General features: G+C 38.6%; 3 protein-coding genes and 1 pseudogene across 3 annotated transcripts; 2 read left to right on the top strand and 2 right to left on the bottom strand.

The window, feature by feature from the left end:
- The first annotated feature begins 8,030 nt into the window (after positions 1-8,030).
- LOC140232310 (uncharacterized) lies at positions 8,031-33,351 on the top strand. The gene is made up of 8 exons (XM_072312440.1): positions 8,031-8,061; positions 10,943-12,160; positions 13,242-13,676; positions 17,414-17,487; positions 18,598-19,618; positions 19,992-20,197; positions 30,757-30,838; positions 32,093-33,351. Exons 1-8 carry the CDS (start codon positions 8,031-8,033, stop codon positions 33,349-33,351), a joined length of 4,326 nt encoding a protein of 1,441 aa, XP_072168541.1.
- Positions 33,352-48,143: 14,792 nt separating this feature from the next.
- Positions 48,144-49,677, bottom strand: LOC140232164 (uncharacterized; annotated as a pseudogene).
- An 18,372-nt stretch (positions 49,678-68,049) lies between these two features.
- Positions 68,050-86,283, bottom strand: LOC140232163 (cilia- and flagella-associated protein 337-like). The gene is made up of 21 exons (XM_072312305.1): positions 85,969-86,283; positions 81,848-81,994; positions 80,411-80,473; positions 79,535-79,766; positions 78,891-78,937; positions 78,169-78,306; positions 77,648-77,836; positions 76,904-77,095; positions 76,380-76,499; positions 76,013-76,150; positions 75,583-75,747; positions 75,096-75,248; positions 74,448-74,632; positions 73,602-73,775; positions 73,242-73,384; positions 72,682-72,833; positions 71,829-72,046; positions 71,356-71,414; positions 70,338-71,191; positions 69,861-70,007; positions 68,050-68,286 (listed from the first exon to the last, which is right to left on the bottom strand). Exons 1-21 carry the CDS (start codon positions 86,281-86,283, stop codon positions 68,050-68,052), a joined length of 4,068 nt encoding a protein of 1,355 aa, XP_072168406.1.
- Positions 86,284-109,924: 23,641 nt separating this feature from the next.
- On the top strand, positions 109,925-257,717 carry LOC140232062 (NADPH:adrenodoxin oxidoreductase, mitochondrial-like). Its single transcript, XM_072312214.1, has 11 exons — positions 109,925-110,011; positions 114,396-114,566; positions 116,557-116,652; positions 117,469-117,591; positions 122,009-122,122; positions 124,784-124,885; positions 125,787-125,979; positions 166,440-166,645; positions 183,009-183,180; positions 183,992-184,162; positions 255,945-257,717. The coding sequence occupies exons 2-11, from the start codon at positions 114,402-114,404 to the stop codon at positions 256,085-256,087; spliced, it is 1,485 nt and encodes a 494-aa protein (XP_072168315.1). The 5' UTR covers positions 109,925-110,011; positions 114,396-114,401; the 3' UTR covers positions 256,088-257,717.
- Positions 257,718-258,021: the final 304 nt, after the last annotated feature.

Raw genomic sequence — 258,021 nt, 5'->3', positions numbered from 1 at the left:
TATTTCCAGTTCCTTACCTATGCTGTTGTGAAGTGTTTCATGTGCAATGCAAATCTGATGAGTGCCACTAGCAAAACAAGCAAGCAAACAAACAAATAAACAGAAAATATATTGTTTTTAGGCTATATTCTTCTAAAAAGAAAACTTCAAAATGGATGCCACTAATATTCCTCTGTACAATATGAACGGCAAAATGCGCATGGCAATAAACATTTTTTTTTTTTTTTTTTTTTTAGTTTTCTATCACGCAGCTACACTTGTTATCAATTTGGGTGCTGATTATAAATCAGAAAGTTGTTACTAACATAACAAAAAGCTGTTTTAGTTGTGATGCAAACATCCAAATTTGCTACATTGTACCTCAATCTGGTTTTTCCCCTTATAGGAATTGGGGAAAAACCCACCAAAACTTAAATTGACGCCAACATCAAGATCTTTTATCAGAAATTATTAGATATGAACATTTGATACTTATTTGCCTTGAGATGTTCAACATCATAATATTCACTGTGTTTATTGAATTAAAAGGCTAAATCTTAGATGATGACACAAATGAAATTTCGAAATAACTGTTCTGTTCTACATTATCTAAAAGCGATATTACACAAACTTTTCAACCCCCTTATCCGACAAAGAACATGAGGCAGGGGAAAGTGGAACAAAGGGACCACCTCACTTCCTTTCATCAAATCTCTGAAATAAAAGAAAAAGCCTCACATTTTGCCATGTTAACCCAGAATATGATTTGCTTGAAAACACAGATGACAAATGACCTTCTGTCTTATCTGTATATCGTAGATACGATTTACCACTGGTTCTGTGCTTGCATGATTTTCCCTACTTGCTCAAGGCCGGTTAAAATGTAACATTTTTGGAGGATTACAAAGAGTTTGGTAAAGTATTGCTAGTGGTACCACTATATATTTTTTTATATTTTATCATAGTAAACAGAAAGTCCATCACACCACAGTAGTCCTATTTTGAAATATCCAAGAATGATTTTGTATTTTCTCTAGGAGTGCAATCACTTAAGATTGTAATGGAATTGATGCATATGATGCTGCCATTGTAAAAGGGACTCATTTTCTGTCTGGAGATGAGTACTTTGCTCACACCTTTCCTTCAATAATGAGTTTTGAAATCATGGAATATTCACCAATGTTAATATAACGCAGAAGATTCATGATGAATATACGTGTAATGGGTCCATTTCAGTCAAGGGGCTTGTTTTACACATGCTTGCCCCCACCTCTGTTGCTGCCCAACCCTCGGTTCCGCGACCCCTGCAATCCTGCAATTGCTTTACAAGGGGAAACGTTTTGTCTGACAAGTTCGTCTGACAAATTTGCTCTCAGCCAATCAGATACATGGATTTTAGTAGCTTAAAACAGCTTATTAAAAAAAAAAACTGACAAAACGCTTCATGGCATGCCCCCCGAACAACCTGCCATCAATGCGTTTGAAATCCCACAAACCAACCTATAGATTTCTCTCCTTCGCTTCAAAGCTTTGACCCCAAAACAGGGTGGTGCAGATGCTGAGCTGATGTCATTCTCTGATACCACCCAAGTTACCTACAACACTGTCTCTTGCCTGGCAACAAAGCCAAAGGGCTTCACAGGGTGGTGAAGCAAGTCTTTGATGTCTTCATTCTGTTTTTATGGCAAAAAAAAAAAAAAAAAATCACCCTCTGACCCCTGAGGAAGAACTGAACATAACCAGATGTGGTTGCAATTAAGGCAATTTCAGGACTGATATAAGTATCTTTATATAGCCTGAAAATCTTGCAAATTTGGGGCTGATGTCACCTGCTGCCAAATATCCAATTAAAGAGATCTTTAAAGACAATAAAAATGAAGAAAATCAAGTTTGCTCGATAATATCAAGGCGTTACTCCTAAATTATATCATAACAAAGCGATGGAGGTTATTATCCATTTAAAACTTCCCTCAGGACTCCCCCTCCCCCAACTTCTAACTGAAAAAAAAGCTACATTGTGAAGGGCTGTTAGTTTTGTCATTAATGTTTTTGTCCGCAATCATGTATTTCTACAGTACTGTATATCATTTTTCTGTACCTTATTGATAATGGTTTTAGGGGAATGCATAGAAGCTTTGCTTTTTTAATACTTGATAAATGATATGCATCTAGGCTTCTTAATATGTTTTGTTAGTATTACACTTTTATAATTGTATTCAAGCTGCTTGTAGAGTATGATGGTACATTATTGAATTTTTGCGTGGTGTTTGGTGCACTTAATATATATTCTTTGTTGAAACAAAATAAAAGATTTGAAATTGTGTTAAGCATCGCAAGGTTTATGATTGTTAAAGGGATAGTACAGTATTGGTGGAGATGAGAATTGGGCTTTTGACTTTTTGCGAGATACCAAGAAAACACTTATGATGTAGTATAGAGCATACCATTTTAAGAGGAATTCAAAGTTTATTTGATGAAAATCGGGTTTGGAATGACTGAAACATCAAAAAACAAACTAAAACAAAGCGATCGTAATAAAGTGTGGGTCCCACACTTTATCAGAATCGCTCTTTTTTGGATATCTCAGCCATTCCAAAACGAATTTTCATCAAATAAATGTTGAATTCCTTATAGAATTCCATGCTCTTTCATATTTCAAAAGAAGTTTCTCATTATCTTCATCAAAAAAATTGTTAGAAACCCGAAATTAGGTCTCAACCAAAACTATACGATCCCTTTAAATGCTCGAAACTCCATCCGTATAATTCCTAGTGAAAATCCTAATTTATGTGGTATATTGGGACTTTTGCATCACAAAAGAAAAAATTTCTGTTAAGAACATCCTTCAGATAATGATCAGCACTAAATCTTAACAAACTATGTAGCTGCATGTCAGAAAAAAACAGCAAATTAGTTTTCTATTTCCACGTATATTTTTGCTATTCATATTGTACAGGAGAATAAGAGTGGCGACCATTTTGAATTTTTGCATGTAGAAGAATAAAAATGCATGTCGGCCCCCTATACTGTAAGTGGCACCCATCATATTAGTATTGCACATGCAACAATTTATAACAGCATAGGTACGGAACTGGAAATACAGTAAATTTGGTATATATTTCCATGCATACTTTTTGCCATTCATATTGTACATGAGCATAGGAATGGCGGCCATTTTGAATTGAAAATGATCTTTAAATACCAAATGAAACTATATGAAATGAAAATCTTCTTGCAAATGCACATGGAGTAACTCTAGGAACAGAAATGTACAAAGTTTGGTGGAATAATTGGTCACAGAATGCACATGATTGTGATTATCACGCCCAAATTAGCATATTTGGCGGCCATTTTGGATTTTTGCATTTTGCCGAAAATGCTCAAGTTTACGCGAGTGGCATCAATCGGATTTGGAATCAGCACCCTCGAATTGACAAGAAACCATCAAAAAACATTGTATATATCAAAAAACAAGGTTAGGTGCCTTCTAGTCTGGACTATTATTGTTGACTGTTGTGGTGAGATGTTTGATATACTGAAGTAAACGTGACGTTATTCATTCTTCGATAGGATGGATTTACTTGATCGATTTCGAGAGGGCTAGAGTGGCCTGGGAAGAGCCAGGTCCAGGTATTGTAATTCACCCTAATTTTCACCGCTAGCGGTTTGTATTAGTTTGCATTAATTAGTAATTTGCGTTAGTTTGCATTAATTAGGGCCTAGTAGTTTGCATTGAGTTTGCATTAGTTTGCGTCAGTTTGCATCAGTTTGCATTAGTTAACATCAGTTTGCATTAGTTTGCATTAGTTTGCATTAGTTTTCGTCAATTAGTAGGACCGTATCTATGGTTGTGGGAAAATTATTTGCTTTAGAATGGTCTCATATTCAAGTATTAATGCCCCGTCACTGTACAGGCATGCTAGCCTGGAACCATTAAACTGCATTCACATTACTTGAATATGAGACCATTCTGAAGCAAATTATTTTCACAGAACAATAGACATTTTAAATCAATCTCACAAGAATTGGAACAATCATCCCCCAGCATTCCCACTGATTCCCACTGATCAGTTACTAGCCATCTATCCCCTTTAAAGGACAAGCCCACCTTCATATACATAAGGATTGCATTGAGAGAATGCAGCAATAGAACACATTAGTGAAAGCTTGACACTTGAGGAAAATCGGACAATCTATTCAAAAGTTATGAATTTTTTAAGTATCTGCCCAATCACTGGTGGATGAGAAGACTACTACAGCGTATGATGTCACATGCGTATAACACAACGATAATAATAAGGAAAATAAAAAGAGAATTTCACAAAACTTTACTTTTTGAATAAAGTGCACATTCCTTCGACTTGTTACTGACGTATGTTAAGGTTAGTATTATTCCCCCTGCCTTCTGAAAGAGAGAAGTTGAGTGTTCTTTTGTTATGCAAGAAAAACGGAAATATGTTGAATTTCCTTTATTCTTTCTTTATATCGTTGTACACATGTGACATCACAAGCTATAGTAGTCTTTTCATCCAGCCATGACTGAGCAGAAACTTCAAAACTTCATAACTTTTGAACGGATTGTCGGATTTTCCCCAAACTTTCGCTGATGTGTTCTACTAATACAGTAGACCTCGCCTAAGTCGACATCGCATAAGTCGACAACTCGCTTAAGTCGACACAATAAAAAAGTCCCGATTTTTGCCTTTGTTATTCCTTGAAAATTTCCTCGTCTTAGTCGACATTTATAAGTCGACAACTCGCGTAAGTCGACCTGATTTTTCAGTGCCAACTGAGCTGAAATACGTGTTAATTCCCTCGTCTAAGTCGACATAATATAATGTTTCGCTCAAAATCTTATCGCCATTCTCTGAAAAAGAATTGTTTTCCCGCTCCGATTCGCTGCAGTTCTACTCGGTAATTCGCTAGTGTACGGAGCGGTAGCGTTCGCGCCATGCGTCTATTGTCTTGTATGCCAGAATAGAAAGGGCATACACTCATTTACACTAGAGTATTACATGTAATACCCAAGGCAGCTCACTTTACCCCTTTTCTCCCTCTCGTTTTTCCCAAAACGCAAAAATTTTGTACACTTAACTATATCCCGGTAGGTATTCATTATCCGACCATGAAATGTTTTTGTAAATCCGAATATTCTGACGTTAATTATTCCGAAGCGGTATTAAAACCTGGGCCCTTTCTAGAAAATTTATTACAATGCAACTAATAATGCAACTTAAAAAAAAAAAAAAATCAAATGCAGGTGTATCAAATCACACGCAACTTTTGCATTTAAACGCAAGTGCGTTGCTGAAAAGACTTGCGTCTGATAGTCAAATGAAACTAGAAAATAATTGTACGAACCTGAAACTCAATTGCGTTTAAACGCAACTCTAAAAATCAAATGCAAGTCCATCGAATCACACGCAACGATGTATTTAAAAGCAAGAGCGTTGCAGTTTTGTACGAAACTAGAAATTGCGTTTAAAAACATCTCTATACATCTACGGAAGTGCGTTATTGTTGAAGAGACTTGCATTACTTTTTTTATTTCGTAAGCAAAATTAGAAATTAAACGCAATTCTGAAAATCCAATGCAAGTCCATCAAATCACACGGAAAGCTGAAAGACGTGCGTTTGATAATCATACGAAACTAGAAAATTGTAGGGAACTTTTTTAAACTCAATTGCGTTTAAATGCAACTCTTAAAAAAACAAATGCAAGTCCATCAAATCACACGTAACGCTGTATTTAAACGCAAGAGCAGTGCAGAGAAGACTTGCGGTTTTTGTACGGAACTATAAGAAACTGCGTTTAAACGCATCTCTAAACATCTACGGAGTTGTGTTATTGTTTAAAAGACTTGCATTATTTTTTTATTTCGTAAGCAAAATAAGAAATCAAACGCAACTCTGAAAATCAAATCACACGGAACGCTGAAAAGACTTGCGTTTGATAATCATACGAAACTAGAAAATTGTAGGAAATTTAAACTCAACTGCGTTTAAACGCAACTCTAAAAATCAAATGCAAGTCCATCAAATCACACATAACCCTGTATTCAAACGCAAGAGCGTTGCAGAAAAGACTTCCGGTTTTTGTACGAAACTATAAGAAACTGCGTTTAAACGCATCTCTAAACATCTGCGGAAGTGTGTTATTGTTTAAAAGACGCATTATTTTTCATTTCGTAAGCAAAATTAAAAATTAAACGCAATTCTGAAAATCAAATGCAAGTCCATCAAATCACACGGAACGCTGAAAAGACTTTCATAATCATACGAAACTAGAAAATTGTATGAAATTTAAACTCAATTGCGTTTAAACGCAACTCTAAAAATCAAATGCAAGTCCGTCAAATCACAAGCAACGCTGTATTCAAAAAGCAAGAGCGTTGCAGAAAAGACTTGCAGGTTTTGTCCGAAACCAGAAACTGCGTTCAAACGCATAAAAATTTACGGAAGTGCGTTATGGTTGAAAAGGCTCGCATTATTTTTTATTTCGTAACGGAACTTTCGCCGTGACCGAACTTAGTCTGCACTTCAGGGGAACGACATTGCAACATTCACACGTTTCAAACTGCCGAAACGCATGCTGCTTCACAAAATGTCAATGAAAAAATGACATCGAATTATTGTTAAAGTTCGCTATGCCGAAGGTTTAAATCTCAGTCCAAAGTTAAATTAGTCCGACAAAGGAAAGAGGTTTGTTTTTACGGAGGTTATAGTAGTCCGAAAGATGTCGTTTTCAAACAAACTTTTCTTCTTCTTTTTATTTCAGACGGGCCCGCGCCGTACAGAGCGGTATGTTGCGAATCGGAGCGCGAGAACAATTCATTTTCAGAGTATGGCAATACAAATTTAAACAGAACAAATATGGCGACACATATTTCAACTCAGTCGGCACTGAAAAATTATCTCGACAGAATCATGCGAAATCACACGCATATCTTCGTAGCAACGCACTTGAATTTAAATCGCAAAGTTTAATGCAATTTGGGGGAATTTGCGTTTAATATTTCAAATCAAGTTTAAAACGTAAAGTGTCTAGAAACGGGCCCAGGTTTCCCATCCCGCTCTCTCAAAATCTCTTTAGAGATTTGGGAATTTTGCGTTGTCGTTACTAACCCGCGCGAGATTTATGCATGAACTAAAACATTATTGTCGCTGATGTCAGTAGGCATGTTTTGGCGGCAAAAGGAGTACGATTTGGGTAGCGATCCTCATCGTGATCCAAATCTTACTCTGTACAGGGGAAATTAGTTTTCATTTATAAGTCGACAAAATGTCGACTTACGCGTAAGTCGACATTCGCGTAAGTCGACGTGTTTTGCTCAGTCCCGATTATGTCGACTTACGCGAGGTTGACTGTATTGCTGCATTGAAGCCACATGTCTATGAACATGATGAAGGTGAACTTGTCCTTTAAGTAGAAGAATCGTATTCGCCAAGGTGGAATGTTTCATCCTCGTCAACATCCGATGGTCCGAATACTGGCTTCCAGACACTCTGTCTGTACTTATTCTTATATATGGTTGAAGCTCAGTCATTTAATTATCCATCATCCCCAGCCGATGAAAGTTTTTAGTATCTGTCTGTACTGTTTTGCTTTACAGAATATTGACCCTCTCTAACGTCGAATATAGGAGCACAGGGGCGGATCCAGGAATTCTGTAAAGGGGGGGGGGGCGCAACTAATATTTCTGGTGCCACTTCCGGGTTTCATTTCTTCTTTTTTTTTTTTTTTCCTTTTTTTAACGAAAAATAAAGGGGGCGTGCGCCGGTTGCGACCCCCCCCCCCCCTCTCTCTCTCTCTCTCTGGATCCGCCACTGGAGCAGGTTCAGGTGAAATTTTCGAAGGCGCACTGAACTGAAGGTGCGATTTCGTCGTCGCATCCCTATTTATATTATAAGGGCGCATTTTTAGGGATAGACTCATTTTAGACTTCGGGCAAAAGAGTCTGGACACCAGACTATGTTCGAGGATTCTCGTCGTCCGAGAAGCGCGAGAAAAATGATTCAGTAATCACTCCTCAACTAGTCAATTCACATCTATGAAATCACAGTGTATGGAAATGGACATTGGTAAGTTTAAATACTGGTTGTCATAAAAACTATGAGGTGAATTGAGGGTAATCTTTGTAAAATTGAGTCGTGTTTGGAAAATAGCGAAGCTAGCCTTTGTCTTCCCCTATTGTAGTCCCACCGGTAGACATGCGCGTGGGATCAATTATTTAACCGACGTCGCGACGTCGGATGGCTCTGTCTTCTAGGTCTAGCTGCTGCTGAGACCATTATCACACGGCATGTTGCACTATTGGTGTCTAGTCTAATTGTCTTGTAAAGATGATTAGCTCTAGACCCATTCTATAGCTACATATTGGCATTAGTTGCATGCCATTATATCAGAATAGGCAAAATCGTGAAATAAGCCCCACCGCAGTGCGCGTGCACCCGTGCGTTAGCAAGCAAGGTTAGGTTAGGGTTAGGGTTTAGGGTTAGGTAGGGTTGTATTTATGGTTAAATTGGCCATTAAATTAGTCAAGGGACATTAGGGAGTCCTTCCGAGAATAAAAAGTAGAAGACCAAAGAAAAAACGGGAGAAAGGGAGGACGAAAGATGCCATGCTCTGGAAATCGGCCCCACCGCCGTATGCATTCACGAGTATGCCTCAGAATACAGCAAATTAAATGACGAAAATGTGGTTTACCAAGTTTGAAAAAAAAAAAAAAATGTAACGCAGTTAGATCGATCTATAGAATCTATATAAGTTTATAACTATATAAAAGGGGCTAGCCCGGGATAGGGCTAGAGTTCTACTTATGCCAATCGAAAATAGAGAATTTTTTTTTTTTAATTCATCATTAAAAATGAGACGATATTTTTGAGAGTAGGCCTAGGCCTAGCTTATTTAGGTACTGTACAAGTGGGTATTTTCGCTATATTCTGTCACAGAATTGAATAGAAATTTATAGAAACATGGAATGCAAAAAAATATTCACTTTTTTCACGCTAGATCTAGTTTCTGGTTGAGCGAAATGCACAAAAATTGCAACACTGAGAAAATTTCCACATTTACAGTAGATCTACTTATGATATGGTCTTGTCTAGAGTCTAGTCTATAATTTATGGACACTAATATTTTTCGTTGTCCTGAACTCTGTCCTCAGTGGGTGAAAAACTTGAGCAAAAGTAGCATAATTTGTTATTCATGAAGTCCTAAGGTTAAGAAGTCAAGGTTAACCCGTTGAGGACGGTTTGATTTTGCTACAACACGCATTTCCCATAGACTCTCGCCCGAGTATACTCGGGACTCATCCTCAACGGGTTAAGACCAATTCTATAACACTTGGCACTGACAGCATAATGCAACAAAATCAGCAAGATTAGCATCAAAATTTCCCAGGAAGCATGGTTTCAGAACCACCTGAAGTACTATGCAGGTGTGTGAAAAGGGGGGAGGGGTAGTGAAGTCCCCTTGCCCCTACATTTTACTCATGATTAAATTAAAAAAAAAAAATAGGAAAAGATTGAAAAAGATCCTCATTGCCCCCCCCCCCTTTTTTTTTGTTGTTGTTCAGCCAGAGCCCTTATTGTTTGTTGGCATACACATTGACACAAAACTTTTCTATTGCACAGTGAGAGTGTTGTGTGAGAAATTGACTGATGTGAATATAGGATAACCATAAACGTCTGTTTCATAATGACTCAAAATTACTAACCATGATTTTGTAATTGCATGCAGCAATCAAGTTGAAAACCAATGTCATATTGAAAAAAGAAGAGAGAGAGAGAGAGAGGAAAAAATGCAAGTCTTGTTTGTAATGTTGCCCAATTACATACTGCAGTTCTGATCTGTTCATAATTTAGATACTTATGTTCCTGTCACACTCATCTGCTGGGGAATTATCTTTAGGCTGTGTTTTCTTGAGCTGTGCCTACAGGTGACAAATATAATCTATAGTTTTCTCTTGAATATAATGACCATTCATATGGGGAAAGCTATGCATGCATGCAAACATTATAAGCAATCTGTTCACAAAAAGTCGGATAAAGTCAGTAAACAATAGTTTCCTAATCCTACTTTTACATTTATGTGACCGTGCACCACAAAATGAACAAAAAGCCGCACACAGTGATTTTGTGTGAGGACTGAAAATAGGTGAAATGGGTCAACCTAACCAATCTTGAGTTTTTCGTATTTTCTTAAACAGCAAGTCTCTTTCTATATTATATTCATGCTTGGGATCATAAAACAATAAACAGGAACTTGTGTTTTCAGCAGTTTTTCTCGAGCACTTTTTGGTGGAGTAGTGTGATTAGTTGTTTCTCGTAGAACCCTATTCCCATTTCTCAAAAACCGAGTCCATACACTTCACTTTCAACTCCCATAACTTTGGGGAGAATGATGCTACTGCATTGAAAGTTTATATAAACCATGGACAGAATGTGCTAAGGACGCATGCTCAATTTTAGCTTGATAGTCCCGTCATTGTTGCTCCGGTGGTCAACATCATGTTTTTTGTTTAATTCATCCCTCAGCTGGTATAGCTTGGTACAGATTGAGCGCTTGAATACCCCGGTACACCCTGGTCAGCCTGTACTTCAGAGGCTGTTTTCTCAGTTCACACTTTCCAGAGTGTGTCCTTTCTTTCCAATATTTAGATAGGTTAGGATAGTCCATTTGAATTGAGATAAACATCATTTTAAAGCTTAGAGTCTGCTCTTTCAGAGTCTACTCTTAACTAAAAATCCATGTCTGGCAACTTTTTGTGTGTTTTGTGATGCCAGGGTCACATATGTGTGAAATCATCAAGAAATTGAAGCTTTCTAATAAATTATTTGCCTGAATTCTCCTATGACATAAAAAATGGAAAAAAAACCAAAACAAAACAGTGTCATATATATCCCTGTAAGAGCCAAACACATCCCATGGATAAAATTTGTCTTTCTTAAATGTCAACAGCTGGTAACCTCTTCCTATGCAGTATGTGCGGAGCTCAATTCCCGTCTGCCCTCCTACTCTCCCAGCACAGTACCACTCATCAGGGCTATGAATTTACACCATTCTGCATGGGCACTGTGCTGCATACTGGACAGAGCTTGCTTTCCCAGGTGCCTGTCCACCATCTTGTAGAGCATAATGTGGTAGATCGACACCCATTCAGCAAAAAACAGTCTGCCATTGAAGCAACATTTACGCAGCTTGAAACAGTGGCTCCTACAGCGAGACTAGGGTCCTCACCACTTCAGCGTCTATGCAGATATTCTCCAATGCAGGGCAATGATGATACCTTTGCATCCATGCAGAAAGACTCGTACTACAAGTTGAACCCATTCACTGTTAATCGAGAAACTTCATTGCAGCCCCAGTGCATAGGAACTAATCTCAACCATCCAATATCAGAAAGCAACCAGGGAGATTTAGGAGATGAAAAGCAAGAAGTCATCAACGTTGCAACATCTCAAGTGATGAGGAGAAACACTTGTGCATCATCTGGCACCATGAGGGGTGAAGAAAGCATCAATGATGTGGTACCTCAGAGCAATAACACAGTTTCCTGTATGACACAGTGTGACTGGCAGTCGGGCTGTGAGTGTGAGGAGCACAACTTAGCTGACACACACCAACAAGTACAAGGACTGATGGCTAATATAGTTACTGGTACACAAACATTCTCACATGGTACCCAGCTTACCAGTGATACCAAAGAAGTATCGCAACAGATCATACACAAAGGTCACAAACAGTCAGCACAACACATCTATGCTGGAACTACAATACCCAAAGCAATGAAACCAGCTCAGTCTGCAGCAAGTCTAGTTCCCTTGCCTCAACAGAGAGTTACAACAACACCAGCAATACCACTAAGTGCGCATCAAGGGGAAAGCACTCCACAAGTGTCCCATGTCACAGGACAGTGTGCTAAAGGTGCAAAGCAAGCAAGACAAGGATCTTTTGCATGTGAGAAATGTGGGAAGACATTTACACTTAAATCTAATCTTAGGCAACACGAGATATACTCTCATACAGATTCTAGACCATTTGCTTGTACCATGTGCAACAAAGCATTCAAGCTGAAGGGACATTTGAAAGATCATGAGCGAAGTGCTCACACAGAGAGCAGGCCTTTCACCTGTCAACACTGCAAAAAATCCTTCAAGCAGAAAAGTCATCTTACAGGTAAAAACTTATGTTGCATTTATGATATGCCTACTATCAAGCATTGAACAATGTTAAATAGTATGTCACTTGCAAGTAATTTCTTATAAGATGCTTTAATACAATAGCTTTTACTGCATTGTCAGTTTGCCACTGTCATAATACAGTATATTGTCCACTTGTTTAAATGGAGAATACTATGTACATTGTACATTTATAGATCTTTATCTCTTTCTCTTTGCGAAATCAGAATGTCCAACTTATTTCCACTCTTGCTATATGATATTCACTGGAATATTGGTACTGCAGTACTATTTCAATTAAAGGAAGAATTCATTTGAAAATATAAAGAGACCTATGTATATTTGGGGTTGCATTCTTAAATGACAGGTGAACCATTAACATATCAGACTTCTGGTAGTGCTTGAAAAATATTGTTGGTACTTTTAATGAGTAATGATATGCATTGTTTCAAGTGTCATCCTTTTATTTCCAGCATGATATACTTTACACCAATATCAGTACTATAATACAAATAATGATTTTGGTTTGGATAATGGTTTCTTTATCTGCAGGGTTGTCTTTCCAGTGATTTTTGTAAACTCAAACACAATTCATTTTCATTCATTTATTTATTTTTTCATTTCCAACAGAAACAAATATATTACAGAAGTTAGATACATAGATTTCATCATAATACAAAATAAAGGATAAGTTTACAAAATATTGTAAGTATTTGAAAATGTTGGAAATTGGGAGGAATGCTAAAAAGCAGTGCTTGTAGGGTGCATTCCCCCCACACACAATAAGACACATAAAAAACAAGAAAGAAAGAAATGGAGCACAAAAAATCTCCATTTTTTTAATGGCATGAAAACACAATAGTATGGTTGATATTGTGATGCCATGGGGTTTTGAACATAAAGACAGAATAGAGGATTACTTAGGATGTATCGTATCATACTAGCTTGTGCAGGTGTCAATGAGGATTTGAAGTTTTTTATCGGTATGTGTCAGGTAGAGTCATCACAAACTGTGTGTAACAATATTGTGAAGTAACTGTAAAGTGCATGATATACTCTCTTGCTCTGTTCTGAAAAAGGACACATGGCAATTCACCTAGGAGACAAGCCACATCGATGTGAAACCTGTGGGCGTCAATTCCGTCAAAAGCAGCACATGCAGCGGCATGCCCTCACCCATACCTCCCAGAGGCTCTTCCCCTGCCTTTCGTGTACATCTGCCTTCAACACTATGAGTGATCTCAAGCGCCATACTCGGATACATACTGGTGAGAAGCCATACCAGTGCCCTCTCTGTGGGCGGGGCTTTGCACGAAAACAGGCAGCAAAGACACACCTCCAAATCCACATGAAGCCTTTTACCTGTCAGAGATGTAGCAAGAGCTTTGTGGACATGCAGTCACTGGCTACACATGAGAAACAGCATGCCAAGGTGTTGTCACATGACTGCAGAGAGTGTGGGTCCTCGTTCCCTTCCCTTGTAGCACTGAAGGAGCACCTGCAGGCGCATGAAGGTAAGAACCTAAAGGCCCGGTCCCACTGCACTTACGGATGCCAATAGGATGCAAAACGTTTAAAAAATCTTGCCATCCGTTGGAAAACGCTACGCATCCGCTGTGTAGTCATCGCATACGTGTTTCATACGCTCTATCCATCGAGCATCCGTCCACTGTGATTTCATCCGCGCAAGAAGTTTTAAGCTGCTTAAAACTTTTAGAACGGATGAACTTTCCGCCGTGTACGATGTAAATCCGCGACATATGAGCAACAAACGTATGTCCGTTATCATCCCTTTAAATGTCCACTGTATCCTCTCTACATCCTCTGGGCATCCTCGCAGCTCACATCCGCTGCAGCTCAAAACGGAAAGAGGGAGGAAAGATATGGTACATGGAACGTCTATACATCGTTAATAGCACGGAAATAGAAAGGATGTAAGCGTATGCATTTGTATATAAAGTATTCAGAACGGACAAAGCGTTTGTTTCTGTTAGGCGTACGTGATGCATCCGCTTCATCCGCTCTGCATCCGCTCTTTTTGCTATGCGTCCGTTTCGCAATTATTTCCGGTAACCCCTTCGTAGCTGTCATCCACTTCCGTCCGCTTTCATCCGCCAGGCTTCCGATGAACATCCGTTTCACATCACCGTTACATACTACCCACGTCCGTTCTTTTTCCGTTCTGTTTTCGCCAATTTTGTCAATTTCTGGAGCGAATGAAAGCGGATGGAGCCATCTAGTCAAGGCGCTAATTCCTGTAAGAGGCTTAATTAAGGAGTTCGTTCAACCCACCCCGCAGAAAAGGTTTGACCAGACAAGGTGGTAGATGGGACCTCTATGAACATCCCCAGGTAGTATATGGTTCCAAATTGTGGTGTCAGTAGAATTTTACTGGCCACTTTTCATCATGATTTGTTGAAACAAACGTAAAAGAGTCTGCGCACGCCAAGACTATTACACTCACCACTAGCACTGCTACAGGCGCCAGTGCCAGTGCTGCGTGTAGTAGTCTTAGCGCGCATATACTTTTTCTTCGAAAAACAAGGGTTTTGCCTGCAAACTAACTTCTCAAGCCAAGCTGGGTTCAGTGTAGTGTAGTTTCTAGCCGTTTTTATTTCGTCTTTATTTCAAGAGTTCAAGCAAGCCGAGTAAGAGCGCATACCCGGTGATTGTGACAACCGAATCGCAATCACTGGGTGTGTGCTCTCACTCCACTTAGCGCAATATATACAGCGGGCTTCTGCATAATACACAAGCTGCAACTCAGAGAAATAAAGACGAAAAAACGGCTAGAAATTAAGACTAGGGTCGGTAAACGCTTGTCGCTATTTGGGGCACTGAAAACGACAAACTCACACAGTTTTTGCATTTATTTCATGAAGAATTCATCAAAACTGCATAAAACTATATATGTATATGTTGCTAGAGATGTCATCAATACAGTGGGATTCATTGTAAGTTATAATATTGTGCATGGTTACCATGGTAACCGGATGCCTAAAGGTGACTGGTAACCCCCAAAATGCCTCCTATTGCTGCAAACGTTTTTTTTTTTTTAAATCTTATAGCTGCAATGAAAAAAAAATCACAATTTTTTATTGATTTTAGTTTAAAAAGTTTTCCCTGTTGCCATGGCAACCAGTATTATCCAATCAGAATTTAGTTGTCAATAACTCGAAAACTAAAGCCCATAATTTCAAAAAGCTCAATAAGCATGTCCTTCCTTCTGCATAAAGTGTACGACATCAGGTATATGTGAAGAATATTTTGAAGCATTCTCAAGTTACAGCAAAATTTGTAAGCAAAGGCATAATAAACGGCCATTGAAAGAAAGATATCATTTTCGAATAGTAAATTGCATGAAAAAGTTGCATCCGTCGTACTTTCAACACAAATTTGACTTCAAAGCATAGGCAAATGTATATAGTTTTTAATAATGTATGGACACAAATTTCCCTTAAAAATAAGATGAATACAGAAAGCAAAGCCAATATTCTATAGTAGCTCTTTCGAGTATTTACAGAGCGATGGTTATTCAAAACAATCCCGGAAAAGAGCAGAGGAAAGCAATTGATTGTTTATGTTCTTAAAGGGAGTTTATTCAAGAATACCGATAAATTCCTTTCTAAAGAAGGAATATACACGTGCGCTGGATTATCCATCAAAGAATTAAGCGTACTTTTGTGTTCGTTAACTATTGTAAAAAAATATATATGTATATATATATATAGAATAAAATTAAATATCATGATATGTAAATTTTATTCAAAACGTGCAGTAATGAATTAATGCTAAGGAGAGAATGAGGGAAAAATCTTGGGCGTCTTTTCCCTTTTTATCCAGAATAATTTTACAGTGTAGAGCTGATCTACAATGAGTGATGTGCACGAAAGGCAAAAGAAACAAACCTGTCTAAATTCCAGATATTTTTGGAAGTTACCAATCACCTGTAGGCATCCGGTTACCATGGTAACCATGCACAATATTATACCTTACACTGTATCCCATTGTATTGCTGACATCTCTAGCAACATGCACATGTATACATGTAGTTTTAAGGCGTTTCGATGAATCCTTCGTGAAATAAATGCAAAAACTGTGATAATTTTGTCATTTTCAGTGCCCCAATAGACAAGCGTTACCGACCCTAGTCTTAATTTCTAGCTGTTTTTATTTCGCCTTTATTTCTCTGAGTTACAGCTTGTGTATTGTGCAGAGGCCCGCTGTATTGCGCTAAGCCGAGTGAGGGTGCATGCTCAATGATTGCCACAAAAAACGGTTTGGGCATCACAATCGCTGGGTATGCACTCTCACTTGGCTTGCTTCAACTCGGAGAAATAAAGACGAAATAAAAACGCCTGGAAACTACACTACACCGACCCCAGCTTAGCGTGAAAAGTTAGTTTGCAGGCAAAAACCGATGTTTGTCGCTGAAAGAGTCTTTGTACGCTAAGACTATAACACGCACCACTGGCATTGGCGCCTGTAGCAGTGCTAGTGGTACGTGTAGTAGTCTTAGTGTGCGCAGACGCTTCCTCAAAGAATATGGTCATGTCGCAACTAAAATGGCCTGTAAGATTTCATTGATACCACAATTTGATATCACATACTACCTAGGGGTGTTCCAGAGGGTCCAACCGACCACCCCATGCAGTCAAACCTTTTCTGCGGGGTGGGTTGAACAAAGTCATTTTTTCTGGGTCGCTGCGCCTGGACTAATCCCCGAAATTTTGCTCGTCCGCTGTGTCCTTTCTGCATACGTTTTGTGTCCATCGGCCAGTGGGACCAGGCCTTTTACTAGAGGCATGCCTCAGTGAGTGAGGCGTTAAATCATACACTTATTGTCTAGTGTGATGAGAGAAACAAACAATGCTATCTTAAATGTTTTTTTTTTCAGTCATGAGCCATATTTTCATCTGAAAATGTGGTTTTGTTTTCAAAATTGAATAACAAGGATTAACTCACAACATAAGAAATTGCAGTATTGCAAGGACCCGATAATGGCAGCTGGTATGGGGTTCTAGTAGCAAAGTTGTTGGCCAAGGACAAAAAATGTTGTCCGTGCAAATCAGTGGGAAAGCTGTGAATGATTGCAATACCTCCTCAACTATGTAACCTGTCTTTGCAAACAGTGATACTGTGCATACTTCTGCTCCCTTTAAAGAAGTTAATTAAAATGATTAAGAGCCATTTCACCTCATTCTTGCTAATGTTGATGCTTGCAAGTGTATGAATTGTTTTATCTTCACAGAAAGCAGTCAGATTATGACAAAACCAGAACATCTGCCTTACAGTAAAAACCTTTCAAATCAATCTGGCAAAGAGGTAAGTTCATGAGATCAATTGTAGTTTTTTAACCTCCTGTTCAGTCCTATGGATGACGAAAGCAAACTGTTGATGCATGGATTATATTCTTAGTCACTAAGTATGATCTAGTTTATGACGTATGCATTTCCTCATTTGCTCAAATGCTGAACAGGTACATATCATAAGTGATTCATTAGTACTACAGTTTGATAGTTGATGTACACTACTACATATTGCTTGCAAAGAATTTTGATTTCACTGCAAATGTATTGCTTAACTACAGGCAGTTTACAACATTATTTTTCCCTCATTGATTTTATTACAATTGAATTCACATATGAAGAGTTTGTTTGCAAAAAACGATAAGTCCATATTTGCCAAATGGAGATATTTGCGATTAAAGGTCAAGAAAAATAAAGAGAATAATAAGAAATTATTTGCTTCCTTTGACCATAACTTCAAAAATGTACCTTTGTATGTAGTGACCAATATATCATTTAAAAGGTATTATTTTGTACTTTATGACAGATACCATACTTCAAAATCTTCAAAAATGGACTTATCGGTTTTTGCAAACAAACTCTTCATATTATTGCAGCCTTTGGTTGGACAAAAACCATCTATTCAGTAGGTTAAGTAGTTATGATAGTGCAACATGCAATACGGAGCAGAATATGTTTTAAGGTAAATAGCTTTGATACCATAATCAATTTAGCCATTGATGTACCACAGACAAAAAAAAAAAGACAACCTTTTGTACATTTAGGAAAAATACATTGTACATTGCATTACAATTGTACTTAACCTCAGACAGAGAAGGAAAAAAAAGAAAAAGAGGGCTGTGGAAGAAGAAAGTAGAAATTAAGCCATGTGCTCATGTGCTGTGTAAATAAGAAAGAAAGGGAGTACTTGTTGATGTGATGCTGGTAGAATTGTGAGCAGCCAGTGAAGATGATATAGATTTAAGTGAGTCTCTTTAAAAACAAGTAGTAGTCTGCAAGAATGTGTGGAGGATGAACTTGCGATACTTGGGTGAGTACGAGACCCATGGGTCTCTTGTCTATTAATTATGTACACTATAATATCCAATTTTGGTTTTATTTTATTATGATTTGTATTTTCTAATAGAAAATTGAAGGAAGATTTTCTGCAGTGACACAAACAAGATGGAAGAAAGTGCAGTTTGAAAATCAAAAGAGTACCCGTAAGCCACACAACTCCAGGAGAGTAGAAACAAAGAGTAATGAAAAACTGTCATGCAGCATCTGCAAGAAGATGTTTGTGAAACATAGGCTTTTGCAACGGCATATGCATAAGTGTCATGGTCTAGAGCCACCCAAGAGCAAGAGACTTGAATGTGACCAGTGTCACAGATCCTTCAGGTGGACATCTCTCCTACAACAGCACATGATCAGGGCTCATAATGAGAAGTCTTATCAGTGCAAAGCATGTCACAAATTCTTCATGGAGCAGTACTCATTTACAAAGCACCAAGAACTATGCAGCAAAGGTGATGTCGGGTGTGACCAGTGCTGTAATGTCTTCCCAAGTAATCAAGCTCTACAGAGACACCAGATGACAGCTCATGGGCTTAGGTCATTCACATGCAATGTGTGCTCACAAACATTTGTTAGGAAGGCAGCACTGAAGCGCCATGAGCTGAAGCACACCAGTGAGCGCCCTTTTCCCTGCGTGGTATGCTCCAAAGCTTTCAAGGAGAGGCGCCAACTCCGCCAGCATGAGCTGATCCACCGTGATGAGCGCCCCTACCACTGCTCCCAGTGTGGACTCTCCTTCCTCCGCAAGTCCTACTTGATTCGACATGAAGCAACCCATAGTGGACTGAAGAGATTCCCCTGCCCTCATTGCCCTTCGGCATTCTTCATGAGGCATGACCTCAAGCGTCATCTAAGGATCCACTGCAATGAGAAACCCTTTTCCTGCAACATCTGCAAGAAGACTTTTAGGAGAAAATCAGCTGTAGCAATCCATGAGAGGCAGGTTCATGGCAAGCAGTTTGTATGTAGCTTCTGCCCCAGGAAATTTCACACCAGGAAGGAGCTAGATGCACATAGTCTGTCACATTGTGGTGTCTCTGGAAGACTACCAGCACTACTGACTGCCCGTAGCATTACAGGAGCTGTTTCAGGTACTGCAGATTAAGATATTTCCCTGTCACCCTATTGTCTACCCTTTTTGACAATAGAGTGGGTTATGCCTTATTTTATTTGTTTTGTTTATGTTTTGGATATAATGCATATAAAATGCATACTGTAAGTAGCATGATATACAAGGTGAACATGAATAGGGTCTATATCTAGAAAAGTGTCTCAGACAAAGCTAAAAAGCTAAAAAGCCAAAACAAAACAAAACAAAACAAAAACCAGTCACAGTGATTATGTCACTGAAATAAATTCATTGACATTGAAAAACTGGTATGAAGAGTTATACAGAAATGTTAACCAGTGGAGTATATAGATGTATGCAAGTTACAGATTTTCTGTTCTTTGCCTCCTTCAAAGATGATGCCACTGCTGCTGAAGAAAGAGGCCTCCCTGTTGCAGTTCCATGTGGATCATCAGAATGTATGTCAACTCGCTCAGTCATGGATCCAGATCCTGATGGAGATACCAGTGGTGGTGGTGAAGGAGATACAGGCATTGGTGGCAGAGCAGCTTCGGTTTCACATTCAGGGGAGAGTGGTAGCATTTCTCCTTCCATTATTATGGTACGTGCTATTTGAATGTTACACCATGCATGCTAGCAATAAAGTACAGGCACTCCCATTATAACAAACATGGTTATAACGAACTTCTGGTTACAATGAATAAAACTCCAGGTCGCAAAATTATTGGCTCTATGATTTTTGTTGTTTATTTGTTTGGTTATAACAAAATTTCGATGTATGTAACGAAAGAAAACTGCCGATCCTGAGGACTTTGTTATAATGGGAGTCCACTGTATTGTATTGGTACATTGGTTTAATTTGAACCTGTTGGAGACTAGCTCCGAGTATTCTTGGGCTGGGGTAAATGGGATATGCATGTTATGGGAAAGTCAGTCTGTCTTTAACAGGTTGATGTTGTCATATACGTGTAGATATTTACCTTTACACCCTGTCTTTCAATCAACAAGACATTGTAGTTAGATTTGCTTCTGCCAATGCTAACACATTCAATCTCAAGGGTTAGAGCATGCATAAACCCTGCATAAATGTGACCCTGCATCACAAAACAAACAAAAAGTCGCTAGGTATGGATTTTTAGTCAAGTGCAGATTCTTAAAGAGCAGACTCTAAGCTTTAACCCTTAAAAGACTGGGGGGGGGGGGGCTTTTTGGGCCCCCCCCCCCGACATTTTTCGTGATAAATCTGGAACGTAAACATCTCACGCCGCAACGTTCTATGACTTTTTTCTTTCGCAACTTTTGAGACCAAAGTCACGATGCCCGGGTACGTGGTTCTGAAGTTGTGCAATATTTTGTAAGTGCATGTCAGACCCGAAATTGCTCAAAAACGTGATTTCATGTACAAATCCAATGCAAATTCTGTTTCTGACTAAAATTCATAAATGTATCATTATTTTTACTTTTACTGATCAAAATCAATTTATTTCATGTTGTTTATGATTAAAATAGTGTCGCTGATGATTTTCATCGAAAAAACAATAAAAAACAAAAAGTCAAGTTCAAGTTCAATCATAGTTTATTTCCAATCAAAGAAAATCAAAACGTAATGCAAAGTATACATATCATAAAATGATATTGTCTACACTTTTACAAAAGGTTCATGTAATATACGAAATAAATTATATACATCAACATATGTACAATAATCAGAAGGAACGATGCGTATACATGTATACTTCGCGAGCTTTCAGAAAATAACTTCAATTTTGGAAAATAGCGATCCACAAAAAAGCTAAGCTTGTAGGACGTGGATCCCTAGATAATTGATGAGTAAGCAGTATATTATTCAAGTTTGTTTTATTATTTTCTTACAGCATTTATATTAAATATAGATTACTTAAGTCGTTTGTAAAAATATAGCTATACGCTGGCTTCGACAATAATAGGAAATAAGTATCAATGCTAATGCCCAGACGGTGTTCATTGAACTGGTGTACCGGGAAAATATAAGAAGGACGACACACTCGTACAGACATTCAGTTACCCACACACATATACCACGCGAGACAGTACCGAGAAGAGAGAAGACGGTGACTATACAAGTCTATGAGGAACAAAGACAGGAAGGAAGAGGAAAGAAGAATAAAGAGAGAAGAGAGGTCTGCATACAGAACACGCCAAGTGCTGCGACATCAGGACAGGTGAAACCTCAAGCATAAGTCGAAAACAATGAAATACATAAATTTTAAAAACAATAAAATACATAAGAAAAAAATTTGATACCGCTGTTTTTTTTTATGTACATTCAATAAGAATCCTACACAGAGTACCTAAACCAAAAATCAGCAGTTTTGGACCTTTAATTTTACATATTTACAGCCATTTTTTTAAATTCATGCATAAATTAGCATAATTAATTCATTAAAAATAAATTTGAATACTTGTGAAATAATTACCTATTCAGTTTTGTAGATTACCTTGTTGGTGACGTGCGTGCAAATTTTCCTTGCTATCACGCGGTCAACAGCCAAGATCTTAGGGGGGCCCAATGAACCCCCCCCAGTCCTACGAGGCATCAAAATAGCCCAATCTTTTTAGGGTTAAAATGATGTATAACACAATGCAAATGGACTCCCCTAACCTATCTAAATACTAGAAAGAAAAAGGCTCTGAAGTACAGGGTCTATTCAAGTGCTTAATCTCTACCAAGCCGTGCTAGCTGTGCAATGAAAGGGACAAAACACAGGAAGTAAACCACCTGAGCAACATTAATGAAGGGATTATCAGATTAAGCTGAAATTAGGCATGTTCTATTATCACATTTTGTCCAGGATTAATGCCAACTTTCAAGCAGTGGAGTTATTCTTTCAAAAGTTATTGGACTTGAAATTGAAGAGTGTGTAAAGTATTTCAAGAAATGAAAAGGGGACTCTAAGACATACCTGTGTATTCTATTCTCCCCCCAAAAATGGGTTGTAGAAAAACTGCTGAAAACACACTTTCCCTTTCATGTTATGATCCCATACTTAATAATAATGTAAAGAAGGAAAGCTCTTTCAGAAAATAGGAAAAACTCACGATTGACTTGGTTGACCCATTTCACCCTTTTTTTTTAGTCCTCGCGTAAAATCAAAGGGTGCGACTTTTTGTTCATTTTGTGATGCACAGTCACCAATGGAAGTCACATTAGGTGAGCTTTGGCCAAAGTAGTGTTACACTTAGAGATCTAAATATTGATTTTTTTTTTTTAAGAAAAAAAAAATGTCTTATACAGCACTTGGGCTGACAATTACTTTAATTTTGAAACAGAGAACAATCCTGATTTTACCCCATGCTTATTTGTATCCATAACACAAATCAGATGAGTGAAAGGTACAGAGTCCAATATCAACTAGACTTGGAATTTGTCAAGACTGACAAATTAGGTGATCCGATTTTTTTTAATCAATGATTCGAGTCCTGATCGCAATAGGCATGACCATATAGGTTTCATCTGTGTTTAGAGACATTGGCCGTGTGATATTTGGATTCTCATTTAGAAAAGAGAGTCAGGTCTGCCATCTTTGGTACCAAATTCGGTATACACTATAACGAAGATACAGAATGAAGTATATTTGACCATTGACCCAACTTTGCACAGCCAAGATGGCATCTGAGCAAAAAGTGGTTATTTTGTGAAATGGTTCTTGTAACAAGGTCTTTGCGTGTGCAAAATATGGGAAAGATAGGACATGTATTCACCAAGATACAGGTTGAAACATTATGACCTTTGACCCTAATTTACATACCCAAGATGGTGTCTGATCAAGTAGTTGTTATTTTATGAAATAATGTACGTGACATAAACTAAACATGTGCAAAATATTGGGCTGATAGAGCTTGTTTTTCTTGAGTTATTGCAAAGAAAGTTGCAGAAAGAAAGGAATATGAAAATACATGGAAGATAAGCTTTAATTTCAACCAAGTTTTTGGGCATGATGCCGACTCCGTATGAAAAAACGAAGGGCACAGTAACGATAGCCCAAAGTCTCAGCTACAACATACTAAAATATGGGAGAAATTCACCGAAGCATAAGTGAGCTAGTGCTCGATAAAGATAGTCATGTCAGTTTTCATTTCCAGAAAAACTGCACTCTCATAGAGATAACACGTAAACTGGTCAAATTTAACAATGTTACTTTTAATCCCTTTTTACGAGGTGATGCCGTCATCCAATCAAATTGTTGTTATTATATATCTGAAAGACCATTGAATAAGCTACAACATATTGAAATTTGGACGAAAATCAACTAAAGAATAAGTGAGATATGTTTGAATGAACTTGAAATTTGATGACGTCATTTTGAAAATTTACTTTTTTTACTTTATTAAGAAATTTGATATATTCTTATCATTTTTCCAGCATTGCCAACCCATGAAATGACATGTAAAACTCATCAGCTTTCAGAATATGTAAAGAAAATGGGGGGTCACCGTCCATCCTGACGAGTAAAATCGGATTTAAAATTGGCAGTTTTTTGGCATTGTTGCACTGTATATCGCCATTGACGCGCGCGCGGAATTTCAACTTTGACGGGCCCGTGTGACGTCATATTGAGTTGGATTGGCTTAAAACTTGGTAGAAATATTCCTTGACATTTCAGACATCCGATCCGTGTGAAAAAAAGGGAAATTTCTATTGCATATGAGCTGTGCGTGCGTATATGTGCGCGCGCGTACGCGTCCGTCCAATTTTTTCAATTTTTCAAAAAATGCTCCAAATGGTCTGAAACGTGTGCAAGAAAAATTTGAGCTCGATTTGAGCATACAAATATTTCAACGCGCGCGTACGCGCACGTTTTAAGAGAAAATATGAATTTTGAGAATATGAGTAGAATGCGCATAACTTGAAATATATGTGACGTAAATTTCATTGAAAAATTCTATTCCATTATTGAGATATGAATGTGAATGTGTTTTCATATGATGACGTCATAGTGACGTCACGGTCGACTAATCACTATGATTTTATTAGATCTGTCGTCCTTGGGACATGATACATGTACGGTATAAGTTTGACATTGATAGGAAGAGGACTTTCTGAGCTAACGTCTACACAACATTTGAGGAGAAAGAACTTTTTGTGACAACGGGAAGTTTAACACTAGACTCGGAATTTGTCAACACTGACAAATTAGGTGATCCGATCTTTTCTGAAATCAGTGATTTGAGTCCTGATCCAAATATTCAGGACCATACAGGTTTCATTTGTGTTGACGGGACATTGGCCGTGTGATGTTTGGATTCTCATTTAGAAAAGGGAGTGAGACCTGCCATCTTTGGTACCGAATTCCGTATACACTAACGGATATACAGAATGAAGTATATTTGACCTTTGACCTCACTTTGCACACCCAAGATGGCGTCTAAGCAAAAAGTGATTATTTTATGAAATGATTCTTGTAACATGGTTTTTGCGTGTGCAAAATATGGGAAAGATAGGACATGTATTCACCAAGATACAGGATGAAACATTTATGACCTTTGACCCTAATTTACATACCCAAGATGGTGTCCGATCAAGTAGTTGTTATTTTATGAAATAATGTACGTGACATGTACTAAACATGTGCAAAATATGGGTTTGGTAGCCATTGTTGTTGTTCATCTATTGCACAAAAAGTAGTAGAAAGAAAGAAAAATAAAGAAAAAATTTTTTTATTTTATAGAAATTTGAAGGAGAAGCATAAATCAGAAAAAGATAAAGTAAGGAAAGGGAGATAAAGATTAACTAAAGAAAAAGAAGAAAAAAAGTGTTTAAAAAATTTAAAAAAATATTGGCAGGGGGTGGGCCTCGAACCAGGGACCTTAGGATTACGAGTCGGATGCGCTACGCAATGACCTATTTCATTCTCCATAGGCCCTGTGTATTAAGCAAAATGACGCTGCATCGAAGCATCGTGCCACTTTCAACCAAGTTTTTCGACGTGATGCCGACGTCATATGAAAAAATGGAGGGCACAAACACGATAGCCCAAAGTCTCAGCTACAACATACTAAAATCTGGGAGAAATTCACCGAAGCATAAGTGAGCTAGTGCTCGAAAAAGAGAGTCATGTCAATTTTCACTGCCAGAAAAACTGCTCTCCCATAGAGATAACACGTAAACTGGTCAAATTTGACAATATTACATTCAATCCATTTTTACGAGGTGATGCCGTCATCCAATCAAAATGTTGTTATTATATTAATGAAAGATCATTTAAAACGCTACAACATACTGAAATCTGGGTGTAAATTGGCAAAGGATAAGTGAGATACGCTCAAGTGAACTTGAAATTTGATGACGTCATTTTGAAAATTTACTTTTTTTATTTTATTAAGAAATTTGATATCTTTTAATCATTTTGCCAGCATCGCCAACCCATGAAATAACATGTCCAACTCATCAGCTTTCAGAATATGTAAAGAAAATGGGGGGTTACCGTCCATCCTGACGAGTAAAATCGGATTTAAAATTAGCGTTTTTTTGGCATCGTTGCAGTGTATATCGCCATTGACGCGCGCGCGGAATTTTAACTTTGACGGGCCCGTATGACGTCATATTGAGTTGGATTGACTTGAAACTTGGTAGAAATATTCCTTGACATTTTAGGCATCCGATAAGTGTAAAAGAACGGGAAATTTCCGTTGCATATGAGCTGTGTGCGCGAATATGTGCGCGCGCGTACGCGTCCGTCCAATTTTTTCAATTTTTCAAAAAATGCTCCAAATGGTCTGAAACGTGTGCAAAAAAAATTTGAGCTCGATTTGAGCATACAAATATTTCAACGCGCGCGTACGCGCACGTTTTAAGAGAAAATATGAATTTTGAGAATATGAGTAAAATGCGCATAATTTGAAATGTATGTGACGTAAATTTCATTGAAGAATTCTATTCTATTAATGAGATATGATTGAAAATGTGTTTTCATATAATGACGTCATAGTGACGTCACGGTCGACTGATCACTATGATTTTACTTGATCTGTCGTCTTTGGGACATCATACATATATGGTATAAGTTTGACATTGAAAGGTAATGCACTTTCTGAGCTAACCGCTGCACAAATTTTGCCCAGAAATAAAGAAGAATAAAAATATGAAGAACAAAGAATCAGTACAGATACAGAAGGTGATCCGAGAGGATACTCGGATCACCTAAGAATCCGTACAGATACAATAGGTGATCCGAGAGGATACTCGGATCACCTAATGAAGCTAAGCTTTGATTACTTAAGCCGAGTTTTTCGACGTGCTTTTGACGTCGTATGAAAAAACGGAGGACACATTACGATAGCGCAAAGTCTCAGCTACAACATATTAAAATCTGGGAGAAATTCATCCAAGGGTGAGTGGGCTAGTGCTCGATAAAGACAATCATGTCAATTTCCACATCTAGAAAAATTCCCTCCCATAGAGATAACACGTCATAATGACGATAAAGAAAGAAGTACATATGACCTTTGACCCTACTTTGCAAAGACAAGATGTCATCTGAGCAAAAAGTGGTTATTTTGTGATATGATCCTTGTCACATGGTCTTTACGTGTGCAAAATATGGGAAAGATAGGAGATGTATTCACCAAGATACAGGATGAAACATGTATGACCTTTGACCCTACTTTACATAACCAAGATGGCATCTGATCAAGTAGTTGTTATTTTATGAAATAATGAACGTGACATGAACTAAGCATGTACAAAATATGGTGTTGATAGGGTATGTTTTTCTTGAGTTATTGCAAAGAAAGTTGCAGAAAGAAAGAAATATTTCAATACAACGAATACAAGCTTTAATTTCAACCACGTTTATTGACGTGATCCCGACATCGTATGAAAAAACAAAATGCACATTGACGATAGCCCAAAGTCTCAGCTACAACATATTAAAATCTGGGAGAAATTCACCGAAGCATAAGTGAGCTAGTGCTCGAAAAAGACAGTCATGTCAATTTTCATTTCCAGAAAAACTGCACTCCCATAGAGATAACACGTAAACTGGTCAAATTCGACAAGGTTACTTTCAATTCATTTTTATGAGGTCATGCTGTCATTCAATCAAAATTGTGTTATTACATAACTGATAGAGTATTAAATAAGCTACAGCATACTGAAATCTGGGTGAAAATTGACTAAGGATAAGTGAGATACGCTCGAGTAAACTTGAAATTTGATGACGTCATTTTGAAAATTTACTTTTTTAACTTTATTAAGAAATTTGATATATTTTAATCATTTTTCCAGCATTGCCAACCCATGAAATGACATGTACAACTCATCAGCTTTCAGAATATGTAAAGAAAATTGGGGGTCACCGTCCATCCTGACGAGTAAAATCGGATTTAAAATTGGCGGTTTTTTGGCATTGTTGTACTGTATATCGCCATTGACGCGCGCGCGGAATTTCAACTTTGACGGGCCCGTATGACGTCATTTTGAGTCGGATTGACTTGAAACTTGGTAGAAATATTCCTTGACATTTCAGACATCCGATCAAAGTGAAAAAACGTGAAATTGTTATTGCATATGAGCTGTGCGTGCGTATATGCGCGCGCGCGTACGCGTCCGTCCGATTTTTTCAATTTTTCAAAAAATGCTCTAAATGGTCTGAAACGTGTGCAAAAAATTTTTGAGCTCGATTGGAGCATACAAATATTTCAACGCGCGCGTACGCGCACGTTTTAAGGGTATGGATGAATTTTGAAAACATGAGTAGATTAAACTTAATTTGAACTATATGTGACGTAAATTTCATTGAAAAATTCCATTCCATTAATGAGATATGAATGAGAATGTGTTTTCATATAATGACGTCATAGTGACGTCACGGTCGACTGATCACTATGATTTTATTAGATCTGTCGTCTTTGGGACATGATACATATATGGTATAAGTTTGACATTGATAGGCATTGCACTTTCTGAGCTAACCTCTGCACAACTTTTGTCCAGAAATAAAGAAAGAAAGAAAGAAAGAAAGAAAGAATCCGTACAGATACAATAGGTGATCCGAGAGGATACTCGGATCACCTAATAACATCAAAGTAGTAATCCAATTTCTTTCATTTGAAAAATACAAGTGTTTTACCATGTGAGTCAAACTACTGCAGTGCACTCCCATTATAACGAAAACGGTTATGATGAAATTTCTTTACAATGAAGTACCTAGATAAACATTCAGGTACCAAAATTATCATCATTAAAGTCTATGGCACAGAATTCGCTTACAACCAGCACAGTTATAACAAAGTTCTTATAACAAAGCCATTTTTAAATACCATTGATGAATTTAAAAAAGTGCTCTATTATAAAACAATGCAAATGGTGTAGTAGAACAAACATTTAGAGATCGTCTCTGGATGGCTGAATGCTTTAGACTTCAAAAGGTTGAAACAGAAATCATCCATTTTGAACTCTGATTGGTTCATAATGAAGTGAAACAAGGAGCGACAAAAAAATACATGTGTAATCCTAGGGTGATGTTCGTTATTCTGATGGTTCATTGATCTGGAATTGAAATAAGGTTTGTTTTCCAAAGGTTTGTTATTCCGAAACACACAAATTGCATTTAAGATGTTCTGCAATCCAAAAATGAAATAGGGTTCCATATTACAAATGTTTGTGGCATTATTCTGACAGGCTTGTTACTCTGAAGGTTCGTCAATCAGATATTGAAATAAGGTTTTATAGTCTGAAAATGAAATATCATTTTTTAATCTCAAAGTGGAAAAAAAGAGAGAAAAAAGGTGAGGACCAAAAACCCTTTGCAATTACAAACCTTAGTTAGTTTTTGGATTTACAAACCTCTAGAATAATAACCTCATTTCATTTCCAGAATTACGAACCTTCAGAATAACAAAACTTTATTTCATTTTAAGAAATATGAAGCTTTGGAATAACAAACATTTTTTTTCATTGGCAGATTAGCGAACCTGCGGAATAATGGTCCTTCATATTTGGATCAACAGTCCTCCAGAATAACAGAACATATTTCATTTTCGAAATTACAAACTCGGTATATGAATCTTGGGAATAGCAAACCTGCAAAAATGAGCAATTGGAATCATAAACCTTCAGAATAACGAACCTTTGGAATAACAAACTGTAACTGAATCTTATGCCATCACTTTTCATACATGCATTTCCGAACAAAGCGTTTAAAGTACAAACAAGTTTTTTAATTACTTGTATGCTCTCTGTCAAATGAAAGAAATAAATTACATTCATTTCTGGTCGGTTTCCTTCTGTTTGCGTTTGTTACATACTCAAAGAGCTGCATCACTTCAGTGATCCCTCGCATTTATCCCCAAGTTGAATTATCCTTCGGGTTTATGCCAGGTTTAAGTGTGTGCGTGTGTGTTACACACAAACACTGCTATAGCTTCTGACCATCTGAGCATTGAGAATTTAGGGTTCCTGGAACAAACACTGAACTAGGGCTTTCTATAGCTCAGTCGTTAGAGCACCGGGCTAGCATCCTGAGGTCTCAGTTTTGAATCCTGATGGAATCCCATTTTCTTTGCTCATTTTTCCACTAATAAATGAAAAAAGAATTAACAAAATTTTAATGAAATTGATGAGATAGCACCGCATTTAACATTGCGTCTTAGGGTATGATGAGTAGGCCCTAATCAATTTGTACAGTCACTGTTGTATATCATTCTTCTGTGTTGTTGGGTTCTAACAAAAGTTAAATGTAACAAAAGAAAACTTCCGGTCCAGAGGATTTCGTCATAATGGGAGAGCACTGTGTTTTTTTTTTCTGACATTTGAAAAATGTAGAGCAGAATGTATTGTATTATTATCAATGTAAATCATTATTTATTTACTCAAACATCTCCACTTTATGTAATGAGAAATTATTACAGATGCGTTAGATTCCATTTCATATCATTCATTATCATCACTTTGTGTTGTGAAAGTAGTTGTACTGAGGGCATTTCATAAAGTGTTTTGTGACATATTTTTCCTGACAAACTGTTATAAACTATGAAAATCCTTGCATCTCATTGGCTGAGAGCAAGTTTGTCAGAAAAAAAAAAAAATCCAACCAAAATGCTTCATGACATGCTTTGTGGTTTAAATTGCCTGCCTGGCAATTTTCATTTTCTTTCTTCTACTACACTCGATGTACACAGGATGATGATGTTGCAGGCATTTATTCCAAGATTCACACTCAAACTTCCGACAGATGGAAGATGGAAGAAAACAGAAAAACAGGTAAAAGACTTGTGAAAAGCAGTGCTATCATTTTATTTTTCATAACTCGTGGTATATGTTCTTCACACCAAAACTATGAGCAAGACTAGAAAAGCACTTTGAGAGCGCAGACCTCTGCCAAGCAGCTACTTTCCAATGATGATCTCTCAAAGAGATTTTTCTCCTCTCCATCACTGGGGAAAAGCTCTTTGGGCTCTTCCATAGAGATCAGTGATTTCCACCCATAGGTATACATTCTAAAAATTCGCCCGATTTCCCAATATAGAAGCCTTTGTTACGTCATAAACCCTCAGCTGCGCGGCGCGCCTTGCCCTAGCAGAAACTAGCTTGAACTCCCAAGTTCATTTACCCTACCTGTCAAAATATCAAAAGTCCTTCATGAATTCCAAAAAAAATTCTCGGATCACTACCAAAATTTAATCATTTGTTACTTGTGTCATTCTCAACCTTTCCTGTAAGTTTCATCCAAATCTGTTATTACTTTTTGAGTTATTTTGCACACAGACAAACAAACAAACGGTAATGAAAACATAACCTCCTCCCTTGGCGGAGGTAATAACACTGATTTTCAATGAAGTTTAAAATCTAAAGTTATTGAATATGAAATGCTGAAGCTGCAACAGGCAACAATGAAACACTTCCCCATCCAAAAGAGCGTGAATGATTAGCACAAGTTAATGTTACACTCTTCATCAGTGTCTAGGGTGTGACAGGAGATGTCAAGAGGGATAAAATTCATTTCTAAATCGTAAGTATACATCTGATCAGTCTCGTCAGGAAGAGGAGGTGACAACATCTGATTCAGAAACAGAATTGTTAATCCTCATAACACTGTTTGCCACCCCCTGGCTGCTGAAGTAGAATGATTGCCAACCAGTGTGAATGATATTAATTTGATAAAATGCATATAAAATCACAAATCCCCACAGAAGGCATATTTTGCAAAGCTAAATTCTGCATTTTATCAACGAAATTTGAAAATAGATAGCATTCAGTTTTTGCAGTTAACAATAACCAAGACATTAGAAATGCAGTTATGTGCTTACAAGTTCATATTTCAAAAACCCTTTAAAAAGTTGGACATTATTTATATTTGAATCAATAAATTTTACTGTCTGGCTGTGTCAACATTTGACATGTATTGGACAGTCCTTTGACAATCAAATAAAGTAATACTTACACAGACTTCAACCATTTCTGTGATAGTAGAATTATCCATTGCTTCTTCTGTCTCTCATTATCCCCCACTCATAGAAGGAGATGTGGCCAAGGAAACTCCAATAGATGTGACTTTCTACCTGTGCAGCCACTGTGGGCATTTGTTTCCCAGCGCCCTAATGCTAGCTAAACATACCAAGGCACTCCATCAGCCATCTCTCCACATTGATTATGTTGCTGATAGGAACAGAGGGAAGTATGACGAGCACTGTGCAAAAGGTGGGGTTAATTTAGAGACGGAGGCAGGGGAAAGTGTCATTCCAGGGAATAGAGATGGAGAGCCAGTTCATACAATGATGTGTGTGAAATGTGGAGAAGAGTACACTGGAAATTCTGATGCACACCTATGTGTCGATAGCATTGTTTTGCCAAGAGGTAAAATGGAAGAGAGTGATGAAGAAAGTGAATCAAAAGATACAAAGAATCACCTTGTGTGGGATTCTTCAAACATTGCAGAATTTGATGAGACCCTGTACTATTGCTTGTACTGCAAGAAAGGTTTCAAGAGAATGGGTAACCTGAATGTACACAAGAGATTGCATACTGGTGAGAAGCCTTTTGTCTGCAGGACTTGTAATAAAGCATTTTCCATCAAAAGTAACTTGAAGCAACATGAGTTAAGCGCTCACACAGATGCTCGCCCCTATGTGTGCCCGACCTGCCCAGCAAGGTTTAAACAACGCAGTCACCTTAAATCCCATCAAGAGATACACTCTGACATCAAGAAGTATGAATGCAAGATATGCGGGCAGAAGTTTAGGCAGAGTTCACACTTACAGCGGCATCAATTGATCCATGCTGGAATTAAGCTCTTCAAGTGTGAACAGTGCCAGTCAGCATTCAACCTTTTGAGTGACTTGCAGCGTCATGCTCGTATACACACAGGAGAAAAGCCATTCTCATGTTCATATTGCAACAAGGCCTTTAGGCGAAAGTTTCAGTTGAAGGTGCATGAGCGCCACCATACCAACAGTGCCTCAGGGAAGTGTAAACGCTACAGCAAGACTTTAGAGACCAATCTTTCCCAGCACATCAATAATTGCCACACCCAGGGAGTTTGTAGGCAGACTCGCAGTAAGAATGATGCCCTCAAAGAACATACAAATGTTCACACTGCTCCAAGTATTAACAGTAGTCACCACCACACTATATTACCAGAATACAAGAGGGCTCTGAGAAAACATAGGAGCAGACAGACAAGTTTGAAAGATCCAAGTCACAGCAAAGCCCTTCGAAGTGCAAAGAAACAGACTTGTAGGAAGGGTGATAACAAGGTTATTAAAGCAGCTAAATAGGGTATCATTTTTAATGCACTATTTGTTGTCTTAGTTTGAAAAGAAAAATTGATTGTGCCATCTTATATAGATGAAGAAAATGTATTATGAAGAGATCGTTCCCATTAGGACTGATTGGATTGATAATGGGCTGAATGACATTGTAGATATCAGTCTGTCTCTCCCTCTTCCTGTCCATTTTTTCTTAGTTGTGCAATAATACCAAATGACCAAGAAAGGTTTTATTGTTACTGGGTTTAATATCAGGTGGTATACTTTCCAGTTATCTAATACCACTGCAGCTAAACTAAATTGGTCTACCATCAATTTTGTATAGTGCCCGTTTTGTCTAATCCTCACTTGGTCTGATGCACATTTTGGCTATTTGTCCTTTTGTCTAATGACTGGATGATCTAATTGCCATTTCATCTACCTGTGTTTTATTTCCCCCCATTCCATCTACTGTAAAAGTGGAAATTTTCGCGGTGTTGAAATTTTCGCGCATTTCGCGCAACCAGAAACTAGCGCGAAAATAAAAACACACGAATATTTTTGCTTGCCATACGTTCCTGTGCGTGATGTCTTGATTCCGCGGAATTAAAAACACGCGAAACTCTTCTGTCCCGGCCTAGCGCGAAAAATTAGTCCCGCGAAAATATCCACTTTTACAGTATTACAATTTGGTCAATCGTCAATTTGTCCAAATTCTATTTAGTTTATTTTTCATGTGGTCTATGCAGACCTCCCAACCATTCTGAATTTGGAGGAAAGAATCTTATTTTTTTACCATTCCCAACTCTTGTTTCAATAGGAGTTTCCTATTTTTCTTGTTAATTTTACTACACACTTGTATGAAGACTGCTCTTTCTTTCCTACTTGTAAGCCAACTCATCCCTATTTTCAGTCAGTAAAGTTGGAGGTCTGGTACTCCATAGACATTATTGTTCATGGCTTGTTGGCTTGTTGTCTAATTCTTACATGGTCTGCTCCCCGATCGGTTTACACATGTATTTCACTCAGCCTAATAGACAATAGATCTATTCTCATTTTGTCCTATTATGTCAATTAGTAAAATTGCCAGTTGGCCCACATGCCTATTTGTCTAATAAACATTTAGTCTAATTTGCAATAGGGCTACTCTCATTTTGTCTACAAGATGCAAATACATAGTTTATATCACAGACTTGCTTTTGTGGTATACAATTTTTTATCTGCCAAATAAATTCTAATTTCATCAATAAGTCTGTTCCTGTGCCATTGTATAGCTTCTGTATTCACCCAGTATTCACTGCCAGAGATTTGGAATATTTTAGAATACAAATGTATCATGATAACGTACCTGGTTTGTGCAAAGTTTTTAGCACCATTAATTGAAAAAAAAAAGGTATTTGTTACCTGGGGCCCGTTGCATAAAACTTACTGTTGAATTTCAATGGTAACTACCGTCAAAATTAGGCGTCACAGCCAATCAGCATCAAGGATTATAAAATTTACCGCTAATTTGAAGACTTACCGCTAGAAAGGAGCAGTTAGTCCAGCGGTAAGGGTTTTATGCAACAGGGAGGACATGAAAGTTTAATGTTGAAGTGACCTGCTATGAGTACATATCACATAGGGAACAATACACTCAGAGTGTAATTTTCCTTCCCCCTTAAATTACAACCTCCATCAGCAAAGAGTCTGATAACTTGCAGTGACATCAAAATGTAACCAATTTTTAGATAGCCAAAAAGTAAGCAAAAGTCAGAATTCCTCTGCCATATATATAAAAATGAGTTCACATAACCAAATAACCCAAATAATGTACTGAATTAAACCAGTGCTTAAACATCGAGCAAACCATTAACTCAGCAAAAAACAACTAACAAACACATTATCACATATTACATGCACTTATAATCTATTCTAAACAACATTCTACATAAGCAACCATGAAATGGTACTAATCCACTTACAGGGTGCAGTCGGCCCTTTTTAGCTGAGCCAAAGGCTCAAGTGAGCTATTGCGTTGTTCTTCGTCCGTTGTGCGTCGTGCGTAAACTTTTTACATTTTCATCTTCTTCTTGAAAACTCCATGACCGATGTTCACCAAACTTGGCATGTAGCAACCCTAGGGGGTTAGAATCTCAATTTGTTAAAATGGGCACCATGCCCCAAACCCCCAAAATTAAGGAATCTTTAAAAATCTTCTTCTCTAGAACCAGAAGTGATAGAGCTATTGCAAGTTAATACTATGAGTTAGTGCATTAATGACTGTAGTTCCAGGTTTGTTCATGGCAGATCCAGGGGTGCCCCCCTTGGGGCAGGGAGGGGGGGAATGGGGTGGGGAGGTCCAAATGGGGCCTAAATTGTACATTTTCATCTTCTTCTTGAAAACCTCGCAAGGGATTTTGACCAAACTTGGCAGGTACAATGTTGTAGCATCCCTAGGGGGTTAGGATATCAATTTTCTAAAATGGGCACCATGCCCCACCCAGGCCCCCCCCCCCCAAATTAACGTATCTGTAAAAATCTTCTTCTTTAGAACCAGAAATGATAGAGCTAAGTTAATACTATGAGTTAGTACATTGATGACTGTAGTTTCAAGTTTGTTCATGGTGGAATCAGGGGTGCCCCCCTTTGGACCTAGGGGAGGGGGGTGTGGAGGGGTCCTGATGGGGCCTAAATTGTACATTTTCATCTTCTTGAAAACCCCATGACCTATTTTCACCAAACTTGGCAGGTAGCATCCCTAGGGGCATAGGATCTCAATTTGTTCAAATGCGTACCGTGTCCCACCTGGAGGGTCCCAAGGGACCCAAACCTCCCAAAATTAAGGAATCTTTAAAAATCTTCTCTAGAATCAGAAGTGATAGAGCTAAGTTAGCACTATGAGTTAGTACATCAATTACTGTAGTTTCAAGTTTGTTCTTAGCAGATCCAGGGATGCCCCCCGTGCGGGCAGGGGGAGGGATGGGGAGGTCCAAATTGGGGCCTAAATTGTACATTTTCATCTTCTTCTTGAAAACCTCATGATGGATGTTCACCAAACTTTGCAGGTAGCATCCCTCGGGGGTTACATTCTCAATTTGTTAAAATGGGCACCATGCTCCACCCAGGGAGGCTCCAGAGGGGCCCCAATCCCCCCAAATTAAGGAATCTTTAAAAAAAAGTGCTCTTCTTTAGAACCAGAAGTGATAAAGCTAAAGTGGGGGGGGGGGTCCAAATTTGGGCCCTAATTGTACATATTCATCTTCTACTTGAGAATGCTTGGTCAAATTTTGGTAGAGCTGTGTGAAATTTAGATTAGTGACTGTGTGAAAGGTGAACCTGCGATGCTCGGCTGAGCGCTAGACCCGCGGGTCTCTTGTTGTTGCTGTTGTTATGAAGAGCATGAAAATACAGGAAATCAACAAAACACTTGAGCAAACCTAGACTTTTCTCGCATGATGTACAACCCACTTCTGCACTGGATTTCTCGTGATGTGGTAGAAACTAGAGTTAGATTCTCTTTGAGATACATGTGGACATCCTTCTAAACTCTCCTCTCCGAGCTTAGAGAACATAACATATAACAGCTATACTCTATCGTCAATTGATGCCGATCATTGCGACAAAAAAAAAAAAAAAAATAAAAAGTTTATGGTAGAGCATACCCCTGGAATTTTTCATATACTGCAAATGTGCTCCTTCTATACAACTGCCAAGGACTTCACAACACCCAAATTTGTATACGGAAGAACACCAAAACAAACATACTCGTCACATATCCACCCTTAAAACAAACCAAATAATAAAGTCACATGACAATCACCTTGTGCATAGCGACTTCAGTGTGTGTGAATCAACAAAACATACAAGTAAAAATTGCCATATGGAAAGATGAGGAGGGAGAGGGCATCAATTCCAACCAACCTTTTCATCAATTCCAACCAACCTTTTCCGTAATAGGAATTTCTGAAACTTGGTTGCATTATGTCTCCCCAAATATGTTTAGTATTCAAAATTATGATATGATTCGTGCAGATAGAAGGACTGGAAGAGGAGGTGGAGTAGCCTTGTATATACATAATCAACTTCGTTACAAACTCCGACCTGACTTATCCATTAATGGTGTTGAAAGTTTATTAGTCGAAATTATAAATGATAAAATTAAAAATATTATTATAGGTATTATCTATAGATCACCAAATAACGAAATAGATTTATTTCTAGACAGCATTGAAATTTTTTCAAATACAATTATTCATGAAAATAAAAGTTTGTTCTTAATGGGGGATTACAATATTGATTTACTAAGTACGACAAACCATAATTCTTCTAGATTTCATAACACATTATCATTAAGTAGTCTTTATCCTCACATTAATAAGCCTACAAGAATCTGTAACACCACGTCAACTGAGACTTTAATCGACAACATCTTTCATTATTGATAAAAACTATACTAATGGTATACTTTATTCAGATATATCTGATCATCTTCCAATATTTACCATTCACGAGCAGATTGGAAACGTTCAACCAAAACAAAAATGCTATAGAACGCGAAGAAAAGAATCTCACGAAAATATTAATTCATTAATATCTGATTTATCACGCGAACAATGGCAAGATGTGACTTCGGTCAATGACGCAAATTTATCTTACGAAATGTTTTTGCATAAATTTCTTTATTACATGTATTATAATAATCGTATTCCCTTAGTTAAAGAACAATCGCGCAAAAACAAAACAACCATGGATTACCAAAGGGCTAATGCGTTCTATACTCACCCGTAATCGCTTATATAAAATGTCCTTACGTAAACCAACACCACAGAACAAAGCAAAATACAGAACATATCGAAATACAGTAACCACATTAATCCGGGCATCTCGAAAGCGATATTATTCAGACATACTAGAATCAAATAAGGACAGTAAAACCAAACTGTGGCGAACTATCAATGACCTTATTAAGAATAAAAAGAAAGAACTCCCGACCGTTATTTCCGAAAATGACCAAGATATTAACGACCCTGAAATCATTGCAAATTGTTTTAATAAGTTCTTTACCAACATAGGCCCCAATCTCGCCTCAACAATACTTCCAAACGCTGGAAATTTTACAGAATACCTTCCAGAAAGTAATAATTCTTTATTCTTTACTCCCACGAATGAAAATGAAATACTGAATATTGTTCGATCTTTTAAGTCGAGTAGATCTTGTGGCCACGATGGATTAAGTATGCATTTACTAAAACAAATAATACATTTTTTAGTAACCCCCATAGTACATATTTGTAACTTATCATTATCTACTGGGATCTTCCCAAATTCTTTAAAGATTGCGAAAGTAATCCCTATTCACAAAAAAGATGATGCGTCCCAAATAAAGAATTATCGTCCAATTTCATTATTGCCCGTCATTTCCAAAATCCTTGAAAAGATTGCACATGAACGTTTGTATAAGTTTCTGGTTGATAACCACATTTTAAATCCTAACCAATTTGGCTTTCGCAAAGGTTTTTCTACAGACTTTGCAATCATTCAAACTTGTGACAAAATTATCGATTCTATTGCGAACAAACAGCACGTGATAGGAGTTTTTATGGACCTGAGCAAGGCCTTTGATACAATAGACCATGGAATTTTATTAAAAAAGCTACATAATTATGGCATAAGAGGAATAGTTCTTTCCTGGTTCCGAGATTATTTATCCCAACGTCAGCAATACGTAGCATTTCATTCAAGTACCTCGCTTAAGTCATATATTACTTGCGGTGTACCACAGGGATCCATTCTAGGACCTCTACTTTTTCTTATATATATCAACGATATCATAAATTCCTCAACCCTTCTCACCTATGTATTATTCGCGGACGATACCAGTGTCTTCTACTCTCACAATTGTTTAAACACACTAGTTGATATACTTGATTCTGAGCTTGCAAAAATTTTTACATGGTTTAAATGCAATAAATTATCATTAAATATAGATAAAACGTGTTTTATAAACTTCAATATTTCACATTTGCAACCGATAATGCCTAATAACATTGTTATTGATGGTATGCCCATTATTGGAAAAAAATCAACCAAGTTCTTAGGGGTAACCCTTGACTCCAACTTAAATTGGAATAACCACATTGACAATATAACCACATTAATATCCAATGCCATTGGAATACTTCGGAGATTAAAATATTTTGTAACGGAAAAAGTACTCATTATGTTATACAATGCATTAATCTTACCGTACATTAATTATTGTAATGTTGTCTGGGGAAACTGTAATAAAACCAAAGTAAATGTTATTTTTCTTTTACAGAAAAAGGCAATAAGAATATGTACCAACTCACATTATCTAGAACATACTGATCCATTATTCCTTAGACTAAAAGTTCTTAAAGTTGACGATATACACAAATTTCAAACAGCAATATTTATGTTCAAATACATGCAAAATCTACTCCCACTCTTCCACAACGCATTTTCCCTTAACAGGGATGTCCATGCTTACCCCACGCGCCATCGTAATGATTTCCATTTGAATAACCCTAAACTCCTATTAGCTCAAAAATCAATTCGGCATAACGGGCCTGATATTTGGAATTCACTCCCTCTCCACATAAAACAGTGCACATCTTTCTATTCCTTTAAGGCAAATACAGAGAAATATTTCTGGGCACAATATCATGCGGTACAGTAATCATTAAACATGTACCTCTTATACTCAACAACAAGGCAATATTTGGTCCACCCCCTTTTCCTTTTCTTTTACTTTGCTGCTCGACCCTTCGCCCATATTATAACATATCCAATCATTTTCTTAGAAGTGCTGACCATCAACAGTTTCGCGCTTCATCACCTGCACACGCACTCACAGGCACCACTCCTGTTTACCAAGTAATTGTATAAAACTGGATTTACACGCACTTTAACATGGCCCATCTGTATTAGTGTTCAAGTACTACAATAAAAAATGGTAATTTAACTCTGGCTGTCCGTCTGTTCAAGCACGGCTTATAACGGCGGCCCTCTGCATCATATGTATATATTATATATTGTACTGTGAATTAAGTCATTATTGGCCATATAAACATTTTGTATGTTATTTAACGTTTCATTTGTCTTTACATACAAAATATGACTTACCATGTAATATGTCAATAATTTTCAGAATTGTATTTGTGTAATTGAACCTGCCTTTGTTATTTTTGTTATTCTGAAAGAAAATATGAAATACAGAAAATAAAATCTTTTCAAACAAAACAAAATACAACAAAATATGTACAACTAGAAAAGCACTCTGAGAGCGCAGACCTCCACCATGCATGCAGCTCATTTCCACCACTGATCTTGTTCTTCTATAGAGATATCGGTGATTTAACACACCCATTCCCAATATAGAAGCTTTTGTTACGTCATAAACCCTCAGCTGCACAGTGCACCTCGCCCTAGCAGAAACTAGAGCACGCACTTTAGTGCGCGCATGCAAACCTCAAATACGCGCAGCCTGAACTCCCCAAGTTCATCGACCCTACCTGCCAAAATATCAAAAATCCTTCATAAATTCCCCCAAAATTCTCGGATCACTACCAAAAGTTAATCGTTTGTTACTTGTATCATTCTAAACCTTTCCTGCAAGTTTCATCCAAATCCGTGCATAACTTTTTGAGTTATTTTGCACACGGACAAACGAATGAACAAGCCAACGGTAACGAAAATATATTAACCTCCTCCCTTGGCGGGGGTAATTAGTTTCTAAGCATACAACGTACATCAAAATGGCCCAGAAAGGGTGGGGGAAAATGCATCGCTATATTGTGTGTCAATGTTAATCACAACCGTGCATGACCTAGGAAGCCAAACATGAGCCTGTCGTGAATTGCAGGTTTTCAAGTAAGATTCATCAACATCATAGCTGCATTTTACGACATTACTAACCCAGAAAACCTAAGAATGCATGCCTACGTGTTGCTGTTTGTTTCTGTTGAGGAAAACAAATACAGTACCACAAAAGGAAATTAAGAAAAAACAAATTTTACCATGATAATACATCAGAGTGTCACCTCAGCTATTACTGAATTGAGAATCCATAATTTTCAGGTGTACAATGTATTTGCTGTATGGTAGGGTACGTTTTCCGGTCCGATGCTAACTGGTCTTGCTGGTGAAGATCGCTGTCCTCGTGCAATATGACCGGTGGTAGGAGCTCCGCTGGCAGATCAGTAGTTGCAGTTGCGTCTATGCTTCCCTGGCTACCCAGTCCCCCATAGCTGGTGGTGTTGCTTGCCATATCTGCAAGTCAAGATGTACCACCACTTGAGGGCGGGATCATAGAATCATAATGCCTGTGAATGTGGTGTGCATGGCATTTGATTACCTGACTGCTGTCCTAGGCGATAACGACTTCAAAAGTAACCGACCCATTCTGTGCAACAGTGTCCCCATGCCACCATTTGGGAGATTTGAGGTGAATTTTTTTGCATAAACTTCATCTCCCACAGCAAGGGTACGCGTCTTCGAGCCAGTGCCATGAGTGAACTTTTGCTTTTCTTGACAATCATGTACGTGTGACTTGATGTCATGTCTCAGGTGATCGAGTGTGGTCATCAGATGGCAAAATTCCTGTCGTTGAGTGCAGAGTAGTGCGATATTTAAGAAGAATTCTCATGATATTCGTTCCCAGCGCTTTATTACGTCCTTGAATGTACAGTAAGTGTGGCACATTCCTCTAGGCCATTGGACGTGGGATGATATGGTACTGACTTTGAATGCACAATTCCACTGTTCTTCATGAATATGCTGAACTTGGTGCTAGCAAAAGTGGGGTCATTGTCAGAGACTACTACATCCAGCAACCCGTGTGTTGTGAAGAGTAGCCGCAACTTCACGATCGTCGATGCTGTTGTAATTGAACCAACTGGTATCACATCGAGCCATTTGGAATATGCATCGACCACGATGATAAAGTTCTTTCCCATGAACGGACCAGCATGGTCAACGTGCATGCGCAACCATGGATGATTTTGCTATTGCCATGGATAAAATGGTGTAGATGCTGGCATCAGTTTATTTTTGTGGCACCTGCCACATGGCTTAGATGCATTTTCCACGTCGTGATTCATTTTTGGCCACTTACAAATGCTCTCGCGAAACTTTCCATCCAAGATGTCCCGTGTGGAACATCTCTAACACTTGTTTCCTCCCCTGAATAGGAATGATCACCCGTTTTTCCAATAACACACACTCATCTACCAGCAATAGCTCATCGCAACGCACATGGTAGGGCTTCATATCAACATCGAATTCCCCTCGCTGTTCAGGCCAACTGCGCTCCATGCAGGTTAGCACGCAAGAAAAGGTTGGGTCACAGCACGTCCACTTCAGGAGCACTGGTTCGGCAGGCAATGGCACTGTGGACGGCACAAGTGGTAATCAACTAAGTGCATTCGCATTAGCTTGTAGTCCTTTTGGCTTGAAGCGGAGTGTGAACTCGTAGCTCACGAGAGTGAGGGCGTATTGCTGTTACCACCAAGGGCGTCTAGTGTGTCCTGGATTCGTGTTATCGGTTTGCCTGTCTGCCCCAGTCCATTGGTTTAGTTGGCGATAGTCATTGCATAGCCTTAAAGTCCCATCTTTCTTCCGCACGCAGACGATAGGGGAAGAGTAGGTGACTGAAACTTTGAGATCCATCCTCAACTGATCAAGTCCCGCAAATATTCCTTAACCTCCTTCTTCAGTGGGGGTGGGACACCCATGTAGGTCTTTTGTACAGGGGTCGGGTCATCCAAGGTCAGATGCATCTTGAGTGAAGGGATGCAACCCAGATCCTGCTCATCCCTTGCGAATGTATCGGCCTCCTCCGTCAGCATCTCCTTGGTCAACTGGGGTTGCAGTTACATCAAGTTTTCTAGGTATGAAGGTGGTACACAGAGCTCATTTTGGGGTTTTCCTTCCAGAGGGTTGGGTTCAGGGACATTGGTCAGCAATAAAACCTTTATGTGAGACTCTTGCAGGAGCTCTGCTGGAAGGATGGCCCGCATTGGGTTAATCTCCCCAAGTGAAGTCTGCCAGGTAGAACTATGTCTTAGTTTGTATCATTGGAGGCTGGGACGGTGAATGAAAGTCTTTCCAGCCTCGAATGTCCGCAGGGGAATAGCTAGTCCAGATTCTGGACGATTTTTGTCATTATGCATCCACCTAAGTGCGCCGCTCCGTAGCTTATCGCTCTATCCCCTGTAACCGCTCGATGCCCACAAACATGTATGCCCGAAAAAAACGTCCAGATTGGTTTGACAGTGCGTAGGGTCAAAAGTTCACATTAGGTATGTTGACATAATGCCCTATCTCTGGCAAGCTCATTACGTATGCATGCAAACTGAGGGATCGATCGATCTGCAGCCAGCTGTGTGCATTGCACCGTGAATACAGTGCGATCTACAACATGTGCACAGAGATGCCTGCATTTCTGCACAATCTGTTATTATCACAATGCAATGCGATACTTCAGTGAATCTGTATGCATTGTTGCACAGCTGATTTGTGCAACGTTTTTGACTGACTGAAAGTTATGTTTGGAGTCATCATTCTGTAGGACCTACTTTCACATGGAGTTTTGGACTTTGTTGTGCCCGGATTCAATGATGACTTGAATATTATTCTTGAGATTGAAAATGGCGAGCTACAAATCGCCAGCTCGCCGATGTATGATTTGTGATGTGCCACTTATAACGTCCAAACACTACATAAAACTGAACTCTGTGAAGGTCGTGAAAGGGTTCAAGAAAAGTTGGAAGATTTATTTGGCGATGTTATTGTTGGTCAAGGGGATCAATATGTTTGTGATAAATGTGTGTCCAAAGTCAATAGTCAGTCAAAGTTGACAAATCTTCAACATGACTTGATAAAATCTTACCATGCAACTCAGGCAAAGCGTTGCATGCAGGATTTTCCAACTCCAGCCTCGTCTCGTACTACTAGTAGTAGTACTGATACTGCAGACTGCAGTGCAGTAACTACACCAGTCAAAAAAAGCTAGCGTCCCACTCCCAACTGTCAATAATGAATTCAAACAGTTGTCGCTCTGGGAAGGACATTCAAATTAATTCCTCAGGTGTATAAGTGTCTTTAAAGTTGGATATTCTATGCCACCAACTACTCATAAGGAACTGAAATTAAGTTTTCTATAGTTAATAAGATATTGGGCATATTTCAGTTGATTCTCCATGCTCTTGAAACTCCTTCGTCGTACACTTTCATTTGTACATGTACAAGTACTGTAATATACATTTATATTCATGATAGTTCTTGATCATTGCTCAACAACAGTGCATTATTTCAAACAAGATATTCTAAAATTGTTTGACTCTGAATTTTGATGTCTGAGAAATATTTTGATATGTTACGTTTCAGTCTGATTACCATGTGTAGTAGACTGTCATTACACATCAAAAACACAGAATTAACACAAACTGGTTACAAGTTATGACAAAGAAATCTTCCTGGTCCCAATGTAGAATTTGTTGTTTAATTTGTTGTCTTTTACAACAATTCTTGGTAAAAAAAAAAGAAAAATGTAATAATTGCTTCGAGGTTCAAAAAAGAAAATAAATTAATTGCTTCACAGTTCAAACTGTACAAATGTTCATGTGCATAAAGTTTTATTTTTATCCGTATGGGCCAAAGAACATACTGTACTTCTCATGAATGACTTTGTATGTAAAGAAGTCTATTGATATGTCTTACTTGACTTACTTTGACTATATCATCCAAACATACATTCAGAATCACGAGACAAAAGAAACACGTTCGCACCCAAAAGTTATGATGCCAAACTTGTATAATATCGCAATGCACATGCGCAGCAGCGATACGTCACATTTCTTCCCCCCTAGATAAATCATGTTGATTGCACATACAAAATAATTATCATCAATATAAAATAATGAACACAGAGTTCATATACACGTAGTTTGAATAATGGAGTCCATTTTCATTGTGAGTCCAATAAGGGTCCAAAACGTCCAGTTCACACATTTTTGAAAATCACAGAGCTTTTCTCCAAGTTCCAGCATTATCAAAACTGCAGGTGCGAATTTATTTAACTTTAACTTTATTTTCCATAATGGTTTTTTTTTGTCCAAATTTTTTTTTTTATCCTGTCAGAAATAAATATATAATTTTGAAGGTAACCAAAAACCTTAACAAACAAATAAATTTTCTTTTTAGGTTGAATAAGTGTTTTCATTCAAATCCATAATATGCTGGTGGGCGTCGATTTCTCCTTGGATACTGCTTCCTCTGCTCTGCCTCATCGTGAACGGCGACGTTGTCTGCATTGTTGTTCCTGATGTCGTCATTCCCGACGTCGTCACCTTCCCTTCCAGCCGCAGGAAGGACATCGTCATCTGGTGCTGACTCTGGAGATGGAAATGGAGCATCAGGTCGCCCGCGAAGATGATCGACATGCCGCTTCCACTGGAGTCTTCGTTGTCTGACGACGACCTCGACGTTGTACGATACGGGCCCAGTCTTTCGGATCACTCGACCAGGAACCCATGCATTGCCCGGAGTGAAGTTTTTCGTGAGAATTGTCTCTCGGATTTCGCAGTCGCGGTGGTGCCGGGGATGCGAATCACCAACCTGACACCTGGTGACATTTTCGTCTACTTTGTTTTGATGTCAGGTCTGACTGCATCAAGGCGTGAACGGAGATGGCGTTTCATGAGGAGATGAGACGGCGCTACGCCTGTTGTAGCATGCGGGGTTGTCCGATACGCGAACAAGAAACGGGCCACACAAGTTTCGAGGCTTCCTCCTGAGAGTTTACGAAGTCCTGTTTTTACTGTTTGCACCGCCCTTTCCGCGAGTCCGTTTGTAGCGGGGTGGTACGGGGCGCTACGGATGTGCTTGATCGCATTGTTTTTCATGAACTCGGCGAATTCCAAACTCGTGAATGAGGTGCCATTGTCCGACACGAGTACACGCGATAAACCGTGTGTAGCGAATGTTTGCTGCAGGCGATTGATTGTGGCGGCTGATGTTGCTGACGTCATCACATGTGCCTCTATCCATTTCGAGTGCGCATCGACCACGATGAGGATCATTTTGCCTTCGAACGGTCCCAGGAAGTCGGATGTGCAGTCTCTCCCATGGAGTACTCAGGTACTCCCATGCGTTGACGGGTGCTTTCGGCGGAAGACGTTGATGATTTTGGCATGTAGGGCAGGACTTTACTTTTGACTCGAGGTCTTTGTCGATTTTCGGCCACCACATGAAACTCCTCGCTATTGATTTCATGCGCACAATGTCTGCATGTGAACCGTGCAGCTCCTCAACAAGCTGTGCTTGACCTTGAATGGGGAGGACGACGCGGGATCCCCACAGCACCCATCCATCTTGAACGCTCAATTCGTTTCTACGGCAGAAGTATGGCTTCATTTTTACGTCATCGACGGTTTTGGGCCATCCTGCCATGACATGATGTCGGACCCGAGCTAATACGCGATCATGATTGGTCCATGCACGGATTTTCGTTGCTGTACCCGGTGTGTATGTCAAGAGCTGGGACGATTTGAGCAATTCTTTGCTACAGTTGAAAGCTTCCTGTTGTTCTGAGTTTCAATGCCACCGCGTTCCTTTTCTCAGCAATCGATTCAATGGTTCCAGTGTTGACGCAAGATTCGGGAGGAATTTCCCGTAATAGTTCAAGATTCCGAGATACGATTTCAGTTTGCTGACATTCTGGGGAGCCTGTGCTTCCGAGATTGCGAGAAGTTTGTCTTCCGTGGGCTGTAGGCCTTTCGCACTGACCTTGTGGCCCAGATATTCGACTTCATCGGTCAGGAAAACGCATTTTTCCTTCTTCAACCGTAATCCTGCTTCGCGGAGGACATCCATCACGGTTTTCAGCATCGCGAGGTGGTTGTCGATTGTGTCACCGGTTTCAAGATGTCATCCAAGTACACCATCACGTATGGAATGCCTCATACATAATACAAGTCAACATGTACATAATGGTATCATTGTGTCCTACATGTACAGTATAGGCCTACACTGAAGACTTAACACATTCAATTTCAGTGTTTTCAACATGCATGAACTCAGTCACTATCTGTGTCACTGAGGACTGTGGGTCGCTGGTACTCATCCTCAGAAGGCTCACTGCTCACTTCATCAGTTTCACATATTGTACTAGTGGTAGAAACCTTATGTGGAACCCTTTCAAGGGTACGGTACTGCAAATAATTGCATAGATGTCATATGCCACTTTGTACCTGGGGAAACCATAACGACGGCAAAATGTACTGAAGTCCATTTCAACATTCACTTCTTTCAATATTTTACCAATCACAGACAGTGACAAACCACTAACAATGTCTGCATCACAGTAGGCCCTACATTTGTTCTGTTTCGTCTCTCAAGAAGCTGTGCCTGTTCTCTTCCAGACTTGTTTCCAATCTGTCGACCTGACCCGAGGTTTGGATATTTAGTAAAAGTTCATTTTCATTGTCAGCTTTTGTTAATGCACTGCACAATTTTTGTTCTACAGCACTTGGCTCGTCACAGTTCCCACATTGACACAATGCTGCACACACATCGCAGCAGTTGTGTGAAATGCTGTTTGGTCGGGTGTCACCAATGCTGCCTTTATTGTAGTACGTCTACATTCTTTTCTGCGTAGAAAATCTTGCATGGGAGAAGTTGTTTTTCTGCCAGCACTGTCCCCGGGGTAACACAATGTCACAGCAGTACTTTGTTTGCCATCTTGTCCGATCCTCCCACTCAGCTGGATGTAATCGTGTAGATCACTTGGGCGTCCACACAAAACCGTACTACGTGTACTACGTGTTCTGGTGGTACATATTAACATACCTGTGGCAACCTTCCGGAAGCAGTGCCATAAATGTCGCGTACACATCACTGCACATTTTTCTTGACTGACAGTATATTATCATCCTTTCACAACTTGCACCATGGATCTTCAAGTCATCTGCTAGCCACTTGAACATTGTATCTAAATCTCTTGTAGCAGACTTGATTACAACATGTTTTATATTTTGCTTGTCCGGCGACTGATTTACCCACACATAATTGCGAAGACCAAGGTTTTTGATGATACGGCTATGCACATCTCAGGTTGCAGCGCCTGTCACGCAACAGCGGGAACTGACAACTTGAGTTTCGATCGTAATTCGCCCAATTTTCCATACGCTGCTCGAAATGCTTTGGTGTCTCCAGATGCAGTCCCCCTATTTGAAAAATAAGAAAAAAAAAACAGTAAGATAAAAAAAAATTTCTACATTGCACATGTGATTTTACTAATGCCTGCAGTCTCTACAATGCATATCGCATAGCCATAAGACTGCATAATTTTAATCTATGAAGTATGAGTACATTTGCATACTGAAGCATGTTCCTATTTGAGTGTTTCTCAATGTACTTGCACATGAAGAATTAGTCTGTTGGCCACAGCCTGTGTCCCGGTCGCTCCTCTGTGTAGGTCTAGAGGAGCGTAGCGACCGAGACACAGGCTGTGACTCACAGCTAGACTAATGCAGTATGTGTAATTGCATGCGAGAAAGTTAGTTACTCAAATTCATGAAAGTTAGTTACTGTACTGTACAAAACAATTAAACCAGGGCAGTGACGGTGTTAACATATCACAGTTACACAGGATTTAACTCACAAGAGTAGAAGCTTGACATGTGTGTACCCTACCCGGCCCAGAGGCCAGACATTTTACTATATTCAGTTTTACAATCCTTCTTTTTTTTTTATTCAACTAATTCAAGGGACACTCAATGAAAGTTGTCATGACATATCATTTGTAGAAACTGGATAGGAACCCTAAGTGATTAGCTTACCACTTAGTCACGCAGTGACTTTCGTTGACAAAAATGCCACAGATTTGATCTTTCAGCAATGTGAAGATGTCTTGAGAGTCGTCTTCCAGCAAACTCTCGGGCTTGCAAAAAGTAACGAGTATCGGCCAGACGCCATGCCTTCACGGAGGGGATCATTCAAACCTGATGAAAGATCTCCAGCAATCAGGCCTAGATCCATAGCCCTGCTCATCTGGTCAGAAATTAAAGACTTCAAAGGCATGACAACAAGAGCCACAGCTTTCGGAGAGTCTGGTCCATCATGTAGTTTGCGAAGAAAATCAACGCGTAATGGTGCAGCTTGGAATACCACACTCTTGCCAAAACCAGTTGGCAGGGAGATAAACAAATCATGACCACGGATGAATGAGTGTAGGGACTTCTGCTGCTGCTCCCTGAAACTGTCAACGAATCCAAGCTTCTCAGTGGCATATTGAATGCTCTACTCAATATCACTGTCAGAAAAGCGACGCGGAGACGCTGATGTTGACATCATTGATCATGTAAACGTGATTTGGAGGAAGTATTTGAAATGCTGCACAGATTTTGGTCGGAAAACGCAAAACTCGTAATCGATACGAAAAGCACATTGCACAAGTACACGCGATCGAGAAGTAAAAGCCACATTATGACCTCGAAATTGACATGTATGAAAGGTCACGATGCTTTAAATGTGGGTATATCTGTTTTATTCGTATTATTCAGACTTTTTATTTTAGTTTCTAAGTTCTTTTTTTCTTTGCTGAAAAGTAATTTTAAAACGTTAATAGTGATATTTATAATTTAATAAATAACAGTCATGGAACGAGTATAAGGTAGTCTTAATCTTGTGCATAGTTTATGCACGTTCTAATTTCATTCTCTTCTTATGATCTCTAAGATATATTATTTGAACAATTTTTCATTGAAAGAAATATAATTCCATTAATATATTTTGAGATTAATACAAATATTGGCGTAAAATATGTTGCTAACTGCAGTGTGCCTGTTTTGCAATAAGACCACAAGATTAGGGATCGATCGACTTTTTCAATCCCACAAATTGCCTGGTGGAAATGATTGACGCGATCTCATTGACCAATCAGGATGCTCGAAATGAATATAGGTGGAGCCAACTTTCCCCAAAAATTTTGGGGAAACTCGAAGCATTGGCAAACCAGACTGGACTGTTTTGGAGGTCGAGATATGTGCGTGCGCAGTAAATGAATACACGAGCGTACGGTGGGACAAAATAACACAGGCGAGCTGTAGCGGTGTGTGCGCGCGGTAAATGATCACACAAAACAGTCCAGGCAGTGGACTAGGGAATAGCTGGCAATAAGGCCATTAGGCAGGCCTTTTGGTTCCATAGAGTCAAACAGGACAGCGATTCGGTCTACCATTCCATTAGGCCTTCTGTATTTCACCAGCCTTGTCTCTCGTGCAGCAACTTTGACATTGGTTCTGCCTGTGTACACCTGACAAATTTCTTCGTCTTCTCAGTCCTTGAGTAGGGTCACAAGTTTTTTTTTTCCACTTTTCAAAACAAATTTCATTAACTGAAAAGGTTTTAAAAAAAGTTAAAGTGAAGAACGCAAGCTAAACACGTCTGCACCCGACAAGCGCACTCTATGTAAGAGTTGTGGGTGTGACCTCGCTGTTTGCATGACAATGCTTGCCTGTCTCCAGGTTACTGACCTTTTATTACCTGTTGCCATGGTAATGCATATCTCTATCAATCAAGCTCTTGGAGGAGAGTTGCCTATGCATTCTTTGACAGAATGTTCTTCCTCAAGACACATTAACACTAGGTTGCCCTAGAGGCACTTAAATCGCTACACCTAACCAGCATATATGAGAAATGAATTGTAAACAAACTGTAAAAACAAACTTGTTACTTCATCTGCTATGTGTTCACAGACAATTTAAAAGCAGGGAATAAAATCAAAGAGGAAAACAAGTAAAAAATCAAAAGAGAAAAACATGTAAAACTCAATGCTTTTTGTACACACGGGGAGAAATCATTTCAAACAGAACCTCACATGCACAGAAAAAAAAATATTCAAATTTCATACTTCTGACATACTTTTAAAAATATGACAAATATGATTACAAAATGAGAATACTTATCTCACAAAATATACAATGTTGGAAAGAGTGAACTACATCTACACAGCAACAATGACAAAAAACCCTAAATCTGAGTTAGTTTTTGATTTTCCATTCTCTTAAAGAATATAAGACAGCTGACTTCTTTGCATGGCGGAGTAGTCGGTTAATTGGGCCTGTGCATTTGGTGTCCCGTGGCCATGTTTTAGGGTTTCAATGATGTTGTACCCAAGAATAGAGTGTTTGAGTGTTACCGGGGTGATGGAAAGGGACACCTGAATGATGGAACCAACAATGATTCCAACTCAGGAAGTTCACAGGTCTAAGACAGAGGGGCTCCTTCTCAACACTGAAACAAAGCAGTCTTTATAGAGTGTTTACATTAACTTTGGAAGGAGAGGGGTCTTATCTTGACATTGGGGTTCTTGCATAGACTAGTCAATTCATACCTGTTTTACCCCTAGTAAGTTTTGACTTGTTACATAATATGGAGACATTGAGGTTGAATGTCACTACGCATGGCTATAGTGACAATACAGCCTTACCACTAACTTGATTTGGAACATGAAGGTGTCCTCAGTCAAATTCCACTGAACACCCAAACTCCTTTGATCTGGAGTACCATTGCTCAAAGTAAGGCTCCCGATATTCTTCTGAACCTCCTCTGGATTTAACGCATCGAGCACTGCCATTAGAGTTTGATGCAATTTTGTGCAAATGGATGCCAGCTTTCTTCATCAACGTGGCCCGTGTTTGTGTCATGAGTGAAACAACTGGCGAGTCCATCATCGGCATGGAAGTTGTCATGGAGGAAATCCCTAATGTCTGGCTCAGTGCCTCTGACCAGGTCCCTCAGACCATAATTTGCTACACCTGGAGAAGGGGAATTGCCAAACACACGCTTAAGCATATGGTACTCAATGAAGAGCTTGTCAAAATCATTTTCTTTGTAGCAAAAGAATCGGAGAATATTCCTATGCTTTTCAGATGCTGAAAAACGTAAGAACATTTACTCCGTATCCCTGCAGACTGCAACAGGTACCTGCTGAGACCTCATCAGCAACCCAGCCAAGTCATTGGTTAGATCAGGACCTTTCAACAAAGCCTTATTCAAAGAGTGTCCTATGAACTTGGCTGAGGAATCAAAGACACCTTTGGTTTTGTCCTTTTTGGTGTGATACACCCCAAACAGTGGCAGGTACCAGTACTCTTCATTTGCTTCAAGAGGCAGCTAGTGCAAGCTCCACATGGATTTGAGAAGTGACCCCTTACATGAGTGCCAACATATTATGTTCCGTCTCAATTGGATCTCTGGCCATACTCATTTGGAGGATTTAAGCTCTTTCTACAGCTCCCCGATGATTGTTAGGAAGGCAATCCCTGGGCTGTTAGAAGGGTAATGGAGCTGTCCACCTACCATTTTTTCAAGCCTCCTTTTTTGCCTCGGACTAACATTGTTTGTGTAAAGTGAAGGAGGGTGTGATGTTTCTTCCTACATCCTTCAACCTCCCATGCAGGTTTGCCTCTGCATGCCTGCGCAAAATGCCACGGCCTTAGGCAGTTGTCGCGCAGTCTGCTCTTGCGAACGATTCCAATCTTCTCCTTGTGTGCCTTTTTAGCGAACTGTCGGCATTCAGAGAGCTTGTGTTTTCCATCACAACATTGGTATTTCCACTGCTGTTCTTGACCTCCTTGCCCTTGCATAGAGAATGCTGTCTTACCTCGACGTGCTGACCCGTGTGGGCTTCTTTGACTGAATGGGCGAGGGGAGTCATTCTTACCAATGTTCTTGCCATACATGGTGTTAGCTACCTCTGCAGCCTTCTCAACAAACTCAGTGAAGTGGCCAAAGTGTGGTTCCATACCAGACATGATGAGACCTTGTGCTCTTTCCGCCCACTTTGCTTGTAGATGAATGGGCAGGAGCCGTTGAACTTTCAGCAGGGTGTCACGTGCATTCAGATCGGCCATGTAGCCCATCTGCTGTAGGGTGATCTGACACCTTCTCATCTCCCTGCCAAGATCTGCCATGCCCCTTGCTCATTTGGCTTTACCTGTGGTCTTCCCAAAACCTTCCTTATCAATGCATGAGTAATGACAAGGGGCTGGCCGAACTGTTGGGCCAGAATTTGCCGTGCTTTGTTGTACCCATCACATGGATGCATCAAGATACAACATCCAATTGCTTCCGTAGCCTTGCCTATGCACTGTTGCGACAATCATCAGTTGTCTTGTTTGCAACGTTAACTTCAAATGCATTCAATGAAATTCCAATAATTAACTGAATCACCATCAAATTTGACCATTTTTGGTTTGGGCATGTTGACTGCCATAAGTAGTGCATCACACAATTGATTTGCATTTACACCCCCATTGTTACTCACTGACTGAGCATGATACATACTTGGGTTTTCATGTACACCTTTGTTTTCCTCCCAAATGAGAGCATTTGGATTTAGATTACTCGTGATTTCAACATCAGACTTGACTTCAGGCACACTGTCTTGTGCTTTAATTACCTTGTGTTTCATTTACATCTACATACATGCACACCTTGGGATCTAGTCTTACCTACATCCATTTCTTCATGTACCCAACTTGTTCTGTCTTTCTCTACACTTTTTACCACCATATGTTCCTCCAGCAATTTTGTCTCTGCCTCTGCATTAACAATTTAATTATCAATTTCAAGATTTGCTAACTGTTTGTCTAATTTCAACTGTTCCCGTTTGATTTCTTGAGCCTCAGTCAGCTGCTGTTTCTTCAGATGTGCCAGCTCCGCCTTCACCTTCGCGTCCCTCAGTCTAGCAGATGATGACGTTGATTGGCTGCTCCTTGTTGATAGCCTCGATGACTTCAGGGAGATTCCGTCATCTTCCACTTCTACGAGTTGTGGATTTTCTCGCGCTTCGTCCATCTATTCCTTTACTCTGGCGTCAAATTCCAGCTTGTTTGCCAGGTGGGACTCGAACTGTTTGTTAGCTTCAGCTGCACCGTCTTTGTCAAGTGTTGCAAAATAATCTTTGAACTTTCTTTCGTAGAGGAGGAATGTTCCTTTAATCTGGCTATGCTTTCTCTACACTTGAGCGATGCTCGAGGGATCAAGCATGAGAGTCTCAGTCTCTTTATATTTCTTAGAGAGATTGCTGGTGTATCCTTGACACGAACGGCGCAGCTCTTCAGTGGTAAACTGCTTGCTAGAATCCTGCTGGACTTCTTCCAGTTGACCTTCACGTGGAACGCTCTGAGTTTCTCCCTCAGCCGAGACATCATGTGAAGTCGCTTGCAATTTCTCCATTCTGAATTTCCTCACAGTAGTACACAAACAGTTGTAAACTTTTATTTAACCTCTGTTACATAAGCTGCTAACTCCGGGGTTAATCACTGTGCAAACTCACCAACAACAATAAATCGGTCATCGCACATAATTTTGTTGAACTTGGATTCTTGTTATTCAGCATCAAATGATGATCCGATGATCAACTTCATAGTTAACAAATGATGCTGCTACAGTATAAACTTCAATTGACAGTTACGCGATGTGATGTGACATAGCTTCACACAAACGGTTTTGGTGGTAGTGCTGACATGACTTGACACAATGATGCATTTGACGTGACGACGTAATACGATGTGACGTTTGACGGCATCCTCCCACCATTTACGTAGCAAGTGTCTCATCCCCCCTTTGGGCCTCGCCAAACTCCTTATTGGATGCCAGGAGCATTGTTTCAGATACCTGGAGGGGCTTTAGGGGTTTTTCCCTCCTGGCCTTCTGCTGGGTGCTCTAACCCCCACTATGTTCCCCAGGGTGAGGTCATATAGCAGCTTGCGCATAATTAGCTCATCTACCTCCCCTTTGTAATAAGGGGTGTCTATCGCAATGTGCACGACCGGTACGTTACGCACTATCCTGTCGAGCAACACACACCTCTGTATCTTGCCCAGCACTTGCCCTGGTGATATCAAACTTTCTCTGACAACCACTGTGCTACAGCCACTATCGCATAGTACTGAGGCTTCATGCCCCGAAACCACTCCCTTAGCTACAGGCATGTTCCCAGTGGCACTTGAGCTGGTTGCATTCACTACGGGCAGCTCCTTACTTGATGCTACAGCCATAATTTAACACGTGTGCGGCGGTTACGTGGTTCATCGTATTTGACGAGGGATGCATGTATAGACATGCAGCCCCTGACTCAGCAATCCCTGTGTTATCTGCTTCAGCTTTTGTGTCGGTTTGTTTTAGCTGTAGCCCAGCTGCTCGGTTGAATATGTCCTCATTACCTTTTGCTCAGCACTCTTTCGAGATGTCCTAGCTTTCCACAATTGTAGCATGTTGGGGAGACCCCTGCACTGACTCCATTTTTGTTTTGGGGCTGAGGGTTTTGTTTTTGTTGGGAGTTTCGCTTTGAGTCAGGCTTCAAGTTGGGATGGGCCTCATGGTACTGTTGGGCCAGTGTGACCAGACCCGCCAGCCAATTCGGCTTACCTCTCTTTAATGAAAAGTCTCATTTCCTTTGCACAGATGCTATACATCTGCTCGATGATAAACAACTCGCAAAGTCTCTCAAAGCTCTGCTCAACTCCAGCCAACTCAACCCATCTGAACAAATACCTTCTCAGTCGTTCCAAAGACTGGCTGTAGGTCTCGCCCTCTTCTGGTTCAGATCCCCGGAATTTCCCCCTGAACTCTTCTTCGGTGAGTTCATACTTATGAAGCAGTGTGCTTTTGAGTTTATCGTAGTCATGGATATCGTAACTACGCAAACGTGTTTACACTTCCAGAGCTTCCCTGTCAGAAGGGTACTAAGTGGAAGTGACCATTCCTCTCTTTCCCACACCGAGCTCTGGGCATAGCGCTCAAACCGACACAAAAAACGAATCCATGTTATCATGCTTGTCGTTAAACAGGTAATCTTTGCACTCCTACCGAACTTGATCTGTCTGCTCATGTTTTGCCTTCGGTAGCTATCTTAAATTCGATCTCTTTGAGAGTCTTTTGGTGTTCTCTTTTTTTTTTTTTGCTAAACTCTTGCCCTATCTCTTGCATCAACTTCCTTTTGCCGCTCCTCCTAAGTGAATTTCTACGATTCTCTCCTGAAAGGCCTACCTCTTTACCAATTTCAAGATATGGTTTCAAATCCATTTGGGATTTGTTGGGCCAAAAATACCAAAGTATTATAAACTCGAGCTGCAGCCAGTAGGAAAGCTTAACCAGTTTAAAATGAATTGATCTTACAATTGTAAGGGGGGTTTATAGAATGAATGTCATTTATCAGGATGGTTCATCCTCACCCCAAATACATATTTTTATCCAAATAGGTATAATTCACCAAAGCATTAATCAAACTGAGGGTGTGGGCATCAAGGCAGGGACAAGGACAATGCAGTACATATTGAATTATATTGTGGCCTCCTTGGTGTTGAGATTCATTGAATTTCAAGCCTTAGAGCAACCAGTTTGCATTTCTTGCACCATAAAAAAGATTAAAAAAAGAACAGACCTACAAATGATGGACAGATGTAAGAACGTACCGGAACTTACATAATTTTGCTCTGATACTCAGTTGTGCGAATTTAACCCTAAAAGGGCCGGGGGGGTGGGGGGGGGGGGCGGAATCCGCCCCCCCCCCTCGACGTTTCGCGCTATAATTCTGTAACGCGAGAAGGCCTCATCGCGAGGCTTCTTGACTTTCTTTGTTCAAGTCTCGCGCAACTTTTGAGATCAAATTTGCAACGTCCGCGCATACTTTTGCGAAGCCACGCCCATTTTTGTAACGGAATGTCGCTCCAAAACAGGCACAATTTTGTGATTTTGTGTACATTTCCTATGGAAAACAGTGCTCTGTCATGAAAGGCATAAAAACCTGATTATTTTTACAATTAATCACTTTCATTGATTAATTTTGTGCTAATTATGGTAGAAAAGTGGTCAGTGACAATTTCCAATGAAAAAACAAAGAAAAAACAAAAGTTGAAAAACAAGGAAATACATAAGAAATTCTGAAAACAATAAAATACATAAGAATTGAAATGAGTTTTGGAAGTTTTTGTGATGTACAATTGTTGAATATGCTAAAACAGATTTACAGATCAAAAATTAGACTCTCAATGCTTTTAATTAAGCTAAAATATCACCTTGAGCTTAATTTGCATAATTAATTAATTAGAATTAGAAATTGATTGTTTCAAAAAATCTGATAACACAATCTTGTAGATTATGACGCGGGTCTCACGCATGCAAAATTTCATCGCGATCGCACCACCGATGGCCGAGATCTCAGGGAGGGGGGGGGGGGGGGGGCGGAATCCGCCCCCCCCCCCCCCCCCCCCCGGTCTGAGCATACAACATGTTAGCTGGCATGCCACGTTGGAGCGCTCAGTTCATGAGAGTCCATAGACGATGACCGGATGACTGTCTGTGCGCAGAGTTGATTCACAGGTGGGGGTGGGGGGGGGGGGGGTAGTACGTAGGTAGCTTGATGGAAAATGGATTTCAGTGCAGTAGCCAAACAAATTTAGCATCACTGGAAAACTGGATTAAACTAACATCTCCAAATCACCATCCTCATAATCATTCAGCAGCTGGTAAGTGTATATGCTAGGATCCACTCTATGCATGTATTTTACGGTAAACACTGGAGGGAAACCTGGAACCAGTAGAATTTGTTCTTTCCTATTGTTCATCTCCAGCCCAGGTCATAACACACCCTCCTCCCATGGAAGGCTGCAGAGGAAGACCAGTGGACACATATCTTGCCCCTTGCTTCTCCCTCTCTCTCGTACATCCCATGTTATCTTCCCATTCATCCCATGATACTCCCAACAGTTGTCTACATGTATAAAACAAGACTGCCTTCGCTCAGGTCTGGCTTGGCCATAGTCACCCTCTTGACATGTCGACCCTTGGCCATGTCTGAAACATGTCATATATGATGAGCCTTTAGTATAAGACTGAATGTACACCTCTGTTACACATTACTAGCAGCCACATTTGTTTCCCCTCAGATTCAAGCCTTAAAATTTCCCTTCTTTACTACGGGCAGGAAATTTCATCTTCCTAGGTTCTCCACCAAATATGTCACGGGGCGCTGCCGCTGCACCACCTTGTAACTGCATCAAAGGCTTCTTTTTTTTGAGAGTCCTGGTTATGTCAAATCCATGTACCCCCTTGGTCGAAGTCAATCCGTCGATCCCTCTCTAGACTCTAGCCCGATTTGGTGGAAGTTTACTCCAACATAAACGCCGACTTTTGTTGGCGTTTATCTCTTTTCTTTGCAAGCTACTCTCTCCCTGGCCCCTGCCGCAACCTCCTTCGAGTTGATGAGAGATTTCCTGTGCTCAGACTTTCAAACACAATGTATGTGGCCTTTTGCCAGCACTTTCTCCTTGTTCCAAATTCATCTATAGGGTAGACCAGTCTGTTGGCTACACTGATGCAAATCGAACCCTCCAGAAGAACTGGAAAGATGTAGTGGTTTCACAAAGAATTTTGTCCTCTGGTCTGAAGAATTTGGGATTTTGCATCCCGGTTTTGTTCTCCAAAATTTACTTATTAACTGTACTTGCCTATGTAGGGCCAATTGCTGTACACTGATTTATCAAACAAGTTACCCTATTGGAGGAGTGGGTGAAATGGTTCACAAAACTTCTTACCAATTGGTCAAAGTGGTCACACCCCTATGAGTGACTTTTTCTAATTTCAGGGAATTGTTTTTGAACATGATTTCCAAAGAAGAGGATATTCCTTTAACTACCAAGTGGGCATTAGTTGACCTGTACATCCTGGGTGTGAGTACCAATTCCTTAACTTCTGCCTCTTTTGGGCTGTCCTCCCAGTGTTGAACATTTGGCAGGTTTACAACCATCGCTTTTGGTAACGGTCCACACTTGGTGTGAGTCACCCTCTCCCTCTATGTTACACTCTGTTTAACTTGTGCCCCAGATGTAATAAAGGCCTGAGGGGTGACTGCCACATTTCTTCCTGTGCAATGTAAAATCTCATGAACATATACCTTGCACATAAACATACAATTGGTATTTTGTTGTAGAAGGGCTGATGAGATTAACAGTAGAACTTTCACACAAACAATGTAACCTACCACGTCATGACATATATTACAAAAATGCTTGTCGTTACGGACAATACAGTTTGGACACGATTATTTACCTCTATGTGGATATGATGTTGAAAAATGTATAAAAAGATATTTTGAATTGGAGCATTAGGTAAAAGAAATTTTCTTCTGAAATTAAGTTGTAGATTGATAATTGTGTGCAACAGATTCAGTATTTTGAAACCCTACAGGTTCACAAAATAATGTAGCGTTACAGACATTATACTTTTAGTGTTACGAACATTACAGCTATGTCCACCTTTTAAAGTCCAAATATTCATACTTCAGCACAGTTGTTATCTAGGACAAGGCTCATGTTAGTGTTTTTTGGTTCATTCTTAACCATAAACTACTTTGATATAATTCTGAAGTATTGATGAATAATGGAGTAATGAGAGTCAAAGATTGTGTGTTTTTACCACAAAAAAAAATATATATATATTGTCCCCATTTTTTTAAAGAAAAGAATGTCTATAAAAGTACAGTACTGTACTTCAATTGTATGAAAATGTCACTCAAATAAAAGAACTTGACAAGTTCTACCATTTGATACTAAATTTGTCCCTGTAGCTCATATATATATATATTTTTTCAAATTATTGCAGATTAATGAATTTTAGGAAAGTGAAATTTTTCGTGGAATTGCCCTTTGGGTAGTCGGAGGAGGCATCTTGGGTGAGTTCTTTCCTTGAAGCAGAGGTTCCGATTTCGCTGACATGATAAACCCTTGTGTATTTGAAAAATTAGTCTTTGTATCTGGTGGCGTCATGGTGCTCTAACAAACACTAGGGCCTAGTCAGTCAGCTAATCGCACAACAGAAATAAACTTAGAAGACAGTCGAGTCGAAATGTGTGCTCTAGTCTTTGTTCAGTTCGTCATTGTGTTGTTTATGTGGTGAAAAGACTTCTGCATCCTCAAGCTTTTTTAGAAGCAATCAGATTGTAGCTCTTTTTCTATGACAGAACAACTATCCCACCATTCGTATGAATCACATCCATGCAGAGCGAACACCATGGTGACACGTATGCTATGCTACTTTTTAATACACTTGTTTGTTAGTAAGGATTTCTTGTTCCATTAACCTACAGCCCGATTTAATGAAGGGCAGCCACCCTTCAATGGATGATCGAAGGAAAATAAAAGTATTGGACCTCACCTTTACATGATAATCCCCGTCATGTAATACCTAGATTCCCACATGTTTACCTCTTACCGCTTAATGTTGGAAAGCTTGCATTCAGGGTGCCAGGGCAATTTTTAGCCTTGACCGATTTTCTCCAAACTTGGCAGGTAGCATCCCTAGGGGGATAGAATCTGAATTTGTTCAAATGGGCACCATGCCCGACCTGGGGGCCCCCAGAGGGGCCCAAACCCCCCAAAATTAAGGAATCTTACAAAATCTTCTTCTCTACAACCAAAAGTGATAGAGCTAAGTTAATACTATGAGTTAGTACATTGATGACTGTAGTTTCAAGTTTGTTCATGGCGGGAACAGGGGTGCCCCCCTTGGGACCCAGGGGAGGGGTCCTTATGGGGCCCAAATTGTACATTTTTATCTTTTTCTTGAAAATGCCATAATGAATTTTCACCAAACTTGGCAGGTAGCATCCCTAGGGGAATGAATCTCATTCCCATCAAGTGGGCACCATGCCCCACCTGGGAGCCCCAGGGGCCTAAATTTTGGCCTAAATTGTAAATTTCCCTCTTTTTCTAGAAGACCCCATGATGAAGTAAAGAATCTTTAAAGATTTTCTCTAGAACCAGAAGTGATTGAGCTGAGTTGATACAATGAGTCAGAGTCAGTATATTGATATGACTGTTGTTTCTAGTTTGTTCATGGTAGAATCAGGGGTACCCCCCCCCCCCCCTTGGGACCCAAGGGAGTGGGGTGGGATGGGTCCAAATGGTGATGTAAATTGTACATGTTCATAATTGTTGAAAACCCCCTTGATGAATATTCACCAGACTTGACAGTTTACATGCCAGGGGGTTAAGATCTAAATTTGTTCAATAGGGCACCATGCTCTCCTTGGGGCCCCTAGGGGGCCCAGTCCCCCCCCCCCCCCAACATTAAGGAATATATATTTACATTTTTTCTCTAGAACCAGAAGTGATAAAGCAAAGTTACTGTGAGTTTGTACATTTGATGAGTGTAGTTCCAAGTTTGCTCATTGCAGATCTGAATGGGCACCATGCCTTCCTTTGAGGCCCCGGGGGGCCCAAACCTCCTAGATTAAGGAATATTCAATAATATTCTTCTCTAGAATCAGAAGTGATAGTGCTTTAAGTCTTTTATTTTCCAAACTGCATAGTCCAACATTCTATAAAGTACAGTGTAATTGGCAGGTATTTTCACCAGTGTGATGGAATATGCAAATGGGCACCATGCCCCTAGCTCTCAAAGCTACCCCCACCATAAGTTGCCAATGTTCTCAGGTAAGAGTCTGAAAGAATGCATGGAAGGTGAACTTACGATACTCAGGTGAGCGCGAGACCCCCAGGTCTCTTGTTTTCCATATGTACATTGTATGTTAGGATGTGTGCAATTTATCTTGTGTTAATGCCTTATCTTTGTTGTTAAGTTAAAGTTGGTGTTATCAATTTTTATGATAATGTAAATATAGTGTGGTATTCTTGTTTGGGGGGTTGTCAATATGAATCAGTTGTTAGCTCACCTGAGCCAAAGGCTCAAGTGAGCTATTGCGATTGCCCTTCGTCCGGCGTCCGTCGTGCGTCGTGAGTCGTCCGTCGTGCGTAAACTTTTTACATTTTCATCTTCTTCTTGAAAACCCCAGGACCAATTTCCATCAAACTTGGCAGGTAGCATCCCTAGGGGGTTAGGAACTCAATATGTTAAAATGGGCACCATGCCCCACCCAGGGGGCCCCCAGGGGGGCCCAAACCCCCCAAAATTAAGAAATCTGTAAAAATCTTCTTCTCTAGAACCAGAAGTGATAGAGCTAAGTTAATACTATGAGTTAGTACATTGATGACTGTAGTTTCAAGTTTGTTCATGGCAGAATCAGGGGTGCCCCCCTTGGGACCCAGGGGAGGGGGGTGGGGAGTGGTCCTAATGGGGCCTAAATTGTACATTTTCATCTTCTTCTTGAGAACCCCATGACCCATTTTCACCAAACTTGGCAGGTAGCATCCCTAGGGGGTTAGGATCTCAATTTGTTAAAATGGGCACCATGCCCCACCCAGGGGGCCCCAGGGGGCCCGAAACCTCCCAAAATGAAGAAATCTTTAAAAATCTTCTCTAGAATCAGAAGTTATAGAGCTAAGATAATACTATGAGTGTGTACATTAATGACTGTAGTTTCAAGTTTGTTCATAGCAGATCCAGGGGTGCCCCTCTTGGGGGTGGGGGGGGGGGGGGTTGGGAAGGTCCAAATGGGGGCCTGAATTGTACATTTTCATCTTCTTCCTGAAAACCTCATGATGGATTTTCGTCAAACTTGGCAGGTAGCATCCCTAGGGGGTCAGGATCTCAATTTATCAAAATGGGCACCATGTCCCACCCAGAGGGCCCCAGGGGGCCCCAATCCCCCCATATTAAGGAATCTTAAAAAATTGGGGCCCTTTTTTTTTTATTATACATTTTCATCTTCTACTTGAGAATGCCTGGTCAAATTTTAGTAGAGCTATGAATAATTTAGATTAGTGACTGCGTGAAAGGTGAACTTGCGATACTCAGGTGAGCGCTAGACCCGCGGGTCTCTTGTTGTGTAAAGTGTCAGTTTGTTTTGTTTTTACTTTTTCTTTGTGTCTCCCTACTGTAAAGTTTGATGTAAACCAAATACGATTAGTCTTCAGACTTCTGTTTGATGTTGTTTTTTATAAAACTGAAATTGAAATTTGGAATTGAAATCTTTTTGAGTATATTTGTGAAATTTCAATTCGAGTTCTCCTGTTTCTATTTTTGAATACATGTACATGTATAGCTGATAGTGAAATTGTGTGACCATCTGAATTCCTATATCAGAGTTTTTGAATTTTGATGTTTGTGATCATACAAATTCCCCAAATTTAATAAAATGTTAAGTACAATGTAATACATTTAATTGAGCAAACTGAGTACAAAGTTGACTTTGAAAACCTACGGTATATGTCCTATATGTTTTCATGCTCTATAATCACTTTTAGGACTCTGCACCACCCCCTTCGCTCCGAGGGAAGGTGGAGTTGTCGAGCTATCTGTAAGCCATAACATTAAGTGCAATTACTTTTGTTGACCAACAAAAGAAACAAGAATAAAGGATATATGTAATCGAACATTGTCCTGGTCTGCTATGTACGAATTGTTTATGATGGTGGCTATTAGTCCTACAATGGAAAGCAGCATATGAGAATCCAGCAAAAATCCTTCTGTGTTGAATAAACGCACACCACACATCACACAGACGCTCCATAAATACCATTAGCAGTTAAAGGGAAATCAGTATTGCCCGCATGCTCCTCAACCCTATAAATCCCAATCACTTTGCCCCTATATGATTTCTTTATTTTAATGTATAACTGCATATTTGGCACATGGATAGAGCAACTCAAACTCATGATGGCACCTTCAACATTTCTCAAGGTCTCTCACTGGTTGTGCTTTTCACCACAGTATAATGAAATACATAGAAAATATGCCACAATTTGTTTTCCTACAGGATGTATTGGTTTATTGTTAGACCAGCCACTGTCATAAAAAGAAGACAATTCAAAATGGTTGAAATTTATCAAGGTCATGGCATAGGGGTATTATTCATTATACAAAGAAATGATTAATGGGACTTCTGATGTATTGTTTGGGATAGGTACATGTATAGGTATTACATTTCAAACATCCATTATGATTGTAATGGAAATCTTGTTTTTGAAGATTAATTATGACAAACACTTAATACTAAGGGCAAAACTTATGTAAAAGATTCAAAATGGTACAAAATAAAAGGAAAATGCAATTACATGTATTTCTTATGCCGTAGGCATATCTATAGGTTGATGCCTTTTTGTGACATGTGAAAAAAATGAATAACAAGACCATTTCAAGCTCATTCACAACCATAATCTCCCCAATATTTTGGTCCTTCAGCAAAATAAAGGAAAGAAATCCCCATTGAGGTTCATCCATTATTGGACTTTATAACATTGGAACACTAGAACCTGGTTGTCAATTTATGGTTGCCCAGGCAACCAGCAATATTGGACATAGCTAAACTGTATACAAAATGTTCACAATAAACTTTCAGTGCGAAAAGAAAATGGATGAAATTGAATTAAGGGTGTTAAGGATGTAAGAGTGGCAAATGAAAATGTGGTTGGGGCACAATATGCCCCCTACCCCCCCCCCCCACCCCACCACGGGCTTTATAGGGCAAGTACATATCTCCCTCTGTACACATTAAGGACACACAGGTGAGAAAAGAACAAACAAACAACAATGTTCATGGTTAACTCTCCCTTTCCTGCCCTCACCTATATCCTCGCATCTTCATCGCAAAAACAAAGCATTGACCAATATATGCTCATTTCCAGAGGACTCCTTTACTTATTTTACACCACATAAAACAGAGCCATTACCGAATAAGATGTATTTATATGAACACAAAAACTATGCAACAACATCAGTATCACATATCAGTGTGCCAGGATGTAAAACTTCCTTGGGCCAAAAGTGAAGGTGAAGAAATAAAAATGACTATAGAGCACATTTTAGAGCACATTTAATCTGTATCTCTGTACACTATATCGCTCAGGCCACTTAACTGTACTTCTTCGGTATGCATGCATGGCATGCAGGCACTTGGTGTGGATTTACGATGCACTGGACACTGTAAAAATACGAATTCACGATGTAATGCCCAAATATTTCAGGCCCCCTAAAAAAAAACAACAACAAAGAGGTTGTTCTTGTTATGGCTCTGTCTGGATGCAACTGGAATTATGATATACTGAAGTGAGGGCGCTGAGTTGGCTCAGTTGGTAGTGCGTCTGCCTCACGATCACGCGGCCCGGGTTTGAACCCGAGTCTGGACTGAGCGATGTTGTGTGTAAAAATACCGTCTTCTCTAGCAAGAGGCAAAACACTCTGTCCCTGGGATAGGACATAAAATGGAGGTCCAGTGTATGAGAGAGTAGTAACTCATGCACGTAAAAGATCCCGCTACATTCATTCATCGCAAAGAGCAGGGTGCCTAACCCAGTGAAGTGGTCTCACTCACATCCAACTGGACCCAATGGGTAGCTGAATATGGGCTATCCAGTCATCTTTGCAGATGGAAATAAACAAACAAACAAGTAAATTATTATTAAACTTTTTGAAAGTTGTGTATTTGAACCAGCTTCGATAGAATATGTTCAAAGAGTGTAAAAAAAATCTTCACTATGATGGAACTTTCCCATACACACAAGAGTCCTATTTTGTATACTGTACTTCCATACAATGGAGTGGCGGAACGCTCTATAGTCATTTCCCCAACATTGTATACTTTGTCTGTTCTGAGAAATGAGCGAGAGAGTAAGTGTGCTTACAATACATGTTAATAACTCGTACCTACCCCGCGTAATGATTAACAATGAGATGTACACCAATAAATTCATTCTATTGTATAAACAGTGATTTATAAGATTGTCATTTGTTAACACACAATCATTGCATTGACTTTTAATTTACAAGTTTATGCATTGCACTTAATTTTGACAAAAATGTTTAACACAATGTCGCATTTTGTCACAAGAGTAGTCATATATGTATAAACACATTATATATAAAAATGTATGTGAATGTATTTACATTTATGATATACATAGATACATAACATATACATATATATATATATATATATATATATATATATATATATATATATATATTGTCCGTGAATAACTAGATCTATGTACACATGACTGATTTAAATAAAAAAAAAAAATTCGTTCAACAGCTGTACTTCTGATTCGTGACATTTCTGTACTCTGTGGCCATCAGGTGTATAGCTGCAAGATGCGTGGTGAAAGTAATCCACAACAATAGTTGGTGTATGTGAACAGCAAAAATCAGTTTACTACAGTGGTTTCATTTACGAGATGTACATGACATCACACTTTCTTTTACAATTATTAAAATGCCCAGTCGTCATACTGGTACAAGAATGTCATTTCGTTCTCACACCTGACAGAAAAAAACAACAACAACAACAACGACCAGATACTGGTAAATTAAAAGAAAATATAGTAAAACCTCAAATGCAGAGTTTATATACCAATATGCACAGGTGAACATACGATGGTAAAGCGATATTTCAATGATAACTATGCATTTCAATCATTAACTATCGTCAGCATTAGAATTGTAATAACATATTTTAATGTGCACGTTGTGAAGATGAACGAGTCTGTGACAAAACATTGACACGTAACAGAAGAGAATTATGTGTACTTGATTACATGTACATTAAAGGCCGCGTCACACCGTTCCGGGCAAGCCTTGAGTTCGACTTGCGAAGAACAATTTTTACTTCCCGGAGGTCCCCGCAGATGACCCACACATAACAGTACCTGGCACGTATCTCACCCGTAGTCGCCCGGAGGTGCGCACGCAAATCCTTTTTACCCGTAACCATGTTAGGCCCTGTCACACCTTTCCGGGCAAGTTTAGCGGGCTTGTTGCATGTGGGGATTTTCCAGCATACCGGACATTTTTCTGAGGACGGACAAGGATTTCGGCGAGTTTTACATGTGTCTAAGTTGCTGCATGGACGCGTTCTACTTAAGTTCTACTTGCGTTAATTCTGTGTGACCTGCATGCCAGGCGCGTGGAGGCTGACAACTCAGTGAAGGAATTCCTCTGATGGAATGGCAGAAAACCCACAGAATGTCATTATCTTGGCCGCATACTTGGACAGCGAAGTATCTGCGTGGGAGCTGCCTGTGAGGTGCTGCTGCTAAGGGCCTCCTACTGGCGTTCTGCGTGGACCTCGATCTGCCGCAATCCCCTCGACTTAGCCGGAAAAAGTTTTGGTCATGCTCAAAACTTGGCTGCGAGTAAATCGAACTTGCGTGCGCACCTCTTGGCAATTATGGGCGAGATACGCGCTAGGTACTGTCAGGTGCGGACCAACTGCGGAGAGCTCTGGGTAGCAAATTTGTTTCCCCTCAAGTCAACCCGCAAAACTTCCCCAGATACGATATGACAAGGCCTTGGGCATGCTCAAAACTTGTTCTGAGTGACTCTCGGTGTTTTGCCTGCAGAAGTACACGCAGAACACAAGTAGGAGACCCTTACCGGCAGCACCTCGCAGGCAACTCCAATGCAGGTGCTTCGCAGTACCCGTAAGTCGCTGGTAACAGAAAACGGATCGGTTTCAAATCTCTCACTCAGGTCACACGGAACACACGCAAGTAGAAGGTCAGTAGCACACGTCCAGCAGGTAGACACGAGTACGAAACTCGCAAACATTCTTGGCCGTCCGCAGAAAATTCTCCTGCGTGCTGGAAAATCCCCGCTCTCAACAAGCCCGCGTAGCTTGCCCGGAAAGGTGTGACACGGCCTTTAGAACCATTATTATACATGTCATGTATTATGGCGTTGTATCTGTGTCTGTGTACCCCATGAAACAATAATGCCTTCATATCAACCCCCCCCCCCCCTCGCTCACAGCAAAGTGTGCTATTTTTTGCTTGAATTGAATGCAGATTCGCTTGATAGAGGGTCAAGTAACGTAGCCCGCCTCACAGACGCGGCGGTTCCGTCGGTTGCCTGAGTTGACCTTTCACTCTTGAAATCAAGCTGGAGTGACGAAAGGCTGAGATGCTGTAGATCTTGCTCGCTGCTGCACGACACTCCACGCTGCCTCATCCGCTGAGTCATAGGCAACGAGGCGGGAAACTCCACCTCTTTCGTAGACTGCAAAATTACATCAGTGATACGATTTAAAACACAAAGTGTAACAAAAGATTTAAAAATCAAAGCAGTTTCCGTGATAATATGATTTACAAAATAGTGAATGGTCACGGGTGCGATGGTACAAGATTTCGCACTGGGTGAAAGATAGAGGCGCTCTATTCAACGAGGTGAGGTGTTGTATAAAAGAAATAGTTTAATGTTCTTTACTCGTGCAATAGAACAAGATGTTGCTCTCGGCGAAAAATGAAGTTCACTATTCATCTCGACTTTTCTTTGTTGAATAGAGCGCCTCTATCTTGCGAAATATTGTACTGTACCATCGCACTCGCAAGCATTCTCAATTTGTTTATTGGTGACGTCAGCCATGCGATATCCATTTTTGCTCGCACAAAATTGCACTGCGGACAGAGACAGCGTTCGATGGTACTTTAAACTGAATGTCACATGATGGAAATCAACCAGTTGAATAGCCACATTCTTTTCAGGTGTTGCATAAAAGCTATTTGATTATATTAATAACATATTAACGAGTATTCCAACATATAAACAAACTGAAACTATATGGAATAAATGGGGTTTTAAAGGTATCTTAAATGTTCCTAAAGATGGAGCTTAACGGACGGGGAGGGTTATGGGATGACAACATTTGGGGACATGACATGAAGGTATTTTCACCGGACGATGAAGTACAATGTATTTGAGCATGGTATTTGAAGGAGTCTGGATGCATCAGTTTTCTTTCGACCTGGTCTCCATTAGCGATGGGTCATAGAGTTCAGAACTAGAAATGAGAAAGACAGTTGTGATGGAGACGCTTACACATCTAGATAAGCGTATCTTTAGCGTAGTTCTACTTCCTATAAATGGAGCCAGTGTAACATATTTTCCAGAGGAGTGATATGATCACGTTTGCCAACCTAGAACACGAACTTCTCCGCTCGGTTCTTAACTCGTTGGAAGCGCTTAATGTCAAAGACCCTGATTTCAAAATGTTATTGATATGTTTAGTCCAGACGCGTATCGAGTGTCGTTTTACGAGCGTTCGGACAGCATGCTGGCCCACATGTTTCTTTCATGCGTGGCCTAACATGAGCAATATTAGACAAATCATAATGAAAGGATATGGGTCTAGTATGTTGGTACATAATCGACAGTGACACATAGAACTTTTACTGATGTGTCTGAAGGAAAGAGCTATAGATTCAGACAGTTTCAGCCTATGTCAGAGAACGAATGCTTAACTCTTCGAGATGAAAACAAACGATGAATTAAATCTTGTACATGTAGTTTAACTTCAATATGTTTCACTGCATCCACCTTTACACCTGTTGGACACAGTTTGACAGTGCAAGAAGTGCATCATTTACTGCCACAGGATCTTTGGCATCAGCAGACACTAAACAGTAAAGAGTGGTGTCATCTGCATTTATTATGACATTAATGTTGTACTGCTCAATAATGTATGACAGAGCCGCAGTGTAGCCAGAAACAAGGACCCTAACACGGACAGTAGTTTTTGAGGGACTCCGCGTGTTACGAAACCGTAGTTTAAGTGATTAATCTGAAAGTGTTACCTGAGTGGCGAGAGCCTGAAACGGGGCACAGATCTTTCCAAACCGGGTCACTCTGGTCACATCTATGCCACCGATTCGTTGACGACGTTCATGACGGCTGTTTGTAATTCGGGCAAAACCCTCCTCAATGTGTTTTCCCAAGAGACTCTGCAGTATTTTTACCAAAGAAAAATAAAATGAAGCATATATTTCGCTTTTTTTTTTTTTTTGCTTTCCTATAGTTGTACATTAAGTACTCATTTGCTGTGTGATGTCAGCATGAAGTGCTTAAAATAAATTGACTAGATACTGCATGAAGAATGGAATAACATCAAAATGAATACCACGTTTTCATACGCGTTCGGCAATAGCTACAGTCTGAAATTGCAAGTGCAGTGTATTGCATTATAGGTCATTCTGAGTTAGGAGACATTGTTTTTTGTTTTGTTTTGTTGTTTGTTTTTTTTTAGTCGACGGTGTCGTAACTAGTATAAATACCGTGTTCGATCTTGTGAGCAGTTTCATGTCATGATGACAACGTTGACTGCTTATCTTGGCGCTAGATATACTCCGAGAGTCCTGCCTTTCAGGTACTGTGCCGTCAACTTCATTAGAAATCTGTTGGAAATTCGACCGTCGCTTTTTGATTGGACCTTGTTGATTGCTATCATCCGACTGACTCAAGAGTCTAATACCTCCACCATCTTCCTTCCGACCTTCCTTTTGTATGTCGTCGGGCAAAATATTTGTTGATTTTGATATTGGCGGGAGCGGATGTGTCTGTGGCTGGGTTTTCCGGTTGTTCATCGAGCCGTCCGAGTTTCGCATTGAAAGGCTTTTGTTGGAGACGGCGCTGTTGTCTCTCTGAGTAGCGAAAAAGCCAGACTTCAGTTCAGACGGGGAGATTGATTCAGGGAATATTATCGTTGGCATAGCTTGTCCATTGTTCGGCTTTAAGTTGAACACTTCTGTGCTGGAACTCTGTTGAGCCTCTGGAATACCTAGCTCAGCTCTCTCCGCCATTTTTCTTGCGCAATTCGCGTCTCCTGAGATGCCACTAGATTTGCCTGGCGATCCTACTTTGGAGTTTATTACGAGTGTCGAGTTCGAGTTGGCGTCGAGCATCAAAGTGTCATCTCTGCCACTGCTGCTGTGCTCAATTTTGCCGGGTCGTGACATCTTTTCATGCCCATCAACGCTGCCATCGTCATGCCTGAGGGTTGCCTTATGCAGATTTCGGATGTCGAGTTTTTCTCTCGTTGGCGCCGAGTCCTCCCCCATGGGATGCGGAGACGTGGCGTCCTCGACCGTCATCTCGACGAACACGTCATCGTCTCCCTCGTCCGACGAACCTGGGAATGTCACAGAATGAAAGACCGTTAACACTGTCCTTTATCAAGGTATAGATATTCATTCGTTATTCAACAGATTTGTACAAAGACATTGATTACAAGTGTAACTCACCAGTGGCATAGCCTACATAGCAGCAGATATTGTATATAATTCCTTTACTTACCACTTTCGTATGCTGTATTTTTCTTTGCGGAAGGAGGAATGTCGAGCGCCCAGGGAGTTCTAAGGGAAGTTAAAGACAACAAGTGCGCTCATTTGATTTAGATGTTTATGCTTATCTATACGACTTTACTTTAGGAGTAGATCATGAATCATGAACTTCTTTTCAGCTCAGTATGTGAACAAAAAAAAAGTAAGAAGGAAGGACAATGTATGCACACCACGAGCATTGTAATAATATATCATGCTTTTGGAAGTATGGCGAAATGCAAAGGTATGAAATGATTCTTAGAAGAGTAATTATAGATTTATAACATGCAGTCGAACTGCTTGTTTGGCGTCGATTTTCGTACACATTGGAAGCACCATCACTGTTTTACCATGAAGCCCTATTTTGGTCTTCCATACAATTGGGTTTACACGTTTACGTGTCTACAAAGAATTCAACAGTTGATTCATATGAAGTGCAGTGCTTACTTAGGATGTTGGTAGGTGTCTGGGTTTCTCAGATCCCAGTTCATGCGCTGACCAAAAGTGCCGACAAAATGACCTTCGGCAGTCCACAACCTAGAGGTAAGATCCGTCGATGCGGTCAAGATGAAGTTACCACAGCTATGGCTGATATAGTCGATGCTGACAATGGCAGCGTCATGTGCTTTCCAGTCATTGACTAGCGGAGGGCGGCTGTTGTCCTCCTGGTTATAATTACGAAGAATATTTGACAGTTGAAAGATATTTTCCCCCTTTTCTATCCCTCCTTTCTCTCTGTCAGTGTCTCTGTCACTGTCTCTGTGTGAATTTGCCTCGTGTAGCCTCCTGAACGAAGCTCATGTTCTAATTTATGAACGCATTTTACATTTAGTTTTAATTTTGCATCTTATCATCTGTGTATCTTGCTATGGGTATTTGATATCTATTGAACTTACTAATGCATATTATGTGTATAAAGATAGTTTTCCTCAAAGAGCATAAATCAAAAGTTGCTGCTATTTTCAGCTATTAGAAATAGAACGTTTATTGTGGCTTATGGATCTCTGATGGTGGGAGATGCTAGTTGGTTAAAACAAAGTACTATTTAGCCTAACAGAAGAAACTTATTTTATGCTGATGGGGGTATGGGAATATAAGATGTAGCACTCTGGAGTGCAAAAAAAAAAAAAAAAACAGTCTGTGCCATTCATTGTGTAATATTTCAGCGATCTAGTTATCACACCTTCATGGATGTGTTATGAATAGATTCAGATATTTAAAACTAGAAAAAAATCGTTAATGACATAAAAACCGATAACGAAAGTGAATTAAGTTGATTGAGTGTATCTACGTTGTCTACCTCGTTGGTGCCGTAAATGCAGTGATGTTCAATGTTCCAAATGTACAAGTGTCCCATGGTATCACCTGACAGAAGCAGAGAATTGTCGGTGTTGGTGCCGAGGGCGAGTACCGACTCCTCTCCCTCACGAGAATCGCTCGAGTAGAATGATCCTGAGCCAGACATGAAGGTGATAAAAACTTTATAGACCTGCCCTCCATTCTCGTCCTCGTTCATGGTTTATTGCCTCAGAATGATAAATTTGAATTGTTCTCACTTATGCGAAATTCTTATCACGCTGCCCACTATATTGAGGTAGAATTTGAAACCAATCTCCTGTTCATCTTCTGTTTTCTTCTGTTTGTCTGCCTGTCTCTTTCATAACGTGTATGATATTTAGGTGAAACCTGAACGTAAATCGGATGACGTCACGCATTAATTAAAGACTATTTAAAGTGTAACCTTCGAATACTCAAACGAACAGAGCATGCTGTCCAGTGACATGACCGTAAAACAACTTTCTCCCCGTTAATCAAATGAATTGTCATTCATTGAGTAGTTAAATACTGACGAGTTCGTACCTCTGTGACGTTTGTGCTGGCCATAGACGGCCCAAAAGTGCAGTTTACCGGCCTCGCTCGAGACCAGCACGGAACTATCCGTGATACCTCGAGAGAGACGCGACGACAGGAAGAGGAGTTTGTCCACTGGCGCCTGCGAGAATCTGTCAAAATTCAAGCATCAGTCATGATTCATTAAGTCAGGTCTTGACTTACACTATCATGATATAGACAGCGACTGTGATTTCACAAGACTGCACACTAGGTCAGTTGAAGTATCTTTGCTCACAAGTCTTCATAACTGTGTTGTCTTGATCAGTTAAAGGTCCGTGTAACAAGCGTAGTATGTCAATCGCGTTATGTCGAGAAACTTTTTCTTACCCTTGGGGACGTTTGAAGATGGACATATGTCGAGAATTTGGTCTTGAGTTGACTTTGCCCTTGTCTTCCGATATCAGATTCGTGTCACTACGACCTCGCTGAAAGCGCTTTGCAGCGCGAAGCACAGTGTTGATTTGGGACAGTTGTGTCAGGACTGACTTCAGCTTCTGTGTTCTGTAAAGGATTGAGACATGATAGTGAGTATTGAGAAGGGTGATGGAACAATGTGATACGAATAGCTAAGAACTGCCAGTATCAACCATTGCAGTCACTCTTAGCATATAATGCTTTTTAGGTTTGTAACGATTATCTTCTATCCTACGCACAGACAAGAACTCTTGCTACTCATAGTACGTATTGGCATTGATAGCCTACCTCAAATACCATCAAGTTAACTCGAGTTAACTTACGCTCTCTTATTTTCTGATACGTACTCAATTGCACCATCAATTACCTCCCGACTTTTGCCATCCCTACACTATTTTCATATGTACTCGCTGTGGTATACCGACCATGACAGAGGAAACTCATACCTCTCCTTTTTGATCCAGAATCAATGAACACAATACACACAAAATATTTAAAGAAATCCATCGCTTCACATGGAAGAAAGCGTCAATTCAGAACTGATTCTCAGAGCTAAACTATCAGAAAAAAAAAAGACAAATAATCAGCGTCAGCGTGAAGAGGACATTCATTTGAAGCCGTTGAATATCTGTAGCAATGTAAATTATGACAATTTCATGTGGTTGGCGTTTACCTTTTTGTGCATTTCAGTAAACTATAGATATGGAATAAAAAGAAAAATCTTATATATATATATATATATATATATATATAACTTACATGATTGTAGGTTGGCCCTTCCTCAGTCTGACCGAAATCTTCTGAGTCTCCAGACTCCAAACTAGAATTTCTCCGTCGAAACTCGCGGTTGCTAGGAGACTGGGCGGACTGTAGTCCACCGCAAGAATATCGTCACGATGAACCTGTCCGCCTTTCCAGTTTGTGTCGGCTCGAAGGAAATTTGTCTGTGCAACATCCAACATACGTTAAACATCATAGATGAATCGGGTGTCTTGACCAATATGAGCCCTTACATATAACAAGTCCATCCACCCTATGTCAAACAGGAATGTGCATTATCACATATCATCAGAGCTAACCTTGCCAAGGGCAGTGTATAATGAATATTGTATAAGCGAAAGAAAACAAATCATTAGTGGTGTTACTTTGGTAGATCAAAGTGGCTTCAAACGGCTTGATAAGATATTTTATGATATGATTATGTATCAATTCCTACAAAATACTAACGTAATGTATAATGATTGTTTCTGTTCTCTAGAAATGAATGATCTAGCAGTTTTCGAGAACGTTAAGTGCCGTGACTGTTACTCGACTTATCTGTAACTAAAGTCGGAAGTGTGGGTGGTTTGCTGAAGATAACGAGTAACTTTATGCTTTATTTCCCTATTTCCCCTTTTTTGTCCTTACATCACAGTCTCCATCCTTGTACTGGACTATTTTCCTGCTCCAACCGACGCTGAGAAACCCCTTCTTTTTTCCCATCGACACCAGTCCCGTGACCTCATCGTCGCCTACGCTTTCGCAGTCATGAATGTGATGTCCGTTCTGAAAGTTCCACACCTGTGAAGATAGTATCAGGAAATGTCTTCATCCAGTAAAGCAAGAAAATACCAGTCTTTTCCATTGGATGTGTTAGTCAAAGCATGATGATAAACATCTCGTAAACACTGTGATTCGAGCGTATGGATTCGTAAAAAAAAAAATAAATAAATAAACACTTTTGTCTCTGTGATGGATGGAAAATTGGCAAGTGAGATTAAGATAGAGAGTGTGGGGGGGGAGGGAGGAGACATTGATTATCATAATTTAATGCTGATTGTCACTGGAACATGTCCTTGATTCAAAAAGTGTCATTTGTATGTATTTACACTAGTTATAACATCGTATGAATTACCTTAACGATGCCATTTCTCGCGCCAGTGTAAAGCCGCCTTCCCGTCGTACTTATCGCGAGACACGTGATTTCTTCACTCCCGTGAGCTTCTGGAATCGTGAACGATTTAGCGCCAGTTTCCAGATTCCATACAGAGACTGTCGAGTCGTCTGCAGCCGTAGCTACCTTTAACAGCACATGAAATGGAAATGAAAGGGTGTTTTACAAAAGCTGAATTTATGATAACTGTATATATAGAAAGTTACAGGGCTTATGCAAAGCTTACATAAGCAGAGAGCGAAATCCCCGCACATATATATTACAATGAACAAGCAAACAAACAAATTACAACAAACACTTGTGTCGGGGACCAGAAAAGAGTTTGGTGATAATAGATATCATTCATCATCATCATAGTCTTCAGTAGTACAGATAAATAAGACAAACTAACTTGTCTGAAGAATGCGTTGTACACCGCGCTGCATAGCTGTGTTTCGTGCGTTACTGGTGTTCTCCTTTCGAGGGCAGAGTTCTTTACCAGGGTCAGGAGAGCCACGTTATCACCACAAGACGTCATCAAATGGCGTCCCTTTGAAAAAACGAGCGAATCAAGGTACAGTAATCGTGATATTGAAACTGACGATGACGATACAAATAGTAATGATTATGTTCTTACTCATGATTGAATTAGCAAAATAATTATATTTTTATTGATACATTTAAGATCTTTATGCTTCGATTTCTTCTCCTCAAAATGTGTCGAATGCAAGTTTTCACCAGGCATTCGTACAATGACAATCATTTTCTAATACTGGTACCTGATAGAGGACTACATTGACCGCACCAAACTCGGGGTTCCTCGAGTTCTGGAGGCAAGTGTAACGAATGTTGAGCGTCTGAAGGCAGGTGTACTCGTATAGATCCCAAATCTTCACCGCCTGGAGAATATATTGTGTGAAGATGTATGAGACAGAAGAATGCACGCAAGGATTGTTCATTCACCTTAAGCGAAATAAAAAAACTTCGAATATATTTATTTTCCAGCTACATAGCCAGAAATAATCGCCTGTAAAATAAAATAGATTTTGTTTCCCCTGCGAGCAAGTGGCTAATATTATGTTAGACAAGATATGAAACATGCTTCCTGTTTGTGCCGAGGTTATCGCCCCTCAATATATCCAAGCATCAACTTGAAATGGATCAAACTGATTTTGTGGACTCTGAACTACAAAGAGCTGTTAAGTTAATATCTCTTGGTCAATGTTTTATTCAAAAGATCACAGCGTGTGTTTCGTTATTCTTTTTGCCATGTGCAAGTCCGAAAATATAGTTGGAGAAGTACCCCGTCCTTGGCGTAGCTGTAAACCTGTCGGGTGAACTCGTTGATGACCACTCCTACGACCGTCATTAGGTGACCTCGAAGGAACGCAACAGGCTTGTCGGGAACATACGGGTTCCAGAGGCGTACCACGTGATCGATACCTCCAGTTGCGATCACGTTCATGCTGCGATTGTAGTCGAAACATTCGACTCCCTGAATTTGGATTATGGAGAGAAGTAGAAGTATGAATTATAATGTGAAAAATGCGACTAGGGCTTTCTTTCTGTCCACGTAATGAATTACAGAATTAAGGGTATTCATACGTATCATCTCATTTGTCTCAAAAACTGAATACAATGGAGTCAAAAGGGACCTGAGCTTTCGATCCTAGCAGAATCTTCGTCAGAGGCAAAATGACTAATTTTAGGACGAAGATTCTGCTAGGATCGAAAGCTCAGGTTCCTTTCGACTCCATTTTACTCCATTGGCTCGCCACTATTGGATAAGCAGTTTTCGGCAGCCTTTTTTCTACAAAAACTGAATGCCATATTATTTCAAGTGTCCTTAGCTTTCGACGAAAACAGCTATTTATGTCGACATCAATGCTGTCATATATTTGCATTGACTGCACTCCAGGAAACATCAAGATATGTCCGAAACCATGCCCATTTCTTAGCGTGTTTTTTTTTTTTTTTTTTTTTTTTTTTTTTTTTTTTTTAATGTGAGAAGTGTCGTAACTTATACAGGTACATACAGCACCCTCACCTTGCTAAGCTTGTACGTGTATGACTTTCGTTTTCCCTGGACGTCCATCATGATGAGAGGGGTTTTCCGACACCCACTGGACGAGAGGATGAAGTCCTTGTCGGCGAGGAAGCGGACTTTTCGTACATACTCCGTGTGCACGTTGGGGAGGACCACGTGGCGAACATACCGCTGGTGCTGACAAATATTCTGCATGCAAACAATAAAGTAACGGTGTTCTTTCTATCTTGATGCTGCGTCTTCATTGTTCCTGAATGCAATTTACTTTATACAAGTATGTAAGATCAGCAATATACAGTACAAAGACAGCGGAATTACCTATAATATGAATGCATTAAGATGTGATTTATACATACATATACCCGACTTGTTCTTTCTCAGCCTTTTTCTAGTTCATCATTCTGTTCATCCTTTCATGTCTACCTCTCCATCCTTCCTTCTCCCTCACTTTCTCTTTCTCTTTCTCTGCCTGAATTTCCTCTGTAGTGAAGACGTTATAATACTTGGTAACAAGCACTCACGTGCATCCAGACTTTCTGGACAGTGTCTTCTGGCTTAAAGGGCGTCTCGAAGATCTTCTCCTGTGGCCTAAGGAAATAGAAGAGGTTGATAGAGCCCTTGTCTGATCCCATCACGAGCAGCGACTCGCCCGAAGGATTCTGCGAGTATGGGGATAGGAAACTTCAGGAAAAGATGTGCTCCATATACATTTGAATGATAACTCAAATATAGTGATGAACCTTAATGATGATTGTCGATAAGGACTGGAAATGTGTTGTAAACAACCCGGATGAAGGTAAACAATGAGCAGGAGAGACATAGAGAATTAAGGATTGCAGATATAAGCAAGAAGCTGAAAGTGGGTATAATTTCATTTTGTTAGGCGAGAAACACATATCAGGTTTAGCAATTTCATCAAACTGTGACCATAATAGCAGTCTGGCGGCAAAAGTAAAAGCGACCAGAAATGACTGCATCACAATAACGAAACATCATAGGCGCATCATAGGCTACATCTTAGGCGCATCTAATCCCTTGTCTTGTAAGTTGCCATTCTAAAGTATATAAGATCACTGTTTTTACTTAAGTTCCTACGATTTAGATTTTCGATAAAATTTTCGGTTTGGGGTTGTCGTTATTATTTATAGCGTCGGCATTGTTGTGTGTGCTTTTTTTTTTTTTCCGCCTGAGCCTCAGATTCTAAAACCGATATTTGATAAACAACTGTCAAACGTTTACTTACATTTTTATCATACCAGTAGTCTAGACATGACGGGACGTCGCTCAGAGCTAATAGAAGTGAGAGGGATAAACACATGATTCCATACGAATTGTTTTAGATAGTATCAAATCAAAAGATCGTATTAGCATCCTAATTTCTTGAACATAAAAAAAAAACTTTCTCCAGCAAAGACTACAATATTTGATATAAAACTATAATATCAACTACTCATTATTTAGCTATGTTATGTGTCATTATGAGCAAGTCTGTAGAAAATGGATATTTCGTACACTCAATTTTCAGTTGTTCACACTATGACATTAACTTTGGACGACAATAATAGGCATAATTCACCATTAACTTGCAAGGAAAGCAACTTGGATTCGAAGCACTTCTTACACCAGTCGATTTCTCTGCTTCGACGACGATGTGACCGTTGCTTTAATGTCAAACCCATAATGTTTCATGTCGTTGTGGGAAAGAAAGGTGCTAGAGCTTGCTAAAGAGTGTTTCTCTGGAAGCATTTGGGAATGTATACAAGCTATTCCTCTGTAGCTCTCAATATTTTATGTGACGGACGAGTCGCCAACTATAATAAAAACGTACCAATTAACGTGGTTTTGTGTCAACTCATCAACCATGAGAAGATAGAGAGCCGAGCTTACCATACAAATTGAACTCTTCGATGCACGTGGTGTTGTTCACTATGTCCCAAAATCGTATTGATCGGTTGTTGGAGGCAATTGCCAGGCGATTAACGTTACCCATGAAGACGATGTCATTGTACCACGTCTTGAAACGCCGTTTGGAACCGCTGCGCGGGTCCTCGGCGCCTTCTCGGATTTCCACGCAGTTGATGATACGAAGGTTCTCATCGAACATACAGAGCGTCCCTTCCTGTGTCGAAAGAGATAATATAGAAAACAAAGTGTATAGATAATCAACCAGTAGGCTACTTAAGGCTAGACAAAGTGAAAGTGGCTCAATGGCGGCGGAGAATTATGTTGCAATAATGTTATTGCAGTATTATTTATTTCAACATCAAATTTCCCCGGGAAGTCGGACAGTCGTGAAGAGAGCATGCATTCTCTCATCCATTTATGTGCAAACAGAACTAAACAATTCCTTGCGTCCGTTTACAACAAACTTGTTTAGACAAAGGGACGAAGCAAACTGCAAGATCTTATCATTTCTAAATTCAGTAAGGACATAGCATTAATTTACTGATTTGACTCGAAAAGAAAGTCAGTACTGTAGTATAGTCGGTACTGTAGTATAGAGATTACACGTAACAATTTCATTTCGCATCTCGCTTGTACAATGTAGGCCTACATGCATTTGTATTTGTGAGTAATAATCACAGTCTCTTTATACAGTCAAGCTTTTATCATATAGAGAGTTTTAAAAAAGTGCAGCCATAAGCTGATATCGACACATTACATTCGCAAGGACATAGTCACAAACAACAACCACTTAAATCCATAATTCCGTTGAAAGGACACTCTGAATGGAACGAACGAGAATACCTATAACTGACTTACCTTGCTCAAGGTGATGAATCTGCACGGATTCTCGATAGCAATTGTGCACCAAACAATATCTTGCTGTAAGAACAGGAGTGGAGATTCAAAAGCGCGACAAAATTTGAAGGAAAGTTGCAATCAGTTCAATCGAAGTAGCTCTACGATATTCTGCTGAAATACATATGAAATATGACTTTTAATGAAGTTTCCCAGTCAGCTGTATTACAATATTTTTCAAATCCTCACAAAGAGTGATTTTTGTAGCTGTTTTCTCTTTAGAATTATATTTTTTTTTTCACATTACCGACTTAATATTATGCTCGGTAACTAACTCCTATTTTTAAGTATTTTGTTGCATTTTTATATTTTCATATATCTGTGTGATTCACGGAACAGTATGCCAAATATCGGCAGTAGAAAAACACAAGACGAAACTCCGAATTCCCAAATTTCCCAACGGGTAACCATCACAAGAGTCGTTGTATAAATGAGGAGGCAGCGGAAAACCATAAAATGTTTTGTTCTGTCAAAAGATTGCAATTAATAGGATTAGATTCCCAATTTCTATGTTTTCTTGGATAAATAGCCGTAAGTTAATTGGAAAAAAAAAATCGACCGACTGAATACAATACGTCATGAAAAAATTCTGTGTAACTTTCACATGCATCTAATGTGCTACACGAAATGATCGAAGAATATCTCTTAGTCTTAGAACTGTGGTGTCTCTTTCAATGCAAACTGGTACTCTGTCATGAACGTCCTAAATTATTGCGCGTGTGTTCAGTCTTCGGGGGACCTCGATCCAAACTTCGCACTACCGGGGCTTCCTGACCTCCGTGTACAATTCAAATGTTATTATTATATGGACATAGCAACAAGGACACAAATTATCTTACTGAAGGCAATTGTGTGTATTTTGAAACAGTTCAGTCTGAGCTGTGAAGTCCTTTTACTGAAAGGAGGTTGCTAAGACGACAAGGAAACTCAAGACATGGTAAGAGGTAATGGACAATCTATCACGTGTGACCACGGCTACCATAAACCTAAAGGATCAGACGACCATTCCACAAAAGTAGGCCTGCGTATCCTTACGGGGATCCTTACTCAGGGCACCACTATGCAACTGGAATTGGACATGATCTCATGATCTGTGATTGGTCTCTTGAGTACACATAACTGAAAAAGAGGCTGTTTAGATACTGAACGCTTGTAAAAGTAAAAAGTAATGTATTCAGATAATGATATTATTTATAATAGGATGTTGGTACATAGTGGTTCCTGAATATTCTACAGATTACGATTTGGGATGATTACCTCATTATGGTTATTATAATTTTGATCTGACAATGACAGTTGACGGATTCTTCAGAATGTTAATTTCAACTCAAGGGTAATGTTTGTCTCTTATTATCTTAATGATGATTTTACCACAAATCTATTGTATTCCATACTGACCTTATTTTGCGTAATATGTCGCAACCTAGGCTCCGTGTTGAAGACGACATATTTCCTCATTTTCATGTTGTCGTTCTCCCGGTAGTGAAGCAACATGTACGTCACAAATTCGTTCCAATCTACCATTCCATCTGCCGACGTATCAACCTTTAACACCGAGCATAGTGTTAAAACCCATTGTCATTACCGGTATCCAACCATGAGGCAGGCAATATGAGTAAAAGTTTTAAACTGACACTTATAATCAAAACACATTGCTTTCATCAAAAGTACAACAGCCTTCCTCTCCTTCCACACTGGCCGCAACATAATTAAGGGAAAGAAATTAGGGGATAATTTTCTGTTTTACTTCGAAAAAAATCGCATTAAGAACGTATTGAAATAATTGGTAATCACATAATACCATTAGGGGAGGTAATAGTCAGCGATTCAATGACTTACAATTACAAGATATTCATACATTATCCATATACATGTAGTGTAAAACAGTCGCCAAGGTTACGAAACAGCTGACGAACATAGTAAGAATGTTTACGTTCTCAATATAATTTTGTGGTGTTCCGCGGCGTAAGTACGTGTCAGTGATAGTGTGGTAATCCTGGCAGCGATAAACATTTTTAATCGTTGTTGATTACAAAATTGAAATAACATAAATAGTGGTATACATCTTTATACTAACTGTAGCCGTGATTATTATATTGCTGGAACTATCATTCCGGTAATGGTAATAGCGAGAGTACTCATAGCATCAAAAAGTAGAATGAGCAGTAGCAGTCGTGGACCTTAGTCGTATCCTAGCAGCGGAATGTTAGTGGCAATAGCTGCAGTATAGGAGCTTCAGGGATGCACGTCACGAGTTCCACACCCATGAGTCATACAGCTCACTATAGTCATACAGCCCATGTCACGATTCATACAGACCATGAATCATACAGTCCACGAGTCATACAGCCCATGAGCTCGACATTAGGCAAATAATGCCCGTGAGTCCGACACTGGATAAACAAGGCCCACGAGTCCGACACTAAGCAAACAATGCCCACGAGTTCGACACGAAGCCAAAAAGGCCCACGAGAGAGACACACTTAGCCCGTAATGTAATGTTGAAGGGACCTTTTTTGCTCAATGTCGAACTCGTGGACCTTGTTTTCCTTGTGTCGTACTCATGGATTTTTTTTTTTTTTTTTTTTTTTTTGCCTAGTGTCAGACTCGTGGGCCTTCTTTGCCTACTGTCGGGCTCAAGGGCCTTATTTGCCTGGTGTCGAGCTCATGGGTTGTATGACTCGTGGGCTGCGTGACTCATGGACCTTTTGTCAATGTCGAACTCGTGGGACGTATGACTCGTGGGTGTCGGTCTCGTGGGATGACCCCAAGCTTCAGTGGCTTGATATTGTACAACTAAAGTACAGCAGTGGCTTGGAGTTGCGGTGTTGAGAAATTCAGTAGTATTAGAAGATGTAACAATGGTATTGTTAGTACAGCTACAACGGAGTACGGCTACAACATATTGTACTACTTCTACCACCAAATGATTGCAGCACAGATGTAAGAAGTAGTTGCTGTTATGGTTGTCAACAAGGACATGTACACAGGGAATCTTAGTAGGCGCTGGAATATTCCCCATGCGCTTTCTGCGATTACTATCGCGATATCACATGCTCCATCTCAGGTGTAGATTTTCATTGTTTAGATAATCATAAGTTCGTCAGAATTCTATTTCTAAATGTATGTATATATTTGTCACAAAAAAAAAAAATCACCAAGACACACTGGATGGGATGAAGACTATGATAATGAAATCAACAGAATGTTCACTGCGTTACGTATAAAGCAGCTGAGTGGCGGATGCGTTTCAAGATGTTCTTTAGTATCGTAATTATAGCAGTTGAAAGTGGTGTTAGACATAAAGTCTAAAAGGGATCGATTGTGCATTTTTGGTTGAGATGGGGATTCAGCTTTTAACTTTTTGCGAGATAACATTAGAAGCCACTTATGAAATATTAGAGAGCATGCAATTCAAGAGGAATCAAGTGTATATTCATGAAAATCGTTTTTGAAATAGCTGAGATATAAAAATAAACAAAGTAAAACGAAACGATCCTAATAAAAGGTGGGCCCAGGTTTTATTAGGATCGCTTTGTTTTGACCATCTCAACCATTTCAAAACCGATATGATTTGAATTCCTTAGAATTGTAAGCTCTTTCATATTTCAGAATAGATCTCTCATTATTTCACATAAATAAAAGTTGGAAACCTGAAGCCTCATCTCAACCAAAACTATATCATCCCTTTAAAGTCACCGGAGACAGCACCGGATTTGTGGATGCATAACTATCGGAAAGTCGGGATCAGCTGAAATATGGAAAATAGCTCCATAGTAGATATTCTTTTTTTCATATTTGTTCCAGCCTATGTACAATGATTTCAGTGTTGCTACACAAGCCATGTAGCTACCAAACACTCTAACCAGACAAAACCAAATGACCAAGTGTGCTGCAGAGTGCACATGTGACGGCGAGTCTCCCTTCTTGATGGACTGGGTCAAATGACACTACAGACTCAAACAAAAAGTATTTTCTGTCTTCATTCGTGTAACCAGCTTCCTATAAACCTGACAAAAGGACCAATTAGGGCTTAAAATTGATGCCATTGATATAACGACGTAACCAAGGTAACGAGCGTCATGGGAATGAACGTTAATGCATGCAAAGGTTTTGCACGAGATATACTGAACATTACGTTCGTTTCATTTCAGTGGCTTGGTAATTAGGTGGGCTTTATTGAAGTTGATGGCGTGTTTCCACCGCATTTGTCATGCACAACGCATCACTGATGTGAGCGATAAACGTTGAATTGGTAGTTAGTTCTCGCTTAAAATAGCGTGTAAATCCCGGTGTATAAGTCTGTTTTCACAACTCCTCAAAGTGAATACCCAAATGCCGTCGATGTATAGTGTAATTCTATGGTGTCAGGATGCCGTTTGGAGCTGCAAAACCTTCCTCATGGTGAATATAGGCCTATTCATAAACCGATTACATGTATTATGACAGAGGGCACGGAGCAATACACAGACAGAGGAGAGGCTATCAACCACTTTGTCAATCTTAACAGTCCAATAAAAGTTCTTTCGTAATATAAAGTGTTTTTGGTGCATCCTTTGTATTCATTATTTTCACTCTACAACACTGGTATCATTGATTAATTTGTCACCTAATGATTATACGTTAAAGCAGAATACTATCAATTCTGTGACAAATATTCAAGATGTTAGCTGCTCAAGCATTTTTTTTTATTATGTTCTTTTGTAATTATATATTATATTATAAAATGAACATAATAGAGTATTATCGTCTCCCTCAAATGGAAAAACATATGGATGAAGTGGCAGCCTTACAGAACTACAAACACATGCATTTTGGTCTCCGCAGTAAGTGATTCTAAATGAAATATCAGTGCCATCGTAACTGAAATGCTAGAGAAACGGACAACAGAACTCGGTCGTTTGCATGCCAGTTTTTCAGGATTGTTTGCATGCCAGCTTTTGAGGATTGATTGCAAGGCTGACAATGGACCGCTATTTCACAGGTTCATGTAGGCCTATTGTCAATTTCGCAATCAATCCTAAAGAACTGGCATACAAACGAACCTGTTCTGTTGTCTTTTTACTTTAACATTTCAGTCTCGGCATCATGCAAAGCAAAAATGAAATAGTACTGAAGGGAGGGGGAAGTCGAATGGCAAAGAATAACGTCCACAGCGATTACAACCAACCAACATAGCAGCATAGTAACGAGAGAAGGAATAGAACGTGTGACTTAATGAATGAAAATGAAAATCTGAGCAAAGAAACATGTAAAATTTACATGGATTTAATCCATTTACAAAATCAATAATGTATATCGCTTGGTGTAAAGGAGGAATAAAAATAGATGCTACATGTTCTTCGCAGTCATACCATGATCTATAGGCGAAAATGATTATTATAAAGATTATTTGTTCGGGTGAAGTGACCATTACAGTATTACTGTGTTTAAGAGAAAAACAAGAGGTCAAGATTGTCGGAAGAGTGAATTAAGGGACAGATCATGAAAAATACAAAGACCAAACTCCCGCGTCATACCTTGGCAAAGAGCGCCTCCAGATGGGCGTCCCAATCAGAAGATTTCAGTACCCTCTGAACCATGGACTTAAACTCGCCCAGTGTCACATTGCCCGCCTCGCGCTTGATGATTCGACCTGGGGAGTATGTGCCATCGTCCGGCATCTCATCTGTTGGCTCATGCTGGGCGAACTTTGACATGAGCTCCTTTAGGTGGTCCAGGTTCAGCTGATCCTCAAACAGCGTCACACCTCTACTCTCACTGTCAAGATAATGGTGACGATGATAATGACAACGACGATAATGATATATTATTGTTATTATTATCATCATCATCATTAACAATTCTAAAAAGAATGACAATAATATACTATGGTTTTCTTTACCCATGGACGTTTCTTCAGTGTGTAACAACACTTCTCTCCCATGAGGCCCTGACATTATCATTACCCCAACATTGCTACTGTAAGTATATGTATATCACATTACATTATATTACATTTACACGCAGTCGGTGGCAAAATGGACATCGTAGGCAAAAATTTACTTCAAGAATGACAGCATTAGGCACGATTCGAATCAAAGACCTTCCGTTTACAAATCCCTATAGCCTATCCAGTATAACATAGTGCTCTCCCCATGCACGAAGCAATGAATAACAGTGAGTGATCCAACGCTTAAATTGTCTAAGACTCCAACTGTAAGCGATGCTATAAGATCTTAATGAGATCATAAAAATAATAGAGTGCGAGAGGCACACTATCCTCTATTCGCCTCGACTGTATTTTCTAGCTAGCGTCAGTTTATGTAATTCTGCCAATAACTAATGTTCACTATACATTATTTTGAGTGAGTGTGTGGCCATGGATAGAGAGAGAAGGAATAAGATGGGATGGGAAAGATGGGAATGTTCTTGCGAAAAGTTGGTTTTCTTTAAATTCATATAAGCAGAGACATATCTTTTTTAACATGAGGTTATTTTTCTTGATGCTCAGATGAATTCAATTTTCAATTCAATTCAATCCAATTTTATTTCCATTTCCATTGAATAAACAGAAAAAAATATATATACAATACATTTACAGAACAAATTTATAACAATTTCAAGGAAAACGTACAAGTGGTCACGAGTAACAACAGAATTTCGTTTCTAAGGTATATACCTAATACAAAGATTAGAATGGAAATGGAGGGTCCCACTTAAAAAGCAAAGCTTGTAGGGTATGGGACCCTCAAAAAATACGTACACAAAGTCAAAGAAACCAATGAATATACCCTAAACATTTTGGTTGTTAAGAGGCATCTTGTGCATGTATACAGAAAGTTATTGAAATGACACTGCCTTACAACTTCTATTGAGATCAAAGAAGCCCCCCCCCCCCCCCCTCCTCAATCAGGGAGAAATCCGGGGAGGAACCCCCGAGAATTTTTCGTTGTTAGTAGGTTTATAATTTTCTTCATTTTTTTTTTTTTTTATATGCTCACGCATATGAGATGTGGTTCCAACAAGACGGCTTGATCTTCAGACTATTATAAAGGCCAATGGTGTTGTGTCCCTCCTTCAATAAGGACTTGTCACAACCTCGCCAAATCCACTAAGATGACAGATTGATCTAAGGTTAATTTGAATAAGGATCGTGTACAAACATGCTATGAGGTAGTACATGCTCCTTCATGGCGATCAAGCACTTTTTCTGCACACTACTAACGGTAGAGAGATGAGAACACCTTCTCTTTGATTACACGAAGAAAAATGAGTGTATTATCTAAAAGCGTGTGGAGGATTGCATTTCATGTTAAATTGATATGGCACGGCATGATATCAGGAGTTGTATTGTTCACAGTTCTGGAGAGGATATCCTCGTCTCATCTTTCACTGTCATTGGATTCGTCCTTACCATCGCACTGTGTCAAAAGTCTTACAAACGTTTGATCATAATATAAGATTATATTTTTATAGGGAAAATGCTAAAAAAAAAGAAAAAAAAAAGATACCGTTTATAAAAGTTAGGGCCTACCGCCCCCCCCCCAGAAAATAAAGAAGAAAAAGAAATCCACAGGTAAACAAAACCATTGTTACAGCCGTTGGCAAGCGTACCAGTATAATCCAGTGCACAATGTTGTTCGAAAAAAAAAATAGATATCCGAATGAACACCATGCTTCATACGGTGCAAACAGATTCTCGATTCTATAATGGGATGACATAGTTTTGGTTGAGATAGGACTTCAGGTTTCTAGTTATTTTTCTGAGATAATGAGAAACATCTTATAGAATATGAAAGAGGATATAATTCTAAGAGGAATTCAAGACTTATTTGATGAAAATTGGTTTTGAAAGGGCTGAAATATCCAAAACAAAGCGATCCTATAAAAGGTGAGACCCAACATTCATAGAATATCTTCGTTTTACCTTTTTTTTAATATCTCAGCCATTTCAAAACCAATTTTCATCAAATAAACGTTGAATTCCTCTTAGAACTGTGTGCTCCATAACATTTCATGAAGTGGTTATTAAGTACAATGTATATCTCGCACAAAGTTAAAAGCTGAATCCTCATCTCAATCAATACTATATCACCACTTTAACATGCGCAGCTGTTTAACGAATTGGACCGGACGACAACAGGTCTATCCTTAGTAACGGCCAGACAGAGCTGAGTGCAGATCAGATTATGTCGCCATTCATGGTATGTTTGCTTGGCCTGCAACTGGAGACGACTGTAACTATCGAATACATCACTGCCACATGGGCAACAGACTCCCTACTGGGGAATGAAAAGAAAGATCATGCAACTTCTTAATGCAGCATATAGTTAGAGGCCACTGGATAATTGCATTACTAATTATGGGCACGTTACAAATTGGCTCATTAACATTTTTGGTCAAAAATCGATGACCGAGTGGTAAATATTCCTCTTCCTGATTGCTCCTGACCAGGCTGATGCCGGAAAACGGTCACGTTTTTTACTCGGAGAGAGCAACACTCGTCAGGGAAGATGATTTCATATTTCCATTACATAAAATTGATATTGGAAAGTGGTATTGATAAAGGTGTTTAGGCCACGAACAGAAAATTCGAAATGTTTAATGTATAAGTGTACGAAAGAGTCATACATTATTATTTCTTTGCCTTGGGATCTCGAAGATAAAGCTCTGATCAAGAAGTGAATTGAAGGTAAACCCTCTTTTTGGATATCGACGTTATAACTTCAGTGAGATCTTGAATAAGTCTTTACAGCTCGCAGATTATGAGCATTTGGCTATAAATTTACAATATCTAAATGTATGTACGAAGTGCATCCTGCAAAAACCTATACAGGTCACAGAAAACTGTTCCGAAGAACCACTTCTATTTTCAACAGTTGATGTCATTGCATTACATGTTCACTGTACAACCAATACAACTTTTGCAAAATGCTCGCATTTTTAACGAGGTACGAAGATTAAATGGCCAGAACTAATGTTTTTTTTCCCCTTTACAGAAGCTTAGAATACTAATTCGTTTCGGGATACATTATCCCATGAAATGAGCAGGGAAGTTGACGTCCAAGACCTCGCACATCTACCATGACCTCATAATAACTAGTATGACGTTATTACTGTTTAGAAGGTCGCAATTTATGTTCAGATTGAAGTGAAATACTCAACTAATTCCAGATGAGTCATTAGTCATCGAGCATGGGGTTCACTATTTTGATGAAAATTTCTGATTTCATTTGACTGTATACTGCCAAACTCTGCGTGTCTCACTTAGAGGTATTAAAGTTTGATTTTAGTATATCACAGTGTACAACAACCTTGCTTGTAGTAATCAATCCCTGGTTCTCTAATCATTTCCTTTCACATAGACATCTGAACTATAACCACGCAATACTCACGCTGAAATGTCACTTAAAGAACCAACACATTATATTAGACATCTTGCCAAAAAGAATGGACTCTAATAATTATAGGCCTTTTTGCTGTCTTCGTTCATGATGAGTCTACATCGCATACGGCAGCATGCAACATAGTGTGTCCCCAAAAACCAAAAAATCAACGCAGTATTCTAGAAATAACAGCAATACAGACATAAATCAGTGGAATTTGGTCAAACAAACAGTAGTTCGAATGAATATCAGGAAAATGACAATCCCATCATCTGTTCTTTTATAAGTCACTCTGTATGCAGGTCGTGCTGAAAATACATACAGCTCCAGCGGGTGAGGAGTGAAAACCAGGACCTAAATTAGGAAAGACTGCCTTCATAGAGTGTCTTGTCACCTGGAGCAATTTCATTGGCCTGCTTCAATCGTTCATCTTCATACACTGTTCCTGCCTAAAGAAGTATACGTAGTAACTTAGCGACAAACAACCCTCGCTCTCCTTTGAATAGGGTTATTGAAGAAGCGACAAGCCCTCCAAGCACAACCACCGTAGATAATTGGTACTACCGTAAGTCACAAATTGAAATAAATGGACAAAGTAATCAGTGAGTTCCACTATTTCGTTAGGGTGGGAGTACATTCGAGTAAACAATTTTGCTTGTAAGGCTTCAGTTGACTCAATAATGTCCCAGGTTTTGCATCAAAATCAGTTATAGTACAGCATGGTCTCCGCATTCAAAACATAAGCGAGAGCGGTCATAGTGAATATCTTCTCCTTCTTCTTGACTCCCCCTTCTTCTTTCATTCTTTTTCTTCATGGTAGCAATTTAAGTTTAGAGACCAGAAAGTCTCCCATCCGCGTCATGATGCGCAAAACAAAACAGTTTGATGTTAGTTGACAATAAATACACACACACACACACACACACACACTCACACCACACACACACACACAAAATAAGTGTATTTCAAATCCATGAAGCAGAATTTTATCGCAGTGTTTCGGGTTTCTTTATTTTTATATTCTTGATAAGACGAACGACACCAAAAAAGAAGAAAAAAAAAGAAGAATAAGAGATAATTTAAAGGATAGTTATCACGTTTTGTGTTTCCAACACGAGCAGACATGGTCAAAATCCGCTCCCGCTAAGCTGAATTTAGTACGTTACAAATGGGAGAGACACAAATGCAAATGACATAGTGGGTTGCACTAATGATCTTGGACAGTATGAATCTGGAAATAGTTCCACGTTACCCGCGACATGAAAATAATCGCTTCTCAAATGAAGTTCGAAAGGTCAGTTCCAAACAGCTAGTATTACCTTTAAATATCTTATCTCTTTATTCAAGAGAATTGAAATAAGAATAAGAAATGAAATGGCTTTCACTGCACGATTGCCATCAATAGCCATGATAGCAGCACCTTGGACTTATCCTTTTGATATATTCAAGGGAAACTAATGCAGATGAACATTTCGCAGTGCACTTACTTGCAATCCATTGTTTCTCGTTCTCTGCACGTCGAGATCCTTGACACCTTTCTACCTCCGACAAAGCTGTCTCGAGTCGCAGCGCCTCTTTTCCCCTGACACTGTGGCGTGACTCTCAGTCTCCCGTCAAGCGCTTTAGAAGCTATTATATCGACACCTCTCCCACACTGAATGACTGAATAATCTGACGCGTTGATTCTTCGGCAGTGTTATATTTTATAAACAAAAATAGGGTGCCATTCTAGCAGCATTTTTGTGGCGACCATAGTCGGAGATTGTATGGGATGGGAAGTCGAAAAGCAGATAACAAACGCCAGATGGTTCTCCTCATTGGCGTCTTAACATCTTCATATTTCAGTGTTTCAGAAACAAGCTTCTCTGTTGAGATTATTATGTGCGCGATGTGAACCTTACCACAGTGTTCGCTTACTCAGATAATCAAATGTTTGGATCCTCACATTATATGCGATAGTCTTCCAAATCTAAACACACACATTTTCTCCAATGTAATACGGCCTTACTCCTCTCTTCCATAGACCGGCATGCCCACGTAGCTAATGCGTGTATCCCGTCTAATCTGTTAAAAGAATATAAGAAAGCATGAGAAATATGAATCTCATATTACTTAATCTTACAAAAACAGAGCTCAAGACACGATTTTCTCAATATGATCATTGAGTATTCATGTCGCCATATCACATTTTGATAGGCGAACAATGGACTGTAGATTGATACCAAAAAATGTCACAGAGTAGTATAATAGCCCCAGTATATTTCTCTTAATTCTATAGATGTTTCCTTTCACATTTAGCGAAATTAGCCTTCATCGCTCTTTCCCCTTGTGTAAAGTAGTTGTTATCAATCAATATATCTGCCCTAAATCTTCGACATATCAAGTGGAGAACAGTCGTTGGCTGCACCAAATTGAACGCTCAATGCACTCCACGTGAAGCGAACTGTATGTATAGAACCAGCAAAGACGGTAAGTATCCAAGCGACAGCGCATATTGCATCTGATGGAGACGTGAGATCTCTTGGCGACCTTGTTCACCATCGATCTCTCGTGTCCGTGGACTCCATGGTGATAAAAAGAATGAATAAATGAAATTAAAGTAAAAATCAAAGAAATGTTAAGTCTTTGACATCCCTTGTATGGTTATTTTGAATTCACATTTTAAGCTGTTTAATGGCAACCTGGTTTTATTCCTGAAGATTAAAAAAAAAAAAGACAGAAGAGACCAACGTCGTTACAGCTATGATGGAATCGAAAGTCATGTATTCCCTTGTTGACAGGCCGACACCTAACATGATGCAAGGTGATGAAGGGAGATGACACGAGCAAAATGCAATGATAAGAAACGCACCATATTAACACTGATTTAGTGCTGTAATGTTATGAATTGTTTCAAAAGAAAGAAAGAAAGACATTACGTGGACGGAAAAGACGGAAAAAATGTTTCGGAGACAAACTAAATAAATATTTACAACACCGTGTACAATTTTCGCAGTCGTATTGCACAGCAAGCAGGCTAATCTGGTGGAAAGGAAAGAGCATGCTTCCACGAGGCATCGTTAATGGCAGGCAAAATTATCAGACGGTTTATCAAGTATCCCGTACTTTCCAATTGCAACACGATATAGTATCATTATGTTTGACTGAAATCTTGTTTTCTGAAGATCAGCATGGGTGTTACAAGAGGTTATAATTATTGTTCATTTGTTGGAATAATAATTGTTAGCTTAAGCTAACAAAGGGAGATAACTAGTTGGGGAGGAATAACGTAGTGCCCAATATCCCAAACAAACGAGAGATACAGAAGGCTGAAAGTCTCCTATATATGACTGTGACCATGGACTTACTACAAAGTAGGTCCATGCTATGACCGAAAGGGTCTTATTGATCAGGAGGGCGTTTTGAGCAGCTTTACCATGTGTTTGTATAGTTTTCACAACATACCATTTGAGATGCCACGACTTGTGCGTGGATCGCGATACAGAAGAGAGCCATATGGCATTAATGGTTCTCATAAATGAAACAAACACTATAGGGATGACTGCACTTGGGACCTACTAGCGTACTGTATGCTTTATGCTTGTTTTGATTCCCCTGCCCGCCCAATTGTACATAAGGGGCGTTAAATGAGCATCTTATGTTTGTGATGATGCTGTGTGCATGTTTGAGTGTTACGGAGGTGATAGCGCTAATAGCGACAAAATAAAAGCGACTTTTCAGCAGCATCAAAGTGTGTGTTTACGAGAGCACTGATTAGCAATTTGCAGTTGTGCATTTCGTGGATTAACACATAATTGATGGTGGTTTTAGGCCCATTTTGTGTGCATACAGATGCAACTCTGAGTTGGATAACACATCTGAGATATGACCATGATTTTTATATCACTGCAACTCTTGAGCATGACTGGAGTTCTTTGGGGGTATGAGTAAGTCGGTAATATACTGCACGACCCGTTGTTATTCTGATCTACAAACTGGCCATTCACTTAAGATTGTTTGTACAGTTTCATTCAAAGACTTGTTTCTCTGTTCCATTGTGGGTATATCCTATTACTCTTATCGCATACCATAGCGTCGTATTCCATCTAGCATTTCTAGGTGGGAAGAAGTTCAGTCAGTATAGCCTAAAATATCAGATTTGGTGGAAGTTTACTAACCTGGACAAAGACCCCTGTCAAAGTCACTAGTCTATTCAGATTTTTGTGTATCAATGACAGCTTGCACGATCGTAAAGTTTCATCACACTGACCCAACGATAACATTTGCTTTGGGTCTTATTTCAAGCTCCGACTTTCATTCAAGTACGTGCACTTTGAATGCCATTGACAGCACAGTAGCGTTGTCGTGACAACAAACAATAAAAACCCGAGTTGACTTCTACAAAGCAAAATACGATGAACTATCTACATGGAAGAGGTGTTTAGATTGTCGTGCCACTGTCGGTAACATAAAGACAATATTGTCATAATATTGCAATGTCATAATGTAATGATAATACCCATATGAGATAATGATATAATATGACATGCTAGAGGATGAATATAATGAACATCAGTACGATGATATAAACACGGTTACCATGACAAAATGGTCGGGCAGTGATGAAGTTTTATAAGTACTGTAGCTGGAAAACTAAAATAAATGCGTATCTATACATCTCAGTGATGAAAAGTTTGTCGTAGGCAATGCAACCACTTTTTATATCAAGTTTTTTTTTTTCTGTTGATAGATCATTCATTGAAAGTGATCGTAGCAACTCTCAAAATGTTTTGCATGCACTGCAGCAGTCCTGGAAATTTCCAACTATTTCTTATATGAACATAGATCACACAGTGATACTGTACCTCTGGATACACGATACAGTATACAGTTTAACATGTGTCCATATTGCGGGAAGAGACATACAATATATTTGTACAACGCACGATCATCGTAACCTTCTAATTTCAACAGAAAAAAAAAAAAAAAAAAACAGGCCACGAAGTAAATCATCATTATTGTACATGTATTATATGGGACGAACATATAGTCAAGAGATCGATTAACACACTTCTGTACAAAATTGATATTAAGTATGTTCAAGGCCAAACAATACTGCTCAGTTTGCTTGTCAGGTTTCTACACATTAACATTAAAAGTGATGTTAGGATTATGCACCACATTAATAACTTCTATGCAAGTTTCACAACCGCATATAATAGGAGTGAGGCTGCTTTAAGAAAACGACAACGTGCAGATACATGACTTTTAAAGGATGATGCACGGTACAACCAGAATAGGTCAATACAGCGAAGTGAAAACCACTCACATCATAATACTTTACAGGTAGGTGTTCCACGGTGATCAACTTACGCCCGGATGAATTTTGACTTCAATATGTTTTCGTGCTGCTATGGGTGCAGTTCGTTGATCGACTTACTACAAGGGTTCCCCTGACAAGACGTAACGACAGAATGTAAGCAAACATTATTCGGGCGTCTCAAAGCTCAGGTGACTACTAGCACGATAGAGTTTGGTGTGCAGTCTATCAACGACCCTCGGATCTTCACGTCGGTAAACAGAAATCTCCTTCTTTATGTGAGACTAATGTGCGTGCCAGCGGTATTTCAAACTCTCTCGAGAACAAAGGAGAAAATCAAATCATAGGTGTTTACGTCACGATCATCGTTAATGTGTGACATTTAAAGGCAGACAGATTATCCTCCTCGATTCACGTCTTTAACATTCAATCCACTTTCTGTAGATGTCAAGTTGGCAATATTTCTCCATGCTCTGACTTCGAACCTAGACCATGATATTTGACTATCCTCTGTTGGACCTCTTCATCCATGTGATGGAGTTCGCTAGATACTGACAGGTTAGAATCGCGCGAAGGAGAGGAGCAGGGAAAACGTGATGTTGATTGCTCCCGGCTCCCGTTGTCATGATTCCGATGTCTTGAGAGGTGCAACTCGTAAACTTAGCAATCAGTGTAATCACCTTCCTGCCATGTATGCTTGAAGCGATTGCAGAGATGAACAAAGCGAAACGGTTCAAGTGCCTCTTTGTACACAAGGCGCTTACCTGACTGGTCTCAGACCTGTATAATAGCTCGAGAGAGAGAGAGCTACAATTCCAAAGTAGTCTTCAGTGGGCAGACCCACAAGGCTCTTTATTTTTACATAAATATGATGTAAGATGTCAGCTTGATTACAGTATTTGCAGGGCTTGATATGATAATACCTACGAATAATGGTCTCGGTGGAATGGGTACTGAATAATAATCTTGGCGATGACAGGGGGAGAAACATTGGACTTCGTAGAAGTTGTCTTCTGAATTTACTACCGAGTGTTAACCCAATCTTGAATTTATGAAATCTTTGTGACTTTTTATAATCCTTTCTAGGTTCCCGTAGATGATGAATTGAAATTCTATCTCCCCATATATTTTCCCACTCAAGCACAATAGAATTGTAAATGAATTGTGCACGAGCAAAATTTGAGTATCTATATAGACCCAAAGGTTTGGCAAAACGTGTCGCGTGTCGTGTTCTAAATAGGGGCATGGTGATCAAAAGCAATCAGAGGAACAAAATAAAACGAAAAGACCAAAGCATGACAAAACAACCTGACACAAACCATTTCAAAATGACAGGATCCAGTTGTACATAAAGCAGATTCCGTTCTGCAACTATACCACGGGCACACACTGTTATCTGCACAACGAATCTTCTTCGTGGTTTGTGGAGCATGTTGCACCAATATAGAGTACCAAAAGTAGCACCGTGCTCAGCAAGACTAACTCTTTCTCGGTCTACAAATGTTCTGGCGGATTCACTGTCTCGCAAACAATACACACTTATTCATTCTCTTGCCAGCATTTGTAGGTATTCTTTTTTTTCTGTTTTGCTTGTTTTTCCTATTGTAAGCGGGGATGTCTCGGGTTATTTAGGGTTGGTTGAAAGGAATGGTAGTGATGCTCAGCAAGAATTTAGTTTGAAAAAGTCCTCAGGTAAAATGGTGAAGTGTTGTTGGGCCAAATGAGTGCAGAACGTGTTAACATTCAAAGCAGGATGACAGTCGAGATATTGTCACTTTAGCTTCTGTAGTATAAAATCCAAGTATTTTGTTAATGGAAAATGGATAAGTGGCATAATCATGCCATTTGTAAGATTTTATAATATATGAACATTAAAAACAAAATGTCATTGCATATGTCTGAACTTGAAAGTTCAAAAAGATTGATACCACACCGACAGAAATATGGAACTTGTTATCCATAACTTGTAATATATAGTGTGAAAGTTTTAAAGTTTAAAGAGTTTTAACGAAACATTGATAGATCAGTCGCTTATTTGGTAATGTCGTTGCTCATCCAGTCTTTCATTGCGAGCTAAAAATCATCACTCAGTGCTCCTTTTTATGGGTGATGTTCTTGACTCCGAAAGTTCGTTAATCTTAAAATGAATTAGGGTTCGTTATTCCGAATTCCCTGTAAATCGTAAATGTTTGTTAATCCGTAAATTAGATAGCATCCGTTATTCTGAACAATTATGGCGTTTTTCGAAAGGTTTGTTAGTCCTAAAATGAAATAACATTCGCTTTTCTGAAGGTTGGTAAATGAAATACGGTTCGTATAATTACGGCCTATCCGAAAATGACGAGAATTTAGATACTAATAAACCTTCGAAATACCGAACCTTGTTTTGTTTTCGGACCAACGAACCTTCGGAACAACAAACCGTCGGAATAACGAACTGTTACCCTTTTTATGACATAAAAAAGTGAATTGCGATATCGATCCCGTAAAAAGATGGCTCCAGAGATAACCGCTAAGTAATAGTGGTTTATTAGGAGAGTGGTGTAATTAAACCTAAAACATTTTTTTTTTGCCATGACATCATCACTTCATCTGCATAATTATGTTCTACTGTAACATGAAAACATGGGTAACTTTATTGTAGTATTCTCATCATTTTATTTCATGAGCGATTTCATGAGTCAAGAATCCTTTTTTGTATGTAATTTGCTCCGTATTGTAAAATAAATTTTCTCTTAAATATCGACTGAATTTCACTGTCTCGTTTTCTGACGTTACTGCTTCTTTTCAAACAAGCTTATATTGGGGGTAGGATTTCCCTTTAATTTTCAAATTTATTGCAGAATTTAGCCATATTACATATATCATCAACTTTATCCTAAACGTTAAAATAATTTCTTTCATTTCTCTTTACTGACTGCCGGCTGCAAAATGCTTTTGAAAATAATTATGTGAATCTTAGGTATGCCCTAGCTAGCCAACAATTAGCTTGTATTTTTAATGTTGTTCTTCATACTGTTCGTCCTACACTAAAGAAACCAGGAATGGACACTGAGTCTCTTCAGAATTTCCGCCTATGTTCAACCCGTCATATTTCTCCTAAGTCTTGGAGTGTATGGCTTTCTCCCAACTTTCAGAATATCTGCATGACAACATGCTACTTGACAGCCATCAGTCTGCATATCGGCCCAACCACAGATCTTGTTTTTTTTTTTTTTTCTTTGGGAGTCAGTGGGAGAGCCCTGCGCTGGTTTACTTCATATCTGACAAATCGTTGTCAAAGTGTGAGCATCGGTAATGCCTTGTCTCAAGCAAGCAATCTGATTTCTGGAGCCCACCCCCCCCCCCCCCCCCGGCTCGGTAGGAGGCCCCGTCCTATTCTCCTTTTATCTGCAGCTTATTGGTACCATCATCAAGAGTCATGGCATCAGCTACCACTGCTACGCCGATGACATACACCTCTATGTGTTTCCCCCAAACCATCACCGCGATGTCTTGAAACTTGCATCAAACACGTCAACGAATAGATGAGTGCATCTGGTCTGAAAGTGAATCAGCAGAAGACAGAAAGGAGAGCTGATATGAAGGACTTTGACATCCAAGCTGGCAATAACATCGTCTACCCATCCCCAAACTCGCAGTTAGGTGTTATCTTCAATGCCAATATGTCTTCTTTCAATGCCCAAGTTTCTCACACCAAGATCCATGAGATACGCAACCTTAGCTTCATCCGGATCAGATCAAAAGTGCGACAGAACAGCTTATCCTCACCCTCATTTCGTCTCTCCTTGACTTTTGTAACTCTCTCATTCTTGGTCTTTCCCAACAATAGCTTCCCAAACTTCAACGTCTCCAAAACTCTGCAGCTCGACTCGTTATACCCTCACCAAGAAATCCTGTGACATAACTCCCGTTCTTCAGTCCCTGCACTGATTACAAGTCGAAAAGCGCATCATCTTCAAACTTCCCTTGCTGGTCTACCACACAGTCCATGGATCATCGCCACTCTACCTCCAGAACTCTATTATCAACCCCCTCGTAGACTCCGTTCATCAGGTACTTCACCTCACCAGGTTCCTCGATCCTCTCACTCTTTTCGGAGACCACAGCTTTTCCCCGTGAACAATCTTCCCCCTTTTCTTCGTCAGGCTTCCTCCACCAGTTGCTCCTCAGAATATAACTGTCCATGTGGATTAATATAACTAATATAACTGTCCATTTGGATGAAGTATGGCCTATAATCATTATAATTTGATGTTGTTTCGTACTCTTTACTGGACCATTTAATGATCGGTTTTCTTATGTTTTGACATTAATTTCATTATGTATAAGTAGCATTTTGTTTGTTTTTGTATTTAATTCATTTGTTCCGATAAGTTAGATTCGTATTTAATTATCTTATGGTTGTATTGTGTTCTTTTCATGCTGGTTATGTAACAGCGCCATGAGCATCATTTTTGACGGATTCAGCACTTTATAAGAGGCCACTATTATTTTATTGCATGTATTATCATTATGTTTCCATCGACTTCTCTTATAGGCCCTTATTATGTGAACATCTACATAATTATATTCATCTTTCGTTCTAATATATGTGATAGTAACCTCATTCTAATGATTAACGATTTACGTTTATATTATATCAGTGATTCTATAGGTACGATGACTGTCAGTTGTATAAGTGATTATATAACAATGGAACATGAAATCGATAACATTTCGTAATGTCATATTCTATAGGTGATATTTTTATCGTGATTTCGGTAAACGGAACTGAGTTATGATTGACTGCATAACAGTTGACACTTGTTTCATGCTACATGCTGTAGGGCTATCTATTTGTATGCATTATAGTGCATGCTTTTATTATTTTGAACACATTAATTGCGACCTTTACTTTGTGACAGATTGGTGTTTGTGATTTTGCACATCGTTGTGAATCTTCAGAGGAAGAAAAAACACCGCAATTCTGCTTTGGCAGCGAAAACTATCATTTGTTGAAAGATGTTATTATTGATATATAGATCAATCCAATTCAAAGACTTATCTCAAATAACATATTTACAAACTTCTATTTTATCACATTGTCAGCATTTTGATTTACGCCACCTCTTGGCGCAAGCTTTACAACTTCAGATGTCAGGGAATTTCAGGTCCACACGTGTAGGCGTAGCTGACTTTCTCTTCATTTTTTTTTAATTTTTTTTTTTTTTTTTGGGGGGGGGGGTCATGACTCCAACAGGTCTTTAAGAAGGCAAATTCTTTTTATCGGAAAATTGTTTGAGGTATTTACCAAACTCTCCGTCCGATTGGGTACTATGGTGTATATGGAATGAATAAGAGCAAGCCGGACGTCAGTTGAATGTGTTGTAAATTGGAAATTAACAGCAATGATACAAGTGCATGAGAAGGTATAGGCCGATGTTTACTAGTAGACACCTTGTGTATGACCCAAACTGCTTATTGGCAATATTTTGCGCAGCATTTGCAGTCACGCTGACAAAATTTCGCTATTCGAATGTGTCCTTTCACAAGATTTCCTGCTTCGACGAATCACGTCATGAAATTGAATGAAAAAGAGAATGAGCTTAGATGAGTAAAAGATAAAACACAGCTATTCTTCCTTAATTTCCTTTAGATGATCAAGCTACCAGTAAAAATAAGCTTTTCCCCATACTAATGTCACCAAAAAGAACCTATTATTACTGGTCGGCGACTAATATTAATACGAATTATTCAAGTAGGCTGCAACGTGTACATTCGACATTGTTGTGTCACGTACAATTCCGCGTCTAAGCTGCGATAAGTCAATCCGCAAACTTCAACTCATATTGCTGTAGAAGAAGAAGAAAAGAAGAAATAGAAGAAGAAATAGAAGAAGAAGAAGGGGAAGAAAAAAGAAGAAGAAAGATTTCTCAGAGTTCGAAATAATTCAGACGGCCAGCTCCTAGCAGCATGCTGCAGGTAGCAGGGTTACCATTGAGTGTACATGATTTTGACCCGATTTTGGCCTCATGTGTGGTGTGCATGGTTCTACTCAAATTATGTTGGTTACGGGTGCATGGTTACACCTTTCAACAGTGTCGTAGACCCGTGTGGATGACCAACACACTGTCGACACAATGAAGTCTTATGTCCATTAAGTCCGCGAGATTCCGATATTTTGGGAGACAGCATCAACAAGAGAAACTAAGGGCAACAGTAAAATGATTATTTTTGTAAGTCCTGTGTAGCCCATGTAGGGTTAGGGCTTGGGTGGGTTAGGGCTTGGGTGGGTTAGGGCTAGGGCTGGGACTACAGTTGGGTGTTTGGTGTTAGGGTTAGGGTTACAGTTGGCTGCAGTTTGGTGTTTGGTGCTAGGGTTAGGGTTTGGGTGAGTTAGGGTTGGGTGATTTAGGGTTAGGGTGGGTTAGGGCTAGGGCTAGGGTTAGGGTTAGGGTGAGTTATGGCTAGGGTTATGGCTAGTGCTGGTGGTTTGGTGTTCTGTGTGTGGCGTTTGGCGTTTGGCGTTCGGCGTCCGGCGTCCGGCGTTCGGCGTTCGGCGTTCGGCGTTCGGCGTTCGGCGTTCGGCGTTCGGCGTTCGGCGTTCGGCGTTCGGCGCTCGGCGCTCGGCGTTTGGCGTACGGTGTTTGGTGTTCGGTGTTTGCCGACTAATTACTACTTGCCCCATAACAATTAGTTTAATAGTTTCCGACTACCATCTTATATCTATTTCTTCAAATTCACGTCGTGGTTGGCGCACACAACCACCTGCGTGCAGACAGCTATACAGTACGCAGACGATGTGTACACGAGTACACCTACACACACACACACACACATACACACAACACTCAAAATATAAAACAGTCGTGGAGGTCTGTGGAGCCGGGAAATGTGCAAACACCGGGAAATGTGCAAACGTCTTGCCGGCGGGCAATGCGCAAATGCCGGGAAAATGTGCAAACGTTCAATTGTCGTTAAATGTGCAAATGATTTACTTCACCGAAATTTTTGTGTAAAGATGATATATAAACTCTCTTTTCAGCTCACCTGAGCCAAAGGCTCAAGTGAGCTATTGCGATCGCCCTTCGTTCGGCGTCCGTCGTCCATCGTCCGTCGTACGTCGACCTAAACTTTTTACATTTTCATCTTCTTCTTGAAAACCCCATTACCGATTTTCACCAAACTTGGCAGGTAGCATCCCAAGGTGGATAGGATCTCAGTTTGTCGTGCGTCGTGCCTTAACTTTTTACATTTTCATCTTCTTTTTGAAATCCCCATGACTGATTTTCACCAAACTTGGCAGGTATAGCATCCCTAGGGGGATAAGATCTCAATTTGTTCATATGGGCACCATGCCCCACCTGCGGGACCCCTCCTAAATTTAAGGAATCTTTAAAAATCTTCTTCTCTAGAACCAGAAGTCATAGACCCCGTTTACACATACGACTGACGCCGGCGTGAGGCCGGCCTCACGCCGCCTCGAACGTAAGTGTAAACACATAAGTGGACTGACGGCGGCTTGAGACCGCCCCAGTTTCGGTCCACATCTGGAGGTGGTTTGAGGTCGGCTTCAAGGCGGCCTCACGCCGCCTTCACGTATGTGTAAACACAAAGCGGACTGACGCCGGTTTTCGAGAGTCGAGAATCACGTGAGCTTGTGCAATACTGTAGTGCGGATACGTCATCATTCGTGATTTTGTTGACCTCGCGCGCGTCAGAAATCTGAACTTTGAATGACCAACTTGTCGTAGAAATAATCAAATAAGTGCTTTTGTTTTGTGATTTTTTTTTTTTTTTTTTTTTGCTTCACTGGAGTCTTGCCGTACTGCGTCGATGAGTTTTCTGCTTATTCAGTCGTTCTGTATCATTTTTGTTGTTGTTGTTTTGTTGCGTTTTTGTAACTGTACTTGTAAGGTTTGTATTGTTTTACTTCGTATAGTCCCACCCAGTCAGACTCATTAAGTCTCACCACGCACACCGGCCAAACCGCCGTATAACTATGTAAACGGGGGGGGGGGGGGGGTAGTCAAGCCGACTTCAAGGCGGCGTCCAGCCGACCAATCTGCTATGTGTAAACACACTTTCGAAATTTTTTGTAGGCGACTTGACGCGTGAGGCCGACTCTGTAAAGCCGGCCCATGTGTAAATGGGGTCATAGAGCTAAGTTAATACTATAAATTACTGCATCAATGACAGTAGTTTCAAGTTTGTTCATGAAGGAATCAGGGGTGCCCCCTTGGGACCCTGGGGAGGGGGTGGGAGGGGTCCTAATAGGGGCCAACATTTCATCTTCTTCTTGAAAACCCCAAACCAATTTCCACCAAACTTGGCAGGTAGCATAACTAGGGGGATAGGATCTCAATCTGTTCAAATGGGTACCATGCCCTATCGGGGGGGGGGGGGGGGGTGGGCGGTGGCCCAAATCCCCCCAAAATTAAGGAATCTTAGAAAATCATAGAAAATCCAGAACCAGAAGCTAAGTTAATACTATGAGTTAGTACATTAATGACTGTAGTTTCAAGTTTTTTTTAATGGCGAAATCAGGGGTGCCCCCTTGTGACCCTGCATGGGGTGGGGGTGCTGGGAGGGGTCGTATAAATGGGGGTCAAAATAAGTATTGTACATTTTCATCTTCTTCTTGAAAACCCCCAAACCGATTTTCACCAAACTTTGGAGGTAGCATTCCTAATTGTTTAAATGGGCACCATGCCCTACCCGGGTTGCCCCAGTGGTCCCCCCCCCCCCCGAAAACTTGAAGAACTTAAAAAAAAAAAAAAAAAAAAACTTATTCGCTAGAGCCATGAGTGGCAAAGCTAAGTTAATACTATATGAGTTAGTACACATTGATTACTATAATTCCAAGTTTGTTCATGGCGGAATCAAGGGTGCCCCCATTGGGACCCAGGGGAGGGATAGGGAGGGGTCCTAATCGGAGCCTAAATTGTACATTTTCATCTTCTTGAAAACCCCTTGATGGATTTTCACCAAACTTGGCAGATAGCATCCCTAGGGGATAGGATCGCATTTTTTTTTTTTTTCAAATGCCACCATGCTCCCCCTGGGGCCCAATGGGCCCACGTCGAACTGTAAAAATCAGTCTTACGTAGCGCCTGTCCTTTACTGTCAGTGCTGTAAGCGCAAGGCATTGACAGACAGACCGTAAAACACATGTATAAACATATAAAAGACAAGTTTGACTACATACAGACCCCCCCCCCCCAAAAAAAAAAGGAGTCACATGTCACTATTTCTACATCTAATGCATGACACTCTCTATAACACAACATGACCAATAATGCCAGTCAAGAGCTGCTTATGAATTACTGCATACTTTCCACTCGAAAGAACGAAATGTTAGATTATTAGAAACACCAAAACTTTGAATCTTTTCATCAAAATGTTGTGATACGCCTTACATATACAACCAAGCTTAAATCTCAATTTACAAAATATGTAATGATTATACAGTTGTATTTAGGAAAAGACATTAGAGTCAAAAAGAGCGGAAGAGTGTTCGAATAAGGAAGGAAGTTATCAAATAATAATGTTTAAACTTCATCATCTTGTGGAAGTTGTCAGGCAATATCTAACGTCGACAATCATACAAAAAGTGTATAACGTTGGATGTAATGCTGTTGGGATATTATTCAGAATTATAGTTGTCATGTAAACATGAGGACATTGGTTTCACTGTAATTCTTTTACCATTTCTTATGTGGCTGGAAGCATGTTTATACCTGGTCATCTCATTCATATCTCGATCGTCTTCATTTATTCTGCAAATGACAATTGTTCGAGCTATATCATCCCATCAGGGCCCAACGACACGTTCATCTCCGTTTCTTTATTATTCAAAACATCCTGAGATATTCATAATATACATATTATGTAAGTATAGATACTACCGGTTTCTCATAACTGGAATTTTTGTTTTTGATTTGATATCAACAAAAACCTGTGACGATTTATCCATGAATATCAAATTCTAATAGGCAAAAAAAAAAAAAAAAAAAAAAAAAAAACTCTCAAACAAAACCAAACAACAGCAGCAGTAACAAGAAGAAGAACAACAACAAAATTTGAGACATATTAGGCGTTTTCACATCAGCCTGATGTTTCGAAATTTTTCTGACTTGGGAAATTAACCCGATCACGAAATAACGCGCTATTTGATTTGATTTGATTTGATTTGATTTATTGGTTCCTGCATTACATCATTGCTTATGCAGTTACATACACATATGTCATATACACTGTTGGTACCATACATATAAATGGATATACATAAACATTAAGTGCTAACAAGGTAAGTTTCTTCATTACCTTTAGAATGTACAGCAATACAGTTTCTTCGTTACCTATACAATGTACAACAGAACATATCAGTGATGCAATGAATAACGCAGAAGGGCTACAGCTTAAGCATTGCTTGATTTGCATGCAGCCCTCGTACATAATACATAACATATAGGAAAATAAGGGGAGGGATGACTTGCATAGAGATAGGATAGGAGAAAGGAGAGAGGAGAGGTCTGTCTGCTTTCACTATACACAAAGTTAGATCACCTTGATAATTTGATAATGTGAATACAAATTAGCGCGCTAATTTTATCGCTCTGATCGAGAAAATTTCTCGAGTCCAACTCGGGAAATTTCCGAAATAGCGGGATAATTTGCGAACTAGCGCGCGATTTGATAATAGGGAGCTTTAGATTTTAGACGCGCGGACGTTCAAAGGAAAAAAAACATGTTCTGAGCGTGCGCAGTAGAGCGCGTAAAGTCAATCTATTTTTAGCTTGCGTCGCCTGAGCTTTTCACTACGCGTACTGGGCTATTTTCACGTCCTCACAGTTTGCGACGTAGAGAGCTTCTTCATGCACTGATCATATGGGGGCGCGATTGTATTTTTTATACGTTGCGTCCCAGCGCAATCTAAAGCTACTTTTCCACACGACGCGGGGAGAGGAGAACGTCCAGCGCAAGCGCCGGCTCAAACGTCCGCGCGTCAAAATCTAAAGCTCCCTAATGTGAAATCGCCTTAAGAAATTAGCGCGATGCATCCCATCATTCCTAGCGTGTGTGATGGCGATCACGCGGGTATTTTTATTATTATTATTTTTTTTTTTGAAAGCGCGCGCTCTACTGGTATATACCTGACACTGTTTGGCTGGAAGCATGTTTATACCTGGTCATCTCATTCATATCTCGATCGTCTTCATTTATACTGCAAATGACAATTGTTCGAGCTATATCATCCCATCAGGGCCCAACGACACGTTCATCTCCGTTTCTTTATTATTCAAAACATCCTGAGATATTCATAATATACATATTATGTAAGTATAGATACTACCGGTTTCTCATAACTGGAATTTTTGTTTTTGATTTGATATCAACAAAAACCTGTGACGATTTCTCCATGAATATCAAATTCTAATAGGCAAAAAAAAAATAAAAATAAAAAACCACTCTCAAACAAAACCAAACAACAGCAGCAGTAACAAGAAGAAGAACAACAACAAAATTTGAGACATATTAGGCGTTTTCACATCAGCCTGATGTTTCGAAATAGCGCGCTATTTTCTGACTTGGGAAATTAACCCGATCACGAAATAGCGCGCTATTTGATAATGTGAATACAAATTTAGCGCGCTAATTTTATCGCTCTGATCGAGAAAATTTCTCGAGTCCAACTCGGGAAATTTCCGAAATAGCGGGATAATTTGCGAACTAGCGCGCGATTTGATAATGTGAAATCGCCTCAAGAAATTAGCGCGATGCATCCCATCATTCCTAGCGTGTGTGATGGCGATCACGCGGGTATTTTTTTATTATAATTATTTTTTTTTTTGAAAGCGCGCGCTCTACTGGTATATACCTGACACTGTTTGCGCATGCTCAGCTGTCGAATTAGCTCGACTTTCGGGCTAATTCTCTTCGGGATGATGTGAATAGGAAATGAAATAGCGCGCTAATTTGCGATCGCGAAAAATATCTCGAGCTTGGATTTTTATCGGGCTGATGTGAAAACGACTGTAACAGTCACTGAACAGAAGGAAACCCTCCGGACCTTGAAGGGTCAAAATAGCTTCGGCTTTATAGGGTTAAGGTGATTGTATAGGGTATATTGCTTCCCTGTTCATACGTTGTGTTTTACGTCAACAGTGCCATTTCCATGTGAATGTGCGTTATGTAACTGTTATTGTCACATTTTTTTTGGCTGAATAAATAATGCATTCATGTAATAATGATAATAATAATAATAATAATAATAATGTTAATAATAATAACAATAATAATAATAATAATAATAATAATAATGCTGATAATAATAATAATAACAACAATAATAATTTTTATAACTGCTTTAACATCTAGCAACAGTCATGCTTCCAGTACAGTTTGCATATCATTATTCTACATTGTATCACATAAATCCCACGTCTAAGCTGTGATAATATGGCACTGCACCTCCTAGCCAGCGTTGCGAGGTCCCAACAGAGCAAAATCACCAAAAGACATGTGAAAAATCACCATAAGCCATAAAAAAAAAAAATCCACCAAATTTGGAAAAGCGTAGGTAAGGCTTCAATTTCAAGACACAATAGGCGTTATCACATCAACCCGATGTTTCGGACTTGGGAAATTAACCCGATCACGAAATAGCGCGCTAATAAGCCAGTTCGGATTTCCACTTTGCGCATGAGCAGAAACAAGGTCATTCGGACCAACATGCATGTTGGTTTTTAAATTCACTCGGATAAGCATCTGTGATGTAATGATTATTCATGTAATCCTTATAAATGCCGCTTGCCAGCACATCCACCTGACAGCAAAAGTGGTATTTGGCAATATCAATAAAAAGAGATTGTCAATACATCCAATGCAAAATAATGAAATGGATGCTTTCTCAAGTGTAATTGACAGATCATTCTGCTCATCTGGTCTTCGCAAGTTTATTCTTTGTTTGAACAGGATTGATGAATCCCGTAAATTGTTACATAAAACTTATAATATGCATTATGTCAGGTGTATGAAAACGAGTGAAGTGCCCCTAACCAACTGAGAAAAAAGAAAGGTCATTCGTACCAATGTGCCCATGAGCTAACTCCGAACTGGCTTATTGATCGAGAAAATTTCTCGAGTCCAACTCGGGAAATTTCCGAAATAGCAGGATAATTAATGCGAACTAGCGCGCTATTTGATAATGTTCGGGCTGATGTGAATAGGAAATAGCGCGCTAATTTGCGATCGCGAAAAAATATCTCGAGCTTGGATTTTTATCGGGCTGATGTGAAAACGCCTAATGATGTCAATTATGAAACACTGCGCGAGTCTCGGTGCAATTTACGGCGCGCCGTATGCAAAATGTGTGTACGACGTGTGTCATGGATTATATACTAGGTGTTACAAAAAACAGTCCCACTTTTGATCCTTTATAATTCAAAAACTATATATCAGATAACACTAATATTGATATGTGCAATAGCTGAATAGTGTACAATTTTGTTGGAGGTAATTTGAAAATGAAAGCATGATTCAGTTTCTTTAAATTCAACATTAATTTTTCAGTTAGGTTTCAGATTTTGCTCTATTTTCAACCCTCTGTACAAAAATTAAACTTTGCACAGGGGGTTGTTGGTGCATACCTCTCTGGTTTGTGTGTATAGGAGTGTGTTGTTGATAACCAGACAATGGTCCTGGACAATGGCCAGGATTGGAATGCTCTATTACATATTTATGAGGAATGCTCTATTACATATTTATGAGGAATTCCACCATCACAGCTAGTCTTTATTCATTCTGAAATGCGGACGTGTATGCAAGCACATGGAAACATGTGCTCAGTTTTTTTTTATTTTTTTTTTTATGTGCATGCATTTCATCGTGTGTCATGAATTAAGACTAGCAGTGCTCAGGGCATGCCGGCAATCCATATGAATAATTAATAAAACATTCATGTGCCTTGCAGCAGAGCTCTAATCAGGTGGTAGCCATGTCTATTGTTCAGGGTCATTGTAAGTACACACTCACATACACATCATTGGTTCCTGTGTAAAGTTCAATTTTTGTACAGAGGGTTAAAATGTGCTCAAAATCTGGAATCTAATATTGAAATAAATTATTGATTTCATGGAACTAATACAGGCTTTCATATGTGTTGTTTGAAGGCTTTCATATTCAGATCACCTCCAACTAAATTATACACTATTCAGCTATTACTCTTATCAATGACAGGTTTATCTGATATATAGTTTTTGAACAATTAAGAATCATAAATGGGAAATGTTTTTTTGTAACACCTAGTATGAGTGTTTGTGTGTGGTCAGTGGTGTTGAGTGACAAAAAAGGGGCACATGTTATGTTTCTACAGGAAATAAGGGGAAAACTTTGGACAAATTTAATGCTTTTCCGTTTTCAATTGGTGTGATTATTTTCCATTGGTCTCAAAATTACCAAAAAAAACAAACAAACAAACAAACCAAAAAAAAAATCACCAAAGTTTGATTTGGTTACCAGGCTAAAATTTTGTCACCAAACAACTTCAAAAATCACCAAATTTCACCCCTTTTGGTTCCCGAAATCACCATCTGGCAACACTGCGAGTCCTATACAGCGCCTGCTTTGAAAAAAAAAAACAGCATTCGGGGATTTCCCGGGGTCTGAACTAAATTAGGCAGGAAGCTCGATCCTCGAGCGAGCAGCATATGAGCAAGCCATGCCAGCCCAGGGCCAGGGAGGTGATCCTAGGCGGTTATTGCGCCGCGGTGCTGGTAGAAAAAGCAGGGTTACGCAATAGCAATATAATTCTAAAGAGACTATACCACTGTATATTGTGCGTGTGATCAGCAGTGTGACAGTGCAGTGACCATCGAATCTTATGATTATCCTGTCACTGATTACAATAAGGTGAGACTGATCTTCCATTGCCAGCGCTTTGATGTTATATTGTGTTATGCATATGCTACGGAATTTGTACATCTTTTTCTCGAATGCTATTGAAGCTGTAGAATCGAGCTCAGCCCCCTCTGAGCTCTGCTAGCTGCCCTGTGCTGTAGTGTAGTGGAGCGCCAGCTGCTATCAGTCCCATGTATTTAGGTCTATGTCTGTGTTTATCGAATGTAGGCCTACAACAGTCCAACACGTAGAGTATACACCGACTCACTGTGTCTTTATCTTTGTTACGTTTTATATTTTTAAGTTAATAATCTACTTTTTCTGACATCTGACCGGTGAAGAAATCCCAAGGGCGGTAAAGTGCACAATTGCCATCACATTTAAACTTCTACTGTCATGACTGTTGTTCGCAAAGATCTAGATCTATCTATATAGCCAGGGTCTAGACATATCATGTGTAAAATTATAGATATAGGGCCTACATTAGTGTAACGTAATCATGCACCGCACCTGGCTTTTGAAAGTTAACTAAATTTATTTTACACAGCCCAGTCGCAGGCTACTTGAAAGTAATGAAATTCCCTCGTGCAGAGATAATAAAATCAGAATGTCAGGCCCAACTGTACTGGGCATACTCGTGAAATAAGCCCCACCACTGCGTGTCCGTACTATACTATGGCGGCTCACCTATTTATACTCGTGAATTCAGCCCCACCGTGTGGCGTTCATCGGTAGGTAAGCACGGCGGTGGGGCTTCCTTCCACAGTATAATCCATATGCCTTCGTATAAAATGGACGTTTTTAAAACGTACATACAATGTCAAAGTTGGGACTTAGCATTTACTGCAAAGCACAGGTTTTTTTTTTTTTTTTTGAAAACATTTTAAAAATGTCAGTGGACATTACAAAACATTTTTCTGCTACGTCTTCGTCCTTTATAAACGTCCACAAAATGGTTTTATTAGGTCTGCTATTTCGACTTCATCAATAATGAATGTTAAAAAAGACGTTTTTATTTGGTCCGCTACTTGTTCGTCATTGGTTTCTTTATCATGAATATTCATATAAGAAAATATAAGATATGAAAACTAGTGGGAACAGATAAAAGACATTGAAATGTACAGATTTATGCTGGGTTCAAACTTTCTGTGTTAGAAATAAACTTACTTATGTTATTCAGTTATTCACAATTTCAAATTGGGTCATAAAGAGTTATTTTCATATGTGAATAGGCCTAATTAAAGTGTGTGTGATCAAATTTTAGTAACCATGTCTTCATGCATCTCAACATTTTGGTGGTATATAAAAGAATGTGATACAGATTCATCAGTTGGGAATAGGATGTAGTATAGGTATAGGTGGTAGGACAGTAGGATCAGGTTAGGATAGGATTATACAGGATTAGGGTACAATAATACCCGATTGTGCCTGTGTAATCTCATAACTATATATTTCTTTTAAATACCTAATGAAAAATAAACAGACGTTCTTAAAAGGTTTTCTGGACGTTCGAGACGGATATGAAAGGTTTTCTAAATGTTCTGGAACGGGTTGTAAGACTTTTTAGACGTTCTTTTTTTTTTTTTTGAACATTCTAAATGGTTTTCAAAGGTTTTCTGGACGTCCACAAAACGTCCACAGAAAGTTTTGAATATTCTAAATGGTTTTACGGACGTCTATAACATCCAAAAGGTTTTCTGCAGGTCCTTAAAAATTCCGAAAGTTTTTTTATTGGTTTTTTAAACGCTTAAAAAAACGTTTTTATAATGTCCATTTGAAACGTTTTAAATACGTCGAAAACCTTCCGCAAAATGACGTTCTGAAAACGTTTTGACAAAACATCCAAAATAATGAACTTGGAACGTTTCAAGAACGTTCAGAAAACGTTCAAATGTTAGCTGGGTAACTGCTGGTAAACAAAAAATGGGTGAGAGCATTTTATTTTTGTGACACTTTGTACAAGGAGATTTCATTGTGTTATTCCCATTAAAAAAAAAAAAACACACACACACACACACAATAATAGTAAATGAATGCAAATAGCAATACATCGTTGAAAAAATCTCATAACTTATTTCTTTCTCTTTCTCTGATTATGGTAGTGTTAATGCCCTGCCACTGAAGTGGCAGTAATAGGCAATGCATGCATGTGCAGCTCAGCAGCAGTACCAGTACCATTACCAGTACAACTGCACAGTGCATTATCAGTCCTCAAACAGGCGTGAGTAATCGTGGGCTGACTGTGTGGATTGAAATGGTCTCTTTCTGAATTACTGTCCAAAATTATGATACCCCGTGACATTTTAGAAAACTCATAAAAAATGAATTGTCGTTATTGTAATATTACGTTGTGACAGAAAGGAATTGGCATTGTGGGATCGTTATCCCTGATTGGTAAATTTGGTTGCCACAATAGCAGTGTTTAACTTTTCAGCTGAAGGAAATGAGTTGGTATCACGCAATATGCTGTACCCTCCTCAGCTGGATGTGATGGGATGTGAGGTTATGGTGCGCCAAATTATTTGCACGATGGGAATAAAGATATGGCAATGAAGATGTAGAAAAATTCCAAAAGTTTCAATGATTCAGCAGGTCAATGAGGTTGCATAGTTTCTGAGATGTGTTAGAATATGTTTGTTCGGTCTCTTGGTCCTGATTTGGTTGGAAACCTTCCTTGCACTTTGACAATTTGCCGACCAGTATTATAAATGTAGGTCCCTATTTAATCTGAAAGACAGTCAAACCTGTCTATATAGCAATCACCAAGGGAGACAAAAGAAAAAAAAAATGCCATTATAGACAGCCGGCTATTATGGACATGGTCGTTGATAAGTGACCCTGCATCACAAAACCAACAAAAAGTCACCAGACATGGATTTTTAGCTAAGGACAGATTCTGAAAGAGCAGACTCTAAGCTTTACAACGATGTATAGCTCAACTGAAATGGACTCTCCTAACCTATCTAAATATTGGAAAGAAAACACACACTCTGGAAAAGTGTAAACCGAGAAAAAAAAGGCTCTGAAGTACAGGATCTATTTGTCTATTCAAGCACTTAATCTGTACCAAACCATGCTAGCTGTGGGATGCATGGGACAAAAAACAGGATGTAAACCTTTGGAGCAACAACAATGAAGGGATTATCAGATTAAATTGAAATTGAGCATGCTCTATAAACACAAAAGTTATCAGACTTGAAAGTGAAGAGTGTGCAAAGGATTATCAAGAAATGAAAAGGGACCTCGAAGACATACCTGATCTCACTACTCTACAAAAAAGGGTTGTAGAAAAACTGCTGAAAATGCACTTTCCCGTTCATTTTATGATCCCAAACTTAAGAATAATGTAGCTCTTTCAGAAAATATGAAAAACTTAATATTGACTTGGTTGACCCATTTAGCCTTTTTTTAAACCTCGCTTAAAATCAAGGGGTCCGACTTTTTGTTTGTTTTGTGGTGCACAGTCACATACAATTTGTATGGCTTTTCTGTTTGGGGAATTATTGTAAGTGGCTGTACATGGCAGGTGGCCACTAAGGCAGGTTTGACTGTAGTTGTATTTGTGTTCCCTTGTGTATGTACTGGCCAGGAGGATACTTTTGATTAAGCACTGTTACACCACTCCTGCCACCACATCACTTATGTGTGAACAACACTTGTTATGTTTTTAACAGACTTTATTCAAATTCAGTAAGGAGCTCTACATATTAATTCATGCCCCCGGCACATGTACAGGCTGTACATGTGTACATCCCTGTTTTGCTCTCCCCTATTTTAGTTCTTTGCTAGTCTGGCCTCTGTTGTACCTATGGTTATGTATTGCATTAACCCGTTGAGGACGGAGTGATTTTGCTACAACACGCATTTCCCATAGACACCTGCCCGAGTATACTCGGGACTCGTCCTCAACAGGTTAAAATATTGAATAAGTTATCTTAGTAAGAGGAGTTAATAATTTTCAAAGATGAGTAACAAAACTTCTTACCAAAATGGTTGCACCCTTTCAGGATTGTGTACTGGAGGAGTGGCTCTTCTTTTATTTCAAAGAATTGTCTCAAATCTTAATTTACAAAGAAGAGAGAATGTCCATGATTTTGTCCCCAGCAAGTGGTCATCCTTTGATAGCTACATCCTGGGTGTTATTACTCATTTCAAATTTTTGCCTTTTTGTGAGCTGTCAACCCAGTGGTATCCATTTGGCAAATTCACAACTCTCTTTCTCTCTCTCTCTCTCTCTCAGCCCAGGGTCTCCCCCCCCCCCCCACACACACACACGCACATGTCACCTTGTGTGAGTCTCACTATTTTTGTTGCACTTTTGGAAGACAGAACTTGATATGACAGAGGTAAACTAGTCACCAACCATTTATGTACGTATGTATTTTTGCACACACAGACAAAGATGTTGAGGATAACAGGGCGACTCTTCTCTGGTAAATTCGTATGCCGAGCTTGCCTCCAGAAGCAACACGTGCAAAAGCTCCTTTCCACAGATTCCAGCACTCCCAGAATGTGCATCGTTGGCAGTGGACCAGCAGGGTTCTACACAGCTCAGACTTTACTCAAGGTTTGTCTATGATCTCAATGTGATTTAAGGTACGACTAGTTCATACTTCTGGTTCATTAAGGAATATCCACACTATACCTTGCTGAGAATTTTATTTATTTATTTATTCACTTTTTTATTGTCATTGTCATTTACCAGTACAGCTAGTAGTAGTACATGTACTATGGAGTAGTAGTAGTAGCAGCAGCAGTAGTAATTGTAATATTGAAGTGCATATGAAACTATGAAGCCCCATCATTTGTACACTGATAGAAGACTATTCAGACTGCAGATTGAACATGAAATGCGATAGGACTTGACATTTTCAACATTGTTGCACACCTTTATTAGAAGTTTGAAGAACTCCTTTTCTATAACTACCATTATTGACTTTGAGTCATTTCTGTAGGCCATACAAGCTGCATACTCAAGGTCCATATTATTGTCCCCGCCGAACGAGTTCGAGCAGGGGACTATGAAACGGGCTCCGTACGTGTGTGTGTCCGTGTGTCCGTGTGTCCGTCCGTGTGTCCGTCCGTGCGTCCGTGTGTGATCAAAATGTTCAAAATGCTACTCCTTCGCCATTTCTAACCCGATTTTGATTCTGTTTGCTTTATATGATAGCACTACATGAGAGCTTTGAAACTTGTATACAGAATTTCAGTTGTGACCTTTGACCTTGACCTTTGACCTATATTGTACATTTTGCTTCAAAATGCTACTCCTTCGCCATTTCTAACCCGATTTTGATTCCGTTTGCTTTATATGATGGCACTAGGTGAGGGCTTCAAAACTTCTACGCAGAATTTTGACCTTTGACTTCTTTGACCTTTGACCTTGATTTTTGACCTATATTGTACATTGCCTACAAAATGCTACTCCTTCGCCATTTCTAACCCGATTTCGATTCCGTTTGCTTTATGTGATGGCACTAGGTGAGGGCTTCAAAACTTCTACGCAGAATTTTGACCTTTGACCTTGATTTTTGACCTATATTGTACATTTTGCTACAAAATGCTACTCCTTCGCCATTTGTAACCCGATTTCAATTCCGTTTGCTTTAAGTGATGGCACTAGGTGAGGGCTTCAAAACTTCTACACAGAATTTTGACCTTTGACTTCTTTGACCTTTGACCTTGATTTTTGACCTGTATTGTACATTTTGCTACCAAATGCTACTCCTTCGCCATTTCTAACCCGATTTCGATTCTGTTTCCTTTATGTGATGGCACTAGGTGAGGGCTTCAAAACTTCTACACAGAATTTTGACCTTTGACTTCTTTGACCTTTGACCTTGATTTTTTTACCTATATTGTACATTGGCTACAAAATGCTACTCCTTCGCCATTTCTAACCCGATTTCGATTCCGTTTGCTTTATGTGATGGCACTAGGTGAGGGCTTCAAAACTTCTACATAGAATTTTGACCTTTGACTTCTTTGACCTTTGACCTTGATCTTTTTACCTATATTGTACATTTTGCTACTAAATGCTACTTCCGGCGGGGACATATATTACGCACCGCGTGATTTCTACTTTTCCTTGTTTAATTAGAAAATATGTTTTGTTTAGATGAGTGCAGTCTTTTGGTAAGTCAGGCCAGTTTGACAGAAGTGCAATACAAGTATCTTTGCTTGCTATCTGTTGTAAGCCATTGTAACATGTTGGTGGTGCTTAACTGTAGTGTAAGAATTATTCTTTCTGTCTTTTTTTAAACTTTTTGATTAAGAGTGCATTGAATGAAGCAGTTCTAGTAATGCAGGATTTATATTTATTCTATTCTGTTTTGCTTTTCAGAAGCATACACTCTCCAGTCACAAAGTCCATAAAATGGTAATCAAAGAATATTAAGGAGCCAAAGAGTCTTTCTCCTAGTGTGATCATCACAAGTCAATGAAATATTTGTCAAGGTGTGCAACAAATCTAACCTTCATTGGTGGGATACCAAACTGGAATGTGTTTCTACCATCGTGTTCTGGCTTTTTTCCCCTCCTCTTTGTGCATTTAACAGGGCAATAAGTCATTACACATTGACATCTTTGATCGTCTTCCAGTCCCATTTGGCCTTGTTAGGTATGGGGTGGCACCAGATCATCCAGAAGTAAAGGTGAGAAATTGTTCACTTAATTACGATAGACAAAAAAAAAAGGGGGGGGGGGGAGGATGACACAAATCCTGTCAAGCTTTGTAAGATGTCAGCCTAATATGTAGTAAACAAATACACCATACCTTAGGGGCTCTAATTCAGTGACAGAAATTGCATTACATGAGTCTGTGTTTTCTTTGAGGCTATGCCCCTCAGAAAATTGTACTATTCCTACCACCTCAGAATCCATGATTTCAGCTAGAGCCTCACGAGGATGGTATATTTGCTTTGTACATACTCAAGTTCAATCAAGTTCAAGTTCAATCATAGTTTATTTCCAATCAAAGAAAATCAAAACGTAATGCAAAGTATACATATCATAAAATGATATTGTCTACACTTTTACAAAAGGTTCATGTAATATACGAAATAAATTATATACATCAACATATGTACAATAATCAGAAGGAACGATGCGTATACATGTATACTTCGCGAGCTTTCAGAAAATAACTTCAATTTTGGAAAATAGCGATCCACAAAAAAGCTAAGCTTGTAGGATGTGGATCCCTCTGCTGACATATCAACAACAAAGCCTAACAGGAATAATGTCATCCCTGTTGGTCTTGTTAGCTGGTCATCTCTTCTTTGTCTTCTTGGCTAATCATGTTTCATCTCATAATTTCATAATTATTTTGCACACTTTTAATTTTATAATTAAATTTAATTTTAATTTTATACTTAGATATGAATAAAGTAGCTGTTATATCTAGTATTATCAATGAATGGGCAGATCAAAATGGTTGTTCATTATCATAAAACTTGTACATTTTCCAGAATGTCATCAATCAATTTACTGCTCTGGCAGAAGGAGGACGCTGTTCCTTCATTGGTGGGGTGAGCATTGGATCAGACGTGCAGGTCAAGGAACTTCTTGATGCATACAGTGCAGTAGTCCTTGTGAGTATAGTCTGCTATGTGTCACTGCTAGTTAGTATGATGCTTTATTTGTAAGAGCATTACAGCAATGCAACACATCTCATTTGTTGGAAGGTAAGAATAATTCAAAGCACAGGCCACGTACAGTCTTCTGCTCTGTAGGAGCTCCTGATAGGGCCTGCGCTTAACAATACTGAACAATTAAATGAAAAGATGTGTTACTTTTGAGTCTTGATTGTAAATAAGTCTAATGTTGGGAATTTCTTGATTTCTAATGGTAGTTTATTTCACAGCTTGGGAGCTGCACAAGCAAATACGTGGTCTCCTAAATGTTATTTTTGTTTTACATGTTGGGATTTGTAAAAGAAAGGTATTTTCATAAAATTGTGCAAAATGAACCAATGCACATTACACAGGTGCTATTTAGGCACAGCCTCAACAGCCTCATGTATTTCATCATTTTTTGCCCAGTTTCTATTCGCGCATCCCCATGTCTTCAGCATTTGTATATCATCTATCTTTTATAAATAGGGATGGCAAAAAGTAATTACCATCACAAAGGCATATCCTCCTCTATAGAAAGTAGCTGGGGATTATGCAATGAGACACAAGTCAATTGTCTCCTTATCTGCACGACAGTTCCAGTTTGGCACATGCTTCAAATATTTTTGAGTGGTGGTATCAATTGTGGGTTCAAACGTAATATGACAGTTGTGACTCCATTCTCCTGAACCTCAACAAAGCATATATCATGGGAAAGCTTAGAGTGTATGGAGAATGTTAAAGGTAGGGTATACCTTTTACAGACCTCCCAAAATACAGCAAAACATTAAATATGAACCTCAGGGGACTTGTTTAGGCCACTGCTGAGAAATTTGGAAGTCAACAGTTATCTACAATTTGAATAATGCACAAAACTCAACTACTCAGTAGTTCTGTGTGTCAGCCACACTTAAGCCTTTTTGTTGCAGTCTTCTGTATTTTTTTTTTTTTTATCTATAAACACAAATCTAAAAGTATAAGAGCTGATGTAATAACATATAGAATGTGTGGCAAGAATGTATATAGAAATGTTTGTAAGTTTTGATGAACTTTCTTCACAAAATATACATGATGGACACACATGCAGTGCATGGGTCTGCAAAGGTAGCCTAGTAATGTACTGGAATTTACGGTGAGCCCCGAAAAAAATTCAATTCAAAATCTAACGGTCAATAAAAATGTTGTAAATGTTACCTTCCACTTTCAATACTTGATGGGAGTTTCTAAAATGATACTCTCTTCAACATACCACTGTATTTATACAACTCTTCATTTAAGGCATGCAAATGGGATTCCCTACCTTTAACTTCCAAGTAGCACGTATTAGATGTTCAGTTTATCCATTAGTTTTTCATGATATCAAGTCATATTTTCACTTAGATAAAAGTGTATTTCTTATGAACACAGCCAATCAGTGTCACCCTTCAAATTTCACATCAATATCAAGTATTGTATCAACTTAGCTGAGTAATTCTTATATATCATACAAAAAGTTCAATATAACAACAATAATAACAGTAAGGTCTTATTTACCCAGGGTAGCCTCTTCAGTGTTACCATTGCTCTACCAGAGGGCCCTGCTATTATCATTACCCTAGCATTGCCAGGTACCCATTTAAACACCTGAGTTGAGAGAGACATAGAGGGTAAAAACATCTTGTCCAAGGACGTAAGCACTGGGCGGGATTCAAACTCGGCTCCTCCGATCGTGAGTCGGGAGTCTTATTCACTATGCCACATACAGCACCCCCATGTTCAGGTGAGAGTGTGTTAGTTGAGATGCAGCACACTCTAAGGGTGATTGAATACAATGGTGTTGTTCTAATTAACCCGTTCCTTCTGCAATTCTCCAAGAACCTTCAATGCCCCCCAAACAAGATTAATTTTGCCCATCGACAAAGGATGGGCAGATTGGTAATCCGCCTGTGTTAAAGCAGTAGTGGTCAACTGCATGTGCCAACAAACAATGCAAAATATCAATTGGATGTGAGATATGAATAGGGTGTGTGCTGAGCAAGCAACTTCTTTTGTTATAAAATGCACTCACTATAAGGGCACCCAAATGGGGTCAGTGAAAATCAAAATCTAGTGAGGGCAGCATCAATTGCTAGTGTATGTATGTATGGATTATGGGTTGAATTTAGAAATTGGGATTGGATAGGGATTGTGGTATACTGCTGGTTTCCTTGTTCAGTTTTGTTGGCTTGGTTACCACGTGCCTAAAATTGTTATTAATGTTTGCAGAATGTTTTTTTTTGTGTGTGTGTGTGTGTGTGTGTGTGTGTCAATGGTTGCATAAAGGGGGTCTCCGGGATTTTCATCTTTATTGGAGGGTTGAGCAGCATTGGAGAAGCACACAGCATGTTATGGTTTTTGGTCGGTCGTGGGATTGGGATCGATTTCGTTTCTTGTGAGGCAGGCCCCAGATCTCCTCTCAAGTCTTATTCATTGTTCGTTTCAATTTTACTAACATTGTATTTCAAAGTGCCATTTGTGTTTTTGAATCACTTTGGGGTTTTTTGGAGGGTTTTTTTTTTCCGGGGGGGGGGGGGGGGTTGGGTTTTTTTTTTGGGGGGGGGGGGGTTGGTTTTTTTTCTTTTTTCGTTTTTTTTTTTAAATATGAATTTTGGATTGGGGGTGTTTTGTGGGTTGAGAGAATTCTAACTGGTATATTGTGGTGTTTTACTGGTTAAATTGATAAATGATTTGGAAGTATGGTGAATGTAATGAATTGTGTGTGGGGGAGGGGGTTAAAGACACATATCCTGGTTTTGGGTGTTTTTTTTTTTTTTTAATGAATAGATATTTTGAGAGGTAATAATTATGGGGACGGGTGGTTGATTTTTTTTTTCTTTTGTGATTGGATTTTTAATTGGGGAGTGAGTGAGGGGAGGGTTGGGAAAGTAAAGGGATCTGTTTTATAATTATATCACCCTTTTATTGGTGTGATCATGAGTTTGTAAATTGTGATTTGATATTGTCGGAAAATATACAAGGATTTTTACATAGTTTGTATTTTTATGCAAGAGATTTTAAACGGTATAGTTATGAATATTTTATTATGATAATCAGTGGCACATAAATCTGTAACACTGGATGCGCCTGGAAGGGATATAGGTTAGGGCGGTCCGCGGACTACAGTTATTTAGTTAACTTTGCCCAATGCCTGGCAGCCCTTCAGGTGCATCCAGTGTTTAGGTATTTTTGTGTTATTGTATTGATTGATTATTTTGAGTTTTGTAATTGATTTTGTATTGTATGTTTTCTGCCAAATAAAATAATAATAATAATAATTCATAATGAGTTTTGTTGCAAAACAAGCACACTACTATACTGTATGTTGTAAAATTTTAATCATGCAATAATACATGCAATTCTGAGGCAGAAATGGAACAGCTTTTGAGAGCAGAAACTCTAATATTTCAGTAAAAGTTATCTTTGTACTCAGTAAAATGCGAATAAACATGAATTTAGGCCTTTAATGCAGACACACTATAAATTTTGGGAATCTGGTATACCCAGTTCCTGTCTATATTAAGTTAACACTATGTTCCCAGAAGGAATGGGTTACAAAGGGTCTGGAGACAAACTTTTGTATAGGGCCCCATTTTTCTCTCTCTTCTTTTATTTTTTTCTCTCTCTCTTCTTTCGTTCTTTAAAACAACAACAACAGACAAACTTTTTTTCTCTTTATCATGTGACACACATCAAGTGAAGTTACCTGCAGTGCTTATACCTCCAAATTTATCCAACCTGATTGTTCTAAAGTTTAGGAACAGTCCATGTTGTTCCTCTTGTGTGCCAAACATGAGCCTTATTGTAGCACTCTCATTTGAAAACTATTTGCAGTTTGTTTCTAGTTCAGACTCACTTTGAAATCAAATGCTGAATGATTATGATAATTTTTGGTGAAATCGAAAATTGTATAACATCGTTATTTGCATTTGAGCCGTGAGTTATTTCAGTTTCTCAAACTGTTGAAGACTAGTCCCGAGTATACTTGGGTAGGTGTCTATGGGAAATGTGTATTTTAGCAAAATCAGTTTGTCGTCAACAGGTTAATTACATTGTAGATGTTACAGAGAGGAGAAAATTTTTTTTTAAAGCATTGGTAAATGTTATGGTATCAGTAAACAAATATGAATGATACTATGTATCATGTAGTACTTTGATGCATAATGTAGAGGCCAAAGTTGAGAGACTTCTAACTGATATAAAGTGCACATTCTATACAGTGTACGGTTTGATAATCACATGTAGTGTGCATTCAGTTCTGTATTGATTGAATCTAACAGACCATTTTAGACTTTTTCAATGATTTACAGACTGTGAACGTAGTTCTCGGTAGGGTGGTATTGATCATTAAGCACACCCTCTCTTTTCTTCATCCTGGCAGAGCTATGGTGCAGCAAGTGACAAGTTACTTAACATACCTGGAGAGGATCTTCCAGGACTCTACTCAGCAAGGAAGTTTGTCGGCTGGTATAATGGCTTGCCAGAAGACGTTGAGGTATGTGTAAAGCACAAATGGGCAATTCCGCGGTTAGTAACGTTACATTTGAACAAATTTAGATATTTGTTTTTACCGCTAAATTACCATTTATTCACCTCAAGTCAAAATTATGTCAAAAACATGTTCATCCTCCCTAGGTTTATGATACAGAAAAGAATGAACACAATCCAAGAAATATTAGAATTGCTATAGCAACTTAAAGGGCTGGTTAGTAACGTTACGAAAAAAGGACATGACAAAAAAATCAATGTCTTGTAACAAGAAGTGTGCAAAAATTCAAGTTACTTCAAACAAAGTGTTGCATTAATTTCAATTATTGCATCATGACAAATGTTCATGCAAATTTTTTTAGCAGTTCGACCAATAATTTTTTAGCTAGACCCCCAAAAGCATGGTTAGTAACGTTACGGTTAGTAACGTTACATTTGTCCGGAGTAATTCCGCAGGTCATTTCACCCTTTTGTAATTGACAAAATGTCACATGACTTCTGGAGTATTTAAATGTATTCATCTTTTACCCTTTAGCAAAACTTTGAGGAAAAAATTTCAAAGGAACCCACTGTAATTTGCATTTAAGTGAATTTCAGCGTCCCCAGTCCCACATGTACATTTTAAATGATGGTTTTAGATCTCACAAAATCAATGAATACGCAAAATAAAATCTACTGAATTTGAAAGACCCTAATGATTGGTGAACATCCATGGCATTAGTTGATACCTAGATTAAAGGGTAAGATAAAGAGGCACATTTCTTTTATCCATGTCATGTCCACCTAACTGCGGAATTGCCCAAATGCAAGTTGTCCTCAATACTCTCAAACAAGTGTGAACAATGATGTACTTGTACAGACCAGTACTGCATTAGGGAGTTTTCGATTTGGTGAACGAGAAGGACGTGCCGCCGAGCGCAACCGTACGTCAAGGCGTCACATCTGTACGTTGACCTGCTGCTAAAACACATTTCGATTTCGGGCGCCGGCGTCACGTCTCGTGGAGTGTGCAGGAGGCAACCAGGCCCTGTGCCTTGCGTGCATATAAGCGGAATTTGTGACTCGTTTCTGTACTTGTAATATTTATTTTGTCTTTGACTAGATGCGTATCCTGGGAGGAATTATGTGGATTTTAAAACATGATGCATGGTAAGACTACTAGGCAAATGCATTGCTGCACTAGCTAGGCCAAAAGCACCAAAATCTGTTTGCGTACAGCATTACCTGTAAATGCATGTGTGGGACTACGGTAGGCAGCTGCAAAGTGCGAAACAGTGAAAACGGGCAAATAAAGTAGGTACCAGAGGCTGTAGTTTGTATGTCAGCGCTGCTGCTGTGACGTATCAAGATCATAAGCTTTCATGTAATTAGAATATAAATATTCTCTCGAAAGAAAAAGGAAAACAGGTGAACTGAGCACGGATTTCCCGAAAGTCATCGTGCTCTTTCGCACGATACCCGAGAGGAGTGTGACGTCATAGCAAGGGTGGGTTGAGCGCGGCGCAACCGATTTGGGTGGACGGTGATAACCGGGGTTAACGCGTTCGAAATTTGTGCGATGAGCCGAGGGTCGACACTGGCGCATGCGCAGTACGTAAAAACTACGTCATAACAGGGTGACGCCTGGCTCAACATGCAAATCGAAAAGTCCCTAATATACCCCCTTTCCACAGAGATTTTCTCTCATCGGTCACTCATCGGAAGAAAAGTTTATCGCTTCCGGCCACCCACTGAAGTGTATTGGATCGCCACCTGATGAATCCGACTTGTGTTGGTCGACTACTGTATCAGCTGGTATTTTCGTGAGGGTTTAATTTTTGTGTATTTAGCGAATCACTGTTGGGCCGCAAATTTAACAATGCGCAAAAATGTCGCCCATGCGCTGGTGTAATAGTGCACTTATGACAGCTTTGTGTCAATTCGCTAAAACAACATCTCTCGAAAATGTCCGTGACCTCCTCATTCTTGAAAATATCTGTACGCGAAAATAACAGCTTATACACTATCAGGTCAGTGTCAGACATGTCCAGCAGTGATCCGATGAGGCAAGATCATCTGTTGAGGATCACGTATGACATGTCTGACACTCATTTGATAGTCGACCACCCAAGTCGGATTCATCAGACTGCGATCCGATACACTTCAGAGGGCGGCCGGAAGCAATAAACTTTGCTTCCGACAAGTGATTGATCAGAAAATATCTCTGCCGAAAGGGGGTATTAGTAGTAGAAGATTTACTTTGACTTGCAGGTCTGAAGACAATGAAGGAGAATAGTCTCCATTTATAACTCGGTTCAAGAGATTACAGCACTAATTCAATGTTATGTGTGCTTCACAAGCTGGAAAGTGGAGATGTATTGTTGGAACTCAACTTAGACATTATGTCTTGCGAAAAAGGCATCGATTTAAACTACACGAATGTACAAAACATAACATCCACCTATTTAGTGATTAATATCTTAACACGTCAGTTGAAGCTGAGACCATGATGTGGGGTGTGTGTGATTGCATTAACTGATACAAAGTTTGTACCCTACATTATTTTAAACATATTTCTCAGTGCCTTTTAAAATATCTAAAAGAGATTAAATAGTACACAAATGTCCACCTTTTGTCACCCTTTTTGTATTTTTCTCTCATACTTTTCACGTCTCTTTTGTGTCTACAGCTAAACCCTATGTTAGATACTGATACAGCTGTTGTCATCGGGCATGGAAATGTAGCACTTGATGTTGCAAGAATACTTTTAACTCCAGCAGATATCTTATCTGTAAGTATGGATACAGTAGCAGATTACTAGAATGACACAAATAGATACAAAATCAAATTAGCAGTAAACAAATTAAGTAATGTGTGAACACATTGCTAATAACCACCCAAGTATCAGCATGACATTGGCTACATGATGAAATCTTTAACGGTTTCTGTGGCAGTAGAATGTTAAGTGGTAGAAGGCTTATTGGGGTGCACCACATATTCTTTCTTGGGTATGTATGTGACCGTGAAAAGGGCCTACTCACTCCATGGTGGGATTTAGGGACTTGAGTGACATTATCTTGCAAACAAGTCAGTTTGTCTTTGTTTTATTTTTTTTCCTCAAAGCTTCACTTCAACTGTGTAAATTACATGTAACATGTAAGAACAAACCCATCATTTCCCCCTTCGTGTTGATATCAATTGACAATTACAGTAACTTTCCCATTGACAAATCTTTATCATGCTAATATAGAGTATGCAGTTGGCATAATTATATTGACAAAAAATGGTTGTGTAAATTAGTGTGGACTTATCACAGAAAAGCAGAATAAACACATTATTCAAATAGCTGTCTTCTTCACAATCATCAAAATGAAGTGGGGAAAAGGGAATTCCTTTTCTCTTAATATTTGCAGATATGAAGGAACCTATATGCTCACATGATCTTTTCCTGTTTACAGACTTAGAGCTCAAAATACTTGTGCAAGCAGTTATAATTTATGTTGTATTTAGGAAAAGAAAAAATTACATTGTCCACGAGCATGGGCATTTTGTCAAATACTCACATCACCAATAGCATTGTCAACTTTGACAACTTTGTGAAAAAATCCTCTACTCAGAGTGAGGACATTAGTATGCATGAATTCATTTAGAACCACATTAACATCTATGGTCCCAACATGTCTCCTGTCCAGAAAACAGATATAACATCAAATGCTGTCAGGGCTCTTAAACAAAGCAAGGTGAGGCGTGTCCATGTGGTTGGGAGGCGTGGTCCACTCAATATCCACTTCAGTATTAAAGAGCTGCGGGAGATGCTCAAGCTCCCTGACTGCCGCCCCATCCTGCATCCAGCAGACTTTGAAGGGTTTGATGCAATGATTCCAGGCAAGTATATGGCAGATGCCATCACACAGATGTTTGTGTGGATTTGTAGATTTATGAACATTGTACTTTGTCGTACTTGTAGATGTCAGTTCATTGCAGTGTAATCAATGGCAAGTTCACAGTGTTAGTTTTCTGAACCCTTAGCAGGCCCATTCACACAGCCACCAATAGTTGTGAATATTTGGGTCTTGATTTGATTTGCGATGTGAAGACCGTTTTTATACCCCACCTACACATACATACAGTGGGTGATTTAAGTTTGGTGCTTGTGCTATCTCGGCACTAGCACCGGCGATAAAAGGGAGCTTGAAATCAGCTGGTATTAGGAGGTTGACCTTATTAAAGATTATAACATATTTCTGGTTGCTAGTGCTGGACTTTGTGATGAATGCCGTCTGCTGAACCGAGCTCCATCTTCTGTGTTGGCGATTTATGTACTTTGTCCCCGTTGGCTAACACTAGCCCCTTGTGATTATCATCTGTTTCATTTCAAGTTCAGTGCTGGTGTTAGCATTGCCGTGTGCCGTTGACCCACATTCACTTCCATGATAGATGCACATTTTACTTGCAAAATTTATGCTAATGCATGCTCGCCCATGTAATGTACACTTACCACTCCAGACACGGCTACATAAATCTGAGCCTGGAAGCAAAGTTAAGATAGTTGAGTTTTGGAAAAGGGATGAAATTTGTGGCATTTTAATCTGTCTTCCTCATTATGTGTCTACAACTAAGCAGTCATGGCTATATCTTTTAATATTTGACTGTAATCACGCATAGTCACTTTTTTTCGTCGCGAAATTCCCGCAGACTTTGTAGTGGTGTGATTCAAACACCTAGTGTTCGGGACCTATAACTGTGATTGATATCGTTGTCTTAGTCTGACCGTCAGTGTTTGAGCTCAATTTAAGGCAGTTGTATGGGAGATAACACTAGCACTAGCACTGAACTTGAAAACACCCAGTGTGTATGGGGGTGTATAGTAATCACTCTGAGGTCGGCTGGTCAGGCAGTCGGGTGGGTGGGTTGTTGGTCAGACTGTTGCAAAATCTTGTGGATCGAACTTCTCCCTCATTTTTTTTAGCAATTGACCTGAAATTTGGCAAGTGTGACCACTGTCATAGGCAGATGTGCAAGACACCTTTTTCAACAGTATCAGGTGATGTGTTGCCATAGTATTGGCAAATTTTTATAAAAATCAGATAGAATGTTGTAGATTGAACTACTCCCTCAGTTTGAAAGCAATTCAGTTGAAATTTGACACATGTAATCATTGCGATATGTAGTTTAATATGCAGGACACCTTTTTTGTAAGTGTCAAGAAATCTGTTCCCATGACAACAGTTTTTAAACAAATACAAAATTTTGTGTATCGAGTTGCTTTCTCAAGTTTTTTTAGCATTTGAGTAGGAACTTTGGACATATGATTGCTGTGATATGTAATCAACACTTTGGTGAGTTCTGGGGCCTGTTTCACTAAGCTCTGGGATCAATCCTAGGTTCAGTTCAATTGATCCCAGGGGCAGTTTTGGGATCGATCATTCCCAAAAAGTTAGGAACTGTTTCACTAAGCAATTTGGGAACGATACAGAGCTGGGAATTGAACAAAAAGTTGGGATTGATTCAGATCTGACCCAAGTTGGGAAAGATCCATTACACTCGCTGAGTTGCGCGCTTATGACTGTTACGTCATAATAGCGATGACCTCGCACAGAAACGTCATAATGGCAATGAAGTGATACAATTTGTCATGTGCTCGTATATTACACAGGACGAAAAGAGAAAAGAACAAAAAAGTACTAATGAAGGGAAGGAAGAAAGAAAGAAGGCAAGAAAGGAAAAAAGAAAATAAAGAGGAAGAGGGTGAGGAAAGTGCCATAAAATGTAGGATACTAGTAACACGACAAGACCAAATATGTTGCCCAGTATAATAGTATAAAAACCTGTCAAAGCATGAAATTATCAATATGTATGTTGAACCTCATACAGAATTTTGTGCTAGTTTCACCTATGCGCCACCTTGGGCATTTAGTGCACATGATGCAGTATTATATATGTATATATATATATATATATATATATATATATATATATATATATATATATATATATATATATATATATTGTCTAAATTACATTTCAAAATATTTGGAAGATTTTTCCATATTTATGGATGCCCAATAGTCTCATCTATCAAGTGCAATCAACAAAACAAATGTTTTGTTCACGCTTGGCTGAACACTGACGCTCTTTGTCCAGAGTGTAAAAAATGACTTGTGCCAAGTTGAAAGAAGATGGAAAATTCAGCCAGCATTCATTCCTCCGTCACACATATACCTAAAGATAATGCAGCACCCACAACTTACGAGGCCAAGCCCGCTTCACCTTATATACATTATATATATATATATATATATATATATATGTATATATGTATATATATATATATATATATATATATATATATATATATATATATATATATATATGTATATATATATATATATATATATATATATATATATATATACATACATACATACATATTTAATACGTATTTGTTCCTCTCACATTGAGGACTGTAATTGTTGTCATTTAATGTTTGGAACAATATTGTATTCTTTATTTGGTATTATGTCTGTTTTTTGTTTGCCATTTTCTTCTTTGTTGACATGTTTGAGCATACATGCATGTACATGTATTTATCTATCTTTTCATCTTTGAAGCGCCATGAGCACTGAAAGGTGGACCTGTGCGCTATACCAGTAGCCGCTTTTATTGTTATTAATAATTATTGTTATTATTATTATTGTATGGCTACATTGCATATATATATTTACATATAGATACGCAAAATTCACAGTGTGCCAACAAAACCATCAACTTTAGGTCTCGATAAAACAGCAATCAACTACAGCACTCGAAACACTTGAATAAGTCAACTAATACAAAAATATTCACATTTCATGCAATTTAATCAGGCAATGTCAAAATGCCACAGGAAAAAAAAATGCAATGAATACACACTCTTCACATTATCTGAAAGCCTGTACTTGGGTTTCAACACCACTACATCACATTCACACATGAAAGGCAAATCATTTGCATCTGGGTGTGTTAAAATCACATAAAAGAAACAATGGTAATTGAAGTCATGAATGAATAAGATATGAAAATCTACACCAATGAAATTTTTAATATGCATCTTTCTTCTATATTACAGTAGCTTTTCTCTTCTCTTACAAGTGAAAAAAAAAGTTAAATTCAAATCAAATTCATGGTAGAAACATACACATTACAACATGAGACAACCCCATTCAGATACTCCCTCTTTTAAGCCTCCAACAGAAGACACAATTTTTTTTTTTCATATATGCAGAAAAAGGAAAATGGAAAGGAGAGAAAGTAGCATATTATGCACACCAGGGAGAATGAAAATGAGAGAATCATAGCACTGCAAGAAGAGAGCAATACGAAAAACAAGTCCAAGAGAAATTGAGCAAGAAAGAGGAAGTATGATATACTTGGATTTGAGAGGGGGATGGAAGAGACTAAAGATTCATGACTCTGGCACACAATTACATAGACAAAGAAAAATGAAGGAAGCAAGGACTATGACTAAAATGGCTTACTCATTGCCTTATATGGTTCCGTTTTGAATCTAGTCAGATAAAACAAATACATAACAAACAAATTGGCTATTCATTATGCATATAATACCATGGTTATCTTAGTGATCTGACACAAAATGATTACAAAAAAAAAAAAATAATCTCACAAACGTTCACTATAATGAGATAAAATTCAATACCGTGACTAAAGTTAAAGAGTTGGGTTTCAAGGTAAAAGTATTCACCAGCCAAAGGTTTAAGTTTCCAGGAATCTGCTTACAGCATGCTCTTGTACTTGCTATTAACACATTCACAGTAAAATATCTATACAACAATACCTACAATGTAAACTTTCATGTTAAATGACTTATGAAGGAATACCATCGTTGTTACATAGAGAGACCAAAATCAAAAGTAACTTTTTATTCCCTTATCACCTCTGAAATAATTGTTGTCATATTTGTATGGACTTACATGTAGTAGGTGGAGGTTGGAGATGATTAATAAATTGTTACATCACAATTGGCTCGCCTTATTCATAAATTGCAGGACAGAATGATGCCGCAGTTGCAGATCCCCCTAGTTTATACACATATCCCTCTAAAAAAAAAAAAAAAAAAAAAAAAAATGGGTGACTCTGTCATGTAATGTGGCTGGAAGGTGAGATCTAGAACAAAGATGACGATGATGATGATGAAACAGCATAGCGCCATTTATGTGTAGAAATATTCAAAGGCGCCCAGCTCCCAGAATGTGTCACACATCATTCACAAAGTTGCTGGAAAAGATAAGGGTTCAGTTGAACAGATTTGAGGGATCAACTTGAAGACAAGATCATCTGTAGCTACAATGCTTGGACAAGACAGTCCCCTACCTATTCTCAATGACTGCATATAGGAAGGAATAGGGTTTCATATCCTCCAATAGAAAGGACGAAGGCTGTGGATGTTCCTTGTTGATGACACATGACCAATAAAACTCAGCAATTGTCCCTTCCTGAGGAAAAAAAGTAAAATAAAAAGAGAAACATTCAAGATGTCTTGAACCACAAAATGGTTTTATTACTCTGTTGAGTTTTTTTTTTCTCCCTATCACATTAATTCTGTAATGACTCTACCATACTTGATGGACTCTCAAAGACGGTCACATTTTAAAGCTAAAGATTATTTTGCAAATAAAAGAGAAAACATGGCATGAGGGGGTAGAATAGGTCTGTTTTACTCGGAAGCTACAGATCACATTACATCTCTAGCCCAAGTGATGTTGTTTTTCATTTTGATATAACTAGCTAAATTTAAGACAAAGTCATGTTGCAAATAGATGTCACTCTGCCAATAAATGAAGTCAAATCTCTCAGGACTTAATAAAAAAAAATGATGGGCAATAGTGCTTATTTTAAAGTTAAATATTACACTACTTGCATTTTTGGTCTCCATACCGACATTTGCATTGGACATTATTTGACTTAAAATCAACTTTGGTTTCAACAGAGCTTTCTGTACGTTCAGGGTTTTGGATTCATATGAGATATCTCATGCGGTTTTACTGATCTTGATTTGCCAATGCTGCATCACATAACACCTACTGAAAGTATGGGATGATCCTTCACAGAGAAGAAAGAGAAGAATTTAAATTTCCTCTGAAGGAGGCAGATTTAAGACACTAGAGGAAATATGAATTCAAGGAAATTTCACACTTGGTATCAGGAAAATAAGCATTCAAAGTACATTGTGTCATCATAAGGATAAAAATGTACATAGGTATTGTGATTAGAAATACCACTACCACCACATCCCCATTAAATGATTTTTCCCCTCCCACAATAGTTTGATTGAGTAGTAAAACTGGGTATAGATAATAATTAAAAAAATGAAGAATTGAAACTTCCACCTTTCCAGTCAATCAATGAGCTCAAAGCCTGGTCAGGAATTCACCTCTCTCATAAGGGCTGCACGGTCCTCTTGTCCACTGAGTAGAAGAGTGCATCACATTCAGAGCCAGTCCCTGCTGATAACAGCAGATTACAAAGTTTAACTATAAAAGTCTGTAGAAATATGCTATGACAAATAAGATATTTCAAGCTCTAGTTCTTTTCTCAAATTTGTCTGTCATTACTTAACCTAGGGGGAAAAGGAATTGTCACTGACGTGCATTTGTACATAGTATTCTCATACCCATGTAGAGAAATTTTGATTTTCACTGTAATCATGGTAATATCAAATTGCATGGAAATGGCAGGAAATACTACTAGCTTTTTTCCCATCGCTCACGTACGATGGAATCAACTCAGTAAAGGAAATTGTTGATATTGACATTGACTTGCACATGGTTACTGTAAACACCTCGCTCTTCACAACATACGCTGCGCTGCTGCCTACATTATCTTACCTTCAGAATAACGAGCCCTATTTCATTTTCGGATAAACGAGCCTTCGGAATAGCGAACCCTATTTCATTTTCGGATTAACGAACCTTAGGAATAACAAACCTTTGGAAAAATGCCACAAATGTTCAGATTAATGAACCCTTTTTCATTTTCTGATTAATGAACCGCTAGGTATAGAGAATTTGTGTGTTTCGGATTAACGAAACGTCGGAATAACGAACCTTCGGAATAACGAACAGCACCCGTGTGATGCAAGGTCACAATTAACACTTACCATTATGATCTAACTTAAGTGTAGGCCTAATTGCTGCACACAGCATACTGCTATCTGCATTGAGTGTTTGAAAAAAAAAGAAAACAACAGAGAGTACTTATCAAAAATCCATCACTAGTCTTCAAGGAGATCAGTTGATTAATGAGACTATGTTAATAGTAAGTGCTCTGATCTGTAGCCTGTATACTGTTATTTATTAATGTATTTATTCACAACATCTTTTAACAGGGACATTCTGTCCAGTTCTGATAACCAGTAAACCTGCTTTTCAAGGAAACCTGTATAGTGAAAACAAACAATGCAAAAGAAACAAACAAAGAAACAAACAACAAAATATATGCAGTGTTTACAAATCATTCTTTAGAACTACATTCACAAAGGATAAGGACTATCATGGGTACAAAATACATGGAGGTACCAGCATAGTATTACACAGATAAACTCAATACAGTGTCAGATACACAAAAACATCTTTTTGTACTTGGCAGACTAAAATCATAAGGTATAATGGTCAGTGGTGTTTCTTGAAAAGGGGTAATGAACTTGGTGTCTGCACAAGAAGGAGTAACTTTTTATATAGCATTGGACCATAATAAAAAAATTATGTTTTTAGTACTTGGTGTTAACCGGAGGAACAAAAAGGGGACTGTTGATAGCATACACCATTACTATTAGTGTTGATGGTAATAGGCCAAACCTACTTGTGTGTGTTACAATGTAATACTGTACTAATATGTATCATGAATGTTAATGCAAACAGCTAGCTGCAGCAGCACTGCTGCCACTGTACAGTTAATTATCTATTGTTCAGTAAAGTATAGTACACATGCAGAGTTGGTGGATTGAGCCTCCCTGTGATCGTACGCATCAACCGGTAGCTGCATGAAAATGTATGTTACCTCATCGCATATTATATGTACAATTCTAACAGTTACACCACCTGTGTGTGTGTGTGTGTGTGTGTGTGTGTGTGTGTGTGTGTGTGTGCTCCAGCCCTTCAAGGGAAAGATTCAACAAATAAAAGAGTGTATATTGTGAAATGCTGGTTCATTTGTTGAGAGAAGGATGTACATTGTATGTTAATATATTACATTATTTTATGTCTCCCCTTGTTGTATACGTAAGTCATAATCAACAACCATATTGACACAAGAGTGTATATTGACAGACGTATATACTTGACATTATTACGGAAGAGAGGGAAATCCTGGTGGGCAACAACATGTCACACATTCTGACACCAAAACAAATCACCACCACCAACAGTATCAAACTTAAAGTAACAAAAACTTTATTCTTCCCTCGCCTCACACGGCATCATCCAAGTCTGGTCTGGATCCATCTTTTTTTTTTTTTCCAACGTGGTCCGAACAGACCACACCCACTTCGTACAAATGCATATTCATGACAATACATAATCGTGACCCGCTACAGCAACAGGATCCGAAAGTAGAGGGAGGACAATTTTCTGAAAATGACATGACATTATTCCCGTACTCTTCCCCTTAATTTCATATATAACACGACTCATAAAAGTACTCAGTTGCGGAGATATCGATTTTATTGGCGCATGTTGAGTGGTTTAGGAAATCAGTGTTTCAAGAAAACCGCCTTCAAAGGTTTCCTTCTGACGCTATCACGATTAAGGGGAGGCAAACCAGTTTTCACCGCTTGACAATAGAAGGTATGCTCCTAGCAACCTCCGTGATGTTCATTCAAGCTTAGCGCCAGTGGTCTATGCACAACCAATCAGTAACCAGGATGCCACGCATTGACCAATAAGATCACTCCCTCATTGCAAGGGGCAGAGTGTAGCCGCGGCACTAAATCCAAATCTTCGGACGCATTTCTGTTCCGTTGAAAGTCAGAAAATCATAGCCCAGAAGAATGCTAATTTCTTGCCTTTCCTTTGATCATTTAGCTTCGAAATTTTGGCAGATGATAGATGATAGATTAGACTACAAAATTATGCCAAAAATAGAAAATCTGATCTTTTTGACTGATTTTGATGATTTGACTTCAAACTCAATTTTCCCGGCTCGTCAGCGACTTCAGGATCCTTTTGTTATAGCGGGTCACATATATTGACATACAGTTCCACCTCGATTATCCGGCCATGTCAGGACTGGCGCTCATCTGGATTTATAAGCGAATTGGCCAGATATGGGAGACACAATGTTAATGTATATAGCTGCCGTCAAACTGCCTTCCCAGTGCACTGGCAGCTAGGCAGGTAGCGTACCCCGCATTGCTGGTGTAATCTATGCCAGCCTGCTCAAAATTGTAGTCCCTTCTTAAAATTGTAGTTCCTTCTTGACTGCTTACTTTTACGATGATAATGTGGTGTGAATTTATGTTAGTTCTGTCGGGAATATTGTCGGTAAATCGTGTGAGTTTTGTAGAAATTTTAATTGAGTTTAAAGTCACTGTTTTTTCTCAATTTTTGGATGTAAAAAAAAAAAGTCCTTCACTGCGTGAACGCGTCTGGATAATAGAGATTTCCGGATAAAAGGAGGCCGGATAATCGAGGTCAAACTGTACCCTTTTTTTTTCTTTTTTTTCATGATAGGTGATGTTCTTTATTCCCAAGGTTCGTTGGTCCAAAAATAAAAAAAAAGGTTTGTCATTCTGAAGGATAATTATTCTGAAACACACAAATTCCCTGTGTACCCAGTGGTTCATTAATCTGAAAACAAGAAAGGGTTTGTTAGTCTGAACATTTGTGGCATTTTTCCAGAGGTTCACTATTTTAAAGGTTCATTTATCCGAAAATGAAATGAGGTTTGATATTTTTGAAGTTGGTTAATCCAAATGTTCGTTAACCCACTGAGGACGAACTGATTTTGCTACAGCATGCATTTCCCGTAGACACCTGACCGAGTATACTCGGGACTCATCCTCAGCGGGTTAAACCTTATTTCATGTTTGGAATAAAGAACCTTCAGAATGGCAAACCATATTTCATCTTCAGATTACTGATAATGGACCTTCAGAATAACAAATCCAAAATAAACTTTTAAACGTTATTACCCCTGACATTTTACTCTTGACATATCTACCTTGGGCATTTTACCTGTGTCATTTTTACCCTTGACAAATTTTCCCCATTGACATTTTCACCCCAAACCTTATTCACTGCCAGCAAGTAGATTTCAGTGATGCAGGCACCAGCTATGTCATTTGTCAAGGAGGAAGACATGTGATGAATCTAGTTGTGGTTATAGAAGATTTTGAAGTGGTGTTCATGAAAGCAGGCATGCTCCTTTTATTGATGGGAATAGGAATCAAATTTTGAGGAACATTTGATCTGCTTTGGGTCGGATGATGACGATAAAGTTGTTCTCTCCTGTCAATCATAATGACAGGAATGCAATAAAACATAATTTTACTTTGTTATCTCTGTGGGTTTCTGATTTACCCATCTTTTTTAAATCTCATTTTATAATGCACAGTAGGGTCAGAGGCAGTGTGGTGTGGGTTTGGTTTCATTTTCAGATTTTGGAGTGTAGGGGAGCCATACATGAAGCTGTGTGATGTCTGATAACTCAGGCAGTGCAACTAACATTGATACTATGTCATCACAAGGGAATTTATTTCCAGCACATCTTATCTGTAGTACTTCTGCTTACATCCAGGGAGCCTTACTGTTGATATTTCTGCCATTTGTGTTGCCTCCTGTAGCCTTCTTCCATCAATGCCTCCTTTAATTTTCTTTTCTTTTTCTTTTTTTAGCTGTTACTGGTGCTTTGATTTCCCAATTAATCAAATGTTGTTAGACTTAGTGATTGAGATTCACAGATATAACTTCTGCCATCCCATATTTTTGAAAGATTCCAGCACTGCACATAATGTGTGCAAACTATTTAAGACCATGTTTGTACACAACACAAATACATACATTTTCCCCAGAAAATCTGTATTTGATGTCCTTCATGTAATTAGATAACAGCAAATTCATAAAACCAAATTTGACAATTGTTGTTCTGATATAATCTTAACAAACACAATTTTATGCAAAAGCTTGAGAAAAAAAAAATATAATGAAAAAGAAAGGAAATGAAATTTAGTAATAAATACCTTAAGGACATTCCTCAGTTGAGTTTGTGCGCATCCTAGCTGCGCAGGTTGGTAGTGACATAACAAAGAGCGTAGAAGCGCACGCACGAGTGATGAGCTGAGCTAGCTGAGCTGAGCAGCTGCTAGTAGATCGAGCTAGAGTGTGGTACATACGGATACCCGACAGCTCCCCACCGCGTCTGCGCTGAGCGGCCTCGCTCGGCTCGCGTGCCGACTGTACGCGTTACAATCTGTACATACTACGCAAAGTTCAGCGGTCCGAGCTGCATATACGTGGTCATGGTAGCACAACACCGATCTACGGAATCGGGAAGCTTGGAAGTGGACCTGAGCTGTTTTCATTTTCAATCCATAGATCTGTTTTGTGACATGCAGTTCATTATCTGTTCATCAACATGGGTCAAGTTGAGTGCTAAGGTACCTAGGGCCTATAGGCCCTCGTCGGGGACTACTAGTCTACCAGACTAAGTGTTGAAAACAACAACAATAACAACAACAATAACAACACAAACATATGACACACATTTCATTTTAAGGTCTAACCACTAAAACAATCTGAGTATCTCTGTTAAAATCTAAATTAGATCTAAACTTGTCATTACTCATACAAAATAGTTGTTTTTTTATTTTTGGTTACAAAATACAAGGTCACAAAAGTATTATCAAACAAGTACTTATCACTTTCACCATTCAGATATTAATTTTTGATTACCAAATCTGGTGTAACAAAAGGAGAATCAAAGAATTTTTTTTTTTTTTCGGGAGGGGGGGGGGGGGTACTCAAGTTACATCTCCATAGTTTACAAGACGTACTTTACCAACCACTGCAACAACCGACACATGCAATCTACAATCAACGTCATTATATTAAGATTTGTTTTTCCTTTGGAGTACCGTCAGACTAATACTAAAACTCCCATTTCCTTATATTTATTCTTCTTCCTCCATTATCTCTTTCTGCACATGGTTACATCAAGTGGGTATATCAAACAAACAAACAAACAAGCACATAACAAAAACGCACTTGGACCTTTCTTTCTGAATATATTAGCTCACCCTTAACAGAAAACGTCGATGAGAAGGATTTTAGAGATTTCGGTATTCTCTGCCGCGTGAGGGGGCTGCTTTCTTTAAAACATCTTCCGCATTTTGGGTACCTTTTTCTGCAATTCTTGCAAATTTGGAGAAAATTTGTGAAAGAATTATGGGGATTTAAGTTTGTCATTGCAGATTTTGTTGACAATCATGGTCTTGATCCTGTAACGCTATCATTTTGGTACTGGACGGCAGATTGTCATATTCTTCAATGTCCCATAGCAGAAAAATAAGCACATAAACCTATGGTTTTATTTACATATTTGGGCTTCGGATTGGTCAAAGTTACGGTATGGAAAGTTTGAAGAAAATGACATGGTCTTCACTTTAACTGAGGAACGTCCTTAAACTTGCGTGATTTGGGACTTACATTAAAAAGAAACCAACTACTACCTGGCCCCTAACCTGTCCCACCTCCACCTACATTGATACACACACTCACACACCCACATACACATCACCACACATAGCTACTTTCTATGTCTCACAGACTATGCCCAGATTGTACCCAAAAAAAAACAAACCCAAAAACAAACAAACAAACAAATTGTAGGAGATGCCCTTTGTGCGAATTCCCCCGATCAATAACTTACGTTGAAATTCTGGAAGTTTTATGCTGAGTGTAACGGTCCTGGATGTTAAAAAAATATCTCTGCTATCCCTTTCAGTGAAATCAGCATTCTCCTGTCCCTCCAATATTTTAAGAGAATAAGAAGTCTTCAAATTCATGAAATTCTTCCGTCGAGATGTTTTCATTGCAACTGATTGACAAATTGCCCTACATCGACGTAAATAAGCACTGAATTGATCAGTGTTTTAGTAGTAGCCATGATAAAAAATCATGAGCGTACATACTCGAGCAGGATTCAGGAGGTTGTAGGTTCGAATCCTGCTCGAGTATGTACGCCCATGATTCTATCTCTAACAAATATGTCTTGCCTAAAATTTGTCTTATTTCATCATTACCAAAATAGATTCTTTTGATATGATCTTTATTCTACAATGCATGAATTAGGAATTCAATGACCACTCAGTGTATAAGGTGAAAGTGGGTCACCTTGCCTTACTTCCTACTTTACATCATCATATTCCTGTGAAATGCCTATTTCCTGGTGATTTTTTGACTTTCAATTTCTTCAACCCATCATTACATTCTGTAATATTTTCTGTGCAAGCATTCCACAATTCTCTTCTCTTAATATAGGTATATGTATTATTGTGAAATATTACTGTTACTGTAAAGACTTTTCAGTAGAATGTATTTTTCTTAATATATGATTTTTCAGTTTCTTATAGACAGTTCATATAATCATTGATATCAAATTCTGAAACTATTGTAATTATATATCCTCTCCATATGATTCTTCTGTAGTAATTTTCTTGTTTGGTGCAGTAACTGCTCAAGATATTCTTTCTTTTCCCTTCCTCTTGCCAAAGTGCCCTTGACCTATCCAGCTAATAAATTATCATACTTTTGTTGTAATTTATGTTTCTTTTTGTAAATTTCATCAAGTACTACATGTGACCATGCATCACAAATCAACAAAAACTTGCCTTACCTTATATTACACAAAGACCTAAAATAGGTGAAATGGGTCAACTTAGTTAATCTTTGTTTTTCTATATTTTCTGAAAGAGGGATTTTTCTTCTACATAATGCTGAAGTTTGAGATCAGAAAATGAAAGGGAAATTGTGTTTTTGCTTTTTTTTTTCTAGATTTTTTTTTTTTAGTGTTATTAGGTATGTCTGGTATCATTTCTTAGAAACCCCTTTTCACCCACTTCACTTTCAACTCTAATAACTTTTGAAAGGATGATGCTATCGCTGTGAAAGTTGACATTACTCATGAACAGAATGTGCTTAATGAGTGTGACAAATTTCAGCACAATCTTGTAATCCTTCATTGCGGTTGCTAATGAGTTCTGTATCCTGTTTTTATGCCTGGCGACGAAGTGTTGCCAGAGGCATTATGCTTTCAGGTTGTCCTTCAAGTTTGTAGACAGCTTAACTTAAAAACATTTGAGGTATCCTAATGAAACTTGACATATGTATGTATGAGGGATGAAGTTGTGCTTGTCAACTTATGGGTGCCCATGCTCAAGGTCGAAGGTCAAGGTCAAATTCTGAAAATTTCACTATTTCTCCCATATCTATGCGATGAGTGAAAGTTTTTGTCTTAAAACTTAGTCAACATGTATTATTAGATAAAGTTTCTGGAGAAAGTTTTTTTTTTTCCTGCCATGGAGTCAAAGGTCAAGTATAATGCAAAAAATTAACTTTTTTCTCGATATCTAAGAAATAGCTTGAAGTATCTCCATGAAACTGAGTACCTCTACATGTACTGACCGATAATGATTTTCTTGGGAATTTTTTGGTCATGGTGTCAAAAGTCAAAAGTTAAAGGTCATGTAAATAGGCCTATGCTAAAATTCTATTAACAAATGCTGAAATTACAGTTTCTCTCCACACCTTAGAGATTATTCAATGTATAAGCTTAATCAAACTAGTTATGCATGCATTACTGCACAAAGATTGTGTTGGAAAAATTTTGGCCATGGGGTCAGAGGTCAAGTGAAAATGTTAAAGCGTCAGGATTTCTCCCATATTTTGAAAGTAGCTGAAAGTATTGTCATGGAAATGGACGTTACCAGTAAGTTATATTTTAAGAATTGTGGGCCATTGGGTCAAAGGTCAATTGAAAATGCTCAAGTTCCAGAATACTTGGGTACTTGTTCGCTTAACCCGTTGAGGACGAGTCCTGAGTATACTCGGGCAGGTATCTATGGGAAATGCGTGTTGTAGCAAAATCTGTCCATCCTCAACTACCGTATATTCAGCCATTCATTCAAATATGAATGTTTAAAGGTGCATAGTCCCGGTAGTGTAGAGGGCGCTGTTGATGATACTGCCGATAACTATTAGCATTGATACCAAGATTACCGAAGTTGAGCTGTCATCAAGAGTAAAGTGCATAGGTGTTGCTAAGTAACGTTGCCTTCGTTGTCTTCTCTGCGCATCGCGCAGTCTGTAGTAATGCCAGGGTGCGTGCATATGTGCTTGCTATTATGACATCACAAAAGAAGTTCGCTAAAGCTGTCATCCCCCTCAGCCGAACCATGAGCCGAACTGTGATCGGACCACTGACTACAGTGAATCGGACTTCTTCGGACTCGGGAAAGTGGGCCACAGCGTAAGCCCTAAAGAGGAGTCGATAGCGTAGGTCTCTATAGGAAACTTGTGCCGTGCGCCTGCGTACACATTTGACTAAAACACTGGGACCATGCACCTTTAAATGACTGATGTACATTAAATGCTTATTGCTTCTAAACTGTCTGGTTTACTCTACTGAAAGTAGTAAGGCATCAGCCACAAGCACACATGTACAGGAGGTATAGACTAGCTATAATCACACCAACATGCGCAGCAGTTGCAACTGAGAGCATACAGGTAGAGGCCAGCTCTACATCAAACAGTTGCATCAAGTGATGTATAATTGTTACAGAAGTCAGCCTGGCAAATGATTGCACAAATGTTGTCCTTTGTGAAGTTGGTATGAATTTTATAGATGAAAATAGTAACCATGTTGTGATATATTGATGAGTGGTCTGTCTGTTGTAAATCAAAAACAAAGTTCTTGCCCAGAAGTTCCCTGAACCTGATGAGGATGGACTGATTTTGCTACAATACATACATGTATTTCCCATTTAGACACTTGCCAGAGTATACTCGGGACTTATCCTCAACAGGTTTAATAATAGCTTGCAATGTTTACATGTACATTAGATAAGTGCATTTGCCCTTAGTACTTGTTTATCACAAACATACAATTTCAAGCAAAAGGATGAAAGGATTTTTTTTTTAGATTTTCATGACCTCTTCCTTTCAAGAAATATTGCTCTTATTGCCAAAGCTGATTGGTAGGTTAGAATATTGAATGCTCCCCATGGGACACATTGGCAAGGCAAAGAACCACAAAGTCTTTGTGTGCTCAATAGTAATACTCTTTCAGGTCAAAGAGGAGAGATGCAAGGCTCTGTGTGTCTGTTCACTCTAAAGCTGCACTCTTCAGCTTTCACTGGTTGCCCTGGAGGGATTTGTTCTGATGAAGAAATCTCAGGATGCACATGGGTACATTGCAGACACTCAGTGGAAGTTGGTGGTGCAGGTGTATCCTCTGGCAGTTTCAGACAACTGTGAGGAAGAGAATTCATGTACTGGGCAGATAACATCAGTAGGTTTGCTGGGCTTGCTAGTTTGAGTTATATTTTTGTATGAAGCACATGATATCTGTGAACAACATTCATTTTATGTGTGCAACAGTATTGGCACTAGTGCCCTGGAATGAAGGCCTTCACTTCCAACAGAAAGTGTAGCTGAAAGGATGAATGTCATGAGATACAAACCGATGTAATCATACTGAAGGACAATCAATGGTTCTTTGGGGGTGAAAACTCTTAAAACTTTGCAAATGGATGGAACAATGTAAACTTAGTAATGGTAGCTTGGCAGGTTAGGGTGGAAAGTGGTACATGGCCTCTGTGCAGATTGGAAATGTAGAAATGCAGAAATTTGTGGATACATTTAAGTACACTAGCACCAGCATTGTCTTGTGCTGGTATATGCACATCTGGGCACAGAGCACTGGTTCCTGCTGGTTGATGTTGGTTAGTACCTTATTACAGGATGTTCTGCTGCTTCAGGCACACAAGCAGGCTTGTCTCCATCTCCTTCTTCTTGTTCTACCTCCCCAACTATGCCACTGTCATTAGGCCCGTGCACACACAACGAAAATCGAAATTACAATCGCGATCCAAATTTCAATTTTTTTTTTTGACCGTTCATACACAAGGAAAAATCGCACTTCATAGCAAGGAAAGAACGATCAGTGGCCAAATTGCGCATGCACGAAACTTGCATCACCGAAGACTGACCCGCGGTCCCAATAATGTTGACGTTCACGCGCTACGAACGATGAGATTAAGAATACGGATTTCCGAATCTCGATCGCGCTCACACACACGACGCTTGGCAAAATAATTGCGATTATTCTGAAAAATCGCACTAATAGTGAAATTTTTCTGTCCACACAGGAAAAAATTTCGAAATTTTGATCGTGATAAGAAAATCGATTTTTAAATCTCACTTTTTCCCTTGTGTGTGAACGGGCCTAATATTACTGTCATTGCCACTGTTCTCATTGAATGTGCATTGATGCCAGAATTTGATATTTTCATGGTTCATCAGAGAAAGCCATAGACAAGAAATGCAACACAGAGATTATACACTGCCTGCATAGACTTCAGGCATAATGGCCTACTTTATTGCACTTATGCAGATACTTGGGTCAAGAAAATGATGTCACTTATTTCAGCTCGTGAGAGACAGGTGCTCCAGGGTAAAAATGCATGAAGAAAATCAGTTAGTTTTTGACACACAATTTATTTTTGATGTGGGTATTTGCAAATAAATGACAATGATAACCGGTTTCAAGAAACTTTTCTCTTTGCTCTGTCAACCATTTTCATATGACTTTGGTCAATTTTGCTGCTTGTTACAGTTTCTGTAAGGTTTCCATCATCAGAGTGGCTCTAGCTCCTGTTTGAATTGTTACACCGTGTAGATTTCTATCTAGGATAGAGAAGTCCTTTGCTGAAAAGAGGCCTGCTCTTGACATTTTGATTCTTCTGATGACTCACACTCAATGTATTATCCTCTAAAGGTGTGCCTGTTGCAAGTTGTGGGAAAAAAACTGAAAAAAAGACTTTCACTGTTTTAATGGACCAGTTTAGGCAAATAGCCTCATTCACCATTAGAACTAAACCTGTGAGATTCAGAGAGAATCTGAGAAGACACATGAGTATGCCCAAGGTGACCTACTTGTATGGTAATCATGGTTGATTGCAGACTATCCATGGTCCTCATTGAGTATTAAGATGAGCCAGATCTAATGGAGTTGGGCATTAAAGTCCTTGGGGACAATATTGGTGTGATGTCTCCATAACTTTTCATGTGTATCTGCGTGTTTGATGATGGAAGTGTTTCCCTCATTTTGCCTGATGTGACGGTTGCTGAGCACAGACTTTTCTCTCTCTCTTATAATTATACCCCTGCCACACATAGTGTGAAGGGGGTATATAGGAATCACCGCGATGTTGGTCGGGCGGGCGGGCGGTGGGTTGGTCGGTCTGTTGCAAAATCTTGTGTCGCGAACTCCTACAGTTTTGAAGCAATTTAAATGAAACTTAGAAATTTGGTGTGTATGATGCTCTTTAAGTGTAGTTTTGCAAAATGTTCTTTGTATTTTGTATCGGACAATGCGTTGCCATGGTAACCGCATGTTTTTGTTTTTTTTTTAAATCCTGTGGAGTGAACTTCTTCCACAGTTTTCAAGCAATTGAAAGCAAATTTGGTAGGCATTATGGCCCTGAGGTATAGATGTGGAACACATAATTTTTGTGTCTGTCACACAAACCATTACCATGGTAACCACAATTTTATCAAAACCTTGCAGATCGAATAACTTTTCCATCATTCAAGCAATTAAAGTCAAATTTAGTATGTATCATGATCTAGAAGTGTAGTTTTGCAAGACACCAATGTTAGTTTAAGGAAAATGTCTTGCCATGGTAACCACTCATTTTGGTATCAAAATAAACCAAATGTCTTGCCATGGTAACCACTCATTTTGGTATCAAAATAAACCATTCAAGCTATGAAGGTCAAATTTTGTGTGTATGATGGTCTTTAAGTGTAGTGATGCTGGGGGAAAGCATGTTTCCATTTGCTGTAAGTTTTATACTCAGTGTCAACTCTGTAATTGTACAGTAAACTAAGATTATTCTGTTTCCAATTCGACAAATGCACAAACTTGGTATTAATGTCATTGCCCTCATGACATCACATACTATAAGGCAACACTAGGGGCTGGGGTATCAATCACCTTCTGTGATAATTTTAGTTATCTCTGGCTGTCGGTTTGATTTTCTTTGAGCCAAGTTTTCAGGCTGTACCTAGCTGCACTCGTGGGATCCAGGGCTGCCAACTCTCATGCTATCAGAATGAGACTCACACAATTTACCCACATCTCGCTGACTCACTCTGATAACTGAAATTTTCTCAAAGATATGTTGAAGCTCAGAAATAGAAAGAAAAAAGAAAGACAAACATGTTTCCGAATTTCCTGATATTCATGATATTCAATATGCCCAAGCCCAAAGTTTCAAGATTTTCCTGCAGGCACAAGGCTTAACCAGTGAATATTGTTCCTGCTCAAAGACAAGTTATTGAATTACAATTTGTTATATTGCTTGTACGACTGTACATATACATACAGTGTAGAATGATGACTTTTTTTACATGGGTTGTAAGAGTACCGCTAGCTCAGCAGACTTCGTGCTTGATTGTACACCATATTATAGGACATGTACCAATGATAGTGATCTCCGTGTGCTTGATATGCCCAATCCCAAAGTTTAAAGATTTCATAGTAGGCACAAAGCTGAATTACTGGTAACCAATGAAAACTGTTCCTGAAGAAAGACATGTTATTTGATGACCACTGGTTTATAATGCGTTTACTGTATGTAGGTGTAATGTGCGTGGTGTTTGAAAGTAGTGTTAGCTTTTTCACTTTGGAATTCTATACATTTAAGCTAGTCTTTTTTTACGCTAACTTCAATCATTTCCATGCAGTCACCCAGATTGGAACATGATTCTTACTGAAGGTTTCTCTTTTTAATACCTGCCCTTTCACTTGTCATCCCTTTCACTACTGGTCCTCTCATTATGACAGCTGACTTGTTCTTTGTGTGGAGGCCTTTTATCTCTCATGACTAACACTATCCTCAATGAGAAATCCTGGCCTCTGAGGACACTGTAGACAGGATTGATGACCACTGATGACCAGTAGGGTTTTGCCAGTCAACAGCAACCAATCCTGCAAGCAGTTACTTGTTGTGGAATTTCCCTCAGCAGGGGGAGTGGAGGTCCAGCTAGAGTTGTGGCCTGTGAGGTTGGGTTCTATAGCCTGCATACTGTAGGGCCAGTTGAAGAGGATCGAGACTTGCCTGACATGAGGTGCATGTACATGTACCTCATACAAGATGCATCTGTACCGCAGGTCAGTGATTTGAGTAGATGAACTATTAAAGCAGGGAGTATCTGTTGATGGTGCACCTTTCTCTCATAGGATGCATCTACTGTACACTGGAGATCACTGATTTGTATAATGTATATGTGCAAATTCTTCATTGTTCTCTAAGGACGTATGTAACTCGTTAATGCCAGTCACACCATACATATTATTATGATATTAGCAGTTGATGCAATGGTTGCAATGCAATAAAGCTAACAAAACAAAAAATTCACAACCAAACATAATGTGTGTCTATTGCTACAGTCACACACGGCCGGATTTCGAACCGGGTCCATATAAAGGAATTAAAACCGTATCGACCCGGTTTGAGCCGTAGAGACCCGTGTTGACCCGCACCGTAACCCGTGTGAATTCCTGATGGATTCTGGGGGCCACGATACGGCGGTAAAAATTTTTTGGTCATGTTCAAAATTTTCTCACGGATTTCAATTCCGTATTGATATCTGAATTGACCCGGTTCGAAGCGCATGGACTCATACCGACCAGCTGCAGCCCGCAGCATAAAACTGTATGGACCCTTGCCGTATACTGCATTGCTTTCATGCAACGGATGATGACAAGGTTTATGGTACGGATGGAAGCGGGTTGACACGGTTTGATATGGGTCGAAAAGGATTCAGTTAAGGATTTATTAAGCGGATTTTTATACGGTCCGATATGGGTCAATACGGGTCTCTATCACTCGAACCGGTCGATACGATTTTGATTCCTTATAGACCCAGTTTGAAATCCGGCCGTGTGTGACTGTATACAGGCCTGCTGTATAGCATAAATTAACCTCCCTTCCGGGACTAATCCGGCTCACTTTCACTCCGATCAAATCCGTTTTGTGACCCGGCAGTGTGTGACTGTAGCATAAATTTGAGCGTGCATCATAAAACCAGCGGAGAGTCGCATGCACTGATTTTGTGTGAGGACTGAAAATATAATAGGTGAAATGGGTCAACCCAGCCAATCTTGAGTTTTTCATATATTTTTTGAAAGAGCAAGTCTTCTGCAATAAGTTTGGGATCATAAAATGAACAGGAAATTGTGTTTTTAGCAATTTTTCTCGACTCTTTTTGGTAGAATAGTGTGATTAGGTGTGTCATATAGAGTCCTTTTTTCATTTCTTAAAAACCCTGTACATACTCTTCACTTTCAACTCTAATAACTTTGGAAAGTATGATGCTACTACTTTGAAAGTTGGCGTTAATCATCAACAGAATGTGTTGATCAAAAGCGTGCCAATTTCAGCTTAATCTGCTAATCCCTTCATTGTTGTTGCTCCAGCGGTTTACATCCTGTTTTTTGTTCCGTTCATCGCCAAGCTACCACAGCTTGGTAAAGATTAAGGGCTTGAATAGACCCTGTACTACAAGTAGCATAACACCTGGTGATTCCAAGTTCGGTGCTAATCTATGCTAGTGCTAGTGCTATCTCAGCACTAGCACCGGTGATAAAACCAAACTTGAAATCAGTCGGTGTTGGGAGGTTGACCTCTAAATTATGACGTATTTCGGGTTGCTGGTGCTGGGCTCAGTGTTGAATGCATCTGCTGAATTGAGCTCCGCCGTTTGCGTAAGTAATTTACACGCTTTTTCCCCATTGACTAACGCTAGCCCCTAGGGATTATCATTCCAAGTTTCGGTGCTGGTGTTAGCGTTGCCGTGCAAGACCCACATTCACTTCAATAAGAGATGCATGTTTTACATGCAAAATCTATGTTTGTATGCGCAAATGCAATGGTTGCCCACGTAACGTAAATGATCGCTCTAGACATGGCTGCATAAATCTGAGCCTGGGAGCAAAATTAAGATAGTTGTGCTTCCAAAAAGGGATGAAATTTGTGGCTTTTTAAAGTTTTCTTCCTATTGTAAGTCTAAAACTAAGCCGTCATGGCTGCGTCTTGTAATATTTGACTGTAATCAGGAGCAATCACTTTTTTTTTTTTTTTTTTTGCGGTGCTACAATTCCAACACCTCATGCTTGGGATCAATAATTGTGATTGGTATCGCTTCGTTAATTTGACCATCAGTGTTAGAACTTGATTGAACCCGTTGAGGCCGGTCTGATTTTGCTACGACATGCATTTCCCATAGACACTTGCCCGAGTTTACTTGGGACTCGTCTTCAATGGGTTAAAGCAGTGGGATGGGAAATAGCACTAGCACTAGCACTAGCACTAGCACCACTCTTGAAGTCACTGTTTGCGCAGTACAGTAATCAAAAGGGTGGCTGGACTGGCACGCGTATTTCATGTGAAGTGGAGAGGTGATGAGATGACGTCATTTAAATGTGTATATCCATGATTTTGCATATGTGACACTGCATCACAAAACGAACAGAAAGTCGCCAGACATGAAATTTTAGTTCAGATCATATTCTGAAAGAGCAGACTTTAAAGGGTGTGTACAGTTCTGGTCGAGGTGAGGATTTAGCTTTTAACATTTTGCGAGATATTCAGAAACCACTCTATGAGATGTCAAAGAGCATGCAGTTCTAAGGTGTATCAAAAGTTGATTCGATGAAAATCGGTTTTGAAATGGCTGAGATATCCAAAAACAAGGTGAAACCAAGAGATCCTAATAAAGTTGTGGCATGTCGCCTTTTATTATTAGCACTTTTTCGGATATCTCAGCCATTTGAAAACCAATTTTCATCAAATGAACGTTGAATCCTTCTTAAAATTACTTGCTCTTTCATATTTCATAAGAGGCTTTTCACTATCTCAATTAGGAATGTTCAAAACATGAATCCCCACCTCAACCAGTACTGTACAGTCCCTTTAAGCTTTAAAATGATGTAAAACTCAAATCAAATGGACTCGCCTAACCTATCTTAATATGTGACCCGCTACAACAAAATGATCCTAAAGTCGCTGATGACTGAGCCTAGAAAATCGAGTTTGAAGTCACATCATTAAAATTGGTCAAAACTATCGGATTTCTATTTTTGGCATAATTTTGTAGTCTAATGTTTTGTCTATCATCTGCCAAAATTTCAAAGCTAAATGATCAAAGGAAAGGCAAGAAATCAATATTTTTCCGGACCATGATTTTCCTACATTCAACGTAACAGAAACGTGTCGGAAGATTTGGATTTAGCGCCGCAGCTAGACTCCGCCCCTAGCAACGAGGGAGTGATCTTATTGGTCAGTGCGTGGCATCCTGATTACTGATTCGTCATGCGTAGACCGCTGGCGCTAAGCTTGAATGAACATCGCGGAGGTCGCTAGGAGCATGCCTTCTGTTGTCAAGCGGTGAAAACTGTCTCGCCTCCCCTTGATTATGATAGCGTCGGAAGGAAAACTTTGAAGGCATTTTTCTCGAAACTCTGCTTTCCTCAACCACTTAACATGCGCTAAAATAATCATCGATATCTCTGCAACCGTGTACTTTTATGAGTTGTGCTATATATGAAATTAAAGTAGAAGGGTAAGGGCATAATGTCATGCCATTTTCAGAAAATTGTCTTCCCCCGACTTTTGGATCCTTTTGTTGTAGCGGGTCACATATTGGAAAGAAAGCACACACTCAGGAAAAGTGTGAACTGTGAAAAGAGGCTCTGAAGTTCAGTGTCTATTCAAGCACTAAATCTATACCAAGCCGTGCTGGCTGTGCGATGAATGGGACAAAAAACAGGATGTAAACCACTGGAGTAACAACAATGAAGGGATTATCGGATTAAATGGAAATTGAGCATGCCTCATTAACACATTCTGTCCATAATTAATGCCAACTTTCAAAGCAGTAGCACTATCCTTTCAAAAGTTATTAGAGTTGAAAGTGAAGAGTGTGGACAAGGTTTTTTAGAAATGAAAAAAAGGATTCTAAAGACACACCTAATCACACTATTCTACCAAAAAATGTTTGAGATAAACTGCTAAAAAACACACTTTCCTGCCCGTTTAATGATCCCAAATTTAAGCATAATGTAGAAGAAGACTGCTCTTTCAGAAAATATGAAAAAGTCAAGATCGGCTAGGTTGACCCAATTCACTTATTTTCAGTCCTCACACAAAATCAGTGTGTGTGCGGCTTTTTGTTCGTTTTGTGATGCACGGTCACATATGTACTTGTGTGCTTCCCCATGAAACGTGATTAGTCAGAATCGCCAATGGTAAACCCACTTTTTGTGCATTTTGAAACGGCGTTCATATCAAAATGAGCAAGGACGCAACCAAGTTCTGCTCTAATCACATTTCAAAGGGCTGATTCTGGCCCAAAAAAGGAAGCAAAGCATAAACACAGCCATAGAAGCATCGATCGCAGATGCTGTATGCAGCAGTCCATTTGCTGTTGTAGGCTATTATGTGAAGTCATAATTTGTAAGTTATTCTATGGATCTTGGGTACTGATTGATATATGTACCATTATTTTCAATGCTTCAGAGGTGTGCAAGTAAAATGTCTTCTTTGTTTTCTTATAGAATGCTTAAGATATTGAAAGTAGTGGATACACCTTATGACCTGTGTTTGATCAATGTTTCCATTTGAAAATACCTTTTCGTGGTGTGGAAATTTGAGCCCATTTCGCGCAACCAGAAGCTAGCCATATGTTCCGGTAGTAAAACTGTCCTGATAATGTGGAATTAGAAACATACAAAATTCATCTCATCTGGCCAAGCACAAAAAATTACTAGTGCAAATATTCATGTTTACAGTAACATTCCAAGTATATATTATTTTATGATTATATCATCTTTTATCTTCTATTCCTATTGAAAATTCATTTGCAAGGACTGTGGTATGGAACTGCCCAAATTCAGTGATATTATATGAATCCATGGTGGATGTGTATGTGTGTTTGATGAGTAAGGTGTCTCCCCTTCCCATCTTGCCTTCCCTCTTTTACAAAGGTACGCTGTGCTGATATTCCATTATCACAAAGTGTTTTGCCAACTATGGGTGACTTCAATTACAGATTGCAGAACTTGTTAGCACCAATTAAATGATTTCAGGTAAAGAGATGAAAACTTCCCTTGAGGAAGGCCAGCGGTACCAATTAGTTCACCTTTCAGGAAAAAAAAAAACACCCATACATCTGCGACATCAATTCTCTGTGTGCCTTTGCAGGAGCCACCCAAAGGGAGATTCTCCTTCTCTCATTACATGAAATGCCTTGTAGGGCTCTCAGAACTTGTCAGGTAACTCCATCAGTGTAAATCAAGACTTGTATGTTCTTAATGCTCTTGCTTGTTATCATGTAGACATGTTTTTGATCAGTTGAGATAATTTTCAAGTGATTTGATTATCATTGGTCACTGACCCAATTTTACGTAATGGAAATTCTACTTATCATTTGATGATACACCAGCTGTGCAGTCATTTTGAATTGGCACCAATGACAAAAACAGAAAAATATATTCAATTCATTTTTTACTCAAATCACTATTTCATGGTATGTCTGCTCCTCTGCCTGTAGGAACATCAGTTCACCATCTCCAATCACAATTTGGCATTGATCATTTTCAAATGTGATGCTAGATTACAACATGTACATCGGCAAGTACACATGGTATATAAAATCATGATGCCATCTCCATATGAAATGATAGTCTGAAATGAAAACAAGTTGTAGAATTAGTTACATCAGGAGGTGGGAGGGGAGAAGAGAGAAAGAGAAAAACAGAGAGATGGGGGAAAGGGAGGACATGTACAGAAATCAAGGAAAGCTTGAAAATAGAGAAAAATTGAATTCGATTTCTGATTGGATTACTGACACCCACACTTTGTTAATAGTAGCTATCCAACAGCCTGAGCTATTAGTGCTCAATGCGTTGTCTGTAAATGAATCAAGGCAATTCATTGTTCGTTCTGTCAGTCTCATGCAGTCCCCATCCCCTGCAAAATCTAATTCCATTACTCTGTATCCCTCTCCCTCTCTCCCCCCTCTCTCAAGAGATGGCTCCTTTTCTCACCGTCTCTCTCGTCCCCATTTCTCTCTTTGTATGTCACTCTCTTTGACAGAATATTTCATCAGAGGCCTATTTTATCGCATGTGCATGTTGTTGCAATCGCTAGAACAAATTAACATTTTGCTAATAAACTTTTGAAACAAAGGCATAAGTCATAAAACCTAGATCGTTTTCTTCTGGAGCTGATTATGAAAACAGAGAATGCTCACAATTTGTCAGTTGATATGCATGACCTATTAATGTCAACCTGAGATTTTCATTTCTCTCTCTTCAAAAGTTGTTCTATCATTTGTGGAATTGGTTCCATCATGCTGAATTTCTAGTGCACCGCAGCAGCAAAGAGGAAAGAAAGAGAATTAGAAAAAAAGCTCGTATAAGAAATTTCACAGACAAGAAATCCAGAAAGTGTGACAATTGAATGGGTAGATTCTGAGAGCCTGTGGCAGTGATTACCTGCTCTGATTAATTGTCCCACCTGCCTGTTTGTGATGACACAACACAGGTGTAACGGGTACATCTGCTCTGGCCCGCTCACTGGGATGCATCCTATTTGAATACTCCCAGGTATTGGTAACATTAGATATGCGGAATTTGATACTTGGAGAGTAAGTAGGGGAGCCAGGAGCACCGAGAACTTGTCCCAGCATTTGATTATGCCCCTCAGTCATTCAAAATTGCATTCTATTTTCCCTTGCCTGCTGAATTATAATTCTGCAGCAATTCTGGCAGTATCACTTTTCATGTACTGTTAAAGGGTAATATTTTATTTTATTCCTTTCATAGATGTGCCCTGTGCAACCCTGAATTTCAAGCAGCATTTTTTCTTTTTATTAAAAGATGATATGACTAGTATGCTCTTTGAGTGATGTGTAAATGTCTTTTTATTGTGAGATGTGAGAGAATCTATATGAATTTTGTAGATGATTTTTAGAATGGGGGATGGGAAAGTTTTATGGTGACATGAAGTAAAATTGTGTGCTTTGTGTAATATGTGTACTGTGAGAGTGTATTTAAGAGAGCATTGTGTTACATCCATGTAAACTGCTGTAGGCATTTTTATTGTTCAGTTTTTGCTGTGTGTTCCCATTTGGATGAAATCTCAGCTGGACTCTGATGGGAGAATGTAGCCAAGAATCAACCATTCCATGTCCAGGCTTGATCAAATTATTGCAAACTGTAAAGTATCATTAAATGTCATGTCTTGGGTTGCTGTTCATTACTGCCATTATATCTTGTGTGTTCATGGTGTGGGGATTGTGACAGAGGAATCAATTGTACTGATGAAAAGTTTGGGCTGTGGTTAAAGTATATCAGTGTCCTGCTAAAGGTGCTAAAGATTAGCTTTCTCCACTTCAATGTGTCATGTTAGCAAATTCCTCAAAAGTGATCACAAAAATGTCTGATCATTTGCATTCAATATTATTGAGCATAAAACCAAAGCAAGAAGCTAACCAATCATATTATCACATATTACATCATATGTTTGTGCTATAGGTGCTATAGTTCAGGACGTAAAAGATGATTATTAAATGATTATTTCTGCCAACTGAGATACATGCACCATACATGTACATGTGCTGTATGTCCCTCCTTGATTCTGATGTTTCTCATGTTTGAAAACCTCAATTTCTGTATCAGCCAAGAGAGACATATGTAAATTTATATAACAACAGGTGGACTTGTCTCTTGGTATCACTGCTTCAGTGTGTATTTTGAGCAGTAATGATGAAAAACAAATCTTGAAAGAACCCCTGGAAAATGCAAAGTTAATCTTTAATGAACATACACACTGTTCTTGTTAGATTTATCAATTTTCCCTTTATGCTCACTGTAGATAATGATACAATGTATTTTCTCTAAAGCTGATTTGTTCATGTTGCTGTTTTTACAGAAAGTAACAACTAAACCAATCAAGTAATTGCTGTTGATACAATAATAATGGATTTTTCTTCAAAACTTGCTATGGAGTCGAGGAGACTTTGTTGATCAACATTATCTGCCTTTACCCCCGTAAAAGGATATGAAATTTTTGATTCCCCTCAAGGTTTTGACAATGTTTTTCAAAGCATTATCATTGATCTGGGGCCTCAGGACTATTCCACAGTAGGGCACAGATGGCATTGTGTGTATAGATTGAGGACTGTACCATCAATACAATTTAGGGGAGATTGGCAGGGATGCAAAAAAATGGGTGTATAATAATGTGCGTAGAAAACTGGTCACTGGGGGAATTTAGATATACATGTATAAGCCCTATCTGCTTTTTCTTAAAAAGAGATATATTTTCTCATTAATATACAGAATTTAGTGGTATAAGATTCATTTTGTGCTCTTGTCAGTTCAGTTCTGCAGTGAGCCCATATTAATGCATAATTTTTCAAAAAGGGCAATATTTGCATTTTTTTCTGAATATTTTCATGCTTTTTATCAAAATGCCCCCAAACTATCATTTATTCCGCATTTCCCCTTATGGCTGGAAATGGCATTATAATATGTATATATATATATATATATATATATATATATATATATATATATATTTATATACATTCACAACAGTAGGTCAATATAAAAACTCCGTTAGAGACATAATTTTGACGAATTTTTGCCCATAGGGCTTTGTCAAGGCAATACATTTGACATTTTATTTTGAAGCAGATATAAATCAAAATAAAAGATGCGTCGTCAGTGGTAGCGCGTCCATAACAAAATGCGCACATACACAAATAGCGCACAAAGGCGCACATACACGTCACAAAGAAAACTAGGAAGGTAGGTAAAATACGAGAAGCGTACAAAATAGGACGTCACAAAGAACAGAGAAAACACGTCACAAAGCAAGGAGGTAGAAAATCGCAGATGAGGGAGAGAGAGAGGGGGAGAAGGAAACGAAGATAAAAAAGAAGGAAAGAATGGAAAGAAACACGGAAAGAAACATTCAAATGTATGGGCGAAAATTCGTCAAAATTACGTCTCTAACGGAGTTTTTATATTAATCTACTGTTGTGAATCTATACTTTCTTAGGGCTCCGAGCAGAAACTAATTGCTGTTATATATATATATATATATATATATATATATATATATATATATATATATATATATATATATATAATTTTTTTTTAAAGGCATTGAGGGTGTTGATTAATACAGTGGTATTGTTTGGTTAATACTGATGAAGAAAACAAAATACTACCAATATGTAAACATGACATCGTGATGTTCAACTTAGTGTGTTCATCTCTTGTCTTTTTTTTTTTCTTTACTCCCTCTCTCTTTCTTCTTTCTCTGCCATGGACAAAAGAATCACCCTATGCAAACACATCAATTTGTAGCTTTGAGCAATGATTCAATTATTCTGTGCCAGGAATAAAATATCCTAGCCATCTTAATGGGTAAACATGGAAATTGCTCCTTGGTTGCAATGATTCGATTACAGGGAGGTTGAGATGTGAGAAAAGTGGAGCGGGAAGCATTGTGATCATGCATGATTGATGAGGGCAATCCGAGGGGCAAATGACCCATAGTTGTTGGTGTGTTTATTAAAAAAAAAAAGACATGTGCACATCCCATTTCCTATTCTTTCTAGTTGGAAATAAATAGTGCTGGCTGTGGTCACAGAGATTGGTCATATTCCACTGCATATTTCCCCAGATAAAAGGAGATGAAAAAGAGACACTGCTAAATTGGTGTACGGAATGAAAAAAAAAAAAAGAATTCACCTTGATGGGGGCAGAGCAAGGACTGCTTTACATGCATGCCATGTCTCCATGGACCTCAACCATGAACTGATGGGATGGCTGCCTGGCATATTGGCATATCAAGGTGACCTGATTACTCCACAAAGCTGCTAAAGCTGGGAAACAAAGGACATAACAAACTCAATGATTGCATATGGTTGCATTACGCTCATGAAGTTGCAGACATTGGAGCCAAGATAGCTTATAAAATTTTTAATGTTACTCAGAAATACGTTCTATACTTGTGAAGAATTGAGAAACATTTTGAATACGACTTGTCCAAATTTCAATGTTTAACCCCATTCTAACTGGGTTATTTGAGACCAAGTTTTTTGCTGGTTGGGGGGGGGGGAATCAATTTGACATCCCTTCGGATCTTGGCCGCCTATGGTGCCATCGCTGAGAGCTGGATGTCAACTACAAGATTATATGATTAGACAATTGAAAAAGAAAATATTGATTTTCTATTTCTAATTTATTAAAGGGATCGTATAGTTTTGGTTGGGACCTAATTTCAGGTTTCTAACATTTTTTGGTGAGATAATGAGAAACCTCTTATGAAATATGAAAGAGCATGTAATTCCATGAGGAATTCAACATTTATTTGATGGAAATTGGTTTTGAAATGGCTGAGATATCCAAAACAGAGCGATTTCTAATAAAGTGTGGGACCCACACTTTATTATGATCGCTTTGTTTTACTTTGTTTTTGGATGTTTCAGTCATTCCGAACACGATTTTCATCAAATAAACTTTGAATTCCTTTTAAAATGGTATGCTCTGTACTATTTCATAAGTGTTTTCTTGGTATCTTGCAAAAACTTAAAAGCCCAATTCTCATCTCTACCAATACTGTACCATCCCTTTAATTATGCAATTTTGTGCATGAAATCATATTTTTGCCTGTAACTCCATTAAAAAGGCTGAATGATTGCTCATTTTTTTGTGTGTATCAGAATACCTCAAGACACATCCAACAATCTTCTTGCAAAAAAAAAATAGCACGATCTAATTTAAAAGTAATTTCCTTTGTTTTTATTGTTTTTTTAATTTCTTATGTATTTTGTTTTTTCGACCCATTGTATTTGATTCTTTTTTCTCCAAATATTGTTGAAGATACCTTTTCTAGCTTGTCTACATTAGAATTATTTAATTTCAATGATTAAAAGTTGAAATAATCTAATTTATATCAATCTACCAAGAAAAAACAATTTGCATTGGATTTGCCCACAATATCACATAGCCTGTTTTCAGGCTGGCATGCATGTACAAAACATTATACAACTTCAAAACAGTGTACCCCGACATCGCAAATTGGTCTCCTAATATGGGGGAGACTTAAAAAAAAAGTAATTAAATGCATTGGCAAAATCTTTGCGCATTATGGAATCATCGCATGAAATGTTAACCTGTTGAGGACGAGTCACGAGTATACTCTGGCAAGGGTCTATGGTAAATGGATGTTGTAGCAAAATCAGCCTGTCTTCAATGGGTTAAGGGGTCAATTTGAATCCCCCCCCCCCACCCCCATCCAGTTAAGATAGGGTTAACCCATTGAGGATGAGCTGATTTGGCTATAGCACACATTTTCCATGATAATGATAATGATAATACAGTCAGACCGCAACGCGGCTGTTAATGAGTTCAAATCAAAAATTTATCGTACGCGCAGGTTTTTGCGCATGTCCTTTTCAGCACCCGAGATTTTGCGAGAATATTCAGAGACGAAGTGCATGGTCGAGGAGATTCACTTATTGACGACATGAAGAGCTATCATCCGTGACTGATTGACATGGTTTGTGAATCTTTGAAATATATCACACCTTTTAATGCTTACATTATAAAAAATGAACTTATGATACCATAATTCTTATCTCTACATTATATCGATACTTTCAAAACGACCCTGAGAGAAATTATAACAAGGCTTTCTATTTATTGCCAACCCGACCATTTTCTTTATACTGTTGTACTCATATGACATCACGAGCCCTACTGTAGTAGTCTCCTCATCCAGCTGTTCCAACACAAAATTTTTTTTTCAAATTCATAACTTTTGCATCGATTGTCCAGTTTTCCTCAAACTTTTACTGATGTGTTCTACTAATATTGCTGCATTCTCTCAATCCTTATGTATATGAAGGTGAACTTGTCCTTTAAAGTGGTCAAATTTCATCAAAGTACAACTCTTCAGCTTTTTATTGATGTATAAATCATGTAGATTGCTAATGTTGTTTAGATTTACAGACACTCTAAAAATGTGGTCTCCCAGCTCATTACGTATTCATGTCCGCGAGGTCCATGCATACGCATACGATAAATGCGAAGGCTTTTCAGGGTATTGCGGTCTGACTGTAATAGTGGCTACTTGTCTAGCCAGATCCACCTTTCAGTGCTCATGGTGCTTCAAAAAAATGACAAGTTATATAAACATGTTCAAACATGGCAACAAAGAAGAAAATGGTAAACAACAAACAAACACATACCAGATGATGAATACAATTGTCCTGAACATTATAGATTGCAATTGTAGTCCTCAATGTGAGAGGGACGTATATACGTTTTAAGTTGGATTTGAATGTTTCTGAAGATGACGGTTGCCTTAACTGAATAGGTAACAGATTCCACAATTTTGGTCACATTATAGAGAAAGCATGATCCCCCCATCCATGTTTTACTCTAGGGTTTAGAGTAACAATGCATCTGAAGCTGAACGTAGACTTTGTGTTGGATTGTCTTTGGGAATAGAGTCACAGAGGTATACGAGGGAAAAAGAATGAACTGAATGAGGTCAGAATAACAGAATCTTGAAAATAGTTCTTTTTTCTACAGGCAGCCAATGTAAAGAACGATGAATTGGTGATATGGAATCAAACGTATTAGTAAAAGTTAACAACCGGGCAGCAGAGTTTTGCAACCATTGAAGTTTTGTGACATCATTTTTTTGAAGATTGCACAACAATGAGTTTGAAAAATCCAACCGAGAAGAAATCAAAGCATGAATAAGCATCTCAGCTGCAGATACAAAAAAAAAATTTCCTTATGAATCTTAAATTACGCAACTGATATCTAACATTCCGCTATAAACTGATTTCTAACATAGACACATGCCCAAGTGCACCTGTATACTCGCAACTAATCTTTAATAGGTGAAGCATGCTCAGAGATTAAAACTTTCTGGTTTAATGTAGCATATACTATTGATTTATGTAATTGACCCATTGAAGGGAGTTGAAATGCCTGATATTGCTCATTCGACTGTATCCTAAGCACTAAAGCCAATATGTGACCCATCTTGTCAAATGGAGCCTGTAAGTCACTTGATGACAAGTGTCTTTGTCCTTTTGTGGTGGGATTTTTGGAATAAAATAGGACTAATGATTTGTCATTTTAAATCTTAAAGAGGTCCAGTTTACTTTTGGGGACAGTGATTTAAAAAAATTTCAAGATACAACATTTAATGCATATGTGTAGGTCTGTTGTGCCACAAAACATCTTATCATATAGTATGTGACTGTGCACCTCAAAACGAGCATAAAGTCGCACACACTGATTTTGCGTGAGGACTGAAAATAAGTGAAATGGGTCAACCTAGCCGAACTTGACTTTTTCATAGTTTCTGAAAGAGCGGGTCTTCTTTTACATTATGCTAAAATTTGGTATCATAAAACGGGCAGTAAAGTGTGTTTTTTTTAGCAGTTTATCTTGAACATTTTTGGTAGAATAGTGTGAGTAGGCGTGTCTTTAGAATCCCTTTTTCATTTCTGAAAAACCTTGTCCAAACTCTTCACTTTTAACTCTAATAACTTTTGAAAAGATAGTGCTACTGCTTTGAAAGTTGGCATTAATTATGGACAGAATGTGTTTATGAGGCATGCTTAATTTCAGTTTAATCTGATAATCCCTTCATTGTTGTTACTCTGGTGGTTTCTTCCTGTTTTTTGTCCCATTCATCGCACAGCCAGCACGGTTTGGTAAAGATTAAGCGCTTGAATCGACACTGTACTTCAGAGCCTCTTTTCTCAGTTCCCACTTTTCCTGAGTTTGTGCTTTCTTTCCAATATTCAGATAGGTTAGGAGAGTCCATTTGATTTGAGTTATACATCATTTTAAAGCTTAAAGTCTGCTCTTTCAGAATATGGTCTTAACTAAAAATTCATGTCTGGCGACTTTTTGTTTGTTTGAGGTGCAGGGTCACATATAGAATTTTCGCGATAAAGCCTAAAATATGAGGAGATATCTGTATTTTTCTCAATATACCGTACCTGTAGACAGTTTTATCTGGAAAATTTTTTATTTTTTGAAACATGAACTATTGTTCAAGTTTTGTGTATTTAACAATATTTAACACCAATTTTACGGATTCAAATTTTCACAGTGGTTGATTCTATCCCTAACCCACATTTTAAAAGTATTTAAAGCACTAATGCTGGGTTTTTGTTTCATCTGCAAATGGTAAAGAGTCAGAATAATTTTTTTCAGATGGAAATTAGAGAATTGACATTTAAATCCTTTAATACATGTGACAGGTTATATTCTCTCCAAAATACTAGAAATAAATACTGGTCATCAACTGGTTTTTGCTGAAGCGATCAAGTCAAAATATGCAGGACAGGAGAGTGTACAAAGTCTTTAGCTATTTTACGTAGTATGCATAGACTTACTGCAAGGCTTAGCACTAACATTGTATTTTTGTGGCCCATTCAGGCCACCAAAATCATCAAAAATCAGTTTTTTGATGGCCTAACAATAAAATTTGTTGGCCTGAAAAATAGAGAAAAAAAATTATTTGATAAAACTTTAAAGTAATAAAATATACCATGATGATCATGTAAAAATTGGCAGGATATTAGAGTGCTTCAATAACCACATACTGTGACCAAGAAGTCAGAAAGAAAAAGGTCAAAAATGGAAATAATTTGATTAAACATTCAAAAAACAATTAAATCATCATGAAAATTATGTGGACATTGGTAGGTGTAATGAAGGGTCTAAAATACTACAAACTGTGACTAAGTTTACTAAGTCTAAAGCTACGGTCACAAAGGTTCGTACGAACGATGCGTTTGTACGAATGTCATTGTTCATACAAATTATGGAGTTCGCAGAGATTCGTAGATGTGGCACAGATTCTATGAACACAGTCTATGAATGGTTTATGAATGCTGGTTTCATACGGCCTTCTTAAGAAGATCTTACGAAATTGTCTAAAAATCGTTCGTACGGCATTCGTAGCAGTTCGTAAAGGCATTTGTGACCGAGCCTTCACATATTCAATATTGAATTTAGGTACAAATATGATTTTCAATGACTCCACAAAGTCATGAAGTGATTTAGGCCTAAAATTTACCTTTTTTGGGGAGTAAAATGTAGTCCTTAGAAAACACTAATTTGACCAAATTAGAATCTAAAATATACTAAGTTTGACCAAGAAAAGTAATGGAAATCTGGCAACCCTGCTGGCAGCAGGTATGCAGCTGAAAGTCATTTGTTCTCCCCTATTCTGGATGAGAAAAACACTTAAAAACAATGTGCACACCTGGTCTAGGGCAATTACCCCCTGGGCAATTACCCCGGACCCTTCCCCTGGCTCTAATCCTAATCCTAACCCTTATCTTTACTCTGACCTTACCACTAACTGGGGGGGGGGGGGGGGGGATGGCGTGCCAACTTCGCATATTCCGCTTGCACAAACCTGCCCAAACCGATCGATAAATCGCCAAATGCTACAGTACAGTGAAAGCGTTTCTCACGAGTCCGTTCCTCTCTTCTATAGCTTGCATTTTATGTGGTGATTGACTATTAAACAAGCAGTGTTTCATACTGGATTTGCGTGCAAATTCTAAGTTTCTGTCACTGCTTTGTGTGCAAAAGTAATACATCTGAAAGAAAAGCAATAATAGATTTGTCATAGAATTTACATCGATGCAAAGCTTGGCATTTTCGTTACAACTTTGCTCCCTTCGTCTACAATTTAACATAAATCTATAAGAGTTATATAGATTTGAAAAACAGAATGTTTTCTCAACGCATGACTACATTGGTGTCTCAGAATAATGTGGCACACGGGATGTTTCCACCATGGCACATAAAGAGTTAAAAGTGGTGGCCCGAAAGCTATTTCTGGTGGCCCCTCTAGTGGCCGGGGGCCACCAGTAATGTACATGTAGAACCTTTTCCTGCTGCCACTTGATCAATGGAAATACATATGGACTGTCATTGACTTGAATTGTAGAGGCACAATAGTTGCCTCCTTTACAGTGATGTAATATGCTGGACCTGTACAAAATGACTCAAGATTTAACAACACCCTGTACAGTGTAGCTTTCTAGCAAACTTCTAGCTACAAAAAACAACAACCCATCTCCTCCTCTCCCCCCCCCCCCCACACACACACCCACACACAGCACCATACAACATATGAGACCACTTATGGGTGTGTCTGAATGCTGGTTTAGAGTATTCTGAAATAAAATGCATGGCAACGACATTACATGTATGTGGTGAAATGATGCTTTTAACATCATTTCACATCAAGATGTACAATTTTTACACTCCCCTATGCTACATTCTGACTGGTCACATGTATAAACATCCTAATTGTCACAGACCAGGGCCTAGTACGGTGTGAATGCTTTAACAGGGTTATTCTGTATTAGGGTGATACTGACTGCTGTCATATCAAAGTGTCATACAGTCATATCTGGTTTGGCTAATGTAGGAATACTCAAGTGTGTATTAAGAATGCTGTCAGTTTTCAGTGTCATGTGCAGAGGTGATTAACATTAAATTTTGTATGTATTTTGTCTTACATGTATGAATGCTGAGAGTGGCTCAAATGATGGTGATGTGGTTTGATACCTACAGCATTGTAGCTAAAGAGCGTATTTTTCACTATAAAAAAAGGCTTGATCTCTGTAATAACATGTTGAATGTGAATGAGTAATCTAATTATTTGTGGGTATCAAAAGTATGCTTTCAGCAAGCACTCTCTTTGCTGAGTGACTGCATACCTTAAAGTGAGAAGAGAAAATTTTCCTTCATTATTGCAGAATATGTACCATTTACAAATGTAAGTACCATATAGAATATGATATGAATGGCATGTTCAACTGTATGGTACACCATTCTTAATATCAAAATTTGTGTGCTATGGTATATTTTAAGATGTGTAAAAAGTGATGCGGTACTACACTTATCCATGAACTACAGGTAGCCATTCAGTACTGTAAAAGGAGGAATGTTCGCATGCATTTTCATTTTGCGAATTTTGCGAGAGCCAAGATTCGCAAAATTAAAATGCATGTAAGTTCTTCTCTACATTATGAGCATTGAATCTTAGAGGCAACTCGCCAAAATTTCATGCTTCGAAAGAGGCCGTCGACTCCAATTCGTGAAAATTTCATACCGCAAAAATTGTGTTTTACTGTATTTATTTTGTATCCAACTTTTGTCATGCCTGATAGTCTGTTTAACAGGATGTAGATCCAGTTAACCGTGCATCTACTGTACACATAGCAGAAACATCTAAGGCCAAGTAAAAAAAGAAAGTAGTTTCTCATCCACATTTCTTGAGAAAGGTAATGTGGAAGGTCCTTATTATAAGATATCTTACTATTTTTCTGATCCAAAGCCACTGCATACATGGGCACTTGCAAGCTAGCACAAGGTGCTAGTGTAGTTTTATTCTGCCTGGTATAGTATTGATTTTTCAATCATGCCCATACTAACCCTAAACATTATTCACAACATACATTGTAGTATGCTTGTATCTGACTCTACAAAGTCAGGTAAAAGTTGAATGTTTCCATCAATTTCGGCACTTTTACATGCTTCGGAATGACTTAATAGCACTGATGTGCGGTTCATACAAAATTCGCGTACCGACAGCTGAACTACAGTCTATGTATGTATTGTAGCAGGGAGGTCTCACACCTCCCTGATGGTAGGCTACTTACTGCGACCAACTGCTTGCAATGAGTACAGTGCAGAGCTTTCAGCTCAAGTGATTGATTCACAGGTTAGTAAAGGTAGCACAGGTTAGTACAGACTAAAGCGCTTGAATGGACCCTGTACTTCAGAGCTTCTTTTCTCAGTTCACACTCTTCCAGAATGTGTGGTTTCATTCTGATATTTAGATAGGTTGGGAGAGTCCAGTTGAACTGAGTTATACATCATTTTAAAGCTTAGAATCTGTTCTTTTAGAATCTGCCTTTAAAAGTGCATGGTCCTGGTGTTTTAGTCAAATACGTACGCGGGCGCACGGCGCAAGTTTCCTATAGAGACCTACGCTATTGACTCCTCTTAAAAGGGCATTGTACCAGTTTTTTATTTTTTTATATGTTGTTCTTTTAATTCTATAAGACCCAGCGGTGCAAACAGAATCAAAATTTCATAACGACTAAGTCCGTAATTTAATGTTAAAAATGGAACTTTTTAGGTGAGAATTATGCTAATGAGCTGACGAGCCCAGATGTTATGATGTCACAGGTGCTCTCACTATTACTGATTACAAGTGCTTGCATACGCGTGCGTTAATTCGTATCGAGTAGCAGACGACGCTTAGGCGTAATTTAGCTAGCAGGCGGCGCTTGTGTACTGTTCTATCCATGTAGATATCTCAAATTTCACTAAACCAAATTGCACCAAAATTACAGGATATGTAGCATACAAAATCAGTAATTGAGAAGTATCAATATTGACGTTGACTTTCAAGTCGTCACTCAAAAAAAAAACTCACTCTTCGCGAGAGATCTTGGTGAACGCAAGATGCACAATCTAGAACTGAAGTTAGCCGACTAGTACTGTGCGAACGGGGAATTTACGCGAGAACTAAACTCAAAAGTGTAATGATTTTTGCGACTTGTGTGATATAGGAACTACATTTTTCATTCAACTTACCACAAATAATTAGTAAATTTATTTATTGCCCCCGATTACTTGAAAGATTTGTCTCATGACATTAAATGGCTAACTTCAGTTTGTGCGTGCGCAGCAGGTAGGGAGGGCCTGGCACACTACTCTTTCAGTTTTGTAGCAATTCACTTTAAATTAGGGATATGCGATCAATGTAATGTATTGTTGTGCAAAACACCTGTGATGTGTGCGTTAATAAATCTGTTGCCAAACAGCAGTTTTTTTACCAATCATATAAAAATGTGTGGATTGACCTAACTCCTTCAGTTTTTAAGCATTTGGCTTTAAAATTGGCACATGTGACCACTATGGTACGTAGATGTGCATACTTACTCTTTCATCATTGTTAATCAATGCGTTTCCATGGTAAGAGCATAGTTTGAATGAAAATCATACAAAAATATTGTGGATTCAGTTAAATCCCTCAGTCTTAGAGCGTTTGACTTGTAATTTGGCACACATGACCACTATAGTATATAGATGTGCAAACTCAATCTTTTGTCAGTGGTGAACAATGTGTTGCCATGGTAACAGCTTTTTCCCCAAAAAAAGCATACAAAAATATTGTGGATTTATCTAACTCCCTTAGTCTTTGAGCATTTAGCTAGAAATTTGGCACACATGACCACTGTGGTACGTAGATGTGTAAACATAGTCTTTCGTCAGTGATGATCACTGTGTTGCCATGGTAACGACATATTTTGAATGAAAATCATACAAAAATATTGTGGATTCAGTTAACTCCCTCAGTCTTTGAGCATTTGGCTTGAAATTTGGCACATGCAACCACTATACCATATAGATGTGCAAACTCAATCTTTTGTCAGTGGAGAACAATGCATTGCCATAGTTTCAAGTTTCAAGTTCAAGTTTGTATAACATTTATTTTCCATCTTTTTTTCATGTAGGAAATCACATGCATGAAATTATTGTACAGGAAGGTATTGTACAGGATGGTAACAGCATCCTTTCACTAAAATGTATACAAAAATATTGTGGATTCAGGTAAACTACCACAAAATTGTACCTCAGTCTTTGAGCATTTGGCTTGAAATTTGGCACATGCAACCACTATACCATATAGATGTGCAAACTCAATCTTTTGTCAGTGGTGAACAATGCTTTGCCATGGTAACAGCATCTTTTTCCAAAAATGCATACGAGAATATTGTGCATTCAGGTAACTACCTCAGTCTTTGAGCATTTAGCTTGAAATTTGGCACACATGACCACTATAGTACGTATATGTGCATAGGTAATCTTTCATTATTGTTGATCAATGCGTTGCCATGGTAACAGCATAGTTTGAATGAAAATCATACGAAAATATTGTGAATTCAGTTAAATCCCTCAGTCTTTGAGCATTTGACTTGAAATTTGGCACATGTGACCACTATAGTATATAGATGTGCAAACTTAATCTGTCAATAGTGTTGACAATGCATTGCCATGGTAACAGCATTTTTTCCACAAAAAAGCACATAAAGATATTGTGGATTCAGCTAACTCCCTCAGTCTGTGAGCATTTAGCTTAGAATTTGGCACACCTGACCACTATGGTACATAGTTGTGCAAACTTAACCTTTTGTTATTGTTGATCAATGCGTTTCCATGGTAACAGCATATTTTGAATGAAAATGATACACTAATAATGTGAATTCAACTAAGCCTCTCAGTCTTGTAGCATTTGGCTTGAAATTTGGCACATGTGACGGCTATGATATAATATAGTTGTGCAAACTTCATTTTTCTTAATGTCCAACATTGTGTTGCCATGGTAACACAATTTTTAATGAAAAACATAGAAATTGTCAGTTTATTAATCTTGCTCACTCAGTTTTTGAGTACTTGACTTGAGATGTGGGACATGTGACTAACAGTGAGCAATACATTTATTCACTGTTGAATAGTGCATTGCCATGGTAATTTTTTTTTTTCCCATTAAAAAGTATAAAAAAAACCAATAATCCTGGTTGAGCTAATTCCCTCAGTTGTGGGTGGGGGTAGTTTAATCACAATGAGTGATAGTTCTAGTTTTTTGGGGGACCACCCCAAAGTAAAAAAAAAAAAAAAAAAAAAAATGATGTGGCAACTGAAAAAAGATTTGGACAAGGACCAGGAACACAATTTTTTTTAATGGTTTCATCACCATTTTGAAAAATAGTAAATAGTAAAAATGTCGACATGGTGCCAAATCAGATGCGTGCAAGGACGAGAAACTACTTTCCTATTTCACCTGGCCTTATAGTCATTGGAATTCAATGAGACATGTCAACGTAAGTTCACAGTGTTGTTCTCACCTACAGATCTGCCAAGACCAAAAAAGCGCATCACAGAGCTAATGATGAAAACAGCGAGGGGAGCCACCTCAAGTCCTGAAAGAGAGAGGCCAGAGTCAAGCTTAAGGGAGTGGCACCTGGACTTTTTTCATAATCCCGTAGAGATTCTGTCCTCATCGTCAGGTTCTAATGGACGTGTGTCAGGGGTCAAGTTTGAGATAAATCAAATTAAGGTGAGATATTAGATCCTCGAATACTATGAATGTGCTCAAGGCTTGCCAGGTAAATTATGTCCATCTGACTTACTTCTTAATTGTTCATAGACTTTTTTGTTTATGCATCCTAATTATCAAATTTCTACACTATGCAGTGATAGCATAAAATTGCATTATATGAGATTGCATTTCAGACAAAGAATCAACAAGGTAATATGCATGATGAAATGATGTGGTGATGATGATTATAATAGTTAAGTAATACCGATGATAACATGGAATTTACAAGTAATCATCATCTTTGTGCAGGTGAAAGTAATATTTTGAAGATCTGAACTTACTTATATATTTAGATGTATATATATATGTATATATAATATACACGAAAGAGAGAGAGAGAGAGAAATAGATGATACATGCAGTGCCATTTATCAGACATGGAATGTTTTTTAAGAGTAAAACAGATATTCACCTTTGGGCAGAATCTGACGAAATTCAAATTAACATCCAAGGAAAGTTTTTGTGTGTGCGCTGCTTAACGCAAGTGGTGAAGTTTGTATGACCATGTGGATATACAGTGAGTGTATTTGATGTATAAGTCCACAAGCATATATATTTCCACATGATCATTGAAGTAGAGTGAGAATGCATCCAAAAGGATCATTCGCTACTCTCAGGTGTAATTCTTTACATCAATCATTATGCCCCCACCCACACATAATGTGTATGGGGGTATATAAGAATCACTCTGAGGTCGGTTGGCCAGGCGGTCGGTTGGTCGGTTGGGCGGTCAGGCATGTGTAAATGTGCATGTGTGACCGCTATCAAAGATAGATGTGCAAGACACCTAACCCTAGCACTTAGCTTCAAATTTGGCACATGTGACCACTATGGCCTGAATTCACGAAGGTGGTACAAATGAAACCATGGTTTAAACCATGGACAAAATCTATGGAGCGCCAAGTGTCGCATGGAATATTTCGTTACGAAATCAGTCATTTCGTCAATGAAATGATTATTTTGTAACAAAATGACAACGTTTGGTAACTAATGAACACTTCGTCCACGAAATGATAATTTCGTTAACGAAACGGTCATTTTTGTCGATGAAATGACCAATTTCGTAACGAAATATTCCGTGCGACACTTGGCACTCCACAGTTTTTGTCCATGGTTTAAACCATGGTTTCATTTGTACCACCTTCGTGAATTCGGGCCTATATGTGACTATGCACCACAATGATGTTTAACTCAATTCTATTGGACTCTCCTAACCTATCTAAATATTGAAAAGAAAGCACACACTCTGGAAAAGTGTGAACTGAGAAAAGATGCTCTGAAGTACAGAGTCTATTCAAGCGCTTAGTTGTCACTAAAGCTCTGCTACCTGTGAGATGAATGGGACAAAATCAGGATGTAAACCACCATAGCAACAATGAAGAGATTCTCAGATTAAGCTGAAATTAAGCATGCTCTATCAGCACATTCTATCCATGATTAATGTCAACTTCCAAAGCAGTGGCATTATCCTTTAAAAAAAGTTATAAGGAATGAAAGTGAAGAGTATGCAAAGGATTTTTAAGAAATGAAAGGGACCTCTAAGACATACCTGATCACACTACTCTACCATAAAAAGGGTTGTAGAGCAACTGCTGAAAACCCTTTTTGCCATTCATTTTAAGATCCCAAACTGAAGTAAAATGTAGAAAAGAAAAGTTCTTTCAGAATAATATGGAAAACTCAAAATTGACTTGGTTTTTAGCTCACCTGAGCCAAAGGCTCAAGTGAGCTATTGCGATCACCCTTCGTCCGGCGTCCGGCGTGCGTTGTGCGTCGTCCGTCGTCCGTTGTGCGTAAACTTTTTACATTTTCATCTTCTTCTTGAAAACCCCTTGACCGATTTTCATCAAACTTGGCAGGTAGCATCCCTAGGGGGTTAGAAACTCAATTTGTTAAAATGGGCACCATGCTCCACCCAGGGGGCCCCCAGGGGGGCCCAAACCCCCCAAAATTAAGGAATCTGTAAAAATCTTCTTCTCTAGAACCAAAAGTGATAGAGCTAAGTTTATACTATGAGTTAGTACATTGATGACTGTAGTTTCAAGTTTGTTCATGGCAGAATCAGGGGTGCCCCCCTTGGGACCCAGGGGAGGGGGTGGGGAGGGGTCCTAATGGGGCCTAAATTGTACATTTTCATCTTCATCTTGAGAACACCATAACCAATTTTCACCAAACTTGGCATGTAGCATCCCTAGGGGGTTAGTATCTCAATTTGTTAAAATGGGTACCATGCCCCACCCAGGGGCCCCGGGGGGGGGGGGGGGGGCCCAAACCCCCCAAAATGAAGGAATCTTTAAAAATCTTCTGTAGAATCAGAAGTTATAGAGCTAAGATAATACTTTGAGTGAGCACATTAATGACTGTAGTTTCAAGTTTGTTCATAGCAGATCCAGGTATGCCCCTCTTGGGGGTGGGGGGGGGGGGTCCCAATTGGGGCCTGAATTGTACATTTTCATCTTCTTCCTGAAAACCTCATGATGGATTTTCGTCAAACTTGGCAGGTAGCATCCCTAGGGGGTCAGGATCTCAATTTATCAAAATGGGCACCATGCCCCACCCAGAGGGCCCCAGGGGACCCCAATCCCCCCAAATTAAGGAATCTTAAAAAATTTAGGCCCTTACTGTACATTTTCATCTTCTACTTGAGAATGCCTGGTCTAATTTTAGTAGAGCTGTGAATAATTTAGATTAGTGACTGCGTGAAAGGCGAACTTGCGATACTCAGGTGAGCGCTAGACCCGCGGGTCTCTTGTTTTTTGAGTCCTCACTTAAATTCAAGGTGCACGGTCACATACACGTAGTATGTAGATGTGCATACTTAATCTTTCCCCATTGTTGATCACTACATTGCCATGGTAATGAATTATTTTAAATGAATTGAAAATCATACAAAAATATTGTGGATTCAGTTCACTCCCTCAGTCTTTGGCTTGATTTCAATGGCTAAGTACTCGTGCCCGCTACACCATGCAGGTGCTAGCTTTAGAGAGACATCATTGTAGTTTTTACTGCTATGTAATGATTTTCAGATATGTTTAAATTAATTGTAAATATGTCACACCCTAACACACTTACTTCTGAGTCTCCAAAGTCTGATAGTAGACATTCTAAGACACTTTCACGGCCAGTGCTAGATTTTCAAAAGTGTGTGTGTGTGGGGGGGGGGGGGAGTTCATCATTTCTGGTGCAACTTCCGGGTTTCGTCAGGTAACAAGTAAAGTTGTTATCAAAAAAAAAAAAAACAAAAAAAAAAACAAAAAAAAAAACCTTATTGCAACTTTCTGTTGCCACTTTTGAGTTTCTTCAGCTGACAAGCAAAAACAAAAAACCACTTCCAGGTTTTTCATCGGCTGGCAAAAAGAAAAAAGCTCTCTGCTACAACTCGCAATCGGCTTCCAATTGACATCAACTCACAAGCAAAACAAAAAAACAAAACCTTTAGAATAACCACATTGTTTTTTGCTGGTGCCACTTCCAGGGTTAAAAGAAATTGGGGAGTTAGAACCTATGTATTCCTATGTTTTATGCAAATAAAGTGAGGGAGGGGCCCGCGCCCCCCCTCCCCCCCATCACTTGAATTGAAAGCTCTGCACTATATTCATTGCATGCAGTCGGTTGCAGTATCAATGTACGATACACACATGGTAGCTCAGTCGTCAGTACGCGAATACTGTACAATACATACACATGCACAGCAGCACTGTAAAATCATTCCAAATGTGTAAAGTGCCAAAATTGATAGCAAATATTCAACTTTTACCTGACTTGTAGACTCAGATACAAGTACATGTTTTCTAAGTTTTGAAATTTTGGGGGTTAGTATTTGTCTGACTGAAAATCATTATACCAGGCAGTGTCAAAACTACACTAATACATGTATTTAGCGGCTTGTGCTAGCTTGCAATGACATGCATGTATTCAGCAGCTTCAGATCAGAAAAATGTTAAATATCACATAGTAAGGACCTCCCGTATTGCCTCTCTCGAGAAATCCAGACAAGAAACTTCTTTCTTTTTTTACCATACGACACTGTAGTACATCTTTGTGCACAATTACTGGCCATGTTTTTTGACAGATTTTATCAAAATTTGGTATGGGGGATAGGTACCGGTATATCATTCTGTAGGTAGGATTAGGAGGTGTCTGTTCCCAGGAAAGATCAAGACTTCACTGATGTTGACACTGGGCACCGTACAATATACATGCAGTTCCTGGTGTCAACAAAACAGACGTATCCCCCTCACTGTGATGCAGTTGCTGGGAGGGGGGGTTCTCTTTCCTTTGTCTCTTTGGTAACGTCTATGTGTTCTTGTAATGGCATACCGGGGCCCTGTTTCATAAAGCTGATCGTAAAGTAACGAACAACTTACAGGCGACTGGTGATCAGTTCTGATGTGCTATACTTATCAGAATTTCCATGAATCAGCACAAGAACTGATCACCAGTTGCTCGTAAGTCGTTCGTAACTTTACGAACAGCTTTACGAAACACCCCCCTGGTATTATTATTGATGTCTTTGGTTTCTGATATAAAATTGTTTTCTGTATAAATAGGGCCTATGTGACCTAGACAGAAAGATCCGTCTGTCCGGAGGAGTCTTTTAGTTTTATGACGTTATCGCTCTCCTCCATAGACAGACGGAAGTTGGTAGTATACATCGCTGTGGGGATGGTCTTAACCACTGTCTCTATGGAAAACTGGGCGAGGTACCTCACCCTTCTCGATTGCATCTAATTCACGGCCCTAGGTCGGCAAATTTAAGCTTGTATAGAAAAATCAACATTTCAAGTATGCATTGCACTCACCAGATTAATGATATATCCAACATTTTTGTAGAATTTTCATGAAAAAAGATGCAACTACCAGCGGTCGTATAAACAGCTCTTCAACATGAATCCATTAACCAATCACATGCGAGGTAGATTTCTACATGTTTTTTATTAAAACAAGTACCTCGCGTGTGATTGGCTAACGGATTCAAAATGGCGACTTGCAGCTAGCGAATGGCGATGTTGCGATATGGATACAAATTTCTGCGATATAACCTAGTTAATGTGAGTATTTCGATTGCACAATGTGAGAAAGTTACCCCAAATATTGCTGCATAATGTGCCATGTCATGTCAAACTTGTTTGAATGTAAAAAAGCTGTCTGAAATTTGGTTTATCGTAACGTTTGATCTGTGCGCGACCGCTGGCAGCGCATCCCCACAAGAGCCAGCATCATTGCCTTCGGTCTGTATAAGGAGGGGATCCGTGAAGCCAGATGCAGTCTCCGTGGAACATTTCCCCGATGACCAGATACAGACCGATCTTTCGGTCAATATGTGACCCTGCATCACAAAACCAACAAAAAGTCGCCGGATATGGATATTTAGTTAAGGGCAGATTCTGAAAGAAAAAATATAAGCTTTAAAATGATGTATAAATCAATTAAAATGGACTCCCCTAACCTATTTAAATACTGGAAAGAAAGCACACACTCTAGAAAAGTGTGAACTGAGAAAAGAGGCTCTGAAGTACAGGGTCTATTCAAGTGCATAATCTTTACCAAACCGTGCTAGCTGCGTGATGAAAGGGACAAAGCACAGGATGTAAACCAGCTGAGTAACAACAATAAAGGGATTATCAGATTAAGCTGAAATTGAGCATGTTCTATCAAAACATACTGTCCATGATTAATGCCAACTTTCAAAGCAGTAGCGTTATCCTTTCAAAAGTTATTAGACTTGAAAGTGAAGAGTGTGCAAAGGATTTTGAGAAATGGAAAGTGGCCTCTAAGACATACCTGATTATTCTACTCTCCCCCCCCCCCAAGAAAAATGGGTTGTAGAAAAACTGCTGAAAACACACTTTCCCATTCATGTTATGATCTCAAACTAAAGAAAAATGTAGAAGAAGGATAGCTCTTTCAGAAAATATGAAAAGCTCAAGATTGACTCGGTTGACCCATTTCACCTTTTTGAGTTTCTCACATAAACTCAAAGGGTGCGACTTTTTTTGGTTTTGTGATGCACGTTCACATACAATTTAAGAGAAATTGAGCATATAGTATGTATATGTAGCAGTTTTGCTATAATAAACATGCTATCTGATGTAAGTTGCTGTGAAACAACTAAATGTGACCGGCGACAACGGTTTCAGGCAAAAGTCAGGAATTTTGAAAATTCATTTTTTCATTAAATCACTTTGCCCATTTCCTAAGCTTTACATTGATATAAAACACTTGTATTCTCCGGTACTGTAAGTGGTCATATAAAGCGAAATATAACACACTTTTTGATTTGTTAGCCTGACAAAATTGCGAGAAAACGGGCTTTGAAGATTCCCCTCATGCTCAAAGACAATGCCCAGCGGCGATGCGAGGTGAGAATGCATCTGTACAATGGTGCCAATTGAAATTAAGCTCCGCCTCTAGCAACCATAGCGGCTTCTGATTGGCTCACTGAGAGAGTCAAATTTCCCGGGCACCTTCCTCGGAACTCAGTGCATGGAGCCGAATGCACAATGAGTTTCGCTCGGGTTTGTTTACCAGTACGTCTGTCAAGATGGTGGATACGATAATTACAAGCTGCTTGTTGCATACAGATGTGTATGGTGCACGTATTACTCAATGGCATCCACACGCTATGCCTGTGTGTATACGTCACGGGAGTAGGTGGCACTTTGCACATCTTTACAAATCACGTTTTCATAGCAGTTGATTTGTCTTGTAAATTTCGTCATTGGGACCCTTTCGAAGGCAGAAACATGAGAAGGGTGACGCTTCCTGTTGTTGTTGGTTTTTTTTTCAAGCCGTGAATGTGTTGCATTGTGCGGTAGACAAGCAAGCAAACAAACGAACAAACAAACAAACACGACTTTACTTAGTTTGGTGCAATTTTGACGTTTGCTACAATGTATTATTTGAATACTGGTCATTTATGACCACTCCTTTTCTCTCTTCTGCTATCTTTTTGAGTCAACCTGCTGTCATATTTATTACAAGCACAATTAAAACGTCAGTTTCCGATGGTATGTTGCACGATTTGTGTGGCGATTTGTCACTCTGATACGCTTAAACCATGTTCCCTATCGTATCATTTTTCATGTTAAGTTGGTGCTGCCTAATGTTGCTGTTCACTTTTTTGTTTCACTTCCGTTGTCGAACATTGTGGTAGAAAAGCTCGGATAGAAAGCCAAACGAAGAGCATACACTAAAGACTGAGCGTACTGATATCTATTGTAGCAACAACAATGGAGCATGCATGCGTGGACAAAACATTTCCGACACGCTGCGAGGCGTATCGCCGAAAGCTGGGTGTTGTGTCGCAGCATTCGAAAGAAGATCGAAACTGACGAGTGCGATCCAACATAGGGTATTTGAAATTCCATTTTCCGTAGGAAAAACTTAGTGTTATGCTGTGAAATTTAGTGTAGATGTACAAAACATATCAAAGATTCAATTTCTGAAAAAACCCCAAATCAACAAAAATAATGGTCAAAATCTTTGTACCCCGCCTAGGAGGGAATTTGCTCTTGCGACTTTTGCCTGAAACCGTTGTTGCGGGTCACAAATTGTTTGTACTAGAGCACCAATGTAACTATTGTATTTTATTTTTTTGCATTTTATTGTACAGTTGAACCTCTCTTATCCGGCCTCCCTTTATCCGGATCTCTCTATTATACGGACGCAATCTCGCCGTGATTTTTTTAAAATAATTACGGGAGGAAAGGGGGATTCCCAACTCCTTGACAACTCCTACCCAAACACACATGAATTACATATTACTTCCAACATGATTAACATACATTACATCAAATTTCCTTCCAAATTGCTTACCTCCAGACATTTCAACATCCCCAAACATCCCCAAATGTAACAATGAAAAGGTTGCAGTATACACATTACTACATGTGGTACTACAATGGGCTACATCAGTACATGTGTATGTATATGTACATGTAGAAAGCATTGAGTCTCCCGTATCCGGCCAAATCCCTTATCCGGATGAGCCCCGGTTCCGACTTGTCCGGATACAAGAGGTTCAACTGTATCATTAAGAAATCTAACTGCCTATAACTTTGTGGTAGTGCTCTTGCTTGTTTCATCATCATACATAAAACGGTTGATTTTTTAGGGTCTCCTGAATACACTCTACTAGCCACTCTTCTTGATGGATTTCGTTCAATCTTTGTGCAGAGATTAATTATAGTTGAATCTGAACCCTTAAAATTGTTGGTGATGCTGCCCCAGTGTTCTTCCTTTTACAGGGTCAGAAACAGTCAGTATGTTACAGTGGATATTTCTTGCATGCACTCTGTCGCACTTAATTCTAGATCAAATTCCTACAAAAATCATATCGTCGCTGGGGCGACAAGACCTCGTATCTACAAAATGTCAAATGTTCAGGAGAGCCAAAAAACATGGTGGCCAAAGCACTATAGCGAAAGGGAAAGCCTTTCCTTTGACATGCCGTGGTGGCTTCATTTTTGGAGTAAGACAGTGTTTGGGATTTGGCCAGGACATCACTTAACCCATTACTTGACCATTAATCCAAAAAAGTAATTTTCACCAAAATTTCAGATACAAGGTCTTGTCACCCCAGCGACGATATGGAGGTGCATTTAATTCAGGGTAAAACTGAGACACCTTGTTGTGTTTGGAGATGCCAACCCCCTGCCTTCCAGTGTGCTAAATGTACTTTTTGCAGGGTCAGATGTCATATTTTGAGTCATCCTGGTGTCTTTTGCATGGCCTGTGGGCTATATTTCTTGGATTTTTTTTTTATTCAAATTCAATATGGAAGTGTCTTGTACTGCATTTACATTTTCATACGACTCTGCAGTTAGCACAACTTGTGCGGAATACCCAGTGGCGATCCGGGGAGGACCTCACCAGGTGCATGCCCCCCCCCCCTTTTTTTTTGTTGAAACAAAAGAAAGAAAAAGAAAGAAAATGGGGGAGGGGTGCATGCACCCCCCTTTAATTTTGTAAACACGCCCCCTCTTTACGGAATTCCTGGATCCTGGGGGAACACCGCCTCGCATCAGTCGCGGCTTTAATGGCCAGTGTGAATGCAGAAGTATTTAAAGACTTTAACCACTTGTAACTTTTAGTGGTAGCATTTTCACTTGTTTCATGTAATTTTGTGCACAAAATGATTGATTTTTTAGGGTCTCCTTGCCTGCATTCCACCGACTACATTTCTTGACAGATTTTATTTAAATTCTGTACAGAGGTGGTTCTTGTAAAATCTTCACTTGTTGTACTGTAAAGTAAGATATTTTTGGGACATGAAATTTGTGTGAATGGGAGCCAACAGCCTTTTTCTCAGCATGAAATTTTTCTGAATTGTTACCATCATTCAGTGCATACAGTGCAGGCAAGAACTTTTGTGAGCATTTTAATTTCACATATTTTGGCTCTTGTAAAATTCACGAAATTGAAATGCATATGTGAACATTGCTGGCCTTACAGTAGTTTAAAGTGTACATGTACATTGTATCTGTACCTTTGCTAAGATTTAAATTTGATATGGCAACGCAGTATCAACTTTTGGGTACACATATGCTCAGCATCAAAGGTCCATTTCAAATTCTTAAAATTTCACTATTTTCCCCATTTCGATGCAGTGCCTGTAGTGCGTACATGTATTACCAGATGAAGATTTTCCAGGGAAAGTTTTTGGCCATAAGGTCAAAGGTCAAGTGGAATTGCTAAAATTTCAGTATTTTCTCCATATCTTGAAAATGGCTCAAGGTATCTTGTTCATGGAATTTAGTATGATATGCATAAACTTCCTGACACTAATTCTCTTGGGAATTTTGGGTCCAGTCAAAGGTCAGGTGTAGATGCTAGAATTCTATGTAATGCTGAAATTATATTTTTTCTCTATACCTTGGAGATTACTCAATGCATAGACTTAAATTAGGTAATCTATATGTACATGTATTCTGTAGGGAAAGATTTGGACCATACGGTCAAATGTGAAGTGAAAATGTTGAATTGTTACAATTTTCCCCCATATTTTGAAGATAGCTTGAACCATTGTTATGAAAATGGATGTTACCAGTTAGTGACTATTTGAAGAATTTTAGACCTAGGGTCAAAGGGCAAGGGTCAAAGGTCAAGTGAAAATGCTCGAACTCACAAATATTTGTAGTTCAAAGAAAGTGAACACTCAACACATTTGTGACAAACATATCATTTCAATTTTTGGCAGTTAGTATGTGAAACTATCATCTCACATTGCCAAGACATACGGTACTCTATTGGGGAAAACCATGCAGTATGGGGGAGGCATACCAGTTTTCATAGCAACATCTCTAGTTTTACTTATATTAGAAAATGCTTGATAGCCCATGAGTGTTTGACTTTTGATTTGAAATATGGTGCATCTGAATCTGCTGGAGAACATCTATAGGTATTGGATTGGTTTGTACAGTGTGATAGGTTTGCTCACACTGTAATGTGTACTGTATATCTGGTAATCAGGGAAAGAAGGATCATAATGATAATGATAATGAATAACATTTATATAGCGCTTAATACTGATGTTTCTAAGTGCATCGATCTGGAAAAAAAAAGAAGATACTCTTTAGATAGTATGATCTGATTTTTTGAAGGAGATTCGTTTGTCTACTGAGAGGAATTGAAGAGACCTAAAAAACTGACAATATACACTGTGTATGGTCTTAGTGTTTTGTTTTGTTTTTTTTTTGTCTTTTTTTTGTTTTTTGTTTTTTTAGTATTAAAGAGCAAGCTGCAGAATTCTGCTGGAGTCTGGATACTTCTTTCTACATAAGGAGATACTCAGTAGAACAGTGAATTAGCAAAATCTTCAGCAAGAAGAGATCAAAGCACCCTGGCAATCAGCCTGGAATCATCACATTCTGCTTATCATGTAGTATGATTCTCTCCTTGTATTTTATGTTGAAATGACAAAAAATTTTAATTCTGAAAAATGAAAATGATGATGATGATAATAATAATAATAATAATAATAATAATAATAATAATAATAATAATAATAATAATAATAATAATAATAAAAATAATAATAATAATAATAATAATAATAATAATAATAATAGTAATAATAATAATAATAATAATAATAATGATAATAATAATAATATCAACATCTCTGTTGTGACTTTATTTCAAGAGACTCTTGCCTGAATGATAAATTGCACACCTGATGTCTAGCCATGTATGAATGTCTTTTCAAAACTTATACATGGGCCTGCATCATAGAATGGTGAAATTTAGATGACTTTTGTTTCTGATAATGCTGCTCCCAGTTTCCCAGCATTTATAGGGTCAAATGTCATAATTTTTGGGGTGTCTAATGTGTGGCAAACAGGTGATAACTTATAGTTTGTAATTCTGGAAATGAAATAAGGTATGTTATTTTGAAGATTTGTTCATCCAAAAATGAAGTAGGGTTAGTTAATCCAAAAATGAATTAAGGTTCATCAAAACTTGAGAATGAACTAAGGTTTGTAATTCCGAAAATGCAAAAAAAAAAAAAAAAAAAAAAAAAAAATGGGGGTATACACTTCCATCGCATAGAAGGGATACTTAAGTTGTCTTTTAGTGCACAGCAAAACATACTTGAACAAAAGTTAAGAAATTTCATTATCTTCATATTGAGAGGAACAGATGGATTTTTTCCCTCAGAAATAATCATTGTGACCATGGAAGTAAAATGGGAACACAAGGCCTCATTTTTTCTCTCGTTATATTTTTTTTTCTGTCTCATGCTGTTTTGTTTAATTTCTTCTTACTTTCATTCTCTCTCTCTCTCTCTCTCTCTCTCTTTCTCTTTCTTTCTTTCTGTCTTCATCTCACGGTCTGTCTGTTTGTCATGCTGTCTGTTCTGTACTCTTCTCTCATATTCTCAGTATCCCTCATGAGTTTAATGACCTGGAATAAATAGCAATGAATGTTTCCGAAACTACCCCTGGGGAAATTATGCCTGAGATGGAATTTTCGCAGATGGAGTGGGGTAGGAGATGTCTTGCCTCCACGGCCCTGAAAAGAGATAAGAAGTCAATTCAATGGATTCACGTACATCAAGCAATAAAGCTGGAGAAAAAAAGTCGTGTGCTTTTGTTGTCCTTGTTTTTTTTTTTATTTTGTAAAATCGTGTACCTACAAGGTTTTCATTTAGTTGCAGGCAATTGTTTTTTTCCAAGAGTTGCATGGCTATCAGAATGTAACTTTATTTTTCTACTTGAAAAAGAATGATAGTGTATTTAAAGTCACAAGATCTATAAGATTTTTGCTTGCAATAATGATAATGGAAATATCAAACTTGTCTTTGGTTTTTCTTCTATCATAGAATTTTATATATTACTTTGCAAGCTTTAACCCCTTTCCAAAGTAACCACAGGTAGAGCTGATGTTAAAGCATTACATGAGTGAGTGTTTGCAGAAGGTCTACTCCTGATAACATGTGCATGTTGGTGTTCGTTTGCAAAGCTACGTATTGTAGAAGGTCAGCACTTGGTACTGGATTGACAGCAATTTGTTATAGTAGTTTCTCACTATGGAGACAATTGCTGCATCAATTTAATTCATTCTCTTCCTTTTTTGGCTGCCATTTACCTGTATGCCTGTGAACAAAGTAATGACTTCCATGTGTGCCACCTTGCATTCAAGCACACAGACATGACTCTTGTCATTGTGTGTAATGCCACATGCCCTGTATTTTGCAATCTCTAAAAGTATTTGCCCTACATTATTGTACAATCTGCAATAGAAACAGCATTTTTAATTTGATTCAATGTTAAGTTAAATTCATAGTAATGCCTACTTTTATTGAAAAGATTCAGTGCTGTGTGCAGGTGAAAAATGTGCTGTACATGTGTATTATCAAGCCTCGATCTGCCCCAAAAGGTGCCAGAGGCATTATGTTCTGGAGTTGTCCCCATCGCTTTGTCCTTCATCTTATCATTAAATTGGCATTTTTATAGAATAGTAGAAGAATAAAATGAAATCATGATTTTTATACCCCCACCCACACATAGTGCATAGAGGTATAGGAATCACTCGAGTCGGGTGGCCGAGCGGTCAGTCAGTTGGTCTGTCACTCGCAAAATCTTGTGGATCAAACTACTCCCCCATTTTTTTTTTTTTTTTTGTGTGACCACTATGATAGGCAGATGTGCAAGACACCTCCATGTATTTCATCAGCATTGAGTAATGCATTGCCATAGTAACAGCAAATTTTCATAAAAATCATACAAAATATTGTGGATTGAAGTACTCTGTTTTAAAGCAATTCAGCTGAATTTCAGCATATGTGATGATTGTAATATGTAGTTCTGCAAGACACCTGTTTTAGTGAGTGGTAAGAAATCTGTTGCCATGACAACAGCAGTGTTTTAACAAATCATACAAATTTTGGTGGATCAAGCTGCTCTCAGTTTTTGAGCATTTCGGTTGGAACTTGGGATATGTGATGGCTAAGTACCATGCAAGTCACTTTTTTGTGTGTGTCAATATATCTGTTGCCATAGCAATCGCTCAGCATTTGTATACAAATGGTACAAAAATAAAATAAATGTATGTGGACTGACCTTTACTCTCCTCAGTTTTTGAACATTTGTCTTGAGGTTTGGCACATGTGACTGCTGTATCATGTACATGTCGATGTGCAAACATCATCTTTCTTCATTGTGTAACAATATTTTGCCATGGTAACATTCTAATAATGATAATAATACTAATTACCAGTTAATTTAGCCAACTCCCTCAGTTTTTCAGCCTTTGAAGTGAGATTTGGCACATGCGACCTCTATTGATTTTGGATAAGCACAATACATTTTCCAGCAATGTTGAACAGTGCATTGCTATGGTAACATTATTTTTCTGTGAAATACCCAAATATGCAAAAATATCATTATGAATTGAGCTAACTCCCTTTAGTTTTTTAGCATTTGACTTAAAGTTTTGGCACAAGTGACCGCTATAGTTTCTTGATGTGCAGACTTTATCTTTCATTGTTGTCAAACAGTGTGTTGCCATGATAACAACATTCCTTAATAAAAATCACAAAAATATTGTGGATTTAGCTAACTCCCCCAGTATTTGAGCATTTCACTTGAAATTTGGCGCATTTAACCAATATGATATGCTGCCTTGGTCACAACATTTTTCTATAAAAAGCATACAGAAATATTGTGGATTGAGCTGAACTCCCTCTGTTTCAGCGTTTGACTTGAAATTTTGCACATTTGACTTCCATAATGTGTTGATATGCAAACTTCATCTTTCTAGAGTGTCAATGTATTGCCATCAGATGGTAACAGCATTTTCTGAAAAAAAAAAATCATACAAAAAATGTCGACTTTGCCAACTCCTTCAGATTTTGAAGGTTTGACCAAATTTGTAGATGTTCGAAACACATCTCATTACAATGTTGAACAATGTGTTTCCATGCTAACAGCATTTTTCTGTGGAAAGCATCCAAAATATTGTAGATTGAGCTACAGGTAACTCTCAGGTTAAGGTGGGGATATCAATCACACTCAATGATAGTTCTATTTTTTCAGTATTCTTGTTTATTATCTATTAATTGTTCTATGATATATTATGCAAATGCTTTACAATTCTGTTAACTTTTGCTCTATATTGTTGATGTGGCTATAACGTCAGTGTTGTATTTACTTTGCATGAATGTTCAAATAACTTGTGTCATGTGCAAAACAAGCTAATTTCAAATGGATAAATATCTAAAACAAGTGTCTTTTCTATTCTTTTGCATTTCTTTGTCTTTATTTTGATATAATATTATTTTACCAAATTGAAACTGCATTCACAACATAAAAATTAGTGACATCATAACAGTAATCTGAAGTGGTATTTACTTGGAGTAAGCTTCGTCTTGCTACAGGCTAATGCACAGGCGAATGAAGAATTTTATCATTTTGCTTGACTTGTGATCAGTATTTATAATCTGACACCACATCATGGGTCAGACATACACAGATAAGGTATCAAAATGTGCATGAAACATCAGAGAAAAAAATCCAAATTAGCGTAGTGACATGCAATACACAGTAAAAGAGATGATGCAAAACAATAATTGAGACCAAATTTGTAAAGTGATGATCAGAGATGAAACAAATCAAGCTTCTTTATGTTTGCTGTGAACAAAACAAGTTTAAGATGCTGCCGTAGTCTTCTTCACCCAGCTAGACAATGCCCAACTCTGCAACCCTCATTGTAAATTCAGTGTTCCACTTGACTGTTTTTTTTTTCTTCTCTCCATCAAAATGCTTATTTGCACACATGAACTGATCAGATAATACATTTGTCTCTAAAGGCTTTGTTTAGGGCAGTATCTCTTGCATTATCCAGGGGGTAAGGTTTTCATACTGCAACTTTAATTCCTGTCAAAACTAGTCCACTGCCTTTTGCTGCCAAGTAGGTCAATTGATTGTGTGGGTGTAGTGGTTTTAGAAGCTGCAAAATGGGAGAACATTGTGATATATTGGGAATTACAAAGTGGCAATACCGATGTCTATCATTTTCCCCTATTTTGTAGGAACGTGGCAAATGGCTATTGCATGATTTTTGCACAGTTAAAGATGATACATGTACGTATGTGTTTCACATGTGAATGCTATGAACAGCTCTTTATACATGTGGCAGACTAAAAGAAAGATTTTGTGAACAATGTAGCTTGTGTGTGCATATAATCACAATTTCACTCCCTCTTTACAATTATGTAATGAATGTGTTAATATCAAGTAGAAGGTATAAATACAAGACCATTTTTTACTTATCTAAAGAGAAGCTAAACAGAAAGGTATTCGCTATCAGTCATTAATCATGAATTTTTCATGAATCATTTTATCAAACTAAATAAACACTGCAGCAATCCTTTGCACAGTGATAGAGTGTCATCCTTCTCTTATACTAGTTTTACTGTCTTTGTATTTTGTTAATTGTCAGTATACCTCTAATAACGATCTCCAGTATTTGAGACATACTGTGATAATTTTTTTAGAAGATATTGTACTTCTGTCATCATTAGGAACCTAACTCCAGTATGAAGCATTGAATAGGTATATTCCAAATTAATGTGATGTATTGTCAAATCCAGTGCCTTAGATGCAGAATTTTTAGGCAAGTGGTAATCACTTTAAAGGTTAGCGAAAGAGTGGATTTTCATCCAGGTCAAGATATGAACAGTATCCCTCCAGCATAATATATGGTGGATATATACAGACATTGAAATGAAACTAGAATCAATATCCAACATGCACTTTCTGATTTGGAGGTTAAAGTAATGATGATTTGAATTTGTGGTGACTCATCTACACAGGACGTTGATGGGAAGGAGAGTCTTGTTCCGACAGGAGAGACAGATATCATTCCTTGTGGACTGGTCCTACGCAGCATTGGCTACAAGAGCATCCATGTTGATGACTTCATCCCATTTGATCACGAGCAGAGCGTCATTAAGAATGAGCAGGGCAGGGTAGCGGGCATTCAAGGTGATCAAGAGTCTCATCAGTGGTGATATGCTCAGGGGAAAAGGAAGGGTAGAGGAAAGCGTAGATGGCTGTTCAAGGCTAAGGGATGGAATACAGTAGTAGGGCAGAGACTCCAATTCTCCCGTTTTCGACGGGAGATCTCCCGCCGAAAACCCATTTTTGCAAAATCTCCCGTTCTCCTGTTTGAGATCTAATTTCTCCCGCCCTGGCTGTTTGTCTCCCGTTGGAAGGGATTTCTTACTTATTTCTATCGTATGTTAAAAAAATAAGAAGAGAGCATCTAGAACCCTAGGAACTTCACGCTTCGCACACATCAAGTTCGAGTCTCCCGTTTGCTCGGGGTTTCAGGCGGGAGAATCTCCAGATCAGAAGGTGCTTTGGGTTGGAGTCTCTGGTAGGGTCAATTTTTTGATTTTTTTTTTCTCTCGCTCTGCCACTGCCTTTGTAAAAAAAGTGTGATTTCTTTTCTTCACCCATACTGTAATTTCTTCTATTACAGTGTTGCTTGAAATAAATACATATTACTGCATAAAACAGGAGCAGTTAATGTGACGTAATGTACTTATCAAAAAACAGTTACTTCATAACTCTGTTGTATAAATGAGTCATTCTTCAGGGGGCTTTTTTCTGTTTTGATTTTTCAATTTATCCATCATTTCCCATCATAATTCTCGAGCATATTAAGTCACTTAATCGCTATAACTGGGTCACACATTTCAACAGCTATATCCAGCACTTGCCTAAACAAAATTGCCCTATTTTTTTTCTTTTCTTTTTCTATATGACATTTTCTTTCTTCTCGCATATGCAGGTCTATACTGCAGTGGATGGGTCAAGCGAGGGCCGAGGGGTGCCCTCCTCTCAACCCTCTCTGACAGTGTAGAGACTGCTAAGTGTATGCTGGAGGACTTTAGTTCAGGAGGGATAGACACTACAAAGACCAATGGCCAGGAAAAAATCCTCTCCATTCTCTCCAAACGAGGTGAGACTGTACACTCATTTTAATCCTTAAACAGCTCAGAGACGACACAGTTATTACACAGATTGCCTGATCTTTCTTGATCAGCCAAATATTCAGCTGTATTCTGAAGACAAGTAAATTGACAAGTGGCTGTTTTTCTTCATAACTCATTATTTTGTGCATACATTGTAGATATCATATGCAGACATCATAATACAGTGCTCACCGCTTAATCGGGAGGGGTCAGGAGACAAGTTGTTCTCCCATTTAAGCGGTGCTCCCACCTAAGCGATGGCTGATATTGGCCAGTGCAAACCACACAGCATGAAGCCCAGTAGGTGAGCATTACATTAAACCATGCACAAACCAGACGATAACCACAGCAACAAATACATGCATGCTACGACTAGCAGACACAAAATGGTGATAAGAAAAGACACGGCAGTCTCATAATTTTGGCAAATGCATTATCGGAATTCTGTATTCATTTGATCCGTGAAATAACCCTTTTTTTAGAGTTGAAAAGACATACCGTAAGTTCCGTGTATATGACACACCTGTGTATAAGGTGCAACCTGTCTTCTGGACTAAAAAAAAAAATAAAAATAAAAATATTAGCGATTGGAATGATAATTTGATGGTATGGTGCAAGAGACAACTTGGCCTGAGCAGACTTCTTTCTTTTGATATCCCTTGCCCTGGCCTGATCCCATGAATGACAGAGAGAGAGAGAGAGAGAGAGAGAAAACAAAAACAAAAACACTGCCATGATTAAACAACAAACCACTTGCTCAGCAGCCATGCAGGTGTCTCCTGTAAGATGAAGAATGAGAGAAAAAAAGCCTGATGGTAGATAGAGGGAAACTGACAGTCTGACACCCAACAAGCATGCCAGCCACCTGGCCAGGCTAACACAGTGGTAGAAGGAATTTGCGTGCGCGCTTGTAGATTTCATGGATGGGGCCCTGGGAAAGGGGTGCTTAGAAGCAGACCCGCATACAGTGGACGACTGTGTGGGCCTGTAACAAAGAAGTTGTAATAGAGCGCGCGCTCACATATAGAAGCGGGGCCAATTGAATGACCCGCTGCCATTAGCAAAGAGGTCGACTCCCAGAAGCCTGAACCTGGAAGTGCCTATAGTAATACACGTAAAGTACAGCTTTGAAGATGGGGTTGGGTTGGAAAAATCATTTTAATTTTAAGGAAAATCAATATTTTTCCATATGCCTCCGGATTTTATAAGAGAGATACATTCCAAACACTGTATACATGTTTTGATGAAAAAAAGGACTTGCTCTAATGTGTCAAATATGTGCCTTAACATGAAACCAAAATTGGCAAACAGGCATTCATGCATTCATACTATAAAGATTGCAGAAGGTACAGTGTATACTCTTTGGTATGGGAGCACTGATTTCACATAATATATGTCACTTAGAAACATCAGACACACATACAACACATACAACACACACTCCCACACACACCCACAACAAACACACACACTCACAACAAACACACACATACGCATTGTGTGTGTGTGTGTGTGTGCGTGTTTAAATTGAAAAACAAAAAAGTGTGTGTGTGTGTGTGTGTGTTGGAATTTGAAAAAAATTGGTTTGGTGTGTACGTGTGTGTCCGTATGTGTGTGTTTGTTGTGGGTGTGTGTGGGAGTGTGTGTTGTATGTGTTGTATGTGTGTCTGATGTTTCTAAGTGACATGTAGGTATTATGTGAAATCAGTACTCCCATACCAAAGAGTATACACTGTACCTTCTGCAATCTTTATATGTAGTATGAATGCATGAATGCCTGTTTGGCAATTTTGGCTTCATGTTAAGGCACATATTTGACTCATTAGAGCAAGTCCTTATTATTCATTATTTTATTTTCGCGCTAGTTTTTGATTGTACGAAATGCGCGAAAATTTCAACACCACGAAAAATTCCACTTTCACAGTGTTTTAGTTTATTTTATGATCAACAGTCATCTTTTTTCTGTCTGTAAAAGATAATGTTTCCTTTATCGAACAGAAACTTCTGTTCACCGTAACTGAGCCACACACATGTTAACAACGTGCAAATTACGACGACACTGATTGCGACAATCACACCATCGCATTTTTCTCATATTCATGCCCCCTGTTATGCTGTCACACACAAACACACACACTGCATGCATGCATATGCATGAACAGGGAGAGTATAGACCGCACTCAGGGAAGGTGACTCCGTATTACACTGAAGGGGTGGTACAGTGCAAGTGCATGAATAGAAGCTGACGATGCACGATAAGATGACGCTCGATAAGACTGCCTCAGCGCTACGTCTCACTATCTAGTGGCAAATGTTTAGACTGCAGTTGACATAATCTATCGGGAACTGGTGAGAACATAATCCTTCTGGTAAGGAAATTAAATCCCTGCAATTTTTTCTGAGGATTTACTTATTATTTTTAGACATTAATATATGGACAATGCAAGTGTTTCAGCAAGATTTGTGTCGATAAAGTGGTTCGTGGTTCCGATTAAGCAATGGAAATAACACATGAAAATTTTGTTGCATCAGGTTGTGTTGCACTTAAGTGGGGTTTCTACTAAAGCGATTCCCGATCAACAGGTGAGCACTGTACCTGCAATTAGTATCTCACAAACCCTTATTTCTACTACTGAAAAGAAAGCTGAAAAAACCCCTCTCCCCCCCCCCCATCCCCCCCCCATCCCACCCCCATAAAAAAAAAAGTCTTGCGGTAAGTTCATGTGATGAGTGTGTGGGTGTGTTGTCAGCCTGAGTTGGGGGATCCCAGTTTTTTATACTGCCACCACAAAGTGTCGCCAGAGGCATTATGTTTTCAGGTTGTCCGTCCTTCTGTCCGTCCTTCCATCCGTCCATCCATCCATAATCAATTTTGTGGACAGCGTAACTTAAAAACCACTTGAGGTATCCCAATAAAACTTGGCATACATGTATGTATGTATGTATGTATGAGTGGATGAAGTTGTACCTATCAACTCTGGGTGCACATGCTCATGGTCAAAGGTCAAGATCAAATCTTCAAAATTTCACTATTCCCCCCATGCAGTGACTAAAGGTATTTCGGAAAACTTAGTGTATACTGTACTGCCTGATGAAGATTTTGGGGCTATGGAGTCAAAGGTCAATTGAAAATGCTAAAATTTCACTCTTTTCTCCATACACCATGTATCTCGGAAATGACTCAAGGAATCTTTATTAAACTCACTTCATATACACAGTGGACAGTATGTACTGCCTGTCAGTGATTCTCTTGGGACTTTCTGGGGAGCCTGGGGTCAGAGGTTAATGTTAAATTCGCAAAATTTCATTACATCCTCCGTATCCATGCAATGCCTGAGGATATTTTCTTGAACCTTAGTATATATATGTCTTACCAGATAAAAATTATCTGAGAAAGTTTTGGGTCTGAGGTCAAAGAAAGTTCAGGGGAAAATGCTAAAATTTCGCTTTTGTGTTCTCCATATCTTCGAAATGGCTTGAGGTACTGTATCATGAAATTTAGTGTGCATGGTCTGCCTGACAATGACTCTTGTGGGACTTTGGGGTCATAAGGTCAAAGGTCAAGGGTCAAAGGTCAGGTTAAAATGCTAAAATTCTACTATACAATGCTTAAATTACACTTTTTTCTCCACACTTTAGAGATTACTCAGTGCATAAACTTAATAGACCAAGGTATATACATTCATTACTGCACAGTGATTCTGTAGGAAAAGATTTTGATCAAATGTCACAATTTTTCCCATATTTTGAAAAAAAAAAAAGCTCAAAGTAGTGTCGTGAAAATGGATGTTACCAGTTAGTAATTATTTGAAGAATTGTGGGCCATGGGATCAAAAGGCAAAGGTCAAAGGTCAAGTGAAAATGCTCAAATCCCTTAATACTTGTTCTCTTAAATAATTTAGTCATCCATCCAAATGAAACTTAGTTCAAGGAAAGTAAACACTCCACACATTTGTGACAAACATGTTATTTTATTGCCAGTTATGTGAAACTGTTATCTCGCATTGTCAAGACATACTAGTTACGTTCAGACGGGAGCCCTTAACCTCGAAGTTAGGAAACTTCGAGGTTAGAGCTTGTAGTTAGGGACCGTGAAGACGCACTCGTAGTTAGCAAACCTCGAGGTTTGCTCGATGTTTCGAGCCACGAGAAATCTTATGGTTAGCGCTCTAACCACGAGCCGCGGGGGGTCCCCACTCGTAGTTAAGCACCGTGTGGACACAAAAAACAACGAACTCGAAGTTAAGAGTGACCTCGCCGTAAACTCCAGCCCCCACAATTTCCCTCTGCTTCTGGGTCAACCTCCCAAACGTACACCACAAATACACTACACGTGAAAAACCTATGACGCACGACACAACAACATCATCTTTTCTTCCCATGCGCTTGATCTCTGAAACTGAACACGTCGAACTCGCTACTGTATTCTATATTTTTCTCCGACGCTAAAAAAAAAAAAAAAAAAAAAAAAAAAATGTTTTCGACGAATATCTTTATAAAGGCATAAAGTCACCAGTGCAGTGCTATCTCTGCATACCATGACAGAGAAAAAGAGTACCTGTAAGCGAGTCTGACAGGGTTGAACTAAAGAATAAATAGACACCTTGTTAGCAGTGTGGGCTGAAACTTCCGGTTTTGTGGTTTTAACATCGAGTGGGACCCACTCGTAGTTACGGGGGGGGGGCAGAAGCTTAACCTCGAGGTTAAGATTCGTCGTGTGGACACACGTCGTAGTTAGGGGGCAAGAGCTAAACCTCGAGGTTTCCTAACCTCGAGGTTAGGGCCTGCCGTCTGAACGTAACTACTATCTCTGACTTATTTGGAGAACCATGCAATATGGCAGAGGCATACCAGTCACCATAGCAACATTTCTAGTTGTGCTATGTTATGATATTCTTGATTCTGAGTTTCCTGAAGAGTGGTTGAGTTACTATGTTCTTTGTTGGTGTTGTTGTTCTATGTGGTATATTTCATCAGCATTCAAATCTTTAGTTTGACATGCACTATCTGCATTTGATCTCCCATCTTTAACACTGCATGTCAACACTTTAACCATAGCTTCAGATCGAGAGCTTGGCATTCCCAAATCATGCTGAGCACACACCACATACACAGGTAAACCATTCACCTCAATCTACTGCTTGACACTTCATCTTCATACACAGAACAGCAAGTACTTGATCAAGATATTTCATTGCACTCATTTTTGAACCATTATGTGCACTTGAATACTACACACAATCATGACAACAAGTTTACCCGCAGGTACCTGTCAAGCCTAGGGGTAGGGAGCAAAGTGATAAATAAACCTGGAAACCAACCTTCCTACTCTTGGTATAGCATTAAACCTATCACTGACTTATCCTCTTATCCTGGAACAAAAATGGGTGCATTTCTTCAAGTTTTGAGTGGTTACACACAAGAGGAAAACCATTATTGGAATGAAGATAAGACTGATGGTTGTAATTCGTACTAGAATGATCTGACCACACACAAGCTACTGTACCTGGGAAACCATGATTTTAATGTGAATTTTCATTGGGAAGCTCATGTCAGCCTAATCGTTCGTGTCATATCAATCAAAAGTTCGAGCTCAGGAGTGTAGAGCCAGCTATGCATCAATCCGCGGTACAAACTATTATATGCTCGTGTTGTGCACAGTTTATTGGCTCAAGTTGTTTGAAGGTCACGTAAGCTCCACTTCCCAAATCATGTTTAAGAGGTTTAGTCGTACGCATGAAAATCTACATGATTTGAACATTTTTTTTTTTTATTCACCTCCAGGCACCATGCATTTTACAAAATCATCTTTTGAGTATTTTTTTCACTCGTATCATCATTCAAATAATGACTCTTCTCTCATATGTAACCCCTCTGAGGTCCTTTTCGTAAAGCCATGGTTTGAGAAAAATAGGATTATCTGTGAGGGCTGCTGGGTGACCTGAACATCTGATGGATGTGCTACACGTATGTGTGTTCGGCATCCTTTCAGTGTAATGGAATGTTCTGCTTGATAAGGTAAAAAAATGCTCTGCATCATCCGTCCTAATTATCTGGAGACCTGTAATGCACAAATCATTCATGAGACCTCATAACAAGATCTAGGCTTTTGCTTAACCACAACATAATGGATTGAGTATGATTTTGCTGTGGGCCAGTACTAGTAGTCCTTCAGAGAGGTCTTTCAGCTGTTGGTCCTGTGGTTGCTTGTTTATATTACAAGCATTCATTGCTTCCTTAGCACCCATGCATGAAGATCAAATCTCATTCAATTCCAAAGCATAGTTGTATATATTATACAGCAATTTTGCAAATCTATATGAATAATCACTTTAAAAAAAGAAGAAGATACAAAAGTTAACCTGTTGAGGAAGGGCTGATTTTGCTATAACACACATTTCCTATAGACACCTGCCCGAGTATATTCAGGACTAGTCTTCACCGGGTTAAGAGCTGCTCAAATCCCAAATTTTGTGAAACACTAATTTCAGAATGTATGTCTCTTCCATTCTTTTTTTTTTATGATGGATACAAAAAAGTGTCAAATATTATCTTTTCAATCTATGAATCATATTCAGCTTACTCCTGTGTCAATGAAAGGATGTAGGCAAACACGATCAATTATGTATTATATCTGAAATAAATCATATTTGTACAAAATGCTGGCTAACAAATTTAATCATAGTGTCTATGAACTGTAGCATGGTGGGTTTGACATGTGAAGAGTTTTACACATATCATATGGCAAAATGAACTAACTCCATTCTTGTTCAGTTGAGATATTTGCATTTAGAGCTGCTGAAAAACCAAGAAAATATGGGATATTAATAGTCATAACTTCAAGAATATTCCTCAATGTGTTACATGTGAGCTATCACTGGAAAGGGTTTTTTTTTTTTGCTCCATCTGATGATTACCATACTTTAAAATGTTTAATAATGGTCTTTAGTTTAGCCTATTTTGCAAAGAAACATTTTAAGTGTTCACACAGGCTTTGATCAGGAATTCGGTGAATCAGTGCCCAATTTCATAAAAGATGAGATAGCAAGTCTTGCTAGAATAGTGAACTTCTTGTAGCAACAGCCAATCAAGAAGCTGGATTCTTGTCATTAACATGACCATGTCATTACCATAGCATTTGCCACTCCAGCAAGAGTTGCTGTCATAGCAACTATTTATGAAATTTGGCCCTGATGAGACCAATAGCTTATTGTGTGATCTGCACTGCACTTCACTTGATGAATGGCAGAGCAAAGCTACCTGCATTCAATGTATGACATGCATGTTACATGTAGAGTGGTCACCACATAATGGGGTACTCTTGTTAATTTAGTAGAATTGGAACGAACACATGCTATGTAATAGAGTGATTAGCACCTCTTGATCAGGTACTCAACTTAATTGAGGAAATTTTGCGCCCTCAGATCATGTGCAATTACGTAGAAAGCACTATGACATTTGCAATGCAATTACTTATATGCTCAAAATTCCTTGCTGTTGTGTTGTATGTGAGCAAGTGGGATGCAGCAGACTTGCAAATATGTTTTATGTTAAACTTGATTTTCTAGAATATCACTTGAGTTTTATGATGAAATATCAGAAACGGTATTCATTTCCCCTCAATATTCTTGACTATGTGGTTGTTATTCTTGCTTTCCAATTATATCCTTGCACCACGAAATAATGTTTGAGACTGTATGTTTGGTGTAGGATTATTTGTATATTTTCCTTCTGTTTTGCTCATTAGGACATAATCATTTTGTACTGGCAGGCACCAAAAGTTGGGAACAGCCAGAGACAAGATAAACATTCGTGCATTTTTTTAAAGATACACTGTAGCTCAACAGTGATAGTGGCCCAGTGACCCAGGCCCATTAAGAATTATTTTCGATCTTAGGGAGTCCATGATGGAAGTCACATCATGGTAGCCTGAGCAGGCAACTACTACTGAGTCTAGCAATAATGTTCATGCTATGACAGATATGGCAGAAATGTTTTTAAAAGAGTTGCCAGCTAAAAGTTAAAAGTTCACACAGCACTGCCATAACTTTAACTTAATGTGTAGATACAATGTAGGTACAGTACTTCAATGATAACATCACCCCAGGGGCCTCTAACTACCGTATGAACGAAAGTCGCCAATCATGGTTCACATTGTAGCTATAAACTTTAGAGTTGGTGCTATGGTCCTAGCCACAAGCAATCTTGTGACAAGCTGTGGTTAGGCTTAACTCCTGTGAGTGCTGTATTACTTTCCGTAGATGAACACCTGCGCCCTAATTCTAGGTATACCTGAAAGAAGGGTCATTGCATGCAGTGTTTTGGACTTCTGGATTTTAACGTGGAGATAGAGTACCTCTCACCATCGATAGCTTGACTGTGTGAACAGGCTATAGTGGGGCAGAAATAATAACAACTCTTCAGCGCAGCACAGGCATTGCCAGCAGCTGGCATTTTTAAAATGCCAGTGACACTAACCAGGCTATATGTGACCCGCTACAACAAAATGATCCTAAAGTCGGGCGAGGTCGATTATTTGAAAATTACATGACACAATGCCCTACTCTTTCTGCTTTAAATTGATATATAACACGTCTTATAAAAACAATCGGCTGCGGAGAAATCGATGTTTAAAAGAGAGCATGTCAAGACGTCTGGGAAATCACTATTTCGAGAAAAGCGCCCTAAAAGTTCTCCTTGCGACGCAATCACAATCAAGAGACACGCAAGTCAGTATTCACCTCCGGACAATAGAAGTTAAGCCCTAGCAACCCCAGAATTGCTCATTCAAACACAGCGTCGGCGGTCTCCTCACCGACCAATCAGTGACCAGGATGTCAGGAGAAGCGGCTAGGCATAGCGCAACCCGCACGCACCAGTCGACTGGGCAATGTGCGAGCTTCACGCTTCGGTTAGCAGCAAGCAGCAAACTGACCAATGAGATCACTCTGGTCGTTGTTAGGGGCGGAGCCTATGTGTGGCGCTCAATCCAAATGTTCGAACCAGGTTCTGCTTCGTTGAAACGCCAAAAAAACATGGCCCAGAAAAACGCTATTTTTTGGTCTTTCCTTTCATCATTTTGCTTCAAAATTTCGACAGATGATAGAAGACATGTCAGACTCTAATAATATGTCAAATTCAGAAAATCGTAAGTTTTGACCAGTTTTGATGCTCTAACTTCAAACTCGATTTTCACGGCTTCGACCGTGCGCGACTTTAGGACCATTTTGTTGTAGCGGGTCACATATACTGTCATATGTTCAACTACTCACTGCACCAAGCAACCACAGTGGTGAGCAGGGCAACAAACTGTAGCTGGGCAGTGCTGGCCTTTGTGTGACATGGATGCCGCTAGGGGACTGTGTGTAGCAGTACATGCTCCCAAGCATGAATTACACAAGGAGAATAACAAGAAGAGGACAGGAGCAAATAAGATACTATGCAAACTGATGTATTCACATACTTTATGAATAACAGGAGTCAAATAAGTTATTCTACCATTCTGTTTTCTTTCTGATTCTTCGTGCAAAAAGGTATTGTTTTCTCTTACTGCACATTATTCATCAAAATCATCACTAATCCTATCTCCTGGAATACAGAAAGTTCCAGTCTGTTGTTTGAAATGTCTGGAAATAGAAATGTCTCCCAAAAGCAATACACAGTGTCCTAATATCTGCATTTATCATGAACACATACAGTGTATTTCGGGTCCCCAAATGACTGTAGTGGCAGCTTACAGGCTTACAATGAACATAGCTCATAAAGGATATTGTGTACATGTAGGACTTGACGACTAAATCCCAAAGCCTGATGTTCTTGCACTGTGTCATTGTAGTATGATCCACAGAGAAGTGATGCCTGTCAAAACACAATATGACTGTGTGTCACATTTTAGATTATTTGCAACAATGGAATGGTTATTCAAATTCATGAAATTCTTCCGTCAAGATGTTTTTCATTGCAACTGATTGACAAATTGCCCTACATCAACATATTAGGGCAATATGTCAGTCAGTTGCAATGAAAACATCTCGACGGTAGAATTAATGAATTTGAATAATTACACAGTACCCGCTGCATGCTATAAGGATTAGAACCAACACTTGCCTTTGAGCAGAAGTTAGGTGGTTTAGTGTAGATAATGCATGTCCGGAGACCAGGAAATCATAGGTTCGAATCCTGCTCGAGTACCTACGCCCATGATTTTTTTTTTTTATAATGGCTACTACTAAAACACTGATCTATTCAGTGCTTATTTACGTTGATGTAGGGCAATTTGTCAATCAGTTGCAATGGAATGGTTGTCGTAAAGTTTGTGACAAGCAAAAGAGGCAAGTGTGGACACTTTCAGATAGAGTCGCATAGTGGTTTTATTTCATTATGATCCGTATGACACATCAGTGGTAATTGTCTTGCCTCGGTCAGTAGATGGCGATATAATATGTACATTACATCTTCCCCCTTATCTGTGTAGCAGAAAGTACATAATGCATTTTAGTGATACATCAGTATCTACATAACCTTTTTTTTTGGGGGGGGGGGGTTGTTTTGTTTACATGACACATATTCCCGTATTGATTTTGTGTGTTTTAAGAGTGTACACTGCTCGCATATATCTCAATGTTTTACTCCATTACTACTGAAATTAGGGACATTTTATCTGACTCTGAGTATATTCTAAAGGTATCATTTACCATTTGCAGATGAAGCAAAAACCCAGCTTTAGTGCTACAAAATACTTTGAAAATGTGAGATAGGGATAGAAACAACAAAATGTAAAAATGCCAAATTATGAGTATAATCAATGTTAAGCATTGTTGAATATACAAAACGTGAAGAACAGGTATGATAAAACTAGACTAATAATGGGGAAAAGCTGATATTTTAAGTTTTATCGCAAAATTTTTATATGGTAGGATGTTTTGTGATACAACTGACTTACACATATGCATCAACTATGATAACTCGAACATTATTACTTTTTTTTTTTGAAATAATAGCTCCCAATGGTTAACAATACCTCTAAATCTGGGTATTTGTTGCGTGCACCGTCATTATTAATCAACAGAAGCAAAAGAATGCACTATCCTTTACATCACCCTAAACAGGGCCAGTGCTGTGTTTTTAAAAGTGGGGCCCAGTTTATATTGCTGGCACCATTTTTAGGTTCAATCAGCTTACAAGCGAAAAAAAAAGGGGGGAGGGGGCTTTGGTCCACTTCAATGGCTGATTGCCGGACAAGCATATGTGACCTGCCACGACAAAAGGATCTGAAATTCCCTGACAGCTGAGCCGAGAAAGTTGAGTTTGAAGTCAGATCACCAAAATCGGTTAAGACCATAGAATTTCTGTTTTTGGTGTACTTTTGTAGTCTAATGTATCATCTATCGTCTGCTGAAATTTTGAAGCTAAATGATCAAAGGAAAGACAAGAAATTAGCATTTTCCTGGGCCATGAATTTCCTACTTTCAATGGAACAGAAACATGTCTGAAGATTTAGATTTAGCACCAGAGATAGACTCCGCCCCTAGCAACGTGGGAGTGATCTTATTGGTCAGAACATGGCATCCTGGTTACTGATTGGTCATTCGTAGACCGCTGGTGCAGCAGAATGAACATCAGAGAGATTGCTAGGAGCATACCTTCTATTGTCAAGAGGTAAAAACTGTCTTACCTCCCCTTGATCACGATAGTGTTGGAAGGAAAGCTTTGAAGGTGGTTTTCTTGAAATGCTGATTTCGTAGAACCACTTGCCATGCTCTCAAAAAATCACTGATATCTACGCAATCAAGTATACTTCTATGAGTTGTGTTATATATGAAATTAAAGTAGAAGAGTAAGGGAATAATATCATGTCATTTTTCCAAAAATCGACCTCCCCCGACTTTTGGATCCTTTTGTTGTAGCGGGCCACATATTAAAAAAAGAAGAAGACTAAACCGCATTTTTCTGCTGCCACTTCCAGGGTAAAATAACAAAGGGCGTGGGCACCCCCCCCCCCCCCGATACATGTGGACACTTTCAGATACAGTTGCAGAGTGGTTTTATTACAGTGTGATCTGTATGACATGTCAGTGGCAATTATCTTGCCTTAGCCCGGAGGTGGCATTACAATATGTGCATTACAGTTGTGACACAGTGCCAGTTGTGCCCTGATGGGCACATACAATGTGTATGAGGCACAATCATTTGGTGTGGGCCCAATGATCTACACGATGTAATTATTATTCTCATATTTTCTTCAAATTGCACTCATTATTAGATCTCCATAGTTTGGCAGGAATCATTTTAGGGGTAGGTTGATACAAAGATGTTCACATTGCTTAGGAGGGACAAATTTATGCTACTCTCAATACCATGTTTTCAAGATCCAGAGGTACAATTTGTAGTACAGCCAATACCTGTCTGTAACAACCATTTGTCTCCACTTGCTAAAATGCCCCATGTGGTATATTAGAAGCTGTGTGAAGAATCTGAACATACCAGCCACCTGTCTAATGCACCAGCAACCACTAATTTTATTTTCTTTAGATGATTGGGGGGGGGGGGATAAGTGGTCATTGTATATACATGATTTTTTTTTCTTTCAAAGTGATCAAAGATGAATGCACATTTGGTATTTTTTATTGTACGTGTATCAGTGTGTACTTTGATCTGTGGAGGTTCTCAGTCCTGGTTTGTATGTATATAACAATACTTACAAGGAACCTTGAAAATATGTACAGCAAAATATCTGCCAAAGAAGACCATGTGTCTGCAAAGACCCCTCAAGGAGACATGAGATGTGTTTCAACTATGCCTACAGAGATGCCATTGAGAAGCATCATAGGAAGGCTACATCAAGGTCATCTTTAAACTCATTTGAGTGCTTAGACATGAGTCAGGCATTGCTGCATACTCTTATCTGGTTGTACAACCCAGAGCACTTATAGTTAATTTATTTTACCTTGGTGTTAAGTTAGTACAGCTTAGATCTTTTGCCCTGTCTCATGTACCACTTAAAAAGAATGTCCAGTATTTAGAAGCCTGTGCTCTAATAAGTACTGAAAATGTAAGAGTTGTGAGGTAATGATTTATTGTTGCTGGGATGACAAGACCTTGTATCTGAAATATTGGTGAAAATTACTTTTTTGGATTAATGGTCAGATAGTCAGTTAAGTGTTGTCCTGTTGAAATCCTAGCTGTCTTACCTCAAAAATGAAGCCACCACAGCATGTAACTTCAATGTAACTATGCAACCTCTTACTTCTAATATTTTATAGTGTCTGTGAGACTGGTATAATTGTAGGTTTCGATGCCTAATTGATATTGGGCTAAATGCTAGCCTATAGAAATTGTATTTTGAAATATTAAAAGAAAATGCAAGTGCAATGATAAAAATGTGAATTTGATTTTAGGAGAATATTTGAACATGGTATTGTACTGCAGTTGCTGATTACATCATCTACCTTTAAGATATGACAATGCTTTACACATTTTCAAGGGATGAAGGATAGCACATATTCAATGGTGATATGATAACCAGCTGCAAATGACAGAGAATGATATCAGTTGTTCAATCTTTGCTATCTATATTTCAGACCAGAATAGCAGTCATACCTTTCTGGGTTTTTATGCCTCCGCCACGAAGTGGTGCCGGAGGCATTATGTTTTCGGGTTGTCCGTCCGACCGTACATACGTACGTCCGCATTTGTTTACGCGATAACTTGAGTAATATTGACTGGAATTTTACCAACTTGGTCCAAGTATAAAGTATGATGGGGCAATTACTTGATGAGATTTTGGGTGAAATCAGCTAAAGGCCAAGGTCAAAGGTCAAGGTCAAATCATGAAATTGTATCTGTTTACGCGATAACTCAAGACTGGGTCAAGCAAATTTCACCAAACTTTGTCCGAGGATGATGTATGATAGGACAATTGCTTGATTAGTTTTTGAGTGAAATTGGACAGAGGTCAATGGTCAAAGATCGAGGTCAAATCGTAAAATATATCTGTTTACGTGATAACTCAAAACTGAATGAAGCAAATTTCACCAAATTTGGTCCAAGGATGAAGTATGATGGGGCAATTAGTTGAGTAGTGTTTTAGTGAAATTGGCAAGAGGTCAAAGGTCAAAAGGTCAAGGTTAAATGCTAAAAATATCTATGCAACGCCCAAAGGTATTTTCTTAAAACTTAGTGTAGACATGTACTACTGCGTAATGATTCTCGAGAGAGAGTTTCATGTCATAAGGTCAAAGGTCAAAAGGTCAAAGGTCAGGTGAAAATGTTACAATTTCACTTTTCTCGCAAATGGTTCAATGTATCTTCATGGAACTTGGTACATACATTGTACGCATGCATTGACTGGTAGCAGCTAGGGAATTTAGGGGTCATGGGTCAATAGTCAGGGTCAAAGGTCAAGGTCAACCCCTTTAAGATTACACTTTTTCTTCATACCTTGAAAATTATTCAATGCATAAACTTATACAATGTATAAGGGTTGGTTAAAAGTCAAGTAAAAATCCTCAATTCCCCAAATACATGTACATGTACAATGTACATGTGCCTGCACTCTTAGACAATTAAAGCAAACCTAGTTCAAGGAAAATGAACATTCAAGACATTTCTGACAAACCTGTCATTTCATTGTTTTACCAGGTATGTGAAACTGTCATCACACATTGTGAAGACATTTTACTACACACCGATTGGGCAAATCATGCATTATGGTTGAGGCATACCAGTCGCCATAGCAACATTTCTAGTTTCTAATGCTTGTTGATTGCACATTTTAACAGCAACATTCATTAGGTAATGTGTACTGCGCTATCAATATGAGCCATAAGTTCCACATAGAATTTTCTCCTAATGGCCCTCAAAAATTAGATAAAGCACTTGAGGAGTCAACTTTTCTTCATAATGGTTTCTTTTTCCTTCATTGGTGTTTTATCTGCCCTAGCTGATATTTTCAGAAAATAGAATAAAAAAATGAGTAGTAGTACCGCAAATCTAGGTGTTTCTTTATTTTTTTTCCGAGTTTTTCCAACCATAGTCTTTTCATTTTGCTTTGGTACCTATTGTTTTCATGACTGTGAGATTCCGCCCCTAGTTCTAGAGCGTACGATGCATATGAATAGAAGCTCATTACCATATCCTACTGATTAGAGAGCAAAAGACTTGTGCAGGCAGGGGGCCAGAAGCTTCAGAATTGCACAATTGCAATGAGCTGAGTAGTGATTGGTGAGATCTATTTGTAACGAGTATACCATCTTTGTTTTGTAATGGCCGATTCACCACATGGTGTGCTAATAAAGTTAACATAAAAGCACTGTCATGCTGCCACATTAACCTTGCATGCTAGTTTCCACTTGATATAAAAGCTATGTTTTGTCTTTTTAAAATTTGGATCATATCCAGAAACTTGTACTCTCTGTTTAGTGTCCACATCTACAGCCTTTTTTTTTTGTGTGTGTGTGTAATGAAAAGTACCTGTCAAGTGCATCAATTTGATTATTAAGCCAAATTATCAATGCTCTCTTGAATATAAAAGGATGTATGTTGCTCATCTGAAAATTACAGAATATAATTTTGCTAAGTGTGGTAATGACAAATCCTGTAACAATCAACTTGACTAATTGCTAATTTGCAAAATGTAGATGGTGTGCAGGTTTGCTGGTCTACAGATTTTGACTTTCTCTTTTGTGTGGATGGGATGGGCTGAGATAGGAACCAAAAGTGTTAAACAAATGTCCACCTTTAGCTCCTGTTGTTCTAGTTGTGAGATATAACCCTCGCCATACAGTCCTTTTTTGAAGTATTTGAGCCAGTGACAAACAGTAGTATTGCTTCTGCAACTTCTTGTAGTGATTGAAATATTGGAAGGATGGTTGTTTGTCCTACATAGCTGATTGGTGAGAGGTCAAGTCTGCTAGGAGTTTGCCTCAGCGGCTTTGCAAAGTTGCAGTGCTCATTGCCTGTGGGAGAGGTATATTCTGAATAAAAGAACCTGCACAACGCTATTCACGCCATATGTGACAAACTGCTCATAATGACTCCCTCTCAAACAATGAAAGATTAGCGTCTCTCTGTCAACAACTGATGGGCAAGCAACTGTTAGTCATGCTTACCCATTTATATAGGTAGCAGTGAAGAGGCAAAGTGATCAATGTTTGAAGAATAGAAAAACATCTGCATTTTATTCTGTAAATAATGGGCATTGAGCATGAATATATGGGTAAACTCTGAAGCTTATCTTCAGTGTAGCTGGTTAGATAAGGCAAGATTTCACCTTATTCTGACTTGATTGCATCACAACATTTTTTTTAAAACATTCTTTGCCACTGGCCACAGGTGTTTAAAAAGATCAGTATTTCTTATTCACAACACACCATTTTAAGCCCCCGTCACACTACAGCGTATAAATCAGCGAATGCCTAACGGATGGGCAAAATTTGGCAAAGTCCAGATACGCTCAAATCCGCTCGAATTCGCAAGCAAAATGTGGTTTTCGAACGTTCGCCTAACGAATGATGAGCATATGCTAACCGTGTTACGAGCGGATAAAGTAACGAATGAAAGCGAATGCGTACAGTCCATCTAACGGATGCTGAGCGGACAAAGCGAATGAGCAGCGAATGCCCAGCATATGCAGAGCGATACTGCGGCGATCACATGACGGATCTCGGCTGACGCACACTTCACCGAATCATTTTGAGCAGTGACAGTATCAAGTAATGTTGTGACTGTGAAAATGGCCCCAAAAAGAAGGACGCACCACCAAGTATACTCCTGATGTCACTACCCTCGACAGTCCTCAAGATTCCCCTATTAAAGTGCACTTCCTTCTGATGATCACGTTATTGTCGATGTTGGTAGTCCAACATCCTCCATTGCGTCTGGTGCCTCCAACTGGAATCGAACTTTCACAATTCCTAATTTCCATGCAAAGATTCCCATTTACTACAGGTTGACTTTTATAGCAGCGGTTTACAATAATGTTCTCGATATAAGCACTGCAAGTGCGGTTATTATCTACCATGGATAAGACTCCCGACTCCCGAACCGAGGACACGGGTTCGAATACCGCCCAGTGCTTACATCCTTTGGCAAGATTCTTTGGCAAGATCCTTTGGCAAGATTTTTTACCCACGATATCCTTCTCGACCCAGGTGTATTAATGATGGGTAGGCCCTACCTGGCAACGCTAGGGTAATAATAACAGCAGGGCCCTCTGGTAGAGCAGTGGCAACACTGAAGAGGCTACCCTGGGTAAATAAGACCTTTTTCTTATTATCATTATTATTATTATCATTATTACTATTATGTGTGCTATTATTCCTACTACGTTTAATTAACGTGTGTTGCTGTGCAGATTTCCTGGGCGAATTTGGACGAACGGCGGACGAATAAGAAACGAATGCAGAGCGACCAAAACTTTCGATCAGCGGATGCTAAGCGAACACAGAGCGGATTGTCATTCCGTTCGTCATCCGCTCAAGATTTTGGACATGTCCAAAATCAAAATTTGGCTCCGGCGGATCTCTGCGAATCTGTGCGAACAGCTAGCGGATACAGCGAACGTCAAGCGGGTCACGAACGACGAGCAACGGATGTGAGCGTATCTCCAAATTTTCGGATCCGCTGGGCATTCGTTGGCTCGATCCGCTCTAGTGTGACGGGGGCTTTAGCTATAAATCATTTGACAGCACTGGACTGAGTAGCATTTTTTTAATGTTGCCTTGTTCATAAAAACCAAGTTAAGTTTCATGATAGATGATGAAGGGGAATTGTCATATACAGATCAAAAGAGCACATGAGAAATTGCTTGTGTGACCAAAAGGCAATCACATATTCATGTGAGTGATTATACGAGTTGTATGTTGTTTGTATGTGGTAATGCTAACACCTGGATTTATGCAATTATTCCTTTCTTTTATATAGCATTTCTCCCTTTTTATGTTTGTTTTTTATTTTTAATAAGCTCAAAAAGAAGTGAAATCCACTTAGTCAACAGACTTTCACCAAATTTCATCCAAAGAGAACCCTACCTTCTATGCGTATAAACACAGAGCTTAGCGCGTAAGTAATCACACAACTCGCAGCTAATTTTAGGGATTTGCTTCATATTAGATCAAATTGATCTCAATAGGTGATATGCTATCAGCATATTACTTTGCCAATTTATTAATCTTTACTATTCTTGAAATTCTTTCCACTGAATTTTATGGATGAAATATCTCAACAATGACTTGGCCAATTTGCATAAAATTTTCCATCATCTTATCTCATGTCATTATCTACAATGCAGATCCACAAAAGAATAATTGAATGTAAAGTGTGATCATAAGGTTAGGAACATCCAAATGCATGAATACTCGAAAACATGCACAAACTAGAAACATACTCTTTTTTCACTGTCAGCAATGTATTACATTATTACAGTGCTCAACAGCGTGACATTCACAGTACAGTATCATTAATGCAATGGAAACGTACTCTCATAAATTGGATGTCTAGCCAAGTGCTCTATAAGTACGGGGAAAAAAAGAAATGCTGGACGGGTGTTTATGCAAAGAAATATGGCTTAACAATGACCTGTTATCAGTGTTGCAGTGTGATGAAGTGCTTAAAACACAATATCATGAGCTTAAGAAGGTCCATGTAAACTGTACATAACCAAACTGTGACAGACTGGCTATCCAATGAGGCTGGTTTATTCTTATTTTTATGGTGTTTAGGGACATGGAATTGGATCTTTTTGAAAGCTAAAAGTCAAAAAAAAAAAATCTGCTCCCAGACGTGAACTACAATTTCATTTTCTCTGACTTTTGACTGATTTCCACAGAGCATGTCACATGTGAGATGGAATCAATGGTGTCATTTCAGTAATGAGATATTTGCCCTATGTACGGCCGTTGTGTGCACAGGTATTTGACATGTTTCATTCCAGATCATTTGGATGTATGGTGTGTGTTTTTTTTTTTCCCTGGCTTAATATTTATGTGTGGGTTTGTATGTCATTTTATTGTGCCACTATTGATACTGCTGTCTGAGACTCTATCTTCACGATTTCCCTAAGGTGTGATGTCAATCATTCCTAGAGTTCTCAAACAGTTAATCTGATACCCAGGAGTTAACACCTGAGAGTTAGTGTTGCCTTGGTGAGATTAAGTGAGAGGTCAGAAGTGGGAATTGTATACTGCTGTCAGGCCAGATATTTGCAAACATTGTTTAGTAGGAAATAGAGGGGGATGTCAAAGTATTTTATAGCTGACCCCAAAAAATCAACACTGAGTCTCTGAATTGTCATTAGCTGCATACATATCATCCTCCTGATTGAGAGAGCAAAAGCCCTTTTTACACTTGTGTTTCTTAACCCCGGACTTTCTCTGACCCAGGACTATCGTTAGTCCCGTACCAATTTTTTCAGCTTTTTACACTGGCCAATTAGTCCCATACTATCTCTTATCTGGGGCTAAGAAGAAAACTGACCTTTTTACACTCATATTTCTTAGCCCCGGACTTTCCAAACCACATGAATATTCATGATTACGCTGTGCACTGTACACGTACACGCATGCACCGGCAGCACTTGATTACCACGTTTCTGATTGGTCAGTGGGGGTCGGACTTCGTCTCTGTCGCTTAGCCCCGGATTATTTTTTCGTTCTGTTTACACTAACTTGCTTGGCACCGCAATTGCGGTGCTAACCCTGCTATTTTGCAGGGCCAGATAGTACGGGATTATCGGTGGGGCTAGCCCACTTTGGCAAAATATATATGAGACCATTCTGAAGCAAATAATTTTCACACAGCAGTAGATATACAATGTACTCATAAATGAATCCCACAAGGATCGGAACAATCATCCCCCAGCATTCCCACTGATTCCCACTGCTCAGTTACTAGCCATCCCCTTTAAACTGGTCTTTTGTTATCATTGTTATCTTAAAGGGCATTTGCAAATAAAGACTATTTCAATTTGTGCAATTTTTACTTTTGTATCTTGGAAGAATGTGTTCACTCATGCATGAAGTTTTGCTTTATATTGACCTACTAGGTTGATAGCCAATCAAAGTCCCTTTAGTATGATATATAATACATTGATTTTCATCAAAATCTTCTGTGAAAATTATGAACTTGAAAAAGTATTCACTTTCTTTTTTTGCTGAGCGTATTTTGTTTTTGCAATCTTCTTGGTGGAGATGTGTAAAACATGACCCAGCATGCCAAGGGCTAAAAACAAAATCAAGTAAACAGCAAATTAATTTTTAAAAAGTCCAAAATGCAAAGCAGTGCCTCATATTTAAAGTCCTCTTGCTATGTTTTGGGCTTTCCCACACTGAGCAAAATGATGCATTACCCTTTTTTATACACCTTTTTGTAATTTTTGTATGCTTATCCATACACTGTGTGGACATTGCTAAAAAGAAATAGTCTGAAATTGTTTATGAGTTATGAATATGATATTATTTGTCAGCCTATAAACACATTTCTTAGAATTTGAAGGACTAGAGTTGTGTTGACTACCATGTTTTAGCAAGGGGAATTTTGATCAACTGTTTGATTACATACGAAATGCAATCTTGGCATACAAATTTGGCAAAAGTCCTGTTTAGTTTCAATAGGTCCTCCTACACACTCCCACTTTTCTATGTCATACAGAGGATTTTCAGGATCGATCATAACCTCCTCCAGTGATCATAACAAAAGAGTGATATCAAATTAATACAGCAAATTAAGTTTTCATGTAAAAATATATTCATGTCATGCTATATATATCTCACATGTACATATTTGATATATAATGTCAAAACTGCATCGTTTACAGTGCTCTTTTCCCCTTACACCCACTGAAGAATTAAAACATTCCACCGCCCCTTCTACTTTTCCTTTTACTTCAAGCTTTCATTGACAAGACACTGATGAATCCCAGACAAAAAAAAAAGCCTGTCATTTGTTCATTAACATGATGAAGAATCTGTATGTGCTTTGACATAAATTTGATAATTTCATCAGACAACACCTTTAATCAGATGGCTTTAAGAAATGAAAAACATAATAATATTCAATTGAGCACTGACAGGCCCCTACCCAATTTCTTTGGAAATACCAACTCTTTTACAGTCACAGAAGTAGTCTCAGTAGACAGATGATGAAGGGCAAAGCAATGACTCTTCATACTTGGGTGTGAATGTCAGTATTGAATGTGACCCCAGACACAAATGATCAGGATATTGATCAAAACCACATTTTGCTTTCTTCTTTCTTTCATAGTCTGTTCTTATGTTCGTCATTTCCCCCTTTGCTCGGATTGCATGAAAAATGATGTGTATTCTCTGAATGACTATTAAAATCCTGAGGAACAGTTTTATCATTCCTCTTTTCATTCAGTTGGGTATTGACTGATATGATTGGCAATCAAACAAAAACATGTTCAGAAAATATTGCAGCATTTCTGCAATAATGGGAAGTTCTTTTTAATCTTACAGAAGTGTATTCTCCGATAGTTCATGTTATCGTAAATTTGACTGTTGTTGAGTTCTCTGTTATAAATCATAATGTGTTATTCATGAATGTTTCTTTATCCGAATAGAAATGACATTTCTGTGTATTTAAATGCCATATATCACATCGCAGAGTATATAGAAAAGTTGGATGTTGAGGGGAAGCATCAGAGAGAATAACAAATGAAATGACTTTCAGCCTGAAGCAGGATTGTACCCATACTCTGGTACAGTTGAACATAGTAGAGATCTGGACTATCTGTAAAGAATCTTACTATCTTGAACAGTTAAACCTGTCTTAGCAGCCACCTGTTTGTAGCAGCCACTGAAAAAAAAAAATCCCCCGCATGAAATTGTTGTATTGTAGACCCTTTATATAGCAGTTACCTGCCTAAAGTGGCCAGGGGCCACTAATTTTGTATCCCGTAGTGAATATCTACCTGCGTATACGGCCACAAAAATTTAGCTGAACCGCTAAATCAGCTATGAATACATTGACTTTTATGTTCATTCTGTGAATTCTAGTGAGTCCCAGCTCAGTCACAATCACACAGAAATGATTGACAAAATTAATAAAGCTCTTTGCCTTGAAACGCCGTCTTACCACAAACTTGGCCATGATCTAGGCTTCAGTAATGCCACCCTAAATAGATCTACAAAGGCAAACAAGCAAACAATGCCTCCGGCGACACTTCTTGGTGGAGGCATAAATAGAAGAAAAATAAACTGAAGTAAATTGTGTTTAAAAAAAAATGAAAAATCTCCATATTATAGCTGCACATACAAACTTATTTCCTTTTTTTTTTTTAAGAATGACATGCAGTATTTTATGCTATTATACAATGCAAGTGTTGAAATTCAAAATGCCAACCTGTCTTATAATGGCCACCTGTCTATAGTGGCCACTTTGTTGTTTCCCTTTGGTGGCCACTATAGACAGGTTTGACTGTATTTGAAGTGCATAGGATTATTTGACATTATGATGATAATGCAGCATATTTGAATTCATTTTGTTTTCCCTTAACTATATGGATGTTGCAATATCATTTTGCATTCTGAGTAACATGAATATTACTGATCCTTTGAATTTTATTTCCATTGTACGTTTGTCTTTCACTCCACTAGTGTAGGACATTGCACAAAATGTTACTGAAATCCCACCCTGTGCATTATATTCTTCCTGAATGCATCACGGAAACAAACCCTTTATCCATTTGTTCTGCAAACTTCATAGTGCACACTACATCAAGTCATGATACCTATAACTCTATCAATGCTGAGAATTAGACAGCACTGCAAACTTGAACACAATTTCAATTAGTTCAGTATTTCATTTCAGTTTATTTTAACCATAAAACATTATGAAATTACTCCATTTTAGTGAACAACATGTACATGAAACTTTGATAGCAATAAACTTGTTATGCTACTGCCATGAAAGCATCACCGGAGGCATTATGTTCTTGTGTTGTCTGTCCATTCGTCCTTCCTTTTATCTGTGGTAGCATCCATCCGTCTGTCTGTCTGTACGTCTTTCTGTCTGTCTTTCCTTCCGTTCATCATTCTGTCAGTCCGTCGTTCTGTCCATCATTCCATTTGTTTGTCCCCGCCGAACGAGTTCGAGCAGGGGACTATGAAACAGGCTCCGTACGTGTGTGTGTCTGTGTGTCCGTCTGTCCATCTGTCCGTCCGTCCGTCTGTGCGTCCGTGTGTGATCAAAATGTTCAAAATGCTACTCCTTCGCCATTTCTAACCCGATTTTGATTCTGTTTGCTTTATATGATAGCACTACATGGGAGCTTTGAAACTTCTATACAGAATTTCAGTTGTGACCTTTGACCTATATTGCACATTTTGCTTCAAAATGCTACTCCTTCACCATTTCTAACCCGATTTTGATTCCGTTTGCTTTATGTGATGGCACTAGGTGAGGGCTTCAAAACTTCTACACAGAATTTTGACCTTTGACTTCTTTGACCTTTGACCTTGATTTTTGACCTATATTGTACATTGCCTACAAAATAATAATAATAATAATAATAATAGTGGCTACTTGTATAGCGCACAGGTCCACTTTTCAGTGCTCATGGGGCTTCAAAAATGAAAAAATATCATATATTTACATGCATATACATATTCAAACATTTCAACAAAGAAAAAAATGGTAAACAAAAGCAAATATATACCAAATAAAGAATACATCATATATCAATTAAAAATACAATATTAATCCAATATTAATGACATACAGCAATTACAGTCCTCAGTATGAAAGGAACAGATAAGTTTTAAAGGAGACCTCCGGATGATTTTCAGATTTTTACATTTGAACAACTATAAAATTAGTTATACTGAGGACAGAGTTTCAGAATCTATGATAATTGGGATGAAGAATAAGAATATTTTCAAAATTTAGAACAAATTGCAATGAACAAGGATGATGACATGGCAGAGTCACCATAAGAATGCATGAGTTGGGGCTCAAGGAAGCACAACAAAAGAAGATGGCATGCATAGATTATACACAGGTGAACTTGCAAGCAAGCGGTATTGTAATGGAATTTCACTGCTACATTTCTGAAATATGTGAGCCTCCTATGTCATCAACCTTGTTCAGTGTAATTTGTTTAAGGTTTTTCAGAGTATTGTTTCTCTGTTCAAGAACCACAATAAATTCCAGAAATCTATACATGGAGTTGTCAATTTATGTACTACATGATGTGAAATTATGAAAATCGTCTGGAATGTTCCTTTAAGTTTGGATTTGAATGACTCTGTAGATGACAGTTCCCTTAACTGAAGAGGTAACTGATTCCACAATTTTGGTCCCATAACGGAAAAAGCACGATCACCATACCCATGTTTTACTCTGGGTGTTTGGAGTAAGAATGCATCTGATGATGAATGTAGCCTTCGTGTCGGATTGTATTTTTGAACAGAATTACTTATGTATATTGGGGAAAAAGAATGAACTGCTACTCCTTCGCCATTTCTAACCCGATTTCGATTCCTTTTGCTTTATGTGATGGCACTAGGTGAGGGCTTCAAAACTTCTACACAGAATTTTGACCTTTGACTTCTTTGACCTTTGACCTTGATTTTTGACGTATATTGTACATTTTGCTACAAAATGCTACTCTTTCGTCATTTGTAACCCGATTTCAATTCCATTTGCTTTAAGTGATGGCACTAGGTGAGGGCTTCAAAACTTCTACACAGAATTTTGACCTTTGACTTCTTTGACCACTGACCTTGATTTTTGACCTGTATTGTTCATATTGCTACCAAATGCTACTCCTTCGCCATTTCTAACCCGATTTCGATTCCGTTTGCTTTATGTGATGGCACTAGTTGAGGGCTTCAAAACTTCTACATAGAATTTTGACCTTTGACTTCTTTGACCTTTGACCTTGATTTTGTACCTATATTGTACATTGGCTACAAAATGCTACTCCTTCGCCATTTCTAACCCGATTTCGATTCCGTTTGCTTTATGTGATAGCACTAGGTGAGGGCTTCAAAACTTCTACATAGAATTTTGACCTTTGACTTCTTTGACCTTTGACCTTGATCTTTTTACCTATATTGTACATTTTGCTACTAAATGCTACTTCCGGCGGGGACATATATTACGCACCGCGTAATTTCTACTTTTTCTTGTTCATCCTTCCGTCTGTCCATAATCATTTGTGTAGACAGCATAACTTAAAGCCATTAACCTGGCAAATGTATGTATGTATGTATGAGTGGACAAAGTTAGGCCTATCAACTTTTGGGATATGGTCCAAGATCAAAGGTCATCACAACAGATTACAGCCGAAATAATTCTTGAAATCATCGCAATCCCGCTGATATTTGAGATAGAACTACTTCTATCTCAAAAAAGATTGTGAATTCGGCCGAGTCGTATATCTTTTAAGAATGCATTTACGAAATGCGAAGAGATAATTGGGAGAATATAAAGGACACATTTTCTACCCCTTCTGGCGCGTGCATCGTAAAGATTACAGCCGAATATCAAATCATCGCAGTCCCATTGAAATTTGAGGAAACAATAGGCGCAAAAATGATCTCGAATTTAGCCTTGCATGCTGTGTATTTTTCAAAAAATACATGCACAAATGCAAAGGTATTTTCGAGTGAAAAATAAAGAACGCATTTTGAACCCTTCTGCGTACACGTATACCTTTTAAGAACACGTAAGAAATTCAAAGAGATTATTGGGAGAAAAATTAAAGACAAATTTTCAATACCTTTTGAAAGATTACAGCCGAATAATAATTCATGAAATCATGGCAATTTCGTGGAATTTTAGGAAACAATAGGCGCAAAAAGAATTATGAATTCGGCATTGTCGTATATCTTTTAAGAACGCATTTACGATATGCGAAGAGTTTATCGGGAAAAAGATTAAGGACACATTTTCAATCCCTTCTGGCGCGTGCATCGTAAAGATTACAGCGGAAGTAATTCATGAAATCGTCACAATCCCGCTAATATTTGAGGTAGAAATAGGCGCAAAAAGGATCGCGAATTCAGCCGCGTCGTATATCTTTTAAGAACGCATTTACGAAATGCGAAGATTTTAAATAAAAAAAAATAAGGACACATTTTCAACCCCTCAGGGATCGTGCATCATTAAGATTACAGCCGAATAATAATCAATGAAACCATCGCAATCCCGTTGAAATTTTAGGAAACAATAGGTGCAAAAAGGATCTCGAATTCGGCCCTGCATGCTGTGTATTTTTCAAAAACGCATGCACAGATGCGAAGAGATTTTCTGAAGAAATATAAAGAACAAATTTTTAACCCTTCTGGTGTGTGCATCACAAAAGATTACAGCCGAAATAATTCATGAAATCATCGCAATCCCGTCGAAGTTTGAGGAAACAATAGGCGCAAAAAGAATCATGAATTTGGCTGTGTCATATCTTCTAATCGAGAGGACGCATTTACGAAATGGGAAGAGTTTATCGGAAATAATTAAGGACACATTTTCAACCCCTTTTGGCGCGTGCATTGTAAAAGATTACAGCAGTTTTAATTCATGAAATCGTCACAATTCCGCTGATATTTGAGGTAGAAATAGGCCCAAAAAGGATCGCGTATTCTGCCCTGCCGTATATACCTTTGAAGAACGCAATCCATGCACAAATGCGAAGAGATTATGGGGAGAAAAATAAAGAATCCCTTCTGGCGCATGCATCAGAAAATACTACAGCTAAAATGATTCATGAAATCATGGCAATCCAGCTGAGCACCAAGAGTGTGAAATGCGCAGCAAGTTAAGTAATGCATTTTACTCTATACGTGCGCCGATGTTTAGAAAAAGCACAAACGCATTTGATACAATCTGATTTTGTTCATATATCATTTTACACTTTTATTCACAAACATTCAATTCTTTTAAAATGGTTCTATACACGAAGAAGAGATAGGAGTACAAAGCATCACGAATTCGACCCTGCAGTGTACTTTCAAGAACGCATACAAGATATGCGAAGAGATATTCCAAAGGAAATTAAAAACCTTATTTCAATCCCTTCTTTTTTTTTCTTCTTCTTCTTCTTCCTTTCCGTATCAACAATGAAAACTTGCAAACAGTGCAAGTTTACAAAGTATTAATCTGTAAAATGTACATTTTTGGGGGGGGAGGGGGTAATAATAGTCGACAAAAAAAAAAAAAAAAAACACTGTATGAAAATAAATTTGCAAGTAGGTTGTTGTTGACCAGTAAATTATCTGTTCGGACCCGTAGAAAATTGGTAAAACGGGGTATTTACTGGTCCGACAGAGACAGGTCGGACCGGCAGAAAAAAATGTGTTAGTGTGCAGCCCTGCTATAGTTCCTAGCTTAGATCTAGATCTGGATACTAATCTGAAATTCCCTTGATTTTGGACCGCGCATAATCGGCCAATGTGATTGTTTGCAATAAGCATGAACAGTGTGTGTGTTGATTACACAATATACAAGGTAACAAAAAAGTTCTTCAAATTTTCTTCTTAGGTATGCACCAGATTGCACAATTTCAAGTGAAAAATCCCAAAAGCTCCCTACCGTGGGAGGGGGGAAACCCCTCTCCCCCCCCCCCCCCCCCCCGATCACTTTGCTCCCTCGCAATGGTCTTACCTCCTATCAAATTCAAATTTAATACCCTCTTTAAAACAAAATTAACAACACCCCTGCCATAGACACTTGCCCGAGTATACTCGGGACTCGTCCTCAACGGTTTAAAATGGTTCCCAATTATCGAGAGGACGAGTTCGGAGTATACTTGGGCAAGATGGGAAATGCGTGTTGTAGTGAAATCAAACCGTCCTCAATGGGTTAAGGAATGTACTTTCTAAAAATTCTGCGAAAGAAAATTAACTATGAACCTGTTACTAGTTATTCCCCTGATGAAATGGTGATTGCATGATAGAAACTGAACACAAACTTGAGATAAAAAATGTGGGTTAATACCATTTGGATTAAGATTGATTTGATGTTAATACCATTTGGATTAAGATTGATTTGATCCCCAAACCATTCCTATACATATCAATAATTCCAAGTTGTTTACATCATAAGCACAAATGCGGGCTTTTGAGCCATATCCAGTGACCTCATGTAATATGACCTTTTGCAGTAGGTGCCTACCTCAGACAAACTTCACAGAAGTAATTGATCACTTTCCTAAGGTGCATGAAGAGCATATAGATTTGCCAACAAAGAAAACACCTGGATTTATACTAGCAAATACCCTTATATGAGTAAATGGGTATGGCTGCAGTAGCTGCTGTGTTGAGTGTTTATGAATGATACCAGCATCACTCATCGTGATAACTGTATATTACTCTTAGAGCTTTCCGAGGACAATGTTTGTCACAAATGTCATATGCAGATATTGTTTTCTGTTGCATTGTTTGGGCAACACACAAATGGAAACGACATAGTTGTGAACCTGCGCTTTCTTCTGCTACCTAGGTATATAAATTCATGAAAGAAGTTGGAAGGGCTGGATTCATATGTTGTTCAATGTACAGTACAGAGCAGGACACCTCAAGAGGGATAATATATAATTGTCTATTTGCTTGGCATATACATTATATGTAATTTGTATAGCTGATCACATATTATCACATATAGTACAGACTGTGCTAATACATAAAACACTACAGTGAAACCCCGCTGTAACGAGGTCCGTGGGACCGGCGATATTACCTCGTTATAACCGTATGCATCGTTTGTGAAATACAATGTACAGTGTAAAATGACAACAAAATCAGATTGTATAAAATGCGTTTGTTAAGTTTTTCTAAACACCAGCGCAAATAGAGTAACATACTATGCCTTGTTTACCATAACTTGTGAGGTACAATTCTACGCTGTTGATGCCCAGTGGGAATGCAATGATTTCATGAATCATTTCGGCCATAATCTTATACAATGTATGATCGTTGCACCCGAAGGGATTAAAAATGCATTCTTTATTTTCTTCCAAAAATCTCTTTGCGTTTTGTACATCCGTTCTTGAAAAATATGCGACAGGGCTGAATTTGGATGGTTGTGATCCTTTTTATGCAAATCTGTACATCCAAGACCATTCTGAAAGAATCAAAATCTTCATTGTAAAATGCAGTCTGTGTTAAATGATAATGAACAAACCAAGATTTATTCAACCTGTTAAATGCATGTTTCTTTTTCTGAATACCGACTCAATTAAGTAGATTAATATGCATTATTCAAGCATTTTTATGCTACTCTCACCCGGCGGGATCGCGATGATATTTCATTAATTATTTCGGCTTTAATCATACACGTTCATATTTACATTATCATGTTTCTAAATGATAATGAACAAACCCAAATCTATTCAAACTGTTCAAATGCGTTTGTTTCTTTTTCAGAATACCGACTCAATTAAAGACCTAATAAAATGGTTTAGGCATTTTTTTCTCAATGATGTAATAATATTAAATGTTAAATTCTAAGTAATTCTATGGTTGTGCGGGGTTTTTTACTGTTCTGAATTTTGTTCTATATTTGTTAACATATTGGATGCAATTTCCTCGGTTTTGGAAAACTTGCTATACTTTCACCGCATGCGGCGCACTATCACTTCTAAATTGTGATGACGTCTAAGAACGGAGTCGTTCACGACCAGTCTAGCCGTAGCCAGCGAGCTGGCAAGGCTATGCTAGCGCAGCGCAGCGACAGCCGGCCGGCGGCTGCACTGGCTAGCACTGGCGGGGGAGCGAGCTAGCGAGCGCATAGCAGGTGCTGCGCTGCACTATTGTCATTGGCTAAGCCTTTAGACAAAAGAATATTTAATGAACTGTATCGGATTTAATACTGCCAATAATGCAGATTACAACTGTGGTACGCTTGGATATCCATTATTTTCGGCAAACTCGTGAAATAGGCCCCACCACTGCGTGTCTGTACTAATAGTAATACTAGTACTACGGCGACTCGCCTGTTTCAGCCCCACCGTGTGGCGTTCATCTCGGTAGGTAAGCACGGCGGTGGGGCTGCCTTCCACAGTGAATACTTGTGAATGCGGCGAAAATGACTTCATAATATGGCCCTCGGCTCGACTAATTTAACAGCCAATTTAACCATAAATACAACCCTACCTAACCCTAAACCCTAGGAGGACCTAGGCCTACCCTTGCTTGCTATAAACGCACGGGTACGGTGCACGCGCACTGCGGTGGGGCCTATTTCACGATAGCCCCACCACCACTGCGTGTCTGTACTAATACTACGGCGACTCGCCTGCTTTATAGGCCTAGACCTACTCGTGAATCCAGCCCCACCGTGGCATTCAATTCATCGGTAGATAAGCACGGCGTTTGGGCTTCCTTCCACAGTATGATTTTTAGCATAAAACAAAAACTACTCGACCAAAATTGACGATCATTCTTGGTATCGTTTTTCTTAGAAAATGACGCATCTAAATTACTGAGTGTAAACTACTAGTAGACTGCTACTAGATCTACTACTAGACTACTACTGGTAGTTTAACTTGTAAGCGCCGGCCGACGGGCCAGGCCACGGCCGGGACGCTCCCGCTTGCTTGCTGCGGCCGGAGTAGCCGCTCACTTTGTGAGCGAGCTGGGCCTGTTCTTCTAATCTACTTACTAGACAGTTACAACTTACAATGTCAGTCATGTAGAATACAGTATATCCTTTCTAACGTTAAACTATATGGGGGCATACCAGACATACCACTCTGTATTTCCCAGGCGATCGTTTCCGTGAGGTCTATTCTCGGGCTTGGTGCCATGTTCATACGCTCTTGCACTGGCAGCGGGGGAGATGCAGCTGGTTCATATCGGTAAGGTGCAGCCCCACGATAACGTTCTGGTTCATCGGCTGCCTCTCCCTCCCCATCTTCCCCTTCAACTTCATGTGCCTCCTCTTCCTCTCCGCTATCGTCAGAGCTGCAGTCTTCATCATCATCATTAATGTTGAAGTTTACCCATATAGGGGAAGACATTATGCTCGAGGTACCAGCAAGCTAACTTAGTGATAATGTACGTGGTAATGCGTACATGTCGACAGTCAGTGTGTCGATCGACCGGGAGCGCACATCCCGCGGGGCCCGGGCCTGGCCGGGCTAGCTATCGTGTACGCGCGTGTACCAAGCTAGTAATCTGAGTGCTTGTGCTGAGCGGCGTCTGCTAACTGAGCACAACTCCGTGCTTATACGTCATCAATCGGTTCAAGGGTGTTGGTCATGTGACTATCTTTTTCACAAAAGCTGCAACGGGGTCCTCCAAAAATGTGATATTTGGGGGAGTTTCTAGAAGCGATAAAAACCGGAACGACACTGACAACATATTTACATTGATAATCATGACATATATTTTACATTTCTTTTGCATATTAAAACATTTTGCAAGCACTTTATTAGGTCTTTAAGTAGATTAACATTCATTATTCAAGCATTTTTATGCTACTCTCACCCAGCGGGATCGCGATGATATTTCATTAATTATTTCAGCTTTAATCATACACACTCATATTTACTTTATCATGTTTTTAAATGATAATGAACAAACCCTGATCTATTCAAACTGTTTAAATGCATTTGTTTCTGTTTCTGAACACCGACTCAATTAAGTAGATTAACATGCGTTATTAAACTATTTTTATGCTAATGTCACCAGGTGGGATCGCTATGATTTCATTAATCATTTTGGCTTTAATCATACACACTCATATATACCAACCAGCAAAACAATTGTAAGTCAGTACTAAAAATGGAAAGGATAAAATGATGAGTTGCACATGCATTCCAATTCCAATTGTCCATTTTTGCCCAATGGGTTTTTTTTTTCTCCTTGTGGTGTGGTCTGACCTACATGTGTAATATCACGCACACGTATCTCGCCAAAAAGAAAATTGAATGATTATATTCAATGACTTAGTAGGAACATTGGAAGGTATTCCTGTGTCTTATCATGTGGTTTAGAAGAAAACATTGAAGGAACGGTAATCTGCAAAATGGGAAAGAGACAGGGATAGCGTGAATTCAGTTTTTTATGTTTTGTTTGTCGCGTGTTTAAAAGCGGCAAGTCAAGAAATGGAACGTCGTTATATCCGATCAAATTGCTTATGTTTTTCTTTATCATGATGCACCGAAATTGTCCTCGTTATAACCAGAATCTTGTTATAACTGAACTCTCTATAACCGATTCGTTCTGCCGTAGGTTTACACGCAAAGGAAAACGGGACCGACGAGATCACCTTGTTATAAGTGGTTCCTCGTTATAACCAAACTCGTTATAACAGGGTTTCACTGTATTAAAACCAAAGATTTTCAAAATGTTTATGTCTGCGTAGGTGAATGAAACAATACTTAAGCATATGTGAAAGCATATTTATGAAAAAATCCAATATGGGAAAGATGAGACTGAGGCATCTGCCTCACGATCATGCAGCCTAGGTTCGAACCCGAGTCTGGACTGAGAAATGTTGTGTGTAAGCATACCGTCCCCTCTAGCAAGAGGCAAAACACTCTGTCCCTTGGATAGGACATAAAATGGAGGTCCCGTGTATGAGAGAGTAACAACTCATGCACGTAAAAGATCCCGCTTCATTCATTCATCGCAAAGAGCAGGGTGTTTAACCCGGTGAAGTGGTCCCACCTCACATCCAACTGGACCCCATGGAAGACCACCTTAATGTAGCTGAATATGGGCTATCCAGCCATCTTCTCAGATGGAAAATGAACAAACAAAAACAAACAAACATTTTGGATGCACATTTTTTTGTTCATTTTTTGATACATAGCTGGGCAGGGGATATGTTAAGGTACAGTAATTGTAAATACTGGTGCTTATAAATGCACACTGTTGCGGTTAGGTATCCTCAAATTAATCCTGTAGTCTATGTATTTAGAGTGTGAGATCAGTTAATCAATAACAAAACCAAAGGAGTATGTTGTACTGTACGAGCTGAAATTTTCGCGATGGTTTTATTTTCGCGAATTTCGCGAATCGCCTTTGAACCGCGAAAATAACAACATGCGAAAATAACAACGCGCAAATAACTAAGTGCAGTTAGACTCTCGTAACCGCGAAATTAACAACACGTGAAAATGTCCGCCAAGTAGCAATTCGCGAAAATATCTGTACGCGAAAATTTCAGCTCGTACAGTATATGAAATATGTGAAACATTCACTTTTCTTTACTCAAATTTTTCTAAGATGATGTAAGGTCTACGCCTTTGTGGAAGGAAAATGAATTGTGGCCATAAATAGATATTAGGATTATCATATGCATATATATATATATATATATGTATACAGTATATAGGCCTGTATTATATATATATATATATATATATATATATTATTTAAGTATAACAGCGTCCATAGGGGGAATATACGTCTGAAAACGAGGTATCTGAAGGGGGAAAAGGTTCCAAAGGGGAAGTTTTTGATTCTCCTTAAGGTTTTGACAATGTTTTTCAAAGCCTTATCAATGATCTGGGGCCTCAGGACTACTCCACAGGGCACAGATGACATAGTATGTGTATAGATTGAGGACTGTACCATCATTACAATTTAGGGGAGATTGGCAGGGATGCAAAAACAAACAAAAAAAATGGTGTGTATATCGGATGTGCATAGAAAACAAGTCATATGGGGAATTTAGGTATATCTGCTTTTTCTTAAAACAAGTTGTATTTTCTCATTAACATACAGAATTTACTGCTATAAGATGCATTGTTTTGCTTTTGTCAGTTCAATTCTGCATTGAGCCCATATTAATGCATAATTTTTCAGAAAGTGCAATATTTACATTTTTTCTTGATATTTTCATGCTTTTTATCAAAATTCCCTATCATTTATCCCGCATTTCCCCTTATGGTTGGAAATAGTGTTGTGTATATTATATATATATATATATATGGGTGCTGTTCGTTATTCCGAAGGTTCATTACTCCAAAGGTTCGTTAATCCGAAAAACACACAAATTCCCAATACCTAGACGTTCGTTGATTGGAAAATGAAAAAGGGTTCGTTATTCTGAACATTTGTGGCATTATTCCGAAGGTTCATTAATCCGAAAATGAAAAAGGGTTCGCTATTCCGAAGGCTCGTTTATCCGAAAATGAAACAGGGTTCCTCATTCCGAGGAATGAAATAGGGTTCGTTATTCCGAAGGTTTGTTGATCCGACAATGAAATAGGGTCCATAACGAACCTTCGGAATAACAAGCTTTATTTCATTTTCGGATTAATGAACCTTCGGAATAACAAACCTTATCACATTTTCGGATTAACGACCCTGCGGAATAACAAATCCTCGGAATAACGAACCTTCGGACTAAAGAACCTTCAGAATAACGAACCTTCGGAATAACGAACTGTAACCATATATATATATATATACATATATATATATATATGCTTTGATAAATATGTAACCATATATATATATATATGTATATATATATATATAAATATATATGTACTGCTTTGATAAATTCATTTAAATATAGTTATTAGGGTCAGTTTAATCTGCTACTGGAACATGGTATACAAGGTTCCAAAAATGTAGACAATGTCTGCATTTGTGATCTAAAATTCATGTTTATTTGTGTTATGTTGACTAGAAACATGACTTTGAGTGAAAGATTAGAGTTTCTCCTATCAATGTCTGTTCTTTTTCTGTATCAAAACTGCATGTATTTTTGTCCTATAAACCTTTCATCAATGTAGGCATGTTAGGGCACTTGTTTTGCCATAAAACTCGTATAAAAATGTATGTAGCCTATCAAGGCTGAGATCACTAGCTTTTGACTTTTGCTGACCCTTTTCGAGTGCCCTTGTAATGTATAACTATTAACAAAGAGTTTGCTAGCCCATCAGCACACTCTGTTCATATCTCATGTGCAATCGATATTTTGCATTGTTCGATGGCTCACGCAGCTGACCCTGGAAAGGGGAAGCATATACCGCTTGACTGCTTTTACACAGGCAGATTACCAACCTGTCCGTTCTTTGTCGACCAGCAAAAGGTTTCTCATTTGGGTGCATTGAAGACTCAGAGAATTGCGGATGGAACAGGTTAAAGCTTGAATCATCTTGAATACAGGGGTTTGGGGGTTACCTCGGTAATTCAGTCGCTGCGGACGGGTGCAATTAACTCGTTGTTTTCATTTTGACGTGACCTCGCTTTCCTCTTGAATGAACACGTTTCGCACGAAAACCGCTAGGAAAGTGTCGCAGCAAAACTGCTGTAACTTCTATTAATTCATATTTTGTGATAATCCAAACGGTTATGAAAAGTAAAAACCTCATTTTAACCTGCCATTATGTTACCTTGTTTGAATAACGACGATAAAATATACCAAAATGGAGCATAACTTCACTCTCAAAGCGGAAAATAATTGTCACAAATCGTTGCTAAAATTTCGCATTTTGACTTTGTAAACAACATAAAACTTTCAAGTATGTTACTAAGTATGTATTTCTTTAAGGAACTCTAAAATATCACATACGAGAAGTCATGCATCCGGATATGTCTGGAAATAATCAAAAGAGGTGCACTTCCTACCTTCGTTCCGAGCATGAAATTTTATAGTCATTCGCACACTGGAAGACTGGGTACAGTCCCATGTACCCACATCTTTGTGGCGCTCACATCACCTGTACTCTGATCATAACTCGTACCGGGAATTCGTAATTGTATTGTTACTTACTAGTGCAGTAAAATCTGCGTAAAGTCCGAATAATCCAATGTCATGAATTTACAAGTGGTATCATAGATTGTAGACATTCACATTTTTTGCTTCTTTCTTTTTAATAGGCCAGTTCTGAAAAGTAAGTGCGTATTTATGAGGTGGCGAAGTCCCCTGCAGCACGCTGCTACTTATCCGACACCCTGTGGCCCACTCTCATCATGCATCATGTACTAGGCATCCACAGGAGCTACCTCGTATCGCACAGTAACAGTACGCATCGACCAGTCAGCTTGCTTGATCGAAGCAGCATGGGGAAAGTCCATTCATTGCGCAACCGCAAATCAGTTTTTCTTCGAATATGACGTCATTATTCTCATTTGCTGCTCCCGCACAATTTGAGATTTCTGACAAGATACCTCATTTATTTTCACAATTTGAGATTTCTGACAAGATACCTCATTTATTTTCACTTGTAACTTCAAAAATAGGTCTTCGGAAAGCGAACAGCACTCTGCTTACATCCGCCCATGTCTTATGAATTTTATGTTAAGTTTCATGAATATTTAGTGGTGCGACCAGATGTGTCTGGAAATAATCGGAGGGTAGTTTTCCCGGACAGCGAAACATGAAATGTTGGATTTATAACTTAAAAAGTGCTCAATCGTTTCTCTTGATCTTTCGTATGTGGATAGAAAGTTTGAGCGCTTTTTGGTCAGTGTATAGCGGAGATATGAGAAGGTGAAATTTTGATGAAAATGAGAACGCCCGATTTGCACTGCCTCGATGACGGTTGAAAATTCAAAACATTTCTTGGGTTTCGGGGGAGTTAATTATAGTCGTCCGCTGCGACTGAATAGGTACCGTCAAAGCTGTTATTTTGGCACACAGATATTTTCATGAATAAGGAGTTCAATCCATGAGATGTAGTTTTCGCAATTTGACAATGACTCTGAGGCTATTGCAGATGCACTGATGCCTGTCTTTTTATGATATTTTGGCGTGCTGTGAAATTTGTGACGCAACAGTGATTCGTGAAATTTGCAAAAATTAAACACTTTTTTAAAATAACTGGTTTTACAGTATTTTCGAGGAATTGAATAGATATTCAAAGTTTGTAGAATATGTCATAAATTAAAGAATGCCATTAGGAATTACAAAGATTCTTGCTTTCATTTTCTGCATCAAGTACTTGTATACACATCATATACAATAACTGCTGTGCACTTATGTATTAAAGTAAACAGGTTCCCTGGAAACAAAGTATAATGCACACATTACTTCTGTTATTATGCAGTTACACTCCACTTCTTCTAATGCTCACTTGCTAACAGGTGACCTAATTTTTTCTTTTTATTTGCTTGAATATGTCGCTGAACTGGTAGTGATCAATGGCTCTTCATTAATAACGCCTCTTTTCTTCCCTCCAAGGGGTGTTATACGATGTACAGATGCAGGTGGTTGTGAGGCGTTCCTTCTCTCTGATATATTGCAAGCATGTAGTGGTATTGAAATCAGGGCAATGGCTTTTAAATCGTTCTTGCATAAGGCATGATGTCTTGTGCCACGGCTTACTGACTTCATATCACTAAATGTTCTCAACAGTGATTATTTTTTTCAAGAATACCATCAAGTATCTGCTTGCCGTCTTGTACATCATACATGGGTTTATATCATTTTAATGCATCCCTTGTTTCCATGCCATTGCATCTTGCTTCAACCAACTCTGTGCTTCAGATGGTTGCAATCATGGTGGGGACAATGTGAACATGATGTCATCATTACAAACAACAGTAGCAGACTTCCCATTATCGATTCCCAAAAAGTGACATAGTATGTGTAATGAGCTAAATCGCTGCATTGTATATTATATGTTTTAATCCTGCGCTGATATTTTTAACATCTTTCAAGATGTTGATGGAGTGAGGTTAAGTTTGATCTTATTTGCCAACCTTTAGCTATCAAAGTTATAAAGAGGACATTATTCAGGTGGGGCTTCTCATTGATTGTCCATTGAAGAAGAAACAAATATTTCAGTTTGTGTTAGATTTATTATGACTTTTATATTGAATTGCATGCACATTTCATTCTACATCTGTTTCATTTGAAGAGTTTTCTTTGTTTGTCATGATGCCAAACTTTATTCAACTTTACTGTGATTAATCTCATATGTCATTCATGTAAAATTTGGGATAAAGTGCAATTGAACACTGCATTGAAATAGACTTTTAAACAGAAAAAAGCTTGGCAACTAGAATAGTAGAAGTTTTATCAAAACTGCAATAGGTTTTTATTTTTATGCCTCCGCCACGAAGTGGTGCCGGAGGCTTTATGTTTTCGGGTTGTCCGTCCGTCCGTACGTCCGTCCGTCCGTCCGTCCGCTTTCGTTTACGCGATAACTTGAGTAATATTGACTGGAATTTTACCAAACTTGGTCCAAGTATGAAGTATGATAGGGCAATTATTTGATTAGATTTTGGGTGAAATCGGCTGAAGGTCAAAGGTCAAAGGCCAAGGTCAAATCATGAAATTGTATCCGTTTACGCGATAACTCAAGACTGGATGGAGCAAATTTCACCAAACTTTGTTGGAGGATGATGTATGATGGGACAATTACTTGATTAGTTTTTCAGTGAAATCGGACAGAGGTCAAAGGTCAAAGATCAACGTCAAATCCTAAAATTTATCTGTTTACGTGATAACTCAAAACTGGATGAAGCAGCTTTCACCAAACTTGGTCCAAGGATGATGTATGATGGGACAATCAGTTGAGTAGATTTTAGTGACATTGGCAAGAGGTCAAAAGGTCAAGGTCAAATGCTACAAATGTTGCAATTTCCCCCATATCTATGCAATGCCCAAAGGTATTTTCTTGAAACTTGGTGTGGACATGTACTACTGCGTAAAGATTCTCCAGAGAGAGTTTCATGTCATAAAGTCAAAGGTCAAAAGGTCAAAGGTTAGGTGAAAATGTTGCAATATTACTTTTCTCTCAAATGCTTCAATGTATCTTCGTGGAAATTGGTACATATGCATGTACTGTCTGGCAGGGATTATCTAGGGAATTTAGGGGTCATGGGTCAATAGTCAGGGGGTCAAAGGTCAAGGTCAACTCCTCAAAATTTTACTATTTCCCTCATATACTAGTATATGCAATGCTTGCATTATTAGTTTCAAAACTTAATACATGCATTACCTAATGGAGATTCTCCGGGAAATTTCCAGCCAGAAGGTCAAAGGTTAAGGGTCAAAGGCCAGGTTTCAATGCCCCCCCCCCCCCCAAAAAAAAGAAAAAAAAAATCTATTTTGTACCGTCATCACACTCTTTCTTCGTACCTTGGAAATTACTCATTGCATAAACTTTCCCAAAATTCCCCAAATATGTGTACCTGCACTCTTAGAAAATTATAGCAAACCCAGTTCAAGACATTTCTGACAAACCTGTCATTTCAATATTTTGCCAGTTATGTGAAACTGTCATGGATCACACATTGTGAAGACATTGTACTATATGCCTATTGGGAGAATCATGCATTATGGCGGAGGCATCAGTCGCCATAGCGACATTTCCAGTTTATTTTTAAAAGAATGAAAGTTTTCACTTTCCATAGAATAGTAATTCTGGTTTCAACCACATAATATGCAAATTCGGTCATGCTGAGATGAGTTGAAACTGAGATGATGATGTGATGAATTCAGTAATCAACTTCACAGCTTTACCACCTCTTTGTTCACAGAAGTACCATTATAGAATCATATTCTTGGCCAATATTTTAGCAACTATATGTCTTTCTTTCTAAGTAATCATATTTTAGGTTAAAGCAAACACAAAAAACAAAAAAAAAAGGTTCACATTTTCAATTTCATGTCAACAGAAAAGGAAATTTAGCAAAATTTTGTTGTTGCTGTTGTTCAACAATTGAAAACTTGTGACATCATCACCTTGTTTCATTCCCATAGTCTGTATGCTTGTGTACTGGTATCACTGTTCTATTAAAGCATGTGAAACTGAGAAATGTTGGGTCCATTGTTGTGAAACCTCCACTGAGCCAGCTTTGGTAATGGCATTGAATGACAGGGAGAAATTTCAGAGAAGAATTTTTTTTTTCTTTTTTTTTTTTGCGATATGATGCTGGAATGATAGATTTGGGACACTTCCAAATTTATAGGACGTAATATACTGAGAGAAAAAAATAAAATAGGTATCTTATCATACAATTTTTCATATCATTAGTGTCATTATTACAGTAAATTGACCGTATCTTTGCCGTTATTGTTATTATCATTGTTATTTATATTATCTTTGTTATGACCAGTGTTATCATAACAGATTTTCATCAGAGAAATTGTCACCTTTAATTTTGTATATCATTACTGCTGGCTGATCAGTGATTTGTATTGTTCTACTCTTTTTTCAAAGTTATGACTTTGATAGGCCAAGCAAAGGAGTAAATCAAGTTTTAGGTATAGTAATTCCATCTGCTGTCTACTATAATTTCTGCATTATGAAGACATACTGTACACAATATTCATAGTCAAAGCCTTACATATAAACAGTGATCCTTAATCATGCCTTTCAAAATAAATAGAAATTCATACGTTTCACTGCCTGGTTGTATTTATAGACATTTTGGAAGAACAATTTGGAAATGTTGACCATAAATCAAGGATCGAGTTTAAGTTTCATTCATCATGAATCAGTTGAGTCTGAATGACTGTGACATGAAATGTTAACAGCCATAAACTTGACATCTCCGTAATGATCACGGAATCTGCACACAAAAATATACAGCATGAGATAAGAATCATCAAGTGCAAATCTGTGTCCAATAGGCAGTAAATCGATGGTGACAGTTTACTGTATGACAAAGATTGATGCACGGAGCAGAGGGTATTAAAAAAAAAGAGGAATACTTATGAGGTGATATCCAACATGTTTGGATAGACTTTGTTAGAGCCATGCTGGAAGGATGATTGCATTAAAGTGTACATGAACAAAGACAGAAGAGAGAAATGGATGGAGAGAATTTGAAATACCCATACTTCAGAAAAAGAAGAAAATGAGACTGTTAAATAAAATGAAGAGTTAGATTGATGGAGAAAGGAAGAAAAAGAGAACATTTATTGTTGTGTGAGAGTGGAAATGCAAAACAAGAACACAGAGCGAGAGAAAGACATTTGAGTGTTAGGCAATAGTCAAGTATGTGTGCTTCTCCATGTAGATAAGAAACTGGCTGACCAAAAGAGGGGAAAGAAAAGAGAGACTGTAAACAAGAGATGAGGACCTTTCAGTGTGCTTTTAATCATTACCCAGGCATCACTGAGGTTGAACATCATATGACAAAGAGCTGAAAGCCTTGCTGTCATTCATCAAATGCTCCACTGCAGTCATTTCAATTAGAACAACAAGTGTTTTTCTTTCGTATCATTGTTTCATTTTTACGAGCTCCGCTTCCAGAGCAAATAAAGTATGGTTAAATGTCTTCAAAGAGAACACTTGACACTTGCTGTCGAGAGGAAAGAGAGAGAAAGATAGATATAGAAGGATGGAGAGGGAAAAATAAACACTTCGTGGTTGCTGGAGTCTCAATACTAAATGGGCTACGATTGATGGCTCTGTTGAGCCAGCACATCATCTCATTCTGTCATTCTGATATGTCTGATTTTTCCCCCCTTGTGAGCAGTGCTTCTGTGTCAGCTCTCCTTCCACACAACAGGAGAACTTGATGCACAAGTGAGTGGAAGCACAAATCTTATTGAACAAGTTCTGCTTAAGAGAGAGGCTGCTCTAACTCTACCAGACACACTTTTTGTTCAAAGATATGAATGTATTATTGTGGTATGTACTACTTATCATCCAGTATTTCAGATGTTGATGTATTCAGCCAAAGCAAGTGCGCATTTCAATTATGTAGCTTGAGCACCATGAACTTTTCAGGAAAAAAACAAACAAAACAAAACAGAATAAAACAAAGTAAAGAGATAAGAATAGGCTAAGGTTGAGCATAGAATTATTAAGCATCAAGCAAAAATGATAATAAATAAAGTAAGAATAATAAGAAGAATATTGCAGATGTCATCTTTCCCACACACATAGTATGTCATCCCAACAAATAAAGTCTGGATATCGTAGTAGATAGATATTCTCTTTCTGAAGGCTTTGAGTACAAATGTGCTTTCAAATACAAAAATGTGCTTGCAGTTGATGTTCTTAACTCATTATGTGCCACGTTCACACGCCTGACTCAGTCGACGGTGTGTCAACTTTTCATATTCTGCTCAAATGCACAAAGCCGCCCAATCAGATTGATAAATAGCCAAATGCCACAGTACATAAAAGCATTTCTCTGACTCCATTCTTGTCACATGTAGCTTGCATTTTGTGTGGTGATTGGCTATCAAGCGGTCTTCCCTACTGGACTTGTGAGTAAATTCTAAATTTCATATGCTGTTTTGAGTGCAAAAGTCATGAGTCTACTATAATGTAGGTACTGGTTGTATGTAGATATGTCATTGAATTTACATCAAAGCAAAGCTTGGCATTTTCTCTAAAACTTTGCTCATGGTAACATGTCCATGGTAACAAAAATCTATTGAACTTACATATATTTGAAAAGCAGAATGTTTCTCCAAAGAATGACTATGTTGCTGTCTCAGAATAATGTGGCACACTGGGGGTTTACACCATGGCACATAAAGAGTTAATTCAGTTGTTCTTCCCATGTGTTGAAGAGAGAAACAAATTTGAACAAAAAGGGATGGTATAGTATTGGTTTAGGTGAGGATACGGCATTTAATGTTTTTGCAGGATATTTAGAAACCACTCTAAGAAATCTTAAATTGCCTACAATTCTAAGGGGAATTGAATGTTTATTGGATGAGAATCAGTTTTGAAATGACTGAGATATCCAAAAGCAAGGTAAGGCAAAGAGATCCTGATAAAAGTTGTGGCCTGTCACATTTCATTAGGATTGCTTTGTTTGGATATCTCAGCCATTTCAAGACCAATACTCATCAAATTAACTTTCAATTCCTCTAAAATGGTTACATGTTCTTTCATATGTTATAAGAGGTTTCTCATTATCTCACAAACAAACACACACACACACACACACACACACACACAAAGGTTGGAAGCCTGCAGCCCATCTAAACCAAAACTGTACCATCTTGTTTAGATAATCTTAACTTTCCTGATAATGTTTATGTGTAGCATTACCACAAGACAAGGACATATTATTTTGCATACTTCAAATTCTAGTGACAAGGTGACACATACTTCCACTTTAGTAAAATGTAAACAGCTTCCCATCCAGGCTTGTCACCCCCATTCCCCAAATATTCCTGATGTGTTGCCTTAATTTCCCTTCTCCCTTTCTCCAGTTTCTCTACCAATATACTCTCATAGAAATTAAACCCTTATCTGTAGGCTTGTGAGATGGATGTCATTAATCTTTCTCCTTGTATGGGAGTGGTGGTGGGGGGGGGGGAGGCTGGAAGCTGGTTTAGGGGCAAGTGATTTTTTTTTCTTATTTCTTTTTTAGGAGGGAAATTTCTGCAAGTATAGGGTTTCTCTCATTGCACCTAGCTGCTCCAACTTCCACAGTGGTGTTTTCCTTATGGAAACAGAGATTAGGGGATCCGTTCTCATCTCGAGTACTGCATGTTTATTCACTATCTCTCATATTGACTTTCATGGAATATTAAGTAAGACATGGCTCTTTTATCAGTGCCTCTGATGCTCACACAGCTGATGCTGACAAGAATTTGTGCTCTTTTTTTTTTCACCGAGTGTACAACCTTTGGTTGCTAATCTTTTTTTCTTTTTCATTTTTTTCTTCTTTTTTTTTTTGTCTAAGGGAAGGCTAACTAGTGTTATAAAAAGGCATGTCTTTTTTTATTTCTGTCCCGGTTGTCATATTAAATCCGTTGAGAACAAGCTGATTTTGCTACAACTTGCATTCCCCACAGATCCCTGCCCGAGTATACTTGGGACTCGTCCTCGATGGGTTAAAATTCTTATAAATGTTATTCACCCATTGTTTTCAATGACCCTTTAGATAGTAAAAATCTATCCCTCTTATAAAAGTCTTTAAAAAGGTCACACTAAAAAGATTCTGTTATTTTGTCTTTATTCTACTTTTCTTATTGCTCAACATGGTTTCCTCAGTCAGAAAAAAATCAGGGCTTCACATATTGTAGCATGTAATCTGATGTAGATGTTGACGTATTACAGTGAAATTTTATGACCCACAGAGGAATCTCTTAACTTGTTCCTTACAGGAACCTGGTATACCAGATTCCTTTATCTCTGTGTGTGGCACGTGTGCTGTGCTGTGGAAGTTTGCTATGCTGAAGTTGCATGTCATCCTTGTACGAACATGTTGGTTCATTCCAGTTTTCATTTCATATTGTAGACTGACATACATCATGATCATAAGTTATGCTTGAAGATGATATTGTGGCAAAGCAAAAGTATTGTGCTGTAACAAGTTAACATAATTACTGGTACATTGTAGTAGCATATCTGATATTTCAGGGGCCCAAAATGTTGACAGGATATGTGTGCATTCATGACCTAAAGTCCTGTTGATTTGTATTGTGCTGACCAGAAACATGACTTTGATAGAAAGATTGGAGTTTCTTCTATCAATATCTGTTCTTTTTCTGTATCAAACCTACATGTATTTTTGTCTAATACTATATCGTCGCTGGGGCGACAAGACCTCGTATCTACAAAATGTTAAATGTTCAGGAGAGCCAAAAAAACATGGCGGCCAAAGCACTGTGGCGAATGGGATAGCCTTTCCTTTGACATGCCGTGGTGGCTTCATTTTTGGAGTAAGACAGTTGGGATTTGGACAGTACATCACTTAACCCATTATTTGACCATTAATCCAAAAAAGTCATTTTCACCCAAACTGCAGATACAAGGTCTTGTCACCCCAGCGACAATATTACCTTTTCCAATGCAGAAGTGCACTTCATTTGCTATAAAACTCATATGAAAATGTACGTAGCAATTGAGCCTGAGCTCGCTAGATTTCGACTTTGTTCAGGTGCCCTTATATTGTACAACAAAATAAATTTAGTTTGCCAGCCTATCAGCACACGCTCTATTCATGATCTCACACATGTTCAATATTTCCCATTGTTCGATGGCACATGTACTTGACTGTGAAAAGGACATACATGTACTGCTTTCGCCCAGCCGGATTACCAAGATGCCTATTCTTTGTCGATGGGCAAAAAGAATTGTGCTTTAGGACCTTGAAGGTTCTCGAAGAATTGCCGAAGGAGCGGGTTAAAAATAATAAGTCATACAAGATTTTTTACAGATATAAGAAGAAAAACATGCAACTTGTTGATAGTATAAAAGCAGAAGTATTTGTGTCATAAAACTTTCGCAAATTGCAGCCAACAGCCTTTTTCACAGCATGAAACTTTTGCAAATTGCAGCTGTCATTCAATGCATTGTGCACACAAGTGTCTACGCATGCATTTTACTTTAGTGAATCTTGGCTCGTAAAATTTGCAAAAGTTTCAAACGTGAAATTTTTGGTTTTTCAGTAGATCTGTAGGCATGTATATGATATCCTCAAAAGGTTGAGGATGAAGCATCAAATGAATATGACTCTCACACACACAGCTCACATCTTTGAGTATTATTTTATAGTTGTGTTAAATTATGTACATGTACATGTAGGGCTACTCTTGTTGATTATCTTAAGGTACAAGCCATGTAGATCTATGAAAATATAAAGAGCCTGAGGTCATAATGAAATGCTCTGGTCTTGCAGAAGGTCAAACATGAATGTTGTCAGGACACAGTAAGTATGTTAAAGATACTTGTTACATAATATGTGTTTATGTAGCAGTTTTGTTTTTGTTTTTGTTTTGTTTTTTTGGCTCAAGGGTCAAGATCAGTGCCAAAGCTGTAAAAAAAAAGTGAGAGAAATGAATAAAAAGTTGTTCCTAAGTTTGTTGCACCCTTGACTTTAACATTGTATATCAATTTTTTTTTACATAGAATAATAATCCAATAAAGTAATCACAAGAAAGGCAAACTTTTAAAAATCATATCAGTATTGTAAGTGACTAACATGAATATGTGCATTATGATTATACAGGATAGTTGGGTAGTAAAATGAAATGGTTTCCCAGTGTTGCCTTGCGTTTTCAGCTGATATTTGCATGCTCCACCCCTCCTCCCCCCCCCCCCCCCATAAGAGACCTTACTCACTTGTTTGCTTGTGTTTGAATGTTTTGTTGTTTTCTCAACTATAATTCTTGTGAACATACTGTGTAAGCTAAGCCTGGATGTTTCCTGTAGATGAACTCATTTTGAGGGTCTTATGTGTTGGGAAAAGTGGAGAAAGAAGGACAGGTGATATAAGGAGGAAATTGAAAAGGGGGATACAACAAGCAAGTTTTCAAGTCCCTTTCATTGCTTGCATTGTAAACAAAAGAAATCAAGAGTAAATTGAAATGTGTGATGAAAAACCAAAAATATGAAGAAAAAATCTAAAAAACAACACCTAAAGCAGATGTATGTAAAGAAAACACAAAATGGCAGAGCAAGGTGCATAATAAGCTGTCAGGTGGGATGTATGTCAAAGAGTGTAGTAGCTGTTCGTACTTGCAACACCATTGGTATGAGTTCATTTTGAAGCAATGTAGTCCTAATGGAATGTTGCTCCATTAAACTTTGTTATATTCTGCACATGAACACAAGCCATCCCCACATCCCTCTACTTCCACTAGTGATATATTAGCCAATAAAGATGCAATGTGCCAGGACATGAGCTGTTTGAGTGGATGGATTTGTTACATGGTACCGTTTGATTATTTTCAAATGGTTGCTATTTATAACTACACAGAATTTTTCTTTTCCTCCTACCATTCGTTCTTTGTGTTGAAGGTAAAAAGAAAATTAGATTGGTTGATATCCTGCATGTCTGTGTGTCACTGCATATTCCCTCAGAATATGAATAAAATGAAACAACATTTTAAAGGGGAAGGCTAGTAACTGATCAGTGGGAATCAGTGGAAATGCTGGGAGATGATTGTTCCAATCCTTATGGGATTCATTCAAGAGTTCATTGTATATCTATTGTTGTGTGAAAATGATTTGCTTCAGAACGGTCTCATATTCAAGTAATGTGCAGATTAATGCTCCGTCACTGACCAGGGACGCTAACCTGGAAGCATTAAACTGCACATTACTTGAATATGAGACCATTCTGAAGCAAATCATTTTCACACAACAATAGATATACAATGAACTCTTGAATGAATCCCATAAGGATTGGAACAGTCATCTCCCAGCATTTCCACTGATTCCCACTGATCAGTTACTAGCCTTCCCCTTTAAGGACTTTGCAATGCAGCATAAAATTGTAAATCTGTCCTTCACCCCATATCATGTGGTGACATGGCATTTGCTCCTGCAACAATTGCTATGGTCTTATTATCTCCAAGGGCTGTGGGTTAGGGTTGTGATATGGTTTTAGGTTTAGTTTGATGTGAGGATTGGGATTAGGGTTATGTTTGTGGGTAGGAATGTGTGTTTGGCCTGGTTTGGCTATGCATGCACATAATCCATGGGAGCAATTAATGCAGAAGCAAATGTCATGGAACCATCATCATACATAGACTCTAAAATAGGCAATTCTATGGTACAGTTATAATTTTGAGACAGAATTGGAACTGCAATATTTTCAAGTTAAGTGATTTTTGATGTCTCCGCCACAAAGTGTCCCCAGAGGCTTTATGTTCTTGGGTTGCTAGCCGTCCATCCATAATCAATTTTGTGGACGTACCATTTTAGATATCCAAATGAAACTTGGCATGCATGTATGAGTGGATGAAGCTGTACCTATCAATTTGTGGGAACACATGCTCAAGGTCTAAGGTCATAGGTGAAGGTCAAGTTCTAAAATTTAGCTGTTTCTCCCATATTCCTGCAATACCTTGTGGTATTTTCATCAAACTTTGTGTGTATATATATATCACCAGGTTAAGATTATCTAGATTAAGTTTTGGGCCATGAGGTCAAAGGTTAAGGGTCAAATGATGCAAGAATTTTGCTTTTTCCCCATATCTCAGAAATGCTAATGAAGACAGAAATCCTAGTTCTGAAATTTTATGAGTATTAAGTCATAATATATATATATGTGTGTGTGTGTGTGTGACCCTGCACCACAAAACAAACAAAAAGTCGCCAGATATGAATTTTTACTTAAGGCCGTATTCTGAAAGAGCAGACTTTAAGCTTTAAAATGATGTATAACTCAAATCAAATGGACTCTTCTAACCTATCTAAATATTGGATAGAAAGCACAAACTCAGGAAAAGTGTGAACTGAGAAAAGAGGCTCTGAAGTACAGTGTCTATGCAAGGGCGTAATCTTTACCAAGCCATGCTGGCTGTGCGATGAATGGGACAAAAAACAAGAAGTAAACCACCGGGGTAACAACAATGAAGGGATTATCAGATTAAACTGAAATTGAGCATGCCTCATTAACACATTAGTTACGTTCAGACGGCAGGCCCTAACCTCGAGGTTAGGAAACCTCGAGGTTTAGCTCTTGCCCCCTAACTACGACGTGTGTCCACACGACGAATCTTAACCTCGAGGTTACGAAACCTTGAGGTTAAGCTTCTGCCCCCCGTAACTACGAGTGGGTCCCACTCGATGTTAAAACCACAAAACTGGAAGTTTCAGCCCACACTGCTAACAAGGCGTCTATTTATTCTTTAGTCCAACCCTGTCGGACTCGCTTAATGGTACTCTTTTTCTCTGTCATGGTATGCAGAGATAGCACTGCACTGATGACTTTATGCCTTTATGAAGATATTCGTCGAAAACATTTTTTTTAGCGTGAGAGAAGAATATAGAATACAGTAGCGAGTTTGACGTGTTCAGTTTCAGAGATCAAGCGCATGGGAAGAAAAGATGATGTTGTTGTGTCGTGCGTCATAGGTTTTTCACGTGTAGTGTATTTGTGGTGTACGTTTTGGAGGTTGACCCGGAAGCAGAGGGAAATTGTGGGGGATGGAGTTTACGGCGAGGTCACTCTTATTCTTCGAGTTCGTTGTTTTTTGTGTCCACACGGTGCTTAACTACGAGTGGGGACCCCCCGCGGCTCGTGGTTAGAGCGCTAACCATAAGATTTCTCGTGGCTCGAAACATCGAGCAAACCTCCAGGTTTGCTAACTACGAGTGCGTCTTCACGGTCCCTAACTACAAGCTCTAACCTCGAAGTTTCCTAACTTCGAGGTTAAGGGCTCCCGTCTGAACGTAACTATTCTGTCCATAATCAGTGCCAACTTTCAAAGCAGTAGTATTATTCTTTCAAAAGTTATTAGAGTTAAAAGTGAAGAGTGTGTACAAGGTTTTTCCGAAATGAAAAGGGGACTCTAAAGGCACACCTAATCAACACTATTCTATCAAGAATGTTTGAGATAAACTGCTAAAAAATGCACTTTCCTGCCCATTTTATGATCCCAAACTTTAGCATAATGTAAAAGAAGACTTGCTTTTTCAGAAAATATGAAAAAGTCCAGATCGGCTAGGTTGACCCATTTCACTTATTTTCAGTCCTCATACAAAATCAGTGTGTGCGACTTATTGTTCGTTTTGTGATGCACGGTCACATATATATATATATATATATATATATTGTGATGCAATGTGTGAATTTTCATAAGTAATGGTTCAACCAAACTTATCGTTGATAAGGAGTTTATGTACATAATATTTTCTGTCCTTTATGGCTGACAATCTCGGTACAAACAAAAAAAAACTCGAGTGCAAACTTTAATTGCAGTTTTCTCTATATTTTGTTGTCACAAAATTCCCATGTTCGCCATGTTCGATTTGAAATCTCTGTATGTAAAGCACATCTTTTAATATATCATACATCAAATTAAAGCTTAGAGACTGGACTAGTCTAATACTTTGTTAACAGAAAATTCAAAGAATCTGACTTGTGGCTGCTTTTGACGTGACTGGTCACATATCTATATTATAATTGCGTAAGGATCGCCCCCATACCTTCTTGTGCTTTTTTTGTGAGGCTATCTCCTCCAAAGCCGTAGGCTCCAGGCCCCTGATACCGGTGCCGTCGGCAGCAAGATGGTGTCTTCTATTCCGCGTCCGGGTTTCGTCCACGCTCCGCCTCCGTGTCGACGTCGAGTACGGCACAAAAAACAAAGAAAAACAAAATATGCGCTGGACCCCTGTTTCAGAGGGATAATAGGGTGCAGCGAAAGCTCATCTTTCGTGGACACACACACACACACGATCGTACAGCTGATTACTTGCAGAGAGCCGTACGCACGGTACTAGGCCTACATTGTATACACGGAAGCTTGCCTATTTCGCCATGGGCAATAGGCCATTTATATGCGTGGAGTTCTGTTGTCACACAGCACAGTGGGCTTTCGGCTCGCTCGGCCAGCTGATCGTTCGCAAAGACAATGGATTATACACGCACTATGCATGGGTTCGGTCAAAGAGATTATCGCACAGAGTGGTATGGCCTGTTATTACGTTGCGTATCATGATACGTTCTCGAATGCCATATTCTATTTCGTACAAATGCAGAATCCTCTGCACCTCAGGTGAGTCATTGAGTTAACTCTCACATCAGATGTCCATTGTACACAGACTGCTGTAGGCTATAATGTGTTTGCCTTTCATGAAAGGGATTGCAATAATGATCACGCCGCTGCATAATCCGAACAGACAAGTCCATTAGTGTACACAATACTTGGGAAGCCCTATATGCTGCGTACTTTTTGTGGAACGAGCAGCCTGGGTCAGCCGATGAGAAAGTTGCTGTATACTGGACATGAATTGCATGTCTAAGCGTTATCAAATCCACAGAATTCTTCACTAAATATATAAGGATGTTGTAGTGAAGAGCATTCGAATCATGCTGTTGGTCAGTACAGCTGTCTGTGTATGCATGATTTGAGACTTGCGAGATTTTACTCAATGATTCGCCTGCGTGCTCCGGATGGATACTGTATACTGTAACATTGTATGAATACGTACACACGGGAGGTGTGCGAAGACATGTCACATGTCGGACATGTGTCATGGACGAATTAACTTTTTTTTTTCTTCCCTACCCTAAAATAATTATTCCTCTCTATGAAATACTTTTGTTCTCTTTTTTTTTTTTTTTGTTTTTTATGCACATCCAAACCCTCTCGGCCCTATTCCTCCACATAAAGGGGGTATTCACAGAAAAAAAAAATGACAATACAAAACAAAACACGTAAAATAAAGAAATAGTAAAAAAAAAAATAAATAAACATTATTTGAAGTCAAAAACAAAAAAACAGCGACAGTCTGAGTCAGATTTTCAGGTCCTCCACGTAAAGGGGGTAAAACAGAAAAAAAAATGACAATACAAAACAAAACACGTAAAATAAGGAAATAGTAAAAAAAAAAAATAATAAAATAAAAATCATTTGAAGTCGAAAAACCCAAAAACAGCGACAGTCCGAGTCAGATTGTCAGGTCATTTTCTGAAAAGCCTTATTTCGTTGATGAGGACACATGTTCTCAGAAGGGGGGAAAAAAAAACAATGCTTGCTATCAGAAAAAAAAAAAAAACAAAGACAGAGAAGGAGGACAGAAAACATTCTCTGGAAATTTGTCTAGCTCTCTCTTCCTCATCCTCTCTCACACTCTATTTATTAGCTCACCTGAGCCAAAGGCACCAGTGAGCTAATAAATAGAGTGTGGGGAGGGGTCCTAATGGGGCCCAAATTGTACATTTTCATCTTTTTCTTGAAAATGCCATTATGAATTTTCACCAAAGTTGGCAGGTAGCATCTCTAGGAGGAAAGAATCTCATTCCCATCAAATGGGCACCATGCCCCACCTGGGGGGGCCCCAGGGGGCCTAAATTTGGACCGAAATTGTAAATTTTCATCTTTTTCTTGAAAACCCTATCACAAATTTTCATCAAACTTGGCAGGTAACATCCCTAGAGGGATAGAATTTCAATTCTATCAAATGGGCACCATGCTTCACCTGGGGCCCCAGGGGTCCCCCCCCCCCCCCAAGAAATCTTGACAAATTTTCTCTGGAACCAGAAGTGATTGAGCTAAGTTGATACAATGAGTCAGTATATTGATGACTGTTGTTTCAAGTTTGTTCATGGGAAAATCGGGGGTGCCCTCCCCACCCCCTTGGGACCCAAGGAAGCGATGGGATGGGGGGGGGGGGTCCAAGTGGGGGCCTAAATTTTGATCCTCTTGCTGAAAACAACATAATGGATTTTCACCAAACTTGGCAAGTAGCATTCCCATGGGGATAAGATTTCAAAGTGTTTGAATGGGCACCATGCTTTCCTTGGGGGCCCCAGGGGGTCCAAACCTCCTAAATTAATGAATATTTAGTAATATTTTCTCTAGTCTTTTTTTCCCCAAGCTGCATAATCCAACATTCTATAAAGTACAGTGTACTTGGTAGGTATTTTTACCAGTGTGATGGAATATGTAAATGGACACCATGCCCCCACCCTCAAAGTTACCCCCACCATAAGTTTCCAGTGTTCTTAGGTAAGAGTCTGCAAGAATGCATGGAAGGTGAACTTGCGATACTCTGGTGAGCGCGTGACCCCTGGGTCTCCTGTATCCTGTACAACTGAGCAGTGAAATACTTCGCGTACTTCCAGTGGCAATTCTATAAGCACTTACGCAGACACCACAATTTTTTATTAAAACAAACAAATATGAAATATGTGACCGTGCATCACAAAACGAACAAAAAGTCGCACACACTGATTTTGCGTGAGGACTAAAAATAGGTGAAATCGGTCAACCTAGCCAATCTTGACTTTTTCATATTTTCTGAAAAAGCAAGTCTTCTTTTGCATTATGCTAAAGTTTGGGATCATAAAATGGGCAGGAAAGTGCATTTTTTAGCAGTTTATCTCAAACATTCTTGATAGAATAGTGTGATTAGGTGTGCCTTTAGAGTCCCCTTTTCATTTCTGAAAAACCTTGTACACACTCTTCTCTTTCAACTTAATAACTTTTGAAAGGATAATGCTACTGCTTTGAAAGTTGGCATTGATTATGGACGGAATGTGTTGATAAGGCGTGCTCAATTTCAATTTAATCTGATTATCCCTTCATTGTTGATACTCCAGTGGTCTACTTCCTGGTTTTTGTCCCATTCATGGCACAGCCAGCACAGCTTGGTAAAGATTTAGCGCTTGAATAGACACTGTACTTCAGAGCCTCTTTTCTCAGTTCACACTTTTCCTGAGTGTGTGCTTTCTTTCCAATATTTAGATAGGTTAGGAGAGTCCATTTCATTTGAGTTATACATCATTTTAAAGCTTAAAGTCTGCTCTTTCAGAATATGCTCTTAACTAAAATTTCATGTCTGTTGACTTTCTGTTTGTTTTGTGATGCAGGGTCACATATATTAAAAAATGAAGTAAAAAGATACAACAAAAGTCCGAGTCACATGAACGCGCGGGTGGTTTGATGAAAAGTCAAATTTTGTCTGTATAGACACATGTTCTCGAAAGGGAATTAAAGAACATCAGAAAGAAAGAGAGGGAGAGAGGAAAAAACGAATGATCCATCAAATGCATTTCAGGAACAAGTCATAACCCTCAGATGAGATTGTCATCGGGTGGAAGGGGCACAGACGGGTTTTTCAAATAAAAACGTGGGAAAAGAAATATAAATGATGATATAACTTATTTGCATCTTTTTGATGAACTGGAAAGGTGTCTGTGTGTGTGTTTGTGTGTGTGTAGTGATCGAGTATCAACATTAGGACGACAACTCACTTAATTAGATGGGATTGCATTGGGTGGAAAGATCTTCTTTTTTTTTTCAATGAAAATGTCAGCTCCGGGCCCCCTGAGACCGGTGCCGTCGGCAGCGGGAGGGTCTCTTCTGTACCTTTGACCGGGTTTCGTCCGCACTCTGCCTCCGTGTCGACGTCGAGAGCAGCACAAAAAACAAAGAAATACAAAAACATTGCGCTGACTCCTGTTTCAGTAAGATAATAGGATACAGCGAAAGCTCTAGATCATCTTTCGTGGACACAAGCGCGCACATGATGTATACGGGTTATACAGCTCGCGCCAACTCGCAGGCTCAGGTCGCGGTCGCACACATAAGACAATAATAATAATGTACATTCTGAAGCAGATAAGCGGGTGAGGATATGTATACAACCATATTCATAAGACATGCGGACGTGGGGGGAAAAGGGGGGTTCTATGATCTATCAAACCAAGGTTTGGTGATAAAAACAGAAAGGAGAGAGCAAAAAAAGACGAAAACATTTTATATCTCTTAGCACAATATAGCAACAAAAACACTAGGGGTCTATATAGGAAGTAGTCCTCAGCTATACCGTTTTGCTTTTACCGTTTTTTGTAGTTTTTCCCTCAATGTTTTTTTTTTTGTGGGGGTGGTAGTCATGGGTAGAAGAGAGCACAATTAACAAAAGAATGAGAACACTTTTATTTTTATTTCATCAATAAAAATGTGCAAAATCGTATGTATGGGAAAAAATATAACCCCTCAGACCCTTGGATTTCCACGGGTGCTACTAGTGTCTTATAATAGACCAATCATTCAAATTCATATTTGCCACAAAAAAATAAGCAAGTCAAACTTCATTATTCGTTATGGTTGAAATTTCTCACAGATGATGCACCATGCGCTACCCCGGGGTATCGTAGTAACCCGGGGTACCACGTTGTGTAGCGCCATCTCACGTTCACTCGAGTACAACCGCAGAGTTACTGCATTACGTATGCGCACTGTACTGACCTGTGGTACGGTGCGATACTCAGTATAGCGCTTCATGCACTGACTACACGCACTATTATAATAGCCCGCTAGCTGTGCCAAAGTTATGATCTCGTAGACGTAGTTTGGATCCCGTAATTTTGTAAGCTTTGTGCACTTTGTGCCGAACAAAATATCCTTTCGCAATTAGGATCAAGCTGCAAAAATGCCAGCAGGTGATGGGGGCTATGCCGCACTGAAAGGAAAGGGCCGGAAAAGAAGGAAAATTTCCAGAGAGGAGAGGCTGGAAAACGCGAAGCTTCGCGCCACTCGGAAGTTGGGGAAGGAAGGGGCCGCCGATGTTCTGGAGGTGTTTCAGAAGGCCAGTGACGCCGGGGATAAGGCGGAGGCAGATGGCATTATTATGACCCTGCTGGCTCAGGGATTAATTGAGAAAACTGCAGGATCAAGAGGGGTTTTTTTTACAAGAACAATGGCCATAATTTAATGTTGAAGAATTAATCACACACACACAAAAAAATTAATTTCCCACTTTTTGGTAACCCAGGGTACAGCCCTAAAAAAAAAAATAAATAATTCAACAAAATGGCCGATTTTTTTCTGGTACCCCAGGGTACCATTTATGTCATCAGATGCCGCATGGGGGCAATATTCATTACAATATAAAGAAATACATAGTGAGACCTGTTATGTGTTGTTTTGGATATGTACATTTGTAGTTACCACCTTCCATGATATTGGAATTTTAAGTTTGCAGATTGATAATATGATAAACAAATGATACTACAGGCATATCTTGTGTGAAAGATTCAAAATGATGCAAAGTATAAGGGTAATCTTTGGAAAATACTGTCTTTTCGATTACCTCTGTTTATCTATTTTTTATCCTATGTCACCTAAAAGCAAAGGAAGTAATGAGAAAAACAGTTCAGGGCCATTCACAGCAATAGAATACCTTCACATTTTGCTTCTTCAGCATATTAAGCCAACAAACGCCCATGTCATCCACTGTTATATTATTGTTAATTGAAATTGGAACAGAAAAAAAAAATGCAAAATAGGAATGACATGGTTGTCAGTTTATGGTTGCCATGTCAACCGGCAATATGAAATATAGCTATTCAAATTACATAACAAAATGCTTGCAATAAGATTTAAGAAATAGTCACCAAATTTGGTTGAAATGGGATTAAGGGCAAAGGAGTGGCAAATGAAAATATGATAGGAGCACAATGTGCCCCCCCCCCCCTTGGCCTTTATAGGGTTAAGTTGATAATCCCTTCACAGTAGTTGCTTACAGGTTTTATTTTATATTCTGGTGGGTTTTTTGTGTTTGTTTTTGTTGTTGTTTTTGTGGTCCTGTTCATGGCACAGAGCGCAGCTGGATATGATTAAACACTTGAGTAGGCCCAAAACTTCTAAATTTTTGTTCCCAGTATACAATATATGACACATCATGTCATTTTAAAGCTTAGGGTTTGCTCTGTCAGAAACTGAAGCCACTAAATCTTGGGGGGTTTGTAATGCAGAGTCACATTATGCATTATGTACACATTTCATAGAGTTTGAAAATCAAGTTAAAATGAAGTTCGGGTTTCAAATTTATCAATAAAACTGGATTTTCTCCTTTGTATTAGTTGGCTGAGCATTATCTGTTAACTCCATTCATGTAACAAATTATCAATAAGAATGTTAATAAATATATTGATTGGACAGGTGGTTGGCTCTACACACATGAAAATTGACCTTGTAATTGATATGTGAGGAAAGGTAAAATGATGTTTCCATAAGCAATAATTCATTTTTTGCTTTAACACTCAACTCTATTTACATAATCTGTAATTTCTTTACCTATTTTGGTAACTTTTTCTGAGGAAAAAAATCTCTGTTGCCATATTTTTCGTATTTCTATTTTTACTTTTATTCCAGAATGATCCAGACTAACTCGGTCTCAGAGAAAACTCGACCCTATTTCAGACAATTTACACGCAGTTCGTGATCGCCATATTCTACTGTATAATATCAAACGAGGCCTAACTGAACAGACAGGAAAGTGTGTGCTAATCCTGTACAAAACAAATGGACAGCGCGTGATCCTAAAGCCTACACGCACATCACCTGAGTTGCTGAGACGCGCTGTCTTTGTTGTTGTTTATCAAGCGTCTTTGATTGTTTTTAGAGGTGCTTGATAGGCGCACACTAATTTTGCATGCACGCCAAAGAGGTTTTTTGATGCGCGCGTTGTAACAACTCGGACCATTACTGCGAGTAGCCAGAACACGAAGCGCTAGTTTATACAGGCCGCTCCCATAGTACAACACTGTACAATCCAGAGGGACAACTAATACAACTCAGCCCGCCGTCAAAGTGAGGCCGAATTATCCCCGAGTCCGAGTTTAGCCTGACCCCGTTCGGGTAAGTTCTGAGACTGAACCTTTTTGGTTAATATTTCGCATTTTCATCGTTACCCATCGAATATCTTGTTATTACAGCGTTATTCCGCACATTTCCTAAGCATGTGTTCACATTTGGGAGCGAAATTTGACAACTTTTGCAGGCGTACCAGAACTGTTTTGGCTTTAAGCAGTGCAAAATATTGAACCAGTGATTACTTTTGACCTTGGACATCTGTATCCTACATGCAATAGAATTGCCATGGAATGTGCTTTGAGCATGTGTGTGCGTTTGTATATTTGCCTGTGATTAATGGCATGTACAAGTATATGTCATAACATGGCAAAAGCATAAACCTTCCCCATAGATGACATATTGATTTGGGATAAGTGCATTAACACTTGTAAAATGTTGGGTGCTGATGAATATGACAGATCACAGTAGAATTGCTACCCTTGGATTTCCAAGTGATTATTTCTTGTCATCTGCAAATATTAGTAACAAGGCAATTTGCACAGGTATGTATATTAAAAAAAATCAATAACCACAAAAGATTTTTTTTCGAATGAAAGTAATGAAGAAAGCATTTAAAGGACAAGTTCACCTTCATTAACATAAGGAATGAGAGAATGCAGCAATATTAGTAGAACTTATCAGTGAAAGTTTGAGGAAAATTGGACAATCTATGCAAAAGTTATGAATTTTTAAGATTTTTAAAACTTTTGTGTTGGAACTGCTGGATGAGGAGACTACTAAGGCTCGTGATGTCATATGAGTACAACAGTATAAAGAAATGTAAAGAAAATTCAACATATTTTCACTTTTTTCGCATAATAAAAGAGCACTTGACTTGCCTCTTTCTAAAGGCAATGGGAATAGTATTACCCATAACATATGTCAGTAAGGAGTCAAGGGAATGTAAACTTTTATCAAAAGATGAAATTTTGTGAAATTCTCTTTGTATTTTCCTTATATCAATGATGTGTTCTACTAATATTGCTACATTCTCTCAATCCTTATGTTAATGAAGGTGAACTTGTCCTTTAAGCTTTCCGGAACATACGAAAAAGGCTGGGGGGGGGGGGGGTTGAGAAGAATATGAATAATACAATTCTGGCATCATGCGTATTGCCTATGGCAACAGCAATTACCACCGTTAATGCTGCTCTGCTGTGATGGCACTAAAGTCTGGCAATTTACACGAAGTGCAGTGCTCTACTCCCGTCCCTCTTCCCTTCCAATTTGTATCAGCACTTGTTATTTCTTTTATAATACGATAACCCACCTCGAGTTCAATGCATGTTTTCAGTAGAGGGGAGTAATCATTCTCCAGTCAAATTTTTTCCTGCCTGTAACTGTGTCGGCCCAATTTCCCAGTCATGGCTCGAAGGGGAAATGCACTGGCTGTGTCTACTTGAGTGGTTGTAATCCCGAGGATCCTACATGTCAATGCTGCTCCTGCTAAATTTCATGACAAGATGAACAAGAAACAGAAAAAGAGTAAAATTAACAGGATACAAAAGTATGTCTATTCCCTGCACCATTGCCACAAGGAGTGTTCACTGCCGACACAGACCACTAAATTACTCATTTGTATTGTGCAATTTATGACATACTAAGTGACCCCAAATCTCCCAATTGATGGCACAGGAAGGCAGGAGACTTGTACCTTTAGCAAAGGCCCCTCCTCATTGAAAATGTCCCAACTCAAGGAGTTAAAGGTAGTGACAGCATACAGCTGGTCATTGACAGTCAGGCAAAACCAGTCCTAGGATTGGGCCAACCTTGTGTGAAGCTGTCTAATCCTGCCATCATGCTGTGTTGTAGGCCTATTCGTGTCCCACCATAGACCAACTGCTTCATAATACCAGTCTGTAGTTGTGGTACAACTACAGACTCATCTTACGAAAGATTTTAGTAGACTGTCTTTCTTTTTGTTAACACCTTGTGGAGCGAGGAAATGTACATCTGCCAGGAAATGTACAAAACACTGGGAAATATACAAATGTCTCGCTGCATGGGAAATGTGCAAATGCCAGGAAATGTACAAATCTCCAACATTACATCAACTGGAAGTATGCAAATGTTCAATTTTAACGGAAAATGTACAAACACACTCAACAAGTGTGTGAATCATTTACTTCAACAGTATTATATAGTATTACGTACCAATTGTAGATAAAAGCGATCTTCGGCATCAAAACTGCATGAACCTGAGCTGTTTTCATTTTCCTGAAAACCCAGCAATGGATTATCATCAAACTTGGGGCACTTGGTGCAAAACTTCCACATTTTCAGGATCCCCTGGCTCCATCAGTGAATGGCAAAGACATTTTAACAGTAATTATGACAAGTGTATTACTAATGAGGATTTTCTTCAGTTCTTTTTCCTCCCGTCTCCTCAGGTTATTTAATTGTACCCTCCTCATTTCTCTTGATTTGTATTTATGTTCGAATGTTCCAGCATACTGTGCCCTGTCCCACGCATACTTTTGATTTTTATATGCGAGAAAGCCATTGCGCGAAGGTGGTCAATCTAAAAATTTGTGGTCAATGAGTAGTAGACTTACTGTACCTTGGAGCCTCTTTTCTTGGTTCACTCATTTCCAGAGTGTGTGCTTTCAAATATTTAGAAATGTATAGGAGAGTCCATTTGAATTGAGTAATATGTCATTTTTAAAGCTCAAAGTCTGCTCTTTCAGAATCTGCCCTTAACTAAAAATCCATATGTGGCAACTTTTTCTCGGTTTTGTGATGCAAGGTTGCATATGAAAAACTCAAGATTGACTAACTTGATCCGTTTTACCTACTGTGAGTCTTCGGACAAAATCAGGGCATGCAACTTTTTGTTGGTTTTGTGATGCCTTTTCACATATCATAAAATGGTGATATGTATTCTAATCAAATGATTGGCTGAGAGGAATCAAGTGACCAGTCTTTCATTTTGTCAACAGTTGTAACATGCCCAGCAGGCATCAGTTTTACCAATGGCCAGTACTAATTACCAGGTACTAACTACCACTCTCTCAGAGATCATTCAATTGTTGCTTACCGTAATCATGCTCGCTAATGTCACAATTGCATGCTTTAGCAGTACACACTCAATTAGTTACAAGCCAGCACTCAATCACTCATAAGCTGTAAGCAATTTCTAAGTTTGTGTTCAGTGGGTAGTGGAACATTCTTTGGACAACTTGGCTTCTGAGCAAGTTCTACATGTAGCTGACTGGTATTTACCCATAAAGGTAAATGAAAAATAGTTCATAGAACCATTTCATAAAACAAGTAATGAGCAGGTTTAAGTTCATGACATTAGTGGAGATGCACCTCACTCTCAGGTATTCACAATGTTGTATACCAGGTTCCTGTGTGGTGAGTAGACGTGACAAGAACCTAGCATACCAGGTTCCCGTATTAAAAAAGGAAGAGGTTAACAGGAGAAGAGAAGACATCAGTGGATACTATTCATTCAAACAAAAGAGAAGGACTTCACTTCCAAAACTCACAAACTGTCTCAAGCCTGATATGTAGCAAATATCTTCCTCCAAAAGACTTTCAACATGCCTCAATATAGTCACGGTCTGATCCCTTTCCTAGATTAAGAACATCACTGAAAGGACATGCTGTACCATGAGTACACAAGCAAAAAAATAAAATTAAAAAAAAATAGAAAGAAGGCGTAAGTATACAGTGTGTGTATTTACACAATTTTAATGAGGTTGTGTTGTATTGCAAAAATTCTCATGATACATCTGTATAGCGTATGATTTTCTTTTTAACTGGGTTTATCTGTATTATCATTTGATAATTGTACTGTGTAAAATCGTACAACCAAACTTGCATACATAATTAGCTTTCCTCAGAACCTTGCAGAGCAATGAAACCCAAATTTACACGTTCTTTGAGTAAATGCAGAACACATCAGCAAAGTTTTAGGAAAATCAGACAATCCATTCAAATGTTATGCATTTCAAAAGTTTCTGTTCCACCATTGCTGGATGAGAAGTCTACTACAGTTGACAAGTCACCTATGAAATACAATATAAAGAAAATATATAGAGAATTCCACAAAAGTTTGTTTTATGAAAAGTACACATGCCCTTGCTTTGTCAATGACATCCCATGTTAAGGAAAATATCATTCCCGCTGTTTTCTGAAAGAGGTATGTTAAGAGCTCTTTCATCATGCTAGAAAGTGAAGATGTTTTGATTTTTCTTCATACTTTCTGTAATTTACATTTTCCTTGCAAAATGTCACAAAGTCTTGTAGTCTTCTCATCTAGCAAATGGCTGCACCAACACTTTAAAAATTCACAACTTTTGAACAGATCATCTGATTTTTTCTCAAACTTCGTTGATGTCTACTACTGATATTGCTACATTCCTTCAATTCACATATATGTATTTAGGTTTCAGGGAGAAAATGATGCTGCTGCATCAACAAATCACACAGAAAAATGACAACTACAGGAAGGAAATCAGTCAAACCTTGCCTGTGTATTAATCTATCAAAGAGCATCATCATGAGGATTGTGCTGATTTATTTGCAGGTTGTAACATGATGCAGTATACAGCACTGGATGTGTCTGTCACAATTCTCACAGTCATTGTGGTTCATATCAAATGTTGTGAGCAAACAAGCACCCACACATTAGTCCAACTGGACACTTTTCTTCGCAAGCAGACCATGCATTTGTTCAAAAAATTCACTGGTTGCTTTTTGTATTCGGGCCAAGGAAAAAAAAATGGGACTTGTGCAACATATCGTTGACATGATGCCAATTTATGGAAGTGCATTATGGCAAGCAATGCCACAGTAGGCCAGTTCATATTTGCTATGATACTCGTGTAAAACAAAATGATGTGTATGAAGTTACCTTTAAATATGATATCATGTGATGTGTGTTGAACTACCCGGTACAATACCATAGATTGTTGATACCAACACCATCGTCCAGGGGTGTGAAATGTGACTACTGAGTGTTCCCATGGCACACAGGGTGCATTCGATGCACGTAACACTTTAGACATCCTCGACTCAGTGATGTCCGATTCTCAACAAACCCATTGTCAGAGCATTATTCATCAAAGACAACCTTTCTACTGAAAATCTGCAATGAGCTTTCATTGTCAGCTAGCAGTTGTTCTTGCAATTGACTGTGTTCGGGGGGGGGGGGGGGGGAGGGGGAGGGGGGACTGGTAATTTACACAGCAGCCGAGAGCACCTTCAGTAGATTCTTTCCTCATCAGCCAGTGCTGCAAGGGATTTCATCTGTGTGCCTGAAGGAACTTAGATGAAATATAAACGTAGAGTAGTTTAGGCATGCGTCAAAGCCTACATCTTTTACAGGGAATATGTTCAAAACTACGACTTTGTCATGTTTTGACAGCATAATTGTGAGATTTGCATCTGTAAGGGGAAAAAAGGATACCCTGCAAAGAAAAGTATTAATAAGTTGTCACTGCTTGACTGTGCTTAAAAATTGGAAGTAGTAACTATGCTACAACCCAAGTAGGATGCAAGAACATATGTGACCAGCGACAACGGTTTCAGGCAAAAGTCAGGAATTCTGAAAATTTTTCCATTGAATCACATTACCCATATTCTTAGCTTTGCATTGATATAAAATACCTGTTTTCTGGCACCGTACATGGACATATAAAGTGAAATATAATGCACTTTTTAATTTGTTAGCCTGATGAAATTGAGAGAAAAGAGCTTTGAAGACTCGCCTTTGCTCAAAAACAGTGTCCGAGCGGCAATGCGAGGTGAGAATCACCCATCCGTATGATGGTGCCAATCAAGATTAAGCTCCGCCTCTAACAACCACAGCACCTTCTGATTGGCTTATTGAGAGAGTCAAAATTCCTGGACACCTTCCTCAGAACTCGGCGTATGGAGCCAAAATAGTGTGTTTGAGTCGGGCTTGTTTACCAATACGTCTTTCAAGATGGCATATACGGCATTTGCTAGTGTGCGTGTTTGTGGCGCACACATTGCCCAATTGCATCCACATGCCATGCCCCTGTATAACAGGAGCAGGTGGTGCATTCATACATTGTATCTATATCTTGGTTGAGTATTTATTATGTTGTTTGTTTTTTTCGATCATTGTGGACCCTCTCGAAGGCAGAAATACTGCTTGAGCTGGCAAGGGTCATGTTTCCTGTTGTTTTGTTGTTGTTGTGGTTGTTTCAGCAGTGCATTGTGCGTTGGTATTTACGTATATATTAAAAAAAAAAAAAGTTCGACCTCGATTATCCGGCCATGTCGGGACCGACGCTCATCCGGATAAGCGAATTGGCCAGATATGGAAGACACAATGTTAATGTATATAGCTGCCGTCCAAGCTGCCATCCCAGTGCACTGGCAGCTAGGCAGGTAAATAGCGTACCCCCCAACGGTGGTGTAATCTATGCTAGCCTGCGCAAAAATTGTAGTCCCTTCTTCAAAAAAAAAAAGTATATCTTTATGTGAAAATCATACATGTGTTACCTCATTAGATATTGAGAAACCTATCATGCACATCTTATGAAATTCGTGAAATAGATCCATGAAAGTCACTGACTTTTCTCAATTTTTGGATAAAAAATAAGTCCTTCACTGCGTGAACGCGTCCGCATAATAGAGATTTCCGGATAAAAGGAGGCTGGATAATCGAGGTCGAACTGTACTTACTTTGCTACACCCACAGCGTGAATGGTGCAGTCTTAGCGCAAATGCGTGTTTAGTATTTGAATATTGGTCATTTATGATCACTCCTTTCCTCTCCCCTGCTGTCCTTTGAGTCAACTTTCTTGTATTTGCTATCATAATTACTACAAGCACACTTTTGAGAGGATTGTGAGTTTTTTTTACATGATTGTGTCATTTATGCTGCAATTGACAGGTGAGTTTCTGATCGCGTGTTGCATGATTTGGTGCAGATTTGTGACGCTGATGCGTTCAAACTATGTTCCCCATGTATCTGTGTTCACGTTGGAAGTTCATGCTACTATTGACTTTTTGTTTCACTTCCGTTGTCAAACACAGCAGAAGAAAAGCTCAGATAGAAAGCTCAATGAAGAGCATACACTACAGAGCGAGGGCATTTATAGTAGCAACAAAACGCTCCTGCATGATTCATACAATGGAGCACGTGTGGACAAAACATTCCCAAACTTGTCTCCGAAAACCAAACTGTGTAAATGTGTGCAACACACTAGCCTATTGCATGCAAGACCCTGCTCCGAAGCAACACTGGGCATACTGGCACGGCGTTTGAACAAAGATCAAAATGACAAGTGTGATTCAATATACAATATTTTTGATCTAGGAAAAGCTTAGTCTTATGCCGTGTAATTTACTGTAGATGTAGAAAACATATCAAAGATTCCATTGCTGCAAAAAAAAAAAAAAAATTCAACAAAACTAATGGTCAAAATCCTTGTACCCCGCCTAGGAGGGAATTTGCTCTTGCATCTTTTGCCTTAAACCGTTCTCGCAGGTCACATATTTTCTTTAAACATTCTTTTCTCTTTTTCAGGTAAGAATAAAATGCAGGTGAATCCCAGATGTTTCACCTATATCAAGAAGTGTGTAAATGATCTACCTGTCTTTGAACAGTGGTTAGAAATAATATTTGAAATTTTATCCTCATTTTAATAACAAGATACAATACAACTCAAGCCTGCTTTGATAACATTAACTTGATTCTGAACATAATTCAAAGCAAAAGAAAGGTTGTGGGCCGCCTTCATTGTGTATCCAACTTAATTCAAGCATTATTCTTCCATCACAAGAGTATTCCTTTGTCTACCACAAAACTTGAGGTTTGTATGAAACATGTTCAGAGGCTTATCATAACATGATAGGAACTGATCAAACCTACTTCCAACGTACATACATTTGAAAATGCCATGATAGTGGTTTATTAAAGCATTCATGTAAAACTGGATGCATAATTCTGAGTGTGCAGAGTAATGAATTTTGTTGCTCCTCTTGGGATTGGGAAGGCCAGATTACTGTATACGCTATAATTTTCGTGTACAGATACATGTATTTTTCGCAGATGACGAGGTCATAGACATTTTCACGAGATGTTTTCGCGAATCGATGCCGACCTTTACGTTAATGCTCTATTAACAGAGCGTATAGTAACATGTTCACATGTTCTTAAATTTGCAATCCAACTGTGATTCACAAATTTCGTGAAAATACAGCTTGTACAGTATAGTCAGTCCAATTTGAACCAAAGTTCCTATTGATTGATATAATTTTGTAGTGATGCAACACATGTCTATGTTTCAATGATAACATATCATATCATTATGATAAAACCTATTCATGCTGAAGTGCATCATGCTGGAGTTTAGGGGGCAATGATAAACTGGCTCACTGATTGGTTGCCCTTTAGCAGGTTGAGGTTGAAATATTACAGAAGGTGATCTGTGGATCAGTGGAGAGTAATTGAAGATATAATAAGTAAGAGCATGTCAGTGTACAGAATACTTGAAGTAGAGATGGCAAGCCACTCTAAATGTAAATGTGATTTGGTCAGAAGTCTGAAACTGAAGATAAGGATAGGGAATGATACAACAGATTTAAAGGAGATTTTTCCATGCAATTTGGTTCAGAATGCTCTGTTCACAAGTGATACAGTACTGCCTATACTGACTATACCAGGTATGTGAACACACACTTTGTATGTTATGCACTGTACTATGTATTACATGTGCCTATATCAGTTGTGTTGTGCTAGATCAAATATAAAGTACATATATGCTGGCAGTAGAAACTGTTTTCTGTGGTGAACTGCCATAAAGTCACATTTTGAAAATAGAATAGAATTAAAAATAAATCAAATGTGTTGGCTATTTGACAAACAACAACTGATTGTGACAAATTTGAATCAGGAAACGGCTTCCTTTTACATTGCTTGAATATATCCATTGTTCAAGATTCTGTTTCTTTGCAGAGAAAAAAATTGATTGTAGAATTTATAATCATATTCTTATCTTTCCATTAAGCTGTACAGACTTGAATTATAAGAAGTAGAAGTGATGTCATAGTGCCATTACTCAGATCCAGAGTCTGCTTTCCTTCTCATTTCCCTTGCAACTGGCTATTTTAGTGACAGTGGGGCGTATGCTAGCAGCTGCAATAGGAACTCAAAATTAATTTGGGTGGACAAAGGAAGAACCCTTTGTGGATGGAGCATGTACCAGTGAGATAAAGACACTCAGAGCAGATCCTTACAGAAATCACATTTCCTGCTCTGTCAAGTCTGATGATGGATGAGATGAGAAGTGGTATTATCATCACAAAAGAAAAGCAACCAAACAATTCATTATCTCTAGTCATTCCAAATTTTGTGAACAAATCATGCTCTGAAAATCAGCTTGGGTCCCTTTTCAGAAAGTACACATGACTAAAGCATTCTGAAATTGAAAGAGTGGTCCACATTGTGTGCAGCAGAATGGATAATGAGTGTTTATGTGTGCACATTCAGAAAGTAACAATTAGGCCTACTGTTGTAGCATACCTGTGCAAATAAATGTGTTGGATCTTGCTTCTCATGTATACATTTTGATCAGTGTGCTTCATGCATTCATGTTCAAAGTTGTGATTTTGATTGCTTAGAATCCCGTGTTGTGTTAGCATTTCATTGTTTTTGGTGGTGGTGGTTTCATCACCTTTTCTATGTTTGGGAAATGTTTCTTTTCTGCAGTTGAATACCCCTTTCCTCACTGAGTGGTTTATTTGCCTTATCATGTCAATGGCAGTCACAACAGCAAAAAAACAAACAAACAAACAAACAAACAAACAAACAAACAAACAACAACAACAACAAATGTACATACAATGTACATGCATAGGTTTTTCTCACATTTGGGACAGTGGTTGAAAAGTCCACCCGTGTACATGTATGCAGTAAAGATGTCCTTCCATCCATTCTTCCTTCTGTCCTTCCGTCCATCTGTTATTATACCCCCGCCACACATAGTGTGAAGGGGGTATATAGGAATCACCGTGATGTTGGTCGGGCGGGCGGGCGGGCGGGCGGGCGGTCGGTCTGTTGCAAAATCTTGCGTCGCGAACTCCTCCTACAGTTTTGAAGCAATTTAAATGAAACTTAGGGTAATGATGATATTGAGGTATAGATGTGCAAGACATGTTTTTTGTGTATGTCGGACAATGCATTGCCATGGTAACCATAATTTTACCAAAACCTTGTGGATTGAATAACTTCCATAGTATTTGAGCAATCAATTTCAAAATTGGTATCTATGATGATCTATAGGTGTAGTTATGCAAGACACTCTTTGTGTTTTTACTTAAGCGTTGCCATGGTAACCGCATGTTTTCTTCAAAATCTTGTGGAGTGAACAACTTCCATAATTTTGAAGCAATTGAAATCAAATTTGGTAGGCATTATGGGCTTGAGGCATAGATGTGAAACACATAATTTTTGTGTCTGTCGGACAAAGCTTTGCCATGGTAACTGTAATTTTACCAAAACCTTGTGGATTGAATAACTTCCACATCATTCAAGCAATTAAGGTCAAATTTAGTATGTATGATGATCGTGAGGTGTAGTTATGCAAGATACCAATGTGTTAATATACGAAAAATGTGCTGCCATGGTAACCACTCATTTTTGTATCATATTGAATCGTTTAATCTATGAAGGTGAAATTTGATGTGTATGATGCTCTTTAAGTGTAGTTTTGCAAAATGTCCTTTGTATTTGTATCGGACAATGCGTTGCCATGGTAACCGCAATTGAAACCAAATTTGGTAGGCATTATGGCCCTGAGGTATAGATGTGGAACACATAATTTTTGTGTTCGTCACACAAACCGTTGCCATGATAACCACAATTTTAGCAAAACCTTGCAGATCAAATAACTTTTCCATCATTCAAGCAATTAAAGTCAAATTTAGTATGTATCATGATCTAGAAGTGTAGTTTTGCACGACACCAATGTGTTAGTTTAAGGAAAATATGTTGCCATGGTAACCACTCATTTTTTTATCAAAATAAACCATTCAAGCTATGAAGGTCAAATTTGGTGTGTATGATGGTCTTTAAGTGTAGTGATGCTGGGGGAAAGCATATTTCCATTTGCTGTAAGTTTTATACTCCGTGACAACTCTGTCATTGTACAGTAAACTAAAATTATTCTGTTTCCAATTCGACAAGTGCACAAACTTGGTATTAATGTCCTTGCCCTCATGACATCACATACTATAAAGCAACACTAGGGGCGGGGGTATTAATCACCTTCAGTGATAATTCTAGTTGATTTTGACAGCGTAACTAAACCATTAAGAATGAGCTGATTTTGTTATAACACACATTTCCCATAGGCACCTGCCCGAGTATACTCAGAACTACGTGTAGTCTTTAACAGATTAACAGCTGTTTAACCTGTTGAGGACGGTTTGATTTTGCTACAACATGCATTTCCCATAGACGCCTGCCAAATTATACTCGGGACTCGTCCTCAGCGGGTTAAAGGTCCAGTTTACCTTTGGGAGCAGTGATTTCAAAAATTTTCAAGATATCATATTTGATGCATATGTGTAGGTCTGTTGTATCATAAAACATCCTACCATATGAAATATTTGCAATAAAACCTAAAATATAAGGAGATATCAGGGTTTTTCTCAATAAACCGTAACTGTATACGGTTTAGTCTGAAAACATTTTTATTATAACTATTGTTCACATTTTGTGTATTTAACAACACATAACATCGATTATACGGATTCAAATTTTGACAGTGGTTGTTTCTATCCCTAACTCACATTTTAGAACTATTTTATAGCACTAATGCTTTCATCTGCAAATGGTAAATTATGCCTTTAAGGTATCCGAATGAAGCTTGGCATATGAATGTACGTATGAATGGACAAAGCTGTACCTATCAACATTTGGGTTCACATGCTCTGGGTCAAAGGTCAAGGTCAAATCCTAAGCATTCCCTTTACTTCCCCCATTTCATGAAACTTATTGTACACATATATTACCTGATAGAGATTTCCTAGGGAAAGTTTTGGACCATTTTGTCAAAGATCAAGTGACAAGGCTAAAATTTCACTTTCTTTTCATATCTTGAAAATAGCTTAAGTTATCTTTAAAATGTGAAACTTAGTACATGTACATGTACTGCCTGACAATGATTTTCTTGTGGGGTTGGTCATGAGGTCAAAGATCAGTGGTCAAAGGTTGGGTTTAACGTCATAGAGGACAGCTGAGTATACACAGGCAGGTGTCCATGAGGAATGCGTGTTTTAGCAAAATCAGTCCATTCTCAGTGGGTTAAGGGCATATTTCATTTCATTTCATTTTATTGTTTCTGTATGGTACAATATAAACTCTGATCACTTTCAGAAATAAACACATGATTCATAATAATTCATGGCTGATTTTGCACATGACAGGTAAACAAATCATTGTGACAAAGAATGGAGACATAATGATAATAAACAAAAAAGTCAAGGTACCATACAGGAGGATCCCCAGTAAATTGGGGCCTCATGCACAAATAAATAAATAAACAGTTTCAACCAAATATTCTGAAAGAGCAGACCTTAAAAGCTGTAAAATGATGTATAATTCAACGCAAGGGGGACTTTCTAAATCTATCGAGATAATGGAAAGAATGTGCACACGCTGAGAAAGTGTTTAATGAGAAAGTGAAATTTAGGGTTTATTCAAGTGCTTAATCTTGCCAATATTGCCAAGCCATGCTTTTTGCAATGAATGGGACAAAAAGCATGATGTTAAACTCCATAGTAGCAAGGAAGGGATTAGCAGATTAAAGCTGAAATTAAGTTTGCTGTATGAACACATTCTACCCATGACTATTTAAATGCTAGCTTTCAAAGCAGTAGCATCATTCTTTTACAGATTATTTGAGTTGAAAGTGAAGAGTGTGTAGAGGGTTTTTGAATATGAAAAGGGGACTCTAAGACACACCTAATTGCACTATTCTGCAAAAAGGTGGTCTAGAAAACTACTAAAACCACAATTTCCTATCCGTATTTTGATCCCAAACTGAAGAATAATGTAGAAGAAGAAGAATTGCTCTTTCTGAAAATATGCAAAACTCAAAATTGACCAGGTTGACCTGTTTCACCTGTTCTGAGTCCTCACATAAAATCAGGGCATTTGCCTTTTTGTTGTTTTTGTGATTCACAGTTACAAATGCATCCTCTCAAGCCTTTGTTTGTGTGGACTGTCCGATTCATTTTCCAGCACTCCTCTCTCTCACCATGACATCATTCAACCATTTCCCCTATGATACGAGTGACACAACAAATTTTAAAGGAATACAATATATATTTCCAATCTAATGTTTTACCCCTGTCCATGATGTGAGGTTAGACCTTGAAAAGCTTATGAATAAAGTGTAAATCAATTTTATATAATGATCAGATGGATTTCTTCATAAAAAATGACATTTCATTAATGGTATTTGATTTACTGTTAGCATACTGTAGCAATACATTCAACCAGAGTCTGACCTGTCACTTAACATCTCATAATATGCAGTGCACCTCTAGTAATTTTTATGCCTGTACAATGGGTATTTTGGTTTTTTTTTAATTCTTAGATTTACTCTTCCAGTAAGTGTTCTGTGTTGAGTGAAAACATACAGAAGACAGTCACTGTCTATTTGCATACATTATCTGAGTCTTGGGAATGCCCACTATAAACAAAAAGCCATTCTTTGTGTATGATCACAAAGATTGAAAGCTCAAGAAGAACCTTAAATTCTGTTGCTATCAAAGGACAATGACTGCAATCCAAGCCTTGCCAAAGAGACAAATACCCGATGATGGCTCTCTTTGCAAAAGTGAAATGAAATCAAGCTGTGTGAACAGAGTATCTCTGGGGTCAACCGTGGGCACAGATTTTCATCCCACCACTTCTCAATTTTCTCCGCATTTATTGCCATTCTGTGTTAAGTTCAGAAAATGGATGTTCTTCAAAGTACTGTCCCTTGGAAAAGCTTTATTTTCTCCCACCCAGGATGATTTACTTTGCCAGATGTGATTGACTTTCACCCCTTTCCATATTCAGTGGATTTTGCTATTTTGTCTTTCATATCAGATGACCTTTTTGATAGTAAAAACAGTACAAAGGAAGAATAGTATTTTGTTGCAAGAGAAAACTCCAGGCTCCAGGGAAATCTATATATGGAGGTTTTCTTGTTTCTGTGTGGATGCACTCTCCTGACAAAGATAGAGTGCGTGAAACTGCTCTTTCGATTTGGTGCTTTGTGCCGCCAATCATCATTCTATGTGTGTGTATACAAATGTTTTTGTGCACACACACACTTGTAAATCGATGCTTCTATAACAGTAGGACTTATCAAATGATATTTGGCATCACCACCCCAGCCTGTTGGAGGTGGGTTGAGAAGAGAAGGGAAAATCAGAACAGTTTGTGATGGTGGTTGTCACAGATGTGATAGTAATGTTAATGGCATAGTTTTTTTGTAATGCATGGCATATTCACACATCATACTTTTCACAACTCTTGTTCTATATATGACACTTATCTTATGTCAGAAATTATCCACTCACTAAGCTTCTCAACTTCAAGGGTAGAAAAAAAGATTTGATTATATGAAATTCGAATCATTTTATGTTTTGTATCCCAACTGAATTACAGACATTTCATTGCTCATTATTAGAAGTCAATCTCTTATTTTCTCTCTCTCTGTCTCTCTCTCTCTCTTTCCCCTCTTCCTAGGTCTTCATATCCATTCATGTACTACACCTCCATGTAGGTTTGATTAACCCTCATCCTTACCCATCAGCTTGTGTGGTTTTTTTTTCTCTGCCTTACACTCGGCCTTTCCTTAATTTACACTCCCTTGTTTCCATTTGACATCCTAGGTGTGACACCTGTTACATTCTCTGATTGGACCAAAATTGATGCAGAAGAGAAGGCAAGAGGAGAGCTCATTGGTAAGCCAAGAGAGAAGATGGTCCGAATTGATGAGATGATGGATCATGCTCTTAAGGGGGACAGAAACTAAAAGCAATGTGAATGAGCTGGATTACCCACCCATTCTGTGCAAGAATTCCTCAAAGTTAGTAGTTGGTAGGTGAACAATTGGCATTAAGACTGTAATCACTGACAGGTCAAAAGCTTTGATTTGTTTGCCTACAAAATAAAATGGTTAAATTGATGTCAACAAGAGTGTTTCTGTATTTTCTTTTGGTTGAAGTTAACATTTTTGTAGTTCTGCGGAACTAGAGGGGCAATGTTGATATGAAATTAAAGATTATTGTACAGTGTACTTTGAGCCATTGAACATGCTGCACAAGTTCAAGAAGAGAGCCAAATGATCTGAGCTATGGAACATTATGGGCATATGTGCCTGTAATGTAACAGAGATAATCTTGCAATTATCCATTATAATCGCAACTGACAGGCACTGCCAATAACTGGTGAATTTTTAGTCACTTGTAAAGATAGATGCATTTGCAACAGATATGCAAGCTGAGAAAAACGAAAGAAGAAATAAGAATATCAAATAAATATATTATTGTACAGTGTACTTTGAGCCATTGAACGGGCTGCACAAGTTCAAGAAGAGAGCCAAATGATCCAAGCTATGGAACATAGCTCAGATATGGCATTAAATAAATGCTGTGATAAACACACAGTGTTACTCTGACTGAACTTTTCCCTCAGCAAAGTAGACACAGTTTTAGTGCAATGTGAACTAATATGTCAACCATCACTATGTTACCCTGCGGCTTGTGAAAGGCACAGACAGTCAAAGAAAAGGCATAAAATGATGTGTCTTGGCCAGGAAATTTGAAAAATTACAATGAGACATCTTGGCCCTGTGCCTTGTAGATATAAATGCGTAGTACTTCTCAATAGATTTGATATTGGTCATTCCAAGGTCCAGTAGGTAGTTGGTCCAAACTCCTTGCCCACTTTTACAGTTTAAACCATGTCAAAAATCACATGACATTCAATTTTCTTGAGACATTTTACTATGGTGTATACATTTTCATAGTGTGTGTAAAAAATGTCAAATTCTCTGCATACTGTAAAAGTGGATATTTTTGTGTGAGTGATTTTTCACACCTGACCAGGTAAGATGAGTTTCACATGATTTTAATTCCATGGAATCAAGACATCAGCTACTGGATCATATGGCAAGCAAAAATATTCATATGTGTTTATTTTTGTGCTAGTGTTTTTGTTGTGCGAAATGAGCGAAAATTTCAACACCGCCAAAAAGTTAGACTTTTACGATACTTGCGTGTAAATTTCAAAGCTTAATTTCACTCGAATGTTTCAGAACGTTCAGAATCCCACTGTTCCTGCAGTAATTTTTTCTCTTTTTTTCTTTCCAAAGTGGGTCAAAGGGTGTATCATTTGGAAGCATAAAATAAGGAAAATTTTATCATACCAAAATTTCTAAGTTGATGTCAGATAACTTAATATGTAGTTTGTGTTAATCAAAGAAATGAGGCTCATATTAAAGCGATCTGACTTTTGGAAAGAAGGCATGGTGTTTGGTCATCTGTCTGATCAAACTTTTACATTATTGGGAAAAGAATTCATTTACAACATTCAGCCAATTAAGCAACATTATTGCGGAGAAAGGAGATTTACAAGCCAGTCACCTGATAGAAGGTTTGTTCTTTTTAGTTTTCTTCTTTTTTGTGGGGGGGGGGGGGGGGAAGGGCTTTCAAAACTTGGTCTATGTTTCCACGAGCAGGGGATGTAGATAAATGTTATAGTTTGAACCAAGTTGACGTGTTTAACAACTTTAACTCGGTCAGATTTGACATGTTCCATACTGCATAACAAATATATTTAACTGTCAGTTTCTTGTGCCTTATTGTGATATCCAATCAATTAACTGAATCATAGTGTGTTGCATTTAGATAATGTGTATTGTATACAGAATGTTATTAGACTTCAGGTATTTATTGTGACTGACCA

This window comes from Diadema setosum, chromosome 8, assembly GCF_964275005.1.
Source record: "Diadema setosum chromosome 8, eeDiaSeto1, whole genome shotgun sequence".
In the NCBI taxonomy this organism is placed as follows: domain Eukaryota; kingdom Metazoa; phylum Echinodermata; class Echinoidea; order Diadematoida; family Diadematidae; genus Diadema; species Diadema setosum.
The sequence above is the reverse complement of the archived record's forward strand: the minus strand, read 5'-3'. Positions and strand labels throughout refer to the sequence as shown.

Bases quoted from the DNA above. Each gene is read 5' to 3' on its own strand.
- LOC140232310 (XM_072312440.1), top strand. From the start codon at position 8,031: ATGAAATCACAGTGTATGGAAATGGACATTG. The intron at 12,161-13,241 runs GTAAAAACTTAT...GTTCTGAAAAAG, and splicing joins GCAGAAAAGTCATCTTACAG to GACACATGGCAATTCACCTA. The intron at 30,839-32,092 runs GTAAAAGACTTG...CCCCACTCATAG, and splicing joins GGAAGAAAACAGAAAAACAG to AAGGAGATGTGGCCAAGGAA.
- LOC140232062 (XM_072312214.1), top strand. From the start codon at position 114,402: ATGTTGAGGATAACAGGGCGACTCTTCTCTGGTAAATTCGTATGCCGA. The intron at 122,123-124,783 runs GTATGTGTAAAG...TTGTGTCTACAG, and splicing joins GCTTGCCAGAAGACGTTGAG to CTAAACCCTATGTTAGATAC. The intron at 166,646-183,008 runs GTGAGATATTAG...TCATCTACACAG, and splicing joins TTGAGATAAATCAAATTAAG to GACGTTGATGGGAAGGAGAG.
- LOC140232163 (XM_072312305.1), bottom strand. From the start codon at position 86,283: ATGATGATGATAATAATAACAATAATATATCATTATCGTCGTTGTCAT. The intron at 81,995-85,968 runs GTATGACGCGGG...TCGGTGTTAAAG, and splicing joins TGGAGGCGCTCTTTGCCAAG to GTTGATACGTCGGCAGATGG. The intron at 78,307-78,890 runs GTAAGTAAACGT...CCATACTCGCAG, and splicing joins ACTACTGGTATGATAAAAAT to AATCCTTCGGGCGAGTCGCT.